The sequence below is a fragment of the Muscardinus avellanarius genome (genome assembly GCF_963383645.1).
Source record: "Muscardinus avellanarius genome assembly, chromosome: 8".
Lineage (NCBI taxonomy): Eukaryota > Metazoa > Chordata > Mammalia > Rodentia > Gliridae > Muscardinus > Muscardinus avellanarius.
This window is the reverse complement of record NC_137794.1, coordinates 94,807,091-95,095,448: the sequence shown is the minus strand read 5'-3', so window position 1 is coordinate 95,095,448 and position 288,358 is coordinate 94,807,091. Positions and strand designations below refer to the sequence as shown.

Below are 288,358 nucleotides of genomic sequence, written 5' to 3'. Positions count from 1 at the left end.
GCTGTATGGCTAATTCTTCAATGGAAATGGAAGCCCCTTTTGGGTGATGGGGGTTTCTTCAGGCATGGTTGGCATTGGGCTCTGTTGCTTATTCGGATCTCTGGCACTAGCTGAACCAGTAGTGCTGAGGGACCTGAAGCCCTTATCCTCCAACCAGATAATGATGCAGTCCCAGGTGCTTCACAGGATGCGCTGGGCAGGAATCAAGCAGCACTCTGTAGTGTTCACATACAGACTTGCGAGCAGTGCCTGACCAGACAAGGCAGAGAGCCCACTGAGAGGGGTAGCTGCCTAGGTATGGAGGCAGCAGTAGTTGTGTTGCTGCTGTGAGCATGTCTGCCTAGGAGTGGGGTCTCAGGACTACCCTAGCTGTCTGCGTCTGGAGACACGGAGATCCTGCACTCCATTGATTTAGCTGCAGTGCCTGCCAGGGATGGAGCAGGAGTGGGTCACAGCTGGAGATGGAAAAAATTCCTCTTGGTGACTCCCTTGGCTGAAAAACAGCCAAAGCTTTTCTCCCTCTGACTTTTTCAGGTGCATTTCCAACCAGAAAGTGAGTGAGAGTGGGTCGTGGCTTGAATAGGGCAACGTTCCTCTCAGTTGAAGTGCCTTGTGAATGATCAAGTGGGAAACCCAAATAGTACCACCAGGCAGGGTTTCTCTCCAGACCTCTTTAGGCCATGCCCACCTGAGGGTAGGAAGATGGCAGGAGCCACACATTACTCAAAGCTGCCTCAGCATGCCCCTGTGGATGGGGCAGTAGTGGAACCAAAGAAGTCCTTTCTGCCCAGTTAGTGACAGAAGTGTGCAACTGGGGGAAGGGACATCTGCCTTCGGTCCTGTTACAGGCATGAATCCACACACACTTGACTGTACCCTGGTCTTGGAGAGCAGGCTCCCTGATTCCCTGGTTTTCGAGCACAGTGCTCCCAACATTCACCACCAATACCCACCTCCTCCCACAGTGCAGCCCACTTCGTGGATTTGCTTGGAGTCACACTCCTGAGCCAGGTTTTGTCTGTGAGGTCACCTCTTCCTGACCCCATGGAATGTCTGTGGGGTACCAGAGATGGGACTATGCAGAGGTTGCTGACCCCCAGGGCAGTCCAAATCCAAACACTAGGTCCCTCCACACCATAGCTCCTGGCTACCTTGGTGGTTTGCTGAGATATGATATGAAATTCTTTTCCAAGGCAAGGCTACTATGCAGATTCATGTTGCTTATTTAGTTAGGCTGCAATTCTGGGAGGGTTGTGAAACTTGCCAATTGCTAAATTTGCCGGAATCTGTGCGAAGGGCATTTTTCAGGATGCCCTTTTACCTCTGTCCCCTCCGTTCATGCAGTCATATTTACAAGGATTCCATTTGCCTCCCGTCATTTCCAGAGCTCTCTAGGGTCATTCACCTCAGAAGGCATCTGTACACCTGTTGCTTTGGTTCTTCCTTGTGAAGGAACAGGAAAGTTCTAAGTGCCTCAATTCAGAATCCTATGATCATAATCTTGCCTGAAAACAACCCCACACTGTCTACCCTGAAGTTGGTAGAAACTGAAATTTTTCAATTTTTGTTGTCTTTTGTTTTTTCACTTTTCTAACCAGAGATTTTGTTAAACTTCCTAAAATGTGTATAAGGAAGGGTTCAGCCAATGGATTGAAGGTACTTATAATTTTGCGTCCTTTTTATGTGGTTCCTTTATTTCAAGAATTTATTTCCATATTTTCCAGCTGCTCTGGTATTCCCAAACCTCACATTTACAGTAAATCCAAAGCTTTATCCTAGTTCCCCACATCCCTGTGCTTGTAGACTGGAGAATCCCCTCAGTTAAAAAGCTATATAAATACAAATTGTACATGGAATAATTCTCTTCTTGCATAGTTCAACTTTCCTCAGTTTATGTCTGATTTTGTTCTATAGTGACTTTAATAGTTTTAAAATATGTCTTATTAAGAGTATATAATCTTTATCTGTGCAAAGGTCAGTCTGACAGAAGTTGTTAGTCTGTTACCAACATTTAGAAATATGTTTTGAATTTATTAAATTATTTGCATAGATCACTGATAAAAAGGCAAGACACAAAGTAATTATATCTGATTTTAAAGTCCCACTATATTAATGCCATGTTTAGAAATATTGATTTGAGCTGGGAGTAGTGGCACATGCCTATAATCCCAGTACTTGGGAGGCTGAGACAGGAGGATCACAGGTTCGAAGCAAGCAACTTAGGCTCTCAGCAACTTAGTGAGAAATTGTTTCCAATTAAAAAAAATATAATAGAGCTGAGATTGTAGCTTTGAGGTAGAATGTACTTGGAGGTTCAATTACTAGCACCATTAAAAAAGGGAAATAAATATTGTTTTGAAATGATACATGTTTAGTGTCTTTAAAAATATTATATGGTAGCCGGGCATGGTGGTGCATGCTTGTAATCCCCACACTTGGTAGGCTGAGACAGGAGGATCACACAGGTTCAAAACCAGCCTCAGCTACTTAATGAGGCTCTCAGTAACTTTGTGATATCCTGTTTCCAAATAAAATATTAAAATAGGTCTGGGAGTATAGCCCGGAGGTAGAAAGCCCCTGGGTTCCACCCCCAGGACCACCAAAAATAAATAAATAAATAAATAAATAAATAAATAAATAAAATAATAATACATGGTAACTCTTATAGATAAACAAAGAGCAGTAGGAGAAAAATAAGTTCAGCTAACAGATGAGATCAAGGCAAAGATTCAAATGAAGTAGGCTTGAATAAAATAAGAAAAAACAGCCAGGCGTGGTGGCGCATGCTTGTAATCCCCGCGCTTGGGAGGCGGAGACAGGAGGATCGCGCAGGTTCGAAGCCAGCCGTGTGTGCTGGCTTAGGAGACCCTGTTTCCAAATTTAAAAAAATATATAAAATAGGTCTGGGAGTGTAGCCTGAAGGTAGAAAGGCTTCCAGGAACCCCAGTACCACCAAAATAAATAAATAAATAAATAAATAAATAAATAAATAAGAAACACAAAGCAATTCTAAATGTAACAGGAAAACCAAAGTGTGTGTATTTGAAGGAATGAAGTAAAAAATTGGAAATACAAGAAAATCAATGAGCAATGTAATGTTGAGGGGAGGTTTAAAACATTCATTGATGGTCAATTATGTTAAAAACAGTGAGAGATTACAATCAAGAGGAAATAGAATAGTGACTCAGAAGCAGAATTCTGTTTATTCTAAAGAAAGATAAGTGGATTTTTAGAGTAGAAGCAATGACTAAAAGTACAAGAGAAAGAAATTTGACTGCATAGAAGAACTCCAGTCAACACATGAAAAAGAGCTTTTCATTTAATACATGTGTGACACATTGTAGGCTCTTTACTTATAGCAATAAATCATTGGAGGAGGCGCCAATGGCAAATCTGTTCTCATGGAAGTGGGAAGAGAATTATCAATAATCAAATGAATGACATATATGATTTTAAATATTGATCACTGTTATAAAGAAACATGTTTTACAAGAAGGATTATGGCAGTGCTTCCCAGTTAGTACATATACTGATGCTCTAGAAAGACACTTTATGGAGCATACTTGGGTAAGCTTGAGAGATTGTGAGGATGATACACACACACACATACATGCACATATGTACATATATACTTATATGTATAAATATAATAATATGTCATAATAATAATATTACAAAACATATCTGGATTGATGAAAAATTATATTTCTGCTTATAAAATTTTGCTAACAAAAACAGAGTGCCAAGGTTGCAAAATAAAATAAATGCTGATTTGTTATAATACTTCCAAACTTAAAATATACCCCCAATACTTTAATTAACACTTGAACTTATTCTCTGGGATATCTATATCTATCTATCTATCTATTTATCTATCTATCTATCTATCTATCTATCTATCTATCTATCTATCTATCTATATTTGGTAGTACTGGGGTTCCTGGAAACCCTTCTACCTCCGGGCTACACTCCTAGACACCTATGTTTTATATTTTTATTTGGAAACAGGGTCTCTTAAGACAGCGAGGCTGGCATTGTACCTGCACAATCCTCCTGTCTCCGCCTCCCAAGCACGGGGATTACAAGCATGTGCCACCATGCCTGGTGCCTATTATATATTTTAATAAAATTTTTAAAGGATGTTTCTTTCAAATTTCTTACCATTATCATTGATAATAAACTTTGCTTATACAAAAACATAATAACAAATTTAAAATTTAAAAACACTAAAATTTTTAAGTACTTAAAAATTATATTCAACAAAATTAACATTTCTCCCTTTTATTTATCTGACAAATATATTCTTAAAATAAATTGTGATAAAGTAAAGGAGTTTATATATAACTATAGTTTTCATTTCTATACTTAAATGTGATGATGAAGCTGTATTTTGTGGTTTATGCAGGCATGGTTAGAATGGTCATTCTGTTGCCGACTGCTGGCTTGAAAGGTGTATCAACCACAGAGGTAAGAAAGTATTCAAAATATGTAGCAGATTCAGGTCTGCTGCCTGGGCATAGTCCTATACATCTTCCCGAACTTTTAACCACAGTCTTAGCTGCAAACTTATTCTGAGAGCATCACTGATGGGATTTCCTTAGCAGCTGCATGGGCTTTTGTTTATGAAAGGCGGCAGCAGTCCACTCATCATGTAGCTGCTGAATCAGGTGCCAACATGGTAGAACATTTCCTTGACTACTCTCAGCGTGTTAAGGTAAAGAGTCAGATGTTTCTGTTATGTTCCTTGGTGTCAGGAACCATGAGCCATGTTATTAGGTTTTACTCTACCTGCTGTTCTCTGAGGATCCCCAAAAGAGCTGCTGGAGGTTGGAGGTGGCTACCTCCATGATTGCAGCAACCTCACACTTCATGAATGACACCAGGCTCAGGAGGCCCTAGGACACAGAGGGCTTTTGGGTTGTGACACTATTTTAAAGTAAAGAAGTCAGCCGGGCGTGGTGGTGCACGCTTGTAATCCCAGCATTTGGGAGGATGAGACAGGATGATCGCTGTTTGTGGACAGCCTCAGCTACTTAGGCCCTGTTTCAAAATAAAGAATAAAAAATAGGGCAGGGGGTGTAGCTTGGAGGTCAAATGCCCCTGGGTTCCAGCCCGAGAACCACAAACAAACAAACAAACAAACAAATAAAAATAAAGACATCAACAGATGGTTATTTGTTGGAAAGCCATTGGCAGAAACTTGTGCTTGGGTTTTGTTAATTTTTCTCCAATCTGTAAAATTTTTGCTTTTTCTATTTTGATGCTACATTTTGGGTCTCAAAACTGTCCCTATTTCTTTAGATTTCATATTGATTATAACTTTTTCTTGGCTTGTAAAAAGATTTTATTTCTTATTGTAATATTCACTTTACTTTGGATAGAGATACCATATTCTTTTATAGAGATACATATTCTTTTATGTTTAACATTTGTCTACTACTGTTTACTTATTCTTTTATATTTAATATTTCTTTGTCATTTTGATTTATATATTAGCGTAGGTAGTTTTATATTTACCCTGAGTGTTTGCTCTACAGGAATAAATTGTTTTCTGGTTTACTTTTATTATTGTATTAACTAATTTTCTTCTGTTAGTTGTTTTATACTTTTTCTTTTTGACTTTTCTTGATATTTATCTTGCCTTATTAAATACTTGGTTTCCATTTTATTCCTGTCAGCCACATGTCTTTTTTTAGGAACACCTATAATTTTATGACAGTTTTTTGTGGGTTTTTTTTTTTTGGCCCACTATGTCAATCATCAATCATTTTCACTCTAAATATTTTTAAGTCTTTTATTTTTTTACTTGACACACTGGGAGATGTTAAATACTCCATGGGGCCAATTCACTTTGTTTATTGCCAATTCTATTCATTAGTGCCTCATTTTACATATCAATTTTGGTTCTGCATTAGAAGTTTTCTTGCAGTTTTTTTTAAGGGTGCTTCCTTTTATCTCTGTCTTCATCTTAATGAATTTTCTCTTTGTAATTTCCTGCTTCTCTTTCAGAGTTACCATATAGTCTTGCTTCCTTTAATTACATTAAGAAAATGGCATCTGTAATTTTTTCTTGTTTGAAGTTATTTTTCAAAGACTACTTTTTCTTTGAACTTCTTGAACTATGTTTACAGTCACTTGTAGTTTAGTCTCATTTCTCCAGAGGTTTGTCTCTTTGTTGACATATTCTTGCATGTGATCTATCCAAATACGATTTATCTAAATCCAGAATTTGCCTACACACATGGAAGCAGGCATCTTTAGTCCTCCCCACAGCCCACCTGAGAGCTGACAGTTCATCCACTTCGTCAAATCTGAGTGGCAGATCTTCTCTAAAAAATATGTGCAAAGCCGGGCGTCCTGGCGCACGCTTGTAATCCCAACATTTGGGAGGCAGAGACAGGAGAATTGGGCAGGTTCGAAGCCAGTCTCAGCTACTTAGTGAGGCCCTTTGCAACTCAGTGAGATCCTGTTTCAAAAAAAAGAATAAAATAGGGCTGGGGGTGTCACTCGGAGGGAGAATGCCCCTGGGTTTTATCCCTAGTACCTCAAAAATTAAATAAATGAGTAAAAATAAAAAATAAAAAATATGTGCAGACACAACAGAAAGACACTTATCTGGCGTGATTTTCAGTCAAACTGCTTGAGGGTAAGGGATCAGATTAGGTGATCAGGTAAGAACTCACCCATCCCCACACTCCTTAGCCCTTCCTCCTTGCTACAATTCGTCCGGTGATTTGCCCCCTCTCATAACGCTCAGCTGTGGAGTTCCAAGCGCACAGAACAGCATGTGTCTCTGACGGGCAACTCGGGAAAGTGCCTTTTGTTTGAACTGGATGATCTCATTTCCTGGAGAATTCAAGGAGTCAACGTTAAAAGTATTTTTCTCCAACACTCTCAAAATGAGCAAGAATTTTCTGCACCATTCTTTGCTTTGGAATTAGCACTGCTAAAACAGCTGTTACAGCAACAAGAATTTAAACTCCAAGAAACCACAAAGTTAAATACCAGCTTTCTACTTTTCAAAACGCAGGGGAAAAAGACTCCACACTGGTCCTAACTTGTCATGCGCTTCGGTAACTGGACTACTGTGAGATGCATTTCAGGTAAGCATCTCACTGAAACAAGATCAAACTTTCAGCTTCTATCCACATACTTAATTTAAAGGAAGATCAATGGGATTGACAGCATTTATCATAACACACTTTGCTTTAGTTGGCTTTCATGCTGGTGAAAATCAGAAACCTGGAAAAACACACTTTGCATTTCAAAAGGTCTTACAATTTCCTTGGAAAGAGATCTTCCCCCAGTTTAATTTGTCTCTTCTATCTGTTGTGCAGGGGCAAACTCTTAAAACAAACTCTTAAAATCCTGGCTGAGAGAGAGTGTAGGTGTTTCTAGGGAGGGTAAGCTGAGAGAAGCATGGATGTGGCTTGGGAAGGAATAAGATGTGGATTTCAAAACTGCAAAATGACTGTCTACACCCACTTCAGAGAGACGGACGCAGTTTAGTGGCAATCATCTCAGGTGTGGGGGGTGGGCTGAAATGCCTTCGGTTGTGTTGTGTGAAAAGAAGGAAAAGGTTCTTTGCTCTGGCTCCCCTTCCTGCCTCCCTCTCCTGTTCTATAAGCACCATCCTTTGGAAAATAAATCTTGCTGCTTCTGACTTTTAACATCAAGCCATTGCTCAGCCATGATGGGGATCAGAAAAAATATCTCAGCAGCCATTTAGATATTAATCATCTGTGTTTTGAACTTTAAATAGATGTTTCAACCTCGTGGCAAATCTTAATGGAGAGAAACAAAAATGCACAAACGGTTTTAGTTCAAATGCTCAGTTTTAGTTCAAATACTCACTGCTTATTTGGTCTTTGAGGATGTGGAGCTATGATAATAAGGGCGTTCTTTGGGGGCTGCTTTACATTTTGGTACTTCTGGGGAAAGGCAGGTTGTGAAGAGTATGTAAGGTGAGACCTCATTATGCAACGCCTGCGAATTTCAGGAAAATGTGATGCTTTGCACTTGATCAGAGTCTTTCTCTTTTTCCCTCACAGCTCTAATTCACACCCTTTGAGGAATCAGAAGCCAACTTGCAGAAACTGAACTATAGCCCAGGAGCTTGATTTGGTGTTATGTGATATTCTTTCTATGGTGGCACATGCTTGTAATCCCAGTACTTGGGAGGCTGAGAAAAGAGAATTGAAGGGTCAAGGCCAGCTTCAGCAACATAGCAAGACTCTCAGCAATCTAATTTGACCCTAATTGAAATAAAACATTGAAAAAAAAGGACTGGGGGTGTAGCTTGGAGGCTCAGAGGTTGAATGTTTCTGGGCTCAATCTCCAAAACCAACACAAAGAAAGAAAGAAAGAAAGAAAGAAAGAAAGAAAGAAAGAAAAAAGAAAAAGAAAGAAATAAAAAAGACAAGAAGTCAGGAAGCATTTTTCTGAAGCAAGAAGACTACAATGTGGTTGGTTGGAAATAAAGATGAACGTTTGCACCAAAAAGCAGGAGAGCAACACTTACCATTTCCTCAGTTACTGAGTTATATAAGAAGCAAGATCGAATCCGAATGTTTCTCTGGTGAACAGAGAGCACAATTTAAAAGGAATGCAGATGATCTCATGGAGTCCTTCAACCGAGAGAGGAACCACCTTGCTTATGGGAGGAGAGACACTTGCAGCTCCAGTGGCCAAGAATCCCCTCATTGGGTCGTGCCGGACACGCTCTGACAAAGGCCCAATGCAGCTTGTTTTTCTTTCCTTATTTTTCACGTGATGCAGGTCATCTGCTGGTGGTACATTATACTTGCTTTGTTAACCATCTAGTTCTACAGATTTTGTCTACCAGTACCACAGGGCTTTGACCCTGGAGCAGGACTCCTCAACCTCTGCAGGAGTGACACTTGGGGTAACACTCTGTGTGGGAGCCACTCTGTGCACTGTAGGATGTTCGGCAACAGACCTGGCTTCTACCCACTGGATGACAGCAGCAACTCTTCCCACCCTGCCTGGTCAGGACAATGAAAACTGTCTCCAGGTATTGCAAGCACAACTGCTCTGGAGTTTCTGTGGTCATCTGATTATAAGAAGTCCTTTAGTTTATCAGATTATATTTTAGAATGGCCATTTCCCCTGCTGGCTTACCATGGTCACTGAATGACTGAGTATTTTTTTAATACAAAATTATAAAATGGTACATTGTAGTCATACATCTTAGTGGAGTACAAGATGGCAGAGGCATACATGCACACATCACCTAATTAGCCCTTACCCAATTCTTGCCCCAGTCCTTCCCCCTCCCTCCTTCTCATGTTTGGCTTAGAGATTGGCTTTGCTATGTTTGTTAATGTACATCGTGTGCATTAGGGACTTTCCCTCCCATCCCCTCAGTTGAGTCACCTCATTTGCTCAACTCACATCATAAGGTATTCTACTGAAATAGTGACAGACATGCGCACAGCACTTGGCGGGCTTTCCCCTGGTGCCCTCCCCACTTCTCCTTCCCCATAGAGGATATTGAGATTGGTATTGTCACATATGTATATAATATCAATGGAAGTGTTTCCTAATTTTTTTAAGAATCAGCATTCACTAAGATTCTAGTTTCTCAATGACAAAGTCCAGTATCATAAAATATTTGATGCAACATCCTGAGAAATAGAAGGACACACACATGCTCTTCGTTATTGAAATCGAGATCTTTCTGATGAGTGACAAAATCTACCCGGCAAGTTTATCAGCTAGAAAGTTCACTTTCTTTTACATTTTCATGCATTTCAACTTCCGCTGTCCTCCTTTGCCTGATACCAGCCCTCCCCGCATGCCTCCTACCATGCATCCTTGCATCTACCTTATATCTAACACAACTGTTGAGTTCCTGGAGTTTATTGTCAGTTGGGTATTAACTAAAGTCTCAAAGCCTTCTATCTGTTCCTTATTTATGTTTTTTATTATTTGAAGAAAAATTTTGGCTTGTTTTGAGTAAAAGAGTTTCTCCCTTTTTGCTTATATGTTCCTCTTTTCATAACTATAATAACACTTGACACAGGTATTATCTCTCTTCATGGAGAGTGAGCCACTTGAAGACTCTGTTGTCTATTCTCTTTCATCTCCAGGTCCCCAGCACAGGGGTGAAGTATAAATAAGTATTGTTTAACACATGTGTTAAGTATGCAGAGTTGTAACTGAAGTGTTGAAGAAGACTGTATTATAATACCAGAAGCTGTGCCAGAGGTTGACAGGTTAAGTCCTTAGACACCTGATTATACTTTTCTTCCCTTTTGTAACCTCATATGAACTTCATCTCCCTTGATTTCTCTACCTCATGTACTCAACTGAAATAGAACTTTGAAACTTTTTTAGTTTTGATGAGAGGCACTGAAAAAGGTGATTCTAGGCTGAAATGTGAAGCATAATTAAAAAGCCAGAATTGATCCAGCAGAGGTAAGTTACTAACAGTTTTAGAATAAGGAAGATATGTATATTGAAATACTAAGTTCTTCTACCAAAAAGGAATAAAATTAACAAGCTTTTAGAAAAGAACAGGGCAAATTTGTCTGAGGGGAAAATTACCTTTGGGAAAAAAATAAATCCCAAAGCCCTAAAATTATAGACAATTCTAGATTAACATTACAGTACTAGAAGGGGAAAAACAAAAGAATTAAAAAGTTAAGCATTTCACTTTTGTTTTCAAATTCAACATTTTAAAAGATCTGCTCCAGGATTAATAAAAGATAGCTTAAGACCAACAAATGGTTAAAATAAAGAAATTCAGACTCCAAAATATATTTCTAATTTTTAGTCGAAGATTAAAAACATCTAGAATCACAGAATTCTAGAGCTGGGGAGAACTTGGTCTCCTCACCTGTGATCTGGGACGTTACACTGTGGATGAGTATTGAGGTATCTCTTCACTCAAAAGCCCATGGGGTTTTGAGTCAATGGAGGATGATTTGATTTGCAAGAGCACACCAAAAACACACAAAGAACAACCTTAAAACAATGCTTCCAAGCACCTCAAACTGAAGAGGAAAAAACAACACAAAATAATCAACTTACCTTTTCGTAAAATTCTTCAGGAATATGTCTACTGATTCACATCAGGTCTCCTAGGACACTAGAGTGGTGTTGGCAAGGGTCAAGCTGATGCTGGGCAAAAAAGATGATTGATCTTCTTGGAAGAATAACTTGGTGGCATCTATAATGAGTGAGAGAAATACTTCCTAGGCTCTCAGTACACACAGTGCCACGCTGACCAGCATGCCTGTGTATGTGGGCTTCTCTGAAGACATCAAGGCCCTAAGATCAGGAGAAGATATTCCTGGCATGGTATTTTCAATAGAAGAGGTGGCTTTGATTCACTGTATCCTTCATATCCTCTTGCCTGGTCTGCCTTGTGGCCTTTGCATGGGATTTCTGTAGAGCATAATTTGTGGTCATGACACAGTAAGGGGCTAACAAGGGTTCCACAACTTGTTTTTGGCTTCTTGGTAAGGGAATGTTTCTAGCTGAGAGAAAAGCCATAAAAGTAGTTTTAGCAGTAATGGCCCAGAGCTTTAAGACAGAGGTCTCAAACTTCCATATCCACCACTGTCCTTGGGAGAGTGTTCAAGATCAGATATTTAGTCTGTAGTCTCAGAGATTCCTATGTAGAAAGCTGGATGCTAAGCCCAGAACTTTGCATTTAAAGCCAGCAATCCAAAGTGATTCTGAAGCAGGTGGTCCTCTTTGAGAAAGGGGCTTAGAAGTTCCCTTGATTTTTGCCTTACTTCCTTGGCTCAGGTCCTTCGAAATAGGCCCATTTACATTTTTTATTTCATCTGCTCCTATTTTGATGAAGCTAGTTTTAGAATAATAATTTACTCCAAGCATGCACTTACTGTTATTCAAAATAGTATCTTTGGCAAAGTGGCAATGATTTTGAGAAGAGGAAACATAAAAAGCGTTTGAAAAGAAAACCAGATCATAAGATGGCCTATTAAGCAGTAAGAATAGATGGAACTTTGAAGCTACAGAGAATTTCCGCAAACGGTCTCAGTGAGGAAATGACTAATGGAGATTTGGGGAGCCAGGGGGAAAGGAGAGAGCTTCCTATTCTGGCAGTGCTCAGACCAAGAATGCTCTGCTAGAAAGCCGTGTGACACAGGGAGAGCCAGGTGGTCGGGACTTTAGTGTCCTTTCCACAGATCTGTACTCACTTATGCACAAAACATGCCAGCTGAATTCTGGTTTCTAAGGCCAGGAAGAACATCCAGGAAAAAAGTTGCCTGGCTTTATAGGAAGTCTAAAGACCTTGGCTTAGGTGCATTTGGACCTTGGGTTGGAACAGCTGAGAGATCGATTTGTGTTTCTTGTTACTAACATAACCCAGGATGGTTGCTTATCCAGTGTGGGTTGGCATGGCGAGAACTTGAGACTGGGTGAGTAACTTGGAAAGAGCAACACATAGGTACAGAGGTGCAAAGGTGTTCAGCTCTTCCTCCACAATAATGTCTTCAGTAAGAACAGAACAAAACAAACAAAAAGTAGAAATGGACAGTTGACCCATGTATGTTAAGAAGCATTAAGTATGAACAGCAAAGGCCTTGGAAAATGCCCCAGTATCTGTTCTCACTGCAGTTAAATTCTGACAATCCTCACAGGGAGTGAGGACTCACACTTAATAATAAAATTAAGGAACAAAACAAAACCCAAACAAACTACAAGGATGACAGAGGCAGGCAGTCTTTGTAATCCCTATATGAAAAGAGGAAAATCTCTTTCCTTTGGGTAATCTAGGTTTAAGGCCGCTCGTGTCTCTAGTCTGCCCTCTGGCTGTACCTGAAGGCACTGCAGGGTCTTTTCCAAGCCTCTCTAGAAAATCCCTCTAGACTTTGGGAAGTGGTGTGCTCTGTAACCCATTTCTTTCCTGCCCAGCTCTCATCTATTGAATCTGACAAGTGAGCAGTTTTTAAATACTTTTAGCAATAGGATACTTTATTCAAGTAGCGTCTCATGCAGAAGCCAAGGACATAGAACAGGAGATAGAGAAGTAGGGCTTCTTCACTCAGAGGGGCAGGACTTGCAGCCACAACCATTTGGCCCCCATCTGGAAACAGCCCCGTGGAGTGCAGCTGGGCAAGACTGCGACAGATGCACTGTGCCAATGGACTCGTGCTAGTCATCCCAAGAGATGTATTTGTTTTTAAGAAGGGCCATCTTGAAAATAATATTCATTCATCGAAATGCTTTAGGTGGAAATTAACAGAAAGCTAACTCGAGCTAATTAAAGCAAAAACCAAGTATCATTTGCTTATGAAACTTCAAGATGCAAAAGTGTAATCTGCAACAGGACAAGATGCAGATGCTCAGAGGATGTAAATAGGAATTGTCCCCTTTCCTATCTCTCAAATGCTAACATTTGAGGCTTTCTCTCCTGCAAGGTTTCTCCACAAATTTGGGAAAGATAATATCCAGGCATGTGAGGTAGGCATAGCTGGATTCTTGTAAAAAAAAGAGAGAGAGGGAGAAAGAGAAAGAGAAAGAGAAAGAGAGAGAGAGAGAGAGAGAGAGAGAGAGAGAGAGAGAGAGAGAGAGAGAAAACATCTTCCTATTCTTTGGCTAAATCACTGTCCCTTCCCCACCACACTGTCCCATGCCTTCACTAAGTACTGAGGTTGTATTCTCACTCCCAAAGGGCTGAGGTCCTCATGGACTGTATCAACAACACTCCCTATAACAGCAATTTCACTTCTCTTTTTCTTTTCTTTCTTTTTCTAGTGAAAAGAACAGGTTTTATTTGGGGGGGGGGAGTAGGTGCTGGGACTGAGCCCAGGGTTATTTTACCTCTATGCTACAACACCAGCCTTTTTTATTTTGAAACAGGGTCTCACTAAATTGCTGAGTCTGACCTCAAACTCACACTCCTCTTTCCATCTCCCAAGCACTGGGATCACAGGCATGCACCACACCACACACACCTGGCAAGATTATATAAAGTAAAATACAGGAAGGTATTTAGGAGCTAGAGGCGCACACTGTTACAGCTCCAGCTCTCTTTCTGTACCTTTGGCTCTGCCTACCTTCTCTTGTCTGTCCTCAGAGCGACATCACACATGATGCTGCGATGGCTGCCACAGGCCCCCAGGGCCATGTGCCCTCTATTCAAAGTATCCAGTAAAAGAGCTGGGCTTTGCCCTGGCTGGAGCAACTTAGCCAATGTGCACAACGTGAGCTTCAAGGAATTGGGATATCAGTGACAGACCAAGATCAGCCAGGGCCTCCAGTGAACAGCAGTGGCTCTGTGGATGGCACGGTTAGGTTGGGGATAAAGGAGTGAGTAGGCATGGTTCTGCTCCCCACACCGTGGTGAGGGGAGCTGATGCCCCACAAGGAAATTAATCAGCCAGTGTTTGATTAGAAAAATTAGGATTCTGAAGCTGGGCATGGTAGTGCATGACTGTAATCTCAGTACTAGGGTAGCTGAGACAGGAAGCCAGCCTCAGCAACTTACTGAGACTCAGTTTCAAAATAAAAAATTAAAAGGGCTTGGGGTACATCTCAGAGGTAGAATGCCTCTGAGTTTAATCCCTAGTCCCCCCCCACCACGAAAGTAAAGTTATTAGAAATGTATTCTAATATATATGTATACAAAATGATTTATTATTCCCATTTTGTGAATAAGGAAACCAAAACATTGAGGACTGGAGTGATTTGCCCAAAACGGTATCACAAGAAACTAAAAGAACCAAGATTCTCACCAGACCTTTTTGGCTACAGACTCCATGAAAGCCTCTTATGCCAAAAAACCACACCCCATAATTGTGGCGATCCCGCTGGCAGTGATATGCCCTTTGATTCACATTCTATATCAAGCCCCATTCTTCACTCAGTGCCCTGACAAGTACCACGCCTTGAGCTCCCCATATAGGAGACAAGGTTAGGCACATTTTGCATTTGTTATCCTGACTTTTAAAGACAATCCCTACGCCTAGAAGCCTTCTTAGAGCACTGGCCAGTTGGGGATGAAGGGTCTGGTGATAAATGCTATAAACACTGGAAGCGAATGTTTCTGAGGTTTTGGTCTTAGACCAGAACAGGGAGCATTTCCAAAGGCAAGAGGACAGAGCAGATTGTTATAAAATATTAGCAAGACTCCTAAATAGTGTATCTTGATGGCAAGATAGTAAGAGAGACCTGCCAGACACATAGCAGCTCCCAGGCTCTGAGGGGGAAGAAATGCATTAGTCCCTCAGAGGGAGCTGAGAGTCCTCAGCCCCCAGGGAGTTCTTTAGTATATTTGTGACCACCTCAGGCTCCTTCCTCGACCCCTCATTACTGGGTTCACCCTTCAGATTACTCTTCAGTTTCCTGGGATTATCCCTGGCAAATTACTTTGTGATCCAAATAGTTGATGAGAGACCAGGCGGTCTTTTCTCTGTCAACATGTTAGGCTTGCTGCTGCCAAAACACAACAGCTTTTTTAAATTATTAAAATGTTTGCAATGGTAGCATTTAAGATGAATTTCAGGGCTGTGCTAGTCACACTGCAAGAGGCGTGTTTGTACACAGGAAAGTGTTACCCCCTTGACTTCCCCTTCATCCTAAAGATCCTGTTTAGTTGGCATCCTAAGTGTAAAACTTTTCAGAAGGCCCTGGAAGCTTCTTGACGCTTCTTGACAACACCTCTGGAAACAGAGGAAAATTAAATAGTGTGTGTGTGTGTGTGTGTGTGTGTGTAGAGGAGTCACTGACCCCACAGTCCTCTCATTCATATCCACTTTCCATCATTATATCCAGAGATTCATCAAATGCAAAATTAGCTCTGCACATTCTATGGTCTGAATGTTTTTGTCTCCTTAAAGTTCACATTCTGAAATCCTTACTCCTAAACTGATAGTATTAGGATGTGAAGGTCTTTGGGAAATGATCAGGTCATGAAGGTAGTGCCCTCACGAACGGGATTAATGCTCTTACAAAACAGACCCCAGCGAGACCCTTCCTCCTTCCTTCAGGTGAGGTTGAGGGAGAAGACAGCTGTTTGTGAGAACATGGCCTTTACCAGACACCAGATCTGCCCCAGCCTTGACCTTGGACTCCCCAGCCTCCAGATCTGTGAGCAACACATTTCTGTTTTTTTACAAACTACCCAGTTTATGATATTTTGTTATGGCATCCCAAACTGACTACGATGGCAAATATTGCCTATACCGTTCTAAGTGAGCCTCAGATTTTGAGAAAGCTCGTTTGTTGCCATGTATCGGAGCAACTGCAAATTCTCATGGTAAACATTAATTCTGGTTTAACAAAAATGCACAGAGAGACTATATGGAGAAAACTAAGCAGAAAAGAGGCTATTGTTCATTTTAAAATATTTTCACTTTCCAAATGAATCCTGGCCAAGGTAAGTTGATCCGCAGGCAGGAAGAGACCTCTCTGTCTTTTCCATAGTTTATCTGTTCCACCTGGAGACAAAAGCTAATGATTGGTCCTAAATGGTTAGCTGATGCTTCTGTATTGACTTGTGGTTTGCAGCAGCTTTACTTCCTTTGCTTTGTGACATCATTTTCCTGTTCATTTCCCACAGTTGCATATGTGGGTTTATGTGATGCACACTAATCCAACAAATGGAAGAAATTATGTATCATGTCAGAGAGCTCTCAGGAATAGCATTGGGAACAAAGGAGTCAATACTCGAAGAATCCGTAAAGTCAGAAGTGCACTGAGATAACTGATGAGGAATGCTTCCTAGACTGAGATTAAAGCATCCTGCTGGCTGGCTGGTCTATGCATGGTATGGGGGTTCTCTTTATCGCCCTTGGTTTGCAGGATTTCTAAGATGTGCTTCTGGGCCAGTGGGCTTGTTGGGATGCTGAACAGAAGTCCATCCCACAATGTCCAGAGTGTTGGCTGAAACTGAATAGCCACCAGGGAAGCTCATTTCCACCAGCAGGATTGAAGGGGATTTCTTAGAGGCAATGTGGTTTGGTTTCAGTGAGCCATAGAAAACTCAGGAACTTAGGACAATAACCCAATAATGATGGAGGAAGAAAAGAAGGACTGGAATGTTCCATTTTGGTCAGAAAGGATTCCCACTGGAAGCTGCTTCCCAAGCTCCATAATGCTCTATGATCACTAACTGTACAATTTATCTCCTCTGTGACTAAAAGCAGCTTGTAATTTCAGGGGATTGGCATAGGTGCCCTTTGATTGATGGCTCCTATGTTGAAGGAAAACACTTGGTGATAGTATATTTTTTCTTTTAATGCTATGAAAAATGCTTTTGTTGGTTGTATCTAAGATTCTCCCCCATATTGTTGGAGTCTTAGCATCCACTGAGGCAAAAATCAGGTGCTTTGCAATGTCTCATTGCTGTCTGATGTTCATTTATTTCTTATGATCTTCATGCATGAAAGGTGGCACTTGCCACAACCGGGAACACATCTGTGTTGAGAAGACCCCTCCCACAAAGCCTGTGCAAGCAGTGTTCACTTCACTTGCCTGACTATAGAAAAGGATGACCTCTTTAGGAGAATCCCAGGTATAGTTCTCAAAATGATGTCGGAAATAAGCTACGTTGCTATTATATGATGTCCATAGAGACTCAGGGAAACATTAGAGTCACATGGTTTGCAGTGATGTTTGATCATGTAAAGATCTCATGGTTATTAGAAAAGCCATTATACTCCAGAAGGACAGCAGTAGAAATGAGAAAACGAAAGGCTTAGATTGCAACATGCTAGTATATGGAAGTTATCTTCAGGGGACTCAGTTTGCCAGTGTTTGTAATGGAACCATGGTATATAGGAAGTGCTTCATAGATACCTGTTACATGGGTGTCTACTTGAATGCATAGTCTGGGAAGAGCCTTGGAGGGCTTTTGACACAGGAGACTGAGACCTTCTTGCCTAAAATAGCAGATACCACCCTGCAGATGTTGAAACAGATGTTGCCATGAGACTCTCTCATCCACAGAAAGTGAGGGTAGGAGGAGTTGAACTACCACTGACCTAGTTTATGAATGTGGATGTTTAGAGCTTTAGCTTATTCATCTATAAAATGAGATAACAATCATACAGGACTACAGAAAGTACTAAATAAGGTTATCTCTCAGAATTGTGAAAGCATGTAGTATATACTTAACACAGTCCTGTAGACTGCCATACGCTATTTGGGACACTTGGGTAAAGACCAATGTCTTTTCATTATGTTACAGTTAAGGTTTTCAGGGATAGAATGAGCATTTATTGAGTATCTAATATCTATGTTAGGGGTGAATGCCACGTGTTATCTCATTTATTGTTTATAATAACTCTGGTTGTAGGCCTGTTGAGGGAACTCCTTGTATCTGGGTCAATGGTCTATCATTCAGAGGCTCAACGGACTTTGTCAAGCAAACTGAAAGAGAGAACTGCCAGTTGTGATTTCTGAACTCCATATCTAAAATAAAGAAAACATGGGTAAAGACTGGCATCAAATGGCTGAGATGAAGTGGCTTCAAATGTTCCTCACACCCTTGGACTCTAGTAAACAGATGCTAGTTTTCCAGGGTTCCAGGGTGAGGGAGGGAGGTGATAGTGGTGACATGCCTGCATTGTAGTTTGTTTGGTTTTTTTTTTGTGGTACTGGGGATGGAACCCAGGGGCATTCTGCGTCCAAGTGACACCCCAAGCCCTATTTTTTATTCTTTATTTTGAAACGGGGTCTCACTGAGTTGCAAAGGACCTCACTAAGTAACTGATGCTGTCCTCGAACCCAGATCCTCCTGTCTCAGCCTCCTAAATTCTGGGATTACAAGCGTGCACCACCACACCCAGCTTGCATTGTAGTAATTTGAGTTTCATTTTTTCAGCAGATCTTCTATTCTTTGCCAAGTCCAGGACCCTAGAGGACTCCATCATCACCACCAACACTTGTCTACACTGAATGGTTCCTCTGTACTCCTTTCCTGTCCTTCCTTGCTATCATCCCTAGGAGGATTTGGACAACTGGTTTTCCCATGTGAAAAAACCTGAGCTTTAATACTACATTGGTAACAGCTTTATATGAATGCTACCAATTTGTACATTATATAATTTTTTCTAAATCTCTTATGAGATTATTTATGAATCAGAACGAATCAAAGTTCTCTACTTATGGCAAAGACCTTTTTTTCCCAATTGCTTCTGCTGGTATTGGGCAAGTGGGAGTTGTTTTGAGGTACATGAAGGAGAAAAAAGTGGATTTCAGCTGATTCAACTCCACTGTTCAGATGAGTGTGAGAGCAGAGACTTTACCATCATAATCAAACACAGCTATGTATTTGTCAGCATCAAACATAATTTGTAAGCAGCATCTGCATGTGATTGGAATGATGAGAGCTGTTGTGGGGCACAGGGCTTGGCCTGCATCTCGCCCAAGACCCAGCACAATGTGAAGTCAAGGGTAGATGAGATGGGCCCATTAAGAAGAAGAACAAATTGAGGCTTCCCAATATTTTGAAATCTTACACTTTTAGAAAATGGTAAAGTATTGTTACAGTATGGAATTTACCATGGGGCCTTTTTCTCGAACCAGCAGAGAAATAAAGAGTCATAAACTCAATTGCAAAGGTGAGAGATTTATTGTAAAGTGAAAGAGAAAACAGCACACTCTAGAGGAATGTAGTGGAGTGTTTGAAATGAGACATTCCCACCCTCTAGACTCCAGGTCTTATATTTAGTTCTTGCTTCCTTATCTTTACAAAGACAGGCTGATCTTGTCTGACATCACCAAACAGAATATTATATATCAGGGTATAGCTTAGTCAGCAACTGGGTGAGGGGATACATCATTTTTTTGAACCTCCTTCTAAGTCCCAGTGTCTGTGACTTTCTAGTCTCAGTATCTCTGTCTCCTTTTTGTTCCTATGCTGACAGCCTGCCTGCAGTAGCACTAGGCAGCACAGGCATCACCTACCCATGACTAGGTCAGTATCATGGCTTTTAGGTAAATTAATATTGATGCCATTGATCTGAGGCCACTGGCCCAGCCACTTTGGCAACCCTAGATCCAATTTGACTACCATTAAAAATAAACCTTAGCCAGGCATGGTGGGGCATGCTTGTAATCCCAGAATTTGGGAGGCTGAGACCTGGAGGATCACGGTTCGCAGACAACCTCAGATATTTAGTGAGGCCCTCTGCAACTCAGTGAGACCCGGTTTCAAAATAAAGAATAAAAAATAGGGCAGGGGGTGTAGCTCAGAGGTCGAATGCTTCTGAGTTTCCTCCCCAGACCCACAAACAAACGAACAAACAAACAAACAAACAAACCTTTAGCCCATTCATTGCACAGCATCATACCAGCTTGCCAGTTTAGAAGCACTAATCCAAACTGGTACTGACAAGATTTGGACTTATGATCTTTCAATTTCACAATGGCATGAAAGAAACTGTACTTTGAATTTGATCTTCTCCAAGGCTAGTGATATGCACTCTGTCTTGGATGCTGGGCAGCAGCAGCAGAGAGCTGCAGCTCCCAGTTAGTCCCAGGATTTTAGGGGAAGCAACTGATACTCTACAGTGGACTGTGCTACTCAGATAGGTGTTTTCTCGGTTAGGTGCATTAAATATATCTTTGACTTGTGATATTTTCAACTTATGATGGGTTTATCAGGAAATAGCCTCATTGTAAGTTGGTGAGTATCTGTACTTAATATTGTTGAATCACATGTGTACTTGCTGAGAAAATTCTATGTCTATATAAAATTTGAAATATCCCCTAACTTAATGAGTGCGCTTAAATATTTTAAAATGCTAGCTGGGTGTGGTGGTGCACGCTTGTAATCCCAACATGCGGGAGGCTGAGACTGGAGGATCACAGTTCATGGACAGCCTCAGCTACTTTGTGAGGCCCTCTGCAACTTAGTGAGACCCTGTTTCAAAATAAAAAATAAAAAAATTAGGGAAGGGGGTGTAACATGGAGGTCGAATGCCCCTGGGCTCTGTCCCCAAAACCCGCAAAAAAAAAAAAAAAAAAAGCTAAATGTCATTGATTGTTCATCTGGGAGGTCTAGGAGCTCTATTGATCCCGAAGGCACAAAGAGATTATAAGGGAACTAGTTCAGAGAGGAGGAATCTATCACAAAAACATGTCAAGGTTTTGGTAGTACCAGGTATCTCTAAACCATGGACCTACTGGTATCAGAATAATTAGTAATAGTTCTACTTCATTACTTCTAATGAAAAAAAATCCCATGCAAGTCCAAATGGCAAATCAAATGACAAGTAGAATTGGTGGTGTGGGAGAGAGTCTTGGGGGAAGGTTGCTAATAGTATTGTCCAGGGGGTTTTCAGAGTGTAGTAACAGTTAATGATTTGAAATGGTCACCAAACAACAGACTCACTCTCACCCTCTAAGAGAGTGTTATGCAAGGATGTCCTTCAGAAGAAGTTTAATGACTTTGTCTTTTGGGGCTTCTATAACAAAACAACATAAACTAGGTAGTCTACAAACAATCGAATCTTATTTCTCACAGTTCCAGGGGATGAAAACTTCAAGATCCTGGTGCCAGCACAGTTGGATTCTCCTGGGAGCTATTGTTTGGGTTGCAGACTGCCAGTTTCTCTGGGTCCTGACAGAAGGAAGTGAATAGACTTCCTCAGGCCTCTTTTTAGAGGATGCTAATCTCATTCATGAGGCTCTGTCCTCTAGACCTCATCACCTCCCACAGGCCCCACCTTTTAATACATCATCCTGGGTGGTAAAACTTGAGGAGGACAGAGATACTCAGACCAAAGCGTTTAACACACCTGTTCTTCAAGATAAGACTACAGCTACTTCTTCCTGAAAATTTTATTTTATTCTTCCCCCAAGATCTCCCTTCTCAAGAAACATCGTATTCTTGAGAAGCCCTTTGTGAATCTTATGGCAATTATCTCTTAAGAGTAAAAATGTCTTAAGAGCTACAACTTTTTCTTACACATTTTTTTGTGGTTCTGGAGATCAAACCCAGGGATGGAGCCCAGTGGTACTCTACAAATGAACTATACCCCCAATAATTTAAATAAGATAAATTTTATTTTAAAATAGTTTTAAAAAGTTGTCCAGGTTGGTCTCAGACCTGTGGTCCTCCTATTTTACCTTCCCAAGTGCTGGGATTACAGGCATGTACCACCAGTTTATGTACTTTTCTACTTTTCAACCCATAGCACCTTGTAAGTGCCCAATAAACTATCAAATATATAAATAATAGATAATGTAGAATATGAGATTTGGAGAACATTTCTGTTTGGTTATATGCATTGTACTCAACACAGATAGATAACTGGTACCCTATAAACTAGATATAAGGTACCCACAATTTACATACATTGCTTTCTAAAAATTCACTTTATTATATCGCTTGTGGAAAACTTGGAGCTTTTTATAGAAACATTCTTATAGCAGTGAGTAGACTTCTATTCAAGCTATACAAGTTAGTATAACTGAAAGTGCCACTGAATCAAGACTCCCATAATGAGTAAAATCTGAATTTGGGGAGCAGAGATCTCAGAATGAAGAAATGAAATAAAGTCATTTGTTCCCATATATGTGAGGTCAGTTCCTGAATGGTTTTTGGATGAGAAATATTAGATACTATTCTATTTATCTTAAAACATTATTTTACCTCTTCTGCAATCTGTACAATTCCCTAAACTGCTGAGGGTTTTTTATTATATTTTATTTTTGATGCTGGGGATTGAACTCAGAGGCATTCTAATTCTGAACTACACCCCAGGCCTATTTTTTATTTTTATTTTTATTTTAAAATAGGGTCTTGCTAGGTTGCTGAGAGCCTTGCTACATTTCTGAGAATGGCCTTGAACCTGAACTCCTCCTGTCTCAGCCTTTCAAGTACTGGATTATAGGAATGTGCCACCATGTCTGTCTAAACATCCCTTTTACCCTCAAACATAGTACAGAGTACAGATTTTCTTAGTGTTCATGATCTCAAGTTTGCAGAAGACAAGTTGATCAAAACAAATCTCACAATAGGGAATGACTTATCCATGAGATGCGTCTTTAGTAGCAATGCTTAGTAGCAACAGATTAATTCTCTAAATAACTCTTGATTTCTAGATTCCCTTGGGGCTCTGTTATTTCATTCTGATTCTCCTGGGAGCAGAAACACAGGCGCTGCCATTAGCCTGGGCAGCCGTGACCCTCTGCATCTCTCCTAGATCATTTATTTATAAGCTGGCAGCGTGCAAGTCTGGTACTTTCTGTGCTCGGGAAGGCTGACTAACACTCCTGCTTCCAGGCAGCACTGGAATGCAGATTCTCTAAACCTTCATGAGGCAGCTCCTGCCAGGTCCTAGGAACAGTCTGGGGGAACTGGGAGCCGCCCTGGGGCTCAGAGGCTTGAGTTAATGACACACAACCTCCTGGCTGTGGTTCCAGGCTGCCTCGCCAAGGTCGCACAGCTGGCTGCCTGCGTGCTGGCAGATGCTGATCCCCCCTGCGGTCCCCTGGGCTGCCAGGGAGAGCAGTTGCAGTGGATTCTGAAGAGTGCCCAATTTATCTTTCCTCTGAGGCAGCCTTGTTCCTCTGCCTCTGGCAAGTCTTGCCCAGCTCAGGTTGTGGTTACGTAAGTGTCGTGCCCTGCGCCATCTGTCTTCCTGAGGGGCAGGGCGGATTCACAAAGGAGGCTATAGACAGGGCTTGGCGCTGTCAGAGCCTGGATTTTACTTCAGACTTGAACCAACTTCCAGAATATTCTGTACTCAATTCACTACCTTGCAGGGAGCAAGCTTGCTATATATTTTCTTTTTTCCTTTAATTTTTTTTTTAAGAGGGGAAGGGAGGTTGGAGTATTTGTTTATCATAGAGTTGTATGATACCACGGCCATTTCTTTAGCACTCTTAATCTCCTCAAATGAAGATTGTTTTTGCCTTCTATGCAGCATTTTTCCTCTCCAGCGGCCAGAAGCTCTTCAAATTTATGCTTTTATTAAATATTTATACATGTATTGTATTTTCAGGGATGGGACATAGTCTATGCTCAGAGCAATGCCGGTAGATGAATCTCATTGCGGAGAAGAGTGTGGGGAAGGCTTGTGAAGTCTCCTCACATACTCAAGTGGGAAATGGAGATATATGAGGCTTTATGGTATTTGATGCTTCAGACTGGCCCTTATTCCTAGAAGATCCTCGGTATGCAGAAGCATTGCCAGGCTCTGAAATTCCAGGTCAGCACCACAGAATTAAAGCAAATGAATAATGCATGTGGATTTAAAGGAAAACCTGTATCTCCTAAAAGAAAATGGTAACATTTAAATTCTTGCAACCAGGACACAAGCCTTCTATTTAGTGAAGGGCCTCCTGCAAGTAACCTTTGCACATGAGAACACTTTTATAAACTTTTATTCGGAGCAATCTAAGTACCCCTAGGTGCTTACCAAGCACCTGTAGCATGCTCAGCCTCCTAATGACTAGGGGCTGGCTTCAGAGGCAGCGTATAGAATGACCTCTGCGACTTCGCAAGAATATGGACAGCAAACCCAAGCCTACTGGGACACTATTGCTTTTTTTTTAAAGGCTGCCCTGTCTCTGCCCATGACCTCCAGGGTAAGTGGTGTTATGTTTTAAAAAGGAAAGTATGGTTTAATGCAATCTCACGTGTTTATCTGCCTTTTAGTTTCTTGGAGGATCCTCAGAAGAATGGAAGGAACCCACCATATGATCCCGCAATACCATTTCTGGGTATCTACCCAAAAGAATGGAAACCAAACTACCAAACTAATGCATGTGTATCTATGTTCATAGCCGCACAATTCACAGTTGCTAAATTAACAGCCAAGATGTCCATCAATAGAAGAATGGATTACAAAACTATGGGACATATACACAATGGATTTTTAATTAGCCATATAGAAGAATAAAATTATGTTATTTATGGGGAAATTAATGGAAATGGAGAATGTTATGCTAAGTGAGATTAGTCAGTCACAAAAAATAAGAAATCAGATGTTTTCTCTAATATGTGAAAGCTAGGGAGAAAAGGGGTCATAGGAGGAACTCGCGACAAGAAAGAGAAACTGTAGATGAACAGATAAGGTGACCTAACTGAGGGGGATAGGAGGGTCAGGAGGGGAATTCCCTAATGTACATGATGTACATTCACAAACATATCAAAGTCAATCACTAAGCCAAACATGATAAGGAGCGAGCGGGAGGGAATGGGATGGGAATTGGATAAGGGCTCACTGGGTGATGTGTGCATGTATGCCTCCACCATCTTGTACTCCATCAAGACGTACGACTATAATGCACCAATAAAAAAATTAAAAAAGGAACAGTACAACCATAGTTCTGCAATCCATTTATCTGCTGATGGCCCTAGGCTGGCTCCTTGGTTGGCTGTTGTGAATTGTGCTGCTATAAGCATGGGTATGCATGTGTCACTTTAATAGTGCAACTTCAGTTCCTTTGGAAAGATCCCTAAGGCTTAATGAAGGAAACAGTCCAAAGAGCGTCATGTTCATCTGCGAAGCTATCGATACCAATTTCCATATTACATACGGGGACAGGAGGGCGTAGGGTGGGTTCCGGGCAAACATGCCAAGTGCTGTGTGCATGCACGTTTCTATTGCTCTGAACTTCATTATGATGTATAATTTTACAGTGCATCAATAAAATAAAATAATTCCTTTTGTTAAAAAAAAGAGTATATTAGGGTTCTTTAGAGAAATAGAACAAATGGGTTGTAGGTGTGTGCATTTAATATAAAGTATTGGTTAACATGGTTATTGAGGTTGAGAAGTCCCACAGTTATCCCTCTACAAGTTAGAGAACCAGTAGTATAACTGGTGGGGTAACTGGTCACCCTGAGAATCAGAAAACCAATCAGAATCTGAAGCCCGAGAACTAGAAATGCCAGGGACAGATCAATATCTCCACTAGTAGTCAGGTAGAGAGAAAAGTCAGACTTCCTCTGTCCTTTAATTCTATTTAGGCCTTAAGATGACTGGATGGTATACACCCACATCAGGGAAGGCCATCGGCTTTACTCAGTTCACCAATTCAGATGTTTATTTCTTCTGGAAGCACCATTATAGATATACCCCCAAAATAATACTTGACCATCTAATTGGCTATCTTTTGGCCCAATCAGCTTGACCGTAAAGTCAACCAGCACCAACACAAAGACAGATGCTCTGGTATCTAATGAGTAAAGACCCCTGGGGAAATGTCAAATTACATATAGTACAATACAGACCTTAAAATAAACATGAATGAATTCACATTGTCCATCTTCTATGCGTCACACATTTACTATCTAAGGGCAAATCAAAAGAAGTGGCCATGCCAATTGTCTTTGTGGACTTCCTGCGTCCAAGCCTGTCTTCTTTATCTTTACCTGAAGGTTTAACCCTTCTTTCTGGTCTGAGCATTACAGGGGCTTTAGCCAGTGGTCGGTGATGAGTCCTTCAGCTGCAGCACTGAAACTTGCTTTGTTTTCCAAATGACAGTAAACAGGTGATTGCCTTGAACCTTACATCCAATTTTTTTTTCTGGAACCAGCCTCCTGCTAGCTCCTTCCAGACCCTCGAGAGGCTGCGTTTTGCTTCTGAGCTCCATTCCCATAAATAGGCACCTGGTACATGCTGCCAAAACTTTCTCAAGCTGCCTCTCAGCCAACCTGTCTGCCACCTCTCACCTGTCATGACACTCGCTAGTGCCTCTCCCTCTAGGCTGTTATTTCCTCTCCTTTCCCACTGCTGGGTTTTCACCCCTAGACCCCTTACCCAACAGACACAACTCAAGCTCCACTTGCAATATAACTTATCTTTGTAGGATAGGGAATAACTTTGACCTAATTCCCTCTCTACCACTGGCAACTACATATCTTTATTACAATTTTTCTGTTTTAAATGATTAAAGTCCCCATGAAAATTGCATAACAATAATGTTTAGAGTTCAGACACTTTCCACCCCACTGATTGAGTTATTTCTTGTATTTCAAATTATTCAGTTGCCTTTTCCTGGAACCAACCCTCCTCTTAGATCAAAATTGCTGCTCTGAAGTTTTTCTTCCTCTAGCAGCATCCCTTGTTCTAAGTTTCCTGCCCACATGTGAGATTATCTGCTCCAAATTCTGAGAGCCCAGCATACCTTATGTCTATGCAAACCATCTTTTTTTTTTTTTTGCGGGTCTGGGGCTGGAACTCAGGAGTATTTGATCTCTGAGCTACACCCCCTGCCCAATTTTTTATTCTTTATTTCAAAGCAGGGTCTCACTGTGTTGCAGAGGGCCTCACTAAGTAGCTGAGGCTGTCCGTGAACCAAGATCCTCTATCTCAGCCTCCCGAATGCTGGGATTACAAGCATGCCCCACCACACTCAGCTAACCATCTTCTGATAACATCAGGCATGCAAATCTTCAAATTTGATTCTAGGTGAATGATTTAATCACTTAGCATCTTTTGAAAAGACCAGAGTTATTTTTATGCACAACATATGTTAAAACAAATTTAATCACACATAGATATATAAAAACAAATAACTTTCCTCACAGTCCTTGATTACGGCCTCGTTGAGGTGATGAGACTCGCACACATACATTACTTCTGGAACAATATAAGGGTGTTAAGTGAAGTGCTAAATCACATGGTACCATCAATAAGAAATCAAGGGGAGCACAGAAATATTTAAATTGGAGGTAGAATAGGAAAATATTAAAAGAATGAAGAACATCTGTAGTTATCTGAAACTGGTCGCATATAAAACTATCAGAATTTTCTCAGTCTTTAACTAGGCTCTTTGAGAGCAAAAAAGGATTTAATTAGGATAACCAGAGAAGGTAGGGCCAAAAAATAAATAAATAAAAAAGGAGACCAATAGAATAGAAGCAAAACAAAACAAAAAAGTAGGGATATGCCTTGTAGGGAGTAAAGGAGATTGGCTGATGCATAAAAGGGAGTATGTTAGTTTTCTGTCACTGTTGTCAAAATGCTTGACACAAACAACTTGGAAAAAAGAAGTTTATTTGTCTCATGGTTTCAGTCTATGGTCAGATGGTTCTCCCACTCTGGGCCAGAGATGAGGCAGAACATCATGGGAGGAGTGAAACACTCACAGATGAAAGCTATTCACATCATGGCAGCCTGAATACAGAGGAAAGGACCAGGGCCAAGATACATCCCCAAGGGCAGAACCTCAAAAACCTACTTCCCTTGCCCCATCTACCTACAGTTTCCACCCACCTTCCAGGAGTTCATTTAGTTAGCAGTGGATTCATCCAGTAATGAGGTCTGATCCTTGCTTCATTGGGGATCAAGCCTTCAACATATGACAATTTCTAGATAACATTTCACTGTTGGTCCCCAAACGCCATGCTTACCTCCCAATGCAAAATACATTCAGTCCATCTCCATGAGTCCACATAATCTTAACCATTTTAGCACTGCTAAAATGTTCAAGTGCAAAGTCCTCCTTGAGACTCAAGACAACCTCTTAGCAGTGAACCCTTATAAAAGTAAAAGGCAAGCTATATACATCTAACATACAATAGAACTGAATAAACATTTCCATCCAAAAGAGATGAATAAGGGAACATAGAAATAAGGGGTGGGACCAAGCAAGATGGAAATGTGGCAGAAAACTTTAAATCCTGTAGCACAATGTCAGCATCTGAGAGTTAGGTCCCAAAGTGCTGGGGAAGCCCTGCCACTATGGCTTTGCCAGTTGTGGTGCACATGGCCTCTCTCTTGGGCTGGTTCTGTTGATTGGCCACAGTTTATTCATAAACGGTTTCAAGTTCCTGGCATCTCTAAACTCCTGGGGTCTCCATTGCAATTTTGACTTCACTCTCAAAACTTCATGCATCACCCTCTCAGGGGATGTCTGTAGGCATTCTACCCTGACATGCAGTGTTTGACTTACAGGCCTTCTCAGTGGAAAACTCCACAATCATGTAACTCTTGCACTCATTGTGCCTGCAAAATCAGCACTACATCAGCAACACCAAGGTTTGCCACCAGCAAGAGCAGTAGTCAGGCTCACCTAGACTATGGCTTCAGTAGCCCCTAAGTACCTAGGCAACTGATCATGGTGAAATAAATTCTGAGGAAAGAGCTTCCTCAGCAGCACAATGGGAGCAGGAAGCCCTGGTGCTTTCTTTGCAAAGGAAAATCTTTCAAACAAGTTTTTGCTTTTATACCCTTGAGCCTATGATGGTGTTGCTGATTCCTGAGACACTCTCAATGCGTCCGTCCTATTGTCTTCAGAAAAAGTGTTTGGTTTCTCTGTAATGACATTAATCTCTTCGGCAACTATACCTCCCTTTGTCCTAAATTTATACGTTTTTTTTTTTAAAAGCTAAAAATTTAAAAAATAATTTTGTCTTTCTTCTTGCTTCCAGTTCTCACTATAAACTTGTCTAAAAGCTGCCAGCATTACTATACTACTGCCTGAATGCTATGCTGCTTTGAAATTTCCCAATATTGGATTTATTAGTCCATCACCTTTAAATTGGACCTATACAAAGTCTTAGGACATGAAAAAAATGTAGTTAAGTTCCCTGTCCCAATGTAACATGAGTTCCTCTAGCCCAATTCTCTTACGGAGCCATTATTCCCATCTGAAACACCATGAGCACAGTCTTTACTGCTTACATTCATATCTTCATCCTGGTATTTTGAGCTTTACTACCAGAATTATTCATTAAACTCTGCTTATTAACAATTTAGGGCTTCTCTAGATTCCCTTTCCAAATATTTTCAAACTCTTCTCATAAACCACTTCCTAAGGCTTTTAAACCATATGGTTAGGTAGAACCATAGCAAAGACCCCTACTTCTCAATACCAATGAGTTGGCTTTTCATAATTGTGACCTGAAATAATCAGGGAGTGATAGAAAATGAGTTTGAATACATGGATGAGCTCCAATTATGGAGGATCTTAAGTCCAGGAATCAGGACTTAAATTTCAGGTGCTAGAGGTAAACATTGCACGTTAAAATGCTTATGAAAACCTGAGTTTATATAACCTACATTCAGAAGCTGAACACAAATGGGAGGCTATTTTATTTATAGAGTTGTGAGACAATGAAGTTCTTCTCCAGTGGTATTATTTAAATTTTTTCTCCTATAATTCCTCCTCATTTATATTAAATTTAGGGAATAGATATGGTTAAAATAAAGTTTTTATAAAAAAAGAGTAATTTGGGGTCAGTTTACATAGGTACAAATTAATCATGTTTAACTTCACCCTCTGTCATTTAAGTACTACAAAGGTAGGCAGAAGTAGTTAGGTTAATGATAGGTTAGAGTTACCATTTAGGTAGATAGTACCACAAAGCAAGGGAGATTAAAATCCTGCATCCTACATGTTTCATCTTATATTTCACCACTAGTATGGAAAATAGAATGAGCTGACCTCACCAAATAATAGTAACAACAACAACAATAATAATGATAATAATAATTATTATTTTATTTATTTTATTTTTTTAATTAATTTATTTTTAAAATTGGTGCATTGTAGTCATATATCAATCACATTGGGGTACAAGACTTGAGAGGATATACAAGCACACATCATCCAATTAGCCCTCCTCCAGCCCCCATCCCATTCCCTCCCCCTCCCTCCATCCCACGCTTTTTGGGTGATTAACTTTGATACATTTGTTTATGTACCTCCTGCATTTGAAAGAGGCTCCGTCCTCCACTATTACATACCCTCTGATTGGTCACATTAGTTGCTTCACTATAGGGCCCTTTCTATAGCTCAACCTCTTCCTGTTGCCCCTTTCCTCCTAGTTATTGCTGATTAAGAGAAGCGTCTGATTTATATTTTCTGCAATATTTCTCTGTGCATGCTGCATTGCAAATATCGATCCCACTCTTGACGGCCCCAGTAGTGGCCTAGCTATTCAGTGGACTGATGCAGACCTCGCTGGCTCAAGCAGCAGCCTTGCCTCATGGGAGGCCCCGGTTCTGGTCTCACTGGCCCCTACACTGGCGTAACCCCTCAGCTGGCTTCGGTCCCAGCCTTGGAGGCCACAGGAGTGGCCTTGCCTCACGGCAGGCTCTGATACTGGCCATTGGCCTCTGCACCGGCCTAACCCCTTGGTAGGATTCCAATCCTGGCCTCGGAGGCCCCAGCACCAGGCTACCCTCACGGCAGGTTCCAATGCCAGCCTCGTTGGCCCCAGAACCAGCCTAAGCCCTTGGCAGGTTCCGCTCCCGGCCTAGGAGGACCCAGCACTGGTCATGCCTCATGGCAGGCTCCGATGCTGGCCTCGCCTCACGAAGGCTCCAATGCTGGCCTCGCTGGCCCCAGCACCAGTCTAACCCTTCGGCAGGCTGTTATCCTGGCCTTGGAGGCCCCAGTACCGACCTTGCCTCACAGCAGGCTCCGATGCTGGCCTCGCAGGCCCCAGCATTGCCCTAACCCCTCGGCAGGCTCTTATCCCAGCATCGGAGGTCCCAGTACCGGCCTTGCCTCACGGCAGACTCCGATGCCCGCCTCGCTGGCCACAGCACCGGCCTAACCCCTCAGCAGGCTCTTATCCTGGCCTGGGAGGCCCCAGTACCGGCCTTGCCTCAAGGCAGGCTCCGATCCCAACCTCGGAGGCCTCAGGACCGGCCTTAACTCACTGCAGGCTCCGATGCCAGCCTTGCTGGCCCCAGCACCGGCCTAACCCCTCGGCAGGCTCTTATCCTGGCCTCGGAGGCCCCAGTACCGGCCTTGCCTCACGGAAGGCTCCGATGCCGGCCGCGCTGGCCCCAGCACTGGCCTAACCCCTCGGTAGGCTCTTATACCAGCCTGAGAGGCCCCAGTACCGGCCTTGCCTCACGGCAGGCTCCGATGCCGGCCTCACTGGCCCCAGCTCCGGCCTAACCCCTTGGCAGGCTCCAATCCTGGCCTCGGAGGCCCCAGTACCGGCCTTGCCTCATGGCAGGCTCCGGTGCCGGCCTCGCTGGCCCCAGCACCGGCCTAACCCCTCGGCAGGCTCTGATCCTGGCCTCAGAGGCCCCAGCACCGGCAATGCCTCACGGCAGGCTCCGGTGCAGGCCTCGGAGGCCCCAGCACCTGCCATGCCTCACGGCAGGCTCTTATCCTGGCCTCAGAGGCCCCAGCACCGGCCTAACCCCTCGGCAGGCTCTGATCCTGGCCTCGGAGGCCCCAGCACCGGCAATGCCTCATGGCAGGCTCCAGTGCCGGCCTCGCTGGCCCCAGCAGTGGCCTAACCCCTCGGCAGGCTCTGATCCTGGCCTCGGAGGCCCCAGCACCGGCCTTGCCTCACAGCAGGCTCCGATGCCAGCCTCGCTGGCCCCAGCTCTGGCCTAACCCCTTGGCAGGCTCCGATCCTGGCCTCGGAGGCCCCAGTACTGGCCTTGCCTCACGGTAGGCTCCGATGCCGGCCTCGCTGGCCCCAGCACCGGCCTGACCCCTCGGCAGGCTCTTATACTGGCCTCGGAGGCCCCAGTACCGGCCATGCCTCACGGCAGGCTCCGATGCCAGCCTCCCTGGCCCCAGCACCGGCCTAACCCCTTGGCAGGCTCTTATCCCGGCCTTGGAGGCCCCAGTACTGGCCTTGCCTCAAGGCAGGCTCCGATGCCAGCCTCAGAGGCCTCAGCACCGGCCTTGCCTCACGGCAGGCTCTGACGCCGGCCTCGCTGGCCCCAGCACCGGCCTAACCCCTCAGCAGGCTCCGGACCTGACCTCGGAGGCACCAGCACTAGCCTTGCCTCATGGCAGGCTCCGATGCCAGCCTCGCTGTACCCAGTATTTGTCTAACCCCTCGGCAGGCGCCAATCCCAGCCACGGAGGCCTCAGTAGTGGCCTTGCCTCACAGCAAGCTCCCATGTTGGCCACTGGCCCCGGCGCCCGCCTAACCCCTCAGCAGGTTCCAATCACTGTCTCTGTGGTTATTATTTCAAAATTTCCAGGTGTAATGTATCAGATGTCTGCCTCCCCTGAGTACTGGCCACTGCCATTGCCACTGCCTCCACCATTTCAAATCCTTCCCAGGCTCTTTTTCCACTCTGAATGTTTTCCAGTGTTCCTAAGCATGCGTGATGGTAGCATTTGATATTTGGTGTAATTTCTCCAAAAAAATAAGGTTGGTAGGATCCGGTTTCTGCTTCTCCTGAATACAAGTCTCCACCACCATCGCGGAGAACTCTTTCAACACCGCCTTTCTCCTTGGTCTCCGCTAAACTCTCTCCTTACAGGTGATGTCCGAGATTCTTAACAATATAGAGAAATAGCAGTCCTCCTTCATGGGGAATTTTTCCATAAGTTCCAGTGCATTTAGATAAGTTTTGTCTGCATCTCCAGTTTCCTGGCATCCATAACGGCTTTCTTACCTCCTCTCCGATATTTTTCTTTTTCTTTTTCTGTTCCATTTTTTTTTTTTTAATAAGAGAAGACAGTATATGTGGTTTGAGGAGGTAGTGGGATGAGGCACTCACTCAGTAGCACTGTAACCCAGTCGGTTTCCCCATGGGTCCAGAGTGATCCGCACTACTCTGCCTGGGGCCCAGGGTCCCATGACCCGGGCCCCAGCTGGCGTGCTCCGCGTGACCCCTGCCCGGAACCCAGGCTACTGAGCCCGGTTTCTCCAGGGGTCTGGCGTGTTACGCGCAGTTCAGCCCGGGGCCCAGAGTCCCGCGACCTGGGCCCGGCTGGCGTGCCCCGTGAGACCCCCACCCGGAACCCAGCGTCTTACTGGGCCCAGTTTCTTTAGGGGTCTGGCGTGCTACGCTCAGTTCGACCCGGGGCCAAGAATCCCGCGACCTGGGCCCCGACTGGCGTGCTCCGCACGCGACCCCTGCCTGGAACCCCAATAATAATTATTTTAAAAAGGAAAGAAGTGAGATAAAGTCACAGCCTGGCCTAAGAACAACTGCCCAAAGCACAGTTCTTCAGAATATGTAAGAAGATTTAAGATCTTCAAAATATTCACTTTAAATTATTTTATTTGACCAATTATGTTACATGCATCATTATTATTCTGGCAGCTTGCATTTGTTTCTAAAGAGTTCTGGAATGTTATTCTTGATAATTTTCGAATGTTATTCTAGCTCATTGCCTCTTAAAATGGTACAGTTTTCTTGTATCATAGATTTTGTTTGCAATATGATGGTAGAGATCTTGAAGAACTTTCTATCAATTAGAGTATAAAGTAGTTGATCAGATATATAGATGAAAGGTAGAAATATGAAAAATAGAACATATCTTGGATTATAAAGACAATGGAAATTTCTAAGAGAAATAAGTGTATTGGAGAGAGAATTGTCTTGTACATAGTGGATTTGGTCTTGGTAACATGGCATTAGCAGTGATGTCAGGAAGCCCAAGCAGAAGTGTTCAGAAGGCATGCTCAGAACCAGAGAGTGACTAATTTTTTTTTTTTAATGGACCTTCTTAGTTGCCCAATCTGGTCTTGAGCTCCTGGGCCCAAATGATCCTCCCACTTCAGGTTCCCAAGTAGCTGGAACTACATGTGTGCACAGCCCAGCAAAGAAGCCATTCTTGACTTGTGACCTGCTGTTGCTGTGTTTCCATGTTTGGTTGTTCTTTTTTTTTTTTTTTTTTTTTTTTTGGTGGTATTGGGTTTCCTGGAAGTCCTTCTAATTCTGGGCTACACTCCCATGGGCTACACTCCCAGACCTATTTTATACTTTTTTATGTGAAAACAGTATCTCTTAAGCCAGCACAGCTGGCTTTGAACCTGCATGATCCTCCTGTCTCTACCTCCCAAGCATGGGGATTATAAGCATGCGCCACCACCCGTGTATGTTTGGTTGTTCTAAAGGTGTAAGTTGCAAACATTATTTACTTGAGTGACAAATGTTGAGAAAATAAAGAAACATACTCCTGTTAAAGTAACTGGCTTACTTTCTAGCTGTTTTGATCTTGTTCATTGGTTAATAGCAAATATAAATAAAATAAATTTTTGCACTACTGACTAAACCAGCAAGAGTTTTATACAATGCAACTTAAAAATCTTGATTCAGTGGGGACTGAACTAGTGCCATATAAAAAAATTAATTCCTGAAAACTTTCATAGAGTATGTAAAAAATCAAGGCAAGGGCCAGTCAACAAGAAGAGGGTCTTTGGTAAGCTCTTGAGAGTCTCCAACTGAATTTAATCGTTATTAGTGAAGGAAACCAATGACCTGATTTTTGAAAGAATACAATAAGAAGTGTAGAAGAAAGGACAAGAAGTTTGGGAATCCCTAATTTCAAAACAATAAGAGAAAAGAACACCAAAGAAGCTGGGCGTGGTGGCTCACGCTTGTAATCCCCGCGCTTGGGAGGTGGAGACAGGAGGATGGCGCAGGTATGAAGCCAGCTGCGCTGGCTAAAGAGACCCTGTTTCCAAAACTAAAATAGGTCTGGGAGTGTAGCCCGGAGGTAGAAGGGCTTCCAGGAACCCCAGTACCACCAAACACACACACATACACACACACACATACACACACAGCAAAGAAAGATTAAATTTAGCGCTCTCTCTCTTTTTGTACTGGAGATGGAACCCAGGGGCATTGCACATGAGCTATACTACTAGTCCTACTTTTTAGTCTTTTTATTTTTTGAAACAGGGTCTTACTGAGTTGCTAAGAGTCTTTCTAAATAGCTGAGGCTGTCTGTGAACTGCAATCCCCCGATCTCCACCTCCCAATGCTGGGATTACAAGTGTGTGCCACCATACCTGGCCAAATTTAGCCTTCTCTTAAAGAATCCCTTTCAGTTTATGTGTGTGAGGAAAGAATATACCAGAAATCTTACAATTGAAGAATATTTGATCTAGTGACAAGAATGTATTAGATTAAATATCAGTGTGAAAAGATAGGTGTTTAGGTATGTTTAGAATAAAAATGCTGAATTTATGAGATTTGTTTGGCATTATATTGGGCGAATTTGGAATTCATTAGTTGGAGGTAATTCCTATCTAGTTGAGAAATAATATCTATTTGAGACTTGTAATTTAGCCTCCCTATTTTAATATTAATCTATCATTTATTTAAATATTTTAAATTTCAAAAACTGGTTATAGTAGCTAAGATGTAGAGAACCCAATGATTATGAAACCATTGTTTGTATGAAGGGAAGCAAATTCCTAGCAGAATATTGGATGGTGGCATTGTATCCTAGAGACCTACTTCCTAATCCCCTCTCTAAAACTAATGTGCTCAAAGTAGCCTGTCTCAGTCAGCATTCTTATTGCTATAACCCCAGAACTGACTTTACAACATCGAAGAAGGAAGATTTATTTGCTCATGGCTTCCTTGAAGGTTTTTGGGTTCCGTCCAGGTGAGACTGGGGACAGAGGATCTCAGGACGTGGTGGCAGGAACCAGAGAGGGGGAGAGCACAGGGCTTTGGTCCTCACAACATGGTGGAGCAAGCAAGCAAGGGGAGTCAAAGACAACAGCACACTCCCTAAGGCCACACCTCAAGGACACGCCTTGTCTTCTCCAGCCCATCCTTCCTGCCTAGGTTACCACCTAGGTAACAAGAGATTTATCTACTGATGAGATTACAACCCTCAGGGCTCAATTACATCCAATGTGAACAACAACTTCTGAGCTCGTCAAGGGCCATTTTATATCTATAACAGTAGCACTGCTATTATGAGAGAGGAACTTAGCCCCAATTTTCTGATTCAGTATCAGTGTTCGGTCTCTTCCTTCCCCTTTGCTTCCATCTCTAGAAGCAGATAGAAGATCGCATTGGAGTGAGCCACCTTTGGACTATTCCATCATTGTTTCATCATTTTTCAAAGCAGAATCTTGGGGTGTTTAATATTCCCTTCATATATTTACTTATGTTGCTCACAACAGCTATGCTTATTCACATTTGCAACTTCAATGATGTGTACCTTCAATTAATTGATCTTTTTTTTTTTTTTTTTGGTGGCACTGGGGGTGGAACCCAGGGGCCTTCTATTTCCAGGCTACACTCCCAGACCCATTTTATATTTTATTTGGAAACAGGGTCTCACTAAGTTGCTGAGAGCCTCACTCAGTAGCTGAAGCTGACTTTGAACCTGTGCGATCCTCCTTTCTCAGCCTCCCAAGTGCAGGGATTACAAGTGTGTGCCACCACGCTAGGCCAATTAATTGATCTTTTAATCTTAGAAGAAATGTAGGTGCAGGCATGCAAATAGGTGCACTTTATCTCAGTACTTAGGGCCACAGGAAAATCAGGTAAGGCATTAAAGGAAGTGTATCATATCAGCTATTCTTGGGGCCTCAGTCAGGTTAAATGAAATACCATATGGTTGAACCCACCTCTTTTCTTACACTCGAGTGAGTTCCTATCCTCTTCTCTATCTACAAGTGGCTTATGAAATTAGTGTCCAGTTAGCGGTACAGCTTTCACTCTGTATCCTGGGAAGATGTAGGTCAAGGAAAAGGTCTTGTTTATGGCAATTCCAGCGCTTGTCCTAGTGGGACATAGATCATTTATTCAAAGAAGCCATTATAGTGAGTTTTATAAAGAAAAGGAAAAACAAAATTACAAAGCATGCTGGCATAATTTTACCAGCTCTGGGCCAAAGGAACAAAGGGGCAAAGAGAGGGAAAAGGGAATGGACTCTATGGAGGGTGCAGTGGGAATATATGAGGTCTTCCTGGCAAAGGCTACAAGCTGTAGTAAACAAACCAGAAGGTAAATAAAAAAAAAAAAACTCAAACAACACTAGTGACCACCCAGCAACAATGGAGCGAGATGAACAAACCCTAAACGCACTCTCCTCCTGCTCTCTGATCTCCTGCCAGTGCGCTCTGTGGCTGAACCCAACCAGAGGCCAGGTGGAAGGGGGCTTCTGGTGCACACGGGGAGGTCAGGCAAGGAGAGCTGCTCTGGGGTAAATGGGAGGTGCCCAGAGCAGATGTTGGTTGTGAGAGGGCTAAGGCAAAGTAACCTTCCTGTGGACCACAGCTGGCTATGTCTAACTGAGTATGTGACAATAATTCCCTACTCTAAAGGCCCTTGGGAGCAGAGATCTGTTGTTAATAGAACAATCAGGACTGGAATGGCAAACATTGCCATCTTGAATCTGGACCTGGGCTAGGGCTATTGTAATCGTGGCTTATACATTGTCATACCTGAGACAGCAATGATGGAGGTGGAGGAAAGGAAGACCAATGGGAGGTCAGGAGTTCTCACTTTCCTAGGGAAACACTCGGAAAAGTAAAATAGGCAAAGCTAGCAAAGAAAGAAGTTCTTTCACGTTCAAGCTTCTTCAAGGGCATCGGAAACAAGAGGGAGCTCAGGAATTTTTTGTTTTTTATTTTTTGCAAATGAGCTGGCAATGCGTCTTTAAAGTCAATTAAACATACTTCAGATTGAAAATAATTGCAAACAGTGGTTTTCTCCTTTCAAATCAGGGGTTTAAGGTTCATTTGTGAGAAATCAATGTAACCGCATTCATCCTTGGCCTAGTATGGAAAAAAAATATAGTTACAGTAAAATGATTTTGGTCTTTTTGAAACTGTGGGTAACATGAGTGATTCTGACAGAATGGAAATTTCAGTCTAAGTGTATAAAATTACAATTCAATAATGATGTGGAATTTTTTTTTGGGGGGGGAAGGTGCATTTAATCTAAAGACATGTAGGTAATTTATGTGCAAAAAGAGCAATTTTATTCCAGTAAATGATGTGACCCTGAAATTTTCATAGGGTGGGCTTGATCAGATTTTCACAACCCAGCACATTTTCAGCACTGGTTACATAAATGTGGAGGGATAAGGATTGCACTGGTGACGGCGAGCCCTGCAAATCAGCCCCGGCAGAGTGCTTGCCTTCTGTTTTCTTCCTTTCAGAAAAAGGTGTCAAGCATTCATTTGAAATTTGTCTCTTAATCTGTTTCCCATTAATGACGGCAATTGAGAAAAGTTTTCAGCTGGGAAAAGTCAAGTTAAGTCAAACCAGTTTTGCGCACAACAAGCATACAAATTGGCTTTAAAAAAATCAGAATTTAACCATATGCTTTAAATTTAGAAGTGGGATTATATGCTAAAAGGCTGCATTATCCTTAAATCACTGTGTGTATGAGTGTGTGTGTGCACACGCGTGCATGTAGGACTGTTCTCTCAGAGCAGGGCCTTATGGGTGACCCTAAACAGGGAAAGTGTGACGATTACCACAGATTCCTCTACAATTCTCCAAAGATGCCACTTATTAATTATGTTGGGGAGACAGGATCACTTGAAAAATATTCTGAGAATATATACAGATTGCAATAAAGGAAATAGAAAATTTCAATAAATGATCTTTAACAAATAACATTTGGATAAATATGTTCCTTTAATAAATGGGGTTAGAATAGTATATCTTGAAATTTAAAATATTCACATTAAACTAGTGTGTGTGCATGAAAAAAACTGTTCTACATGAAAACAAGCAAAGGAATAAAGGAGATCTTCCAGGCTGGCTCTCTCTCTCTCTCTCTCTCTCTCTCTCTCTCTCTGTCTCCCCCGCCCCGTGTGTGTGTGTGTGTGTGTGTGTGTGTGTGTGTGTGTGTGTTAGGGATTAAACCTAAGGGCATTCCATCTCTGAGATACACCCCCAACTCTTTTTTTTTTTAAACGAGGTCTGGCGAGGTTGCTAAGGAGTCTCACTACATATTGCTGAGGCTGATATTGAACCTGTGATCCTCCTGTCTTAACCTCCAAGCACTGGGATTACAGGTGTGCACGATCACATCCAGACACTTCTTGAACTAGTTACAAGATTGGCTGCATTTAAAAGTATCTGTAGCAGCGGACCCTTTACTACTCTCAATCCCAGGCAGACTTGGAACGAAGTTGAAGTTTCACTTGTTTTTTTTTTTTTTTAATTTTGTTTTGTTTTTTTCTTCTGAACAGTGTGTATGTGTGTATATGTTCTAGTGTTCTTCAGGGATTGGAACCCAGGAGTGTGTGGCTGTCTTCTATGCATCTGTAGGCCCTGGCTCTAGCAGGAGGTAAATGTGTTGTTACCCATCCCCTACACTCAGACAAGCCCACTCATGAAATGCCACAGGAGGCGGTGTTGAAGATACCTTCACGGAGATGTTAAAAGTGCTTCTTAGCTGGCGTGGTGGCACACGATTGTAATCCCCACACTTGGGAGGCAGAGACAAGAGGATCACGCAGGCTCAGAGCCAGCCTCGCTGGCTTAAGAAACCCTGTTTTCAAAAAAAAAATTATATATATATATATATATATGTCTGGGAGTGTAGCCCAGAGATAGAAAGGTTCCCAGTAACCCAGTACCACCAAAAAAAAAAAAAAAAGTGCTTCTTAATCTGGGGATGTTACCTGACTTTGTAACTATAATTGGGGTTAAAAAAGTGGTACACCATACCCTCCCAACCCAATTATTTCTTGTTTTTGGTAGGTTACTCATTTCTCAGTGCTCACAGTCCCTAAGATCCATAATATATTATTCTTAAAGTGCACGTGCGTCCTTTGCCCAATTTCTTACACATGTTGTAGGCAATATATACTCAGTTGAGTTACCTATAACCTTTTCCAGACCTCACAATCCTTGATGTAGAAATGTATGCCCCCATGTCTTTGCATTTTGGAAATATTTCCAATTATTCAAGGACATTTTATGGATGCTGCATCCACGGTAAGAGACTGGTATGATATCTTTTATTGGGTATTTCATCCACAGTAAGCCATTAGAGATGCCGGGTCAAAATAAGTGTGACAGCAACCTGTGACCATGTAGGATTGGCTCCTCTTTCATAAGGAACAGCATGAGCTGGAACTCAGGCCAGGTTTGGATGGAGAAAGAGTGGAACATGAATATGCATATTCTTTCCTTTTTTCTCAATTACTCTAATGTGTCAGCCAACAGATATTTTCTGGACCCTTAACAAAGTGGTAATGGAGAGGGATGGAAATGGTGGAAACATGGCTACCAAGAGAAATGGATCCGAGTCTTCCCTGACTGCTGGATGACATACTGAGTGCTCGTCTGCCTCCATGGGTGGAAATGGAGGGCTACGGCAGTTGATATCATTACAGAATTCTAAGCAGACATTTCCGTGAGCTGGCTCCCCTGCTTAAATCTTGGAATGTTTTCTCTGTATAAGTAGAAAAATTCAATTAAAGTCATAGAATACTTTCTCATTAGAACCCCTGTAAAATTCTTTAAAAAATTTTTTTTATTGGAGCATTGTAGTCATACATCTTAATGGAGTACAAGATGGTACAGGCATACATGCACACATCACTCATTTAGCCCTTCCCCAATTCCCGCCTCCCTCTCTCCTTCTCATGATTGGCTTACTGATTGACTTTTATAAGATTGTGAATGTACATCATGTACATTAGGAAATTCCCATCTTCCCCCTCTCATCCCCTCAGTTAGGTCGCCTTATTTGCTCATCTATGGTATCCCCTTCTTTATCTAGAGTTCCTCTTATGACCCATTTTTCCTTAGCTTCTGCATATTAGGGGAAGCATCCAGTTTCTTATTTTTTGTGACTGACTGATCCCACTTAGCATTTGGGGTTAGAGAATTAAGCAATGGTTTTCAAAAGAATTTCCAAAGCATAATGACTTTGAATTCCCAAGATACAACCTATGAGTACATTATGGCTGGATTCAGACATTTTTATTTTTATTATTTATTTGTTTGTTTGTGGGGACTGAACTCAGGGGAATTCTATTTTATTTTTTATATTGAATGTAGGTCTCACTAAGTTGCTGAGAATCTTGCTAAGTTGCTGAAGTTAACCTTGAACCTGCAATCCTCTTGTCTCAGCCTCCCAAGTAGATTACAGGTATGTGCTACCATTCCAAGCTATTTTTATTTTTTAATGAGACTAGAAAGTATAATGGATTGAAACTTATATGGCTTCAGTAGCCACTCATTTTCTTCAATCACTCTTTATATTGTATGATATCTGAATATTTTATCTCACAGCATATCTTCAAAAGTTAAAATATTTGCATCACTTGTTGGGATAATCAGACAAGATTGCTTTCAATTAGAGGCAATTGATCTGGAGCTCCAGTCATCCAGGGCCCACTGGTATCCTTGGGGCTAAGCTTAATGAGTTGCATTCATCCTGGTCTTCTGAGTAATGGAGAGAATGACCTGTTAGGTCTTTTTATAGACTCAGTGGCCGTCGTTTATATCTATTATGGGAAATACAGACAGGTAAACGATGCTCTACAAACAGATGAAAAGTGCTATTATGAAGAAAGCTGAATCTACCTGATGCCACACTCATCCTGGTTTAGGCAGGTTCCCTCACACTGCAATCACTCACATGCCACGTCTGCTTTACCTTTCTGGCTGTTGTGTACATGCTACATCAGGAAGTGAACCATCACTATACACCTCTAGTACCACAGAGTATTCCTCAAGTTCGATGTGTCAACAAACAATGAATCCATGTAATGCCTTCTATTCCACTGTAATCCGTGTGTGTGTGTGTGTGTGTGTGTGTGTGTGTGTGTGTGTGAGAGAGAGAGAGAGAGAGAGAGAGAGAGAGAGAGAGAGAGAGATGGGAGGTTGAACCCAGGGGCATTATACCTCTGGACTACACCACCAGACACTTTTTAATTTTAGTTTTGAGACAGGGTCTCAATAGGTTGCTGAGAGACTTTCTAAGTTTCTGAGGCTGTACTCTACCTTAAAATTCTCCTGTCTCATACTTCCAAGTACTGGGATTATAGGCATGGGCCACCACACCTAGCCATGTTAATTCCTCTTGATTCTAAAATACTAGTATGACTCTCAGATATTTTGACTTAATTTTTCAGAACATTATTGGCAAAATTGTTAATAAAATAGATTGTACTTTATCGATACAATAATATTGATGGAGACCTCAGACTCTGATTTGATATCAGTTCAGACCTGCTTAGATACTGAAGTTCATTTATTATTAAACTGTATGACCATTATGATTTGTTAAGAGGATTCCTCTCATCGCAGACCCTCTGGAATCCAAGGTCATGGAAGATCCATCTCAACACATGCTTCCACAAGAAAGGGGTAAAAAGAGATCATGCCAAACCATATGAAAGTCCTTAGAACTTCTGATTAAATATAACACATATTTCTCCTACTCATATTTCATTGGTTAAACAAGCCACCATGGCTATGACTGAGTTACTTTGTAGGAAAGGACAGCAAATGCTTGTGAGTAGTAACAGCACATCATGGCAGCAAGGCTTTATTAACGGAAAGGAGCAGTTGATTCATTCAGCATTGTTTTGAGCATCTATTTAGCATCCTGACTGTCAGGAGCTCTTGCAATACATCAAAAAATAAAACATACAAAGATCCTTGCCCTCATAAAGATTATGTTTTAGTAAGAGCAGAAGGACAATATGTAATATCATACATAAGTAAATTATGTGATGTAACAAAAGAGATATATGCTATAGAAAAGAGAATTGTATAATGAGTGTGTGTGTGTGTGTGTGTGTGTGTGTGTGTGTGTGTGTGTGTGTAGTAATGCCCTGTTACTGGAAGTGCCTAAGGAAAAGAAGCACCAATTTTAAATAGAATTGTCAGTAAAGAACACCCCCCCCCCAAAGTAAAGTTTGAGCAAAGGCTTGAAATTGGTTAGAAAGTTACCTCTTGATATATCTGATCATATGGGGCCTCCCTATGCTCCACTTGGAGTGAGTTAGGGAGCCTTTGCTGAGCTTTGATCAGAGGAGAAGTGTGACTCACATGCATTGTGTTCTCAAAAGGAACTGTCCAGGTGCAGGATGGAAGCAAGGAGACACATTGGAAAGGAGACCAGGTGAGATAAGTGGCTTGGAACAGAGAGATGGCACTGGGGGTGAAAGCCTTCCTCCTAGTACCCTTGAAGTCTCATCTTAAATGTCAAGTCTGTGACCCGACCATGGCACTCCCACCAGCCTGGGAAAATACTCCTGATATCTGCTCTTATAAGCTCCTTTACTTCTCCTATCATTACAGGTATGATATATAATTATATTTGGACTCAAACAGGTTGTGTTGCTCTTCCATGTAGGCCCAGCATTTTGCAAAGCACTCAACTAAAACTTACTAAGAATGAGAAGTAATAAATGACTAGAAGACATTAACACACTATAGAGCATTTGCTCTTCAGCAAATACCGAAGTTGTGATTTATGAGGTGAAGCTATGATTTGCACCTGGAAAGAAAAATGAAAATGCCAGGGGAAACTTCAGAGGGGAAACCCTGCGTCCTTCAAAATATTTGGACTTGGAAGGATGCGGCCATTCTCTGTGTCCTGATGTATTTCGTATGTGAGCTGAAGAGGGAGGGTGAAGTGGGAGTTCTGCACATTTCTCTTTCTTCTTCTCCCACCTGCCATATTTCTTTACAGAGAAGGACTTTATTTTTCTGTCCTTCCTTGTCTTTCTGACTTGTATTGGGGATTGAACTTGGGGGCATTCTACCATTAGCTTCATCCCCAGCCCTACTTTTTGTTTTGAAATAGGGTCTCACTACATTGCTTAGAGTTTTGTTAGGTCACTGAGCCAGTCCTTGAACCTATGGTCCTCCTGTCTCAGGTGCTCAAGTTCTGAAATTATAGGCATGCACCACCGCATGCACCTGCATTCTTTGTTTTGCATTCTCCTAAATTTTTTTTATTATTTTTTTTTATTAATTTATTTTTTAAATTGGTGCATTGTCATATATCAATCACATTGAAGTGCAAGACTTGAGAGGATATACAAGCACACATCATCCAATTAGCCCTCCTCCAGCCCCCATCTCATTCCCTCCCCCTCCCTCCATCCCACTCTTCTTTGGTGATTTACTTTGATACATTTGTTTATGTACCTCCTGCATTTTAAAGAGGCTGCGTCCTCCAGTATTACATACCCTCTGATTGGTCACATTAGTTGCTTCACTATAGGGCCCTTTCTATAGCTCAACCTCTTCCTGTTGCCCTTTTCCTCCTAGTTATTGCTGATTAAGAGAAGCGTCTGATTTATATTTTCTGCGATATTTCTCTGTGCATGCTGCGTTGCAAGTACCGATCCCACTCTTGATGGTCCCAGTAGTGGCCTGGCTACTCAGTGGACTGATCCAGACCTCGCTGGCTCAAGCAGCGGCCTTGCCTCATGGGAGGCCCCAGTTCTGGTCTCGCTGGCTCCTGCACCAGTCTAACCCCTAAGCTGGCTTTGGTCCCGGCCTTGGAGGCCGCAGGAGTGAACTTGCCTCACGCCAGGCTCCGATGCCGGCCTCGCTGGCCCCAGCACTGGCCTAACCCCTCGGCAGGCTCCGATCCCGGCCTTGGAGGCCCCAGCACTGGTCATGCCTCAAGGCAGGCTCCGATGCTGGCCTCGCTGGCCTCAGCACCGGCCTAACCCCTCGGCAGGCTTCGATCCCGGCCTCGGAGACCCCAGCACTGGTCATGCCTCACGGCAGGCTCCGATGCCGGCCTCACTGGCCCCAGCAACGGCCTAACCCCGCAGCACTCTTCGATCCCGGCCTCGGAGGCCCCAGCACTGGTCATGCCTCATGGCAGGCTCCGATGCCGGCCTCGCTGGCCCCAGCACCGGCCTAACCCCTCGGCAGGCTTCGATCCCAGCCTCGGAGACCCCAGCACTGGTCATGCCTCACGGCAGGCTCCGATGCCGGCCTCGCTGGCCCCAGCACCAACCTAACCCCTCAGCAGGCTCTTATCCTGGCCTCGAGGCCCCAGTACCAGCCTTGCCTCAAGGCAGGCTCCGATGCCGGCCTCGCTGGCCCCAGCACCGGCCTAACCCCTCGGCAGGCTTCGATCCCGGCCTCGGAGACCCCAGCACTGATCCTGCCTCACGGCAGGCTCCGATGCCGGCCTTGCTGGCCCCAGCACCGGCTTACCCCTCAGCAGGCTCTTATCCTGGCCTCGAGGCCCCAGTACCGGCCTTGCCTCAAGGCAGGCTCCAATGCCGGCCTCGCTGGCCCCAGCACCGGCCTAACCCCTCAGCAGGCTCTTATCCTGGCCTCGAGGCCCCAGTACCGGCCTTGCCTCAAGGCAGGCTCCGATGCCTGCCTCACTGGCCCCAGCATCGGCCTCACCCCTCGGCAGGCTCCAATCCTGGCCTTGGAGGCCCCAGTACCGGCCTTGCCTCACAGCAGGCTCCGGTGCCAGCCTCGCTGGCCCCAGCACTTGGCCTAACCCCTCGGCCGGCTCCGATACTGACCTCAGAGGTCCCAGCACTGGCCATGCCTCACGGCAGGCTGCAATGCCGGCCCCAGTACCGGCCTTGCCTCATGGAAGGCTCTGGTGCCGGCCTCGCTGGCCCCAGCACCGGCCTAACCCCTCAGCAGGCTCTTATCCTGGCCTCGGAGGCCCCAGTTTCGGCCTTGCCTCACGGCAGGCTCCAATGCAGGCCTCGCTGGCCCCAGCACCGGCCTAACCCCTCGGCAGGCTCCGATCCCGGCCTTGGAGGCCCTAGCACCGGCCTAACCCCTCGGCAGGCTCTTATCCTGGCCTCCGATGCCCCAGTACCGGCCTTGCCTCAAGGCAGGCTGATGCCGGCCTCGGAGGCCCCAGCACCGGCCTTGCCTTACGGCAGGCTCCGATGCTGGCCTCGCTGGCCCCAGCAATGGCTTAACCCCTCAGCAGGCTCTTATCCTGGTCTCGGAGGCCCCAGGACCAGCCTTGCCTCAAGGCAGGCTCCGATGCCGGCCTCGCTGGCCCCAGCATCGGCCTCACCCCTCGGCAGGCTCCAATCCCGGCCTTGGAGGCCCCAGTACCGGCCTTGCCTCATGGCAGGCTCCGGTGCCGGCCTCGCTGGCACCAGCACCGGCCTAACCCCTCAGCCGGCCACGATACTGGCCTCGGAGGTCCCAGCACTTGCCATGCCTCACAGCAGGCTGCGATGCCGGCCTCACTGGCTCGAGCACTGGCCTAACCCCTCAGCAGGCTCTTATCCTGGCCTAGGAGGCCCCAGTATTGGCCTTGCCTCACGGCAGGCTCCGATGCCGGCCTCGCTGGCCCCAGCACCAGCCTAACCCCTCAGCAGGCTCCGATCCTGGCCTCGGAGGCCCCTGCACTGGTCATGCCTCACGGCAGGCTCCGGTGCCAGCCTCGCTGGCCCCAGCACCGGCCTAACCCCTCGGCAGGCTCTTATCCTGGCCTCGGAGGCCCTAGTACCGGCCTTGCCTCAAGGCAGGCTCTGATGCCGGCCTCACTGGCCCCAGCACCGGCCTAACCCCTCGGCAGGCTCTTATCCCGGCCTCGGATGCCCCAGTACCGGCCTTGCCTCAAGGCAGGCTGATGCCGGCCTCAGAGGCCCCAGCACCGGCCTTGCCTTACAGCAGGCTCTGATGCCGGCCTCGCTGGCCCCAACACTGGCCTAACCCCTCGGCAGGCTCCGATCCCGGCCTTGGAGGCCCCAGCACTGGTCATGCCTCATGGCAGGCTCCGATGCCGGCCTCGCTGGCCCCAGCACCGGCCTAACCCCTCGGCAGGCTCTTATCCTGGCCTCGGAGGCCCCAGTACCAGCCTTGCCTCAAGGCAGTCTCCAATCCTGGCCTCGGAGGCCCCAGCACTGGCCTTGCCTCACAGCAGGCTCCGATGCCGGCCTTGCTGGCCCCAGTACCGGCCTAACCCTCGGCAGGCTCTTATCCCGGCCTCGGAGGCCCCAGTCCAGCCTTGTCTCATGGCAGGCTCCGATGCCGGCCTCACTGGCCCCAGCACCGGCCTAACCCCTCGGCAGGCTCTTATCCTGACCTCGGAGGCCCCAGTACCGGCCTTGTCTCATGGCAGGCTCTGATGCCAGCCTCGCTGGCCTCAGCACTGGCCTAACCCCTCAGCAGGCTCCGGTCCCGTCCTCGGAGGCCCCAGCACTGGCCTTGCCTCACGGCAGTCTCCGATGCTGGCCTCGCTGACCCCAGTACTGGCCTAACCCCTTGGCAGGCTATTATCCTGGCCTCGGAGGCCCCAGTACTGGCCTTGCCTCACGGCAGGCTCCGATGCCGGCCTCACTGTCCCCAACACCAGCCTAACCCCTCAGCAGGTTCCGGACCCGACCTCGGAGGCCCCAGCACAAGCCTTGCCTCATGGCAGGCTCCAATGCCAGCCTCGCTGGCCCCAGCATCAGTCTAACCCTTCGGCAGGTTCCAATCCTGGCCACGGAGGCCTCGGTAGTGTCCTTTCCTCACAGCAAGCTCCGATGTCGGCCACTGGCCCCAGCGCCCGCCTAACCCCTCAGCAGGTTCTGATCACTGTCTCTGTGGTTATTATTTCAAAGGTTCCAGGTGTAATGTATCAGATCTCTGCCTCCCCTGAGTATTGGCCAATGGCATTGCCACTGCCTCCACCGTTTCAAATCCTTCCCAGGCTCTTTTTTCACTCTGAATGTTGTCCAGTGTTCCTAAGCAAGCGTGATGGTAGCATTCGACATTTGGTGTAATTTCTCCAAAAAAATAAAGTTGGTAAGATCCGGTTTCTGCTTCTCCTGAATACAAGTCTCCACCACCATCGCGGAGAACTCTTTCAACACCGCCTTTCTCCTTGGTCTCCGCTAAACTCTCTCCTTACAGGTGATGTCTGAGATTCTTAACAATATAGAGAAATAGCAGTCCTCTTTCACGGCGAATTTTTCCATAAGTTCCAGTGCATTTAGATAAGTTTTGTCTGCATCTCCAGTGTCCTGGCATCCATAACAGCTTTCTTACCTCCTCTCCGATATTTTTCTTTATCTTTTTCTGTTCTGGGCCTGGTTTCTCCAGGGGTCTGGCGTGCTACTTGCAGTTCGGCCAGGGCCCAGAGTCCCGCGACCCGGGCCCCAGCTGGCGTGCCCCGCGCGCGACCCCCGCCCAGAACCCAGCGTCTTACTGGGCCCGGTTTCTCCAGGGGTCTGGCCTAAAGATTATTTTTAATTGAAAACTTTGCCTACTGTATCAGCATCCTCTTCTACTTTCAGTACAAGTAAATGCTTGACAGTCAAATATTTGGAAACAAACTGCATTAAGAATGCATTAAGAGCAGGGTGAATTCATTCAAACCACCCCCCTGTGCCACTCCTGAGTGGCATGGGGCTATAACTGTCTTCTGTATTTCTATCTTTTTAATAAACTTAAAAAAAAAAAAGAGTGTTAAGAGCAAAGACGCTGGGCGTGGTGGTGCACACTTGTAATCCCAGCATTCGGGAGGCGGAGACTGGAGGATCACGGTTCACGGATGCCCTCTGCAACTCAGTGAGACTCTGTTTCAAAAAAAATAAAGACTAAAAAAAATAGGGCTGGGGGTGTAGCTTTGAGGTACAGTGCCCCTGGCTTCCATCTCCAGTACCCAAGTTGTTTCGGTGATTAGCAGATAGATTCTATTTCCTTTTGAAGTCTCTTTGTGTATCCATAATTCATTTTTTGGTGTGCCTCGCAGAAGGTGCTCGGGAAGAAGACCTTGATGCTGTGGAGGCTCAGATTGGTTGCAAGCTCCCAGACGATTACCGGTGTTCATACCGGATCCACAACGGGCAGAAGTTGGTGGTTCCTGCAGCCAGAGTGCGTCCGGCCGTTCAGAGTGCTCTTTGTGTGTGCCGTCTTTTGCTCCATTTCATTTTCCCCAAGAACTACTTCTCTGTAGAAAAAGGTAGGAAGAGGGAGTAGTGTTCCCGACTAAGCAGCTGCTATCATGGACCACGTCAGGAAACTTCCCAATCGTATTGACTCATGTCAAAATATTCTACCTCTGTTCCACATAACAGTACAGTTATACACTGCACATGATGTTTCAAGTCAACCACGGACCGCATGTCCAAGAGTGGCCTACCTCAGTCCCCTAAACTTCGTGTTTACCTCATCCCTTGAATGCTTTGTTTTCTCTTGAGCTCCGGCTGCTCAGGCCGCTCCGCTCCGCGGCTCCCCCCAATCTATATTATTTTAAACAAAAATGAATCCTATGGATTCCCGCTGGTTTAAGATAGTTCGACCGTTTGAGTATTCTTACGATCTTCTTTTAGGCAATTTCCTTTTTTTAATTCTCTTTTATCGGTGTACCGTAATGGTGCATGAGAGTGAGATTCGCAGTGCTACTCGGAGTGGCTGAGCTGAGCCTGCGGCTGCGGGCGCAGCGCCTTCTCCTAAATTTAATTGAAATTTCTTACTGCATTTAGAAAGCTGCATCTGCCTGTTTTAATTAGCTGAAAAGTTCATAAAAGATATTTTATGGATGTGTCAAATATTTGATGTTTAAAGTAACTTTAATTTCAGCATTATTTGTTCTGTTGAGTACTTCATATATTAAACAAAACATTTTAAGAGTCTTCGGGCTTCAGTAGGAACTGTTTGGGAATATACAATTCTTACCTGCCTCAGCCTTCTGATTGCTCAAGTCTTCTTTCATGAAATGATTCACCAGTATATATTCATTCACTCTCTCTCTCTCTCTCTCTCTCTCTCTCTCTCTCTCTCTCTCTCTCTTTCTGTCCTCCCTCCCCTCTCCCCTCTCTTCATCTCTCTCTCCTTCCCTCCTTCTCTCTCCCTTCTCTCTTCTTCTCCAGTCTCCCTTCCCTTTTTGTCCCTCCTATTCAGATTACAATGTATATAGATTCATACATGAGGAAATGGCTTAGTATTTGATTTTAAAATGTCAGTAATAACGAGTTTTGGGTTACGGAGCCATGGATGGACTTAGGCAGTGAAAGAAGTATGAAGATCTTTTCCTACATGTGAATTATCACCAGAAAACAAACACTCTGAAAGAATAAGCCCACCACATCACCTAACAGATGGAACAGAACTTGGCCAGTTGATATCAGTTAACTTCTGACATTTCAGCATTCAAGTTAGTGAGTGGTCCAGTAACGACAGAGCTCTAGAATCTGAAATATAGGCCATGTATGGACCAAGTAATGTGTTTTTACTCTCTTTCACTGATACAGCCACTGGTGCTGGAAAATATCTAATCAGCCAGCAACAAAACCAGCTATAATCCTCCACCCCCACTTGAACATGGAATTATCCCTTGAGACCAATCACTCACTTAGTGGAAAGTTGGGACACTGGTTATCTTCTAGCAAGGTCACTCATTCTTTATAGTGAGTATTGCTTCATATTTCTGGGTTGGGTTTGCCTTTCCTGTCTGCAGGAGCTCATCTGGCAGCACTATCTGAAAATTAGAGAGCGGTTGCTCCATCAATATGGCATTCGAACTACACTGCCCACATTTCCCATCAAGACTGGAGAGCCTAGACTCTGTAATCCAAAAGACAGTTGTCTCGCTCGGCTGAAGATGTGCCGCAACTTCAGAGCTCCCAGTGGTTTGATGCTGGTTCAATTTCTTCCTTCCTTTCCTTCCTATAGGTTTAATCCCAAGAGTACTCCTTGGCATACTTCTTGTCCACTGATCTTCATATTGGGGTCTCTTCCTAGGACCAAATCTGGGGTGTATCAGTTCATAAAGATAGAGGGTGGATTTAGGAAAGCAAAAGGGTTTCTGTTGACACTTTCTGGCCTGAAGGGACAAGAGAGAACTTTGAAACAAGAGCTATAAGGAAAGAATAATCTTATGGTTGTAGGAATTCTGGCAGAAGTACAAGGCCAAATCCTGGCAACTCTTAACTCCTAGTCCTCCCATTCTCTAATATCTGGCCAGTCTTCCCACTTATAGAACAAGACTAGAAAGCAGAGGTCAGTAGACCCCTTTAAGGTAAGCCTTGTGGAGTAGAGGACAGTAAGGGAAATGTTAAAAGAATGAAATTTTTTTTTTTTGGTAGAACTGGGGTTCCTGGAAACCCTTCTACCTCTGGGCTACACTCCCAGACATATATATATATATACATTTTTTGGAAACAGGGTCTCTTAAGCCAGCGAGCTGGCTTCGAACCAGCGCAATCCTCCTGTCTCTGTCTCCCAAGTGTGGGGATTACAAGCGTGGGCCACCACGCCCGGCCAGAGAATGAATTTTGAACTGCATATGAAAATTATATTGTAGCCTACCTAGTTATAAAGAAGAGTTCTTTTTTCCCTTTTCCAGGAAATTAATTAAATCACAATTCTTACCTAGATATTAGACATGACTTCTTATTTGCATCATCAGTGTCATCCAATTAATATACAAATAAAATGAAGTAAAAGGAATTACTTATTGGAATACAAAGGACAAACAGATCTTAGGTAGCAAAGTCAACTCTTTAAACAAAACTGCCAATAACCAAAGGAAAAACAATATAAGAATTGCTATCTAAGTATGGAAAGTGATGTTTCTGCTGAATTCCTGGAAGAAGTTGGTATCAGTCCTCTCCTCATTCCTAACCTCAAATGACCTATATTTCAAATGGCTCTACCGTTGTTTACCCTCTTGAAGACTCTGACTTTTACCAGATAAAGACTAATTCACATATAAGACATTTAAACAGCCCACATGTCACATTTAGTAGGACTTAAGATCAAATAATCCTCCCAAATATAGGATTTAAAGGGCTCAGCACTAATTGACAGAATCCCAAATTCATCCCAGGATCCCCTTGGTGGACAGTCAGAATGTGTATCCAACTACTAGATGACCCTCAAGTCACAGCTTTCCTTGGCCCTTAGTGAACTAGATCCTTTTCATCCAGGAATTCTTTCTCAGGGTTTTTCCTCTCCCTCAAAGCTCATCCTAGGACTGAAGTTTTGTCCAGAGACAGATCTCTTCTGAGTCCTCCAGGGCCCCATAGCTGAGCTCGGAGTCCCACTGCTAAGCACAGCCAATTCCACAGGTGTTCTTCCTGCAAAAATTCTCTAGTGTGGACTGAACACAACCCATCCCTGACCCCCTCAAGTGGGGGTGCCTCTGTTCCACTTTGCTCTTTTACTCTTCTTCAGTTCTGAGTCTTCCTGGATGAGACAGCTAGGAAAAGGGAAAGGTTGAAAATAAAATACATCAAGAAATGACTGCATGATTTAAATTTTCTAATTCATTATATAATTAAGTAGATTAGTTTAATAGATTTTTTTTACTTTTGTTTTGTTTTTGTTTTGGTGGTACTGGGGTTCCTAGAAACCCTTCTACCTCTGGGCCGCGCTCCCAGATACCTCTTTTTTATATTTTTATTTGGAAACAGGGTCTCTTAAGCCAGTGAGGCTGGCTTCAAACCTGCGTGATCCTCCTGTCTCCGCCTCCCGAGTGCGGGGATTACAAGTGTGCGCCACCATGCCCGGCCGATTTTTTTTTTTTACTTTTAAAACTATTAAGTATTATGACTGCTTGAGCTACAATGTATTAAAATGTTCTAGGACTGGGGAAAAGATGAAGAAGATAATGTCTTTGTTTTCACAAGAATTTACTCTCTTAAAGTCAGCTGACCAATCCTGAAGTTAGTTAAAGGTTATAGGTACAAAGAAACACTGTATAGATAAAGTGATGGAATTACTTACAATCTATAATGTAACACCTTTGAAAATGAAAGCAGGGCGCTACCTTGGGCTAACTTATATGGGAACTGAGGCGATAACCTGAAAGATGACCATCCAAGGAGAACCAAGGACGTAGGTTCACTCTACGAACAAGGCTCAAGAGGCACACGAAGGAAGCCACAGCCAGCTTCACAGGCTGCTGTCAGGAATGACTTCATTAAAGATATGTTTGAGCTGAGACATAAGAGATGACTGAGAATTTCAGGTGGACGGCGAGCCAAGTGCCTTCCAAACTTTAAAAGGCCAGTGAAGAAAAGCCCCAAGATAGAGAAGAGAGAAGTAAACAGCACAGGGTTCGGCCTGCATGGAGTGAAGGTTCCAGGTGGGGATGAGGTTGAAGAACTAGGCAAGGTTAAGACCATGGAGGTTTATATATCTGCCTTTATAGCAGTACTATACTGTTTCGATTATTGTTGCTTTATAAGGTTTGAAATCAGAAATTGCACATCTTCTAGCTGTGTTCTTTTTCGAGATTGTTTTGGGTGTTTAGAGTTCATATTTCATGTTAGGATAGATTTTTTTTCTGAAAATAAATAAGTAAATGTATAAAAAATAAAATAAAGTAAAAAAAAAGAAAGTTGGAATTGAACATACACACACAAAAAAATGCAATCACTTTGGGAAACAGTATGGAAGATCCGCAGAAGAAGGAAAACAAACTTACCATATGACCCAGCAATACCACCTCTGGGTATCTACCAAAAAGAATGAAAACCAAAATACTAAACGAATGCATGAACAACCATGTTCATAGATGCACAATTCACCATTGCCAAACTGGGGAACCAGCCAAGATGTCCTTCAACAGATGAGTGGATTACAAAACTCTGGGATGTGTACACAATAGAATTTGCCCAGCCATAAAGGAGAACAAAATTATGGCATTTGCAGTGAAATGTCACAAAAAATAAGAAATCAGATGCTTTCCCTAATGTGCAAAAACTAGGAAGAAATGGGTAACAGGAGGAACTCTAGATGAAGAAGAGATCCTATAGAGGAGCAATTAAAGTGACCTATTTGAGGGGATGGGAGGGGGGAAGAGGGAAATTCTTTAAAGCAAATGATGTACTTAAACAAACATATCAAAGTTAATCAGGAAGCCAAGCATGGGAAGGAGGGAGGGGGAGGGTAGTGGTCAGGGATTGGGTAAGGGCTGATTAGGTGATGTGTGCATGTATATCTCAAGTTTTTTTTTATCCTATTAAGAAGTATGACTACAATGCACCAATAAAAATTTATTTAAAAAATAAAAGACCAGCCGGGTGTGGTGGCACATGCTTGTAATCCCCGCACTTGGGAGGCAGAGACAGGAGGATCCCGCAGGTTTGAAGCCAGCCGTGCGTGCTGGTTTAGGAGACCCTGTTTCCAAATAAAAATGTAAAAATAGGTCTGGGAGTGTAGCCTGGAGGTAGAAGGGCTTCCAGGAACCCCAGTACCACCAAAAATAAATAAATAAATAAATAAATAAATAAATAAATAAATAAATAAATAAAATTTAAAAAATAATAGACTGCCCGGCATGGTGGCGCACGCTTGTAATCCCAGTGCTTGGGAGGCTGAGACAGGAGGATCACACAGGTTTGAAGCCAGCCGTGCTGGCTTAAGAGACCCTGTTTTCAAAAATAAAAAAAAGTATAAAATAGGTCTGGGAGTGTAGCCCAGCAGTAGAAGGGCTTCCAGGAACCCGAGTACCACCAAAAAAAAAAAAAAAAAAAAAAAAAGACCATGGAGACAGGACCACCATGTCATACCAGGAGGACTAGGCTTTCTCTGTAGGGATGGGGAACCCCTGAGAAACTATGCAGGAGAATAATATGACTACTTCTAAATTTAGGAAACTCACTCACAGCAAGGAGCAAGGTGGTAGATGGATGAGAGGAGATACAACACAAGGCTGTACTTCAGAGTTAAGGATAAGCATGGAAACAGGGCATGGTGGCACATGCTTGTAATCTTAGCATTTGGGAGGCTGAGACAGAAGGATTGACAGGTTCACCGACAGCTCAGCTATTACTTAGTGGGGCCCTTTGTAACTCAGTGAGACCTATTTCAAAATGAAGAATAAAAGATAGGGATAAAGATGTAGCTTGGAGGTAGAATGCCCCTGGGCTCCATCCTCAGTACCACACACACACACACACACACACACACACACACACACACACACACACACTATATATATATATATATATATATATATATATATATATATATAATTTCTGGTTTTGGAAGATAGCTAACCAATAAACAGAATATTTATTATATCCGTTGATTCCAAATGGTTCTCAGTGTTTATCCTTAGTTTAAATTATTTTTTGGTACTGGGGATGGAACCCAGGGACATTCTACCTCCGAACTATATCCCCATCCCTACTTTTTATTCTTTATTTTGAAAGAAGTTCTCACCAAGTTGCAGAGGGCCTCACTAAGTAGCTGAGGCTGTCTCTGAATCTTGATCCTCTTGTCTCAGGCTCCTAAATACTGAGATTAGAAGTGTGCACTACCATGCCAGCCAATGCTCCATATTTTTAATGGCTATTTCTTCATTTAATTGGATAGCTACTCTTGAAGGTAGGTATTGCCCTTATGGATTGGTTAACACTCTCCAAAATTTATCCATTGAAAACTTAACTCCCAGCATTTCTGATTGCGGACTTTTCTGAAAACAGTGTCAGTGCACCTATGATTGGTGAACATGAGGTCATGCTGAAATAGGGCAGGTTTTTAATTATTATGACTGGTACCCTTATAAAAAGAAGACAGACATGTGCACAGAAATAACACCGTATGGAGATGAAGGCAGAGATCAGGGTGATGTGGCAGGAGTCAAGAACTCAACGATGGCCACCAGAAACTGGGAGATCGTCCCTCACAGCCATTAGGAAGAACCGACTCTGCTGGCACCTTGATCTGAAACTTCTAGCTTCCAGAATGGTAAGACAATGAATCCCTGGTTTCTTAAGCCACCAAATGGTGGTAGATAGTTATGGCAGCCTTCGTAAACAGATACAATTACTTTATCTTATAAAGGGGGGAATTGAAGTTCAGATAGACCAAGTAATATGCTCTGTGGATAGCAAAGTCAGGATTGCCTGTCTTAGCCCCAGCAATGTTCTTTCCACCACCCACACCTCATTAATTCTTCAGTGATGAACCACTGATTAACATCTGTGCCCTGCAGAGGACTCATTGCTTTTTGAACTCAACTGAGAACTCTGGGGTCTGGGGTCTAGTTTCCTATGGAGCAGCAGCAGGGTTATTAGGATGTACTCTTTTCTTTTTAGCATAGACAACAGTTCTAGGCTTCTCAGGGGAACATTTGTAGCATGGGATTTCATTGTAGTGAGAGGAGTAAAGCAGATCTCTGTTTTGGTTGATGTGCCTACATCCGGTGTGTGCACCGTAAAGACAAGCAGATGTGGCTGCAGAAACGGGGTAGGCATCAGATCATCATGGCCGATCTTGTTCAATCTTCCAGGAGAGTGTCCTTTTTGGTTCCAAATCTGAAAATAACCAGAATTTTTGTGACTCTTTTACAAAACCACACAAGATGTTGCAGGTTGAAAGCCTATTTTTTTTTTTTTTTTTTTGGTGGGTGGTGGTACTGGGGGTTGAACCCAAAGCCTTTCTAACTCTGGGTCATACTCCTAGGCCTATTTTATACTTTATTTGGAAACAAGGTTTCACTAAGTTGCTGAGAGCCTCACTAAGTAGCTGAGGCTGGCTTCAAACCTGTGTGATCCTCCTGTCTCAGCCTCCCAAGCACTGGGATTACAAGCGTGCGCCACCACGCCCGGCTCAATTGAAAGCCTTTTGAAGGTTTTATAGGTGATTCTTTCTTGGTCTTCAATGCATTTTTTGAACATATGTTTATCTGATGACTTACAAAAACTATAGTTGTGAGGTGGGAACTGAGCTGTACCCTCCATAGTCCTCGCCATGACTCAGTGTTGTACACGGGCATGATGGCACTCTCATCAGATCTGTAGATGTTTGAGTATATAAGCCCTAATCTAGGTCTCTTCCCTTAGTGATTTCTATAATGTTATGATTTTCACGATCTTCTGTCTCTAGCACTTAATGTCCAAATGATTCCAGTGCAAAACTCCTGAATGTTTTCCTTTTCAAAAAACAAGAAGGATGACAGGGCTGCAGTCTATAATATATTTACACTTACTGCAAATAGGATATTAATATTGTAGACTAAGGAGCTATCTGGGAAAAATAGTTTTGTGATTTACGCAGAGTGCAGGCTTTTACCTAGTAAAAGGCTTGTGATATTTGTCCTTGGAGAACACCCACCTGTCTGCCTCAGTGGTGCTCCACACCGCTCAAGCTGAGGAGCGTGCGTGGATGGGGGGTAATATCGAATTCAGTCTTCTCATTTCCATGTCTTTAGGGCTTTTGTGCTAACACTTGGCTGTGATGCCAACAAACACTGACTTTGAAGATTCTGAAGACTCCCCCCCAAAACACACTCTCTTCAAAACATCCCCTTTCCTTTTGCACATTTAAAAAATAAACCTGAAGGTAGCACATCGAACTTCCTTTAGCAGGAGCCTGTTTCTCTCCGAATGCTGTGGCTTGCTTTAATGAAGCCCTCAGAGCTTGCCAGCTGTCTTCCCTCATTCCGGGTGGGAGGGAGAGAACTGAAGCAAATAGTAGGCAGGCGATCGAGGAGATCTTGTGAGGATGGAAGGAAAAAAATTTCCAATTTTAATTTATTAGCCTCATATTGATGGAAAAAAACCCGTGAGTGCTTAAAAGCTTACTTCATTCACATGTGTTTTTGTCCAACAAAAAGTTTCGCTGTAGCCAAGAAAAAAATGCTTCCTTGATTTCTCTCACTTCTGCTGACATATAAATTTTTGGGGAAGACTTAATTAGAATCAGAAAGCAGCTGATCCAGCCAGAACCATTGATGGAGACAAGGTGTTTGGTAGCTGAATCTTGCTTTTTTTTTTTTTTTTTTTTTTTAGATTTCTCTGTTTTGCCATAGACAGGGGAGAGGTGGTTTCGCTCCTTGGCTATACTCACAGCACCGTCCTTTCACTATTTGGATGAAGGAAAACTAGAGCTGTGTGTAAGGCTGCTGCCAATATGGATACTGCTGACCTTGGTGGTTCTGAAAGAATAAACCTTGTTTTATGATTTTTGGAATAGCTGCTGCAGTGAGAAAAAGATTTGAATTCTTGATTAATTCTTCATTTAAAAATGAGTTTTGCAAATCATTTAGCCCTGTATTTAGACCCAGAAAGAGTTAAAAGATGCTGAGAAAATAAATACCTTCCGTAATCACCGAGATTGGGGAAAGAAGAGCGAGCATCCATCTGAAGCTTGCCAACTCTCGCCTCTCTGTTTACTTCCCTCTTGTGTAACCGTTCTTCATGATGCTCTTGTTGATGTTAACATTTAATGAGTGCCAAAAATATGCTAAGCCCTCCCTGGTACAGAGAATGAGCAAGCACCTTTCTCTGAGGGCTCACATCAAGACACAAAATGGGTAGAGAATAAAAGATTAAAAAAGGAGACATAACCACGGAATTATAAGACAAATGAATTCTACTGATCAAAAAAAAAAAAAGAGGGCTGGGGATGTACATCAGAGGTAGAATGTGCCTGGGTTCAATTCCCAGTACTGCAAAAATAAATAAATAAATAAATAAATAAATAAATAAATAAATAAATAAATACATAAATACATAAATACATAAATACATAAATACATAAATACATAAATACATAAATAAATAAATAATTGAAAAGACCATACATTGAAAATGTGTCTACTACACTTAACACAATACCTTACCAACACAGTGCGCTATAGAGTTGACTGTTTCTCTTCCTCATCAACAGGCTGATCAGGAGCTGCAAATCATGGCTACTGCCCAGCATGATGAAGAAGGATTTTACTGCATATTGTTAGCCAGGGGAAGGATAAAAATTTAAACTTTTAAGTATGGTTCCTACTGAATGTGCATCACTTTAATACAATTGTGATGTAGAAAAATGGTAAGTTGGACCACTGGAAGCCAGGTACTGTCTGTACTTTGATAGGAAGAGTTATTCTCCTATTACATAGTATGTGTGGTTATCCAGGCAACAGAATTTACAAATACTCTTACCAGACCAGAAATCCCTTGAGGTGAGTAACATGATGGAAATACATTATATCTCATGCAAATCCTATCTCATGACTTTGAAATAATATAATAAATATTTGTTGAATGAGAGAATGAAAGAATAAATTAATGAACATATATTTGCCGAAAAGATATTTTTCATATATTTGAATATAGTCTATTAATTAATAAGCTTCCTGGTGGGTTGTGCTTTGTTGTTGATTTGAGGAGACCTAGTAGCTGAGGCTGGCTGCAAATCCGTGATCATCCTGTCTTAGCCTCCCAAGTACTAGGATTACAAGCACGCACCCACACCCGGCTTCTTTTCAGCTCTTGGGGACTCACTGGGGATTTAGCCCCATGTAAGTTGAGGGCCATCTGCGCATCTATTTCTTTCACAATATCATGTTCTATGCTTTCCATTTCTCTTCCTCTCATCCACTGTTGACTTAGTAGCTGGAGGGGATTTTCGCATCCACAGACATTCTGAAGGGCATGTAGGACTTAGGTACTGGAAAGAAATCAAGAATATCTAATGAAGGAAAAATTTACCTGTGAGGCTAGAATAAAATAATGCTGCATTGGAAGAAATAAACTATGTTCCCAGGACTGAGTGGGGTTTAGGAAAAGAGGGGCTGGGGAGGATGAGGCCAAGAGAGATGGGCTGGGTCTTTCTGGTTATGGGAAGAGCTTCCTCTAAGTGGAGAATAATTGATGGCATGGAAGAGCCCGAAGACACACTTGGCATCTCTACACACTTCCCACTTCCCATCACACTGACTTTCTGGGCCTGAGCGTGTCTCACTCTCCCTACCAGCACGCTCCTATGATTTCCTTTCTATACCTGTAAGAGAGTCCGATTATAGGGTCCAGAATACAGTGGAGAGAGCAGAGATATCTTTCCTTTAGTTACACTTGCCTGTGCTGGATAAAATATTTAAAACCAAATGATAACATTAATTATAATCCTAAGTCAGCTTTAGGAAAAAAAAAATGGAAAACCTCCAGTGCTAAGGAAAAAAAAAGTGGGATTTCAGAATCAAAGAGTGAGAGTGTAAGCCAGCGCCACGGGGTAGCTAGCCCAGATAAAAGCTCTGGAAGTTGGAAACTGAAATTTTAATGTCCTCGCTGGAAATCCTAAGCCAGGGCCATCTTAGTTCCCTAGGGTGCCATGATAAAACAAGCTGGGTGGCTTAAAACAGCAGAAATGGATTCTGGCACAGCTCTGAAGGATTTCAGGGTTCTCAGGCCAGAACCCTGAAATCAAAGCCTGGGCTGGGACGGTTCCTTCTGGAGGCTCTGGGAGAAGCTGTGTGCGCCTCTCTCCCAGCTCCTGGCAGTGGCGGACATCCTTGGCCTCCCTCAGCCAGTGGCTGCTCCTCTCCAATCCCTTCCTCAACTGTCACACGGCCTCTTTACTGTGTCTCTATCAGAATCTCCCTCTTCCTCCTCTTCTAAAGGCATTAGTTATTCTATTTAGGGCATATACCAATTCAATATGACCTCATTTGACTTGATTAAATCTGCAAAGAATGACTTCCGATTAAGGTGACACATACTCGGGATGATAAATTGAACTTATTGATTTGGAGGGCACAATTGAATCTGTAATAAGAGCATGGATATAAAATTTGGTCCCAGAGGGATATAATACCTACAGTACCATACAAAATATAAAATTTATCACTAGAAAGATCTCCTACAATCAAGGCGTTTGGGGCTTCACCAAAAGTATACACATAAACACACATGTGTAGTTCTGAAGATAAACTCAAAGTGAAAAAAATTACCAAGTGCACAGGAAAATGAGATCAGATGGCATATACACACAATGGAATTTTACTCAGTTACAAAGAAGAACAAAGTCATGTTATTTGTAAGAAAATGGATGAAACCGGAGAATATTATGGTGAGATCAGCCAGTTTCAGAAAGTCAAAGGTAATATGTGTTCTATCATATGTGGAAGCTAGAGGGAAAATAGGGTACAGAACTTCAGACAAATGAGGAGAGAGACCAGGAGAAGAGTGAAATGGGGTAGGGGGAGGGAAGCGGGGAGAGGAAAGGGAGGCTTAAGGAGGGAAGAAGTTCAAATAAGGCTTTATATGAAGGTGTCACTACCAGTCTCACTAAAGGGTATGAGGAGCCTGGTGGGATCTAGAGGGAAACACACCAACAGCTGTGTGCACAAGTGCTTGACCTGTGCTTGTATCATTTGAATGCCATCATGATGTATAATCATAATGTATCAATAAAAGTATAATCTTTAAAAAGAGAGATGAATAGCAAGTACAACAGTAAGGAATGAGTATTTGAAATAATAAAAAGCACCCAACGGGTTTGAGATTATGAAAAATAGTCCTATAAAGTAGTAATTGAGTTGTTTAAAACATAAAAGAAAACATAGAAATTAAATGAAAGATGGAGAGCCGGGTGTGGTGGCGCATGCTTGTAATTCCAGCATTTGGGAGACTGAAACAGAAGGATTGTGGTTTGCAGACAGCCTCAGCTACTACTTAGTGAGAGCCTTTGCAACTCAGTGAGACTCTGTTTCAAAATAAAGAATAAAATATAGGACTGGGGGTGTAGCTTGGAGGTAGAATGCCCCTGGGTTCCATCCCCAGTACAAAAAGTTAATGCACACCGGGCATGGTGGCGCACACTTGCAATCCTCGCCCTTGGGAGGCGGAGACAGGAGGATTGCGCAGGTTCGGAGCCAGCCGCGCTGGCTTAAGAGACCCTGTTTTCAAATTTAAAAAAGTATAAAAATAGGTCTGGGAGTGTAACCCGGAGGTAGAAGGGTTTCCAGGAACCCCAGTACCACCAAAAAAAAAAAAAAAAAAGTTAATGCACAGTAAATTGATTAAGCTATAGTTTAGAAATATCTAAAAGAAAACTAGTACATTGGGAGACTAATTTAGTTCAAGTGCTCAGAAATCAGCACAAGGGATTTTTAAAAAAACATGTAAAATATCTAATTTATATTCAAAATAATTTCAAAGAAAAATAAGAGTTTATGTAGGTGAACAACATTTTAAAAGATAATTGTTGATAATTCTCTAGACTAAGATATATAATAACTCTCAGATTGGACCCTGAATAACCTTGATGCATTACAGAGAGATGACAGAATGTGAAAGATGAAGAAGAAACAAACAAAAAGCAAAACAAAACACAACAACAACAAAATATTTGAGAAAAAGAACAGAATACCTTTAAAGAGATAGTAGTTAAATTGACAGTAAAACTTCTCATCAGTAACGGTAAAGGCCAGATGGCAATAGTATACTAAACCTTTAAAAATCTAGGAAAAATAATGATCAACTAGACTTGCACACCAGAAGAATAAAAGCGCAAGAAAGACAAATGACAGCAGAGTAAAGAGAATGAGTCGTTCATCAGAGAAAAACCACAACTTATGAAAACAATGAGTTAGCACATAAACATCGGCACACAAAATCCAGCAATACACCTCAGAAATAAATAGCAACAAAGGGAGGACTTAGCTCAGAACTACAGGGATAGCTTAGTGTTACAAAACGAAGTAAATCAACACATCTGTAAAACAAATACTTGACTATGTCTGTATAAAAAGAGGATTGAATCATATTCAACATCCAGATGTGAGCTTATATGCATGCACACACACAAAATTATGAATAAAACAGGAACCCCTTAAACAGGGAAAATATCTGTCTTGCTCTTTTAGCAAACAATATATTGTATAACTAAAATGTTAAAGTATTTCTGCAAAGTCCCAAATGACACAAGGTTACAATTTATGTACTTATGTTATTTAACTTTTCATGTGGAACTAATTTTAAACTTACACAAAAGTCAAAAAGTGTGTAGACATTTTCTTCATATCCATCACCCAGCTTCCACTGATGTTAGCATCTTATCTGGTTGTAATATGATGATCAACATCAGGACATGAACACTGGTACAGTATTCTCAACTAGCACCTTTGAGAGTTTCTAGAGCTTCCCCTGCTTGTCCGTGTTCTAACTTCCTGTAGAGGAGTCTACATTGCATTGCGTTGCTGAGGCATCACTGTCTTCACTGGTGAATGTAATAGTTCCCCATCATTTTTTTGCTTTTATAATTATGTTTGTAATTGTCGACCGGTTATTTGTTGACTGGCCCTCATTGTGTGCAAAGTTGGCAGGGCATGGTGGCCCACACCTATAATCCCAGTACTTGGGAGGCTGAGATGGGAGGATCACAGGTTTGTAGACAGCTGCAGCAACTTAGATAGACCCTGTTTTAAAACAAAAAACAAAACCAGACAGGGGCTGGAACTTGAGGTAGATGCCCTGGGTTCAATTCCTAGTACCTCCCTCAACCCCAATATTTGGACTTAGGACATTTCTCTTCCAGAAATAAGATCAGAAAGGCATACAGTTTCCTGGGAGGGAGGGAGGGAGGGAGGGAGAGAGGTGGGGGAGAAGAAGAAGAAGAAGAAGAAGAAGAAGAAGAAGAAGAAGAAGAAGAAGAAGAAGAAGAAGAAGAAGAAGAAGAAGAAGAGGAGGAGGAGGAGGAGGAGGAGGAGGAGGAGGAGGAGGAGGAGTAAGTGGAGAGAGGAGAGGGAAGAGAATGGAGAAAGGGAAGAGAAGAAAAGAGAAGGGAAGAGAAGAGAGAGAAGAGAAGAGAAGAGAAGAGAAGAGAAGAGAAGAGAAGAGAAGAGAAGAGAATGATCCTTATGGAGAAGATGCAGTTCCAAGAGTTTAGAGGTTGTTTAGGAGTGAAAATCCCTGTGGTAGTGGATAACAGACCTAAGGAATCAATTGCTCCATCCTGGTTTTAGTGCATGTTGCAGAGGCCACTGAGACCCATGAAGGAGGTAGGTGTACAGGGAAGTTTACTAGGCATTGTTTTATAGTTTTCCTTCGTTGAAATATTTTAAGAGCAAAATTTTATTCATTTGGACAAGGAAGATGAGAGATTTGCTGATCTTTCTCTAACTGGATTCATGGGGTGGGAGGTTGAGAGAAAGGCTGACCTCACTGGACAGTGAATGCATAAAAGGACCTAAATAAAATGCAGGGTGAACACACCATTTCTAAAGCCAAAAGAGAGGCAGTGGAGAAGGAAAAGGGAAAGGGAAAAAGGGTTAAAAAATAACAAAGCGATGTCTAATATCTATTTAAAGTTTATAGATCAACCACATTTCTAGCTAGATGTATTACAAATGAAGAAAATGGGATACAGTAAGCTAAATAACTTGTCAGTCGTCTTCTCTCTGTGAAGACAGTTATTCAGTGTCATCATTTGATTTATTTGTTCAATGAAATATGGAAGAAGGTGACATATGCCACTTCTGGGCAACAGCTTTAGGTAACCAGGCTTCCTCTGACCTCATTTTCTTCCCCTTTACACATCAGCCCATAGGCAGTCAGATGGTGGGGGAGCCACTGGCCTGGGTCCTGAGGTGAAGAGACAGTCGCCTAATGCACTGATCAGATAGTCCAGCCTCAAAACTGCCACTGTAGCCCTCCAACAACTCTGAGCAGCGAATCAATGGCTGCGATCTCTCTGAGTAAAGCACCTGCAGTGGTTTCTTTTCTCCCCTGACTGAAGAACTTATGGAAAGACCCTTGTGGAATCCAACTGGGACCGCTCTCTCCTCCTTGGCTCTCTCCTCTTTGCTTTGTGGGCACTGTTTTCTGACTGCTTTCCAGCATCTTTCACAGGCTCAGCACACTCTGCTCACCCCGAAAATGTGGCTGAGTTCAGATTCGATCCTTGGACGTCTTCTCATCCTGCACATTTTGCCTATGAAGTTTTATCCTCAAGTTTTGTTCCTTCAGCCTCTATATTAAGGCCCACCAATATGTTGATGACTATCTTGAGTTTGGATCTCCCTTCTGAGCTCCAAATATATATTTCTAGCTGTCCTCCAGATGTCTCCATTTGAGCCTTGTCACAAGACTTAAGTTGGGACCTGTCTCCTAGCCACCGCCTCATTCATCGTTCCAGCCAGACCCCCACCGGGGGTCTCCAGTGCTTCTCACCTCTGTTAACAGCATTCGAACTCCTCCTCAGCCTTCACTGGAAACCAGCTTTCTTTAGCATCTTGCCTTTACCAATCCTCGCCCCTGGCTTCTGTCTGTCAACTCTGCTTCTTAGACGGGCTGCTGCTTTTGTTCTGGTTGTCGCTCTTTCATTTATTTAGAAAATAATTGTTAGACACCTGACTGTGTCGGACACATCATGCAGACTGTGGTGAACAAGGCGTGGTCCTTGCTGTCAAAGAGCTTAGCTTAGTTTGTGCCGTCGGCATTTCTCACCTACCTTATTGCCACATCCTCCTGACTGGTACCCTGCTCCAGTCCACCAAATCATTGCCAAAGTGGTCTCTCAGGACCCATTGCTGAGTCTAGAACGTGTCTTCTGTATTTGGACAAACCTGACTTTGAATGTATAATCGACTTAGCTATGTACCTTGAGCAAGTACATGTTTTAAATATCGTATTAATGTCCTTCTGGTTGAAAGAGGTTGAGGAGAGCTCAATACATGTCTGTTAGTATTATTACAATAAAAATATGATTAGTTAACTATCTAGCTTATATTTATCCGGTGAGTCTTTACTTTGAATAAGACAAAGTCCAATCTCTTTGACATAGGTATACATTTTGTGGTACTAGGGATTGAACCCAGGGGCACTCTGCCTCCAAGCTATGTACTCAGTCCTACTTTATTTTTATTTATTTATTTATTGATTGGTTGGTTGGTGGTACTGGGGATGGAACCGAGGGGCCTTCTACCTCCAGACTACACTCCCAGACCTATTTTATATTTTTATTTGGAAACAGGGTCTCTTAAGCCAGCTGAAGCTGGCTTTGAACCTGCGCGATCCTCCTGTTTCAGCCTCCCAAGCGCGGGAATTACAAGTGTGCGCCACCAAGCCTGGCATATTTTTTTTTTGAAACAGGGTCTCACTAAGTTACTGAGGCTGTCCTTGAAACTGTGATCCTCCAGTCTCTGCCTCCAAAGTGCTGGAATTATAGGCATGTGTCACCACATCCAGCTAAGTAAGAGAATCTTAATGAACTAGAACTAAATTTTGCTTTATTACCCTCTACCTTACATGCCCACTGTTTTCCTACTAAACGACTGGTAGTGAATTAACTGTGACATTCTTTCTAGCCTGTGTGCTCTCATACATTCTGCTCTTTTTGCCTGAAATGTTTTTATCTTGGCCTCTAATGTTTTCCTGATCTTCTTTTAAGACTCAGTTTACTCAGAAATAGTTCTCATAAATTTACAATTTTCTCGACACTGGTCTAGGCACTCAGGACTCAATATATTATGACACTGTACTCTATACGCTCCATACCTGTCACCACTTTGTATTATGATGACCTTATAGTTTAAGACGAGAAGCAGGTCATCATAGTGCAAAGTGATGAGAGGTAAGATACATGCAGAGTCCACGAGGAAGAGGAAGACATGGTAAGTGTACCTCCTTTGTGCTCTGAGAGTCCTGGAAGATTTTGAGATTAATGAGAAATAACATTCCAAGACCTCCAGAAGATGTCTGAAACCTAGGATAGCACTGTGTCCTGTATAGGCTATGCTTTTCTCTATACACACAAAACTAGGATAAAGTTTGACTTATAAATTAGGCATAGTAAGAGATTAATAACAATCATAAGAATGTTTATAAAATATACTATAAGTTATATGAATGTAATTTCTTTCTTGCTCTCAAAACATGTTATTGTACAATAGTTCTTAGCAACGTCAACATACCATTTATTTTTTTTTAGTTAAAGAATTATCATCTTTTCACACAAAGAAAGCACTGTATGGCTTTTTGGCATATCTGAGTCGCCAGAATTGCTACTCTCCCTCTGTGTGACTAAGTAAAAAAGGGTTTTCATGATCACAAGTACTGTAGTGTCATGTCAGTCATCTGATAACCAAGAGAGCTACTGACAGGCCAGTGGGCAGGCAGCATATACAGGGCTTCTACACTGCATAGTGGAGGATGAAGAGGGACAGCATGAGGTTTACTCAAACTACTCAGAACATTCGAAAATTGGGCAACAATTTTTTTCCGGAAGTTTCCATATCATTTTTCAGACTGGTTGATTATGGGTCACTGAAACAGGAGAAAGTAAAAAAGTAGATAAGGGAAGACCACTGTATAAGTTTGTATATATGTTTGTATACCAATAGAAATGACCTAAGAGACTAGGAGAATTAAGAGTTGATGGTGGGAGAAGAGGGGAGATTACTAAAGTACAACAGGGGCTGGGGGATAGATAGCTCAGTGGTAGAGCATGTGTTTAGCATGCAGGAAGTCCTAGGTGCAATGCCCAGCTCCCTAACACATATACCCCAAAATAAAACTCCATAAAGTGCTGTCACTGCGAGGGCAAACGAAGACATGACCCAGTGGACAAGTTGAGGACTAAGCTTGAGTTTGACCATGGGGTGGGAGCACTCATCTAGAGTAACCACATTCCTACCTTCCCCTCCAGTGTACTTCTTTTTATTTTTTCAGAAGCGCTTACTACTATTTTTTCCAGCAGATATAGCACTTTATTTATACGTCTGAAGTAGAAATCTCTCAGAAATATATCTGTGAAATGAATAATGAATGATGAATCACTTGAGATAGTACCAGAATGTGCAAACTGAAAACGCAAAACATGCCCAAAGAAGAGAACAATTGAACTGCACATTATCCTTTGGGACACATTTGTTTACTAGTTGAAAACCACTTTTATGTTAAAGATTGTTTTGGCTCTATGTCTTTTGTAATTCTGTATGATTTTTTTTTTTTTTGGTGGTACTGGGGTTTCTGGAAGCCCTTCTACCTCCGGGCTACGCTCCCAGACCTATTTTTACATTTTTATTTGGAAACAGGGTCTCCAAAGCCAGCGCGCGCGGCTGGCTTCGAACCTGCGTGATCCTCCTGTCTCTGCCTCCCAAGCGTGGGGATTATAAGCATGCGCCACCACGCCCGGCTTCTGTATGAATTTTTTAAGATTGTTTTATCTAGACTGGTGAAAAATGTTATTGGAATTTTGGTAAGATTACATCAAACCTGTAAAATGTTTGGATAGCATGGACATTTTAATAATATTAATTCATCCAATACAAATACATATTTTTCTATTTGTGTCTTCTTAAATTTCTGTCATTAGTGTTTTATAGTTTTTGGTGCACAAATCTTCACTTCTGTGGTTAATTTACTCCTAAATAGGGCATGGCAGCACACACTTGTAATTCCAGTAGTTGGAGACTGAGCCAGGAGGATCATAGGTTGGTGGCCAGCCTCAGCCACTTAATGAGGCCTTCTACAACTTAATGAGACTCTGTTTCAAAATAAAGAATACAAAATAGGGCTGGAGGTATATCTCAGAGGTAGAATCCCCCTGGGTTCAATCTCCAGTACCACAAAACAAAAAATCACTCCAAAATTTGCTTCTGTTTGTAGCTAACAAAGTTGGAGACATTATACTACCAGATTTCAAAATATACTATGAAACTATAGTAATCAAAACAGCGAGGTACAGGCATAGAGACAGACACATAGATGAAAAGAAGAGAATAGAAAGCCAAAAAGTAAATGCACACTTTTGTGGTCACTTAATTTTTAACAATGATTCCAAGAATATATAATAGGGAAAGGATAGCATTTTCAATAAATTGGGTAAGCTGACTATCCCCATGCAGAAAAATGAAATTAAACCCGTGTTTTATATCATATGCAAAAATCAACTCAAAATGGACCAAAGATTTAAACATAAAATTAGAAACCATACACCTACTCAAAGAAAAAATAGGGGAAAAAACTGTGACATTGTTCCGAACAATAATTTTGAGGTATGACCTGAAAAGTACAGTTGGCAACAGCAAAAATAGGTAGATGAGATTGAATCAAATTAAAAAGCTTTTCTCACCATTAAGGAAACAGCTAATATATAGTGAAAAGATCACCTACATACAGAATGGGAGGAAATAGCTGTGAATTGTACTTTGGATAAGGGGTTACTATCCAAAATACACAAAAAACTCAAACAACTCAACAGCAAGAAAAGAAATAACCCAATTTGAAAATGGACAAAGCACATAAATAGACATTTCTCAAAAGAAGAGATATAAAGGTAAAGCCAGACGTGGTGGCGCACACTTATACTCCCAGCATTTGGGAAACTGAAACAGGAGGATCGCAGTTCAAGGACAGCTCAGCTATTTAGTGAGCCCCTGTGCAACTCAGTGAGACCCTGTTTCAAAATAAAGAATAAAAAATAGGGCTGGGGGAGTAGCTTGGGGGTAGAATGTCTCTGGGTTCCATCCCCAGTACTAAAAAAAAAAAAGTATATAAAAACTTCTCAGTCTCACTAATCACCACTAAAATGCAAACTAAAACAGTGATAAGGTATCACCTTATACCTGTCATAATCACTATTATCACAAAAAGTGAAAATATAACAAGTATTGGTGAGGATGTTGAAAAAATGGGGTCTTAGTGTAATGTTGATAGACATAAAAGTTAGTACAGCCATTATGGAAAACAGTACAGAAGTGTGTAAAAAAATTAAAATAGAACTGCTATATAATACAACAATCATGCCTATACATATATTTAGAGAGAAAGAAATCTCTCCACATATACACACATATATGAATACACATATGAATACATATATATGGAGAGAGATTTCAAAGGGAATAAGTATGTAATATACATGTCATATATGTATATATACACATATGGAAAAAAGATTGAAGATGAAATGAAATCAGTAAAGTGATACACTCTCATGTTCAGTGCAGCTTGCTTGCTTGCTTTCTTTCTTTCTTTCTTTCTTTCTTTCTTTCTTTCTTTCTTCCCCTCCTTCTTTTGTGCTGGGGATTAAACCCAGAGGGATCTTTCCTTTGTGCTACACCCCCAGTCATATTTTAATTTTTATTCATAAACAAGTCTTGCTAAGTTGCTGAAGGCCTCACTAAGTTGCAGAGGCTGGTTTCAAACCTATGATTCTCCTTTCTCAGCCTCCCAAGTCCTGAGATCACAGGCGTGCATCACTACACCCAGCTCAGCACTGTTTTCAGTAGCAACAATATGGAATTGACCCAGGTGTTAATGGATGAGTTGGGATAAGAAAAATATGGTATATTTATACACAGTTGAAAATGTAGCACACATACATAGATGTATGTATGCTATATATGTATGTATATAATACATATTTCAGCCTTAAAAAGGAAGGAAATTGTGATACTTGTAATAACATGGAGGAACCTGAGGAACATTGTGCTAAGTAAAATAAGGCAAGCATAGAAAAACGAAACTGCATGACCTCATTTATATGTGAAATTCAGAAATGTCAACCTCGTAGAAGTGGAAAGATGAATGATGAGACCGGAGGATCGCGGTTCGTGGACAGCCTCAGCTACTTAGTGAGGCCCTTTGAAACTTAGTGAGACCCTGTTTCAAAATAAAATAAAAAATAGGTCAGGGGGTGTAGCCCAGAGGTTAAATGCCCCTGGGTTCCATCCCCAAACCCACACACACACAAAAAATGATAGGGTCTGAGGTGGAGAGAGCACTGGGGAGATGTTGGTCAGAGGATACAAAGTTATAGTTGGTAGAGAAATAAATTTAAGAGGTCTATTGTACAACATGACTAATATAGATAATATTGATGTATTATCTATTTGAAAATTAAGAAAGTAAGTTTTAAATATTTTTACCACACACAATATAAATATCTGAGGTCAAGCATATGTTACTTAGCTTGATTTAGCCATTCCACAATGCATACATTTTTAAAAACCTCATGTTGTACACCATAAATATAATAATTCATTTTTCAATTGAAACTTTTACATATGATATTGTTAATATGAGTAAGTAATACGAATTTTAAAGAGATTAAAACATTTTCAAAACTTTTGGTGGGAACTTTCCACTTCAAATAGATAATTTTTTGTTATATAGAGAAGCCCTGGAAGTTTGATATTTTGAATTCCACTTAAAGCAATACTATTAAAAATAAAACCTGTTAAGTTATGTTATTGTTAATCATGGAACTATTAATTACTATAAAAAGTAATCTTCAAGAAAAATTAGATTAAAAAATTTCTTAGATACTTTTATTTTCTTTGGTGAAAATCCATATTTAATTTTATGAAAAACTTATTCATGACATATACTTGGGTTAAAAACTTGTTTATTAATCATATGTTCCATATTTACTAAAGAAAAAAGTACAGGTTTATGCATTGAAAAAGTTCTTGGAAGGACACAGACCACACGATTTCTTCTACATGTTGGAATCATGGGTGGTGTGATGGATTGGATGCAGAATACCCCCAAGGCTTCAGTGTTGAAGGTTTGACCCCCAGTGCAGCAGTGTTCAGAGGTGGGGCCTTACAGGAAGATGACTGGATCATGGGCTCTAACCTTATCAATGGATTAACCCATTGATTCATTCATGGTTTCATAGCATTATGAGGGGGTGGAAGGTGAGGTCTAATTGGAGAAAGTATGTCCCTGTGGTTGTGCCCTGGAAGGGTATGTCTTGTCCTTCTCTCTCTTTCTCTCTCTCTACTTCCTGGCCACCTAGAGTTGAGCAGCTCTGCTCTGCCACCCCCTTCCACCATCATATTCTGCCTCAGCACAGGCCTAGAAACAGTGAAACCAGCTGTCCATAACCTTAGTCCTCTGAAATCCTGAGCCCAAATAATTTTTCCCTTTTTTTAAATTGTTTTTCTTAGGTATTTTGTTGAAGTGATCAAAACCTAACACAGATGGTTTATAATTTCATATTTTTTCTTTTTCTGTGCATTATAGTCTTACATCATGATCTAAATCATGTTGACAATGACGTGCATGCACACGCTCCTCGTGCGCCCCCATTTCCCTCCCTCCTAATACAGAGTACCCAGATTGACGTTGGTACATATCCACATGTATACATATGGTCTATGGTAGTAGTTCTATTAATGAACCTGTCTTTCTCCACTCCTACTCTTACAGTTCCTCCCTGGCTCCTTGAAGTTTCTCCTCATCATTTGGAGTCCCTCTTGTATCCCAATTACTCCCTACTGGGTATCTTTCCAAAGGGGTTGAAACCAGAGAACTATAGTAACATATGCATACCCACGTTCATAGCAGCACAATTCACAATCGCCAAACTATGGAAACAACCTAGGTGTCCATCAATAGATGAATGGATTACAAAAATACACACAATAGAATTCTAAAAAAAAAAAGACATCATTTGCAAGAAAATGGAAAGACTTGGAGAACATTATGTTAGATGAGATTAGCCAATCACAGAGAATGAAGGGCCATATGTAAGCTATCTACATCTCTGCAATGAAAAGATGTTGCTTTTGATTTTTAAAAACATCATTTTTAATTGAGAGAAATAATTTGCTGTATACTCTGCAAACTCTCACAGTCAACATGATGCCTACATGGCCCACAGTTCTCCATTGCTCTCATCCTTAACATAAAACATTTTCCTTTACATTTTAGAGGTAAAACATTAACTCCAGTGTTAAATCTCTTCTGAAGTGAAATGAAGCTCATACAGTGTTATCATTCATCTGGGAGACATGTAATAGTGTGTCAAACATTCACTGCTTTCCTTTCCAGACTGGGAAAATGTCAGGAGTGAATGGTCGTGATCAACGATGTCCTGCCTACCCCAAAAAATGTTTGGCAGCAAGGGAGCCATTTCTTCAGGTGGTAAATTATTGTTCATTTATCATCCTGGAACATTTCACTTTCTCCAATGCAGAAATTATGATTTGAAAGTAGGCTTCAGGTTCTCAATTGAGGGAAGTGAAGACTCAAACTGGTGAGCGTATTGTGTCTTTAATACAGAATCCATAGCATCTTCAAAAGACCACTGACAAATATGACAGAACTGGCATTAGTATTTCCCAGTTTGGCTAGTAATAGGTAAAAGTCACATTTCCAATTTTATGTACTCGATGCCCTCCATTTTAGTTATCCTTAATTTCCACTGTAATCTTCTCCCAAATTAGTCTCCAATAGAACACAAGCTTCTTCTCCAAATATAGCCTCCACTGGCACTAAAATAGCAAGCTTCTTTTTCCATCCTATTTCTTTTTGGTCACAATCAGAGAGGAGAGAATTCAGTAAAATTCTTCCCTGTGAGAAGCATGTTAAGCATAATTCAAACCCCCTTGGGAAAATAACAACCATTGAAGATGTGTGGCTGGCAGGGGTTTCGACTATTAATACGTTACGTGACCAGTGTTCCTTCAAGCTGAGAATGAAATTTGGTTAAGCCGTGGGGAGGACCTGTCTATGGGTCAAGTGATCAGAAGGTGGTTGTCGGTTCATTTCCTGCTGTGTGTTTTCATTGGTACAGGTGTTAGTGCTGAAGAGACTACTTATGTTTGTGAAATAAAAATATTCGATATCAAAAACATCAATAGAAAAATGAATTTTATAAATAGAACAAGAGAATGAGGCGAATCTGCACATTAATGAGGAAGCACAGAATTATAAATATTTGGGAGTATGTGGGACAGAAGGAAAGATGGAACAGAACATGATCACTAATTGGACACAGGTGTCAGATGCTCAGCTAATGCAGACAACGTCAGTCCCGGTCCAAGGGAAGTAGATACAAACTGAATATTTACAGTTTCTTCAGTGTAGAAAGTTAAGAACAAAGCCCCCAAAAGCATAGCGGATGTTCAGACATAGCACCTTTCCACACCATTCAAAGGGAGAATATTAGACTAAATGATTGATCAAGGGAGAAGGATTTGAGAGTTACTTCTTAACTGTGCCACATGGGGCAAGACACCACTTCCTGAGTCTTTGGTTTCTCTATTATTATTATTATTATTATTATTATTATTATTATTAATTATTGTTATTATTATTATTTGTGGTTATGCCACCATGCCCGGCTGGTTTCTCTTATTTTAAATGAGGATGTTATCCCCCATCGCTTTGGAGCTTAATATCTCCAAAATAATTTCAGAGGACACTTAGCTGTAGATATAATTTCCCTTGAATTCACTTGGATACTTTGGCTTTGGGATATAACACAATGACGTATCTACGTGTTTGGTCCATGTAGCAGTGTTCCCCACTCTTACATGAATGGATTAATGTAATACACAGGTGAGTGATAATGAATAATCCCATGAAGTATCACAAATTGGTGTTAGATATTTTAAATATATATTGTAAATATGTTTTGCTTTGGAACTAAACAGAGAGCAGAATGGAGAGACAGACAAGAGTCAACAGTGGAGTCGGATAGTCAGGCGGTTGTCTCAGGCTCTTTGGTCAAACAGAGTCAATTTAGATGACTGGCTCTTCTTACTTAAGGTTCTGTGACTTTGACTAATTTGATTAAATTTTATAAAATTTTCAACCATATAAATGACCCTGGTACATGTTAATTATTGTTATTAATAATTAAGGCATAAACTAGCAAGAAAGAGTGGAAACAACTGGGCTGAAGTCTTGGCCTTGGCTGGACTTATTGCAGGCTTCTAATAAGGGTCCAAAATGGAACCTGAAAGCAACTCTGAACCTGCTTTAGGTTTGCAGGTGTAAACTTGCTTTTCTCTGATTCTTGTCAAGATGATGAGAGCTCATTTACTATTAAACAAATATTTTTGATATTTATTTTTTAGGTTCCAATCAGGCAGTGAAGTCTACGAAGATAAATGAACTCACACATTTAATCTCTATAAAGCATAAATAATCACAGGTTCTACTTGAATACATGCATGCTGATGCATGTGATGAAGTGGCGTGTGCCATTACAGAAGTAGAGGTAAAATTTTATGGAGCTTAAAAGAAGATTTTCAGTTGGAGGGAATAGAAATGTAATTTAAAGCAATCTCCTCACCCAGGTTTTTTTTTTTTTGTTGTTTGTTTGTTTACTAAGCCCGAAAAAGCTGTATATCTAATAAAGACTTTGTAATACAAACAAGGTGTATGTTTCAATTCAATCAGGGGACATTTGGGTACAAATTGGAACTGTGTCATGAATAGTACCATATGCCAAATTGAATTTCTTTTCACTAGATGGTAAAAGATTGGTTTGTACTCTTCAGTGGAAATTTCAATATGTAATAAAAATGAACTGATGGAACAGACCAATCAGAAATATTGGTTCTAGCTGGGCACAGTGGCACGTGCTTGTAATCCCAGCATTCGGGAGGCTGAGACAGGAGGATCAGGGTTCGCGGACAGCCTAAGCTACTTAGAGAGGTTCCTGGTAACTCAGTGAGACCCTGTTTCAAAATAAAGAATAAAAAATAGGGCTCAGTGTGTAACTTGGAGGTAAAATGCTCCTGGGTTTCATCCTCAGTACAGCAAAATAAATGAATAAATAAATAAATAGAAAGAAAAGAAATATTGGTTCTAACTCAGTTATCTTAGTCTCAAAGAAGAATGAGTTAATCATATCAGAACTTACAGTGTGACAAGGGATATAAACCAAAGATCAAGCCTTACTGATAGTCATGATGGAGAATTTTTCATCAGGCAGCAATATATGTCCATACTGTTCTATCTGGAGAGCAAAGTGCCCTAAAGACTAAAAATAATCACTTTACTTCATAATAGTAAAGAGAAAAAGAACATCTAAATTTAATTATAAGTGGGCTCACTACTCTCAAAAGAAATATTTCTTATTTTAAATGAAGATGAAATCACAAATTGTCCTCTATTTTACAAAAATAAATAATAAAAGGAAGACTTCCTTACAAATTCTATATTGTTTGTTACCTACAGATTCTGACTGTTTTTTACATACCTGTGATACTCGTGAATTCTTAGGGTTTCATAACTTAAATTTTGTTTAGGCTATTTGAAAACTCCATTTTTAAAAAATTAGTTTTTTTAATAAAGCCAATAGATAATTAGCTTATTAAAATTCCCCAGCCTCCTTTCTAGATATCCTGATTGAATGTTGGTGGAAACCAGGAATCAGTCTACATTACAGTCTTCCTCAGCTCACTTTGATGCAAGTGGTCCCTTGAGTTCACGGAAGAAACTGCTATGAATTGGCTGAATGTGATACAGTGGCCTTCTTTAATCCATGCTCCAGCAAGCATTTCCTTCCTGTAGTTTCTAGAAAACAATCTGTTTCTGTTTTCACTTTGCCTTAAAAATTCTTATCATTTCTGGGCCTAAAGTAGGCCATGTTATAAAAGAGAAAAGTATTAAATCTGTGACTATCTTTCTTTTTTATTTATTTTTGTACTGAACATAAATGGTATTAATTTAAACTATACTTGGTGCCCTCTCCCCCCCACCCCTGTTTTTCCTTCCCCCCTCCCACCAATGAATGTCCAGGGTAACCATACCATATTCATAATTTTACACATATTCGGATGTAGACCCTCATTAATCAAGTTCAGTCTTTCTCCTCTCCTATCTTTCCATTCAAGCTTTGCTGGTATTTCCCCTCCATTTCCTGGAGTACCACTGGTATCCTCTACGTTCCCTACTTTGGGCATATTAGAGGGAACATATGTACCTTCTCCTTCTGTGCTTGGCTGGTCTCACTTAACATAATGCTCTCCAGGACTTTCCATTTTCTTGCAAATAGTATTATTTTGTTCTTCTTTATGGCTGAGTAGAATTCCATTGTGTGTATTTCCCAGAGTTTTGCAATCCATTCATCTGTTGATGGAGATCTGGGTTGGTTCCATATTTTGGCTATTACGAATTGTGCTGCTATGAACATAGGCATGCATATGTTGCTATAGTTCTCTGGATTCAACCCTTTTGGGAAAATACCCAGGAGTGGTAGAGCTGGATCGTATGGTGGATATATTCCTAGCTTTCTTAGGAATCTCCACACAGATCTCCATAGTGGCTGAACTAATTTGTACTCCCACCAACAGTATCTTTCTAAATGTTCAAAGCTAATGGTCTTTTATCTAGGTATATATACACTGAGAGTTACACAGGTGATCCACTTGGGTGTGGAAAATAGTATGAGTTTTCCTATCTAGACTTGTTTTAGTTTAGAGAGAGAAACTAAAGATTAATTTTAATCTATTTGGACAATAGCACATTTACATAGCTTCTAAGCAAAGTGTGCTAGTGAGCATTCTGTTATGGTAAGGAAATATCTGGGTAAATAAAAAGAGTAAAGCTTTATTTCGGCTTACAGTTTCCTTGGTTCTGGCTCATGATTAGTTGGACCTGTTGCTTTGGGCCCTGAGCGACAGCATTTTATGGTGGGGAACACACGGCAGACCAACCTGCTACACTTGTGGCAACCCAAAAACAAAGAAAGGAAAGAGACCAGGGTCCCAATATCCCCTTCAAGGACACACCCCCAATAACTAACTTCCTTCTAAAAAGTCCTACCTTCTTAAAATTCCACCAACTCCCAATAGCACCACAGTCTGGGGACCAAACCTTCAACAACACAGACTTTTGGAAGACATTCAAAATCCAAACTAAGTTCCGGGCGTGGTGGCGCACGCTTGTAATCCCAGCATTTGGGAGGCTGAGACTGGAGGATCATGGTTTGCGGCCAGCCTCAGCTACTTAGTGAGGTCCTTTGCAACTCAGTGAGACCCTGTTTCAAAATAGAGAATAAAAAATAGGGCTGGGAGTGCAGCTCGGAGGTAGAATGCCCCAGGGTTCTATCCCATCCTCAGTCCTACAAACAAACAAACAAACAAACAACAACAACAACAACAACAACTTGAGGTTGGCTAGTTTCCTGTCTTTAAGACTACTGACTAATTTCAGCCTGATTGTGAGTGTCACCCACCTCTTCTCTCTCACTTTTTTTTTGGTGGTGGTACTGGGGTTCCTGGAAACCCTTCTACCTCCAGGGTATACTCCCAGGCCTATTTTTATACTTTTGTATTTGGAAACAGGGTCTCTTAAGCCAGCGCGGCTGGCTTCGAACCTGTGCGATCCCCCTGTCTCCGCCTCCCAAGCGCGGGGATTACAAGCGTGCGCCACCACACCTGGCCTCTCTCACCTTTTTGATTTCATAAGTTCAACAGGCCAAAACTACTCATTCAAAACATTCCCTCCTGACAAACACATCTAGCCTTGGGGCTCAAATACAGCATTACTTCTCCTGCAGTGGCATCCCACTTTCCCAGCCTCAGTCAGTCTAGTTATTTTCTGGACTTCATGCTTAGTTCTATTGTAGTATTTGCCATAGTGAGCCTGAACTCTTTTCTGAATTCAGAGTTTCAGGCGGGCAAGATGTTTGCATCAGGTCTATGACAGAGGATAGGTCTATAACTCAATAAATGATGGTTAGGTGTTTGGTTGAATAATGAGCTGAGGAAGAGAAAAGCTGCCTTTATCTTTTGTGGAGGTTAAAAAAAACTAAAATTATACTCTTTTGAGTAGATAGTATCATCAAATTCCCATTGAAAAGAATATTTCACAGCATTTCTTTATTTCCATGTGAGAATATAGTATTGCTATGCTAGATCTAAAAATTACAGGCAATGCTTTAATTCAGCTTCCTTTCAAAGGTAGCAATTTATAACAATTACAAATGAGAGAGGCTCTGAGGAAGGCAAAAACCCTGACGATCTACTGAGGTTATATGGATATTTTAGCTGAATGAAAGCAGCCATAAGTTAAAGAATAAAAAATAATCTTCATTAAACACATCTTACTTGGCAGCTGTACCATTCAATAAACATTTGAACATTGCCCTTGAAAGTTTTCTATGAACTTGTTAAAAATTCTGTTTTCAAATTATTTTATTCTAATATAGTTAAATTCTTATATTTTCTAGCAACGTCTGTTTATACTTACCATGGGGAAAGTATATACTTTCTTCTTTTTTTCAAATCTATGATTGAGGTAATAAGATAATAAATGGTACTGTAAAAAGTAACTGCTATTAGTTCCCATTTGTCTGCAATGAAACTGGCATTGGGTGGGAAAAGGATGTCTTATTTTCATAGCCAAATGGCCAAGTGTCCATTTGCTAGAGCACAAAGTAACAGAAAGAAGGTCTAGGCCACTTACCCAAGAACACTAAGATGAGCAGAATTGCATGGAGACACGAGGTCGGTCACATTGGCAGAGTCGATATCTTGCCCAGTGCTTTAAACAGAGGCCATCTAAACTGGCACACTTCAGAAATGTGCTGCCCCCAACTTCAGCTCATACCTGAAACTAAAATGCTAATAGAGTGCAGGAGAAAAAGAAACACAAAGTGAAAACTAGCCTTTTCTACATCCCAGATGCTGGAAAATTCAGAAGTGAATAAAACTAAAGAACTTCTTCCCCCAAGGAGTTTCTTATCTGTGGAGATAAGTAGTTAAGAAGTAATCAGATGAATGAATATACTCATTGCAATTCTTCTCCAAGTTTTGAATTCATTTTTACAAGTTTTTTTAAAGTATTCTCTCACTCCGGCTGGCAGCAGTTGGAGCATTCCTGTAACCTCAGGGCTTGAGAGGCTGAGACAGAAGAATCGCAGGTTCAAGATGAGCCTTGGCAAGAACCTTTCTCAAAATAAAAAGCAAAAAAGGCTGGGGATGTAATTCGGAGGTAGAACATCCCTGGGTTCAATTCCTGCTATTAAAAAAAAGAAAAAAATCTATCACCGAGTAAGAGAAGTGAGTGGGGACAGTTAGATTACTGTAGCCCTCGGTATGGATGGAAGTAGTGACCAGCCCAGGTGATACAACAGAAATGGAGAAAAGTGGACAGGTTTGCAGTAGATTTTTGAGGTAGAACCAGCAAAACTTGCTGAGAAATTTAGATGTGGGGATAAGGGAAAGGGAAACATTTTCTTAAATGTCTTATGTTAGTAATGGTAACATTTACTACCTTAAGGAGACAGCTGAGTGTGGCTTTAAATTGATCTCAGAGAGGACAAACTGACAGCCCTGGAGAAAGGGGTAATATAGCCACGGAGTCCTCAAGAGATAGAAAATGGGATTCAGGATGCATGAAGAGAGAGAGTTCATTTATGGGAGTAGGGGTACTTCTTATGCTGTGTTATGGACCCTGTTGTTGTTCCCTCAGATTTATATGTTGAGGTATTGAACCCTACCATCTCAGAATGTGACTGTATTTAGAGATAGGGCCTATAAGGAGGCAATAAAGTGAAGGCAAATGGTGAGCCCTAATCCAGTGTGATAGAGGTCTTTGAGGTGATTAGGACACAGACACATGGACAGAGAGACGGTCTTGTATGAACACAGTGGGAATGGAGCCACATGCAAGACAAGGAGACATGCTTCAGAAAACATCAAACCCACTAACACTTTGAATTTGGAATTCCAGCTCCTTAACTATGAGAAAGTAAATTTCTATTGTTTACACTACCCACTCTATGGTGTTTTATTATGGCAGCTCTAGCAAGCTAATACACGCTCTAATAGAAAGAGAACATGGATACCACTTGTAGATTTAATGGTGAGAGGATGAAAGAATTTCTATCTTGTTTCTTCTCTTTTTAAATGAAGTATAAGATTAGATCACCAGTTGAGAATAAAGATCAATGAGGTTATAGAAAGTTTGAGAAAGTATGTTTTAAAGAAGTAAGATATAACCCTCAATCTCTTGGAAGAACTTAGTAAGCAGATGATTTAGATAGAACATTTGTACCATTTTCACAAACATTTGTCCCATTTTCTTCTTTATGTATAATACAAATGTACTCTTGGATGACGATAAATTAAGGTTCTAACTGTAGCCTATGGTTTTCATCTGTGTTATTTTTGTATGAATTTCTAAGACCAAAAAAAAAAAGAGTAAGGAAAACCTACCCCATAGTATTGTCATATGAAGAATGCACAAGTTTTAGCTTATGTAAAATGCTGACCACTCTTTTATTTACACAAAAAATAACTGATATGTGGTAGTTAAAAACGAGCACCCAAGCCGGGTGTGGTGGAGCACCACGTTTGTGAGGCGGAGACAGGAGTATTGCATAGGTTTGAAGCCAGCTTCACTGGCTTAGGAGACCCTGTTTCCAAGTTAAAAAAATATTAAAAATAGGTCTGGGAGTGTACCCCAGAGGTAGAAGTGTTTCCAGGAACCCTAGTACCACTAAAAAAAAATGAGCACCCAATATTTCAGAGTTGAATAGCACTCAGGGATGACACAATTATGGATGTAGAAATCCTATGTCTTTAACAGAAATACTGATCTGATGATTTTTCCTATAATCTTTCTCCTAACAATGTATTTATTTATTTTAATCAGATGTGGGAAGACAAGAGGATTCCTGTTGTCCATATACACTTCTAATTTGTGAACTGTTTTCTCCAGCACTGTTTGCTTTTCCTTCATAGACCTACTAATGTGGTCATTTTATAGCCATTTGTGTCATTATCCTATTAACTTCCATTTTGCCCTCAAGACTTAATGACCCTCACCCAGAGTTTGTTTGGATTTTCTCACTATAGCCATCTAGCATTGAGCATGGTCCTTTGAACATCACAAATCATTCTCATTATGTAGAATGAGTGGACACATGGATGGAAAACAGTGACATTACGAAGTCACAATCGTCTTGGGTCCACTGCAATTCTACATTATATAACATCTCATTACAGCAAACTTGTAGTGGCTTGTTATTGTCTAATGAACAAAATGTTTTTCAGCTAGATTCAGTATTTTCCAGTTAACAAGGCATACTCATAAGCATCATCTTTTTTGCTCTTTCAGATAAGGCAACAATAAATCTGTTAAATGAGGTCCATAGTGCTGTCTTAGGAAAGAGTCTATATAATCAAATTTTGCCTCAATATGCACATCTGGGGTTTGGCAGAGCTGAGTTTAACCTGGTCTTCTGACTTCTCTTGAGTGTCCTACCATTTGAAAAGTGGTTTTAGTAGTGTTGCTCTAATATTCACAAAACTGCCAAGAATGACAAGCTATAAAGAGAAGTTAAGTCTGTTGTGTGGGGACATTGATACTGAATGTAAGAACTGAGATTAGAAAATGGAAGTTTATGGTTTTCTTTTCTTTTCTTTTCTTTTCTTTTCTTTTTTTTTTTTTTTTGGTGGTACTGGGGTTCCTGGAAGCCCTTCTACCTCTGGGCTACACTCCCAGACCTATTTTTATACTTTTTATTTGGAAACAGGGTCTCTTAAGCCAGTGAGGCTGGCTTCGAACCTGCGCAATCCTCCTGTCTCCACCTCCCAAGGGCGGGGATTACAAGCGTGCGCCACCACGCCTGGCAGAAGATGGAACTTTAAATGTTTAGATTAGTACTTATTTTTTGCATACTGAATGGTCTCCAAATCCCAAAATAATAATTCCAACGAATTAGATAAATCGAAATAAGATGCACTGAAACATTTCAAGATCATATTGACTTATTTCAGAAAGTACTTATTTATTGCTACAAGATACCTACTTCTAAGAGGAAATTACCATGTTGTCAATGGCCTGGGCAAATCTTTGAGACTAATGGACTTCTATAGTCTCCTCAATTCTTAATCTTTAGGGGTAAAAATTTAAGAATAGAACTTCCATATTTGACCAAGACTGAAGTAGAGATTAGATTTATCTTTCCATTGGAAAAAACAACCCCCCAATTATCTATCTGTATGTATGTATATTTACACACATTATATTAGCCATTTTGTTTATTTTTTGAAACAGGGTTTCACTGAGTTGCGAGGTCTCCTCGCTAAGTAGCTGAGGCTGTCTGTGAACCAAGATCCTCCGGTCTCTGCCTCCTGAATGCTGGGATTACAAGCGTGTGCCACCACGCCCCGGCCCACTAATATATATATATATATATATATATATATATATATATATATATATATATATATATATATATATATATTGCAGCTTTTGAGAATCTTGACATCAGTCAACAAGGAGGAGAGTGATCTCTAAAAGATAAGGAATAAATATGATCATTCATATAACTGCCTCAGCTTATGGTTTTGAAGAATGCTATCATCTGAATGTCAGTGTCTCCCCAAAATTCCTATGTTGACTCTTAATGAAAATGTGATGTTACTAAGAAGTGAGACCTTCAGGAGATGATTAGGTCACAAGGGATGTGCCTTCATAAATAGAATTAATGTCTCTAATAAAGAGGCCTGAGGGAGCCTGTTCTCTCTTTCTGCTGGGTGAGGACAGAGTTAGAAGTGCCCCCTCTGAAGCAGGCAACGAACTCTCACCAGACACAAAATCTACGGGCACTCCATCTTGGGCTCCCCAGGTTTCAGAACCGTGAGCTATAACCTTCCATCATTTGTAATTATAAATGACACAGCCTATGGCATTTGGTTATGATATCCCAAATGAACGAAGACAGGGGACTTTTCAATCCATGGTACAGGGAGGGTGAACCCAAGCTGAGCACAACGAACTCTGAGGTGTGGAGATGAAACGGAGATGCTGGAGAGGCCACATGGCAGCTAGGGTTCTCAGAACAAAGTGGCCACTGGAGAGACCACAGACAGAGAACCTCAGGGGATTGAGAGTCCAGATAACGAAAATGCTGATCAACAAACACACAGGAGGAAACTACCAGAAACCAGGAAAGTCCTAAGTGGAAGCATTGGAAGGACTAGTTTTCCCAGGGAGTAGATGCCTGCTGCCACAAGTCAGACTTAAAAAAAAAAAAAAGTCATAATTCATGAGGCACTGAGCGAAGTACTCAGAAAGGTTTTGCGTTTGTGGAAGCCAGTAATTAGCCTTAGGCAAAAACCTGCTCTGGTCCCATTTAAATTTTAAAAGCAAGTCATTAAAGGATCAAACCATTTCCAAGTAACTTAGCTTGATCCCAGAATAAAGCTCTAGAATAGTTAGAAGAATATAAAATATTCAGCACCCACCAAGGGGAAATTCACAATGTCTGTCATTCAACCAAAGATCCCAGGCATGCACAGGAGTAAAGAAATAAGGGCTCACTAAGGGCTCACGTTGAAAGAAGAACACATCAGGACCCATGCAGAACTGATGCAACTCTTGGAGTTAGCTGATAAGGACAAGATAATCCTAACTGTGGTCCACAAGTTCAAACAGCAAAGGAGAGATGTGAAAGGTATTAAAAAAAAAAAAAAAAAAGAGCCCGCTCTGTTGTACTGGTGGCTTCTTCAGTCCTGGGGTTCTGCGGCCTGGCTGCATCTCCAGCAGTGGTCAGCAACAGCCAGCAGGATGCAACTACTCCAAACACCACTTGGTAGTTTCGTAGAGTAACACCTCCGGCTAGATTTCTCCCCTGAAATGCCTTCCCCAACAACTCTGAGGTGAAATTCCAGAAAGTTCTACCAGTGTGGCACCACAATGACTCTTCTACCATCTAGTGAGTTGTGGCCATGTCTTCTCCAATAAAGTCTTAGCACTGGAATGAGCCTAATTTTGAGTTCTCTATCTTAGCCTTAGAAATACTGGATGCTTCTTATATTTGCTATTTCTATATTTTATCAGTTAAAAATTCTTTCTATAATTGTCACTAGACTTTTATTAGAGCACATAAGGTACTAGAGAGATAAAAATAAAAGATACTACAAGTTTTGTTCTTCAGGCTTGCAGGATTTAAGATTGTGAGGCAAATATACAAAATTTATTAATTTTTGTAAGTGAACAGTGAACAACAGAAATGAAAACTATAAAATAATAGCAGGAAACCACATCTATATAGTGGTAAATCAGGTAAAATGCATGCAGTACCTAAACACTGAAAGCCACAAGAATGTCTCAGTGAAATTTAAAGATTTTAAAATAGAGATATGCTATGTTCATGAATTAGAATATTTAAATTATTAAGAGGCCAATTCTTTTTAAATTGGCCCACAGATTCTAAGCAATCCCAATCAAAATTCTAGCTGAGCACGGTGATAAGTACCTGTATTCCAAGTACTTGAGATTTATCTAGGACCTCAGCAACTTAGTGAGACTTTGTTTCAAAAAAATTTTTTTAAAGGGCTGGGGGTGTAGCTTGGAAATAAAATGACCTGGGTTAAATCTTCAATACCAAAACAAAAAGAAATTCTAGTAGGCTATTGTAAAAATTGACAATGTGATTTTGACATTCATATAGATTTTTAAAAATAGGACAGAACAAATTGGGAGAGTTTGCACTACCTATTTACGTATTATTATAAGACAACAGTAACCAAAATAGTGTGAGATTGATAGAAAAGTGGTTAAACAGGCAAGGGAACCAGAATAGAGGTTAAAAGTTGGCCACTGATAACTGATAACTGACAAGGTTGACAACTGATAACTGACAAGGGTATAAAGAAAAGGTCAGTGGGGAATGAACAAACTTTCAACATGTGGTGCTGAAACAGCTGGACACTCACACACTTCTCTCCTCAAAACTAATTTTTTTTTTTTGGTGGTACTGGGGTTCCTAGAAGCCCTTCTACCTCCGGGCTACACTCCCAGACTTATTTTTACATTTTTATTTGGAAACAGGGTCTCCTAAGCCAGCGTGCGCGGCTGGCTTCGAACCTGCGCGATCCTCCTGTCTCTGCCTCCCAAGCGCGGGGATTACAAGCATGCGCCACCACGCCCGGCGAAAGAAAATATTTCAACACTAAAGGTATCAGATATACATATGAAAACAATGACTGAACTTTTTAAGAATGGGGAAAATAGTTAATCAGATAGTTCACCAAAAAGATATAAAATGGAAAATAAGCATCTGAAAGGATGCTTATCATTTTTAGTCATTATAGAAATGCAATTTAAATCATAATTAGGTAACTCTAGATACCTATTAGGATGCTTAAATTAAGAAGAGTGACCATATCAAGTGTTGGCAAGAATATAAAGAACAGGAACTCACATTTCCTGTTGGGGATGTAGAAAAGTATGGACATTTTGGAAAAGGTTTGTCCGTTTCTTAAAAAAAATTAAACATATACCCAGAAAGCATTTTCCAGGTAGCGTGTGCCACTCATACAATGAATTATGCTCAGATGTTTGCAGCAGCCCTATTTAAAATAGCTAAAAACTAGAAATAACCCAAATGTCCATCTACAGATAATGAAGAAACACCCTGTTGTTTATCCCTAAAATAGAAAACAACTCAGCAATAAAAAGGAATGACTATCACCACTTCCACCGACATTGATGAGTCACTGAATGATTATGCTGAGGTAAAGAAGCCAGACACCAAATAATTTACTGGATGATGTTGCTTACACAAAACTGTAGAAAATTCAAGCTAACTTATGACAGGAGCCGGCCAGTGGCTGCTTGGGGATGGGAAACAGAACCGAGTTGGGGGACCACTGTGAAGGGAAATGAGGGGACTTTTGGAGATGAGAGCTGTGTTCATGATCTTGTTCATGATGGCGATTCTATGATCGTATACCTATGCCAAAACTTTAAAGTTGTCTGTAGTCAGCTAAATTCTACAAACACTTAAAATTGCCCATATCTTAAATATATGCAGTTGACTTCATGTTAATTATACCTCAAAGAAATGAAGAGGTATATGCACCTGTTAGAGAATAATAAAGACGGCATTAAAGCATTTTATAGCTTTGAAAAAATAAAAGAATGACTATTATATGTCTTGAAAACTTTATTTTTCTTTAAAAAAATGAATAGGGCTGAAGGTATAGGTTAGTAATCAAAGACTTGCCTAGTATGATCTGGATTTGATCCCCAGCACCGAAAAGAAAAGTAAGATAAAATAAATAACTATATTATCAGAAGAAAATTCTAAGAAGAGCTGGTTATCCCACTATTTCTTATATAGGTATTTTGCCTTCTAAAGTAGTTGGATCCAGGTGTATACCTCCATGGTTTATTCATAGTAAGTTGTATTTAGGCTAACTTTCCATACACTTCTACATATTGGTAAGAGCTTTATTGCATCTTCATTTCTGATTCTCATTAAAGTTTTATTACTTTCTCCAACTGTGATGAGAACCAGGTTCAGTCAAGTGACATGAAGTCATGCTATGTGTCAGCTGCTGTTCCATTGAAAGTCTTCATTGCTGATGTTCCAAAGACATCTTTTTAAATCCAACCATGGCTTCTTTATGGCTAGATCATCTTTAATCATTCATGAGTTAGAAACAGAAAGGAAAGTCAAATCCTCTTAGCTTCAGTGTTGTATCAAAATGAAAAATGGCCTATAAAACGTACTTAGCAAATTGCCAAGCATCATATAACCAATGGTTGTTATCGTTCTCGCATTGTGTGTGGCAATGAATTCCCATCCGTCTGTCTATAAACATCATTCTCCTAGATGACTGTCTCTAGATCATGTGTGCACTGAGTTCTTGCCAGGTATTGAGTTCCAGAAGTCCAGGGACCATATTTATTTATTGTTGTTTTGCACCCAGTGATATAAAATAATAACATTTTCAAAGATAATGATAAATATTTATTAAGCATTATATGGCCAGGCACTGGGCTAAACATTTTATATACATTGCCTCGCTTAATTCTCACAACATATGCAGAGTCTATATTATTAGTGACCCTATTTTACAGATGAGGAATGGAGGAAGCTCGGAGAACAAAAGTAACTTGCTGAGCAAAAGACTTCAACAGCTATTTCCTCCAAATAAGATATACTCGAATCCAATATGCAGGGAAATGAAATGGAAACCACAATAAAATACCACTACACACCCAACAGAATGGTGGAAATCAAAGAGGACATAAATGTCCAAGGTTGGCAATATCCAGGGTTGTCTTTTCCCCCACTTGGCATTCAGTATTAAACCCAGTGACATTCTGCCTCTGAGCTACACCCACAACTGTTCTTTTTTAATTAATTAATTAATTTATTTATTTATTTATTTATTTATTTATTTGTGGTACTGGGGTTCCTGGAAACCCTTCTACCTCCGGGTTACACTCCCAGACCTATTTTTATACTTTTTAAAATTTAAAAACAGGATCTCTTCAGTCAGTGCAGCTGTCATCGAACCTGCACAATCCTCCTGTCTCTGCCTCCCAAGCGCGGGGATTACAAGTATGCACCACCACGGCCGGCCTATTTTTTAATTTTGAAACAGGGTCTTACTAAGTTGCTGAGGACCTTTTTTTTCTTTTTCTTTCTTTCTTTCTTTTCTTTTTTTTTTCTTTTTTTTCTTTTTTTTTTTTTTGGTGGTACTGGGGTTCCTGGAAGCCCTTCTACCTCTGGGCTACACTCCCAGACCTATTTTTTATACTTTTTTATTTGGAAACAATGTCTCTTAAGCCAGCGCAGCTGATTTCAAACCAGCACGATCGTCCTGTCTCCGCCTCCCAAGCGCGGGGATTACAAGCGTGCGCCACCACACCCGGCAGCCTAGGGCCTTTCTAAGTTGTTGAGACTGGCCTAGAATGTGCAATCCTCCTATCTCAGTCTCGTATACATCCTTTCATCTTTAGCAAGTGAAAGAGTAGGTAAAAACAGACCTATGTAGGCAGAAAGAGTAGCATTTCTTCTAGAGCTAGGCTGTTAAGAACCCAAGGGAACTTTTTGAGATGATGCCAATGCCTTATATGATCTGGCATTAATATACATAAAAATTCATTGATAGTACATTCAACATTTGTAAAATGGATGATAACCATCTAATATTTTCCATGGTAAAACAAACACAAAAAAACAAAAAACCCTAGTGAGTAACGGAGCTGGCTTTCGAACCCTCTCTGTCTGACCCGTTTCCTGCCTGTCTCCGCTCTGGTGTACTGTTTCTCACAAATGGCAAACCACATGTTTGACACAGAAGAGGTGCTCCATAAATAGTTCCAGCATTAAATAAAAGCTTAAATAAGGAAGAGGAGATGGCTGTGTTCCAGGGCAGTTCTGCATGATAACGTGACCTTGCTCTGTTGCTTCCTTGGAGAAGAGTAATGCAGCTTGATTCCTCTGCTGTTCCCTTAAAAATTCCCCGCTGCAGTCCGCTGATTATCCTGCCATTGCCAAAGAGCCAGATGCGCTTTCTTTGATGTATATGTGCACAATGGCTTTATTTTGCATGCTATTAATTAGTCAATTGGGACTCGTCATAGTTATTCCTTCATGATCCAGACACTGCTGATTCTACTGGGGGCAGAGGGCAGTTGTTGATATATTTTGATCTGCCGACCTTATCCTGTAAAACATTAGCCTAATGCCCTTCAAATTAGCATTTGCCCTTCAAAAGCATTAGAAGTCAAAAACCTTGTTTCTTTTTCTTACTTGCATTGCCTTCCACCAGCCTCTCCACATCCCAGAGAAAACAAACAATTCAGACATCAAGTAAACGTTCTGTTCTTATATTTTACATAATAATAGCTTTGTGAGTGGTCAATGTTTATGTGTCTATGGCTGTGTGTGATTTGTGCCTATTATGAAATTTACTTTGAGACAAAAGCATATTAATTTTTAAGACATTAAATTTTCCAAAAATATTTTTGTCAGGAGAGAAATACCCAATTTTAATGAACATTTACCTTTGAGGCTCAATGTTAGAGATTTCCACAGTCTACACAATCTTATGAGAAAAGATAAAGAAACTGAAATTTAATTCAGAGAAATTAGAGCATTCACAACATTGGAAATGTCACGGTCTGGATTCCTCGACCGTGTTTGGATGCTCCACAGTAGAGTAGGAGGGGTTGAAGGAGGATGGCTAACCTTGGGAAATTGCTCCTTTTGATGCTCTTAACATCTTTTCTTTTCTACATGAAATTTCTGTTCTCCTGAGTTAGAAATTAAAGCTAGGGTTTTTTGTTTGTTTGTTTGCTTGCCTGCTTTTTTGGTTTGGACACCGAGGATTGAACGTAGGGACATTCCACCTCCAGCCCTATTTTATTCTTAATTTTGAAATAGAGTCTAAGTTCCTTCCTTACTAAGGCTTGGATTGAACTTGTGATTGCCCTAGTTCAAGTACTGGAATTACAAACCAGGCATGTCTTAAAGCCAGTTTAAATAATCTAAGTTTGGGTCCAACAAGAAAGCAAATTTACTGAATCTCTTCATTTTCATTACATCCAGTGAAGCTCTGGTAAATTTGAAACAGACCAGTATATAGGCTTCTTATTAGGGCCATGACAAGCTCCCAGGGGGCTGTATATCTCGCCCCAGTGGAAATATAGAATGGCCATCAGTAGAGAAGAAACTCATTAAAGGCAGCTGATAGACCTGGGTGTGGTGTTACATACCTTTAATCTCAGTACTTGGGAGGCTGAGACAGGAGAGTCACAGGTTTGAGGCCAGACCCAGCAATTTATTGAGACACTTGGAGTTAGAATTCCCTAGCTTCAATCCCCAGTACCCAAACCAAAACCAAACCAAACAAACAAAAAGCAACTGGTCACTGGGTATGGTGCACACCTGGAGTCTCAGCCACTCTGGAGGCTGAGGTAGGATAATTGCACGTTTAGGCCAACCTGGGCAACTTGGCGAGACCCTCTCTTAAAATAAAAAATAAAAAAAAATACTGGGGATGTAGCTTAGTGGAGAGTACTTTTTCATTTTGTACAGGGTCCTGGGTTAAATCCCCAGTACTGGAGGATGGGGGAACAAAAGGAGCTAGTTATAATAATTTTTTTTAAAAAAAAGGCAAAACATAATGCACATAAGGATTGGAGGGCAGTTCGGCTTTTTAAAAATGTACTCTAGTTGGTGCATTGTAATTATACATCATAATGAGGTCTGGAGTGACAGGAACGTACATGCACACAGCACAGAGTATGTGTTTCCCTCTGTATCCCCCTCCCCATCCCCACACATGGTATGAAGACTGGCATTAATAATTCCATATATATACATAGCATTATTTGCACTGTTTCTTTCATTGTTTTCTTCAGCCCCTCCTTTAGGCCCCTCCATTGCTCCACTGACATTTCTTCTCTTATAGCTAAAGTCTCTTTGGTTTCCCGGTGTCTCTCTAACTTCCACATATGAGAGGAAACACCAGTGGGCTTTCAAGGGAATGTGGGTGGGCTTGTCCTATAAAGGGAGGCTATGGTCTAAGTCAGGGGTACTGTTCTATGTCTTTTCCCCTTGTAGAATTCATTCTAAAACTTGTTCTTCTACCATGGCTGAAATATCCACATTTTAATAAGATAGCTTATTAGATATCAGCAAAAGATATGCTGATTAGAATAGCTTTGAATTTTGAATCCACAGAAATCGGTGCCAGCAGGCTGCCTTGGGTTCTGGTAAAGTCACATGGCCCAGTGATAATGTTTAACGAGAACCTGCAGCTTTAAGAAAGAGGAGGGTTTTTTCCCTCTGAATTCCTCATTTTTTAAAAAAAAAATTTGAAACCACAAAGGAATGTTGATTATTCCAGCTTTGCCTCCCTCTTTATGAAAAGATATTATAATAATTGTAGAATCTGATTCAATAAATTTCTCAGGTTCAGGTAACTTTTACTTATTTGCCTTTTGAAACTTAGATAAAATGTTTCCATAGCAATTGATGTGTTAACCTGACCCAGTTTTTGGGGGCTGAAGTAGAACAGTTTTTCTGGCCCCAGAGAGACATGCTTGTGAAGTGGTTTGAATTCAGGCAGTGGAGTCAGACATACTTGGATCCAGTCCCCATCCCTGCCAGGCACCCGTTTCTGCACGTTGTGGTCCTCTGGGTATACATCCTAATCAGCAAAACTGGTATAACAATAGGAGGTAGCCTTCTCTGGTTTGGGGATGCTTTGAGTATGCCCCAAGGGTCCATTTTAATGAAAGGCTTGGTTGCTGAGGATGGCTGTGTTGGGAGGCGGGGTCCAGAGAGAAGGATTTAGGTCAATGGGGGCCTGAGATAGTCTGCATTCAACTTCTTGGAAGTTCTCAGAAGACTTGAGTTCCCCTGATTGTTTAAAAGATGCAAACCTTCTCCCCCATCCTTTCTGCTCCTACTTCCAGGTTTAATAACTTCCTTCCTCCTACACACACTCCCACTATCTCTACCCATGGCGACGACGCTGTTTGGCCTTTCCACTTCCCAAACTCTGAGCTAAATAAATATCTCTACTTCCTAAGTGGTCCATGTCAGGAATTTTGCTATGGTGATAGAAAGCTGACAGATACACAGCTCATGTTTATGTGTCTGTGTTTAAGTTAAGATTATCTGATATAATGTCTACAAGTATATGGCAAATGATACCCTTGCTGTGTTAGCTATTATTATTACTGCTACTTATGCTGGAAGAATTGACAAACTTTTTAAGCCAGTTGTCTAAGGATAGATGGAATTATGCGATTATAAAGGGCCAAGTCTCCTCCTCCTCCTCCTCCTCCTCCTCCTCCTCCTCCTCCTCCTCCTCCTCTAGTACTGGGGGTTGAACTCAGGGTCACTACCACTGGCTTATCTCTCCAGCCATTTTTATTTTAATGTTGTTGTACTGAAGATTGAACCAAAGGGCATTTTAACACCCTTTTTATTTTTAAAATTTTTAGAGATTTTAGTTTCTTTTTTAATAATGTGGGCAGAGGCTCATTTCTTGCCCTTGTCCTTGTCTTTGCCCTCGCCCACTTCTTCTTGGACCCTAGCATGGAGCACCAGGGAGCCCTCCCACGGGGAGCCCTCCCACCCAGCCTGGGTGAGTATGGCCGCCCGCACAGTGTGCATGGCTCTCTGAGCTCATGTTCTGCCTCATCTGTTTGTTGGAGTTGACCTCCCGCTCGCTGTGGACCTGGGCCCCTCCTCCACGGGCTCCTTGAGCCTCTGCTTCAGCTCCTCCAGCTGCAACTTCTGCTCCTTGTGGACTTGCTCCAGGTCCTGATACTCACCCTCCTTCTCAGCCATCGCCAAGTCATATTTCTGGATCCAGTTCTCCATTTCTGTCTCCACCTTATATTTATTTTTTTCCCTCAGGGCTTGATTCAGACTCCAGGTTCTCCACAACCAGGTTGTGGTACTGTGAGTGAAGCATCACGATTTCCTGCTGGATCTTGGGCAGTTTGGCCTGCGGGAGGTCCGCAAGCCCGCGGTCTGCAAGCTTAGTGGGAAGGAGGCTTGCGCACTCGGTACAGGTGGTGGTTTTGCAGTTCTTTGACCACAAAGTTCTCTCTCTCCACCTCTGCATCCCTGTTCTTTACTCTCACCACCAGGTTTTCTTTTTTTCCCCCTATGGTATTGGGGTTCCTGGAAGCCCTTCTACCTCCAAGCTACACTCCCAGACATATATTTTTTTTTTGAAACAGGGTCTCTTAAGCCAGCATGGCTGGCTTCAAACCTGCGCCATCCTCCTGTCTCTGCCTCCCAAGCTCGGGGATTACGAGTCTGCACCACCAGGTGTTTTTATGAGTAACAATGACCTCTTAGTTCTTCCGGTTCCTTCTGCTGATGGTCTGTATCAACCCGGCCTTGCCCTTGCCTCAAGGCGAGAAGCTTCTCAAACAGTAAACCCTGGAGCTCCTCTGGGCTCTTCACAAAGCCTGGACCTCCGCATTCTGCCCAGTGCCTGCACCTGCAGGAGCCTGGAGGCCAGGGGGTGGGTGACAGGAGCCTCAGGATGTCTCACTAAGCTACTGCACAGGGGCCTTGAACCTGCAATCCTCCTGTCTCAGCCTTCCAAATATTTAAGTATTGAGTATTGGTATTACAGGTGTCCATCACTGTGCCTAGTCTATTGTTGTTGTTATTTATTATTAATATTATTATTATATTAATTATTATTATTTTGAGATAAGCTATAAGTTGCCCATGCTTGTCTTGAACTAGGGATCCATCTGCCTGAGTCTCCTCAGTAACTGGGGATTATAGGCATGCACCACCATGCCCAGCTAAAGGGTGATGTCTTTAGTGATATAATAGGAACTAGACTGGATGCAAGTTTAAGCTAGGTTAAGATAATAACCTGAAGGGATTCGAAAGTAAGGTGGATAAACTAGAAGTTGTACTGTGAACTGGTAAGGTCATCAGCACCAGGTGCCAGCAAAGGCTTCTGTTGGTGATCTCACGGAGTTGAAGGGGGCAAGGCATGGGAACAAGAAGAGACTCAGGGAGACCTGGTGGGAGGATATAAAATCACTGCCCTGGGCCGCCTGGCAATGGCCCTGCGCGCTGGGCAGCCACAGCCCCGGCTCCCTGTCTTTGTCCTGGAAAGTGCCTGTCATTGCTGCTGCTCCTTGAACAAAATTATGCCATTTGCAGGAAAATGGGCGACCTTGAGAATATTATTCTAAGTGAGGTTAGTTAGTCTCAGAAAGCACATAGTTACATTTTCTCTCATATGTGGAAGCTAGGAAAAAATTGGGTAACAAAAGAGACCTCAGATACAGAAGTAGAGACTGATGGAGTGATAGAAGAGGGTTAGGGGAGGAAGAAGGGGGATAGAGACAGTGAAGGTAACAGTTTAAATAATGCTTTAAATAATGCTATGTGCATATGTGAAATTACCAATACCAATCTCAATGACATGTGCAGGGGAGGGAGTTAAGATGGGAGCCAGAGGGAAAGACACAGAGCATCATGTGCATGTATTTTCCTATCATTCTATACCTCGTTGATATATTGTTACAATGCACCAATAAAAGGATAAAAAGTAAATAAAATAAAATCACTGTCCTGAGCCACCTGGCAATGGCTCTGAGCACTGGACAGGCTCCCCTGCCTTTGCCAACCCTAGAGAGTGTCTGGTGATGCTCTTCTCCTTGAGAGAACTAGGTAAGTCCTCTCTGTCTACATGTTTGCATCACAGTCCCCAGATTCAGAGGTCTGGATAGGTGAGTCTGATTGGTACAAGTGTGTAGTAGAGCAACAAACCTTTTCATTCACCTATCACAACTTACTGGGTTAGAAGAACTCTAAATGTAGGAGGGATACAGAGATGCCAACCTACCAAAAAGCACTGGTTTAGCACCTATCTTTTCTAAGTGGATAGGATAAAAGGCGTTTGAGCTACCAAAAACAACTATGTGAGTCATTCCACTACATGATTCATACTTAGAACACAGATTGGCAAGGTCAAACATTAGACTGACTGAACTATGTGTTGTCTGAGGCCCCTTACTGGTCATTTTGCTGGGAAGACATCCATTCTGTCCCCATGGCACCCCTTCATCTCATTCTATGTGATCTCAGGGCATTTATGAAAGGATCTGGGGCTTTTTTGGGAATTAAGGCAGTTTCTCTGATCTTGACAGTTATCTATGATGCTTCCTAGACTTGAATGGATACAGTACTATTGGGTTTTGCTTTAGAAAGGGGACATCTGGAAGGGTAGGTATCACTGCCCCTGTGCCTCCCTCTCCAGCCGAAGGTCAGTCTGACTGGTACAATCCCCTCATTTTGGGAGAAAGGATTTGAATCTCTTCCTAAAGGTAAAACAGTTTACTCAGATTTGGTCCAAATATAGAACATAAAAAAATCTATCAATTCACCGGGTGTGGTGGCGCATGCTTGTAATCCCCGCTCTTGGGAGGTAAAGACAGTAGGATTGCTCAGGCTTTAAGAAACCCTGTTTCCAAATTTTAAAAAAAGTATAAAATAGGTCTGGGAGTGTAGCCCAGAGATAGAAGGGCTTCCAGGAACCCCAGTACCACCAAAAAAATCTATCAATTGTTGATACTTTAAAATAAAGCTTTATTTAGACGTAATAGCTTTATAAAGGGGAAATTTGAAAAAAAATAGAGAAAAAGTTCATGATCTTATCATTCTAACAAAACTTCTTTGGATCTTTTGGCCTAATTTCTCTTATGTATCCTTTGTTGTTCAGATCCGCCTGGTTATTCCTCTAGAATCTTCCTCTTAAGACAGAATTTGAGGATTTGCTCTAGGTTTATTAGTGTATCTTAGGAGACTGGGAGAAGTGGAGAGTGAAGAAGCCCTGGGTATTGGTAACAATGGCATGAATCCCAGTTCTGAATCTCAAGTGTTGTGACCTGAGCCATTACCTGACCTCCATGAGTCTCCTTTGTCAGCTGATAACAATAATAACCAAGCATGGCTGATGTAAGGACTGATGGAGAGAAATAAGAAATTGATTGTATGATAAACACACACACGCACGCATGCACACACACACGCACACATGCATACATGCATGCACACGCACACGCACGCACACAGATGCATGCACACATGCACACATGCACACACACGCACACACATGCACACACACACATGAACAAAGAGGAATAACAAAGATCTCCATTTATTTCTACTGTCCTCCGTGGTGTAAGTGACTCGTTAGAAATAGACATAGTCAGCCGGGCGTGGTGGCGCACGCTTGTAATCCCCGCGCTTGGGAGGCATAGACATAGTCAGCCGGGCGTGGTGGCGCACGCTTGTAATCCCCGCGCTTGGGAGGCAGAGACAGGAGGATCGCGCAGGTTCGAAGCCAGCCGCGTGCGCTGGCTTAGGAGACCCTGTTTCCAAATATAAAAAATGTAAAAATAGGTCTGGGAGTGTAGCCCAGAGGTAGAAGGGCTTCCTGGAACCCCAGTACCAGCAAAAAAAAAAAAAAAAGAAAAGAAAAAAGAAAAAAAGAAAAAGAAAGAGAGAAAGAAATAGACATAGTCTATCAGAAATACGTTCATTAGATATAGTGGCTTTTACCTAACCAATATTTAAATATAACACTTTTGATATGACAGGCACTCTTCTAAATCTTTTTTAAAATATGAACTCATCTTTATACCTGACAGTCTAGGAAGGAGTACTATTTTATACATGCACTGCTGGTAGGTAGCAGTTCTGGGGTTCTCATACAGCAGCTGAACCCCAATATCCACACTCATTTGGCTCTCATCCTGTGCTGCTATTTGCAGAGTGTTTGAATACTGTAAACAGAAAACTTGCTCTGTTCCAGCTCAGTGTTCTTTGGATTGTCACAGTCCTTTTTCTTAGGAGGTCATGTGGGTCTTTGTTTTCTTGAAGTTACTCAGAAACCAATTTAAGCATGGTATCTATCCCAATGGCTTAACAGAGGTGGGCACCGTGGTAATGCTCAGTATCCTGGGAAGGTTTGCATAGAAGAGACCAGAAAGAAGATGGCAGGTCCACAGTGAGACTGTGACCATCCTCGCCATTGTTTAATCCCTGGGGTCATTTCCTAGACCTCGTTTAAAAATAGATAGGTGACAAGATTATATGTGTTGCCCAATAAGGAAGATGAAATAAGAATAAAGTTTCACCAGCCCAAACAAAATTCCAGTGGCACAGACCTCCAAACGTTACTTTGAATAAAATAAAAGATATCCAGAGGCCAAGGATAAGTGTTAAAAAGACTCAGTCTCAATACAGGGAGGCCCGCTGTTGAGAGGCTGCAGGAAAGGCCACCCAGAGAGGAGAATCCTCTCTGGGGCTTTCTCTGTGTGTGATCATTAATTCTGTGTGCCAGTTGGGCTGGACTAAGAGATGCCCAGAGAGCCAGTAAAATTTATTTCTGGATGTGTTTGTAAGGGTATCTGGAAGGGATTAATATTTGAATCAATAGGCTGAATAAAGAGAATTGCCTTCATTAATTCAGGCATACACCATCCAATATGCTGAGGATCGTATAGAATAAAAGGCAGAAGGTGGGTAAACTTATCTCTGCTTCAGCTGAGACATCCATCTTTTCCTGCCTTTGGAGATTAGCACTCTTGTATTTTGAACCTTCAAATTTAGATGCGGATGCCCACCATTTTTCTCTTGGTTCTCGGGCCTCTGATTTTGGACTGGATCTACACCACTGACTTCTCTGGGCCTGCCTGTCTGTCTCTGTTTTCCTTCCTTCCTTCCTTCCTTCCTTCCTTCCTTCCTTCCTTCCTTCCTTCTCCTCTGAATGCTTTTTGACAAAAAAATTTAGATTAGAGAATTAAAATTATTTTCTTGGAAATTTTCAAAGGGCAACCACATTTTCAAGAAATAATTATAACTCACATTTTCATGAAATAATAATTATAACAACTACCCTTGTTAAGCATCCACATTGTACAAGATCCTTTACATGAGCCATTTTCAATCCTAAGAAAATATTCTAACATGTACTTGGTATTAATCCCATTTCACAGATAATACAAGTGAGACTCTCAGAGGCGAGAGACCTTCTCAGGGCCACACAGTGAGCATGTGATGGGTGCAGCTAGGATCCGAAGTGTGTTTCCCAGGGAGGGAATGCCCAGGTTCCTTCCTCATTGCCAGGCAGGCTGGGCTACAAACTCGCAGGACACTCAGGCTTGCTGTGGACTTGCTGTTCGACACGGAGTGCCTATATCTAGGACCATGTAACTCAAACCCAAATGGTTGTTTTCCCTAAAGCACTTGGCTTAACGGAATGGAAGGAGGTGTTGCATCCTGACTTATTTGTCTGTGAGCCACGACAGGAAAAATAATTTTTTTATGATGTGTGTCTTCCTGAAACCATGGCTCCCAATGGCCAATGAATGAAGGAGAAAATTGCAACTGGAAGGGGAGTAGAAACAGAAGGCAGTGAGACCTCTCAGCGGTGACGTGATGTTACCCCTCTCACCCCCACCCACCGAGGCTATAAACCATCTTCAGAACAGGTATCATAAAATGGCAAGCCTGGGAGAGCTCAGCACTTAATGAATCCAGATAGTCCTTCAGCACACAATATAAAGATCCTTTTAAAGACCAGGGTTTTTTTTTTTTTAAAAAAATTTCCCTCCACTAAGTAATTAAATCAGATGACGTTCCCTCTCCCCATTATTCCTGCTCTAGCACATGGTTTCGTTAATGGCGATAGGAGCCCTGTGATGTGTTTAGCAGCACCAGGTGTGGTGTGTAAATCTCTCCAGAAGCTGGAGACAAGGCACAGAGGAAGAGACTTCTCTATGTACCTTTGAGTAACTTCCAGGAAGAGAGGATAATGGAGTAAAGGCTTTATTTTAGCTCGTTGGTGGTGCTGTTCAGTCGTGAAAATATCTCCAGAGAAGGAAATTGTGGATTTCGAGGTCATGGGCACTCTTCTGGAAATTTAACACTGAGTAGGTATCCATGAATTACTGAATCATTACAGGAGTTGACACAGATTCACTGGTCACCTGTTCGGCATCGGGCCAGCTTTGCTTTTTCCCATAGTTGCTGCGGTGAGGCGACCCGTGGAGGCTTGTCATTCTGTCTTTGTGAGCGTCTCACCGCTTCACACCTTGGAGAATGAGCTCCTCTTTGTGTGGTGACATGAATGGAACTGGAGTTTAGCCACCAGGTTAGACCTCATTGAGCCCCACGTTGTAAAACCCAGAGGGCGGGACAGCTGCATTTCCTTCGAGACAGCTGCGTGGTGATATGTTGGGAGTCACGTTTTATGAGCATCAGAGGACACTGCAGCCTTAGAAACGTTCCCATCCAAGTACACACTTGTATCATTTCTTTTACCTCGTCCTCTCCCTTCTTATCCCTCCCTGTCTTCTCTACCTTTTCTCTTTTCTTTTCTGGGACTGTAAGAAAGAAGATTCCAAGGACCCAATAATAAAAAAAAAAAGTAAGCACTCATTATTCAAACTTATTAACATGGAAACACTTAAATAAGAAAATGAATGATAGCAGGAAAAATACAGCTTAGAGATAAATGCGGTTATTTGCTTCAATTGAGACTTTCAGTTTATGTCTACTGTGTGTGTGTGTGGGGGGCAAAAGTATCAAACCTTTCTTAAGAATTTATTGTATTTCATCATGCATAGTACATATTATTTAACCATGAAATAATGTCAAAGTATGAGCTCTGAATTATAGTAGTTTCCAACTGTCATGCCAAAGCCTATATTCTCTATATTTTAGCATGATCTTTTATAACACTTTGCGTTTTATAAACAGGTTGCAAAGATAGTATGGAGTATTTTTAAATACCTTTAATCTAGATTCTCAAATGTCAGTATCTAACAACATTTGGTTAATTATTCAATCTGTTTTATACTTTTCTCTAAAGATGATAAATCAAATAGAGATTAACAAAAGAAAACCCTGTTTTTCTTTATATACTCATAATGTTTCTGGCTCCAAAAGCACGTATTCCCTCACCAGTCAGTTCCCCAGGTCCCTGCATACACTGATTGGATGACCTATGATTCAAGTCTGACACCATGTACCAGAGTTAGCTTCTGATCCCAGAACTTAAAGGACTCAGTCCCTCAAGACTGTGCCCACTTCAGATGCCAATTGCAAGCCCGAGCTTGGCTTCAATAATTGTTATAATGGCTGACAGAACTCAGGGAAATACTTTATTTACATCTATCATTTTTCGCAAAGGATAAGATGAATAGCCAGATGAAGTACAGGAAGTATGTAGGGCCGGGTTTAAGGAAAAGAACATGGCTCTTTCATACCATATGGAGCATGTCACCCTTCCGTACCTCCACGTGTCCACCCACTTGGAAGTGCCCCACATCCTCCCTTCGGGGGCTTTCTGAGGGTTCTCTTAAGTAGGCATGATGAGTTAAATCATTGGTCCTGGTGACTGAACTTATATCCAACCCACATCCCCTTTCCAGAGGCTGACATTGCGGGTGGGGCTGAAGGTTCCAATTCCCATCACAGGGATGATTCTGCTGGCAGCCAGTCCCTAAGCGGAAGCTACCTACGGGCTTCCACCACCCGTCTTCCCATTAGCATACAAGAAGAGACTCCACTCTCTGCGCCAGAGATTCCAAGGGGCTTAGAAATTCTTGTTCAGGAAATGAAGACTCAAACCAAATGTTATAACAAGAGATGCCCCTAAGGCTGCGTGACCCAGGACATTACAAGGGTTTGAGGAGCTCTTGCCAGGAACTGGGACAAAGACCAAATATAAATTTCTTATTGTATCACGTAAGGAGACAATTTTTTAAATCTATCCAAGAATTAGATGTAAGTTGCAAACATCATGATTCTAATCTAGTCATGAATACAGCAGCATATATTCCCTAAAAACAATGGCATTCTTTCATATAACCAAAATATGCAGTGAGGAAATTAACAGGATTACAGAAATTTAATGCAATCTATAGACCTCATTCAAGTAATTAAATTGTACCACTAATATACTTTGTAACAAAAATTGCTTTTACATATGTTTGTGTGTGTGTATATATAGCCATATGTGAGTATGTCCATGGTTGTATGTGTGTATGCATTTCATGTTTGGGGCTTGGGATCCAATTTGGCGTTACATTTGTCATTAAACTGTCATTTTTCTTTACTCTGTTAAAACACAAAGATCCTCAGCATTACTTTTTAGGCCATGACATTTTTGAAAAGGACAGGACACTTAGTTTGTAAAATGTCCTTCTATTTATTTGAGTCTGATGTTCTTCTCATAATTAGATTCAGATTTTGTGTTCTTGGCACAAATAGCACAAAACTTTGTACCCGTTTCATTTCACAGAGTTACAGATGCATGCATGATAACTCTTTATCCCATTCCTGAGTGATATTAACTATGAATATTTGATTAAGATATTAACTTCCAGATTTATTCATTGTCAAGTTCCCATTTAATCTTTGTAACTAATTAACTTTCTGATCAAGATTGTTGTGAGGTATATTATATCTATAATCCTGTTTCTTATACTTAATACTAAATTATTTTGATTGTTTTTCTACTCAATGTTCTTACCAGTACAATTTTAACATTTGATTAATATATTCCCATATGAATGGATCTAAATCAATTCAAAATACTTCCCTACTACTGGTAATTTGGGTTGTCTCCATTATTTCATCTTATAAATAACAGTGTGAGCCGGGTATGGTGGCACACACTTGTAATCCCAACATTCAAGAGGCTGAGACAGGAGGATCATGGTTCATGGCCAGCCTCAGCTACTTAGTGAGGCCCTTTGGAACTCAGTGAGACCATGTTTTAAAATAAAGAATAAAAAAAAATATAGGGCTGGTAGTGTCACTTAGAGGTAGAATCCCTTGGATTCTATTCCCAGTACTGCATAAATAAATAAATAAAGAAAGAAAGAAAGAAAGAAAGAAAGCAAGCAAGCAAGCAAGCAAGCCGGGCGTGGGGGCACACTCTTGTAATCCCAGCATTTGGGAGGCTGAAATCAGAGGATCACAGTCTATGGACAGCCTCAGCTACTTAGTGAGGCCCTCTGCAACTCAGTGAGACCTGGTTTCAAAAGAAAGAATAAAAAAAAAATAGGGCAGGGGGTGTAGCTTGGAGGGCAAATGCCCCTGGGTTCTACCCACAGCCCCGCAAAAATAAATAAATAATTAATTAGTTAATTAAATGTGGTGAATAGCCTTGCATAAGATATTTATTAGAATATCTGATTAGATTATTGAAAGTGGAAATATAGGCCAAAGTATTCAAACCTTAAGAACATTTTTACAGATTTTCAAATCTTTCTCAGATTGGTTATACAAATTTACTATCCAACTGTCTGAGTCTGTGTGGGCTGCTATAACAGAATAACCACAGCACGGGTTGTTGGCAAACAACAGAAATGTATGTCTCATAGTTCTGGAACCTGGGAAGTGGAAGATGGAGGCCTTCTCTCAGGGCCTTCTTAAAGGGCACTAATCCTATTCCTCGGGGCTCTATCTTTGGGACCTAACCACCTTCCAAAGGCCCCAGCTCCAAATTCAACTGGAGTTTTCAGCATATAAATTTTGGATGTAAACATCTAGTTTGCAGCACCAACAGTCAGTTAAATGCCTCTCTTTTCTTTTTTAGGACTTTATTGGCATTACTACCGTAACTTCATCTCTACCTCTTTGAGAATAAAGTAAAAACTGTGTTTTAGAATGTGGATTTCTGAATTTGTTTTCTTTGCTTTTGCTGAAACGATGGCATAAAAACACCACTCTGGTTCTAAGAAGGGGAAAGGCCAGATAATCTATAAAACAATAACTTTTCTGGAACTTGGAGACCTAAGGTTGGAAGTCACACGAAGAAGCTGATTCCATGCAGTGACAAGACTTGGAGGAGAGATGGGCCACATGGATTTTTACAGACCATGAAAGGAAGGGAGATTGCCATAAAAGAGGGTGAGAGGAAACGAGCCCAAGACTTAGAAAACTTGTTAAAGCAATGCACTGCCCGGAATGTTCAAGATTGCGGTACACTGAAGATCATAATGAATACACAAGATGCCAAAGATAGTGTAATTACCAACTATATTGACTTAACCCACTACCATACTATTGTTCAGCAGCAGGGCAGAAGGCCACTAACTGGTGTAAATACCATTTACCTCTATTTTCATCATTCTTCTACACATGATTCTGGGTACTCAATTAAAAGTTATGAGATACTTGAAATTAAAAGCATAAAAAAGAGCCAGGTGCGGTAGCACACGCTTGTAATTCCAGCATATGGGAGGCTGCAACACACAGATCATGGTTTGAGGACAGCCTCAGCTACTATTTGGTGAGACCCTGTTTCAAAATAACGAATAATAAATAGGGCAACTATTTATTAATAACAAATTTGCAACTCAGGAAAGAAAAAAATGGCCATAGTCAAGAGATGAACCAACCCTAGAACTAGAGATGAGTCAATGTTGAAATTATCCAATGAACCTTAGGAGAAGTAGGATTGGCTGCTGTGTATAATGGAATGAGAGTCCATGGGATGACTTACCCTAATGACAGCTGCAAAACTTGAACAAAGTACAAAAATAGCAACACCTGAAGGTACTGGAAAATGTATCTAAGTGAAGAGACTCTGGGGGAGTGCATGCATTCTTGCTTGCAGGAGAGGATGTGAAGAATTCTACAAAAGAATTCCAGTCTTCAGCCTGGGTTAAGTGAAATCCAAACTGTGAGCCCAGCAGTGACTAGGAACATGTGGGGAGAAGCCAGGTCTTTCTGGCATGAAAAATTAGAGACACGAAGCTGGGACAACATGAATGCTGAAGGGGTGAGAGAATCTTAGAAGAAAAAGAGCCGGAGAGAGAACCTCCCTCCCCTCCAAACCCTGTCTGACCGGTCCCTGAACAACTCATATAAGAACAGATTCAGTTGGGCTAAGAAAAAGCATAAGACCCAGTGGAAACTAGAGGTGCTGTCCAAGTGTGCACTTCAGACCTAGCCACTAATTTTACCATGAGACACCGGCACTGAGGATGTTTTACGGACGGTTCAGGTCATTCCGTTACCACTTAGAAGGCAGGCTGCGTTCTCCATCTGCACTTTCCGTCAAGTTGCATTGCACTCATCGATTCATTGGCTATTTGGAAGTGTGACCTACTTCAAGCTTTTGTGCATCACAAAAAGTGCTTCTCCCCTTCACGCCTTGCAGAGACAAAAACGAAAATGCCAGCATGCAATACTTTCCTTTTCTTTTCTTTTGAGAATGTTTGTTTTCTTGCTTTAGTAGTATTGCGGATTTAGTGCAGGGCTTCATGCAACCAAACTGCTCTACCACTGAGTTACATTGCCAGCCCATTATATTCTATTTTTTTTTTTATTTTGAGACAAGGTCTTGCTAAGGTTCTAAGGCTGCCCTTGAACTTGCAACCCTCCTGCTTCAGCCTCCTGAGTAGCTGGATTATAGGCATGTGCTACTGTGCTTTGAAAGAATGCATTTCATTTAGGGGAGTCTTTTTAAACTGTATTCTAAACACTGTAAGTTACTTGGACTCTGTTATTTTCCAATAAGTATTCTTTTCTTCAGATCATGCAATTGACAGTGTTAACAGGTTTATAAGTTGTTTGAGGTACTGAGCTAGGAACTGAGGATATGACAGAGAATGGGACAGAAATACTCTTCAGCCTCGTAGAGAGACAGAGCAGACACACAATGAGCAAATTGAAAGGGAAAATATTATCAAAGTGATCAGTGTTATGAACGCAAATATGACAGTATGCTAGATGAGGCATCAATAAACATTTTCTATAAAGGGCCAGGTAGTTTTGCAACTATTCAGTTTACACACTTACACACACACACACACACACACACACACACACACACACAGAGTTTGGTTGGTCCTGGATCAAAATGTTCAAGCTCTGTGTTAAAGAGTAAAGCACAGTTATTCTTAATATTTCAATAGGATAGTCAGAGAAGATCTCTCTGGGAAGCAATATTCTAGCTGAGACTTTAGGGAGCGCCCTGTGTTCTGGGAAAGTGCAAGCTTTTGCAGACTGGAAAGGCCTGGGCTGCTCCAGGACCTGTCAAGAGGCCAGTCTGGGCTGCAGGGTGGTCAGCCAGGGGGCAATTAAGGTGGGAGGTAGACAGAGAAGATGGTGCAAGCCTACAGGTCAGTGTGAGAAGTGGGAATTTTCTTTCAAATACAAGGGAGAGTTACTGAAGGATTAAAAGTTGAGTGATGTGATGGGACATGAATCTTTTTTTTTATTTATTGGTGCACTGTATTCATACATCATAGTGGTATACAAACTTTTGTAGACATACATGCATACAACGCCCAGTCAGCCCCCACCCGATCCCCACCCCATTCTCTCCCCATCCCTCCTTCCCATGCTTGGCTTAGTGGTTTACATCTAGTATTATAGCAATTTATCCAAAATTAAAAATGATAATCTCACATAACAGTTTCATTTGTCTGATACCAAGCTTTTGATGACTTAAAGATAACATTTCAATATTTCTTTTTGCTTTCTTTCTTACCAGATAATATTTTTTTCTATTTTTTAGGTGAAACTATCATATATTTATATATTTATTTTTCAGAAAAAAATCTATCCTAAAATGGAATATGGATTCTAGATACCCAATACGATCTTGAAAAGGAACAAAGCTAGAAGATATATATTTTCTGATTTCAAACCATATAAAGCTACAGTAGTTGAAACAGTGTAGTACTGTTCTAAAGGCAGATATATAAACCATTGGAGTTAAATACAAGCCTAGAGCTAAATTCTTCCCTATATTATCAAGTTATTTTTGACAAGGTTTCCATGAACATTTGGTAGTGGAAATAATAATCTTTTAACTAAATATTGTTGAAAAATAATAATTACATGGAAAAGAATAAAATTGGACCCTTACCTAATCCCATATACAAGTATTAACTCAAAATAGATAAAAGACCTAAATATAAATCTTAAGACTATAAACTTTTAGAAGAAAATCTGGGTCATAAAACCTCACAACATTGAAATTGGCAGTGATTTCTTGGATATGATTTCAATGGCACAGGCAACAGAAGAGTATACAAACTCCCTAAAAAATAAAAAAATATTGTATATCCAAAGACAATGTAAACAGAATTAAAAGTTACTAATAGAATGGGATAAAATATTTCCAAATGCTATATCTGAAGGTATATTAATATTCCAACTAGAAATCCTAAAAATTAACAACAATAAAGGCAAACAATACCATTTAGAGATAGGTAAAAGACAAACATAAATAATGAATCTCCACAGATAACCAATCTTAGTTGTCTGTTGGATGAAAAATCTTGTTTCTCTGGTTCTGATGTGTGTTACCTATTTCTTCTTTGTAGTTAATCTCTTTGAGTATTTTCTCTAGCACTGGTTTTGAAGACATAAATTCCTTCAGTTTCTGTTTGTCATGGAAGCTTCTTATTTTTCCATCTTATTTGATAGAAAGTTTTGCTGGGTAGGAAATTTTTGGCTGGAAGTTGTTTTCTTTCAGAGTTTGGAATATGTTACTCCAAGCCCTTCTGGCTCTCATGACTTGGTTTGGGAAGTCTGGAGTGATTCTAATTGGTTTGCCTCTGAATGTCACTTGGCCCTTTGCTTTTGTTGCCTTTAAGATTCTCTGCTTGGCTTCCACATTGGTCATTTTGACAATTATGTGGCATGGGGATCCTCTTCTCCGATCCTGTCTAAAGGGAGTTCTATAAGTTTCCTGGATCTGTGTATCAACCCTCTTGCTCTATGTTTGGAAAATTTTCTGCTATTACTTCCTTGAAGAGATTGTTGATCCCTTTGGTTTCACTTTCTTTTCCCTCCTCTATTCCAATTATTCTTAGGTTAGCTCTCTTAAAATGGGCCCATATTTCTTCAATGTCAGATTCCTGCTGTTGGATATTTTTTTCTAGATTAGAAACTATGCATTCATTTTTGGAATGATCATCTTCTAAGAGCGAGATTCTGTTCTCCATGTGGTCTAATCGGTTGTTTGTACTTTGAATTGAGGCCTTTACGTCATTAATTGCATCCTTTATCTCTTTTTGGCTCTCTCTGAGTTCTTTTCGAAGCACCTCTATTATTTCTACAGTTGTTTTCCTGATTTGATCTTCTAGAAATCTCTGATTTTCTGTTTTATCGGGTTCTGATGTTGTGGGGTTGTGGGCATTCATTGCTCCAGTGTTATTCCTCTTTCCCATGATTTTGGAAGTTTGTGCCTTCTCTGAGTTCTTCCCTTGGGTCACTATGACTTTGCTTAAGGTGCTCTGGATCGCGAGTCTGTAGTATCTCAGACCCCACTACTCCTTTACTGGGTTGTATCACAGAGTTTCCGACCCAGGGAGTCGATAGAGGCTGCTTTAAATTATGGGGGGTGCCAGGTTGCACGTTCCTCTATGGTGTGATATCTCTGCCACTGCCACTCCCCCACTGGGTCAAGTCCCAGGAAGTACAGTACTGGGATTTCTCTTTTGTGGCACGCAATTTGACTCACTGTTCTTGAGTTTGCAGATGTAGCTGTACTGGACTCATTGAATTCGCTGCTGCTGCCGCCGGTGGCAATATGGCGCTGCTGCTATGCCCTCGGCCGTGAGGCTGGCTTATTTCTTCTTGGTTTTGAATTCCACTCTGAGTCCTGCAGCGTGTGCTGAGCTCAGCCATTGGGAGCTTTAGATGTTGCCTGCGCTGAAAATTCCCGCCTGGCTGTTCCGCAGCGGCTCACCTCGGCTTGCTGTAGCTGTCCGGTGAATTCTCTGTTGCCGCCGGCAATATGGCACTGCTGCCGCGTCCTTGGGCGTGAGGCCGGTGTATCTCCTCTGTGGCTCTGAGCTCTGTTCTCAGTCCACTTTCTCTCTGGAGCCTGGTGATTTTTTTGTTTCTCTGGTGATGGTGTTTTCTGGCTATGAAAGGCGCTGATTTTGTGGTAATGGAGAATGGTTGTTAGTGGGGCTCTTAAGCCCCGCTTTTCTCGGTCGCCATCTTCCCGGAAGTCTCCTCTTATCGGGACATGGATCTTGAAGGTCTTCCAATCTGTGATGGAGGATAGATGGGGAGAGCCAAGAGGAGACCTGAGGAGCCCAGCCTGCAGCATCTTCACGACTCTGTGCAAGACAACTGAAGCTTACCATGGGTCTCCATACACTATTTTTTTTTTTTGCCTTGCGAAAATTTATCATTCCTTTGAAGTAGTTGAAGCTATTCAAAATTATATTTAGAATCAAAAATAACTTTTTCCAAAATGATGGAGGTCGGATGCAAGCCCAGTCTGTCTTGCTACTCCTCCCAATCCTTTGACCTTCCCACCAGTGTCCACGGCTCTGTGGCTGGATAGTTTCCAGGGCTCTTTGCCCCAGTCCACCATGCGTCAGAGGTGAGCTCTCCCACCTTTCACTGTGGCGCCTATTGCAGCCAAAGTCCGTGTTTGATGCCTAACTGCAGGGAAGCAGTGTTCTCCACGGGCAGCCTTCTCATTTCTGAGAGCAGTTGCCAGAGGATATGCATAGCTGAAACCTGGCTGAGTGTGCTTCAGGGTACTTAGAAGCACGCGGATAATGCTGTTCTCCAGAAAGCACTATGTAGAATGTATTAACAACCTTTTCCATGTCAAATTCTCTTTGTTCTTAACGATTGACTGTCCCAGTTTGTCATAATATTCGGGGTTTAGTTTCGGCCGAGCAGCAGGTGCTTTTGAGACTATAAGTAGCTCACATTTAATTTGATGCACTTGAAGAATAGTAAATATTTAGAGCTGGATGGTATTGGCAAAATGACCCAGTCTGGTAATGTTCAAACTGTGTGCCTAGGAACCTAATATTTGAGAAGACAGTGTGGGGGAACTCAAAAGGGGCAGGTCTTCTTCCACTCAGACATTTTTCCTTTTGTTTTATGGATTAAACATCTGGATAAAATTTTAAAAAAGAGGAAAAGCTTCCCTTTGGTTAAAATGCTCAGATTTACCTAGTCTAATGCCTTGGTATTTATAGAAAAGTAAATTAAAGTTTAGAGATTTAAAAGTTCGCTTAAGATCCTGCAAGGAGTCAGTGTCAGGGCCATGACTGGAACCTTCGGCCCTAATTCGTTCCCTCGAGAATCACTATGGAACTCTGGGTAAAAGGTTGTGTTAACTGACTTGGCTCTAACCATTACTAGCTCTGCATTTGGGAAAACCATTTTCCCTTCCTTAAGTGTCCTTACTTAGAAAGGAATTTTCATTGCATGTTGTTTTTCTTCTTTTCACTACATTTTTTTTCCCTCAGAGATATGACTTTTAGCAAGTGAGGAAGGTCGAGATGAATTGGAAACCACAAGCCTGGGTCAGTTCTCTCTTCTTGACTGCACATGTGATTTTATGAGGAGTACATTTCATCAGAGCAGAATTTTTGTTTGCTTTTACTAATGCAACTCATACCCTAAATAATAACCATGCACTTGGTAACGGATCTATAAACATTTGCTTAGTATATAGATCCATCAGTCTCCAAAAAATTGAATAACCCACTTTGTGCTAGGGAATGTTCAACATTAATGGTGCAGTGCCCTCTGTTGGCAATATAAATAATTACAGTTGCATCTGTGAAAATAAAAATCTTGAGGAACTTGTTATTTTTGTTTTTTTTTTTATTGCTTTCACAATATTGAGAGAAGGAATTGTGGAACTATTTTATTGTTTTAACAAAAATGTTAGACATCACATTTTTAAACCATAAATCTCCATTTTTTCCATACAAAATGACTTTGTAATGTATGGTTACTGAGAAAACCAAACAAGCCCAAGAGGAGACTGAGGGATAAGGATCTGAACAATGGTGCGAGCGCCACCCAGTGGCCAATCTGAGCATTACCCAGAGTTAAGACAGCTCCGTTTCTAGGGAATTTAAAATGAACTGAGATTCCTGAATCCCTAGAAAAACTCCAAGTCTCAACTCTCAAGTCTGGTCCTTAAGGGACAAGATCTCTCTCACCGAGTTTGTTTTCTTCCCATAATGTTTTAAAATAAATGTCTGAGGGTTGTTTTGTTTTGTTTTGTTTTGTTTTTTCCAAGAAGCCAGGATCATCTGCTGTGAAGTGAGATTTTTTTTCTGGGTGACAGTGTTGTCCTATGAGATTGGATAATTTTTAAAGAAATCCTAAAGCAATAACACCTGAAAATCACTAAATCTGGTGAGTGCTTCAGCTTTCCTGTTCAAAGGTATCCTCCCCAGCACTCCCATCCGGGATGAAGTATCCAGAAAGAAGATAGAACCTGTCAAAGCAAAATGGAACATTGCAGATTTGATTAAGGCCATGGGATGGGGAGGTCTGCTGAATTATTCAGCTAGGAACAATATAATCGCAGGGATGCTGAGAATAGGGTGGCAGAAAGGCAGGTCAGAGACAGTGACGTGATCATGGAAGCAGACTGGAGGGCTGCTGCTAACAGCTTCTAAAAGTGGAGGGGCAAAAAATGGATTCCCCTGCCTTGGAGCCAACCAGACAAGAAAGGGCCAACCAGACAAGATCAGGTACATTCAGGGTGGTATGCCAAACATAAATCCACCGAAAATGAAATTCAGAAAACACTTCCACTCAGGATATCCCAGAAAAAAAATAATACTTAGGAATAAACTTAACCAAGGAGGTAAAAGATCTCTACAAAGAAAACTAAGATCTTAGAAGATGGAAAGATCTGCCATGTTCATGGATAGGCAGAATAAATATCATCAAAATGGCCATTCTTCCCAAAGTGATCTACAGATTCAACACAATGCCCATTAAACTACCAAGATAATTTCTCACAGACATAGAAAAATCAGTTCTTAAATTTATTTGGAACAACAAAAAGCCCAGAATAGCCAAAGTAGTTCTCAGCAACAAAAGCCATGCAGAAAGAATCACAACACCTGACTTTATACTACAAAGCCATTGTAATAAAAAAAATAGCATGTTACTGGCACAAAAACAGATACATAGACCAATGAAGCAGAATAAAAGACCCAGAAAAAAGCCCATACACTTACAGCCAATTGATTTTTGACAAAGGGGCCCAAAATATACACTGGAAAACAAAAGATATCCTGTTCAACAAATGGTATTGTCAAAACTGGTTAACCATATGCACAAAACTGGAAATTAATCCCAACTTCTCACCCTGCACAAGAGTCAATTCAAAATGGATCAAAGACTTGGAAATTAGAACAGAGACCTTGAGGCTCCTTGAAGAGGGCATAGGTCCAACATTGCAACACATAGGCACAGATAAAAAACTTTCTCAACAAGACCCCAAAGGCACAACAAACTAAAAGGCAAATTAATATGTGGTATTGCATGAAACTATAGAGCTTCTGTACAGCAAAGGAAACTGTCAAGAACCTCAATCCAGAGCCAACAGAATGAGAGAAGATTTTTGCCACCTTGTCCTTCGATAGAGGACTAACACCTAGACTATACAGAGAACTCTAGAAACTCAAACACTAAAAAAACAAATAATCCAATAAAAAAATTGACAAGTAAACTAAATAGACACTTCACAAAAGAAGAAATTCAAATGGCCAATAGATGCATAAAAAATGCTCAACATCATTAGCAATCAGAGAGATGCAAATCAAAACTACCCTGAGATTTCACCTAACTCCAACTAGAATGGCAATCATTCAAAACACAAACAACAACAAATGCTGGCAAGGATGTGGAGAAGTGGGAACTCTAAGACATTGTTGGTGGGATTGTAAATTAGCGCAACCACTTTGGAAAACAGTATGGAGAATCCTCCGAAGAATAGGAACTAATTTACCATTCTATCCAGCAATACCACTTCTGGGTATCTACCCAAATGAAAGGAAAACAAACTACCAAACTAATGCATGCGTATCTATGTTCATAGCTGCACAATTCACCACAACCAAACTATGGAACCAGCCAAGATGTCCATCAACAGATGAGGATTACAAAACTGTGGGATATGTACACAATGGAATTTTACTCAGCCATAAAAAAACACAATTGCAGCATTTACAGAAAAAATGATGGAACTGGAGGACATTATGCTAAGCGAGATTAGTCAGTTGCAAAAAGTAAGAAATTGGATGCTTTTCCTAATATGTGAAAGCTAAGGTGAAATGGGTCATAGGAGGAACTCCAGGTGAAAAAGGAAATCCTATAGAGGAGCAAATAAGGCAACATAACTGTGGGGATGGGAGGAGGGAAGAGGGAAAATCTTTAAAGCACAGGATGTACTTATTCATATCATAATCAACCACTAAGCCAAGGATTAGAGGGAGGGGTGGGGAGGGAGTGGGTTTGGAGACTAGCTGGGGGCTGACTGGGCGATGTGTGCATTTATGTCGACACAAGATTTTTTTTTTACCCCATTATGATGTATAAATACAATGCACCAATAAAAAATTAAAAAAAAGAAAGAGCCAACCATGCTGACACCTTTATTTTAGTGCCCTCAGACTGATATCAGACTTTTATTCCCTACAAACAAATCTGTGTTAAATTACTAGTTTGGAATAATTTGCTATAACAGCAGTAGAAAACTAATACAAACCAGGCGTGGTGGTGTACACCTGTAATCCCAATACTTGGGAGGCTGAGACAGGAAGATTGAGGGTTTGAGGACAGCCTCAGATATAGGAAGACTCTCAACAATATAGTGAGACCCTGTTTTAAAACAAAAATAAGAAAATAAAAAAGGGCTGGGAGTGTAGCTTGGAGACAGAGAGAGCCCCTGGATGACCAATTCCCAGTAAAACACACACACACACACACACACACACACACACACACACACACACACACACTCTCTCTCTCTCTCTCTCTCTCTCTCTCTCTCGTACAGTATAGTTCAATAAATATTTCAAAAAATTCGCCATGTATATATTATCATACTTGACAAATAATTCCTTAAATCATCAAATATTATGTTTAAATTTTATTGATTTTGTAGCCTGAGTGTCATCACCTGCTTTAACACACCTGCTTTTTCTTCAGGAGAACATGAGGACTAGGGTCAATTATACTCAGCCGTGAATCCCCTATGATGCCCAGGTTATTTCATTCTGTTAGTGTGTGTGTGTGTGTGTGTGTGTGTGCGTGTGTGTGTGTGTGTGTGTTTGGTGCTTATTAAAATCAGATTTAGTTAAATGAATCACATCAATCATAGCTTTGATATGCAGTTCCTGAGAATGCAACTTACCACTGTGACTACATGTGATATGTTAGACAGATATCAGTACTATGGGACTAAGTGGTTTTTGCCTTATTTATTTTACATTTTCTCCATGAGATCATGCTGTAGTCTTTCAAAATTTATTTTGTTGATTTTAAGTATTAGTAACATACTGTGGTAGGGTTTACTGACTTACTTAAAATTAGGAAAATAAGCAACTCTTAGCATATTTAACCTTGTTTTTATTGTAGTAGATATTATTATTATTTTAGACTTTTATTGGTACATTATAGTCTCACATCATAATGTAATCTACAGTGATATATCAGTGACATACATGTGCACTGCACTTGGTGGGTTTTCCCCCAATCCGCTCCCACTACCCCCTTTACTATACAAGATATTGAGAGAGGCTTTTAGCAAAAACAGAATTGTATAATCAATCAAGTTGTTTTGTGTATGATGACTTGAACCACACACTATATGGCATACTCAGTAAAAGTTGGTTAAATGAATTACAGAAGGTATGGTTTCATAAATTCATATAACTTCTATCATTTTATTGATATTGAGTTTATCATTTGAAAAACACAAAAATTATATCAATTTCTATATTTTCTAATATTTTCTTTCTGACCTAGAATATGGTCTATTTTGGAGATGGTTCCATGAGCAGCTGAGAAGAATGTGAATTCAGCTGTTGAAATATTCTATAGATGTCTATTTTATATCTATTTGATTTATAGTACTGTTGTTTTAGTTTTGAAAAGTCTTTACAGATTTTCTGTGTGGATGACCTGTTGGTGAGAGAGATGTATTAAATTTTCCCAGTATTACTGTATTGGGTCTGAGCCTTAATGTCATATAGTTCATTTTATGTAAGTGGGTACCCAACATTTGGGCATAAATATTTACTATCATTGTATCTTCTTATCATATTTTCCCCTTTACCAATACAAAGTGACCTTCTTTGTTTCTTCTGAAAAAAATTTGGCTTAAAGTAAGCTTTGTCAGATACCAGAGTGGCAACCTCTGCTTTCTTCCAGTCTCTATATTCATGGAATTTTTTTCATCCTTTTGCCTTCAGCCTGCGGATAGCTTTGCTTTGCTTGTAAGGTGAGTCTCTTGTAAACAAATGTAAAAGACAAAGGAAAAAAAAAGGAAGCCTGGTGTGGTGGCACAGGTTTATAATCCCAGCATACCGGGAGGCTGAGACCTGAGGATCATGGTTCACGGACAGTCTCAGCTATTACTTAGTGAGGCCCTGTGCAACTCAGTGAGACCCGGTTTCAAAATAAAGAATAAAAAATAGGGCAGGGGGTGTAGCTCAGAGGTCGAATGCCCCTGGATTCTATTCCCAGACCCACACACACAAAAAAGGAATGCAAATAGTTCATTAAAATTGACAAACCAGCCACATTAAGTTTTGTAGATTCTTAGTTCTTGCTCTGTGGTGTGGTATTTTGCTTTCTACAGGAACTCACAGGAATATGGGTGATTTTACAAACTAATAGAAACATATGTTCAGGATAAATAGATGCAGTTCTGCTATTCTGATTATGCCAGTAATCTAGTTGATTGATATTTTGAGAAATAATCAGGATAGAGTTGAGGAATAAATCTTACTGAAACATGAAATTGGCCCTGATAGTAAAACTGAAAAATTTATTAGAGACCAGCAGTGGGTAGAAAGGAAATCCCCAGAGAGATAAGAACTTTAGCCTAGTAGAAACCAGTATCCTGAAAGAAAGAAAGAAAGAAAAAATACCATAATCTTTGGAGACACTGTGCATTTAGGATTTTTTCTTTCCAATTTGGCCACATCCAGAGAACGTTGCTAAGATTGTACGTTTACTTAAGTGTTTGAGAGCCTGAGCTTCGAGGGCACAGGATTGTTGCTTTTATCCAACATTTGTTTTCATCAAGAGCTACTAAGTCTAACAAAATGAGACAAGTCTGCTTTTAGTTTCATCCAGATGAGATAGAAGGTCCATCTAATAATTTTCTGAGAGTGTTACAACAAATTCAGAAGATTTCCTGTGCTATAGAGGCAAAGCATCGCCTGAAGTTGTGTGGTCCTCAATGTGAAATGCAGCTTATCCCAGGAAGGAGATGATGTGCTTGTTCGGGTCATAAATTCACTGGGCCCAAGTCCCGTCTACCAAATTCAGGTTCAAATTCCTGTAGTGTCAGAGACCCCTTCTTTATTAATCACAAGTTCCACAGTTATAGGATGAGAGCTTGTGTTGTGTGTGAGTCCCAAGATTCTGTAAGATAATTTAGCTTAATGGAATATGATGATAACAATAGTCAAAGCCATAATGTTCTATCACTTATGAAATGCTTTTGCATATTTGATCTCAAAGGATCTTTACAGCTGGGTTAGCTATGCACGTTGTTGTCATAGATGACAACAGATGAGAAAATGGAGGCTCAGAAAGATCGATACTTTCCAGTGAGTGGAAGTTGAGACTCCAAAGCATCTTTCTTTTCCTTTTTCATCCTTCCATCACTCCCTCATTTCCTCCCTTCTTTCTTTACTCTTTTGTTATGAAGCTGGGGATGAAATTTGTACAGGCTGTCCATGTTTTCTACCACTGCGCTACATCACAAACCAAAAGAATATTTATTTTTATTGGGGTTTGGGGGTGCTGAAAATTGAATCCAGGGGCATTCTACCTCTGTATACTTCAAAGACTTTTATTTAAAAAAAATCAAGGTCTTGTTAAATTGCTAAGGCTGGCCTTGAACCAATGATCCTCCTGTCTCTGCCTCCCAAGTACTGGGATTACAGGGATGTGCCACCACGCCTTGAAGCATATTTCTTTTATTTATTTGTCTTATTTTGGACACTGGGAATAGAACTTAGGGATATACTAGCTTCAAGATATACTTTCAACATTTTTTATTTTTATGTTTTGAAACAGGGTCTAACTAGGTTGCTTGAGAGTCTTGCTCTGGGTGTACATGGCTGAGGTTGTCTGTGAACCTGCAATCCTTCTGTCTCAGCCTCCCATGAACTGGGATTACATGTGTATGCCACCATGCTATCATATTTCTTAACAGCAAGTGCTTTACTGTTTCTATAACATCACCTTTAAGAAAATTGCCTCTACCTCTGATTTAAGGAAATTGCACTAAGAAATAGAAAAAAAATCAATATTTTGAAGGTCTTATTTTTGATACTGGGGATTGAACCCAGGGCCATTGTATCCATCAGCATTCTTGCAGTCATAAATATCTGACCATATAACCTAGAGGAAAGAAGATTTATTTCCTTATAGTTTCAGGCTCAATCCGTGTGAGGCTGGGGACCATGGATCTCAGAGTATAGCAGTGGGAGATGGAGGGAGAGTACATGGGCTGTGTTCTTTATATCATGGAGGGAGGGAGGGAGGGAGAGAGAGAGAGAGAGCGAGAGAGAGAGAGAGAGAAGATCACAGGGAAAGGAGGTACAACTTATACAACCCCCAAGGCCATGCCCCCCAGGAACCACCTCCTTCAGCCACACTGTACCTGCCAACTAGGAATCATCCAGGTATATCCATTACAATGTACTTATTCTCTTCATTTCTCGGATTACAACCCTCATGATTTAGTCACATCATCTCTAAACATTACTACATTAGCTCTTTAGAGGACATTTTATATCTAACTATAACAGGCATTCTACTTCTAAGCCCTTTTTATTTTGGAACAGGATCGTGCTAAGTTGCTGAGTCTGGCCTTGAACCTGTGATCCTCCTGTTCCAATTTCCCAAGGATTGGAATCACAGGAGTATATCACCATGCCCACCTCAGTGCTGCTCCTTTTAACCTCCCAAGGGGCTAAAATGTTTGTCTTCCAAAGTATCTGTCTGTGTGCAGCCAGTGATAGAAAGAGATGCCTGAAATGGTTGCTATTACCCATCCAACGAACAGTGTGTTCACCATAGTTTCTATTAAGGGGACATATAATTTGATGATGAATTGTGTATGTCAACTTGACTGAGCATTGTTTATAAGATACTTTGTCAAACTTTATTCTGGATGTTTCTGTGATGGTGACTTGCCTTACTAATTAGAGACACATATAGAACAAAGATTGTCTTCCCTGAGCAAAGAAATGCTAGGAGATGGCCTTTGGACTTGAACTACAACTCTTCCTGGGGTCTCCAGTCAGACAGTGTACAGATTTTGAATTTGCCAAGGCTCTATAATCATGTGAGCCAATTCTTTAAAATAAATTTCTCTCTCCCTCTCTCTCTGTACACACACACACACACACACACACACACACACACACACACACTTTCTCACGTATATTTAATTTAAAATGAATGATATGAGTCTTCCTGTCCCCATATGAAATTAAAACTAGTCCACTGACCAAGGAAACAAATAATCTTTTCTAGATGATACCAACCACACCCTGAGAGTCCCTAAATTTCAAGTTCCTGGTTTAAGAAGGCAGGCAGTAATGGCAGCTTGACTATGGACTGCTTTCTTCTCTCTGAAGGAAACAAAATAGGACTCAGTTTGTCTTCTGGGTAGTCTCAGAGACCATTTTTTAAAAATAAACAATATGAAGCTTGATATGGAGCAATTTTTAAGAGAAGGAATGTTTCTTGAAACCTAATAGCTTATTTCCATGAATTTTAGAAAATAACACTATTTACATTCAAAAACACTAAATTCTTGCTCCCTTCCCACAAACACCCTGGAGTTAAAGAATTTTGTGCTAACAAGAATTTCAAAAGAAAAAGGGATTGAGTACAGTGATTTATCCTCTTTTGTTGAAATTGAGGAGAAAGCAAGGATGGAGCGTCATACATCTTTCAGCGGAGCTTAAAAGGTGCTGGGAGTCAGCCTCACACTGACCAGTGGAGGCGAAAGAGGCAAGTGAAAACGAGGAGAGGTGCAGGTCTCCTGGCTGTGCCTCCAGGCTCCTCCTGGCCACTGTCATTCCCAACACCTGCCAAGGGAGATGTGGGGAGAACGTAGCAGGATTAGAGGAAAGAAGGCTTCTTAAACTTCAAGTGCTTTGTACTGAGTAAAACCCTGACTATAGTAAATAGCAGAACACATGTTAGAACAAAGGTCTGTTAAAAGAAAAAATTTCAAGTGAATTGGGAATTTTTGGAAGAACGAAAGCCACAACTATGTTAGCAATCTCTTATAACTTTTGTGGATAACAAGAAAAAAAAGAAAAGAAAAGAGAAAATCTGACACTTTATAACTATGAACTGATTTTTTTTTTCTGTGATTGTGTCAAAGGTCTGGTAAAATATTTTCTAACTTTTAAGTTTAAAGTACTTGCCTGGAATTGTTCCTGAGAAGAAAATGTCCTTTTTACAATTCTGTGTGCTTATTTTTAAAAAAGAAACATTTTTGTATATATGTATACATATATACTGTTATCTACCAAAAACGAAGAAGGAATAATTATTACTTTTAGGTTAAAATGCTTTAAGAAGCGGATTTATCAGGGTAATGACAATTTCCTTTTACAAGATATGTGAGTATCACTTTTTCAATGTGTTATATCACAAAGCTGTAATGCTTTACGTGTCGTTCCAGCGTCTCTCCCATCCCACTCCACACACCTTGCATTGCTGTGGCTGATTGATTCCCAGTAGCCACAATGCTGTAAACTTCTGTTTAATACAGCTTCCCAGGAGATGCTTGGGACCTGCTGTTGCAATTATGTGGGAGGGACCCAGAAAGAAATACATAAAGAATGCTGCATGCATGTATGCTTCTATGACTCTAAGACTATGTTGTATAATTACAATACAAAAAAGAATAATTATGTGAATTATTATCTCCTTAATGTCTTCCTTGGATCTCTGTCAATAGAACTGGCCATTCTCAGAACTGACCCCCTAACTTACATACACACAGCTTCCTCTCATTAGAAGGCAAATTTGTGTTGGTATCCAGGGGAACAGAAAAACTGGCCTCTCTGCTGTGGGCAGGCATGTGGGTTTATTAAACAGAGCTGTTGGTTTTGCCTTTCTCACCGGATCTGTCCATCTTCTGTTGCACACTGGTGGACACTTCTTGGCGTGTCAAATCTGTTTGGCTTGTGTCTTTGTATTTTGCATTGATTGGTTCTTCTGTTTTCTCTGTGGACTTTGCACACTGCTATTAACTTACAGGTGGGAAGGAGAAGTGACATTTTTATACCTATTTTGGGGGATCACTGATTCCACAGAGTTGTTAAGCTTGGAGTTTTACCTCATTTGCAGTGAGTTCTGCCCAACTGCTGGCTAGCTTCTGTTCTGTATGAGAGCAAATTTCCCTGCAAATTCTATTCCTGTAAGTATTCTGAAAAACACTAAATTATGTATGAAAAAGGCACGTATTTGGAAATAAAAAGCTACAGAATACAGAATTCCCTTGAAAACTTGAGATTAAACAAGGTTGATTGACAGATCTTTGGGATTTTGTGTTGAAATGAAAAGTACTAGAAATATTTCTTTATATATTTACTTATTTATTTATTTTTGCTTGAAGTACTAGGGATGGAACCCAGGGGCATTCTACCTCCAAGCTATACTCCCAGCCCTATTTTTATTTTTTTTTTATTTTGAAACAGGGTCTCACTGAGTTTCAAAGGGCTTCACTAAATAGCTGAGGCTGTCAAGAACCGTGATCCTCCCGTCTCAGCCTCCCAAATGCTGGAATTACAAGCATGCGCCACTGGCTCTAGAAATATTAATAGTTTAAAAAGTTAAAGGTATTATGAAGTAGTAGTGCTGATGATACTTTTGGTTCTAATCAGTCTCTTTTATTTTATAGACAAATAAACTGAGGCTCACAGCAAATATATAGCATAGTGAAGTCACACAGCACAGACCATGACTAGCAGGCTAAATGTTTCTAAAAACATAAGTCTGTGGCCTTCTACATCATATTACTCCTTCAGAGTCAGCTACCTGTTGGCTTTAGTAAAATGTGATCAACTCACTTCTCCAAACCTAAAACAATAGTAATTTTGTAAGCATGCTTTCTCTAGTTCTTCTTACCTTTACTAGTCACCAGTACCATAGCGTACTGGCTTTACTGCTGGCTAGAATATATTTTTCTCATGTGTAGGAACTGCTAGGCAGACTGTAATAGAACTCAGGCTGAGAGGCTACCTAGGACCTCAGGCTTCAATTGAAACAAGGTGACCAGAACAAAAGCAGATTTAACAGAAGTTCTCACAAGGCAAGTCTAACAAATATTGGACTTCTGTTAGACAAATTACAATTGTTCGTTTAACAACCTAAAAGTCATTCAAGGAAATCAATGCATTTATCAAGTAGGGAGGAAAAGAAATCTTTTCCCAATGTTTTCCTCAGGATCAGCTCAATTGTACAAATCCAGTATGGTTTCTAAAATATCTCTTGATCTCACAAAGTAACACTGATAAAGAAAAATATGGATAGCTAAAAATCAGTTAATCTCCACATCTCATGTTTTATTGTTAAAACTCCTTCTTTTTGGAAATCTCTGGCTGAAGACAGTGCTCAGTATTCTGCTTGCCCTGCTTGTGCCCCGAGCACCAGGCCTTTCCTGGCAGCAATCCATCAGGACGGCCCAGACCCTCCACCTCATCATCCTGGTATCGCTCCTGGCTGCACAGACTTCCAGCCAGACTCCTTAGCCATCCTGGACTTGGAAGAAGATGGTGGGCTGGCCACAGAGGGGTACAACGGGATCTTTCGAGAGAGAAATTGCTATGAGTGGAATCTGCCCCTTATAGCTTCCAGGCACAGCGCTCTCAGGATCTACTGTGTTTTTAGACCAAAGACCGTCTTATTTCCAAGTAGTCTCCACTCATTAATTGAGCATGATGGGAATAACAGGACCTGGCCACTTCCTCCAACTTGGGACTCCTCGCTGAGCAGTCTGTGCTGGTGCTCCCTGCTGAGCTGGTCATGTGTTTCTCAGAGTTGTATTTATCTTTTGCCGTCTACTATCCTTTCATAAGAGTGAGGATTGCAGGACTCCCATGTCTACTTTTCCACCCTCTTTCCCTCATTGTTTATAGATGATATCCCTAACAAACACCTCTGCGTGTCTAGGAACTCCTTGTAGGAAGGCTCTGCGCTTTACCTCACAACTCCTTAGAACCACCCAGGATTGGATACTTACTACACTGGTAGACTGAGCCGTAGGGCACAAAGGAGGGAATACTGAAGCAGTCTAGAGGTGTTTCATTTGTTCCAAGAGTGTCTAAACTGCATTTCATTTTGTTATTTTTCTCACACTGTGTGAACAAGATACTACAAACATCAAAGCTAAAATGCAGAGGAGAATATGATATATTTTACTTTACTTGACATCTGAATTAAAAAAATAACTTTAATTAATTCAGAATGAAAACAAGCCAAGCTGGACAGAACATGCCATTTAAAAGATTAAAAGATCTTGGAGTATATATACAGTTATTCATCACCCATTTATTTATAAGCCTTTAAAACACTTCCTGGACTAATAAAGTCTGACACTTGAAAATACTAAATGTTGAGTTAGAAACTTGAAATAAGCTAGTTCTTCAAAACACAGAAAATTTAAAAAAATACCTCAATGAATAAATTAGGAGATTATACTTGAAAAAAGCTACTTTAAGAGAAAACATTATTTATTAAGTTATTTAATATAGTTTGGTGTCCACTGCAATGTTCCCAGTGTTTTAATTTTTCTCAGGTCTCCATCCAGATACTAACTCCTTTACAATATCCAACATTTAAAACAAACCTCCAGCCAGGCGTGGTGGCGCACGCTTATAATCCCCACGCTTGGGAGGCGGAGACAGGAGGATCGCTCAGGTTTGAAGCCAGCCGCGCTGGCTTAAGAGACCCTGTTTCCAAATAAAAATATAAAATAGATAAATAAATAAATAAAACAAACCTCCAGTTGTTTTACTGATAAAGATTGAGAAACTCAACAAACTTTCTCCAGCATTTGCCCTTTTTGCACCTCCTTGTGTCATTCAATAGACTGTTTCCCAACCTCAGAAAGAAGAGGCCTCTTACTGACCCCTCTATCTGAGCTTCTCATCCATCCCTACCCTCAGCTTCAGGACTCTGCTATACAAACTACCCACTTTCTTCTGTGCAATTCATTTAGACTTCAAATATTCTACTCCATCCATGAACGAAGCAGACAGAGCTTCCTAAGATACCATTCTGTATGTTTATACTTTAAACATTCCACCCCTAGCCTCTCTTTCCCTCCCGCGTTTCCTGACACACACACAGCTGTTTTTCATGAAAGGCTTACTTTCTTCCCTGGCTCCTCCAACCCCATGGCATCTGGAAGCAAGCAGGCCACCGCTGCTGTTCTGAGTCTGGTGAGCCACCTCCTATCAAAACGCGGGCATGCTATGCTTTGAAGACCTCGTGATGGTGTCACTGCATCCCTGAGACCTGTGATCCCTGGACACCTGTCTAAGTGCCTTGCTCTGCTCTATCCATTTCTCCAAAGGGCTCCTCGCGGCCTGAGCCCAGCCCGTCCTTCTGTTTATCCTTCCACAGTCACTTTCCTAAAGCCCAGCTAGGATGAGGCTTCTTTCCTACCTCGCCTGTGCCTGCTGGCAGGACAAAGCCTCTGGTCCCTTCCCACCAATGCCTGGTCTCAGGCTCGTCACTGCACTACAACCCCTTTACCACACCCTGCAATCAAGCCAACCTCAACTATTTCCATTCACTGTCCTGGACTTTCCAGCCCCCATGCCGGGAATAACTTTCCTTACTCCCAGGAGAGGCCAATCAGGACGACCAGACTGTCAAAGCCCAAACCATCACTCAGGCGGTGCCAGTCCACAGCTTTTGTCTGAAGCTCTGGAAGCTTCTGTCTAAATCATCATGCATTTATCCTGCCCTTAATTACCTTCCTGCACAGGCTGCAGGTTCTCTGATTGAGGCAGCTGAGCAGGCTGTGGTAGAGGAAGGGCCACAGGGCCAGATGGACTTAGCTTGACTTTCTCTGTGGCCACAGACTGGCTACTTAACCGTTATTTGGGGGATGGGTGTGGGTAGGTGGTACTGGTGATTGAACTCAGGGGCATTCTAACTCTGAGTGAAATCCCCAGCCTTTTCTTTTTAAATTCTTACTTTGAAACAAGTTCTCACTATGTTGCTGAGTTGCTGAGGGCTTTGTTAAATTCCTGAAGCTAGTCTCAGACCTCTGATCCTCTTGTCTCAGCTGTCCAAGTGCTGAGATTACAAGCACGTCCCATTTTGCCCAGCTTTAGTTACTGTCTTTAATCACCAGTTTTCTCAAATGAAAGGCAAACATCAACACTTCCTCATAGAATCGTGGTAAAAATTACACAAGAGATAAAATAAACATGTGGCAGCCAAACATGTTTATGAGCAGTATGGTTTTCCTCCCTATCAGCTTCACATTCTCCAGTTTAAATTGGAGCTGCCCAGGATAACAAAACATGCCATCTTATTTATTTCCTTCCTTCCTTCCTTCCTTCCTTCCTTCCTTCCTTCCTTCCTTCCTTCTTTCCTTCTTTTATTTCTTTTTCTTTCTTTCCTTTTATGCTCTCTCTCTCTCTCTCTCTCTCTCTCTCTCTCTCTCTCTCTGGGACAGGCTACAGACTATAAATGAAAACATTTGATATTTCACACTTATTCTTGTTCTCTAGGGAAGAAGAAAAACACTGTCGAATTAACTACTTTTCCTTGAAATGGAAAGAAATGAAGCAAAAGAAAAGGGTATAGAAGAAAGAAGAAAGGTAAGAAGTGAGAAATGGTGGGGGGTGAGTAGTGAGAAGTGGGAGGGGGAGAGGGAGAAAGAGTCAATGTTTTTTATATGAAAGTAGAATGTTATTCAACTGAAAATACAGAAGTCCTTCCAAAACACAGCACTCATAAAGGTCCATTCCTTCAGATTTCAAAAATACTATAAACATGGGTCAGCTTGCAAATCAAGTAAGTGTTTCTCATCTCCTTCCCACACTTCCTGTGGCAGCCTGCCCACACAGGACTGTACCTGAGCCTTCAGCAACTGCCTGTCTGTTTTCTTAACAGGGTTTGGCTGCGAGTTGTTCGCTTTGGCTCGGAAGGTCTGGTTTAGTGGTGAACTGCCAAGCGCCTCACAACCTAGTGCTGGGCATACAGTGGGCTGAGGGGAGCTATGAGCCAAATTGGGTCCTGGCAGCTTGCGGAAAAGCGTAATCCGAAGTAACCAGAGAAAAAAGGAAGTGGGGAGGTTCTCTCCTGATCATGCAAGTGAAGTTGGCGAAAATCTGCTATTTTCTATGCTGCCTGCAAGGAAAATAAATATAAATGTGAAAGAAAATATGACAGGTCCTAACTTCAATGTGTTACTGTCTATTTCCTTTTTGGGATGTTGAAGGCTAATCACCCCTCTATCTCCCCCAAGAAATATTAATTTCCGTCTGCCTCAGGGCTTGGCTTTGTATCAGTCTTCCTAAGAAATTCAAAGAACTTCAAAATGCATTTATCCCAGTGAACCAGTTCATTTTCATATATGCACGCCGAGTGTTTTGGCAAAGTAACCTCATGTCACCAACTTAATTGGTGGCAGGTTATTTTCCAGTTGTCAAATAATCTTTTCCCATTTAAGAGTCAGAAATAGAAACATTCACTCACAAAGGAATTCACTCATAAATAATTTGGAACATGAACAATATATGTATTTATTTGAAAAATATTTTCCATTTAAGTAAAATGACAAATCAGCTATGGTAGCTTCTTCCTGCTAACTTTAACTTGTGTTCACAGTCACTTTAATCCATAACAAAGGCATTGCTACATGAAACTATGTCACAATTTTTATAGAAAAAATATATACAGTCTCTCTAATAGAAAGTTAATTCCAACAACAAAGCCAGGCAGTACAAAGCTAAGAAATGAAATGGACTGACATTTATGAACATAAATAAATAAATATGTACAAAAGAATCTATGCCAACAACAGAGAAATCATTGCGAGTAATGGTGACAAGAATGGGAACTCTCTCGACTCTAGACTAAAACACAAGGCAGTTAAAAAGGGCATGAAGTGGATAACATAAAATAGGTTCTGAACTGATATTATTCTCAAAGGTGAGTGTGGGCTGCATGTGGCTCTCCAGGTAAATTCCTGCCTCGGTCTTCTGAGGCTAACAGAAGTTAAGATCTGCATACTTAAAAACTGAGGGTAGAACGTGGCTTAGTCTTTTAGCTTCATTTGAAACTGCTTCTGTAAAGCCCCCTTTTTCATTTTTCCTCACCTCATTACTGAAAAGTTTTAAATCAGAGCCAACATTATTGTCAAATATGCAAAAAAAAAAAGAGTTTCTAAGAAGAAATCAAAAGCAAAGTCATTTTCGAAGGTATAGCTTAATTACTCTTAACTAAATGTGCACTGGGTGCAGAAATCTCACAGTAGAAAGCTAATTAAAATCTATCATGAATCTCTAGGTTTGGGGGAAGTATACAAATATTCAGTGATGATTTAAGATTAATTTTCACCTATATGTAATCTCTGGCACAATAAGCAGCCTGTTAATATATGCCTACGGAAAAGGATTTGGCTTTTAGATTTACCATCCTTTTCTCCTAAATACCCTCCTCCCCTAGAAAAGTTAAGCCAGGCCGCACTCATCTCTCCCAAGATGGTGTACCAGGCTGCTGCAAAATGGACCAGTAATAATAACCCACCACCACGCTACTTCATCATCCTCTGAGCCTGGCTAGCCTCACCACTGGAGCTCAGCAAAAGGTCAGAGGCTCCGTGAGTTGCTGCATAGCCCTGGAGAGCTTTCTGCACTTCAGGCTAAGAACTGTCTGCTTTCTGCACAGAGGCGGGGTCTCCGGGGCTCAGTTCTGGCCTGGCCTCTGTCTTCAAGCAGACCGGCTCTGCCTGCCTCAATGTCACCTCTTCTCTTCACTTACGTGGCTGCTTCCCTGAACCTGATTGATGACCTCTCTGAGAACTAAGAGCTACTGGAAAGGAGCAGCATGCACTGAGACCCCTTTCTAAGAAATTGGATAGGACTCCATCACTGAAAGACAATTCTACACCTTCATTACCAGCATGCACTGCTCAGGATAGTTAGAGAGTTAGGTAAGCTGCTTAATACTAGCATGACTTGTATACAGCAGCCTGATCCCTAAGCACTATACTATCGATCTCGCCAGGTCTCCTCGGGCTCTTAGATACTATAATCAGAGGACTCAGTTTTAGACTAGCTGTTGTAGACTCACACATTTAGTCACTCTTTTGGTTAACTTAGATACTTGTCTGCCTCAGTTTATATTCCTTGGAACAAAACTCTTAGTAGAAGAGGTCTTTATTTACATAATTGGAAATATCTGAAGAGTCCTTAGAATTCTTATTATAGTGTTTCCAAAGTGTGCCTTCTAAAAGGAAAAAAATATTGTGCACAGCATGCCTCATAGAAATTCTCTTTTGTCTCATGAGCCTGTGGGCTCAAGGTACAGTAATGGAGGAAAAGCAGAGGTATAACGTAATCATTCTTAAACAGGTACTGGGTGGTCCACATTAATGGAATGTCAACATTGAACTGGATTCCAATGCATGGGATGCAAGTATAATACATTTGTGTGTTGAATAGAATAAAATATTAAAATTTGCATATATTTATATTAATGAAGGCAATATTTTGGGAGGACTTTCTTTGGAAAGCATGGAATAGTTTGAAAATTTCAGTCCTGAAAGGTAAACGGTCATTTGATAGAATAAGAAAAAAGTTCTTTTACACCTTGGGCTAAATAATATCCTTTTTTTTTTTTTCTATTTGTGGTTGAAATTTTGTTGAAAAGAAAATGCTGCTGCATTCACAGAAAGTGGTACTGGGATGGAACTTGTGGGCATCCAAGGTAGTTAGTAATCTTAGTATGCTTCTGATTGTGGAGAAAGATGGTACAGAAACAGCCACAGACGGGCCTAACTATGTGGCTGGTATATGAGCTTTAAACAAAAGCTTGAACTTGGCTTCCCCTTGTACTCAAATATTAATGCCTCCCCCTGAGCGCAGATTAGTTTAGTTCATTTCAACGTTCTAAAAAATCATATGACCTCTGGCTATTCTTATTGCTCTAACTACTGAGTTTTAGTAATGGTGGAAAGTCCTTCAATGGAAGAAATGTACTGTAAAGATAAATTCTGTATCTGGCTAAAGCTTTCTTAACAAAATAGTTTCACATCTATGTGTGGGCAGTTTCCTACATAATAGCACATTTACATCTGCTAGTCATAGTTGTTACTGCTTGCAGATCTTCACATTTCTACAAACTGGTTTTCTTATATTAGAGACATTAAAACTTTGTGCTGTGGCTGAAAGTGTCTGACATGATAATATTTTTATAGAAGTTATCTGAATGAGCATTGCAATAACCCTTGACCTTATCAATGACCTGATGGACAGGGATGATTGATGTTTGTTCTCCATCAGCATGGGTCAGTTTTGACAAGGACTTGTCCATGGAAGCGCTGTCTGTAAGAAATGATATGAGAAATTAGGCTGCAAGGTAAGCTGGTGCTGTGCCTTAGGGCCACCATACTGCTCTACACCGTTCCAGAGGCACACCGAGGAAATGAAGCCGTAGTTCTTTCTCAGCCTAGGTAAGAGCACTAAAATGTCATGGTTTTTGTCATCAGTGTATACTTCTAATATTCACCAAAGGTTAATTTGCCTTATGGTAATCTGTGTTGTGGTTTGTTAGAGAAAACTATTCTTATAAAGTGTCACTTTTTCAGTCAATCAATAAAATAATTTAAAAAGTCACTTAAAAAGCATATGTACCAAATGGCTCAAAAGAAATAATAGGTCAGTTGAAAAGTAAACTAAAATGTGCTGAAATATGTATGGGAAGAGGTGATATCTAAAATATGCTTTCCAAACAATATAAAGAGTGAAACATGTGTCGGGGTATATTATTGGCTATGTGCTGATGGGAAGAGGAAGATTCACTATAGTGCTCCCTCTATTTTTATATACCCTTAACATTTTTCACAATAAAAATTTTAATTTTAATTTAAAGAAATTTGGAAAATAAAGGTAAATAAAAAACAACAAAACATTTTCCTTGGCTTATAGCCTGTGAAATGAATGAAATAGAGAAAAAACCCATTTATTAATTATATAAATAAAAATTCTCTTTATCGGAAATACTTAAAGGTAAACATTTTATCACTCTGACCGTCATGATGTATAAGTACAACACATCAATAAAAGTATATTAAAATATACTTTTTTGAAAACTTTGCTATAGCTTCTGTAATATTACTGCTGATAGCAATCAGAACAATTGATAATAGTACAGATCCACTTAATAAATTTCTACTCTGAACTTTTCAGTATCATATATTTAGTTTCCCTGTACCACCAAAAATTCTAAAATTGGCTCAGACACTGTTCTAAAACTCACATAATCTCTCTTATCTATAAATACAAAAGTGGTTATCTTTATGTATTCTACTAATATAAGTGTCTTTCCTCCTCCCTCTCTTAATATATTTTGAAAAAAAAAACATTTACTTTTGAATTAACCAAATTACGGGGATTTTATAGTGATGAAGGAGAAAAAATATGGCCTCCTATCAAGTGCTCAGTTCTCTACAGTCATGTCTCTATACACATGGGAATAGCAAACACTCTATCGTGAAACACTACTTTCAGAAATCATAACTCCCAGACTGGAATATTTACTTTAGGTCTTTTATGTTTTGAGAACGTTGAGCCCAATAAGTGAGATGACATATAAAATCCTCAATAACTGTCCAAAGTCATCAGCCTGCTGTCTACTGTCTTTGGAAGGAAACTATTCAAATTGCTCAACTGTTCTCCTGTGTTGGAGCAGATATTAAATAAAATGGAGGCCACAGAGGAAATGGTACTCTCACTCCACACTCAGGAAGCCGGAGGCAAGAAAAGATGGCTCATGGAAAGAATGGCAGGTAGAAAAATGGTAGAATGGCTGAAGCATGTGTCGGTGCTGGTGAGAAAACACCTGGCAGAGTCAAGTTTCAGGCCCTGCCCATCTGGCTCTCAGCAAGCTGGCTCATCCAATGCTTTCTTCAAGATGTTCACATAGTCACTAGCCACTGGTTTTCTGTTGAGGATACTTCTATTGACTCAGATCTCAACAATGAGTGATTTGCTCTTGATGTTTTTAGACAAACACACAGACTCAGAGAAACTTGATCAAGAATATGGGTTTTCTTGCTGTTCTTGTTTTTAATTTTGCTTCCTAGACAACTTTTAGGAGTATACAGTTTGTTTGTTTGTTTATTATTTATTTATTTATTTATTTATTTATTTATTTATTTATTTTTGTGGGTCTGGGGATGGAACCCAAGGCCATTTGACCTCCGAGCTATACCCCCTGCCCTATTTTTTATTCTTTATTTTGAGACAGTGTCTCATTAAGTTGCAGGGGCCCTCACTAAGAAGCTGAGGCTGTCTGCGAACCATAATCCTCCTGTCTCAGCCTCCTGAATGCTGGGATTAAAAGTGTGTACCACCATGCCCGGCTAGGAGTATACAGTTTTAGATCAGCTCCAATTTGATGGATCTTCATAGTTTTATAAAGTCCAATTCTGAACAATACAGATCTATCTATACCTTGTTCAAATATATATGTATGTATAAACACACATTATATATATACTTATGTGTATATATAATAGTGCATATTTATATGTAATATATTCTACTCTTAATTTTCTGGTTAGCTATCAAAAGTAATAGAGAATTTGTTTATAGCTCTAAATCTGAAAACCAGGGGCTAGAGAAATGAACTAGCATCAATCCTACCAAAGCAACTTGAAATTGACAATTTCTCTTTTATGACTTCTATGAATGTACCATGACACATCCAGTAACCCATAAGAACAATAAAAAATTCAAAATTCATATTCCTCCCTCAAATAATGATTTAAAAAACTGATTTTACATGCTACGTGACCCCCTCAGTCCAGAGCATGGTACATTTTCTAGAAGGAGCAGCTTGCACACCCCATGCAGAGAAGAGCCAGCATAGCACACTATCATTCGAAATTTCCGAAATTCCAGCTCAGTGCAGGAATTTTGCTTGCTGAAAGGTACTGTAAAGAACAAGCCATTTTGCTGGTGCAGCAAGAACCTTAGCTCAATCCATGCAAAAATTCTCTTATTACCTAGCAAAAAATCATGCATTCAAGCATAACAAAAGTTTACCTGAACGATCCACTTTTGTTGAAGAAATGCTCCTAGGAGACATTATCTATACCATAAACATATGAATGTCTGGATCAATACCAAGAAACAAACCAAGTAGATATCCGTGAGGATCTGCAGTGACTTTTTGAATATGCCTGGAGATTCCCAGTATAAGATGTTTCGCTAAGAATGGCTGGATAGTTAAATTATAGCATATAAATAATGCCATAAAGCTCACGTTATACTCATGCTGGTAAACAAAAACACACTTAGCCCTAAGGGTTTTTTGTTAAGGGAAGGGAAAATCATCGATGCCTTCTTCAAAACAAACAAACAAACAAAAAAAATGAAAACAATAGTTTGCCTTTGGTACCTCTATTTCTGCATTTCCTCTTTTATTTCCCTAGTCAGTTTTTTTCCCCCAAGAATCTTATAGCCCTCTCTCTCCTTAATAATTTTAAGATATCTCATTCTAAATGATTTTTCTTCTCTCTTTTTTTTCAGTAGAGGTATTTTTTCAGGCCAGTGATTATCAATTATGCTAACAGGAAAACAATTTAATTGGTATAATTTCTATTCATACATAATAGACTGATAATGCATTAATCGTTTGCATTTTAGAAAAAGACAAAATGAGTATCTACTTTTAAGCTTGATTAAATAAAATAAAAAACACTCATTGTAAGTGTAAAAATTTTGTGCCCAGAGAAACATTTAATAGGCAAAATAATCTAAGACTGTACACCAGTTGTCAATTTCCTTCCATAGGTATTTTCTATCAGGGGTGCACAGAGCTATTAATTTTAGGCATAACTGCGGATGTGATTCAAAGCCTATACAGTATACAAAAAGATAATTAATAGCTTTAATTCCCTCAAAATGTATTGCTAAGAAGCTTTAAAAACTGCTTTCCTAAACTGTTGTGAGTTCAGAGATCTTTCTTTAATACTGGTTTTAACAACCTCTCTATACATTCAGATTTTTTTCCCACAGTACTACAGTAAAGCCCGAGGCAGTGGCCACATGGATGGCAGGACACAGAAGGTGATGCAACCAGGGACGTGTGGAAGGATTTAAAGGGACTTGGTCGTTTGTAATTCAAGTGTTTACAATAGAAAGTATTACAGACACATCACACATCTTACTCAGCATTTACGAAAAGTCAAATCTTTTCACTGCCATTCACCTCTGCTCATGTATAATAGTTAAATTAAAAAGTTACTTCCAGCCGGGCGTGGTGGTGCACGCTTGTAATCCCCGCGCTTGGGAGGCAGAGACAGGAGGATCGCGCAGGTTCGAAGCCACCCGCGCGCGCTGGCTTAGGAGACTCTGTTTCCAAATAAAAAAGTATAAAAAATAGGTCTGGGAGTGTAGCCCGGAGGTAGAAGGGCTTCCAGGAACCCCAGTACCACCAAAAAAATAAATAAAAAGTAAAATGAAAACAATAGTTTGCCTTTGGTACCTCTATTTCTGCATTTCCTCTTTTATTTCCCTAGTCAGTTTTTTTTCCCCAAGAATCTTATAGCCCTCTCTCTCCTTAATAATTTTAAGATATCTCATTCTAAATGATTTTTCTTCTCTCTTTTTTTTCAGTAGAGGTATTTTTTCAGGCCAGTGATTATCAATTATGCTAACAGGAAAACAATTTAATTGGTATAATTTCTATTCATACATAATAGACTGATAATGCATTAATCGTTTGCATTTTAGAAAAAGACAAAATGAGTATCTACTTTTAAGCTTGATTAAATAAAATAAAAAACACTCATTGTAAGTGTAAAAATTTTGTGCCCATCAGGATTTTTTATAGGCATGCTCAGTGACAGAACTTGTGGTCATTATAAATATGACCAAGAAACAGAACAGAAAAAAGGAAGGCACAGTGTTTCTTACAGTTCTGGAATGCTTTCCAAATACTGTGCTCTGTACTCTTTCATATATAATCAATAATCTAAAGAGCAGAGAAACGCCAGTAACATTTCCAGTGGCTCAATAATTAAATCATAAATAAACTATACATCCTAGCTGGTGTTTCTTCCTCATCCCATGCCACTTTTCAGGTGACTTTCATAGTATACTGAAATATTTTGCAATTCAATGTCTATCTTATTTTAAATGAATACTAACTTTTTAAACAAAATACCATAATGTTTAAAGAAAACTAAGTTTCAAATAAAATAATGAAGTTACAGTAATATTGGGAGCGCATATAATGGCTATGTGAATATAACTGGGTTATAAAATTTTACAACAAATAAAATATACATAAGGTGGCTGGAGAAAGTCATCATATAGGTTTTATTTTTATAAATCTAACATAGGTACTCTATGAGGCACTGTGATCCGTCAATCTTCAGGATAAGCCAATATTTTAATGAAAAGGCATCAGAGGGCGGTACCAGAAGGCATCGTTAGGTTGGCCACAGTAACTCACCGGTGTGGCTATTCCTTTTGAAATAGGTGGTAGAGCTGGATTTAGACTTGGATGTAAGATAGGTTGAGTTAGAACCAATGGAGCTTGAAGACAGTGATTTTCCAAGATTATCAGAACTCTTCTTGATGATATTGGTAGCTGTCTTGCTCCAATCTGAAAGAAATGACATCACTCTATGATTCTACCCAATGGGGAAAGCGTTCTATCCTGAAAAACCATCACCACATTATTTCATCTATCCGGAGCATCTTATTTTTCTAATATGCTGGCAATGGTCAGATATGTAAATGATTTAATAAACTGAAGAAATGGAGGTTGCCTACATTGACCTGATCTATAAATTATTTAAAATCTTTTTTAAATATCCTAAGAGAAGCAACCACACTTATGGTTAGAAAAGAAATACTTTTCTTCAATATTTTTATACTGAAAAATAACCTCTTCACCCAATATTATAATTGAGAATCTCAAAAATAGGAAAAGATGGGTTGCGGTAGTGGATCTCAGGATATCAGAATTGTCAATTAGACATCAACCTTTCGGTGACTCTGCCTGGAATTCAGGCTTCTCTACAGAATAGGAGGGTCAAACTCAAAGTTCTCAGAACTCTTATGGCCCCAATATTCCAAGATTCCTGCTAAAAATATTCACAGGCTCCGCTTCTACAACTTGATATGCTGGGGACCCGGCTTCTCTGACAGTGGGAACCAAATGACAACCCAGTGTTTCGAAGAAAGCCCACTTCACAACATGACCTTACCTGAATTGTCTGCCAAACGGAATCTACCACAGCAGAGATGTCTCCTCCACTGTTTCTGAACGTTCTCCTTCATTGCACAATGGAAGATAAATATAAATAAGCCTGTGACAAAAGAAAATACAAACACTGAAGCCAAATGATACAATCTTATTAAATACGTGGATTCATTTCATTTTAAAGTTTTTACATCTAAGTACTCAAGGAACCAAGAATTTAAGAAAAAGCATCTTGAGATGTAGTGGACATTGTAACCTTAACAGAAAGTTTCAGATAAAACTAAAATAACTACATGGATCTTATCCTGTCATTGCCTGTTCTGCTCATCATTTATTATGGCTTTAAAAATTAAGCTGAAATAAGCAACACTGAATTTAAGATGCATTTACTATTTCCCTTGTAATTGTCTTAAAATTATGTAAGAAGCCGGGCATGGTGGCGCATGCTTGTAATCCCAGTACTTGGGAGGCTGAGATAGGAGGATCGCAGGTTTGTGGCCAGCCTCAGCTACTTAGTGAGACCCTCTGCAACTTAGTGAGAAAATGTTTCAAAAACTAAAGAATAACATAGGGCTGGGAGTGTAGCTTGGAGGTAGAATGCCCTAGGGTTCAATCTCTGGTGTCACAAAAGTTATAAACAAAAATTTAGAAAAGAGAGAAAATTGAAAATAATGCCCAGTGACAGACACACACACACAGCAGTTGGCGACTTTTCCCCCAGCTCTCTCTCCACTCCCCCATTCCCCATACAGGAATAGAGATTGAAATTGTATTTCAATTTGTATATTTTGAGATATTTTACATAAGTAGATTATTATAGTTATGATCATAAAAGGTACTATTTTTGAAGGTCAGACAAGGACCCAAATAATGTGCCTCCCACCTGGCCCACATGAGTTTCTCAACATTTTAACAAAGAAGTATTTCCCCACTGGGAAACAGTCTTCAAATTTATAGCCACTCCCTGGTCACCTGTGCTCTGGAAGCCAATGCTTTTTAACCCTTTCCTTGTAGCCTCAATTTCTGCCTCTACACTGGCGACTGCTATCATCTTACAAGCATATTCTCATAATTTAAAAAAATCATTTCCTGGCCGGGCGTGGTGGCGCACGCTTGTAATCCCCGCGCTTGGGAGGCGGAGACAGGAGGATCGCGCAGGTTCGAAGCCAGCCGCGCTCCCGTAAGAGACCCTGTTTCAAAAATATAAAATAGGTCTTGGAGTGTAGCCTGAAGGTAGAAGGGCTTTCAGGAACCCCAGTACCACCAAAAAATAAAAAAATAAAAAAAATAAAAAATCATTTCCTTAACCTCTAATCTCCTTTCGGCTTCATTCATTTTATCAAACTTCTTGAAATGCTCAACTTTTGCTGTCTCTGCTTTTTCCTTTTCTTCTCAACTTACATCAATAGGCTGCTACCCACATCCATTACAACTGTCCTGGAAAGGACCACAGTGACCCCCACCGTGCACTGGCTGGCTTACAAGGCCTCTATAACATCCAATGCTACTGAATATTCTCTCATTCTTGATGCATTTTTTCCTAGCTTTCTGAGGGATTCTTTCCTAGTTTCCTTAGACGATTCTTCTCCTTTACTCTTAAAAGTTGACACATCTGTGACTCAGTTCTGGTTTCCATTTCTTCTATGGCTACACTGTCTCAGTGAAAACTGATGATTTCTAAACTATAAGCCCTATATCTCTGAGATTCAACACTGATTTTACATCCCCCCCCCCCCGCTCCCTTTCTTAATACCCTCAGGATTCCAACTGACATTGTTTCAGGGTATCTTTACCCGACTGTATCTCTTGTTAGCAGAATCCCAACTGTAGACTTTCAAAACAAAAGTCTTCCTAGTCATGACCCTCAAACCACTCTTACCTTCTATTTCTCAATGTACCAAATTCATTTCTGCCCCAAACTATACTGAATACTCTTTTTTAGTTTTTTGATAACAGGTTCCTACCTGTAATTCAGCTCTCAGGCCAACTGTTAACTCCTCAGAGACATCATCACTATGTGTGTGCATAATTTTAAATTTAATATATATTAAATCTCATATTAAATATATAGATATTAACACTCAGAAACCCTCAGCAGCAGATCATGAGGCTGGTCCTCCTTCCCAGGGAGGAGGGAGAAGGTACCACTAGGTTCAGATCTCATCTTCATCCTCCAGATGACCGAATCCGGTTGCTTTTCAAAGCCTTCCCATATATCTACCAGCTCTCCTAACCAGTTTGCTACACAGAAAATCTTTTTAATACTTTTATTGTTGCATTATATTCTCACATTATAATGTAGTTCAGAGTGATAGGGACATACAGCACACAGCACTTGATGGATTTACCTCGGCTCCCTCCCCAGCACTCCCTTCCCCATACAAGTTATTGAGCCTGGTATGGGTATCTCACATATGTACATGACATTGATGGCAGTGAGTCCTTCATTAATTCTCTCTCTCCCCACCCCCAACTCTCCCCAAGACCACCTTCGTGGCCCCGATGGTGTTTCTTCTCCATTATCTAAAGTCTCTCTTCTATTCCAATCTATTCCTTAGCTTCTGCCAATGGGAAAAAACATAGGGCCCTTCACTTTCTATGACTGGCTAATCTCACTTAACATAATGTTCTCCAAGTCCATCCATTTTTATGAAAATTATATGATTAAGGAAATCTTTTAAAATAAGCAAATGTATTGTATGACCAGCAGTGTGAATGGGGGAATGTTTACATAAATAATTAGAATGGGTTAATAGATCTTTTGATATTGAGAAGGGCTATTGGCGGTTACGGAGTGGAATGGGCAGAGTAAGGAAACTTGGGGTCAGGTCAATCATGGCTAGAGGTGAAGGAGGTCACAGTGTAGAGGAGGAAGCTGCTTCCCTTGGGTTCACTCTATTTTCCTTTAACTGGGTCAGAATTTCTAGAATTTGTTCTTGGATCTATATTTATCACATGTCTGAACACATAGGCAACTATCTTAAAAAATTATTTGACAGAATCACCTACTGGAGCTGGCAGTTACAAAAAATTTCAGAGACTTTCTATCCCACGTTTTAATGCAAGCATTATTGAGAGTGTAACAGAGCCTTACACCGGGCAACTTTCTTTCTTTTTTTTTTTTTTTTTTTGGTATTTGCAGTTCAGAGTAAAAGGTGAAATTTGCTAGACATTTCTTCCCTTTAGATTCTATTGTTCTTTTGTAACATGCAGTAGATTTTATACATGTTATATAGATAGAAGGGAAAAACTTCAGAGATTTGTGTCTGGTATTTTAAGGACACTGAAAAAGACCTAGGTCACTGAATTGCTTTTTTAACCTTGTTGGTGGCTAAAATGTGAATTATTTTGAGAATTGGATGCTGGCCCCAGTCAGAGAGGATGAAGTTAGATAAGATTAACTTAATAAAATAGTTTTAGATTATGTAACACTGTTCTAAATCATAATTATATAACATGAGATTACATTGCATTTTTTTAAGCAACCACAATTGCCCATAAATATACTGGCACCAACTAAGTATCAGAAAGACTGTTATATAAATTAGATTACAATCTGATACATCTCTAAAATTATGTAACAGAGAGAAGTCATGTAAAAGGTCCACTTTCCACCATGAGTTTTGATACTATGGGATAAAATTTGATAATATGCATGAGAAATTAGAATTCTTAGGTATGAGTACACTTTAAATTCTGAGGTATTATATTTATTATGTAAATATGGTAAATTCTTTAGCTTTGAGATAAATTTCCATTTTAAATCAGAGTAAAATTCTCCCAAGAAATTATTTCACTGTAGTAATGAGCCCTTTAAAAAAATTTTTTAAGTCAGACTGGCAATAAATATTACACCAAAATTTTCTCCAGACAAAATATCTTTTTTTGGGTTCAGTCATGGGAAGTTTTGGAGAGATCCACCTCTGGCTTCTCAATACTTCAGGGAGGTGTGGCAGGAAATGGAGCAAGAGAGCCAAGGACTCTTGGATCCTCGAGTGAGAGAAAGGGCAATTCTGAGCCCTCCCCCAACTTATAGATCTTTGAATTCTATGTTGACGTCAGTGGGAATCTGAAATTTTTCCTCATCTCTATTCTCTATCAATTTCTTTTTTCCCTCTGAACCTTTTTCCACCACCTAGGAAACACAGAACTTTCCAGATCTTTTTGATATAATCAGGGCCCATGATAATCAGTCTATTCTTTTTGGTGCCTTGGGCTTTATCTAACTGAAGGGGCAGTAAGGAATATTGCCCATAAAAGTTGAAAGCTAAAATGGCCCCAAACTTGTAATACTGAGTTAAGCTTTTACTTCATCTTGCATTACTTTCACAAAAACTTCTTATCTTACAGAAAAGAGCCCATGGCAGTCTTTATTTTTGTTGGGGGTTGGCATCTTAGTCTGAAAAACAATCATTCTGATGAATTAAAGCCAAAGTTTCTTAGCAGTTTTTGCTATATGATAACTGCCTTGATTCTGTCTTTTACTTACATAAGACCATTCCATATAAGACAGGGAAAGCAAAAGATTTAACCAACTATAAGTGAACAGATCCCTAACTGTCCATCCCCATGCCCTCGCCCACCCTTTCCCTTGCCTTTCTTTCATCTCCATCTTTTTTCCCTTATGTTGTTAATTTTTTTTAATTGGTACATTGTAGTCATACCTCTTCACCTCCTTCTTTTACTAACTGGACATGGAGAATCCCTTTAAAAACAGTAGAACACAACACTTCAAAATGTTTCGATGCTCAGTAAATTTCACCATTTTTTTTCCATTTCAAAGAAGTAATATTTTTGGCTGTGGAGGAAAGGTGCTGTGAAGTGTGTGGGAAAGTGGGTCTGCCGGGGATACTGTTAGGGTAGAAAATGGATCAAATTCCACCTAGTAAGAGTCTCCAGAGAAGGACAGGCAAGCCAGGGCTGGCCTGGCATGTCCCATGAAGGACAATGTTGAAGGGATGAAAAGAGGGTGTCTGGAATGAGGATCATTCTGATAAACCTCATCAAGCAGTAGATTTGGTTCCTAATATCCAATCCTCTCATCTACCTCACATTCAAGTAGCACACTTGAAAAAAGAGAAAGGAAGGCCACTGCTAAATACTGGCATCACATTCGCTACATAGATTGTGCGGTTTCATCTTTAATCTTTGTCTTTGCAGAGCTATTTTGGGAAAGAAAAGATACACTTGAGATATTTGGGCTAGAAGTTTGGCTCCCACATAGAACTCATTCCTTTTTCTTGGTTCAGGCAATAATATGTGACTTTATTGCCAAACGTTCTCAGATCTTTGGCCCGATTATCAAAAGTTTGAAAAAATAGAGTTGCCAGAAATGGTTCCCTTCGATATTCTTATTCTTATACAACAAAACTCAAGGCAACACATATTGTTTGTCTTTTAACTGCTCTGAAAGGTCACTTTCAACAAATGCAGGTGGAAGGAAAAAGGACAAATACCCCCGAGTCCTCAAATCTTAGTACTCTGTACCAACTAAATGTATTTGGACAAGAAGCCTAAGCTGACTGTTAGCCTGGAAGATAAAGATTTAGAAACACAAAACAAACACTGCAGATATGTGTAATTTCAGGGATGTGGGCTGGAATCAAAGCAGGCAGGAATGAGTGATTGGTGGTGTAATCTGGCCGTGAACACAAAGCAATTCTGGAATCTTGATGGGATAACTGGCCAAAAATTAATCAAGCCCATATACTTGGGCAGAAGAGGCATGTACACCAGGTAAATTATTTTTAACAAAAGTGGTTTAGGTGATCTTTGACCCCTTCCCATATACCTGCATCCAAATCTTTGAACAGCTCCTGGGATCTATTGTCACTCAAAAAAAAAAAGCGCCAGGTGGCTGTTGGGTGGGGGATCTTTAATGGTTTAAGGCTGTTTTTAGAAACTCTGTGAATTCCATCTTTTATAATATGAAGGTGCCCTTTAGAAATCATTTCTCTATGCTACAAAATGCCCTGCCAAAAGATGAGTAATTTATTTCCTTGCAGAATATAATATTTCAGCCAACATGAAGTCACTTCAGGTGTTTGGGGTTAAAAGGTGGGTGATCTCTTTATGTTGGCAGCAATTCAAACTGTGTATTTTGCATGATTGTGTAACAGCTTAGCTTTCATGAGGCTCCTAACCCAGCCTCCAGAGCAAGGGAGGCATATATATATATATATATATATATATATATATATATATATATATATATATATTTTTTTTTTTTTTTGGTGGTACTGGGTTTCCTGGAAGCCCTTCTACCTCTGGGCTACACTCCCAGACCTATTTTATATATATATTTTTATTTGGAAACAGGGTGTCCTAAGCCAGCGCGCGCGGCTGGCTTTGAACCTGTGCGATCCTCCTGTCTCTGCCTCCCGAGCATGGGGATTACAAGCGTGCGCCACCACGCCCAGCAAGGGAGGCATATTTGAGTTTAACATATTTTCCCTTACAATTTGACTATATTTTCATATGTTACTAAAAAGGCATAATGTTAATAAATATTTTTTTCTGAATAAGAAGTTAAATTCTCATGTATATTAAATGCATGTTTATTACTAAATTTTTAAAAGAAGGCGATTCACTTCCTAAAAAGTCCGAAATGAAAAACTGAAGGGAAAGTTAAATAATATGCTTTTATTTTCTGCTTATACTTTGTCCCTTAAAATGCTTTTTTATTTTCATATATACTACAGTAAATATTTCACTGTCAGATTCACACTGAACTTGAGAAAGTCATAACTTTTTGAGCCTCAGTTTCTTAACCTGTAAAGTGGAAAAAAGATCCTCCTTTGTAGGTACCTACTTTTCAGACTTACATAAGGATAGTAAAATCACAGTTATGTGAAAGTGCTTTGTAAGTCATCATCATCATGCACTATACAAACACACAATATTTCATTATTATTGTTCTGGGTATCTTAATGTCATCAAGATAATCAATAGCCAGGCGTGGTGGCGCACGCTTGTAATCCCCACGCTTGGGAGGCAGAGACAGGAGGATCACGCAGGTTTGAAGCCAGCCTCGCTGGCTTAAGAGACCCTGTTTCCAAATAAAAAATATAAAATAGGTCTGGGAATGTAGCCCGGAGGTAGAAGGGTTTCCAGGAACCTCAGTACCACCAAAAAAAAAACAAAAAACAAAAAAAACCAAAAAAACCACCCCAAAACAAAAAACAAACAAACAAACAAACAAAAGATAATCATAGCAAACACCTTCTTTCAGTAGACTAGTAAGGTTGTTCTCTATTCCAGATAGCAGCTTCTACATGTAGAGATAAGTGTTACATATTATTATTATTATTATTAGGTTCTCTTGTATCCATTAAGAAGATGGGCTGGTTGTGCCTGACCTATTAATTAATATTGCTTCCCATTCCTGGAAAAGGAAAATTGAAAACCAAGCCTTTCACATAAAGCATCACTTTGCATCCTGATGAACTTGAAGGAGAATTAAATTTTCCTGTATTTTAGAGAAGCCAAATCTAATTGATAATGTGGAGTACTTTTGTTCAGTTGGTGAACAAAATATACAGTTTGAGATCTAGTTCATCACTGGCATAACAAATGGCTATGTGCATACAATGCATCTCAGGCAATAACTCAGTCCTCCAAGTTCACTGAGGCTATCACAAAGGGTAAATGTTCAATAGGACCCTGGCCTTGGAACCAGGGAACTGCCTTTTATTTTTTTAGGATGAATTATTGAAGTATAATCTAATGTTCTCAGGCACAAAAATAGATATTTGATCTTTATTGCATAGTAATTTGTATATAATTTCCTGAAGTTGTATTGTTTAGAAAAACACTAAAACTTTCAATACAGTAGTCTACCAGTTTCATTCTGGAAAAGGAGCAAAATTAGCAAAAGCAGGTAAAAATGTATTTCTACAATGTTAAGAGATGGCTCATTTATCTTTTAATCTTAGTAAAAATAACTCAATTATATAATTAAGCAAGTGAATAGATAAAATTAAAAGAAAAAATAATGTACTATACAGGAAATAGTAAACTTGGTTTCAGTTTTGATACTATTAATGAATTAATTTGTTTATTAAGTAGGTAAAATTTTAATTATAGGCATACAAATTGTAATAATGTTTTGATATTCATTTAACATGATTGCTGGTAATTATGTAGTTATAAGTACACATAAAATTAAAAATATATAAAACTAAAAATAAGCAAAAATAAAGGTACCTACTAAAATAAAAATAAATTATAAAAATAAAAATTTATAAAAATAAGTACACCTGAAATTGTAATACACAGGACTATACAATGTTATGTGGGTACTCATATAATTACATATGTATGTATATGTGTTTGAACGCACATATACTTGCATACAAGAAACCTGAAAGAAAAAAATGCATTTTTTTACTTTTTAAAAAATTTTCATTGGTGCATAATAGAAAACATATTTGTACCAAAATTTCTTAAGGAGCTAAAAGTGAAAAGAAACCTGTAAAAAGTCACTTTTCTGAAAGATGTGTCCTGACATCATAGTGGACTTGGCTTAAGCAATCAACACACCTGGTTTTCATCACTGAAACACTCCATGGTACCATGTGGCAGTCATGAATAAATACCTTCTTAATTTTTAGATACTAACTACATATTAAGTCTGACAGATATTATAATTTGTTTAGAAGAGTTTTGGTTTTTAGGGTATTGTGTTACATTTTAAATCTTTAGGCACTGAGGGATTGTATAATGATAGGCAACCATTACCTTGAATGTTACATTAACAAGATAACCCCTTACTCTAATCATTCTAGGATTAGAAGACACTTACATTAATGGCCAAACCAATGCCAAATGTTTTGTAGTGGCATACTTCCCATATTTCTCTTGACTAGTCATATCTCACCAGCTCCCCCTCCCCATCACAGTCTAAAAGATTGGACGGCTTTGTCCCACACCACTGCCGAAGCCTCTCTCCGCTGTCCTGACACACACTGACACACGTTGGTGGACTGCTCCCACCCGGTCTCTACTTTATATCCAAATTCTCACCACATGTGTAACCTTTCTCAAAGACTTTCCTTTGTTCTCCTGAAGTGCTCTCCCCTGAAATATCCTTTGCCCTGCTTCACTCCCACCTTTCACCTAGTTAATTCCTCAGGATCCTTCAGATTTCAGCAGAGATATTGTGCCTTTTGTCTTATATTCCTAACACCACGAGGTACGTATGCTATAGTGATGTGTTTGATTAACATCAGTCTTTCCTGGTATAATACAAATTTCATAAGGTAAAGAGACCAAGTAAAAAATTTTGACGAAATTGAAATAAAAATGTTCAGAAAGAAAAATAGACCCAATTTGCGTAAGTACTATCTGAACTAATCTTGCAGTCACTAAATTGTTTCTTTAAATTGTCTAAGGGCTGGGAGTATAGCTCAGTGGTACAGTGTTTGCCTAGCGTGTATGAAGCAAAAACCATTTTGTCTTAGTCCTACATGCTATTTTCAATAAAGCACAAATTTCTAACAAGAAAGTGTCTCTTGGAAAGATGATTCACTAATAAAAACCATTAAGTAACTTTCCATAGCATCCCAAGACATTTTTGTACAGCCTGGCCAGTAAGAAATTGTTGGTAGACTGGTATTCTCTGTATCACTGCCTTTTAATTTAGAGTTTTCCTTTTAGGAGGTGTTTTTAATATCACGGGATATGTAGAAATATGTTCTGCATTTACATAATTTAAAAATCAGTCTTAAAAGCCAATGATTTATGAAGAACAGTGACTTGATGATGGCTTACAACATTTTTCCCTCTTGACAGGAGACCCACGCTGAGAAAAATAAAACAACCCAATTCTCATTAATGGAAACAGAGCTACACAGACACCCATAGCTGCTGAAGGTTCCTGACACTGCCAGGAAACTAACAGCAAAACCAACTGAGGTGGAGCTGGCAGATCACTGCACCTTTCATGTACAATCCTGAAATATAAGCCATGGAAATTCTCATGTTAATGGACACTTTGGTCAATATTTATTTAGGCCCTTTTATGTTGTATCTTATAGAAGAGATTTAATGGAGGAATACTCATTCTACAGAGCTAGAGCCCCACAGAGATGTATTCATCTAACCACAGTTTCCAATTTTTGGAGATGTACTGGAGACGTATTATTCTATTCAGTAATGATAACAAGCCTGCATATTTCCACGGCTGTGGGAAAGTGAGGTACCAGAAGAAAATTTGCTGAAGTGATTAATGCACATTTATGCAGAGGAGTCTGTTTGGATTTAGAGGCCCAGAGCCTCTTCCTTCTTTCATCCAGTAAGCCATTCATTTGACCATCACTGAGCACCTGCTTTGCTTTTCAGTTCACAAGCTAGTGGAGAACCTAGATGAACAGTGAGCAATACTGTCCTGCAGGCAATACTGTCCCGTAGGTACGTATTCTGAGACTTTTCTCAGAATACACCTCTAGGAAGCGCCCAGCTAGGCACTTCATCTGGGAGAAGCACAACCCTGCTTTCCATCCCATCCAGGGTTTGCTTACCTGTATTTGTTCTAGTTTGACTACATGATCAGTAGCTACAGGTAAGCCATAAATACTCCTCTGTTCAAATATATTCTAAATGTTGTCACCTAATCTCTTTTGGGGTGCTAGCCTCATTCTGAACATGGGAGACTTTTGTCAACAACTCAGGGCATATCCAGTATCTGGATGAATGTTGTTTAATTAAAAAAAATTTGTGTTCACTTAAGCCTAAAAGTTAAATTCACTACAGAGTACACTAAGGTATGTATTGTGGAATGGGAAATAGAACCATAAGCCCCTTGAAGGAAGCCTTTTATGTTTTGCAAAGAAGGTCATTGGCAAATGTTTGTTACATTGAACTAATGATCATAGAATGGGAAAAGGCAGTTTCTGAATTAGAGAGTGGAATTTATTTTGGAGTCCAAGGAGTTAAGGAGTCAAGGAAAACTGCTTGTGTGTCTGGATAGAATCTAAACATTCTTCTGGTGGTGTACCGTCAACCTACAGAGGACAAGGAGCAGCCAAGACATAAAGAAGGCTAACGTTGCCTATGCCTCTCTTTAAATTTCTCAGCTAGCTACCTTCCCCTGCTCCATCATTCATACAATAACATACATTTATTGAGCACCTGCTATCTTCCAGGGATTACTCCAGGTAATACATCACTAAAAAAGCAAGCAAACTAACACTCAGTTGATCTATTCAAGACCTTTCTAATGAGCTCCCATCCTGTGCCTGGAATGATGCTAAGCACTTGGAATACTGACACAGAAACCTGACCTGAAAACAGATCCAATAATGTTATGCACATATATGAAAGTAACATTCTGAATCTCACTACGGGTGAGATTATAATGCACCAAAAAAAAAAAGAAACCTGACCTGGCATCGCTCCAAAAGGAAGGCATTTATAAATATGATAAAATTAGGAAACAGAAATTGTTCAGGTCTCATTCACCTTACCTTGCAATGAATTGAAGATGGAGAAGAGGTACATGAAAGGGATATTTAAGGGTCCCCAGGCAAAGAAAGCAAAGCCCCACGTCATGCCCAGCAGGAAGGTCAGGCTGACCACACTACGCAGGTTCCTTAAAACCTCTTCTTGCAGGGTCCGATTGCTTCTCTTGCCGTTCCTCCCACAGATCTGCACCATTACCACGATGAACATGGCAACGTTCAGGAAAAACATGACTCCAAAATACCCAGCACAGGTCACATAAAACACCACTGGGTCCTGAATCCAACAGCTTAGAAGAAAAAATGAGAAAGAAAAAGAGGCTTATTACCATTCCCTGTTTACTTAAGACTTCCTTTGGCTTAGCTAGGACTACTGCAGATTCTCCAACAGCTTTGGAAAGTCACCGCACTTCCCTGGACCTTGGTTTTCTGCTTTGATCTTTTCATAGATGGTTTTGGTTTAGTTGGTTTTGGATGGCCACCATCTTACTAGCTAGTTATTTAAGTCAACATTAAAAAGAAACAAGGTGGCTTCTTGAATTCTGATTTGGAATGAGGACACTCTTGGTTGGTTCACCCCAAACCATGTCTAACCTCCTTTTCTCTTGTGTCTTGACCTCTCACATGGGCCATTCAAGCACTTGCTTTTGCTCTCCTTTGTAGTTCAAGGTTATCTGTGTGACACTGTTCTACCAAACAGCATGGAAGTAGAAGTCTGCTAAGGGATTTTTGGGAGAGCTATTCTTGATACTCAACTGGCAAGGCTTGTATTTTCTTCCCCCTCTTTTGAACATGAAAGTGAGCTATGAAATTGCAGCTGTCATCCTATGACCAGGAAAAAGAGGCTCAGCAAGCTGAAGTTGTTGATTCTGACATTTTTAGCCACAAAATCAATGCCACTGGTTGCCTATTTCCATGTTTCCTGCCTCATGTGAGAAGTTCATCCTTGTTCACTTGAGTCCCACCTAACACTGCATTTGCTGCAGCATTCAAAGTAATTCCTATCCATTTAATTTGTCTAGTGGAAACAAGACCTTACTTAGACTTGTGAAATTCTTACATGAAAATTTCTCATGCATGCTTACAAAACTTTTATAATATTTATACAATATTCTTATTCAGATAAAGGATATACTACTATATACTTGATACAATGATATATAGATCAGAAAACAGGTGAACTAAAATTTATAAATGTGCTATGTGCAAAGTATACTATAAGTTGATGAGTATTGCAATTTGCAGATGCCCTAGTACTTAATGATGCTATGGAAATTTCTATGTACCTCAAAAACCAGATAAATAGTTTATCTTAAAATTCTAGTATCAACTGACATCATTCTGGAGTATTCCACACTGAAACATACCCTTCATATAGGCAAAAGTTGTCTTGGACATCTTTGGGTCATAGAAACTAGCATGACTTCTGGCATATAGTAAATGTTGATAGCATAGCAATTTCCTAAATAGTACTTTAAAGTACTGTAAGGCTGGAGGTGATGTTGCATGCCTGAATTCCTAGTACTTGGGAGGCTGAGACAGGAGGATCACAGGTTCATGGCCAACCTCAGCACCTTAGCAAGGTTCTCAGCAACTTATTGAGACTGTTTTAAAATAAAAATTTAATATATGTCTAGGGGTGTAACTCAGGTAGAATGGCCCTGAGTTCAGTTTCCATTACTACACATACACAAAAAGTAAAGTCATATAATAATCAACTAACACACTTTTTAAGTACCCTTATTTATAACTTAGTAATTGAGTTCTACTTTTAATATATCTTTTTGTGCATGCACGTGTAATACCTGGGATTCTACCCAGGGACATTCTACCTCTGTTCTACACCCCCAGCTCTATGCTATTTTTTATTTAAAAGAAATAAAAATAGGGTTTCACTAAGTTGCAGAGGACCTCACTAAGTGGCTAGGAATACCTGAGATCATCCTGTCTCAGTCTTCCAGGTACTGGGATTACAAGCATGTGACACTACACACAGCTTAATATATCTTATAAAGGCCCCATAATAACTACTTATCCCTTGAAGCTAAATTCTCTTATACATAGAAGTTACTCTAGGATCCTGGAATTATCTTGGTCCAACATTTTGGCCTAATTCTTGTTGGGTCTATTCAGTACCATTTTAGAAACACAAGAAGAGAAGCCTATGGGAGAAGGGAACACTTGTAAGACAAATGATGAGACATAGAAGTGTTGTCCCTCCATGAAATGTGTATAGATAGTGGTAAATAGGTTTCATTTCAGGAGTTAGCTTTATTCAGTCAGTAATCCTTCTAGTTAGTAAGTACTGGGCTCCCTACAAGGTGGCTGCTAAGTCATGAGAGAGCTAACTGCCCAAACTGAACAATACAAAAACCTTCATCTCAGTCATCTCATCATCTGAAGGGAATTTTCCCAATTACTTAGAAATCACTGATTTCTCCTTTTTGTACATTTCTCCATAACATTCATACTGGCATTGAATTACTCACTGTCTGACATTGCTATTTAACTCTCTTGAAGATGTGTGTGGGCTTAAAGATGTGGGAGTATTTTGGAATCTCTGCAAATAGAACAAGTCTTCTGAAGTGAAAGACGGTGTCCTATGTTTCTTTGAAATTCCTTCACAAAGGACATAATGTTAATATAGAAAAGCAGCTCAAACACTTCAGGACATTCAAATGAGTTAATCTCTGGTATAGCAGAGACCTTGACAAAGTCACACAAATGGACTAAACCTTTTAAATGAGAGTCTTGTATAAATTGTTTTAACCTTTCAAGATACTGTTTATCGCACCACATAAATTAATTAATGTATATGTCATTTAAGATGTTTCGAAGTTATACTTCATACATTAGGAAATGCTATGATAATTAAAATGAATAAAATGGGAAATAGATACGTTTGAAAAAATGAAATAAAATGAGTCCCTCATTACTATCCTATGGAAACTTACACTAAACTTTAGGAAATAAAGGATTTTCTCTATCACAAATTAATTTATCAAAATATCATGTTACTTACAATTCATCCCCTTGTTCTTTCCCATAACTTTCTTTTCCATAAACTTCAGTTTGTTTTCTGCTTGCTAGAATGACGGATACCACCAAGGCAGGTAAACCTATTATAAAAAGACATAATACACATATTTCTCCTGAAGTCTGGAACTGCTTCACAACTGATATTGACACAAAGAGAAAAAAGAGAAAAAATCCTCTTATACTCCATTAAGATGTACAACTACAATCCACAAATAAGAAATTTTAAAAAAGAAGGAAAACCCTTCATTTGGTAGATTCACATGAGAATCTAGCAACTTGGTTAGAACCATCGAAATCCTCTCCTCGCTGTGGAACATACAACTCTAAAGGGTAAAAGCTAAAAAGTAATTTGCAATGACAGATGCTTAGTGGTACCCACTAGAGGCCCTAACCTTCTTGTACTGAATCTAGCCCCAGAAAATTTGGTTTCGTTAATAATTCCTCTTAGACTTCTGGATTTCAACTAGATAAAGTCACTACAGCTTATTCCCTTTCCCCTCCCTTTTTACATAAAGCAAAGGCTTTAGAACAAATGGTGGTTGGAGGGAATAACAGGGGTATAAAATCTTTATGGTTTTCTCTTTTTTCTCCAGAGAATCAATAAAGTACCCCCATGTCTGTTTATTGGAAAAATGCATGCCACTCGGATTCCCCGAAAGATACTTTTATTGCCTCCTCAGGGGGGTGTTGAACATTTTGGAAATGTCTCATCCTTCTATATTGCCATCTGAGAAAAATTTCTGAGAAAGCCCTTAAACGCCTGGCCCAAATGGAACCCGTATAAAGAAAGACGCTCAATGAGCTGATTCCAAACCAGCTCACACAACCATTCCAGGTCTAACTGAGGACTCGTGTTAAAAAGTTCAAGGCAAGATTTCTGTAAATATCCTAGTTGCATACACAAAAATAATATTCTGTCTCTGGTTTCCACAACATGGGCAAGCGTCTCGGGATGATTTAGCTGGGAGTCTCTGCTGCCTTTTATATTTGGAAGCATGATGGAAATGTGCCCTAGCTGGCCAGAAGCTGCTTCAGACTTGGGTGGGCTGGCTCTAGGCTCAGGAAATGAGTTTGTGGTGACTCAGGAGGTAAGGATTTTCCTTTACTCCTCAATTTAGGGAGTAAATGTTGCAGAGGCTTTGAAAATTCAGTGTTGAGGATACCCCTTCAATAGAGATCCACCCATCCATCCCTCCACCCATTGATCAATCTGTCAATATAGATATTCTACCTTATTCACAATGTTTATGATTCTTTGGACAGTATTGCTTTTTAGAAGAAAAAGAAGTTCCCTGTGAGAATCAGGCATTTTTTTTATGTTAGGAACAACAAAACTAAAAATATATCAGAAGGCTTACCCCAGCCAATGATGCAGAATTTTAGAATATATCGGCGAATATAAGTATTAAATACTTTGACAAGAGCAATGTACATGTGAATTGCCTCCAGCCCCATCCACGTGAAGGTTGCCAAGAGGAAGAAGTGCAGCAGTGCGGCCACAGCGACACAAAGTCCAGCCACATCAAATGAGGTGATCCAGCCATCCAGGAGGAAGAGAAGATTCAGGAACAGCAGGGATGTGCTCAGGTTCATCAGGATTTTGGAAGGATAATCCCTTCGTAATTTCCTTAAATAAAAGAAAAAGAAGAAAACAGGCATATACTATATACACTTATGAAAACTAATACATATATATGTATTTAAGATAATATATATGTAAATATATAAATGTAAAATATACATATATAAATGTAAATATATGATAATTAATATTGTAAATACACGTTTAAGCACAGGAGTAAATTCATCTCTTCTTTGCAATAGGTTATATAACCTCATCTTCATGACAGGGTTTCACTATGCAGAGAGATATTTATGAGTATTTGGTATGTTACAAATACTTTTAAATATTAATTTTATCTCAAGACTGTTTCCAATTATTCACAAAATTTTCAACTATGTTCCACAGATTTTTTTTAATCCAGGAAAAATCTAGAGTTATAAGAATAGCTCTATTTTTTATTAAAAAGCAACTTCTCTAATGTTTAAAGTTTTTGGAATTTGCTCGATTTTTAATGCATTAAAGACCCATTTAAAAAAAAAAATCTGTTTTGAGTTGGGCGTGATGGCACATGCTTGCAATCCCAGTACTTGGGAGTACTTGAAATAGGAGGATCATAAGTTCAAAGCCAGCCTCAGCAACTTAACCAGATCCCTTAGTAATTTAGTGAGACCCTGTTTCAAAATAAAAAATAAAAAGAGCTAGGGGTGTTGCTTAGAGGAAGAGCAACACTGGGTTCAATCCAAAAATGCACACACACACACACACACACACACACACACACACATGTATGTATGTATGTCCTGTTAAAATGCACACACACAATACACACACACATGTATGTATGTATGTCCTGTTTCAGAACTGATTTTATAAGATTTTTAAAGCAAATAGTTTCATAGTTTACAATCTAGAAAACACTTCACATAATTTTTATTTACTTAAATATTAGCCATCTCTTCACATATGAATGCATTTTAGAAGTAGAAATATGGTAACTATAAATAAATATTCTTTTTTTTGGTGGTGGTGGTACTGGGGATGGAACCCTTCTGCCTCTGGGCTATACTCCCAAACCTATTTTATGTTTTTATTTGGAAACAGGGTCTCTTAAGCCAGCAAGGGGCTTTGAACCTGTGCAATCCTCCTGTCTCCGCCTCGCAAGCGCAGGGATTACAAGCGTGTGCCACCACGCCCAGCTAAATAAATATTCTGTAGTTGGACAATATATGTTGTATAATCCAATGAGAACCCTAAAACTGAACCCCTGGGACACGATTCACAAAGGGTATAACTGTTTTCAAGAGCCAAGGCAATTTTCTTTTTCACATTTGGAACAATTAGCAATGGGGATGGCAGATTAAAAAAAAAAAAAACTTACTCAAAAGCAACATATGTCAGGAGAGTTGCTGCTGAGAAGATAGCAGACACTCCACAGCCAATATAGGTGATGAAAGTGAGGACTTTGGTGTTTCTTGCATCCATCTGAGAGGCGCTTCTTGGAAGGTCCTGTATAAAACATGGGAAACAGCTCTAAGAAAAGGGTGCTAGAAATTAGCAGAACCAGGGGCTCAAAGTGAGAGGGGACTTCTCCCGGATTATTATCCCAGGAACCCAACAAAACTTGGGGCAACGTGGGGCTCCCACGGCACGTGAATGAGGCACCAACTGATTCCAGACAGCCTACCCTGGCCAACAGTTCAGTTATTCCAGGATATCCTGGGCCAGAGAAATAAATGAGGAATACTCTTGAGGGATCTACAAGGAATGTGTTACTACCTCTTGAAAAATCTCTGTCCATATCTAGGTAAGGCAATGGACTTGCACACCACAACTAAATCCAGAATTTAAAGCAAAATTAAATAATATTATTAAATAACCCATTTTTATACAATCCTCATGTTGTTTTGTATACTTAGAAAATAAAAATATCTCTCTGAACTAGCCAGCATGAAAATGTAGAAGTGTTAAAAATATGAAAATCACTTTATTATAAAGAAATGTGGCAGAGCATATTAAATTCTTTAAACATTTGTAGATTATAAGATAAAATTATGAGTGAATGTGTCATGGGAAAAATTTAGAATCTGGGATATCTTTTACAAGTGAATAAAGATTTTGTAAATTAAGCAAAAAACTCTTACAACAAAGTCTTGGTGGTCTGGAAAAGTTGAAAGGATATTGACACATTGTCAGAAAGGGTGAATTTTGGAGTCTTTCTTTAATAGCAGCTTATAATCCTACAAAAGTAGCCAAAGTAGAAAATTGAAAAATAATACTAAAATTGCTATCTCCGTATAAATGTGAAATCAACTGTTTAATCAGCTAGCAAAAGAAAAAGTAATATGCAATTAAGAACTCATAATAAAATTTATATAGTGTATAGAATAACTGGCCACTCAAAATAATGAGCACCCAAAACCTGATCGCATATAACGACGAATAATCTCCGAATAGTCGCTTTGTTACTATTGTCTATTTGTCTAACATTAGCCTTAAAACACACAATCATGTTCAAGCACACAGAGTTAAATTGTTTAAATGAGTTAAGCTAAAGTTTATATACCTGAATGATTGCATAATACTTATCAAGCAACTTAAGAATATCTGAAAACTGCCTGCTGTTACTTTTAAAGAGCAATTGAACACGCGTTGTTTGAACATATATTCCTATCACTCTACATGTCAGTATGATATGCCAATAAAAGTATTAAGAAAAGAGCATGGCAGGAAATGTAAATTTCTTTTTAGATTACTTAGGGAATGGGTACTACAATTCAACTATTCATTTTTCATGCTCTGGCAAAAAAAGAGAAAAATAATTATATTTGAGAAGATTAAAAAGTTACTTTTTATTATGTTAAGACCAGTAGAGTACTAGAAGGAGATCCAGGGAGGGAGAAGTGAAGGAAGAAGGGGGATTGGGAGAGGAGGCAGACCATATAGCACCACGTTGCATATATGAGTGTAGCACGATGATTCTTGCTATTATGTGCAAATAATATGTACTGATAATTTTTTAAATTAAGGTAAAAACATTACTTTCTGGGATTCATTGCCCTTTTCAATAGCCCACTCTTATCCCTTGGAGCATTTATGTCCTGAGTTGTCAGGAAAGTTACAACTTGCAGAGCTGCCGTGTGACAATGGCCATTTTCATAGGCCAAGTTGATTCATGAGCCAAATGATACATCCCACAGTTCCTCCCAGTCCCCACAGGAAGAGGCATAAGACGTACAGGAGAGGATAAACACAACCTCATGCCTGCGATTCCAAACCAAAAGGCTTTTTGCCTTAGTTCACATTACCCTCTACTCCTCCTGAAGAACAAACATGGTTGGGTCCTTTACGGAAACTATACAGAAACCATGGCTATGTTAAGATCTGGAGGATGCTCTGGATATGAGAAAGGTATTTGCAAAAACCCAAGTGTACCAAATAAAGGCAAAGATGTTAAATCTATGAATGAACTCAAATGAGTTCTTGGACATGGGGTGGGTCTTGGAAATTTGGTGAGATGAAGGATCAAAGTGATGTGATCTAATTTTTGTTTAAAATGATGGGCAGGCTGGCCAATAAGATAAAACCAAACACAAACAAAAAACAGGGCCAAAGGAAAGGAGTAAGAAGTAAAGAATGATAAGAAGATCTGACAGTAAGAGAAATGCCATGCTCACCATCTCTCTTGCAGGACTGAAACCTCCATCCTAACCTGAGACATTAATTTGTCCTGATGGACTACAATCTCAGGAGAGAGATAACCTAGCACAGGGCCTCCTACAAAGTGACAGTCAGACATATGTGGTCATAACATAAGGACGAAAAGTTTGATCAAACTATTCATAGTTTTTTTTCCCTATGCTTGTAATGCCCAACGTTTTCTTTTTTAATATTCCCTCCCTCCTTTCTTGTCTCCTCATTTCCATGACTCCAGGGTTTAATGAGGATTTTCTTGTTTTTGAGATTTTTTTTTATCATACCTGTCAATACTATAAAAAGGTAGAGTTTTTCTCTATATTTACTTTCATGTATTTTAAATATATGATCTCCGCTAATTAGAATTAAGATGCAGGGTATAGATGGACTAGTACTAAGAGATAATTCCCTAAGAACATAATCTATATAGGACTCAAAAGAAGAAGGATGTATGACATAATCCTGAAATTGTATCACGTCAAAATGAGCTCAGAAACTCCCCTTACCATCAGGACTCCAAAGTGTGTGAAGTGGTTACACAGGCAGATTGTCTCACTGGAGTCCGAGTCTGTGTGTGCAACACATCCTGATGTGTTCCATTCTCCAAAACTTGCTATAGGAGGAATCGACAAAGCGTGTGAAAGCAACAGTGGGTCATTGTCTTCTCTATTAGAGATAAAACTACTTTAGGGATCATTGCTTCAGCCTCCTTGGCCTTACAAAGTCTATCTGTGAAATGGTTACCATTCATAAAGCCAACAATACCCAGAGTCATGTAGATCCTGGATTCGCAGAATGCTGCACTGGGCAGGCAGCTAGAAATCACCTAGTTGGTGGTTCTGTAAAACTGTGTTCTGTTCATGTGTCTCAGGGCTTCTGCAAATGTTGGATTCAAGTTTGATTTTTAGCATATTTTAAAATAAACTTTTATAGAGTAAAAGAATACTCCTTTTTTTTTGCGGGTCTGGGGATGGAACCCAGAGGCATTTGACCTCTGAGCTACACCCCCTGCCCAATTTTTTATTCTTTATTTTGAAACAGGGTCTCACTGAGTTGCAGAGGGCCTCACTAAGTAGCTGAGGCTGCCCACGAACTGCGATCCTCTGGTCTCAGCCTCCCGAATGCTGGGATTACAAGCGTGCGCCACCACGCCGAGCTAAGAGTATTTCTTTTTGAATATGTTATGTGCCAAAGAACTCTCTGGAGGACCAATGCTTTTCCTTAGGAACAGTCTACATTTTTGTGGAATCATAAAAACAAAACAGGTCTGCTTTCCTACAATATGCTTGTATGCATACAGCAGTCATGCTTAGTGGTAACTTATTACACATGCTCTCAATGCATCTTTTCTGATTTTCATGGCATAATATGAACTGTGAATAACTCATACTTTCAAAATAAGAGGTGCAAGCCAGGCGTGGTGGCACACGCTTGTAATCCCTGTGCTTGGGAGGCTGAGATAGGAGGATCGTGCAGGTTCGAAGCCAACCTCAGCTACTTATTGAGACTCTCAGCGAGCCCCTGTTTCCAAATAAAATATATAAAAAAGAGATGCATTTATTTGAATAACATGTTTTGATAAAAAGTGATATTCTGATATATATATATATATATATATATATATATATATATATATATATATATATATATCAGGATCTTAAAACTGCAACTAGAACCCAGCCAATCAACAGCAACAAGAATTGCCAAAAAAAAAAAAAAAAAAAAAGGGAAAGAAAAGGTTCTGGCCAGTTTCAGCCTTTCTTTTAAAAAACATTATGAGGATTCCTAGCATTTAGTAAAAGAGTCTGCATGATGCTAAAATGGACTTGGCCACAGTAATAGCAACGAGGGACCCAAAGGAAAGGTGACTCTCTAGGCATGACACGTGTGGTTCATCACTTGTATTTGTCCTCAAAAGACATTTCACATCTATCTATGCCTACTGATCTCTTTCTTAATTTTGCCATCCTTTCTTGCTCGTCAATGCCATTTTGGAGGCTGCTCACTTCTTTCAAGTAATCCATGTCCGTCACCGCCATTCCTATCTTTATATTCCTTCAGTATGTTTCTCTACCCACCATGACTTGAGGTCTAAAACTTGGGTTTCTAATTATATGCCTTCTCTATATCAACAAATCTCGGTGTGTCCTGGAAGAATGAGGTCACATGCATGCCTATATTCAGATTAAAATATCAATAAAAATATACACTGTATTTCTCAAAAAACTGAAATCTAAGAGAGCTGTTTCTTTTTTAAAACAACCAGGTATGCCTATTTCTTCTTGTGATGCCAAAAAGTTACAGATATTAGAATTGACATCTCAGGCTGTCTAAGCTAAATTTTGCAGTTCAGTTGCCCTTGCACTTGTATTGTAACTCACTCTGGTTTGGGAGAGCACTGAAGGTTGTGAAACAGATGTATCTAGTTGGGTTTAAAATTCAGTTGTTTTCTATATTAAGTTGACCAGTATTTCAAAACTTACTGTTTGTGTTCAGATCCCAGAAGGCACAGATGGGATGATGCACTTCCTGTATTAACATAAGAATAAATATGTGAAATTGTGTTTAAAATAACTTACAAATCATATGCTTAAAATGTGACAGAAAATAAACCAAGGCTTTCACAAAGAAATAGATCATCGTTGGACATGCCAATACAACTTGAAAATGTCAGGCAATCTAGGGTGATGTTCTCTTGTATAAAGACCTCAAGTGAAACTCATCTGTAACCGTATGAGGAATAATATTTTCCATTTTTTGTAGGATTATCTGTCTTATCATTAACTACTGAATCTACTATCATTACTAGCATTTAGCAAAGCCCTTTATACTATGAATTCACATCCTCTCCAAAATTCTCTGTTATGTCTGGGTATATGCATAAACAAATTAAAGTTAGTGACTCAAAGAATATTGAGTTATAACCATAGCAGAGCTATTCATTATAGCCAAAAAGTAGTAGCAAACCAAGTGTCCACTGATGAATAAATGGATAAACAAGATTTTATATATACATATGGTAGAATATGATATGGCTTTAAAAAAAGGAAGGACAAGCCGGGTGTGGTAGCACACGCTTATAATCCCGGCATTTGGGAGGCTGAGACAGGAGGATTGCATAAGCTCGAAGCCAGCCTCAGCTACTTAGTGAGGCTCTCAGCAACTTAATGAGACCCTGTTTCCAAATAAATTATAAAATAGGGCTGGAGTGTAGCCCGGAGCTGGAAAGCCCCTGGATTCCATCCCCCCAGTACCACCACCACCAAAAGAAAAAAAAAAAGGAAGAACATTCTGATACATGTTACAACCTGATTGAATCATTAAAGACATTATGCTAAGTGAAATAAGCCACTTATCAACCAAAAGGACAAATACTGTATCACTCCACTTCCATGACATATTTAGAAATGTCAAATTGACAGTGAACCATGTTGAACGGAGGCTGCCAGAGGCTGCTGGGAGGGGAGAAGAGGGAGTTAGTGTTAAATGCAAAGAGTGTCCACTGAGGAAGATGGAAAAGATCTGGAGATGGATGATGTACAATGTGAATATACTTAATTGTTTACAACTGTACACTTAATAATTAAAATGGTACATATTGTTAAGTATGTTTCACCACAGCTTTAAAAACCTCCTCTTATGTGGGTGAAAGAACCGAAACAGAAGAGGCCATGGGGCAGAGCCAGGTGGTGTCTATCAGGGATGGTCCACACCAGGGTCACCATCAGGGATGATGCCAAAGGAGGTGGTTCTTGGATGACTTCACTCCAATCCTTTATCTGCCTCTTTACTTCCAGCCTACCTTGCTGTGGCAAGATCCTCACTGGGACACTCCTCCAGAGTAAGAGCAACCTGGCTTGGGGCCATCAGGAATAGTAAGAGCCCCTATATAATTGTACTGGATAAATGGATTGCAGCAAGGGCACTGGAGCATAAGCTACTGCTAAATTTTTTTTTTTTTTTTGGTACTGGGGTGGAATACACAGACATTCTACCTCCAATCCACACTCCCTGCCCTATTCCTTATTTGGAAACAGGGTCTCACTAAGTTGCAGAAGGCTTCATTAATTAGCTGAGGCTGTCTGTGAACCTCCATTCTCTTGCCTTGGCCTCCGAAGTACTGGGATTACAAGCATGTGCTACTCTGCTCTGCTTACTGCTAACTTCTTAAAGGGTAAATCTTTTCTCCCCTTGGCTTTCCAAGCTACAGTTACTTTGGACTTTAAAAATACAATCAAATGGTAAGTTCATTCCTATTCTTCTGAGGATCCTCCATACTGTTTTCCAAAGTGGTTGCACTAATTTGCAATCCCATCAACAATGTCTTAGAGTTCCCACTTCTCCACATCCTCACCAGCAGTTGTCGTTGTTTGTGTTTTGAATGTTTGCTATTCTAGTTGGAGTTAGGTAAAATCTCAAGGTAGTTTTGATTTATAGGGAAATGGAGGGAACTGGAGAACATTATTCTAAGTGAGATTATTTAGTCACAAAAAATAAGAAATGGGATGCTTTCCCTAATATGCAAAAGCTAGGGAGAAATAGGTAACAGGAGGAATTCTAGATGAAGAAGGAGATTATATAGGTGAGCAAAGAAGGCGACCTGAGGGGAGAGGGGGAAGAGGGAAACTCTCTAAAGCACACAATGTACTTAAACATATCAAAATCAATCACTAAGCTAAGCATGGGAGGGAGGGATGGGGACAGAATGGGACAGGAATTGGGTAAGGGATAATTGGGTGATGTGTGCATGTATGTCTCCACCATCTTTTATCTCATTAAGATGTATGACTACAATGCACCAATTAAAAATTTTAAAAATTAAAAGAAAATACAATCAAAGCCTTTAAATGCAGAATGTTAAAAATAAATCTGTATCCACTGTATTTGAAGCAAAGTGTATAATTTCTTAAGAGTACTAGCCCTTTTCTCCACTCTTGTTCTCTGTCTGATTGATGAGTCCTCATAAGACTCCTTACCCCACCCCGCTGCAGCCATGTACTGTGACTGCAGATTGCTGCATGACTAGCTATTTTCCTTTCTGGAAGACTAATCCTTGTTCTCCCTCATAAAAAGTGCCTTTTTTTTTAACCATGGAGAAATAAAGGCCCACAATTCTCTGAAATAGCGTGCATTGTTCGATCGCGATTTGTAGCATTCTCTTACCTCTGTTCTGGTATGTTTGATTCTAATCTGAACAGGATCCTTCAGATCCTGGATAGTAATGTTGCCAATACTGCATGCCATCACATAACTCACTAAGGTTTTTCTTTGGAGTCCTACATCCTTTTAAAGAAAAAAGAAATCGCGTGCATTACTCAGAAGAACACACTTGTATTTTGCTTTGGTGTTCCAAAATAAGCAAACCATCAGCAATTTTTTACACTTAAGATCTTCAATTCTAGAACATCCTGTTTATAATATCAAATTGCCAGCTTTCCTGAAGGAGCTATGCTATTTCCCTTATTATAATAAATACATTGAGGGAACATTATGGGTTGATATTCTAAGGCAGTGTTCATAAAACTCCATTCTTGACTGTAGTGGCTGATGTCAGCCAATTAATATCTGAAACAATGAAAACCCATAAATAATATAGTATAAAAACCCTGAGAAACAATTAGATCATTTCCCTAGCTTGAAAACAGATGAACTTGTTTTCCTTTAGAGGAATATGAAGGAAATACGGTAAGAAAAATAAAAAGTAATTCATCTTCATATTCATGTCCACAGCCATATGCTTACTTATACCTAAACATAACTCTACAGATTCAAGTCCCATCCAGAATTTTCTTTTTCCTCTTAGATTCCATTGGGGCGATAAGGTGGCCAGAAAAATCAACCAGTGAATCTATGTTGCAAAATGATTTAGGCCAATAGGCTGTCTTTCCAGCAAGTTCGTTTCTCTCTCTCTCTCTCTCTCTCTCTCTCTCTCTCTCTCTCTCTCTCTCTCTCTCCCTCATTTTTCCTTTCCCTTGTGTCTCTTGTAAAACCTCCTGAATTTCTCTCCATACCACAGCTTATAAATCAGTTGTTTGGGAATAACTGTAACATTTCTTAAATTCCAAATAAAACTCAGCATTCAAAATAAAGCTTTTTATTAATTTCATATGGTGGTCACTATCAGGAAAGTTGGTTATTGGTTGGCAATCCCATATTTTTATATAAAGTACTCCTATCCTACCTTAGAGAAGTACCATAAACTTTGACTTTTTTCACTCTGCTGAAAATTTGTCTGAAAAACCTATAATATGCTTTCTGATTTAAAAAAGAACTGACTAGAAGATGCCGAATGAGAATCAAAAGTTACGTGGAGAAGAGCTAAAATAATACAACAATAGATTCTTACCACTGTGATTCATCCCAAACCATTCCTACAAGGTGAAACCCTTCCTCTGGAGGACCCCTTTCTTGCTAATCAGTCATTTTGTGACACATCCTGAATATTTTAATATTGTTAATAAAAGTTACACTGCTATAAGCCTCAAGTTACAATAAGTTAAACAAAAGGAGTTAAATATGTCAATTACTATAAAAGTTCTTTAGGGAAAATAATATATTTTATATAAAAACAAAGATTATGTTTATATCAATTGCAAATTTTTTATATAGCTGGTTCGTAAAATGTTTGCAGAGAAATTTACTTTAATTTGGAATTAATTACTATCACTGATTTCATTTATGATCCTCCTTTTCTTTACTTATAACTGACTTGCCCATTCCTCTATATACAATGTATAGGCTGGTTCTAGTAAAAACAGTTCTATTGGCCTTGAGACTTGTGATTTTCTCTTAGGTCACATTTTTTTATATATACTGGTATCTTGAATTAAATAAATAACTTTAGTTTTTGAGAAACGGCTCTGTAAAACTGCTATAGTTGGGATTGTCCTCATAAAGGCAATCAGAGGTCACCAGCATTTGCTGGCAGGGGACCTTCTAGTATCTAGAACTGATGCCAATAAAAATGATAATATGTGCTCAGCACAATGCCACCCTACTCTGCGGATGTGTGAAGGCCAAAGGTCACTTGAAATACTAATGGGAAAAATGATTAAAGCCAAGAATGCTGCTCATTATGTAAACAGTACTTCCTGTTGAATGGGGGGGTCCTTTCCTTTGCTGTACAGTTTTTTTTTTTAACTCTAAAGGCCTAAATGATTGGAGCATATAAATAGTTTAAAAAGAAATAATAATTAGTAACTTCTTCACTAACTCAATTTTGAATTATATCATCTTTTAGCTTTAATATTTTATTTGTTTTAAAAACTGGAGTAAGTGTAGTCTATTGATAAGCATATTATTATCCGAAATAAAATATTTAAATAGTTATAGTAAAATATTTATTTTTGAAAATATTATAGATGCTGTACATTTTATTTTTTAAAATATTATAGATAGCTATACATGCTGATATATTTCAAAGAATTCTGAACTTTCATTTTTAATTTTGAACAAAGATACTTTATTTGCAAAGTAATTTAAAGAAGGCTTACCTGGAAAAGTCCAGTTTTATTGAAGAAAGTAAATTGTGCTCTTCTAACTAATACAGAATCTTCTTGACTTAAGTTCTCAAGTAAGTTTGGAGGCAAAATTACAGAAGCCAATGAATCCACTTGTCCACTCTCAAAATCCATCTGCCACACACACATACATTGGTAGAAAGATCACAAGGACATAGTAAGGATAACTTCCTGCACATACTAAGCAAGACAGGCGAACAACTGTAAGTATTAAGTTAGCTAGGACCCCGCTGCCCTCGACTCTAGAGCAGTCCCCGCAATTCTGGCATCCAGCCCCTGTAGTCATCGCTGGAGATCTGTGAGGTTTGCATGTGTTCCAAAGGAGAAAAGGAGTGGATTCTAAGAAAGGCAAATGGAAACCTACAAAGCAGTTAATATTTTCAAGTATGAGAACAATTGGATTTAGTGGTATAAGATTAACCTTACAGAAAGTTGAGAGAGAGAGAGAGAGAGAAAGCAAGAGAGAGAGAGCAAGAGAGAGAGAAAAAGCAAGAGAGAGAGAGAGAGAGAGAGAGAGAGAGAGAGAGAGAGAGAGAGAGAGGGAGGGAGGAGAGAAAGTTGTTTGGTTGCAGAGACTGAATTAGAACAGCTAAAGTTTTATGAACATTCTTCAATATCATTTTTTTCTGAAACCATAGCTCAGGCCATAGAATACTTTCTGAGTTTTCATTTATTTATTTATTTATTTATTTATTTATTTATTTATTTATTTATTTATTTTTGGTGGAATCCAGAGGCCTTTCTACCTCCGGGCTATACTCCCAGACCTATTTTATATTTTATTTGGAAACAGGGTCTCACTAAGTAGCCGAGGCTGGCTTCGAACCTATGTGATCCTCCTGTCTCAGCTTCCCAAACTCAGGGATTCAAGTGTGCACCACCACGCCCAGCTGAGTTTTCACTTTTAAAATGTGAAAATAGAAATGCCCCAAAGACTCCGTAGTCTAAAGGAAAATAAAGGTCTTCCCTGCACCCTGGTTCCAACCTTTCTATTTTTAGTGTGGTTTATTTCTACAGCTAAAGAAATATTAGGCTCCACATAGCTACTCTCTCAGGTCAGGAACAGAGCTGTCTTCATTCTGTTTGCCCTGGTGGCTAGCATTGCCTGGACCATAGAAGGCACTTGAAAATTATTTGCTGAAGTGTGACTTCGCCAAGTCCAAGTGGCTCTCCATTAACCTGGCCCCAGCTCATAGGTCCCGCCTCACTGTTGCCTGCTGTTCCAGACTTCTACACTGTTGTTCCTCAAAGTGCCATCCTCAGCAGCATCAGTAATATTTGGAACCAGCTAAATCTGCAAATCTGTCCTGAAATTAGAAGTTTTAGAGGTAAGGTCCAGCAACTGTTTTCATTTGTTTGTTTGTTTGTTTGATTTTTGTGGTACTGGGGTTCCTGGAAACCCTTCTACCTCCGGGCTACATCCCCAGACCTATTTTTATATTTTTATTTGGAAACAGGGTCTCTTAAGCCAGAGCGGCTGGCTTCAAACCTGCGCAATCCTCCTGTCTCCGCCTCCCAAGTGCGGGGATTACAAGCGTGCGCCACCACGCCTGCCCCCAGCAACTGTTTTAACAAGTCCTTTAGGAGATTCTAATGCTGAGTTTAAGACAGGTCCCAAAGAGTGCTCTTTCTTCTCGTTGAACTAATCCTTAGCACCACTGCCCATACGATAGCCCTATCCATGCCTTAATATGTAGCTCCATAACAGCTCTTGAAGAAGGTAACCTCAATCATCCATGCTATAGAAGTGTACCTCCTCCATGCTTCCACAATACCTTAGGGATGCTTATGTAATTAAGTTTAGCCAATGTTCAGGCCCGTTTGCCACCTCTTAGACCAAGAGTTCTTTGAAATAGCAACTGTTAAAATGATTAGGAAGTTAATATATGTATAATTAATTAGTTAAAATTAAAGAGACCACATGCTCATTACCTGGAAATAGGATTCATTATTGCTTGGAAGACCAATGCTAAAATTTGAAATCGCATTGGTCCCTGGTGTCAGGGATGATACTCCAAGAGCCAAATTCCGTGTTGCAATATTCACATGGGGTGTGCTATTTAAATCTATCTTGAAGGCCAATTCATCAATTGTTTTTAAAGCTCTAAATAAATGACACAAATACCACTGGTTAAGCAACACAAATGTTTTAGGTACCTCTGCACATAAGAGTTTTACTGCATGACAAAATGTAAACCAAATAAAATTATCTTTATTTTTTTATCTTAATGCAAATATTCAAAAATATTCCAAAACTACAGTATCATTTAAAACAAAGAATAGTAAAAGATGCATCCTGAATAGAAATATCTGCTTTAAGGGAAATCAACAATGAAATCCTGACCAAAGTTTTTTTTTGTTGTTGTTGTCTTTGCTTACATAGAAAAAATCCTCCCTACCTAAAAACTTAGCAAGAATCAAAGGAAATGATACTGTAAAAGTATTTTGGGAACTTCAAAACATTAGAAAAGTATTTGTAATAATTATTATTATTATGCAGATAAGTTAGACAATACATTTAATGATTATAACTTTCATGAAAGAAATGTGGTCAAAAGAAAGGCAACAGAAAAATATATTAAATGAGGTAATTTGATACAAACTGAATTCTATAAAAATAAGTGCATTTGTACCTTCCCTCAGCACTTTCACTTTAGAACAGACTTGTCAGTATTTTTTAAATTTTTCTTTATTTTTCTACTCTGTTGCACAGATTCTGGTTTTAGGTAGTATTCTAATTATACCAGTGCTGTCTAATGTTTCTATGACTAAGATTCTCTAATTGCTAACTACTGACAAGTAATAGAATTTAAACCAACATAGAAATGTATGCTCAATATTAAAGTTTAATTGTAACATTAAAGAAGAAGTATTACAATCACATAGCTATGGTAGCCTAGTACAGTTTATAAGACCATGGACTTACAGTGATCAAGTTATACATAACCTTGGTTAACTAAATTCAGAATCTTGCAGATGAAAAATAATATACTGATTATGACTTTTGGGGAATCACTTATATTTCTGGCCATCTTACAACTCTAATCATTTTGTAAATTATGTCTCTTAGAAGAAAGAGAGAACTTTGAAGTTCACTTTGTAGTGACCTTGGGAATTATGGGTCCTATAAAAATGTGAATTATAAAGACTGGGAGCAAGCACTCCAGTGAGAAATTACATAACAACACATTTATCCAATAAATTTTACACTTCAGAAACAGAAGAAGATACTTACTCAGAAGAGGACTCAAGTAAGTCGCTATCTGAACTGCTTAAGATATTAGAAAATATGTTAATTAGAGTTGAGCCAAGCATTATATCAATGTTTTCTTCTTTATTCACAATTTTTTTGACCTGTTCAACAATGCTGGTAATATTGGCTGAGGTTAAATTCTGCAAATCAGTAGTTAAATTTAAAATCTGATTGGCAACTTCATTTACTTCCTCTGAAAAAAAAAAAGCAGAAAAATAACACCAAAATTTGCTTGTATGTTTGGAGCACATCCAGGAATCAAAAAAACATGGTGTGGGAGGGGGAGTGAATGGGGTGGGAACTGGGTAAGGGCTAATTGGGTGATGTGTCATGTGTGTCTCCACCATCTTGCATCCAATTAAGATGTATGAATACCATGCGCCAGTAAAAAAAATTTTTAAATGGTGTGATATTTCATTTCACAGTTGAAGCAGAAAAGTGGGGCTCCTGTGTGTATCTATTTATCATCATCTTCATTGGGGAAAATATGTCTTTGTAAAAAGACTAACTTCTATCTTTGATGAGACACATATAACTTGAACCAGTGTTAATATTTTGTTTCTCAGAGAAATTCTTCCAGAATTACTAAACAGGCTCATGTTTGCTGCTTGAAAATAATAAAAAAACTATAAAGCCTTTATATGAATAGCAATTGGCATACTAGTTTTCATCTTTTCTGGAATTTCCTTACTATCTTAAATCTCCTACAGAATGAATAAAACAGAAAGTTAAAATGAAAGAAAAAAGTATTTTCTACCTTAAGTGAAATAATCATTTGTCTAGCTTTTAATATTAAAATAGGAGCACATGCAGAATAATACACCAAAGAAGATGAAAGCTGTGGAGCATGGGAGCATTTCATTTTGGAAACTGAGGAGAAATTAATTATTCACTTACTTGAACAGTTGGATAGATCAAGGGGCCCCCAGTAGGCTAATGATGCATTGGAAAAGTCACGGTAACTATGAAATGAAAAAAAAGATATTTCACATTCTTGGCATACATAAAAAAGATAGCAATTGATATTATTAGTTAATAAGCTTAAAAATTTCTTTGGATGTTAGGTAGTTCCATTTGAAAACAGAACTGTAATATATTGAAATAAAACGCATAATAAAGCTCCTTATTGGGAAAAATATGCAGCCTACATCATAAAAACAAAACACGAGCCATATGCTATGTTCTAACCTAGGAAACATTGGTCATTACTGCTTTAAAATTTTTACAGCCAAAATCTGATTTTAATGACACATAAGTCTGAAAATTCTCATTTTATAGATGAAGAAATGTACTTCGATAAACCAGGGAATTTCCCAAGGTCTCTAGCCAGCAACAGGTAGGGCCACATTTTAAATTCCAGTCCATAAATCTCTAAAACCTTCTTTATTTCCTTTCAAGTGTCAAACACAGCAGCCCATGTAAAGTATTTACACTTAGTCAGTTTCCTTTTTTGAATTCTCTCCAAGAAAACTAAGTGAGCGTGGGCTGGAGGGTGAAGAACTAGATCTGACGTGAATCCCTATAGCTCTCTTGTCCCGAGGACTCTGGGACAATCTTCTATATCCTGACAGTCTATTAAGAGACTGCCTCAACCTGGATCTTGTCTTCATTGCCCCTTTATCACTTCTCTGTGTTTCAAATATTTAAGAAACCTTGGGGTTTCAGGTGCATGTTCCAAGGCTGGAAGACTGCTGGTTCCATAGATACGCACAAGCTGCAGCACTCTAGAGACACCCTCTGTTTTCCAAATTTCTAAATCTTTCTTTGGAAAGGGTTCAATTAGCATGTGGCTGGGAAGGAAATACACTTTCTGGGTAACCTACTTAATCTTATCTCTAGACCCCAGAAGTGCATGATTTAGGCATAGAAAGAAATCTGCCCTTCTTCCCCATCGACACAATGCAGGAGCACTGCTGTGCAGCAACCTATCGCTCCCTGGAAGGTAGATAAGAGCCAATGAAATGATTACCATATCCGTGAAACAGAAAAGCCAGGCTTGTCTGGGCAAGGATAGCTGTATTCAGATGGAGGAATGGCTGGCCAGTGAAAGCCTTTGGGGTCCTCCACAGGAGGACATATACCTATGAGAAGAACCAACATGAGAAATATTAGCCTACTCTTTGCTAAAGATGCATGATGAATACAAAATTATAATCCTGGTAAATAGCTATGTATTTCATGTAAGATATTAGTGTTTTATATTCAGAAGTTGTCAAAATTTAGAAGTTAGGAAGAATGAAAATTTAATATATTTTGGATACAAAAATTATTGCATCTTTAAAACCATCCAATAAAAAAACGCATGCTTATCTAAATGTATATAAGCATGTGACATATATTATCACTCATGTAACTCATCAGTAGATATTAGTAAAGTAAGTTTTGTTTTAAAATAAACTCTATAGAAAATTAAAATAAACCTTAAAAATTCAAAATGTAATTTGACCCTTGTTAAAAGGGGAAAGCCTATAAAATGGCAGCTCACTGAGTTATAAACATATTTTATAGAAAATAAATCTAATTTCTCTGATAGGATCTATTGTCCAAGGCACCTATAAGCCAACTCCACCTGTCTTACTCTTGCATTCTCTTTTTAAAAATTCCATCAAGAGTCATTCATTCATCCAACAAGTATTAAAATTCTGGGAAATATGTTGGGTTCTGAGGGAAAACACAAGTAAAGGTGTTAAAATATAAGATATTATGCTAGCAGAGAGAGAGTACTATTTTAAAAATATATATGAACATAAATATGCCCAATAAAATACTATGGTCTTCTAATGCATATAATGCTCTAGGTATCTGGGAAGCATGAAGTTAAGGCTCAAAGGTGGTGGTGTCGGAATGGACTGAAATAAGAATATTAGAATAATATATGCAGTCATGTTTATAGGAGCACACTTCACAATAGCCGAATTATGCAACCAACATTTGATGTTCATCAATATATAAAAAGATTACAAAATTATAGACTATACACACAATGGAATTCTATTCAATAATGAAGAATAAATAAATATAATGTCATTTGGAGGAAAGTAGATGGACCTAGAGAACATTATTCAGTGAGATTAGCCAGTCACAGAAAATGAAAGGTCATATGTTTTCTCTCATATGCAGAAGCTAATCAGAAGAAACTAGTACACAAGAGGGACTTCAGATAATGGAGAAAAAAAACTCCAGTGGAGCCAGGGAAGTGGTCTAGGGGATGCAGGGTGGAGGGGAAGAATCTATGAAAGATTCAGTGTCATTGGCCGTATGTGCATATGTGGGAATACCAATGCCAATCTCAATCCCCTGTGTGGAGAAACTGGGTTATCTGTGGAAATGCCCACCCAGTGCTGTGTGCATGTGTGTCAGCATCACTATGAGCTGCATAATGATCTGAGACTATCATGCACCAATAAAAATAGTTTAAAAACTATTTATGGCCAGGCATGGTGGCGCACACTTGTAATCCCCATGCTTGGGAGGCTGAGACAGGAGGATTGCACAGGTTTGAATCCAGCCTCAGCTACTTAGTGGGGCTCTCAGCAACTTAGTGAGACCCTGTTTCCAAATAAAATATAAAAAGAAAACAGTTCTGGGAGTATAGCTCAGAGGTAGAAAGACTCTGGGTTCCACCCCTAGTACCACAAAAAAAAAAAAAGAAAAAAAGTCTTTATAGAAGATGGGGATTTGAAGCTATCTTTAAAAATATGTAGGTGATAGTTGAGTGGTCAGTGTGAGTAGAGAAATAAGTGTACAAAGACAGAGTAGCTGGACAAGAGCATGACATGGGAAAAGCCAGCAGTATCACATGTGTGGTGGGAGCTTAGAATGTAAATGGTGTGTAGGTGAGAACTGATTCTAGGTCCAAGATAGCTCCCAGATTTCTGGCCTATTCTTGGAAAGACAATGGTGTCATTTATGGAGATGGAGATTATAAAAGAAATAAGTGTTTTAAAAAAATAAGAAATTTCCTTCTATGAGATTCATCCAATGCGAGGTCCCATAAGCTTACACACATACGCCTCTGAATCCCTATAATAAACTTACATATATACTCTTCTTTATCCCTACAGTTAAAGCCAATGATGGTCTAGGTCAATCAAGGTTGTTCTGGCATTTTCCTCATATTCCTAGTATTTTCACAATTTGTCTCTAAGACAATTATTCTCATCGGCCACCTTATTTCTTAGAGTCGTAGGTACTGAGCTGATTTTCTTCTTTTCTTTTTTGCTATGTTACCCATTTGTTATAGTCATCAACACAACACATTTCATCATCAGAAGATATTTTTACATACACAAATAACACATATAGGAGAATATTTCTGTTCTTTTAATTATACTGCAACTTACAGTTACAGAAAATTATAATGAATTGAAGTCACTTACCCAGTTGCCTCACGTTCACTGTATACAGCCTCAAACTCTCATCCAGCGACTCATTATTTTTTAAAAGCTTCTGCTGAATGGCTCTTCCTTCTAAGTTGGCATTATTAGTAGCATTGTAAACTAAAAGGGCCCAAATCATCATCCTAGGGAAACAATTTAAGATAAAATTATTGTTGTTGACTGGTGGGTTTCAGATAAATTTCACATAAAATTATGGGGTTGTTGACTGTTGAGTTATTTTTTGGTGGGAAGAACAGGGAACCTGGATATAGAAGGATGATGAAAAAGTGCTGAGACTGAAAAGATTAGCCAAGGCGTGCTGATACTTTCTCTGCTGATGCTGCATTTATAAATTAAAAATAGTTCAAGCTGGGTACAGTGGTACAGTCAGTAATCCCCGTATTTGGGAGGCTGAGACAAGAGGATCATAGACAAGTTCAAGGCCAGCCTCAACAACTTAAGAGAGAACTTGTTTCAAAATAAAAATAAAAAAGGCTGTGGGTGTAGCTCAGAAGTAGAATGCCCCTGGGTTCAGTCTCCAGTACAAAAATAAATCAATATGAATAGATGTTATAAGATAATGTACATATAATATTATCGTATCATCCCATTTTGAAGAAAGATTTAATATAAATAATATTTAAAGTGCATTTATTATAATAATTTATAATATAAATATAATAAAGGGCTATGCTGTGGTTAAATCGATATTGTTTTGCTGACAAAAAATAACGATTTTAAAGAAAAATTAGAAATTTTGATTGGAAAATTAAATTTCCCATCTCCATAAAGCATTTGTAAGTAATTTGTACAGTGAAAATATACAAAATAAATACCTAAGAGATGTACTATGAATGGTCAGTATATTACTGGTGATAATTTTAGAGTATCTACTCTTGAACATTTTTAAACAGAAAATATCTCCAATGGTGATCAAAGAGATAGACCCTAAATGCCTTGTCAAAACTTTTTGGTTTCACAGTTTAAAATAAGTTTTTCTTCAGCTATAGTCAATAGCAGACATCAAAACTATTAATTCAACATTGAGATAAAATTAATTTACATTATATGTGAAAGCTCTGGGTTTAAAAAAAAACTTTCATCTTACTCATAGTCAAAGAAGAAATGAATATGAAAAAGGTATTATATTATCAAGCAGTAAATGTCCCTATGCCACAAAAGAACAGCAACACGGTTATTAAAGTAACTGTGCAGTACTCAGTGGAGAGATAGATGGCATATTTTATTTATGTGATTCCATGAATACAAATAAAAACTAGAGTATTCATGTATTGGTTGTGCTATAATAAGAAATAAGTTAAATATTTGCTATTGAGTTTAGGTGAAATTAGTAGCCCTTTCTCCCTGCCATCTGGGCTCATCCCAAAGACCAAGTGTAGTGCTGTTGTCATGACTCACTCTGCAAAGCTGTTTGCCTCTGAAATGACCTACTTCTATGAGATGAACACGCACATAAAAGCCATATTTCAGGACAAGGCAAACATAGCTGGGAATAGAATGGTGAAGGGCTACACCTTCATACTTTCTGAAAGGACCTATGAAAACAGATCCCCTGATTAGATTAGTGTTTGAAGATAAGCTTTGCCTCAGGTTACTGAGAACTTGCATTTGGAAATGCGACATTTGACTTCTCCTGAATACAGAGAATATCTTTGGCACTACGTATTGTGGTATTGTGGATGGTCTTGAATACCCAAACTCAGCCACTCGAGAATGCCCGTGTATTTTCACAGGTCCTATCTGGGTTGCTTTCCTCTCTCATCTTGAAAACTGAAACTGTTTTATGGTTCTCCACAGTCAAGTTCTATCTATTGTTACCAACAGCCATTCTTTATTTGAATAAACCAATCTCTGTGGCTTTGGTTTCCTGCCTGTCTAGGTGATAGTATACGATACAGCATTATCTAAAGCTATAATGACACGATCAAATTGAAAGAAAAAGTTTGGGAAAAATTATGTGTGTATAACTTGTACACTGCTATTTAGAGAAAAACTATGAGATATTATTAAGCCTTATTAGTGAGCATACCATCAGACAATATGGAAAGAGATGAGGGAGGCTATAAGAATCATTAAAGCAATGTCCAGAATTCAAACAAAAGAAAACAGGTAGATTTTTTCCACAGATTCTCGTAATTCATTCTTTCTATAGTTTTCTGTGAAATTATTCATTATTTTGACAGACCAGGAAACAGATTCTATGTCAACTGTCTTTCAAGTAAGAGTTTCTGGGGTCTGGACATATTAATGATGGCTAGTTTAAAAATGATCAGGCAGTAGAAGACCCACAGTAAGTAATCAAAAAGGGAATACTGACTTTCTTTTCCACTTACTAGAAAAAGGACTGAGGAGAGGGATGCAGTCTGCTGTTGGCCCATTATTTATGTATTTATTTATTTATTTTGTGGTACTGAGGATGGAACCCAGGGGCCTTTTATCTCTGGGAAACACCCCCAACCTATTTTATATTTTTATTTGAAAACGGTCTCACTAAGTTGCTGAGAGTCTCACTAAGTAGTTGAGGCTGGCTTTGAACCTGCGTGATCCTCCTGTTTCAGCCTCCCAAGTACTGGGATTACAAGTGTGCACCACCACACCTGGCTGTTGGCCCATTATTGAAGGCTCAATGTCATCTAGTAGGAAGGATTAGAAAAGAGGTCATTTGGCTAAGTAGAGGAGGAGCCCGATCATGTACAATACTGAAATATACTAATCTGTTTTCAGATCACAAAGGGAAAGGCATAATGTCAGAAAATAAGAACAACTTTCCCCAATCAGATGGCTCAATCCAGTCTATTGAACATATAAAAAATAAGTTTAATACAATCTTAAAACATATATATATATATATATATATATATATATATATATATAATTTTTGGGTGGTACTGGGGTTCCTGGAAGCCCTTCTACCTCCGGGCTACACTCCCAGACCTATTTTTATATTTTTATTTGGAAACAGGGTCTCTTAAGCCAGCACGGCTGGCTTCGAACCTGCGCGATCCTCCTGTTTCCACCTCCCAAGCATGGGGATTACAAGTATGAGCCACCACGCCCGGCAAATATTTATTTTTTAAAAAAAATAGCTAAGCAGAAAAAGAAGATGAAATCTCTCTGGTCAACTCTCAGGTAAAATTCTAGTTTTATCTTCTCATGGTAAGAATATATTAACTGAAAAGAAGCAAAGTCTATTATTATGGTTGTATATACACAACATCAATTTAGTGGTTGAAATCTATCAAAACTTATGAGAACTTTTGCTTCTCAGCTAATTTTTAAAACATCCTAGAAGATGCAATATACTTCCTGACTACAATCAATTTTTTTTCATGTAAGAGTTTAGGTTGTTTTTCATATAAGTCTAAAGAGCTGGCCTTTTATGTCAATTATTATCAATGTGACACATATTCATTGAATTACTTGTGTGGTTAAGTCATGATCCTGATATAAATTAAAAAATAGAGAGTTCATAAAACTCATTGATGGCTTTAAATACCAAGAATATTTTGACATGTATCAACCATATTTTTAGATGCTATCATATATAATAAGCACTCTTATTAAAGCTTTTGCGTTTGTGGGTGGCTTTAGGTTTGGAACCCAGGACCCTGAACATACTATGTAAGTGCTTCTACCACTGAGGTGCACCTCCAGTTCTAAAGCTCTTTTCTTTGAATGTCCCTTATAAGTTGCAAATAAGAGGTAATGGGTTATCATAAATAAACTGAAAATACTAAAAATAACAATTCAGCCATGTTAAGTGCTCTAATTCTGAATTATTTTTCATCAGACTTACATTTCTATCCCAGTCTGTCCTATTATAGTTTTAAATTTAAAAAATGGCATGCATTAATGCTGCAGAAATAATTTAAATGTGCTGAGGGGTTATAATTTTTCTCCTATCTCATTGTTTTCATTTCTCAGTGAGATCGTCACAGCAGCAGGCAGGAGGAAGAGCATCACACTTCTGGAAGTCTTTGCCAGTGTTACCTTTCGTCATTCTCAACGCTCCTCTTGACTTTCAGCTTCTCCTCTCCGGTGCTCAGGTGGAAACTATCAACACAAACACATACACTCAGATCTACCTCATACACGGCCTCACCAATGATAAAATTGGGGGAGGAGGAAAGAGCCAGAATGGATACTCTAAGCCAATGTGTGTCCTGAGGTTCTGAATCCTTCCATTAAGTTGCAATCATGTGCTCTTGCTCTATTCTTTGAAGATTCACAATGTATGTTAGAGGACAAGGCACTGGAGGTGTTCTGAAAAGGAACCTGTTTCAGTTGGCTGAATAATGTACTTCCTGAACTGAAGGGACAACTGACCACTTTTCTGTGCCATTATATCTTAGGCTCAAGGAATATATATCTAAGGGTCAAAATATACTTTAGGAAAGTATTTCCCATACAAAGCTGTGAAAAGAAGGCCCAGAGGAAAATTTGTAGGCAATAGTTTCTTGGAATTTAGAAATATATTTAAATAAGAAAATAAAGAAAGGTCACTTTGAAAAACTAGGTTACAATCAGACTGTACATGTCTTGTCTTATATTTAAAAAGTAGTCTTCAAACAGGGATGCCTGCAACCCAGGGGTGCGTTAGGATGATGCACTGGGAATGGACCAAACTTCTGCTTATACTCAATCATCCTTTAATTTCTGATATGCTAGGATACATGCTGACTCAGTTACATGCATATACACAGAGTTTATTTTAGATACAGTTAAGAGGGAGAGGGAAGTACTAAGCACTACATTTTATTCCTCAAATAAATTTTTTCTATCATTTACCTGATATTGACCACAAAAACAGTGTAATTCCAATTCTGGAAGGTTGAATTAAGCTGAAAAACACAATGGAAAAGGTTGAATTTTGGTAAAACTTTAAAAAATGATCATGGTTCTTCCCTCCCCCTCCTTTCAGAATAAGTTATTATTGGAAAAAGACCTAGAAAAATTCTAGAGAGCTGGAAGACTGAAATTAATGGTACCCTATAATAGATCACTGTTTGCAAGAACTCGATAAATGTTATTTCTCTCAGTACTCACTGGGAGCCAAGTCTGTTTGGACACACTCTCATTTCCTCTCCAGTTCACATTATAAAAAGAAGATTACTATAATAAACACCTTCTTTTTCTTCACTTAATAAACACTAAGATGAAACAGAACATGTTTTCTAGTAATGAAAACTAAATAAAAAGTAAGTTCAGCATAACCATGTTCAGTTACTTACTTAAAAGTCTTTATGGGCCTTAGTATCAGATTTTCTTAAAGAACCAAAGGACTCCACTCAATATAAGCACGGAGCTTCTAAAACATAGTGTCAAAGAATTATTCATTGATATGAGATTTTCCCTTTTATTTAACACCTCCCAAGGGGTTTTTAGGTCTTGATTCATATACACATTTAATCTTCTTTGTAAGCATTTCTAAAGTTGAATTAAATTTTATGAAATTCTGGTATCATGTGTTAAATCATTTTTCATTAGAAATATTAATACAGGTAAAATATCCCTTATCAAAAATGCTTGGGACCAGAAGTACTTCAGAATTCAGATTTTGCTCTGTTTAGGAATATTTTTAGACTTTAACTGGTCGAGAATTTCTAATCTGAAAATCAAAAACAAGCATTTTAAATTTGGAATTTTCAGATATGACATATTCAACCTGTGATATGAGTCAGGGACAGGACTTCTGAATTCTGTTGTCAAGTATCTGCTTGGCAGTGGGCATCTTAAACAAAGCGTCCAGTAACATAGAGCTTAGATAAGAATGGTGCTATACTGAAAATCATGCTTCAAGAAGTAAACACAAATGTAAAATTACACTGTGTCTGGCACAAACTTTCTAGTTAATGTCGATTTTCAAGATTAATAACATTACTAGTGGCTTGAGAATGAAAATAAATAATTTTATATATTGAAATCATTCTGCGTTTAAACAAAAAATAAAGAATAATTCTGGAAAGAAAAGAGATGTAAGAATATAGATTTTTGTAGAGCTTGCTTTCCATTTAGAAATGAAACACAACTCATAATGTTGAATTTGTTATGTTAATTCATTGTTTCAAAAATAGCCCTTTCTTTAACTTTTATTAAAGAATTTCTCTTTTCCCACTAACTTGATAATAGAATTGTTAATAATATATTATTTTCTATGGTCAGCTTGTTTTAAGGAATATTGTCCTTAAAATTAAGACTATGCTTTTTTCTGTATGTATGTATATATATATATATATATATATATATATATATATATATATATATATACACACACACACATATACATACACACACATTTATTATTTATTTATTTATTTATTTATTGCCACTAACTCACAATGTATGGAGTAAACTATCTTTTGCTACCAATAACATATTTATCAGACACATATTGTGCAAGAAAACCCACTTTTTTACTTGAGAATGTATACCCTATTTATACAAGCTAAAATTTTAACTGTATTAGCATAATATAAAAAAGAAGTACAAAGTCTTACAGAATAGAAACCCAAGAAAAACAAAATTTCTGAAACTGGTATAGAAAATCAGAAAAAAATTCACAGGTTACAAAAAATAAAGTGAAACGTTCTTTTCCATTAAAAGATCAAAATTTCCATCAATAGAATATTGGTTAACTAAATTTACAACTTCAATGTTTGTCGACAGAAGGCTTGTTAAATAAATGAATAAAAAAATCATACAATGAAATACTATGCAGTGTTTAAAATAAGATAAAATTCTCCTGTACTAATATTGCAAGTCTGGCAACAACTTAAACGAGTACAGTGTAGAATGGTATGTAAGACATTAATATAAAAAGAAAGGAAAATAAAAATCTATAGCATTATTTTCTTCTATGTGCATAAATAGGTCTAGATAATCCCCTCAAATCCAACAGTCATTTCCAGGTAGATAAGAAGCAAAGAGAAACTGAAAGCTTTTATGATGTCCTTTTATATGTTTCAATTCTTAAAGACCTAGCTGAAAATGTATAAATCTAATAGTAAGTAAACTTACCTCCCCAAATCTGTTCTCCATTTATGTCTTATTTTTATTAAAGACATTGCCACTTAGGCTCAGTTTCATATCCTTGATGAAAAGGCATATCTCTGTACATAAGCATACCTTGATTTTTGTATACCTATTATCTGTGTTTTAGTATGATTTTGGGGTTTGGTTATGTGTAATCTTTTCCAGATTTCCAGAAAATAAAGGCTTAAAAAAAAAAGAAATTTTCCATGTCACTTACCCATTCTGCCACCTTGCTCTGTACTTTGACCTCCGGGAGAGGAAGGATGTTTTGAATCACTATGGATATTCTATACATAATTCCATCTGCCCATTAGAAATAGAGTTAAGCCATTAATTCAGTATTATAGTCATATCAAACTATAAGTTTATAATAATATCATTTCATACAAGTTAAAAGAAACATCTACAATAGGCACAGAAAATTTCTGAAATATTTTGATGCTAAACTTAATGACACTTGCCAGGTTTTAGAAGTAGGTGTGGTTTTACTCTCACAGAATATCTATTGCCCCTAAGTTATCTTTTGCATATGACCTTTCCAACATTTGTATGCTTTTTTGGTTTTTTAAATTCTATACATTTCTAATATTGACTATAAAATAAAGTAGTATTTTTTACATGTACTATTTTTTTCTTATTGTAAGAAGTTATATATTACATATTGTAAAGAGTAATAAAGGCCCTCTGATGTGAAAAGTTGAGTGAGATGATGGGCTAGTGTTAACAGGAACACCAGGCACACGCATATGTACCACCATGAGCCCTCCTCCCTTACCTCACCCCAAGGAAACAATGGGTTGGATTTAGTCAGGTTGTTCTAGAATTTCTTAAATATGGTTATCCATACCAAAGTAGAGAGAGAAAAAGAAAGTATTTTCAGGGAGAATTTTAGTTGGATTAACTTGCTTTAAAAAAGAAAACAGTATTGGTAAGAGAATTTTTTAAAGGGAGGGGAAATCTTTGAAGTAGTCTGATGTTTTCCATAAAAATTGAATTTACAAGCAGTGGTTTGCCAAATCTCTATTGCTGTGTGCTACCTGGCACAAGGGCATTTAGTCTAAAGTAGCTTTCTGAAAAAAAATCCTTTTTGAAATATGGTGAGTTATAAAGAGAAGAAAAACTGGGTATCATTGTCAATCATCTGTTTTCATTCTTTTTTGTAAGTAAAATATGCATGCAAATATACAATTAAAACAATGTTGAGGAATATATTTAATGAAAATTATGGGAAGGTGGTAGGAAAAAATACAAAAGTATGACTCTGGGAACTCCCAAATGTATGAACATTTATATTCTAGTCCTACCACTGAAGGAATGTCTTTCCAGGGACAGAGTCAGCTTCCTGCTAAATAATAGGCTTCCCTACCCCTGAAAATTATGGTGTAAACATACAAAGCTGGTATAAGTCCAAGGACAGGTGTGTTTAAGACTAGCTTATTTCAAGTTCTAAAAATCTTCAGGTATTCTAGTAATCCTACTTGGATACTCTTTTAAAACATGTTATGAGTAAAAATACATAAAGGAACATTAAAATAAATTATAGAAATTAAGACAAAATATTTGGTTCTGTAGACATAATCCTATCAAATCATGGAAATGTTGAATAAGAGGAAATTCAAGTTGTAGAGGGTCAAAGACCCTAGGGATTTTCATAATCCTAGGAACATGCTGTAACTACTCACAGATGCTGAGGATATATAAAAAGATACCACTAGATGGGGCCCTAAAGCATACTTTTTGTTATTAAGAATAGTAGTCATTCCTTCTTAGGACAAAATACTAAAAAATCAGTATTTTCAACCACTGAGACTTCTGCTATTTCTTGAAAGTACCCAAATATTTTAGGCAGCTTCTTTAAGTCTTTAAAGTAGCTCCATTTTTCAATCAATTGTTTTTTATAAACGAGAGAGCTATCCAAGATCAAAGAATATTTGTTCTAGAGTCACATTGTTTATAGCCAATAAAATATGTTAATATCCTCAACAATCTAGAATTTGACATTACAGATTCTTTTATGCCATGGGAAATTATCAATAAGTTCCTCTTCAGAAACTTCAGACTCGCATATTTTATAAACTTGGCTAAAAAATACTCAGCAAAGCCTACGTGCTATTTATTGAAACTGTTTGGATAGTGTAGTCAGCAAGTAATGATGGGCTATGTCCCAGGAGAAACAGAGGAGAAGGTAACATAGCCAATGAAGAGGTGGTGAGGACAGCTTGGGGCTACGGCAAATGAGCCTGCTTAAACTTTGCCACTGGAAGAAATGTAGTTAAGACACATGGATGCCAGCTTCACCATGTTATCATCACACTCAAGTCCTGGTCTTCTCCCATCAATGTGGCAACTTGTGGGGTGGATCAATATAAAAGCAATTTGCAAATTTCATGTGTTCCAGACCCCAAACGATGTCTATACCATCCTAATAGTGACAGGCCAGAAAAACTCCTGACACATATTTCTCGAGAAAACAGTATTTATAAGAGTATATCCACTTTCCAATTAGATAACTCTTTAGTTATAGCATAGAACTTCAAAGTAGAACTCACTAGTTGCCACTACAGATCCAGGTATCAAAACAGTATTCCTCTTTGTAGGTCTCTCTCCAATTAAATTTTTTTGAGGTTTCTTAATACTCTCAGAGTTTCTTGGAAGAAACAAAACTGGCACTACTTTACCTACTCTATTTTCAAGGGTGTAAAGTACAGGTTTGAAGTTATGGGTTCGAAAACATATATTTGGAAAGATAGATATTAAAATCCAAACCAAAAGTTACTTTAGATTTGAGACTATGTCTTTGAATTGGTAATGAGGTGATTATTACATGACAGTGGTGTTGACCATATGACCAACTTCCTGTAGAGGCTAAATACACAATTTCTTTAAAGTCTCGGGCATATAAAACTAGAGTGATCGTTGGATCCATACAAATGTGTTGTGAGTGAATTTGTTATTTGAATAGCTAACCATACGGGAGAAACTGGAAGGAACTCTGCAACTGCAACTTGTCCTTGTGGTCCAGATTTTCAGAACAGCTATAGAGACTAATAAAGTTAATTCCTTACTTAGGTTGCTTGTGTCTACCTCAAAAAAAGATTACTATTCAGTAGCACAAGAATGTTGTTTCAAGCATAGAAGATATAATTTGGAAAGGAAATAACAGTCAGCCCAGGAGCTTTCTTGGGAATATAATTGAAAAGGCAGAAAGCTTCATTATTTGTGGGGATAACTAGATTATCCATGCTATCTTGAAATGTCTCTTTGTAAAAAAAAAAAAAAAAGAAAGAAAGAAAGAAAGAAAGAAAGAAAGAAAGAAAAAAGAAAAGTAGCTAAAAAGCTGATTTTATTAATCTAATCTGAGGTATCATATAAAAAGTGCTACTGAAAATAGCAAAAATAGCTTTGCACAGAAAAATAAGAAAACTTCACAAAAGTCAGGGAAATACATTTTTATTGCTAAACTAAACACATGTATCTGATTGTCAAACAATTTCCGTCCCTCTCCTCTGTCTAAAATGGCAGATTGTTATTGATGAACTGAGTAAAACTCTGATAGTCTGGAGTTGAAAGGACTGGATAAGGTAGATAACAGATATGACAGATGGATCTGTCTTACAGTGAACAAAATTGAATTTTCTAATATATCAGATCATAAGCCTGAGAATGTTTACTATACCAGTTTCCCAAAGAATAAGAAATTGTTGATAATATGTGAACAATCTTAGATAGCACAGGATATGACATTAAAAGTCATTTATTCACAAGGAAAAGAAAGTAATTCTTTTCAACAATTTTGTTTGATTATATCAAAGAAAAAAATCTTACTTGAGCGTCACTTGTCTCTATTCCTTTGCTATTCTTCCTTTTGAAAAATTAGGCTTAGGCTCTAAGATGTGAGAAGCCACAGAATATAGAAAGTTCAGAAATATTGTTTATAATACATTCGTTTTCACTTTTGTTTTTTACCACAAATAGCTATGGTCTCTTTTGGCAATAATGAAATTTCTTTTCCTATATAAATATATAAATATTTAAGCAAAAGAGCAAGCCAACTTAATAAAAATCCATATTAAGTAAATAAAATAGGTGGTTCAAGGACAGGGTAAGAATTAAGATGGTACACAAATCTGAGCCCACAATTTTGTGACTATTTCCTCCACCTGACTTTTGAATATTTTTATATTCTAAGATCATCGTTTGATCAGGAATCATCTTCTCACTCATGTGGTCAAGATAAACCCTTTAAACTGACTCCAACATTTGCTCGCTTTGTTGAGACTCCAGTGGAGGTTATGACGCAGAGAGAGATGGCCTGAACAAGACTCTCTTCACGAATGTCACAAGTGACAAAACTGAGTGAATGCAGCCACGCTGCACCAAGCCGAGGACGCAGAAGCACCATCGAAATGTTCTTGGGCAGTAGAGGATGTGCCAGTCCTGGAGGGAGAATGCCACAGAGGCTCTTTGTATGTTCATACAAAGACCGAAATACTTGGTTAGAATTATAATATTCCCATCTGCTGGCGGGAGTCCATGAGAAATATGCACTGGAAATTTCAGCTGCCGCTGCTTTCTTGGGGGGTGGCTGGAATTTTTGCTCCATCATAAATCTCCTTGGTACAACTAGCAGAATAACTATAAACACTTCCCTGAATCGATGTCTTTATAGGCCTAATGAAATTTATATCTTGCTTGTAAAATATTCCATACTTCCAATTTAAATGTCCTTCCAGAGGAAGTTGATATAACCTCTGAAGCCAAAAGAAAAAAGAAATAAACCATGTTTCTTTTCTCTGGGTTTTGGGATCCTTGTGATATATTTCAGATGTCTTGGCCTCACAAGCTAAAGAATAGGGCTTTAGAAAAGTCCCTTTTCCTAATATCTCATATATGAGACTAACACTTTGATTGGAATTTCCCTTTATCTAAAACCAAATTCACAACTCTGAATTGCCAAAAGGCAACGTATGTAGTCCATAGGAGTAGCAGATAATATAACTCATTTGGCTTTTCCTCTGTTCCCTTCCTACTTTACATAATTAACATATTTGCAAATTATAATATTGATAGAAAAATATATATGAAAAAATGGTAAAAATAGAAGTTATTTTAATTTTGTCATAAAAAACAGATTGGGACTGGGGGTAGCTCATTGGTAGAGTATTTTCCTAGCGTGTGTAATGCTCTGGGTTCTTTCCCAAGCATACCCCCCGCAAAAGTATGATTTACTTGCTTTCAGTTGCTATATAATCACTTTTTTTTTTTTTTTTGCGGTACTGGGGATAGAGCCCAGGGACATTCTACCTCCGAGCTGTACACCCAGCCCTATATTTTATTCTTTATTTTGAAACAGGGTCTCACTGAGTTGCAAAGACCCTCACTAAGTAACAGAGGCTGCTGGGTGTGGTGGCCCACGTTTGTAATCCCTGCGCTTGGGAGGCAAAGACAGGAGGATCACACAGGTTCAAAGCCAGCCTCATTGGCTTAGGAGACCCTGTTTCCAAATAAAAATATAAAATAGGTCTGGGAGTGTAGTCCAGAGAAGAGTTCCATTCCCAGTACCATAAAAAAAAAAAAAAAAGTAACAGAGACAGAGGCTGTCCGCAAACCCAATCCTCCAGTCACATTCTAACCATTATTCTTTTTTTGTGTGTGTGGTGCTGGGAATGGAACCCAGAGGCTTTCTACCTTTGGGCTACACTCCCAGACCTATTTTGTATTTTATTTGGAAACAGGGTCTCACTAAGTTGCTGAGAGCCTCACTAAAGAGCTAAGGTTGGCTTCGAACCTGCGCAACCCTCCTGTCTCAGCCTCCCAAGCGCGGGGATTACAAGTGTGCGCCACCATGCCTGGCTCTAACCATTATTCTTCAATAAATAAAAATAGAGAGCAAGTATTACCAAGGAAATTGATTTAAATATCATATCATAAACTTTTGGAAATAAAGTTGATTTCAATGAGAAATTAAGTTACTAAAATTAGTGTTTTGAAATTATAAAATCTTTTAAAGTTCTTTTCCTGAATAAAATAATCTAAGTATTATGGAAAAATTAGCTTTTTTTAACTCAGGTCTCTATTATAATGACAATTAATTTATTTTAAGTAGATGACTTTCTCTTAAAATTTCCTTTAACAAAAACTTTGCCTGTAAGAGCAGAAGAGGAGGACTGGAAATGAAGTCATTCCACTGGTTGGAACAATGAGAACTAAAGAGACACAAGTGCTATTTATTTATCTTTCTAGTCATCAAATGTACAAATGTACCAACTGCCTCCTACAACAGAAACTCTGTTGGAACACCAGATATTCACACCCTTAGAATCCAACTTAGAATCCAGCTATTATGTAAAACATACTACAAATAAAAAAGGTAATGATTTCTTACCATCCTTTTGTTTATCGATTCTATTAGTAACAGGCATGTTAGTGGAGACAGTGGGTGGTGTAGTACTAGCAGAATTTACAGTAGCTGGTAACAGAGATGAGAGAGATATAATTTTGCAAGGAGCACTGAACAGTTAAAATGGATAAGTAATTTGCAATTAATGCATGAAAACACGTAGAGAAGGAATGAAAAATCATTGCGACCAATACTACATTCTCTAATGTTATAATGCATAGGATTATGCAGTGTTTTCTATGACACATTCAGAATCAATTCACAAGGCCTTTGGTGCCTTATTATGTAGGATCCAGAGCTGGCACAAAGGGACCGGAGAATGGACATTTAGAGTCTAGACCTAGGTCTACCATTAATAGGCTGGCACTCAAACAGCAAATTATTTAACGTTTCCAAAACTCAGTTTTTGGAGTTTTTAATATATGTTAAAATATATATATATATATATATATATGGCAATCTTTATAAACCTATACCTTAAAAATGATCTAATTATATACAGTTATATTTCCAATTATATCTAATTAATCATCTAATTATATACATATATATAAAACTGTCAGTCTGCTTGGTTTTATAGATACATATATGTGTGTGTGTCTCACACACACACACACACACACACACACACACACAAACACGTGTGTGTGTTATCCGTTATCCCCTCTGGTTCCTCAAAGCATTGACTAGAGATTTAATCTTTGAAAATTTTAAGAGTATCAGATGCCTATCTTTGACATTAAACATCTTCCTTGTAAAGACTGCCCTATTTTTATCCATCAATATTTAGTAAGTATATTGAGATATTTAAATGGGTGATTTAAAATATTTAGTTGATTATACAGAAGACTGCATTTCAAGTGCCTGTTACAAAATATTGAATTACCTGATACAAAAATGTGCATATGTAACTAAAATGACTTTCTAATCCAAAGTCATATTGAGACTTAAATATGGGACTTTTTCACCCAAGTGAATACTATAGATAGATTAAAAGAATGAAAGTATGTGTGTGTGTGTGTGTATACATATATATATATGTGTGTGTGTGTGTATACATATATATGTGTGTGTGTGTGTGTGTGTGTGTATGTATATATATATATATATATATATATATATATATATATATATATATATATATGTAGTGGTACTGGGGTTCCTGGAAACCCTTCTACCTCCGGGGTACACTCCCAGACCTATTTTATACTTTTTATTTGGAAACAGGGTCTCTTAAGCCAGAAAGGCTGGCTTTGAGCCTGCGTGATCCTCCTGTCTCTACCTTCCAAGTGCAGGGATTACAAGCGTGCACCACCACGCCCAGCGAAAGTATAATTTTTTTAAACCTTCAGATCCTGAAACAAAGAACAGTTATATTTTTCTGGTGTGCTTCACAGAACTATTTAAGAGATACACAGAGTTTATGGAAAAAAAACTAAATTTAATTTTCATAGGGTAATGATCGATAGTAAGTGAGGATAATAACAAGTTTGCTTCTCTCTCTGCTGGTCCTACTCCCAGAGTGGACATACAGGAAAGAGCTTCGGTTTCTACTTGTTTGATCTCACTTCTAACCGTCACTTTTGTGCCATTATACTCTTCATAGGATTTTTGTGCCATTATACTCTTCATAGGCTTTGTCAAAGGCATAGCCATGATTCTCATGTGATACATAGAACATGCTACTTCATATAGAAGTATTTATTAAAACAAATGGATGAAAAGAGGTCATGAGTAATTAGAAGGAGCAATGATTAAATTAAAGCAACGTATTTATATCATTTAAAAAATGTGACTTTTTGTATTATTTGCATGCAAATATTTAGTATATAATACATAATTGAATACTGGCATTGATAGTCATTAAACATCATAATAAGCATAGTTATGTTAACATTAGATTAGTATAATAATTTTTATCTTAAGATTTAAGCTATATTGCACATCATAAATTCCCTGATGCCTTTCTCTTAAACTTAGCTAAATATTCAATTTAACTCTTCCCCTTGCTTTATAGCCCATTAATATTTCTTCAAAATATTTTACACCTGTATTTATACTGGACCTTTACAGTATTGTTGAGAAGAAACAGAAGAGAGATATAAAATCAACCATTAACAGCATCTAATCATTCATATTTTTAAAAATTCAGTGTTTTATAAGAATATGGTCATTTAGTTTTTGAAAGCATTCTTTCTCCACACTGTATGCACTATGCATCCACACAACTAAAACAGATCCAGAAATTCTTCTCTTTTGCTGGTTTCTGAATTTCCAAGTGAAAAATAAGATAAAAAATTAAAGCAATGACTATCATTCAAAACAGTAAGTAGGAAGCAGGGTGACTGCAGAGGATGATGCTGGCTCCCTACCTTGACAGAGGGTCCCCAGGTCTGCACAGTTCGCCAGTTCTGCTGCTGGAAGTGGGATCAGGTAGGAACCTTGAATAACACAGAGAGAATATACCAGTTTGACTTTTGATTTACTGATATTGTGAAACAGTCATGAATCATATGGTTGGTAGAATAAAAATGTCATAGAAGAGCTCACCAATAACACTCCAATAAAAATTTCTCTTAAGGTCACTGTACCTTAATTTTCTCACATGTAAAATGAAGGTATTGCAAGTTCCCTTAAAATCTTAAACTCAATACATTGCCCATCTAATACGTAATGAAAAGAAGTCCTATAGTCCCTTAAAGTTTGTGAAAAAAGTTCAAGGCCTTTTTGCACAATTAATCCTTGAGTCTTTGGTGGAAATTTGGACAAATAAAATAATATAAACATTAAGGAAAAGTTTCAAAAATGAAGTTGGAAAATATGAATTACTCATAAAACATATTTTTGTTTCATTGGTCTCAGTATGACTGTATTATTTGCAATTCTAGAATTTGTTTCTGCGGCTCTAAGTAAGTCTTGTGTCTTATTTCAAGCTTTTATTGATTCACCCTCAGCAAGGAACAAATTTTAAGCTGACTTTCTAGTAGAAGTAGTGGGTTTTCTGTTGCTCGAAATCTTTCTGAGAAAATTAAAAGACTTTAACCAACAGGATGAGGCTGGGTTAAAATGGGCTAAACTTCTTACAAAATATACTGGATTAAATGAAGACATAAGAATAAATACCAATGTATGTGACATAGATACATATATATACATATATATACCGATAAGTACATACATAGATAACACATACTATATATCTAATATTTAACAACATTTATATAACAGTAATTTCCTCCTAATGTTTAAACATCATCTCAATTTTCCCATGAGAAAAGGCAGAGCAAATGCATGAGTTCACAAAAGACATCTAATTAGGTAGATAGTGTGCATGACCAGAAAACACCCCAGTAGTTTAATAGCATCTCAAGAGGATGGTTTCTGCATTCATAATTGCCTCAGGCACCCAGCCCAGGGAAGAGATCATGGTATGTCAGATGGCCCAGCTTTAGAGGCAGGTCTTTGACAGGCTGTCAACGGGTCTTGTCTCAGATGTTTACATGTTCATGCAACAAACTCATTGCCCACAGTATGTGAGGTACAGAAGCCAAACAATGTCTATTGCAATGCTTGCAGAGATCCGTGAGTGGGAGCAGGCTTCACAGCTCACAGTGTTAGGCAAGGTGTTTTGAAGATGGTAGGGGGCTGAGGATGTAACAGCAGCCGGATGAGAAGAGGGAACAGAAAATCAATTAGGAAGAAGAATACTCGGCACCTAAAGGTGTAGGAGATCTGGAGCTATCAGACAGAACTTCTGAAACATATACATGGAGGGACTGCAGGGATCTGTGAACCCATGTAACTTGGCATGACTGCAGTAGAGTCACTGCAGGGAACCTTAAGAATGACCAGATATGAAGGTCATCAGTAGCTTGTGGAGGGCCATGAGCAGCAAGACCTTGAACCTTCTTCCAATGGTGAATCACACACACACACACACACACACACACACACACACACACACACACACACAGTGGGTGGGTGCTAGGGATTTACTGAATAAATTGGTGAATACATTATGAATGACCATTAAAATCCTGAATTATTTTTTGAAGGCAACAGGGAAAAAATGAAGAGGAGCTAGGAAGAAAGGTAGATTTACATTTGAAAACAACGATTCATGAGGTTCTGTAACTAAAGCCAAGAAGATACGAGAAGCAGGAATGATATTAGCAACTCAGGTTATCGTGAGCATAGTCAGAATGGATAGAAAGGGACAAGTATGAAAATTTAAATATGGAACATATAGGACTTAGTAACAAGAAATCTTAAAAAGGACTATCAAGGTTTTAGGGACTAACTGGAAAAAAGAAGAGGAAGGGAAGAATAGAAACCAACTTGAGAAACTGGTACATAATAAATGGAGATATAAAATACCAGGGGCACAAACTTCAGTAGAAAGGGGTAAACAGTAAGTCCTGTAATAGAAGCTGAGGTGCCTGCTGAGCATCTAGATTCATGGGAAGTTGCACCTGTTTTTATAAGAGGTCTAGCCAGAAAATATTCAACAGAAGGTATAGATGGGTTTGGGCTGACCAGCCCTGGAATTTTGATTTGAGAGCAGAACAGGATGGAACCATGAATATTCCTATATGTAAGTATCAGAAATATAGACAAGAAAATGTAAAAACAGCTCTTGTAGAAGGTGGCTTTGTTAAGTAACTAGCTATACATTAGCAGACTGGGTTGGCTTGGAGGGACTAGAAGTTTACCCACAGAGCCTTGTTCACCTTAACCTTCTCCCCTGTGGGAAAGGGGCAAAGAAACAACACAGGGTCACTAAGGTGTAATGCAAGGGCAGTAAATCACCCCAAATGCAACATGTATAAAGAAGGTGTCCAGATGGGCTATAAACTGACATGTGGAACACTCCGTGATGCTTTGCATACCTGGAAACGGAGAGCTCCAACCTCATCGCTGGAGTGTAACCCTATTTCCCCAGGCTGTATTTCTGGGAATGGCCCACTCCAAATGCCTTCCTCTGGAACGTCACTGACCCTTTTGCCTCTCTTCATGGACTTTTTCATATGGTGCCTTCGTTTCTCTAAATAAACCTCCTCTATCCCCAATGTGTGCTTTCTGTATGAATGACTTCCAAGCAGATAAGCAAGGATTGAGGTTGTGCTGAATAAATTTTAAAATTTCAATTGCCCACTTCTTGAGTGGGTTATTAGTTTACAAATGGCCAATAAAAACATGAAAAAAGCTCAACATCACTAGCAATCAGGGAAATGCGAATTAAAACTACATTGATATTCCATCTAACCCCAGTTAAAGTGTCAATCATCAAGAAGTCAAACAACAATAAATGCTGGCGAGGGTGTGAGGAAATAGGAACTTTTCTATACTGCTGATGGGATTGCAAATGGGATCTCTATAGAGATCAGCACGGAGATTCCTCAGAAAACTGGGAATGGGTCCACCATATGATCCAGATATACCACTCCTGGGTACCTTTCCAAAGGGACAAAAATCAGAATATTATAGTAATGTGTGCATATCCATGTTTAAAGCAGCACAATTCATAACAGCCAAATTATGAAACCAACACAGGTGTCCATCAACAGATGAATGGATCACAAATTATGTTATATACACATAATGGAATTACACTCAGCAATAAAGAAGAATAATATTTGTAGAAAATGGAAGGACCTGGAGAACATTATAAGAAGTGAAATTAGCCAGTCACTGAAAGAGAAGGGTCATATGTTTTTTCTCATATATGGAAGCTAAGGAGTAACAGGAACTCTAAATAATGGAAGAAACTCCAGTGGAGTGAGGGAGGTGGTCTTAGAGAGGGATGTCTAGTGAAGGAAACACTTCTGTTGGCATTGCCTTGTATGTGGAAGGAGGGAGTTGGGAGGGAGCCGGGCACGTCACCATCACTGTGAACTGCATTATGATGTAAGAGTATAATGCACCAATCAAAATATATAAAATAAGTATATAAAAATACGTAAAAAGATCTCCTACCTAGCGACAACTCCACAGAATTTAAGCAAAAGTGCAATGGTGTCCAGGGTGTTGCCCTATCAAGTACACCAGAAAGATAGAAAATGCTAAAGCCCAAGAAGACCCTTAACTTCGCTTTTGACAGTAGAACTCTTGAAATGAGCTTCAGTTGTGTGGGAATGAAGAAATCTAGACTACTGAGGAGTGAACGTAAAAGGAAGTCTGGTTGTGCAAGGAAGCTGATGGAGAGGGAGAGTGCTGAATACCGAAAACATAGCCATGTGCACAGGACAAAAGCACATTTGAGGAGGCCGAAGCGGAGGCAGGATGGAGGCAGAATCATTTTATCTCGAATGCTTTCTGCTGTTTATTCTTTCCCATCACAGTGCAGGCCCACTTTTTGCAGGACCTCTCTTCTCTCATAGGCACTTCCACTTTACAAAGGGATTTCTGGAAACTAAGGAGCCCTTTCCAACTCAAAGTGACTGATGAAATCTCAGCCACTGTGACAGGCAACTGAGCGGACCCTGGGATGGAGTTCCTGTGGTTCTCAAGTTACACACAATGTTGGCAGTCAGAGGCTCCTTAGGCCACTTCTGGAATTGATACAATATCTCTGGAAGACAAAGGGAGATAAGAGTACAGCACTGTGGGAAAGAAGTTCTCAGGCTAACTCCGTTTCCACAACATGTTAACAAGCCAAGAGGTAGAAAGAAGGAAAGGCAATAGAGAGCTATGATTTACAATAAGATATTTCACAATTTCCCTTAGCATTTATCAGTTTCATTGTGTGGCACCAAGTGTAATTTTAGTATGTGATATGCTTTCGTGGGAAATTGTATTTGCTTCTTGATATTTCAATTATCTGTTCTTTCTGGGCAAATTCTAGCAAATTAACATTGCTTTATATATGCTTAATAAATGATGCTTTCTGATGATCCAACAGAGCAGTAGAAATTAAATTTGAAGACTGCTTTCGTGGGATGGCAGAAAACGAGCGACAAATGTGATTGTAAAGAAGTTAAACTGATGAATGAAATCTTAAGCTAGAAAACATCAAATTACATTAACAAAACCAGGAAATATAAAAAAAAGTATACTGAGGCAGGCATGCTGGAACACACCTGTCATACCAGCTACTTGGGAGGATGAGGCAGGAGGATCAGTTGAGCCTAGGAATCTGAGGCTAGTCTGGGACACACAGTAAGACCTCATTTTAAAAATTAAAAATAATAGCAGGGCGTAGTGGTACATGCTTGTAATCCCAGCACTTGGGAGGTTGAGCCAGGAACATTGCAGGTTTGAAGCTAGCCTCATCTACTTAATGAGGCTCTCAGAAACTTAGTGAGACCCTGTTTCCAAATAAAATTAAAAAAATAGGTCTGGGAGTATAGCCCAGGGGTAGAAAGCCCCTGAGTTCCATCCCCCATACCACATACACAAAAAGAAATAATTAAATAAATAATTAAAAATAAGGCAAAAGTATACATAACTTCTCATTTTTACAAAATTTCATTTTAAGTTTATCTGCATAAAAATGCCAATGTCATGATCCATTTTCCTAGGCTGATGGATTTATAAATTGGGAAATCAAAGAAGAAATAATCCTTTCTCCAGGATAATGATTTACCATAATATTAATTAATTAATTAAATTTATTTATTTATTTAGGTGATACTGGGGTTCCTGGAAACCCTTCTACCTCTGGACTATACTCCCAGACACCTATTTTTTATATTTTTATTTAGAAACAGGGTCTCTTAAGCCAGCGCGATCCTCCTGTCTCTGCCTCCCAAACACGGGGATTACAAGCGTGTGCCACCTCGCCCGGCATACAGTTAGATTTTTTTGAACAAAAATGTAATTGCTGAAAATATATAGTTGGGAAAAAATTATAAAGTTTAATCTTTTTCTCTATTGTTCTTCCCAAATCATGCTACTGAAAAGAGTCCCTGTATACTTATACAGGTTGTGGTAAAATGGGCTGATTTGTAGCCAATGGCTCATCTTATCGCCTATTTGAAAATCCAAGTAATTTTTTTTGTGTGTTACTGGGGATGGAGCACAGGGGCATTCTACCTCTGAGCTATACCCCAGCCCTATTTTTTATTATTTATTTTGAAACAGGGTTTCACCGAGTTGCAAAGGGCTTCATTAAGGAGCTGAAGCTGTCCATGAACTGCCATCCTTCTGTCTCAACCTCCCAAATCCTGGGATTGCAAGTGTTTTCCACCATGTCCAGATGAAAATCCCAATAATTTAAAACCCTCACAGGAAGTTTCAATAAGCATAAAAATTAAAAAATAAGACCTTTCAGTTTTCTTTGCATAGTTGTTACTAAGATAAATTTTGTGGCTTTTTATAAAAGCATGTTTAAAATAATTTTTTTTTGAAAATCATTCATGCCAATTAAGAGTTTGAGCATTCTTAAAGAATAAAGTCCTTTGAGCCAGACATGGTGGCACATGCTTGTAATCTCATTTTGGGAGGTTGAGACAGGAGGATTGTGGGTTCCCAGCCAGCCTCAGCTACTTATAAAGCCCTTCATAACTTAGTGAGACCCTGTTTCAAAATAAAAAATAAAAAACAGGGCTGAGGGTATAGCTTAGAGGTAGAATGTTCCTGGGTTCAATCCTCAGTATCAAATAAATAAATAAATAATAAAAATATTTGTAAAGATAAAATGATTTATATTAATTTTATTAAAATTGATTTAGTAAACTCAAAATAAACTCAATTATTGTTAGGAATAGAAGGAAGGATATGTTAATGAATTAGAGTTTTGTAGCTATTAAGGATATATAAATGCAATAATTATGAAAGGGTAGGAATCTGGGAATTGATAATGTCAGCAATGAGATGCAAACTTTTGGATATGAAAACAAATGTCTGTAAAAATTCAGAAATTTCTAGAAAAAATTAAGTTGGGTACTTGTGATTTGTGTCTTATCTCTTCATCCACAATGACTAATAGATGGAAGTGCTTAAGATATGTTTGTTAAACAAATGTAATTTGTTTGAACTTGTACTATTCAGGAGTTATACTGTACCACTCCTCAGGAAAGAGCAGTAATCAGTAAAATAAATAAAACTGCTAGAGAAAGCACTGTCTGTTCTTTGTGAAAGCTGATGGACATTAGCCAGTATCTAAACTTGAATTCTAACACAGGCAAACAGTTGCACCTATAATTAAAGAGTCAACGAAGGAAATTACCTGTCCTTGAAGATCATAAAACAGTATTTTTAAAAATTTGCTCTAGGAAAAATAAAGATGCTATAACATAAAAAAGAATTATTGCTAGACAAAACATTTATTTCTGGAAAGGACTATTGAGAATAACTATATTTTTTTAAAAAACTGAAAATTTCTTAATCCAGATACATTCCCCAAATATGCTTAGGAAAGTATAAGGAGATTTTCCATTGAAATATTTATTAGTAACATATTGATTTTATTAAGGCAAGGTTATTTCACTTGTAAAACAAATGACAGGATATTTAAGTACTGAATGTAGTCTGTTCTGCTTTACTCTAACTTTAATATTGTAACTTACTTGGCAATCTGCCATTGAAAAATCACTTTCTATCATAAGTGGATTCTGGCCCAGCTCATATTTAACAGGCATTGTCAGCCCCATGGAATGTTAGGAACGAGATCCGATTTTCCTATTGGTTACTGTACTGATCATTAGTGGGTTGGAAATGAAGATAACCATAAACAGCATGGCACAATGTTTTCCGGAAAAAAAGAAAGGTTAAAATGTTAATAAAACACACTTTTTTCTACTTATTGAAGTTTTACATAGCTAACAAGCCTAGATATAATCTCTGTTACAGGTATTTCCTGTCAGTTAATAAGTAACTTGGATTCTTCAACTCCCAAAGCTGATGATTAAGCAACAGGAAATTCCCTTCTCCCATCATCACTCCTGACGCACAGACCAGGACATCTGAGCGGAACCGGGATGTTTAGCATCACCTTGGAATGGCGAGAAGATTGTTATAAAAGTCAAAGGGTCAAATCTATCGACTCAATTCTATTGACTCTGAAGCTTGTGCTACTCTTGATGAAATCATTTTGAAAATTTACAGACCACTAAGGTATATAAGCAGGTATTTGATATATTCCAGTAAATCTAAGGCTCGGGAAAGTTGTCGCAAAAACAGTGTTTAAGAAAATATGAGAACTGCCTGGTCTCACTTATAGGTGGAATTTTAAAAAGTTAAAATTATACAAGCAAAGAGTAGAATGATGACTATGGGGGTTGGGAAGGGGTCGGGAAGATGTAGGTCAAAGATACAAAATTACAGTTAAGCAGGAAAAAATGTGTTCAGGAGATCTATTATTTAACATGATGTCTATAGTTAACAGCAATGTGTTGCATATTTGAAATTTCCCAGACACAAATATACGAGGTAACAGATGCATTCACTAGCCCGAAGTCACCATTTCACAATATAAACATCCGTCAAGGCATCATGTTGTACAGCATAAATACATATGATTTTGCAATGCCAATTTAGAAAAAGATATAATCAATTAATTTAAATAAATAAAGCATGAGGACTCCCAGATATAAAGTGGATAAGGAGAGAGGTGTTTTAATTCATCAGCCACTTCAAAAAATTGTTTTTTCTAAGGTTCACTCTCATACCAAGTTATACAGAGAAACAAGTGTCCTAACTTGGGATTCCCAAACTTAAAGGCCTACCAGGGTCAGAAGACAATCCTAAGATAAAAAAGGAACTGGAGTGGGGAGGATGTGGAGAGTGCTGAGGATTGAGGTGACCTGGAAAACCCCTTAAAAGCAGTTACCACTCCTGTGAAGAGACAATAGCCAAGCATTTTGTCTGCCAGAAGAATGCCCCAAATTCACTTTGATATGAAATCTAATTTCTAACCTAAATAGTTTGTAGTTTAAAAGCATTATGTAGAATGAATGCAAGTAAATGAGAACAAATAAATACTACCAACATCACCCAAGTCTAAGGGCTAAACAGGACTGTGGGTAACTGGTTTACTTTCTCTGGCCTTAGAGATCTGTCAGGTTCTTTCCAGTGTTGTCCCAAGTGTGAGCTTCAGCAAAGTGGGCTCTTCTGATTCCTGGGGCTAGTTCTAGGGGTTGGAAAATTTTCTCCTAAAGGGCTTGAGTAGGTCAGTCTTGTGGTACAATGGTCTGACACCATAAAGGGCTTGACAGTAAATATTTTAGCATGGGGGCCCTGGTCTGGCTATCACCACAGTCAGCTTAGCCACAGTAGCACAGATGCAGTCATGGTAAAACATACATAATGGGTATGGCTGCATCTCAACAAACCTATATTAAAAATAATAGCCTGCCATGGGCCCTCCTAGTTTGCAACCCCTGGTTTTAAGGATTGCTTAGAAAACAAAGGAATCCCTGTAATACTATATTCCTCATATTTTATATTAATATATTAAAAATACTATTGGATAGGAATCATAATAACTTTGTGTAAAACAATAGTATGCTACCTAGTACTAACACTATGTAAAGCTAGTGTTTTCCCAGAGGAGCTGGTTCTTGGACCATCATATTTCTCCTGTGGGCAAGAGTAAGCTCACCTACTCTAGACCATCATATTATCTAGTCCTGCTTACACTGAGAGTCTAACTTATACTGGTTAAGAAAGCACAGCTCTCAAATTAAGCATTCTAGGTTCAAATCTTGGTATGGCCACTTACTAATTTGAATGACATTGAATGAGTTATTCAATCTTCTTGTGCTCCGAATACCTCATATGTAAAATGAGGTCAAGAACAGAACTCACATGATGAGCTCTATGGTGTAGAAAGTGATTAAATATGTATGAAGTGCTTGCAATGGAATATAGTATATACTATACATTCAATTTAACTATAATTTTAATTCTAGCAATTACTAATATACCTAACCAAAATATTTTTAGTTGCTATGGTCCTCAAAATATTGCCCCATAAAAGACAAAAATATTAGAACAGTCTATATTATGAATATTTAATAATGGACAAGAACATGGTAAAGCCAATAGACCAATGACAATTACCAGGAATGTAAGAAGAAAAATATATTTCCTGCTTGTTACCCACACCAAACATGCTCTTGACTTTCTCAATTTCCTCGCTGAACGAAAGGTTCAAGAATCTGTAAAGATCCTCTCTAGCTAATCTCTCACCATGAGAGGGTCTTATAGAATGCCATAGCTCTTAGAGTTTCAGTCTTCTCTGGAACATGTCGTGGTTCATCCTCTTTACAGAAACTCATGAGAAAACATTTCTGTAACATCGCGTGATACACTTCGTAGCCTCTGCAGGCGAGCCGTGGACCACACGGAGAGGTAGGAGACCTCCGTGGAGGGGTAGGTGACAGCATTTACCAGGTTGGAAAGAAAAACAAAGATCTGGGAACAATGAAAATCTGGCCTCAGGTCTTCACAATGAGTCCTGTTTTGTGCAAAGTATGGGGAATGAACTGATAAAATGGTCTCTTAAAACACATACAAACTGTTTTTGGATACTAGGATCCTTCTTCTCTCCTTAACTGAAATTTCTGTGACTAAAAAGTATATATGATCAATACTTTAGATTTACATATGGCATTTAAAATTGATAACGAAAAGTTTACTTTTTCTGTTTGAATGAGTCCTATCACGATACAAAGACTTCCAGATTTAACTTGTACAAACGGAATATTTCATGGAGGTCTGTCTTAATATGTTTTTGTTATATAGAACTATTTTCATAAAATATTGCATTCAGGGGCCTCCAGTTATATCACATTTAAAACTATCTTAAAGAGAAAGCAGAGAGAAGAGTATTTGAAACAACTACAGTTGCTTACTTTCAAATAAATGGCGGTGAAAGTTCGAAGAAAAAAATGGCAATTCTTCATAATCAAGATTTTCTATGAAATGAACAGTTTTATATGTTTTACTTAAGTATTACAATTGAAATTTCATTATAGGATGAAGAAAGATTAGTTCATTAGTGAATCACATTTGTGGTCAAAACCAATAACTTATTTATTAATCTCTTTTGTTTTAAACGTAGTGTTAACATTTTTGGTTGAGACATGATCATTTTAGCCATTTTCATAGTGATAAACTGTGTGATAATTTATGACACAGGGAAACCTTAAGAATGGTAAGGCCAGTCAGGCATGGTGGTGCATATCTGTAATACCAGTACTTAGGAGGCTAAAACAGGAAGATCACAGGTTTGAGACCGGCTTCCACAACTTAGTAAGACCCTCAGCAACTTATCAAGACCCTGTTTCAAATACAAAATTTAAAAAAAGGACTGAGGGTGTCACTTAGAGGTAGAATGCCCCTGGGTTAAATTCTGAATAACCTCCCCCCCACCACCAAAAAAAGTGGTAAGACCAAAAGCTTTCACGGGATATGCATTATCTGTAATGAAATATATCCTATAAAAGGCTGAGCAGGTAACATTTTTTTTTTTTTTTTTGGTGGTACTGGGGTTACTGGAAGCCCATCTACCTCCGGTCTACACTCCCAGACCTATTTTTTTTATATTTTGAAACAGGGCCTCATAAGCCAGCGTGGCTGGCTTTGAACCAGCGCGATCCTCCTGTCTCCGCCTCCCAAGCGCGGGGATTACAAGCGTGCGCCACCACGCCCGGCTGCAGGTAACATTTTTAAAACTAAAAGAGATCTTTAATGACATTACATGTATGAATATGTGTATGTATGTATAATTTTTTACATTTTCATAGAACAATGCTAAAATATCTGAATTCCTGTGCCACAGACTTACCACAGCTTAGGTTGCTTTCTGCTTTCAGAGCCAGGCTTGGGATATTCCAAAAGTCATTCTGCCAATCCACCACATTTCCTTTCGCATTACAGCTGAGATTGGAGAGGAGTTTTGAATTCATGGTATAATTCCAAAGTCGAAAGTTATAAATGTCCCCTTTTAGAGAGGGGATGTCATTTCTATTGGAGCCCAACAACAATTTCCCATTCCCAGGAATAACTCTACTAATGGTAGAATCGCATGGAACTGTTTCATAGTTTCTTTTGAAATTCACACCAACAAAGCCTAAAGAATTATTCCAGGAGAGACAGAGTTCCTCAAAGCTGTCGGTGAAAATCTCTTCTTTTTCTTTGACAGGTAACACACTGTTCAGGAGGCAGACTGAGCCAGAAATGGAGAGGAAGTGGCCATTATTGGCCTTTCCAAAGCTGAGCAACTGTGAGAAGGATGCATCTGCGTAGGAGAAGGCCATCCATTCCCCGGCATCACTGCCAACCTTGGTAGCTTCAAAGCACAGCGTGAAAGCACTGAGCTCCGGGATGGAGACACTTTTGGCAACAGAGACCTGGTAAGCATCTAGTTTCTGGGGTAAAACAACTTTTTGATTCCTTAAGGACACGGCCACTAGGAGAAAACACAACACCAAAGATGAGTTAACTCCAGAATATGGACCGATGAGATACCAAACATCTGAAATACCGCTTCCTGCTCATTACCTTTCCCCACCCTGCCCCTTGCTTCTCTTTTCATCCTCTATCACCAACCCCTTCCTTCGTGATATTTTACCAATAATATCAACAATAAGAAACCTTGCCCCGCTTGTAATCCTAGCATTCGGGAGGCTGAAACCGGAGGATTGCTGTTCGCGGACAGCCTCAGCTACTTAGTGAGGCCCTCTGCAACTCAGTGAGACCCTGTTTCAAATTAAAGAATAAAAAATAGGGCAGGCAGTGTAGCTCAGAGGTTGAATGCCCCTGGGTTCCATCCCCAGAACCACAGAAAAAAGAAACCCTGCCCATTTTAACTCTAATCACAATTGAGTGTCACCCCTAAACTTTGAGTTAATAGTTTTTAATCTCTGAACTAAAATTTTTTTTAAAAAAAGTAACTTCCTAATTAAGAAAAGAACTGGTTTCAGGAAGGCTTTGTTTACACATGAAGATTTTTTAAAAATGTGTTATTTTTTAAATACTTTCTAAACATAACCAATAGCTCTTATTTTATTAACAATTGTCCTACACTCTTCTCAAACATTCTCAGACCACCATCTTCCCTTCAGATACTCCATATCTCCTTCTTCCCCCATCAGCAAGATATTTCAGGAACAAAAGCTAAAAAAATTCGGTTGAGGGGAAGGTCTAATATTAAGTAAAACAAAAAAAATTCAGGAATAGTTCCTTTATACTTTGACATATGAGATATTTTTTGAGAGACAGAAGCAGCGGATCAAGGCCCACACCCCAGCCCTTCCCTATAGCAGCCACAGGACCTTGGACCTGCTACTTCGTCTCCTTCTCTCTTACTCTCCTTATCTGTAAAATGTAGGACAACATCACCTATATGAAGGGATGGTCAGTAAGGAGTAAATACCTTAGTATCTCAAAGCATTGATACCACACCATAGCAAAAAGTTGCAGGGATTACTCTAAGTATCTGCATAATAAATGCAAAATAATAAATTGTATTCTCTTAATGCCTCTGTGATATGTGTGAAATTATTAAATAATATAATGGATTTATCCCTGTGCATTATAAAATTGATTTAAGAGATAAGTATCTCTCCTGAAAAATGTTATTTAAGCTCTGGGAAGGTGGCTTGGTGATAAAGCACTTGCCTAGCACATGTGAATCCTTGGGTTCAATCTCTAGCATCCCTGCATACACACACACATAAATTCTACTTAATTCTTGTTTATATTAATGGTGGTATAAGCATATTTTAACATGCAGCAAGAGCAACTCATTTTATGTAAATATTCAGAAAAATGTATGATAGCATTTAAGAGAATCATGAATTTTATTCTACTTTTCAAATATAAAAAGCTTATAGATCTACTTATACAAAAAGACAATTACATGATACCAACCCAGTATTCTACATGCATTGTTAAAATAAAAAGGATGGAATTCTATTCATCAACACTATATTCCTGGTTATGGTTTTGTGTTGAATATACATAACATTCTAATTTGTATCATTTTGATTTCCAAGTGTCCTATATTTTATATTTCTTAAAACACAATTTTGAAAATCTAAAGCAGGTGTTTCACTAGCCACAATTGTACCTAATATGAATCACGGTCATTAAAAAATTCCTCAACCAAAACACAGTTTATAATGAGGGTCAGCACTGATATGGCTGCCCTTTATTTTTATTTCTTTTCTATTTATTTTAAAATTCATGACATTTACTTTAGGAGACTCATAAGGAGGACACAAAATACATAAATAAATTTCATAATCCTGAAGCTTGAGTTTTCTTAAGCAAAGACTGGTTTGGGAGATAACAAGATTAATTTAATGTTATAATGTCCCAGAATCTGGGAAACATATTTAATGATAATATATTTTATTTCCATCAACTAGCCACTTTCAGGAGGCTTTCTTCACGCTAAGTCATTTATTAGCTTAAGTTATTAATAGCTTTTTTTAAATTGACATGATATTTTTCTATATTTGTCCCCTAGGGTGGTTCTTTAAAAGGGCAACATCCTAAAAGCCCAAAATAAAATGATTTCTAAATGAGGACGTTTATATTTTCAGTAAAGAGTGGTTAGAATTACAGATCTTAATTACTAGCAGTGGAATATCCACTGTCTTCCAAATGGCTTTTAAATGTTCTGCATGTAAACAATATAAAAGAATTCAGCTCTACTGTAACCAGATTTTGGATCTGGGAGTCATAGTCTGCTAATGAGAATGTTCAGAGAATATTAACAGATTCTTGCCCTTATTCCTAATCCTAATCATTCACATTCACATAAAAGAGCATTAACTGTCTTCTGGTCCTTGTGTTTATCGTAGCACATGTTAAATGAAAGCAGAAGGTTGGCGCTGCCTTCAGTTTACATACCTCTGATGTAGCTGGCATTGAAACCTCTCTTCTGGATGCTAAAGTCACTTGAAAAGGACACATGCATCTCATTCGCACTTGAGTTAAATGATAGGCCTTTGGCTGTCGCGCCACAAAATTTACTCTGGCTTTCTCCATTATCAAGGGATAATGAATCATAAATGCAATTCGGAGCTTCTTCGATATCAAAGTCATTAAACGTTATCTGGATGATATAGCCGGTGGGTGCTCGGATGGTCCACATGCAAGCCTGGCTGTTCGGGTAGTCGTTAGGGAAGCATGGAGAAGCAAAGGTCCCAGAAGGGTTGGACAGGACAACCCTGCAGTTGGCACATCCTTGCACTGTTGGCCAGACAAAAGAGAAACAGAGAAGGGCTGGGATCAGATGCGTACAATAAACTAGGAATACCACACACTGGGGACAGTCAAAAAGTAAACATTTAGAAATACCAAAATACAAGCATGAAAATTAAAAGGAAAATTAAACCATCCCAAGGAGTAAAAGAAATGCCAAGCGTGTAACCAAAAGCAAAATAAAAATGCAAAAGTTTAGAGCAATGATTTTTAAATCTCCATCATCGTGTTCTTGGAGAATCCAATGAGCTTTATGAGAACACTTTCCAGGGAAATACACAGACCACTACACACTGAATACAATTTGGGAAGCACAGGACGCCTGAGGAGACATTGAGGACTTCACAAAAGATCACAAACCTGAGTGAAGAATCTCTACTTCAGAAAGTAATTGAACTGAAGCAAGGGAGGTTATAAAACCATAAAGGCAGAGCTCAATATTACTAGACATGGATGTAAGGGAAGAAAAAATGTTGAGAAATAAAAACTTTAGTAGAAAGCTAAAAACGTAAAATTACTGCTAAACACATCTTTTGGAAGACTGCACTTCTTTTTCTCAAATTCAAGTAAATATTATCACCTTGCATCTATGGAACATATAGTTTTGATAATTACGTCCTTGTGTGGTCATCACATTAACTCATTCATTTAGCAAATCTGGAGGGCCTGACCAGCAGAGACCAATGTTTACTATCTTCTCATCCATGGATACTTCTATAATCAATATTCATGTTATTTAAAAATATTGAATAGGTGTGCCAGGTGTGGTGGCGCACACTTGTAATCCCCACACTTAGGAGGTGGAGACAGGAGGATCACTCAGGTTCGAAGCCAGCCTCACTGGCTTAAGAGACCCTCTTTCCAAATAAAAATATTAAAAAATAGGTCTGGGAGTGTAGCCCAAAGGTAGAAGGGTTTCCAGGAACCCCAGTGCCACAAAAAAAAAAAAATTGGATAAGTGAAGGCAGCAATCTCATGTACACAATGTTCTAGATTAAAAAGATACATAATTTTCAAGCAATACTTAAAGCATATTAATAGGGATCCCATTAAATTTACTGCATCCCTCTCTCTTCTGGTAAATTGAGTAGAATGGCTATGTGGCAAAAAGACACTAGTTATGCTTATGACTTGTTCTATGGTATGCTGTCTATTCAAGAACTGACATTTGTCAAGCTGCTGCAGATAGGTTTTTGCTTCTTCTTTTCCCTGTGGCCATGTTGTGTTATGTTCTGATTTGCCTTGATGGCTCTGCTCCCATCCACTCTGTCTATTCACTTGACCATCCACTTGCCCTCTCTATGTTTTTTCCAGGTTTCTGACATTTTAAACGAGGCTGAGGACAGAAAAGGGAAAAAACGATGGTCTTCCAATGTCTTCCAAAAGCCTTGTCTTATCCATCCCTGAAGCACCATGTTCCACACACATGTAGTGCTACTGAGTCATTGTGTTGCTTCTATTTGTGAGATTATTAACTTACTGTCTTCTCCCATTAGTCTGTAAACCCAACAAAAGGTGAGTACCTTTTTCATTCAATACCCTACAGTAACCCTATTACCAGTACTCCACAGTTGCCCTATAATATGAAATATCTTGAGTAAAATGTGTCAAATTTATGAGCAAATGAGTAGCATAAATGAATGGAAACATGGATATACATATTATATATATATATATATATATATATATATATATATATATATATATATAAATTTTTTGGTGGTACTGGGGGATTGAACCCAGGTCCTTCTACCTCTGGGCTACACTCCCAGACCTATTTTATATTTTATTTGGAAACAGGGTCTCTTAAGCCAGCTGAGGCTGGCTTCAAACCTGTGCTATCCTCCTGTCTCCGCCTCCCAAGTACGGGGATTACAAGCGTACACCACCATACCCAGTAACATGGCTATATTAAAGAGTAACTATAGTATATAAAATCAAGTATATAAAATCAAGTCAAATAAATTCTAAGCCTGAAGAAGAAAAAAGGGTACATGAGATTTAGAACATCTCCTTATGACTAGCACAGGATGAGATTACTTGGGATTTTGGATAAGTTTAGTATCCTGTTACGGTACGTTGGGCTCAGGAGAGAGAAGTAGTCCTAGTCAATAATTTATACTCAATAAATTTATCTAATAATAGGCACTGAATATTTAAAGAGAAAATTAAGGAAAATAATTCACAGGCAACATCATTCTCCCAAGATGCGATGTCATTTCTTATATCTAAGACCAAAATAACATTCGTGATTTCCTTTATTCGGACATTATTTTTGCCATATTCTTCTTTAAAGCTGAACAGAGGGTATAAGAAAATTACATTCAAATAGTAGCATTGACTATGTAATCTTAAACATGAGTCTCTGAGCCGCAGTTTTACCACCTTTCCACGGGTTAACATTTCATAATCCTGAAAGTTGTATATAGCACATAGTTAGCACTATTTATATGTTTAGTATTATTAGTTGTTCCTATAACGCAAAATGTGCAATCAGTAATTTAAGAGGTCTGAAACATCAGCTCACATCAGTAGATTTTAGGTATCTACAATGAATATTAAAACATTTAAAGAATTTTTCTATATCATTCTCATTTATAGTGTCTAGATAACATTTAAAGATAGTGATACTAAGTAGAGATTTTCTTAACTGGATGGAATGTCAAACTATGTATGGTATCACCACGTTCACTTTTAAAAATACTTTTATTGGTGCATTGTAATCTCACATCATAATGTAGTTCATAATGATTGTGACATCCATGTTATAGGTGGCTTTACAGTAAGAGCTCAATTATACATTATCTCAATTAATATCCTAACAACTCTGGGTTGTTGTTCATCAACCTTTTAATGAAATATGTATGAGAAAATTGATTATATAACTGACCCAACATTCCACATGTCATTAATAACACAACCAAGATTCAAATTAAGTCTTCTGAATGTAAGTCTGTATCTTTTGAGGGGGAGATATCGCCAAAGAAAAGATACAGTGCTTGGTGAGTCCAAGCACTCTTTTAGACAACATTTTTTGAGGGACAACTCCTTAAACATAGCTCTATCAGCTTCAGACTAATTTGTTTTATTTTATTCTTTTGTGTGTGTGTGGTACTGGGGATGGAACCCAGGGCACTCTACTGCCAAACTATATCCCTATTTTTTATTCTTTAATTTTGAAACAGGGTCTCACTGAGTTGCAAAGGGCCTCACTAAGTAGCTGAGGCTGTCTGTGAACTGTGATCCTCCTGTCTCAGCCTCCCAAATGCTGAGATCACAAACGTGCGCCACCTTGCCCAGAAAAACTAATATGTTTTAAATAACTAATCTGGAGACATTTTAGTTAAGAATTTTAGAAAGTCTGGAGTATGTAACTTTAGATTTTCCATGTGGAATGATCAAATGTCACTGTTAACTTATTTCTATACTACAAGTGTTTTAGTCTGCTATTCCATCCCTGAAACCAATATGCTGGAGAAGAATAGCACAGAAGAAAAAACATTTATTTGGTTCACAGTTTCAGAGGTACAGTCCATACTCAACCAACGCCCACGCATCATCATGGTAGCACAGCATGTTGGAGAAAAACTGAGCTCAACTCAATAATGGTTAGAAGCAGAGAGAGAAAGAGGAGGAGGGGAAAAGGAGAAAAAAAATAATGACCAGGGACAGATATAGTTCTCAAGGACACACCTCCAGCCACCTATGCCCTCCAGCCATGCCCCACCTGCCTAAGTTATCACCCAGTAGATCCATCCTATTTATTAATCCTTCAGTGGACTTGGGCATGAATGAAATTAGTACCTTAATTCAATTATTTTGCCTCTGAAAAATTCTGTATCACCAATACATAAGATTTTACAAAGTATATTCTATATTTAAGCTGAAGTGATGAGCTAGTTCATTAATTTAATATAATATGTTCTCTCCTAGAAGCAAGGCTACCTGAAAAGATGGCTTCTACAGTAGCCACTGAATGAGACCTTGGTCAAAAAAAGTAGAGTTAACACCCTCTAAAAGTTACCCAACTCAAAGCATTTTCCTCATGATGTTCTAAAAGACACAGTAACATGTTCTCACCACTAATTTAGGAAAGCAACGTTTTCAGGTAATCAAAACATCCAACAAACCATAAACCACCCTTGGCTTCTGCTCATGCCTAAAAATTTCTAGCAGTAATTTAATTGTGAGTCTTTTCACATAAGTTTCTTCTTCAGTGAAACTCAACTCTCCCATGAAAATCCTCCAGTCATACCAAAGCCTAACTTAAACACTTAGATTCAGATTTAATAACAGTTATAAAAATTTGTAATCTCAGATATAGAAAATTTTAATCTTAGATTTAATCCAAAGGCTTATTTGGATACTTACTTCACTGTTGTGGCAAGTTCTTCTCTGTAATATCCAAATAGCATCTTCTTTAAAACTGTAATTTTTCTAAACAGGAATCTCTCTAATTTCAGATCCCAAGAACTAAATCTAATTAGAGATCAATTTTTGTTGCTTTCAACACAAATCTGTTTATTATATTAGTCACTATTTTCTGTATCGTATTAAGTGGTGAAAATGAATATATTTAAATTAAATTTCTTCTTTTATTTGAATGTGTATATAACTCTAGCTAATGAATTTTCTGCAAAAGTCGGCCAGTAAAAATGATCCCCCGAAACCTTAGCTTAGGTTATCTCTTCAATATACATCTGTTCAAAATCACTGTTTGAATTATCCATGTGAAGTTCAAATGAATGAAAAGCTCATTTGTTGCTTTAAAAAGCTTAAAATATTTAGTTGCTTTGGTGGCTTCTAAAGATTAACTCTAGGAACCAGCAAGTGAGAAATCTAGGATTAGTTCTAATCACTAAAGGGCCAGGACATTGACATTCCATTTCTCCAGTCAACTGCTGCTGCTGTCTTATCGTTGACATGTAAAATTTAAGTAACATTTTAGATGCTGGCATATATTAAATGACTGACAATATACAAAACCGGATGACTTCATCAGAGTAAGTATTTAAATGGTTTCAGACCCTGTGCTGATTTTTCAGGACAGCGAGGAATCTGAAGCCAATCTGGCTGTGACATCTGTGGTTCTGTTAACGTGACAGAGTTGGCAAGCATCCCCATCTGCCCTCAGCCCTCTTCCCCAAGCTCTGCACTCAGAGATATCATTTCCCCATGGAGGAGGGTGGCTGCTCAGCCAGGGTCACACTGGTCATTTCAATTTCCTACTGGAACTTCCAGCAGCCATGCAGGGATATCAGTTCATTGCCACACTCCTAAAACACTGGCTTCCTCAGAGCTAACCAGATAATTGTTTCATTTCCTTCTGTGATGGTTCAACCTCAGAATGTTCTTTGGAAGCTCCATGAAGAGAAATCCACCACAATGATTTCAGCATGAGTTCAAAAGGGTACCACTGTTCTTGGATCAATTCAATTGGGTCTGACATCACTAGAAAACGAACAAGATGTGGAACTGTAAGTTCTTTGAGGCTCCATTCAGCCTGACAACTTTTTGAATCTTCGAGGATATACGCACGGACCACGCCCTCAAACACATCTCTGTCTTGTCTAATACTGTTAATGTTTAAACTCTGAGCCCTGTCTTTCCATAATCACTTTGGCAAGAGAACATTCCATATTAAACTGAAAAACATAATACTTTCTAAAGATCCAAACAAGTGAATTACTACAAATCCTTCTAGAGTCAGCTTGCCGTGTAGATACACCATATGTTCCTTGTGAGAGGATCAGACTCACAAACATGTGCGTGCATATGTGCACACACCCAGCAGCATTTTCATGGGAAAATGTTCTCCCTTAAGCAGTGGCTGAGTCTTTCCCATTCTTAAGAAAACATTCTAAATGCAATGGATTATCTGAAACAACCTAAACTGCATGGCCTATCACTGAATCTACTTCCTGGCTACTCTATTCATTGAAGTCCCTTTTCCCTTCCACATTCCTGCCCTGCAAACCTCCATCTCTGGATTAATCCAGCTGTGGACCTTCTCACCCTAATTCACAGGCTTCTGAGTCTTGTTGAAAAGAATTCAAAAACTCATGCAGGATTCTTCATTCTTAAGAGGCTTCCACTTTTATCTCACTCACCCTCTGCAATATTTGATGCCCCTGGATACGCCATGCCTCTTCAGAGTCTCTCCACTGACATCTCCTACATTCTAATCTCCCCATGACCTCTCAGCCCTCCCTGACCATTACCCTTGCTCTGCTTGTAATCCTTGTTATTCCAAGAATGATCCTCAGACCAGCAGCATCAGCATAACCTGAGAGTTTATTCCACATACAGAATTGCCCAACCTACTGAACAAAATCTGTAGTCGAAGGTTTCCAGTTGATTTTAAGAAATACTTCCTTAAAAACCAACATGCTCCAGAAGCTGTGCACAACCTTCAGCACATAGTGTCTACCAAGACCATCCATCCCCCCTCATAGCTGTTTCTATCATAGTTGTATTATCTGACCCAAGGAGTAGGGCCCTGATCTGAAGAGAAACAAACCATTGACTTTGCTTATGGGACAGATTCTGTTTTCTTAAGAATTTGAAGTTAGAAATCTTGATAATTTCTTCAGAGAATAATGAGTTAACAACTATGTTGTCCGCTTGCAAACAAAGGAAAATGATAGGCTAATTAAAAGGGGAGGCCGGTAGAGAAAATGCAGAGAAAGAAGAGATGAGAGCAAACCAGACCTTTGAGAAACACAGAAACTTTAATTACAGATATTCAATGTCCTGTTACCAATGAAAGAGCTGTTTTTGTGGCTTGTCCTTGGATTCTGTGATATTAATTCTTACTACACCTGCTACCAACTACTAAACTTGGCCCAACTTTGGTGCATTTGTTCCTCACAATCAAGCGTGCCTCAAACCAATTCCCTCTGTGTAATCTCATCTGAATAAAGGCTTTTATTAAATCCAAAGGCTAATGGCATCCATGGGTTGCTCTGCTTGCAAATATTTGCTGGATATCTCCACTTGGGGATCTCATTGATCCACCCATCCAAACACCATTCCTCAAATAATTTGTTCTTATCCTCTTTGTAATGCCAAGACTGATAACATATCTTATTCATAGTTATTAAATTTGTCTACTTATCTAACACCTATGCAGTTTAAGGTACTCATTTTTTCTCTTTTGGAAAATATTTCAGTAACTTGTCTCTCTGTTAGTACTCTTGTTGCCTCAAACTGATCCTCCATATGATTACCAGAAAGGTCTATAAAAATGCAAATATGAAAGTATATTTTCTCTAACCCTAATTTTCTCTGAGAAGACAAACTCCTTTGGATGATGCACCTAGGACTCCATAGTTCCTTTGTTCATAAATCCTAACTCATGTCTTATTATTCCCTACATCCATTCACTCAATAAACACTTCATAAGTATCTATGTGCCTGGCACAGCATGACATTCTGAGAATAAACTCATACACAGGATATCATCTGTGACTTTTTAGAATTTATACATTGCTGTAAATGCAGGTAATTCAAAAGCAATAATACCAAGAGACCATTCTTCTGATAGAGAAAAATAGCTACAATAGTACAATAGACTGGATTTAGATATCATGTCTAACAAGTGAGAAAGAAATAAATTGAGACATAAATAGCAGCTAGGAAGAGGACCAAGTGTAGGGAGGAGGCAGAGGAGAGAAAAAAGAAGCTTCTGGGCAGAGGTGTTAGTACAAATAAAGACCTAGAGGTGAGCAAGAACATGGATTATTAAAGTAACATATGAGTTTATTTCTGCTGAAATATAATGTGAGAAGTAGGGAGAAATAAGAGAAACATATGAAGAAGTAGGCCAAAATTAGAATTTGCAGGATTATGCAACCCATGCCAAAAAATTATAATAGGAGCAATAGGGAAAATAAGAAGGTTTTAATTATGAGAAAGCAAAAATAATCAGATTTGTGTTTAGGATAGAGACTTTAAAAAATAAATCCTTGTCTGTTTATACATCAACAACATAAAACTACCAGTGGACAAAGGTTCTCTTCAGAATCACCGCAACCTAACTCTGAGGATTTGACAGATGACAAGAAGAAAGACAAAAGACAGCAAGCCTCCCTGACAGTTTGTTTGTGGAAAGAGAGAATACCAGGCATAAGGGCAGGGTGGATTAATTCCACAAGACTAGACTCCTGAAGCAAAGCCCAACTGTGGATGGGTGGCAAAGTGACTATTCTAGAGTTCTTCACAGATCTGTCTCATTTTTAAATTGAGTATTTTTATTACTCTTAAAGGAAAACAGAGGAAACTATCGAAAACACACACCCACCTAATGTTCACTTCACTATGTCACAGAAAATCTCTCCATATGGATTATCTAGGCAGTGCTGCAGGGTAAAACTGGTTTATGTTGGCATTACCCAGGAAAATATTGCAAAACAGTACCAACATAAGTAGAGAATGCCGTTGCCTCATAAAAACTAATTATAGTTCTAATACCCATGAAGGTATGATGTCATTACCGGCTAAACAGCACAGTACTAACTTCTTCAGCACATGAATATAGCTAATGAGATATATCCATACTAGGACTAGACTTGGCTCATCATAACATATTCAAATAAGATTACTTTTAAGTGTTGTTTTGATTGTGGATATTATTTAGCAACACAACCTGTTAGCTATATTCATTCATTCATTCAATCAATTTTCTGGGTCTCTACTTCCATGCACATTCAGTTTTCTTTCAGATGTCTCTACATATGGTTACCAGAGGGCAGTCAAAAGGGGAGGTAGGCGTAAAACAAATTTTAAGAGTCAGTGAAGGTTATTGCTTCCTACTTCTTCCGTGTAATGTGGTGCAGGTGAAGAACCTGAAATTAATAGCTACAGCAAATTTTGGGTTTACAAACTTACCTTCTCAATAAGTTGGGAGAATATATTGGAAGAAGATGGTAGTAGCAGGATAAGTGTGCATGTTAGCTCAAATTTTCCAAATGAGCCTTTAATTTGTGGGCATAAAAAAAGCCACTCAGGTTTGTGGACATAAATGGAAGCAGTTTAAATAGTCAAGGTTTGGAGCACAGCAAATTATAGATGCAACTGGCATGATTTTCTCCTGTATGGAATACTTTTTCATGTAAACATCTTAGTAATAAGAGAAACTGATGTAAAAGTTCCATAATATAGATTTTTAAAGTGTATCTTTTTCAGTAAAACTTTCCATTTTATAGAGAGCTTGTTTAAATATATCACCCATCTAACTTCCTTAACTAATCACTAGAATTAATTATTTTTCAGAATGTTTATATAACATTAACTTTTCACATAGATTTTAAGTATAATATAGTAGGTGGGAGAGAGAGAGAAATTTCCTTAATTTTCTTTTTGTTTTCAACTCTGAAACTGGACTTCTAAAAGTCTTCTAACTACATCACAAGATCTAGCTGATAAGAAATATTTTTGTGATTATGAGAAAATTCATTGGGTGAAGGATATGTTTATGAAGCTGAACCTGAAATTCTCTTAAGATCCTCTCCAGATTTAAAATTATCCTTTTTAGGGTATTTTCTTTAAAATTTCAATATAGCCATAGAGAGCCATAAATGTTGTAAAGCATATTTGGAGAGGCTGAGAAATAATAATAGCAAGATAACTATAACAACAAGTAGTCTTTAGAGGCCGGGCGTGGTGGCACACGCTTGTAATCCCACGCTTGGGAGGTGGATCAGGAGGATCACGCAGGTTCAAAGCCAGCCTTGCTGGCTTAAGAGATTCTGTTTCCAAATAAAAATATAGAATAGGTCTCGGAGTATAGCCCAGAGGTAGAAGGGTTTCCAGGAACCCCAGTACCACACACAAAAAAGTACTCTTTAGGTTGATTACCTTTTTATTTATTTATTTATTTATTTATTTATTTATTTATTTATTTTGCGGTACTGGGCATGGAAACCAGAGGCATTTCCAGGGTTCCAGGGCTTTCCTGTGCACCAACCATAAATCCACTGGAAAAGAAATCAGGAAAACACTTCCACTCAGGATCTCCCACAAAATAAAAAATAAAATACTTAGGAATAAACTTAACCAAGGAGGTAAAAGACCTCTACAAAGAAAATTATAAAACATTGAAAAAGAAATTGAAGAAGATCTTAGAAGATGGAAAGGTCTTCCTTGTTCATGGATAGGCAGAATAAATATTATCAAAATGGCCATACTCCCAAAAGTGATCTACAGATTCAATGCAATGCCCATTAAGTTACCATCATTCCTCACAGACATAGAAAAATCAGTCCTTAAATTCATTTGGAACAACAAAACACCCAGAATAGCCAAAGTAGGTCTCAGAAACAAAAACCATGCAGGAGGAATCACAATACCTGACTTTAAACTATACTAGAGAGCCACTGTAATAAAAAAAAAAAAAAACAGCATGGTATTGGCACAAAAACAGACATATAGACCAATGAAGCAGGATAGAAGACTCAGAAACAAACCCACACACTTTCAGCCATTTGATATTTGACAAAGGGGCCAAAAGCATACACTGGAAGAAAGGTAGTCTGTTCAACAAATGGTGTTGGCAAAACTAGTTAACTCTATGCAGAAAACTAGATATTAATCCCATTTTCTCACCCTGCACAAGAGTCAATTCAAGATGGATCAAAGACTTGGAAATTAGACCAGAGACCTTGAGGCTCCTTGAAGAGGGCATAGGTCCAACATTGCAACACATAGGCACAGATAAAATCTTTCTCAACAAGACCCCAAAGGCAGAACAAACTAAAAGGAATATCAGTACGTGGGACTGCATGAAACTGAAGAGCTTCTGTTCAGCAAAGGAAACTGTCAGGATCCTCAACCGAGAGCCAACAGAATGGGAGTAGATTTTGCCACCTACGCCTCAGATAGAGGACTAATATCTAGAATATACACAGAACTCAAGAAACTCAACACTATTAAAAACAAATAATCCAATAAAAAATGGGCAAGTGAACTAAATAGACACTTCACAAAGGAAGAAATTCAAATGGCCAATAAATGCATGAAAAAATGTTCAACATCGTTGGCAACCACAGAGATGCAAATCAAAACGACCCTGAGATTTCACCTAACTCCAACTAGAATGGCAATCATTCAAAACACAAACAACAACAAACGCTGGTGAGGATGTGGAGAAGTGGGAACTCTAAAACATTGTTGGTGGGATTGCTAGTTAGTGCAACCACTTTGGAAAACAGTATGGAGGATCCTCAGAAGAATGGGAACTAATTTACCATTCGACCCAGCAATACCACTTCTGGGTATCTACCCAAAAGAAAGGAAACCAAACTGCCAAACTAATGCATGTGTATCTATGTTCATAGCTGCACAATTCACCATTGCCAAACTATGGAACCAGCCAAGATGTCCATCAACAGATGAATGGATTACAAAACTATGGGATATGTACACAATGGAATTTTACTCAGCCATCAAAAAAAAAAAAAACCCACTCAATTACATAATTTTCAGGGAAATGGACTGAACTGGAAGACATTATCCTAAGCGAGGTTAGTCAGTCACAAAAAGTAAGAAAACAGATGCTTTCACTAATATGTGAAAGCTAAAGCTGAGGAGAAATGGGTTATAGGAGGAACTCCAGGTGTAAAAGGAGATCCTATAGAGGAGCAAACAAGGCAACCTAACTGAGGGGATGGGAGGGGGGAAGAGGGAAACTATCTAAAGCACATGATGTACATTAAAATATATATATCAATGTCAATCACTAAGCCAAGTGTGGAGGGAGGGAAGGGAAGGGAATGGGATGGGGAAGGAGTAGGTTTTAACGGGGTGATGTGTGCATGTACATCTACACAAACTTTTTATCCCATTAAGATGTATGAATTCAATGCACCAATAAAAAATAAATAAAAATTAAAAATTTCATTAATTAGAAAAAAGTAGTCTTTAGGATTGATTACTCTTTTCTTTTCTTTCTTTTCTTTCTTTTTTTTTTGTGGTACTGGGCATGGAACTCAGGGCATTCTAGCTCTGAGATATACCCCCAGCCCTATTTTTTATTTGAAACAGGGTCTCACTGAGTTGCAAAGGGCCTCCCTAAGGAATTGCCGAAGCTGTCAAAGAACCACAATCCTGTCTCGGCCTCCCTAATGCTGAGATTACAAGCATGAGCCACCACACCTGGATTGATTACTCTTTTCCAGATGATAGGAAAGAGACTAGGTCACCTTTCCCTTAATAAAATCCATGTTTATGTGATTATCTTGCCATATTGCAGGTGGGAACCCATTTTTCTTTAGTCTTGACTTTTCTATTAACCAATCATGTGATCTAGAGCTAGTCACTAGCGATTGAGACTTTGATTTCTACATCTGGAAAAAAAAAATCTCTCTTGGTTCTAAAACTCTAGTAGAGGTGATAGATTCAGGTTCTCTCACACAATAGAACTCCTGTTGTTCTTCTGCTATTAAAAAAAAAAAAGCTATCCAACACTTCCTTAAAGGAAAGAGTGTCCTGATTTATAAAGCACAAGGTCATGAGGCAAGAGGGTCTTCTTGGAGAGGGTCTTCTCAGCCTGTTTGTGCCCCCTTGTCCACTTTGAAGCAAGTAAGTCTGAATCCCTAAGGACAGCCAACGCAGGTTGAATGAAAATAGAGCTAATGGTCTGTAAACATTCTGGCTTCTGCTCCAGAAAATTTCCACATCTCACTAACAGTACTTATTGTGCTATTTTGAATATTGCTGGCTTAGAATTATAGAGCAAGCTGTGACAGATTGTGAAGATTTAGAGTGTGGTTACATCAGGAAAAAAATCACCTCCTTTCTACTTAATATAGCTGCTTAGTGTGCTCTGGATGCCTCCAGCTTACTTTAATAAAAACAAAAAACCTAGTTTATTACTTTTTGAAGTTAATATACCTATTAAGGATCAAGGATGAATTTGGGTTTGATACACTGCTACAGTGTTTACCTAATTTCAGATTGCACCAAGCTGGGGATGAGGTGCTGTAGGTGCTAACCTTGCACAGCCCTTGGCTGATCCGTACATGGAGGCGATCCATGCAACTTTTCTGCTTTTCTCCTATGCCCCAGGGAACCTCCACATCAATCACAAGTCTGCAGCAAAAACACACTTGAAAAAGTTCATGGAGGTCACCAAACTTCATAATTATAAGTTTCCAGAAGAATATAAAAATCTACTTGCTTACTGTCTTCTTTTCAGCCAGTCATATTTTTAAACTTAGGAAAAAATGGGAGAGTGACTTGTTCTAGGTGGGTGAGTAAGGTCACACCTGCAGGAAAGCCAGAGAGAAGAAGGCCAAGCCACCTAAAGTGGGCGGGATGGGTGGTCTGCAGAGCAAACAGAGCAACGGGTTTCCAATAGGAGGCACAGGCCTAAAAACAGAAGCTTGTCAGTGTCCCAGAAGTCTGGACTATGGCAAAACTCACTGTTGCCAAAGAGCGTAGGAGGCTCAGCTGCACACATCTGCTTCCCTCTCTATCAGAGGCCAAAGCATCTTTCAAAGTTTCTGCAAAATTACTTCTACATTTTTAATTACCATTTGAGCTTGTGGCACTGTTTTTGAGAAAGAGAAATATTATTTTAACAAGGACATATATTTTGTTATCCCTTTTGAACACTGTAGGAAAGTTCTGTATGATATCATCTCACAGGTTATTTTTGAATGGTATGTATACTACTCTTCTGTGTCAGTACAAACTATAACACGTATCTGCCTCCTGATCTCCATGATAACAACACTGACGATGAGGCAGAATGAGCCCCAGTATTTATTAAAACTATGTTGGAAAATACATTTAAAAAAGTTCAAAAGGAGATTTGGGATTCTAACATAAATAAAAAGCTGTGGATACATATATTGTTTTACATATATTGTTAGGTGCTATGATGGGAATACCGCTTTGCCATCAAATCTCAGTAAGAAAATGAGACACTCTAAGTATTATATTTTTTTCAAAATAAGTATTAGATATTTGTAAATAAGTATTAGAATTTTTACTAGCAAATGAAATCAAACAGAAGATATTTAGCTGACAGATCTTCCTGAAGGATATTTGCTAAGATAATCTGAGTTAAATCTCTAGCCAAGGAAATAAAAATTATTTTCTTCTTCTTCCAATAAAATCAACTGACTTTCAGTTTTTAGGATGAGCAAGACATTATGCATTTTTCTAAAGGACCATTCAGCCAATGTGGTATAATTTCCTAGTAGAAGAACTGCTAGCCCCGTCTGTGAAAAATATGCCAGAAAAACCAAAACTAACTGAAATGTTAATAAAACCTAACATATGCTTGGAATTTATGTTAGTGGTTGACATCTACATGATTTCTCCAAAAGGAATTCTTTAAAATTATCAAAAATATTTTTCCTGTAATAGAGCTTTTTTATGAATTTTATTTTATGATGTTTGATAAATTTCTATAAAACTCATGATTCAAAAGCAAAAAATGCAGATGAAATTCCTTTTTTACTCTTTATCTTATAATAAACATAATATGAAATATATACTCCCCACTGATTTTAAAATCCACTCCAAATCTTTGTCAAAATATATAAAAATGCTGTAAGTGATTAAATTTAAGAGTTAATATATAACTGAAAAACCAAGAATCATACCTGCTCATTTACAACTCAGACACAACAAAGTCCCTTTTTAACAAAAAAAAAAGTGTGAGAAAAGTAAACTACGAAAAGCAGCCTATCTTTTCATTTCTGTTTGTTCTATTTAAACATTTGCTCAACGGAGAGTTAAACTTAAACACCTATAGTTCATATAAACTATTCTGTACACAAGTCTGCGTTTCTATTTGAGCTCCCTTCTAAGTTGCTCCTATCCCAACCTCTTTACAGCTGCTCTCAGCATGTAAAGTCCTCATACACTTGACTGGAAATAGCACATTGCTGGGCTGGAACTCTTTACACAGTACTTCAGTGAAAGACACTACTGTCCTCTAAAGCACATTATTCAACAATTAGATTTGGGCTGCTGAAGCCAAAGACAAAGGCAGCACTATATCCTACTAGTTCTACCAATGTGCTTCATGATGTCATTTTTAGGTACAGTCTTCCACTCTAAAGTGTGATTTGTTTTTTGAAAATATGGTTTCTAGTATTGTAGAAGCCCTGTAAAGTCATGTAGAAAGATGTACATCTTCCTCCTGGGGCACATTCTTTTCAGAAATTTAAAAATAAGGAAAGGCTTTAGTTAGAACTCGTAAGCTAGATGAACCTTTCAAACTAAATCATTAGTAAGTATAAATGTTATTCTTAATGAGATTTTAATTAAAAAATTGTATAAAGTCTACCCTACTTGGTATGAGATCAGTAATATTAATGTACTGATATTTTCACTGCATTTAGTAATTTTTAAAAAGGGAGAAGTTTAAAAGAAAAAGGAAAGAAAATGGCATGGTTCTGCTAAGTTGATGAGGATTTTAGAGGCTGGCCGGGAGGGAGACATTGTATAATAAGAATGTTTGCTGTAAATCATGATTAAATCACTAAAAGACAAGTGGAATCACGTTAGGTACAATTAGAATAACATTATGGTAGATTAAATATCCCATTCTTCTTTTGACTGCTTTTGGTATTTGATGAATATACAGTAGTAAAATAAAGAATGTAGAGAAGTAAAATAAAATATATTTGCACACAGCATGGGCAGGAGCTCTTTGATAGTTGCTTCCCCCTTTGATTTTTTAGTTTTATCCAATAAAAATGGAGAGAAAAGAAAAAAACAATAAGTAGATACCACTAAGATGACCCACTTATCTTGAGTTCACACTTTGAAACTGTGTAGTGCCAATACACTAAATTACAGATGCCATCCCTCCCACATAGAGAAAAGTTTGGTTTTTTTGTGGAGGGATGGGAGGAGAGAGGCAGAGGAGATATGAATATCTTGAGGTACACTCTCTGAAATTTAAGACTATTTTCCTTGGCATGTGTCACCTAATTTTATTTGTTACCTCTCCTTGTCAGATATTTTTCTTGATTAAATATCACACATTCATAAAAAAGAAGCCAGGTTAAAGAAATTAAAGGACGAATAAGGGTATATTTGAACATGCTTACAAATAATGTATGTGGTTTGGATGGCTGGCTGGATGGCATGGATACAGTTTTCCTGGGTTCAAGCAGCATGCTTACTTGGTTTGCTTCTGAATTTCCAATGCATGGCATGGACTTAAGTGCCATGGACTTGCCACTCAAATATGGAGAATTTGAGAAAAAAAGTTTGTATTCCAAAATATAGATAACATCAATATATATTTACAATAAATATGTGTTTTTAAGTATATATCACAAGGTGTTTTTAATCAGGATTATAATTTGGTAGAAGAACTGATCAAGTTGCTTACTCTATTTGCCTGCTAGTCATGACAAAAGTTAAAAGAATTCCATTCAGTGATGAGGTTATATTTGGTTTCATATTATATGTTTACCTCCCTATAGTCAACTTGCATTTATTTGGCATATATTACATATGTGCGTCATACCTGATACATATCAAAGAGAAGAAGGATTAACTACTGGGACGACTAGATGTATCAGTGAAAATGCAAGTCAACTTGCATTTATTTGGCATATATTACATATGTGCGTCATACCTGATACATATCAAAGAGAAGAAGGATTAACTACTGGGACGACTAGATGTATCAAGTGTGCACTGGAGCACAGGCTGGATCAGCCTTCACGAACGCACTTGCTTCCTCCACTGCTGAGGCTACAGGCCACTGGAAGCTCACTGTCGACTCTCTCTCAATAGACTGCGGCCAACTGAAGAGAGATAACCTCACCCAAAGTCATGCTTCCTTGCTGGGGTACATTCCATGCAGGGATGGATCAAAGTGGCAGCAGAAGCCCCATACATTCGCCCTGGTCCAGGTAACTCTGCGAGTCATTTCAGCTCCAGAGCTGCCCAGAGCACCTGCTGAGGCCACAGGGACCATGTCACAGTCTGAGCTATTATGACACCTGGTTATTAGTGTCTTGCACTTGGCTGAGACAATGGACATTAAGGATGCTCAGCAAAGAACTCAACGCAAACTGTACTGATATAGTGGGAAAAGTACTAAAGTAAAAACGAGAAAGAGGGAATTCTGGTTCTGGTTACTAAAGTAGGCTGGTTACTTCCTTCATACCTCAGCTATAATGTGACATCATATATCATAACTTTGACAGCGCTTATTTCTCTCATTCGGAACCCTCTTCAGGTCCAATGGTGCTAGTATTTCCATCAGGTCAAGAAAAATTCCTTGTATTGAAAACAGTAACTACATTGTTCACAAGTTCTAATCAATTCATAAGTCAGAGATAACTAATTAAAGATCAGAACCTTAACAGATTTAGGATACAGAACTTCCCAGATTAAACAAGGAGTATTTCTATCATTCATTGTGGTATATTAGTCAAAGTAGATTACCGATAAATGAAATCTTTTATATTCCCGCTAAGATTTAAATTAATTTTAAAGAGACCAGTTCTTTTTTTCCTATGAAGTCTAAATATCCCAAAAGAAAACTTCATGTTCAAATATTGCTTTGCTAATGACCCATGAACACTTATTTTTGAAGCTTATAGAGGAGTTAGTCACTGAAGTGTACTTTGTCTTCACTCTGAAGAAGATGCTTTCAAGTTATGTTAGAAATAAATGAGGAGAGATTACTGCCAAATAATGTAGAAACTAGGAAATAACATCTGTCCTATTATTGTATCTTCACTAATTTAAAAATACACATTATTCCCTCTGGGGGGAAAAATGACTTATCTCATGTTTGTATCTAAATTTTGGCTCTTACATCTGATCTTCTAACATTTGATGCTAAGTGTAATTATAAAAAGGCTCAGTTGATCAAAGTTGGATTTTCATATTCCCTTTGATGTATCCTCTGGAGGACTTAAGCACCATTTTAAAAATATACTGTACTAGAACATAAACCTATCATGTTTGTTTTTTATTAAATTTCTGGTAAGCGGGTGGTATGATGAGTCGCAAAACCTTAATTCCACCACCCCATTACCATGTAGCTAATGGGTTCAGAAAAATCCAACCACAAAAACATAATCACAGTAGCTCTCTGTAAAGAGCTACCTGAAACCTCATTGATTACGACACTTAAAATGTTCCCCATGAAGGTCAAATTCAAAACATATTTATGAAAAATAAACCTTTATGTTTAGATTTTAAATTTGTTGGCCAGAAAAAACATGGTATCTTGGTCCAGAATATTAAAATAAAAACCTAAGCATAGGATCGAGGAGAATATTTAGCTACTTTATTCAAATAGAAACTTGTTGATACTCATAAGCCATGATGCAGAGCGCCCTAGTTAAACTTAAAAACCAGATTGTTCTTTATTAAATTTTAAACCTTTTGCATTGATATCAACAGACACTAGTCATCCTAGAAAGATAGAATCTTTCTAAAGAGAAAGGCTGGATCAGATTGAATGTGGAGAAACACACTGAGTATAACAAGAGGAAAGTCTAAAAAAGAGAGTAATAGTAACAGTCATCCAAGTATTGTGCCCAGCAAAGGACCGTGATTCTTGTGGCACTGATAAGGTCAAGCCTTTCACCAGACGCATACATAAGACTCCTTTGATTTGATAGGACTTAATCGTGGATTCAACATGTCCAGTTCTTTGGTTTTTACTTAAATGTATCTTCAGTCCTTCTGGTACCTTTACAGATGTTATTTATTATATATCAACAAATAGGGCTCATTAAATTTTGGCTTCCCAAGTAAAAAGAGAGCTTTATTGGAATGATATAGATATGAAGAATATTAAAAATATTAGCAATCTATTACAGTTAGGACTAGGGTCCTGATCAATCAGAGTAGACTCTGGCTGGCTTGAGGGACCCCCACAAACAGATGGAGATAAACTCTCGCTGGAAGAACTCTGGACTCTCCCTGACTTGTAAGAAAATTTTCACTTGTTTATTTAATGTTTCTCTTTTCTCTGTGTGTGTGGTACTAGTGATTGAACCCAGGGGCATTCTACCTTCAAGCTACACCACAGCCCTATTTTATTTATTCTTGATTTTTTTTTTGGTGGTGGTACTGGGGTTCCTGGGAGCCCTTCTACCTCCGGGCTACACTCCCAGACCTATATTTTTATATTTTTTTTATTTGGAAACAGGGTCACTTGAGCCAGCACAGCTGGCTTCAAACCTGCGTGATCCTCCTGTCTCTGCCTCCCAAGCGCGGGGATTACAAGCGTGTGCCACCACACCCAGCATATTTATTCTTGATTTTGAAACAGGGTCTCACTAAATTGTGGGGGCCTCACTAAGTAGCTAAGGCTGGCCACGAACCTGCAATTCTCCTGCCTTAGACTCCCAAGTACTGGGATTACAAGCATGTACCACCACGTCAGACTCTTCCGTCTTAAACTGTGATATCTATCAGCACAGGAACTACATAACACTACTATATTTTCAAAGATGCTGCCTTCTATATATATAATGCCTGGCTCTGGCCCTGAAAATTAGTAAACAATTCCATACATACATACATAAGCAAAAAATATAGTATATTGATTTAAATGAATCAACTTTTAATGAGCAGGTTTTAAAGCAAGCTTGCAGTTCACCAAGGTAAGAAATAGCCTTTAGTAAGGGTTCTTAGGAAACAGTTTTTGTTGTTGTTGTTTTGGTGGTACTGGGGGTGGAACCCAGGGACTTTTCTACCTCTGGACTATACTCCCAGGCCTATTTTATACTTTATTTGGAAACAGGGTCTCAGTAAGTTGCTGAGAGCCTCACTAAGTAACTGAGGCTGGCTTCAAACCTGTGCGATCCTCCTGTCTCAGTCTCCCAAGCGCTAGGATTACAAGCATGTGCCACCATGCTCAGCTCGGGATACAGTTTTATCAGCTTTTCTATGCTAATCTGACCCATCCCAGCAGAGAAATAAGATTTCTCCAACTACACAGGAACTACACTGAGATTACTAACAACAACAATAAAATAGACTTGGAACATTCCCTAAGAGTTTAACTTCTCAAATCAGACATACAATGATATCTTTTCCTAAAAACAACTTTCTTTGTGTTGTTAACACAAACTGAAGACATAATAACTAATTTAGTAGACTGATGTAATAATTAGGCCAATTTTGCCACAAATTAAAATTCTGGCTAGTAGTTACAAGTCTGATGACGGAAACAGTCAACTTTAACCATGTAATGAAGGAAGCAATTTTTTTCCTTTTCAATTTGTTATGCTTTAGTCACAGATGATTAGCCAGGCTGCCACTGGGAAAATGTATTTTTAGCTGATGAAATGATTTGATCACAAATTTACATGAAGTATAAACTAAACCATCTTAAAGAGTAGACTCAGAACACTTTGTGAGGAAGGGGGACCTAGTATTTAAGACATACTGTTCCCTTCCTTTGTTCATGTCATAAACACCCAGTAAAAATTCATGCATTTAACTGATATGTAAACCAGAGAGACTATTTTTGAATTCAACACAGTTGATCATGATGTGAAAACAACTTCTAAACCAAAGAGCAAGGCGTTTGATATGGTGCTGAATTTTATATTTACAAACCAAGCTTTGGTTCAGTCTTTTCTTATGTATACAATGTTTATGGTAATCAGCCGACAAATACAAGCAGTGCTGATCAGCCTTCACTATGACGGCAAAGACGCTAAGATATTATTTTTAAATTACCAGCATTCCCCGAAGGTGACTCCCAAATTGGAAACTAAAGAAGAAGAATAGGAGAAAATTACATTTTTATATAAAAAACTATTAACGCACCAATTAATCTTTAGAACATATATCTGTACTTTTTGGCTACCCTGTAGAAAATGTTTTAGTCATGAAAGTATTTAAAATAAAAAAATAACGCTTGGGAGGAGGAGACAGGAGGATCGCGCAGGTTCGAAGCCAGCCGCGCTGGCTTAAGAGACCCTTTTTCCAAATAAAAAAGTATAAAATAGGTCTGGGAGTGTAGCCCAGAGGTAGAAGGGTTTCCAGGAACCCCAGTACCACCAAAATAAATAAATAAATGAATACATACTCTCAGGTCTCTTGAGACCTTCATAATGGACAATATTTTACAATCCAACTATTGAATGACCTACAAGTTTGTCCTTTGTTGGATAGAGTTACACCTTAGTTCTCCTCATCTCCCATCCCTGTCTTCCTATGTTCTAGCTTTGGGTATTTGAAAGTATTTGAAGTTGAGGTAGAATTAGTTCATTCTTTATATTCCCCCAAATATTAGATTTTTTCAAATATTCCTTAGTTATCAACCTGTTTTTTGATCACAAAACAATCTAGTAATTACAACTCTAAACACATATTGAATATCACCATGTTTAAAATGTTAACAGAAGTGTGTGTGTATATGTGTGTCTTCTATTATCCCTTCCAAAAACTCGCGCCTCCCAATGATTTCCTCAAATAGAATGGAAACATACATTTTTTTCTTTATGGTTTGTAAGGCACCCAGTTACTTTAACAGAAATTATTGGAGGATAAAGTAGGTGCTAATATTTCACCTGGTATCAAATGTCTAATGAAAACATCATTTAACTACTTGATTGTAAAATTTATTTTATGATGCCTTGAAAATTTCCCTCAAGTCCTAGCAATCAAAACACTTTATTTTTTCATACTACTTTTGCTGTGTCTGTAAGCAAAAGTCAATTTACTTTTGAACATGCTCAAAGGATGAATCCTATCACATTTTTTCACTTAAGGTAACACACTTTGTTGTGTACATTTAAAACACAATAGTTAACCCTAGAAAAGTTCTGTGTGATGCGCTAAAACTCATGTCCAGTATTGAGACTGCAAAGATTTTCTTTGGGGTACAAAAATATCCTTTGACTACAGAATTCTACTATGAATAAATCTTATGCTGAGCATCACATCGCTAGACAGGGTTTTCCCAAGTATTTATTTCTTTTATAATATCGGGCTCATGTAATATTTCCCTTATTGTTGATACTTTGGAAGCAAAGCAATCAGTAACACCGTCTAGGGAAGTACTTTTTCTGCATGTTTTACAGAGTAATAAATTTAGAACAATAAGTCATGAATAGGCATGTCAGCAGGATCTTTCTGACTTCACTCTGAGTACTCTCCGTTTTTCAACCAAACAAAAATCCAGTAGGAACCATAACTACTGTTCAACAGGAATGTCTTCCATATATTTCATTTAGCATGTAGATAAGCTTTAGAAGAAGGAATTTAGTACTGAAAACTTCAAGTACCAGCAAAGCTTATCACATTAAACAGTATGAGGTGCTATAAATCTTAGTGTTTTGATCCAGGGGAATATATATTAAGAATGTCTCCTTTCTGAATTTTGTTTTCTTTGGCCAGATAAATTTTTAAATATCTTGGACTTTTGTACGATATCAAAATAAGTAAACAGCATACTGTCATGTTTTTAGATTTAGTTACTTATTTTCTTATTAATTTCTTTTGCAGTGCTGAGGATAGGACCTCCAAGGTACACCCTCAGCCCTATTTTTTACTCTTTATTTTGAAAGAGTCTCACTAAGTTGCAAAGGGCCTCACTAAGTAGCTGAGGCTGGCTGCGAACCCAGATCCTCCTCTCAGCCTCTCAAATGCTGTGGTTACTCTGAAAGTTATAGATGATTTAATGCTGTTATGCTTAAAAATGAAATGCATTTTACAATCTGATTGACTCTTCCTCTCCTTTTCAATGATAAATAAAATGTTTTTCTAATTTTAAAATCTATAATTTTAAATCTATAGTTTAAAAATATGATTCTATAATCTCAAAGACTTCAATTTATGTATAATAAAATATGCATGCCTAAATACTATTTTCTTTGTATATTACAGAAAATAATGTCCCTAAATAAGACCATAAAAAATAATTTAAAATAAAGAGTAAGTTAAAATATTTTAAAAATGTTTGATACCCCTGCTCATTTTTTAAAATATAATTTGTTTTTCTGACTACTGTACAAACAAGTAGAATTTATTATTAATTAGCTTAAAGATAGTTCACTATCTTTGGCTACTGAGTTTATTAAAAGATATGTTATTTTCTTTTTTCCATTTTTTGAACCTTAAGCGGTCAAGTAAATTTTAAGTTCTTCATAAATATTAACAGTACAAAAGCACTTATTTAGGCAACCTTATAATTATTTTTATAAACAGAAAAAGCAGGAAATGGATTTGATATATTTGTCATGAACACATATTTTTCATAGAATGCAAGTGTATTTTCATAGACTTACATTTATATTTTTACCAAGTTTAATATAAATATCCATTCACACATATCTGGAAGTCACATCAGGAGAAAAAGTTAAAGGTAACATTAATAAGTCAGAAATGAGAATTTTAGCTATATTCTAGGCAGAAACTTAACTTACCCAATCATATTTAAGTAAAAACAAAGCCGGGCATGGTGGCGCACCCTTGTAATCCCCATGCTTGGGAGGCTGAGACAGGAGGATCGCGCAGGTTCGAAGCCAGCCGCGCTGGCTTAAGAGACCCTGTTTCCAAATTTAAAAATATAAAATAGGTCTGGGAGTGTAGCCTGGAGGTAGAAGGGCTTCCAGGAACCCCAGTACAACCAAAAAAAAAAAAAAAAAGGAAGGAAAAAAATCTCTTCATTATTTTCCTCTTTTAAAAAGCTAAATACATACTTGGTGTTGAAAGATACTAGTTTATTACAGATCATTTTTAATGAAACCAATTTTCTTTATTTTGTGACTCTTTGAGTAGTAGTTCAGATGAAAATTCCTTACAAGGTTAACAACTTTAAAAACCTCCCAAGAGCAGTGAAAAGAACACTACTCTAGGCCTTGTCTTTACTAATTTTGATCTGGATAAAGCACAACTGAAATAGCCAGTTAACTATAAAAACATTTTATATGCTTTATTTAGGTGGTAAAATATTGGCACAAATGATCAGGAAATTAGGGGCCTGATAATAATTGTTTAGAGTTAGGTAGGGATCATATCTCTTGAAATTCTTAAAATAATATACCATGTTCCAATGAGCATTAAAAATCTTTTCACTTTTCTTTTATTATCCAGAATTTTAGAATTTTACATTCTGAGTAATAATCATCACTGTACTTCAGTGTATGTATGGATTGGGAAACCATCATGGAAATGTGTCTTCTCTGGAAATTTTATTTTTTGAATCAATATCTGAGATAAACTTGGTTTTCAATAGTTTTCATTTTAATAGTTTTCATCAGGCTCTAGAGAATTTTCTTACTCTCAATTTATACTGTGGCTTTTCTGACTTGCTACATTCCTCCAAATTCCCATGTCCCACTGGCCTTTCACTCCATATCACTCCATTCCCTGTTTGCACAAGGTGCTCATAGTGGCAAAGTTTATAACCATTTCAGTCACCAAATATTGGAATTATGCATACCTTAAGAGATGAGCTAAACTAAAACCTTTCCTAGGACTGGGTGTGTAGCTCTGCTCAGTGACAGAGCATTTGCCTAGCATGCACAAGACCTTAGTTTTGATACCGAACACCTCAAAAAAGAAGTGTGTTTCCTAAATTAACCCTAAGTGGTGAGTCTTGTAGGCATAGTAATTAATTCCAGATTTCGCTTTTTACATTCATATAACAAAACAATCAGGGAGGGGAGGAGCTTTCAATTTTAATCAAGTTTCAAACTGATCAAATTTTTGTTCATTGATAAAACATTAATACAATTGTGTAGTTCTCATTTTAACAAAATTTATAAATTTATTGTTACATTGTCTCTTTTTTTAATTTAGAGGGAAGAAGGATGGTAAAGAACAACCTGCATAAAACCACATAGTTACTCAATGGCATATAACTATGATTATAACTTTCTAATAAGCTCTCCATCATGAAAATATTTCTAATCAAGTAATAAATCAAGGTCTTGATTTTCCTTTAAACACAAAATAAATCTGTCAGAATTTTCACAGTTCTAATCTAAAAGATTTGACCATGTAACTTAGATAAATAAAGATTTATTAGCTCATGGTTTCAGGGTTCAGGACTTGTGAGACCTGGGACGATGGATCTTGGAATGGTGGCAGGAAGTAAGGAAAGAGAGAGCACAAGGCTTTGTTTTTACATCATGGAGGCCAGAGGCAAGAGAGGAAGCAAGCAGAGGAGGAACCACGTATAATCCTCAAGGATGTATCCCCAAGCACACACCTTCTCCAAGCACACCCTAGTGGCCCAGACCACCACCAATGCATTTCTCTACTGCTTGAATTACAACCCTCATGACTCAATTACATCAAGTCCAAAGACCAATTTATGATCTCTTCAAGGACCATTCTATATCTAACTACAACACACTCATTTATTGTTTTTCCAGTCTAATGAGGCAGAAGCTATTATAATCCTACTGAACAGTTAACAATATCTGAGACATAAAGAAAACTAAGCAATTGCCAAATTGCAAACTTGTAAGTGGTGTAAACAGTATTCAAACTCAATTAGTTCAGCTCCAGAACCTCTTCTCCTAACCACTTCATATACAATATTGCCTCCCCAGCACCCTAGAAATACCATTACTAATTATTTTGGAACACAGAAGTCAATTCTGGGCTATGTAGTTTTTTCATTTTGAATATATCTTCTATTCTCAATGTTTAACAAAAAGCTCACTAGATTATCATATTCCTTTCCAATTTTTTGAAGATATCTTTCAGAAGGTATGGTGATACACGTCTGTAATCGCGGTCCTTGGGAGGCTGAGACAGGAGGATTGCAAGTTCAAGGCTGGCCTTGGACACTTAGCAAGCTCTTACTTCAAAATTTAAAAAAATACAATGTGGTATAGCAGCCCGGAGGTAGAGCAACCCGGGGCTCAATCCCCAGTACCCCCCAACCCACAAGATATTATCATCTTTCCATGTTGCTTCTTGAACCAGTCCCTACCCATTCATTTTATGAAACATATTTTGTACAAATTAAAAATGTTAAAACCTAAATAATCCTTCAATGTCTGAAGTCCAAGAAAATGGAGTTGGAATGGGGGAACAATGCAGCAGGGCAGTACTCTATTCATTTAATTATAAGAATATCCTCAGAAACCTTAATAACACAAATGGTTTTGTATTCTTCAAATAAATTCCCTAAGCACTTGTGAAACTTGACAACTTTACTTATTAAGAGTTAATGATGTCCCTGATTCTACTTAAGTTGGGGTGGGACAAGAATATTTCACTCTTTCTGGGAAACTATACTACTTAAAGGACTTCAGAATAGAGAGGGAATGGAAATCTTTTTATCTTTTAATTTCAGATTTAACTATAGAATCAGAAAATATTCCTTTCTTTTTCTTAGCACACCCAAGTATTTGTTACATGGATTTATGTAATATACACGCTATGATTATATATTCTGTGATATATGTCTCTATCTCTATATATGTAAGAACTTAGGAATTCTTCCAAGTGATTTTATCACCACAATAATCCCCATGTTAAATTAAATGCATACATTGGGATTTGAATAAATACGAGGTTATTTATGACCAGGAAGACTTGCACTAAATAATTAATGTACATTTGGCAATGCCTCGGTTGCTATAAATGGCCATATATTCTTGTGAACACATCTGCTTCCATGCTGTTTTCCTTGCAAAATAACTTGCAGTTGTTGGTACCTCAGCATAACGGCCCTTGCAAACCTAACTCCCACTTCTAATGTTCCTCTCTCCACAAATGTGGAGTTACTTACAGGAGATAAAGCCTAGTACAACTGGACACAGAAGCTACTGTTAATATATAATATTTTTGTTAATAAGACAATAAGAACTTCAATTTATTAAACAAGGCTGGCATAGCACTAACTAATTTCTAATATTTGAAAGCCTTTTTTGTCTGTGGATCACAAGTCTGCCCAGTGCCAACCACACCTGCAATACATAAGCATAAAAAAAGGAACCCAGAAGGGAATACTTAGCCTATTATGTTGAAGAGCAATACACTAGAATAAAAGGAAAAAAAAAAGTCACCTGGTTTCTAAAGTTTCCATGATGCAATCCAGAAACAATTATCTGGCATTAAATATAGACAGCTGCAATGAAAAGATTGAGGAGGTAATTTCACAGTGGTTTTTAGTCTGTATTCCTAATAAGGAACGCAATAATCCTTAAAGCCAAAACATCCTGGAAATATGGATAACCTTGAAGACGGCCTCTCATCATTGCCAAGCCTTACAGAAGACCACAAGAATCCAGACCTTATTTCCACACAAGGATCACGCTTTCTAACATAATTTGCTACTAACAACATTAAAGTATGAATTTGGGTATTCAAGCCAAGCAGAAGTAGAGAAAGAGAAATGACCATAGTTCACATCAGTACTTATTCTTGGCCTGGGAGGGTATGGAGAGGGTATAATTTTGGTGTATTTTCTTGAAAGCTCTGAGGTCAGCCCTAATTGAAGCATGACTGATAGTTCCTAAATCCCAAATTAAACCCTTAATTTCAGAACTTCCTTCAGTGTTTTACTGCCTGTTAATCTCCAGCTTCTCTGGAGGCAATCACATTGCTATGATGCCTCCTAAAGCCATTGGAGACTGGACAGCGGAGACAGGGCCCTGTGGACCAGCCCTGCTCAGGTGGGTTAAAATCAATTACTCTTCTGGATATGAAAATTAAAAAAAAATAAGATTTAAAAAATTTATATGAATTTAGATAATAATGAGAGTCAATGAAACCCAGTGAGAAGGCATATATTTATGGGGAGTTAGAAGGAAATTTGACAAATCTGGAATAGTTAGATATTAAAATAAAAGTCTCTTTATATTTTGATTGTTTATAAGTTTGTGTATGTGTCAGATGAGAGTGGTGGTGGTGAATGGATGAATAGAAAGTGAAAATACATTACTATTTTAGTTAAAGAAAATAACTTAAAATTATGCAATTATAAATTAGAAGAAAATAGAGCCAGGCATGATGGCACATGCTTGTAATCCCAGCATTTGGGAGGCTGAGACAGGAGGATCATGGTTTGAGGACAGCCTCAGCTACTTAGTGAGGCCCTTTGCAACCCAGTGAGACCCTGTTTCAAAATAAAGAATAAAAATAGGGCAGGGGGTATAGCTCAGAGGTCGAATGCCCCCCGGGTTCCACCCCCAGATGCATAAATAAATAAATAAATAAAGTTAGAAGAAAATAGAAATTATACCATGTTAACTTCTTTTGTTGTGGGATTTAAAAATTATATATGATATTAACTCCATTATGATTACAGACCAGTAACTATCTTGGTAAATTTTTTGCTGATATATTAAAATTATATCAAAGAAATTGATTGGACATATTCAAAGTTTTGTATCTAAAATAAATTTAATGATAGATCAGTATAAAGTTATGAGTTATAATTTAAATATTAAATATTTGTTTAAATTTTTAAAGTTGAGAAACCATATAATAATTTTTGTGTGTGTGTGTGTGTGTGTGTGTGTGTGTGGTACCGGGAGTGGAACCCAGGGGTCTTCTACCTCCAGGCTATACTCCTAGACCTATTTTATATTTTATTTGGAAACAGGGTCTCACTAAGTTGTTGAGAGCCTCACTAAATAGCTGAGGCTGGCTTCGAACCTGTGTAATCTTCCTGTTTCAGCCTCCCAAGCGCTGGGATTACAAGCGTGCACCACCACGCCCGGCTTATAATAAATATTTTTATTTAGAGGCTTAATTAAAGAAATCATTAAACTAAACCAAATAAAATTAAATATTCTCAAAATAGTCAAGTACCAACTTTGAAATATATTTAAAGACTCACTTATTTCAATAGTATTACCAAAGATCAAGGGAATAAAAATATCTGTCAGAACATTTGTTCATATTCAACATAAGAAGTATAATGTCAGATATGTATATAAAGAAGTCATGATATTAACTATTCACTGATAGTATTCATCTTGTATATGTCTATAAGGGGTCTCTGTGGTGGCCCACTCTTATTAAAATCGGCATAGATTGAGAAATTAAAAGTATAAAAGTTAAAATATGATTATGGTTTCTGATAGAGCTGGACTAATAAGTAACTAAGCCCCAGAGCCAGGCCTATGGAAGTACCCTGCCTGTAATCAACACTTGCATTCCCTACCCACACACTTTTGGAATAAACCAGTAAAAATATACCAGGATGCATAATCCCCTCAGTTAGGTTGCTACCTCACAAAGGACGGCAGAGCCAAACTGAGCATTCTCAATTGTATTTTCCAATGACTAATCATTTAGTCCCTCAGGAATAAATAGTCTGGAGCTCCCTTCACAGGGTGATGCCACTAAAAAAATGGTAAGTTTACCCAATGTGCTAGGTTGCCATTTTTTTGTTGTTTATTTGTTTTGATTTTGTTACTTGGGTCATATTGCAGAATTCACTAAAACAGTACATATATAATTAAAAACAAATCACAAGCTGGGCATGGTGGTGCATGCTTATAATCACAATACTTAGGAGGCTGAGACAGGAGAATCTCGGGTTCACAGCCAGCCTCAGCTACTTAGTAAGGTCCTCCACAACTTAGTGAGACCCTGTTTTAAAATAAGGAATAAAACAGGGCTGAGGGTATATAGCTCAGAGGTAGAAAGTGGAAATTCTTTGCCCACCCCAAGAGTGGTGGCCCTTTTAAGGTAACACACAATTTCAAAGTTACAAGAGTACCAGGTTATATGAAATTATTGACACAGAATATTATAATAAAAATCCAGCATATTATTTTATTTTATTTTTTTAATTAATTTATTTTTTAAATTGGTGCATTGTAGTCATATATCAATCACATTGGAGTACAAGACTTGAGAGGATATACAAGCACACATCATCCAATTAGCCCTCCTCCAGCCCCCGTCCCATTCCCTCCCCCTCGCTCCATCCCACACTTCTTTGGTGATTTACTTTGATACATTTGTTTATGTACCTCCTGCATTTTAAAGAGGCTCCATCCTCCAGTATTACATACCCTCTGATTGGTCACATTAGTTGCTTCACTATAGGGCCCTTTCTATAGCTCAACCTCTTCCTGTTGCCCTTTTCCTCCTAGTTATTGCTGATTAAGAGAAGCGTCTGATTTATATTTTCTGCGATATTTCTCTGTGCATGCTGCGTTGCAAGTACCAATCCCACTCTTGATGGTCCCAGTAGTGGCCTGGCTACTCAGTGGACTGATCCAGACCTCGCTGGCTCAAGCAGCGGCCTTGCCTCATGGGAGGACCCAGTTCTGGTCTCGCTGGCCCCTGAACCGGTCAAACCCCTAAGCTGGCTTTGGTCCCGACCTTGGAGGCCGCAGGAGTGAACTTGCCTCACGCCAGGCTCCGATGCTGGCCATTGGCCCCTGCACCGGTCTAACCCCTTGGCAGGATTCCAATCCCGGCCTCGGAGGCCCCAACACTGGTAATGCCTCACGGCAGGCTCCGATGCCGGCCTCACTGGCCCCAGCAGCGGCCTAACCACTCGGCAGGCTCCGATCCCGGCCTCAGAGGCCCCAGTACCGGCCTTGCCTCAAGGCAGGCTCCGATGCCGGCCTCGCTGGCCCCAGCAGCGGCCTAACCCCTCGGCAGGCTCCGATCCCGGCCTCGGAGGCCCCAGCACTGGTCATGCCTCAAGGCAGGCTCCGATGCCGGCCTCGCTGGCCCCAGCACCGGCCTAACCCCTCGGCAGGCTCTTATCCTGGCCTCGGAGGCCCCAGTACCGGCCTTGCCTCACGGCAGGCTCCGATGCCGGCCTCGCTGGCCCCAGCAGCGGCCTAACCCCTCGGCATGCTCCGATCCCGGCCTCGGAGGCCCCAGCACTGGTCATGCCTCACGGCAGGCTCCGCTGCCGGCCTCGTTGGCCCCAGCACCGGCCTAACCCCTCGGCAAGCTCTTATCCTGGCCTCGAGGCCCCAGTACCGGCCTTGCCTCAAGGCAGGCTCCGATGCCAGCCTCGCTGGCCCCAGCACCGGCCTAACCCCTCAGCAGGCTCTTATCCTGGCCTCGGAGGCCCCAGTACTGGCCTTGCCTCACGACAGGCTCCGATGCTGGCCTCACTGGCCCCAGTAGCGGCCTAACCCCTCGGCAGGCTCCGATCCCTGCCTCAGAGGCCCCAGTACCGGCCTTGCCTCAAGGCAGGCTCCGATGCCGGCCTCGCTGGCCCCAGCAGCGGCCTAACCCCTCGGCAGGCTCCGATCCCGGCCTCGGAGGCCCCAGCACTGGTCATGCCTCAAGGCAGGCTCCGATGCCGGCCTCGCTGGCCCCAGCACCGGCCTAACCCCTCGGCAGGCTCTTATCCTGGCCTCGGAGGCCCCAGTACCGGCCTTGCCTCACGGCAGGCTCCGATGCCGGCCCGCTGGCCCCAGCACCGGCCTAACCCCTCGGCATGCTCCGATCCCGGCCTCGGAGGCCCCAGCACTGGTCATGCCTCACGGCAGGCTCCGCTGCCGGCCTCGTTGGCCCCAGCACCGGCCTAACCCCTCGGCAAGCTCTTATCCTGGCCTCGGAGGCCCCAGTACCGGCCTTGGCTCACAGCAGGCTCCGATGCCGGCCTCGCTGGCCCCAGCACCGGCCTAACCCCTCGGCAGGCTCTTATCCTGGCCTCGAGGCCCCAGTACCGGCCTTGCCTCAAGGCAGGCTCCGATGCCGGCCTCGCTGGCCCCAGCACCGGCCTAACCCCTCAGCAGGCTCTTATCCTGGCCTCGGAGGCCCCAGTACCGGCCTTGCCTCACGACAGGCTCCGATGCCGGCCTCACTGGCCCCAGCAGCGGCCTAACCCCTCGGCAGGCTCCGATCCCGGCCTCAGAGGCCCCAGTACCGGCCTTGCCTCAAGGCAGGCTCCGATGCCGGCCTCGCTGGCCCCAGCACCGGCCTAACCCCTCGGCAGGCTCCGATCCCGGCCTCGGAGGCCCCAGCACTGGTCATGCCTCAAGGCAGGCTCCGATGCCGGCCTCGCTGGCCCCAGCACCGGCCTAACCCCTTGGCAGGCTCTTGTCCTGGCCTCGGAGGCCCCAGTACCGGCCTTGCCTCACGGCAGGCTCCGATGCCGGCCTCGCTGGCCCCAGCAGCGGCCTAACCCCTCGGCAGGCTCCGATCCAGCATATTATTTTAGAGAATGCTAATGGCACATAATTTCAGTTATAAAAGCTGGGTGGTATGCTCTCTACAATTTATTTTTTTAAAAAAGCAGTACACTTGTTGAAGCACCCTGTGGTGGAAGGGACGCTACACTGATAGATGCATACCTGGCACCTGCCTGGCCAGGCTGGGCTGAATCCCTCTACTCACTGGCTCTCACATGGTGTACCTGGACAATGGAGTCTGCCAGCAGCCTTCATACCTTCATATTCTAGGAGGGGCTGCACTATACAGGGATGGAGAACATCAGGTCTGAAAACAGGCTGTTTCGGGGCCATTTCTCAAATCAGTTCTTATACCCATCTGAGCTAAGGCACTGTAATGGTTTGAATTTAGGACGTTCCCTCCAGCCCTCACAGAAACAAGGTACCAAAGTTGGAAGCTGGGGATTAGTTGCTTAGGAGCTTAGTTGCTTAGGAAGGGTAGCTTGGATATGGCATGGGAATCATATAAGGTTCTCTCCTGCCTTTGCTTGCTCTCTTTGCCTCTAGCTTCTGTGATGTGAGGAGAGATCCCTTGCACCCTCCCCATCTCTGCTTCCGGCTGCCATACCCTGAGCTCCACAGGTCAGGCCTGACATAGAATGAACTCTGGAATCTCCAAAACACTGAGCAAGTAATCTCCCTTCCTCTAAACTGTGTGATCAGTTGCTTTGAATCACAACAATGGGATTATTGATCGAGAAATGAACTTAAATGATTTCTCACACACAAACTCAGTTTGCTCACCTGTATTGTGACAATAATACGACTGCTCTAAAAATAATGTCCTAAGTGATAAAAAAGCGTTCTATGTAGTGTGGACATATAATTATATATATACACATATATGCCTCTGTGTGCGTATATTTTATACATATTATATATTGCATATATAATATGTGTACATATATTATGTATATATGTTATACACAGATACAACCATATATGTGAATATATATAAACATAATAATACCTATCATACTACATAGCACCTTAGAATCTGCCTAAATATATATGTGGTAGCTCACCCAGATATTTTTATATTCCTGATATTTTTTCTAGGTTTTCTTACTACCACCAACTAATATTTGTATAACAAGTCTCATATCATGCCCATCTTTAATTTTTAAGCAAAGGAAATGAGGTGTCTCCCAAACAGCCAAACATAACCTTGAAATTCAAGCTCCTCCATTAGTTGACATCATTTTTTACTGTTTTTTGGTGTTCCTGTTTGTTTTTCTCAGTACTAACCTCCAAGCAGCTCTACTGAAAGAAAGTAGCTGATGTATGTCTTTATACATGGATTTCACCGTCTTCTTATTGTACTCTCTATGCATTCTTTCCTCTGCAAGGATCATACTAAATGCAAAAGATCAATCAACACTTTCTTAGAGGTGTTTTTATCCAGTGCCAAACATTTATTCCTTCTGAGATTTATTTATGATCATTCCTATGGCCCTATTCAATATGACTTTCAAAAGAATCTCATTATTTCGGTTATTTTTCTCTAACATACATCAATTTAAATTTTATTGGACTAATTTGTTTTAAAGATTGTCATGGCTAGTTTTACTTCATAAATAGCCCAAGTACTGCCCTGTGTGTTTTTAGGATATTTATGAAAAATAGTAGAACTTTGAATATGAAAGAGAAATAAGGTGTAACCAAAACAGTCATAGAATTACAGAATCTTGGCAAGAGACCAGCAGATTCCTCTGAGTCAAACTATGACCTAAGGCTGGAACCCTTGGTGGCGCCCTGGCCACACAATTTTCTAGGCTACTTGATGCTCCAGCAAGAGAAAGCTGGTTGCTTTATGTAATAGGACATTCCATTGTTGGCAGCTCTTATTGTTAGAAAGTTCTTCCTTATTCTGGGCCAAGACATACTTCCTGATAACTCTAGTTCTACAAACGGTTGGGCTTCTCTTATTTATGTAGATTTAGGTAATAGATCTCAACAATCTGTAATGTTGGCAACTTTGTTTTATTGTTTAATGGGGTACAGGGTGGTATAAAGAGTCTGACTCCCATCTCCATTAGTGAGTATATCTCTACTGTATCTGGAAATATGGAATTGTTTTGCTTTTCCTTCCCTTTATCATTTTCTTCCTTTAGCCTTCTTCTTACATAAAACATTAATGTTCTTTCTAGCTTCCCCTCTGGATTATTTCTTCCGTATCTTATCTTAGAATTTTGTATTTCCTTTCAGGACCATATTTATAAAATTTCAAGATAAACAGTCATATCTTAGTCTCACCTTGGAAACATCCTGAAACTTTAATGGAGCAGACTGACAAACCTATTCAATACAAGTTATTGGAAAACTCACTTTAGCCCCCAGTCAATAACCTGATGTCACTGAAACCTGCTGGCCTTTGGCAAATATCATCTGTTTACTCAAGGACCATTCCTTGTAAAAGACTTTATTCACCAAATCTATATGAGCTAAGAGGAATGGCAGAGTGGACATAACAGAGGACCAAGACAGAAACCTGGATTGAAGTCCTTTCCTGACACTAATCCCACTGCAATGAAGGACATATCAACCAACTTCTCTGGGACTTAATTTCCTCCTCTCTCAACTATAATAAGCTACAACACATGAGAGACATTGAGTGTATTGTTTCAGCCTCATCTCAGTGTGACATTAGTGTTGCCCCTGCCACAAAGGATGAGAACATTAAGCAATACCTCCAAATTCCCAGAGCATACAGTTTAAAAGTGATGGAGGCGATATTACAACTTCAGTCTGCCTGACTTCAGCATCCACTTTATAGCACACCACACACTAAAGTAAGGAAGAGAGACTAGCTGATGGCCAAGGACAGCCAGATACCACGATTCTAATGACCTATGCAAACACCTAGGAACTGTAAAATGGTTCAGAGGGGGAAAAGCCCCGAAAAATAACAGATATGCTTTGTAATAAATTAAAACAAAGAGATCAGCACATGGTGCTCTTTTTCTAATCACTTGGGTCTTCTACCCTGCTCAAAATTATTCTGTAGGTAGGTTTGATTATTGAAATATTGACTAATAAATTCAAGGAAGAGGATAATTTAGTGTTGCTTTGGTCAAGACTTGCATCATATATTCTCTGCCCTAAAATCTAAGGCACAATACAAGATCATACTTTTCCATTGGACTGCGGATGCCTGGGACTATGTCCCCTCTCCAACTTCTGAAATGGCTCAAGTGCCTCTCCATCAGTAAGGTAAGTGCCTGGCAATAGTTATACTCAGTATCCTAGTGTAGCTCAGTTAGAATACCTGGACAGCACACTGACCCTGCCGTATGCTTGACTTTCCAAGCCTCTGTACAGAAATCCTTCCTTGGAGGGTTCAAGAACTCCTTTTGGACTGCTACACCTATCATGATCTTTCAGCCCAGATCTTGGCTCTTTTTCTTATTTCTCAAGGAGACTATAGGCTCAAGGAAATTCGCACCAATTTAAAATTCACAGACGACAAAACAGATGTATATAAAACAAACATACTCTTCTACCTTTTACGTCCCCTTCAAAAACTATCATTCTTGGCTTGGGAAACAGTAATAATGTTTTATGTCTATACACCATCCAAGCCCCACAGCAAGATTTATAAGGAAAGAAAATCATTTCCTAGAGAAACTGCCTTGGAATGGGGTGGCTCATTATCTCAGCCAGCAGAGTGTCAACTCTGCTTAACCCAGACTTCCTTCACAAAAGTAGCAAAAAACATCCTGGTTAAAAACATTCTGGTTTAGTAGAGAACAAGGAGCCAAGTAAGGTCATCAAGCCAACAGCTTATAAAATTTCCTTTCATTAAAAATAACATATTTTTGGTTTCTCTGTAATGACACCTAAGAATTACATATAATTGAGTTTCTTTATGAGTTAAATCAGAAGCAATATCACTAATCTTCTGGGACATTCTACATAGTCATGTCTATGATGGCAATACTGCCTCTGTTACAAAAGCTCAGCATTTAAATCGTTCACAAGAATTAAAACCTATTATGTGTTATAGAGGTGTAGTTGTCTTTAAAAAAGTTAGTAATAGCCAGGCGTGATGGCGCATGCTTGTAATCTCAGCATTTGGGAAGCTGAGACAGAAGGATCACGGTTTGAGGACAGCCTCAGCTACTTAGTGAGGCCCTTTGCAGCTCAGTGAGACCCTGTTTCAAAATAAAGAATAAAAAATAGGGCTGGAGGTGTAGCTCAGAGGTAGAATGGTCCTGAGTTCCATCCCCAGTACTGCAAAAAAATTAAATAAATAAAATAATCAATAATATTTGACCATCCATATTATTATACCAAGTTCTCCATCTACCCTAAGAATTGTATGCCATATCTGTATTTATATATTATTTTTCTGAAACATTAATGATATGTTTTAGATTTATTATTTTATGCTAAAGACCTAAAGACCCTTTGTTGTACAGCTTTCATTACCACACAACACCAATACAGTACTGAATTATAAAAATGCAGTTAACATTTTTGATGTAATAGTTCTTCACATCTCATTAAAAATGGCCTGAGGATAAACAAAAATGCTGACATGAAAGTGTGCCAAATTCCACAAGCTGTGAATTAAGATGATTAGTAAATGAGAAGGATGTTGGAGGTGGTGGCACATATTTTTCTACTTAGTCACAAGTATACTAAAAAAGCAGCTTACAGGGGGCGGGGGAGGGCAGTAGTTTTCATTAACTATTCTTGTTCTATTCCACTAACTCTGCCATGTTATGCCACTAAGTAATCAGTGTTGTTGCTGTTTTTTTAAAAAAAAAATTTAAATAACATTCTATATCTACATTGTGTAAGTACCACAGCATTTTAGAACTATTTTCATCAAGGAAAATGAGACCCAGTTAACAACATTCACAAGACTTTTTTGAAGCACCCTTTTCAGAGGGTCATGTCATGGCTGGATTCCCATTGGGTTTTCGTCACACAGCATGATGATTATACCGGCAAACACAGAACAGAAGGATCCCTTTTCACTTCTGACTCTGCAAGATGAGATCACAGAAAGCCTCACACAAAGCCCATGGGATGCAGGACATGTTTCACTGGACCTAAAAAGACACAGCCCTTTTCACTGGGGCCTTCTCTTTGAACTACACACTTTAAAGGAGCCATAAGATTCAAGGGGGAGGGGCAGAGGCAGAAAGGACGCAAAAGCAAGGGCAGAATATTGGTCTTCTCCAAACTAGGGGTGCAGGGATGGCAAAGGTTAGATCTTAGTGGGGAAACGTGAAATAGCCCAACACAAAGGAAAAACACTAGTTCAGTAGTGTTTTGCTCTTTTCCATTGAATATGCTGCTGTGTTCTATGGAATATGTTACTCAGGGCCATTTCTGACCTCAGCTGCACCTTCTAGGCAAAGGCAAGTTTTGCTTCTGAGCTTGCATAGCAAAACTGCTGATACAGCTGACTTGTATAAATTAAGCTTTAAGAGACTTTCTGGAAAATAATTTTGTGGGTTTTTGTTAAACAGGCAAAAGTTCTACACCCTAAAAATACTGGGCTGTAGTTCCTATGATGTATAATAAATTGAAAGTGATTTTGAGCTAGAAAGAATTTTAATACTATTAGACTGTAAAGGGATGTTCTTCCTCCTCAAAACCCCAAATTATGCACATCAGAGAAAATGGTATTAAACATTTCCAACTTGTAATCCACTAAATGTATTCACTACTACAAGATTATAGTAAGTCACCTCTGCAATCTTCTCAAGAATACTTTATTTCTTTTCCTGAAGGGAAAATCAAAGTATAAAAATTCTAATCCAGCATGTGTTCCATAATTCCGAACAAAGAAGAGTAATTTCTAAAACCAATAATGGAGCTGGTGACCTCGTATATTACATTGAGGGTTAGGGGAAGCCCTTTTTGTAATATGGTTTTCATGATTAATGGATGACATTACCATATTTACTCCCACATCTTTCCGCCTTGAATAAACCCTTTGGGCTGAGAATACCATCAAGGAAAAGAATGTCTCCATCGCATAATTCTTAACCTCCCCTCTGCCTTGTTGTTCTGCTTTAAAAATAATTGCAATGGCAAGTGAATATTTCCACCCAGCAAAACATGTTTTGTTTTGTTTTTTTCTTGACAGAGACTATAATGAAGAAACAAAGAGCTGCAGGTTCTGGGCTGCAGGGCAGTGGGAAGTGGGGCAGCTGGAGAGAAGAGGGAAGCTCTTCCTGCAATAGGCTGTACATGTGTGACTGCTGACACTGCATTGCACACAGGTGAGCCTGCGAGAGGAGGAAGGCATCTTCAGGAGTACATTATCTGGGACGCCTTGGCTATTGAAGTATGCAGGCACCAGTGCTTAGCAAAAAATCCTCAGTGTAAAAACTCCATTCCCCACCTACAGGTCCTTCCATTGACTTTTTGTGTTGATCACAAACAAGAAACAACTCAGCCAGTGACGTACTCTTTTTCTACAAATAATGATTATTCATTGAAGGAAAGAGAATGTACTACAAGTTGTATTTTCAATTCATTTGGTGAGTTTTTTTTTAGGCAAAACAGTGATAATCTCATAAATTAATAAGAGTAAATGCAAAAGGCTATATAGAAGATGACTGACACTTATGCAATTATTTTCTTCCCTTTCAAAAGTGAGAAAAAATTTTAAAAAACTACTCTCCAATTATTTGGGGAGACATAAATATTCTCATCATGGCTTCTTTCAGTTATGAATAAATTTTTTAAGATGAAATTGCAAACAACATTTAGGAAGGAAAAAAGCCTGCTAATGAGCCATGGACATTACCTGCTGCGCCTGGAAAGTCTTCTAAACCGGCTGTTTCCCAAAATATTCATTTTTAAGGTCTCTGGTTGAAACTTAAAATATAATTTTCCTAAACAGTATTTACTTATTCACTGTACAAATCACGGTGCTGAATAATGGTAATAATTATACCTAACATTTCACAAGTGCTTTTTAATGGGCTAAACTCTGCTAAAAACATTATATGGATTCTCATATATAATTGGCACAATGATACTAGGGGGTTAGACTAACATGACCTCATTTCACACAGAAGTATCTTTTTCAATCCCAAGTAATTTGTAAGTAATAAAACAGTATTCTAACTCTCAATTGGTGCTCAGAGCCCACATACTGAACCACTGCACTCTACCATATCAGGTAGCCAATGTAGAGATGCAAGCGCAAATAAGAAACATATTATAAATGCTTGATGAGCTCCTGAGGTACCCCAGAAGGGGGAGGGACTAAGCTATAATCTATTTTTGTGTGTGTGTGGAACTGGGGATGGAACTCAAGGGCATTCTATCTCCAAGCTATACTCCCAGCCCTATTTTTTTTTTATTCTTTATTTTGAAGCAGGGTCTCAATAAGTTGCAGATGGCCTTACTAAGTAGCTGAAGCTGGCTGAGGACCTGTAATCCTCCTGTCTTAGCCTCCCAAGCAATGGGATTACAAGAGAGTGTCACCATGCCTGGCTGGATCTGAATTTTAACTGTGGTCATTAAGAGTTTAAAACAGTAGTTCTCTAACTTAGGCTTGAGTCAGAATCACCTAGAGGGCATATGAAAACAGATTTATGGGCTTCACCAAGAGCTGCTGATTCTGTAGATATGGGATGGGGGGTGGTGCATTTCTTTCAAATTCCCAGGTGGTAATGTAATACTGGTTCCGAGACCAGATCATACTTTAAAAACCACTGATATAAAACATCACAATGACATTATTTTAATTGAAACATGATGGGAGAAATTTTGCTGAGTGCAATTACAAAATTAAAATTAAGTTTAAAAAACATACCCTGACTCTTTGTTTTTCAGATGAAGTAAATTTTATCAAACAAAAATAAGCATGGAAGGTTGTGTGATGCTTCATAAGCATGGCTTAATACCGGTGGGTCCTTCAGGCATTTACCTCTAACATAAAGGAAAGAATGGTGAGCAGGGACTAGAAGTCAGAGAACTACATTCTGTTTTTACTCTATAATGCTGTCATGTGACTATTCCTAAATTCAGTCTCCTCATCTGTAGCACAGTAAAAATAACTTTTTTGCCTTTGATGTGTGTGTGTGTGTGTGTGTGTGTGTGTGTGGATGGGAGGATGGAGGGGGTTCTAAGAATATGATAATGTAAGGGAACAAAAATATTTTATACACCTAAAATAAAATGGGGAGAAAAGTATCAGTACTATCATTCTGATCAAGTTTGATTCAATCGCAATATGTAGGACTCTTGTTTTCTTCAAATAAATTTAAGTTTTATATCAGCCATAACTGCTTATCATGATAATGAGTCACCATTAGATGTTTTAATTCAAAAATTTCCTAAAAAGTTCAGGGAGGAAATGGCAAGAAATTCAGTGGGAAGCTGGTGAAGCGCTTACCCTTTATAGAAGTAAATGGCTTTTAAACAATCAGATGAATAAATATTGGTTACATAATTCTTCTAAGGAGAAAAAAAGAGGAAAAGTTAATGGTAAACTGTTTTAGCATTTATCACTGGGCACAGGTTTTGGTGGTGCACAGTTAAGGAGGAGTTAAAATAGATTCTCTCTCTCTCTCTCTCTCTCTCTCTCTCTATATATATATATATATATATATATATTAACTTATCTTCAAGCAATATTGTGTTTAGCCTCAGAAGTTTATTCTATATTGGTACTAATTAAAATCTATTTCTTGTACCAGTTTTCATACTGAGTTCAGAAACACTTCCTCCTATGGAAGTGGACTCAATCCATTCAGTTGGAACATGGGGATTTTCCATTTTACACAGATAGTTGCTGTTAAGGTACTTGCTGTTCCTTGCAGTTCCTCAAACACTTATTCCTCTTTTTCTCTGTTTGCCTGTCATTACTGTAGATGAAGCTATGGTTCGACTCATCCTTTATTTAATGAGGCTTTAAAATATTAACAATTTAGAAAAATTATAATATTCCATTGACAAACGCATTACATCTGAAAACAACTTAACAAAACGCAAATACCCCCCCAAAATTTTTAAAGCAAGATGGGATACTAGTCTTTTGTAATCATACTTTCACAATACTCATGATCTGGTACTGAAATCATTAACATATTAAGATGTTTTCTGGATGCTATCGGTTTCTGAAAGAATGATCTATGTCAATTAATCTAAAAAAGGACTCTTAAAGTGAAAAGACTTTTAAATAAAAAACAAATGTATGCAAACCAAATCCCATAAGTCTATAAAAGGTTTATAGCCAACTAACTTCCCCTGCCTTCCCCCTCCCCCCCACACACACAGCCTGAACCCTCACACAACTGGGTTGTGTGGCCCTTTCCGCAGATGCCTCTGTGATCATTCCAGCCATGAGGTCTCTGTCTCCACCTAATAACAGAGTTTTGATAACAGATGATCTCAGTCTCATAGAATGAGTTTGTTCTTGCACCATTTATCTAAAAGAGCAGTGAGCAGTCAGGGGGTACATAAGAACAAAACAACTTTGTTCTGTGCAAGGAGTCAGCATTCAGCCTGACACTCATCTTGAACCATATTCAAGACACAACACACACACAACACGCGCACACACACACACACACAGCCAAGAGGCTGAAAAATTACGATCACTTTGTATATTGAAAATAATTAGGCCCAATGAGAGATGCCAATCCTATTTCTAAAAATCTAGTTACTTTTTAATTCCCATGTCTTTTTGGATGAGAGTTTTGAAAATGTATAATTTTTAGCAATGACTGAAAATGGAAACACAGCAACTAGCAACTATGAATAACTTTAAAAAAATTTTATTGGTGCATTGTAGTCATACATCTTAATGGAGTACAATATGGTAGAGACATACATGCACATGTCACCCAATTAGCTCTTACCCAATTCCCACTCTATTCCCTCCCTCCTCCCTCCTTCTCATGTTTGGCTCAGTGATTGACTTTGACATTTTTATGAATGTACATCACGTACATTAGGGAACTTCCCTCTTCCTCCCTCTCATTCCCTGAGGGTCGACTTATTTGCTCATCTATAATTTCTCTTTCTTCATTTAGAGTTTCTCCTATGATCGATTTTCTCCCTGGCTTCTGCAAACTAGGGAGAGCATCTGATTTCTTATTTTTTGTGACTAATTTCACCTAGCATAATATTCTTCAGTTCTATCCATTTCCCTGTGAATGACATAATTTTGTTCTGCTTTATACCTGAGTAAAGTCCTATTGTGTATGAAAAAATGCTCGCTATAATTAGCAATCGGAGAGGTGCGAATCCAAATAGAATGGCAATCATTCAAAATACAAGCAACAACAAATGCTGGTGAGGATGTGGATAAGTGGGAACTCTTAATACATTGTTGGTGGGATTGCAAAATAATGCTGGAAAACAATATGAATCACTTCTTAAGAATAACATATTTTATGAGAAACAAGTACAGATGGGGGAAAAACTATAGTTTTTAGCTTGTCTTAATGCATTGCTTGAAATATGCCTGCAATTTTTAAATTAAACATAATTATTTTGAAGACATGCTTTGAAAAAACAATAGCACCATTATTCATAATTCTCTTAGCTCTTTTTCTTCTCAAGTACTGAAGATCAAACCCAGGGCCTATACATACTAGGAACCATCCAACCACAAATTATACTCTCGAACCCCCTTAGCTCTAATTTGATATTTTCATACTAGTGCCTAATCATTTAGATACATGTGCGTACTTTTTATTTTTTTGCACATAAATTATAATTTATGATTGATATGTTGTTTATTATACCAAACCTATTTGTATATGTACAATGTCATTATCCTTTTGCCATTACTCATAAAGTTATTCTGTATTAATGAAATTTTAGGTGGTTCTTTGCTTTTCACATCGACTTTTATTGGTGCATTGTACTTGTATATCACAATGAGGTTCAGAGTGATATAGACACACACGCACACAGCGCTGGCTGTGTTTCCTTCCAGATCCCACTCTGTTACCCACCTCTACTCATACAGATAAGTGAGATTGGTAGTGATATTATCATATAAAAACACAGAATTACTTAAACTGTTTCTTCATCAAACCTCCTTTATTCCCTCCAAACTTCCCTTACCCAATCCCCTTCCATTATTCTACTAGCCTCTCTCCTCATTTATCTAAAGTTGCTTTTGTTCCTCCTCTAGACAAAGAAGGAAATTCTATAGATGAGTAAATAAGGCAACCTAATTGTGGGGTGTGAGGGGGAAGAGGGAAATTCTCTAATGTACATCATGTATTTTAACAAATATATAAATGTCAATCACCAACCCAAACATGAGAAGGAGAGAGGGGGAGGGAATGGGGTGGGAACTGGGTAAGGGCTATTTGGGTGATGTGTGCATGTATGTGTCCACCATCTTGTACCCCATTAAGACATACGACTACAATGCACCAATAAAATATTTTTTAAATAAATAAGTAAAGTCACTTTTGTTTCCTATCTTCTCTCTAGTTTCCACATATGCAAGAAAACATACGACCCTTGCCTTTGAGACTGGCTGATCTCACTTCAAATAAGGGCCTCTAGATCCATTCATTTTTCTGACACAACTGTTCTTCTTTATGGCTGAGTAAGATTCTATTGTGTGTATACACCATATTTTGTTATCCATTCATCTGCTGGCAGACACCTAAGTGGGTCAAAAATTTGACTGTTGTGAATTGAGTTGCTAGAAACATGTATTAACCTGATTTAGTTCTTTTGGAAAGATATTGTAAGTGGTTTAGTTGAGTTATATGGTGGGTCCATTTTCAGTCTTTTGAGGAGCCTCCATCATAATCGCTATAGTGGTTGCACTAACTTGCAATCCCACCAAATGTGTAAAAGAGTTATTTTCCCATGCCTTCGGCAATATTTATTATTGTTTGTACTCTTGATTGCCACTTTAACTAAAGTTAGATGGAATCTCAATGTATTTTTGATTTTCATTTCCCTGATTGCTAATGATGATCAACATCGTTTTCATATACTTAGGGGCCATTTGTATTTTTTCTTTTCAGAAGGGTCTATTCAGTTCATCTGCCCATTGTTGGCAGGTCTTTGTTTTTTAGTGTTAAGTATTTTAAGCTGGCAAAGATTTTCTCCCATTCTGTAAGCTCTCTCTTCAGACTCCTGATTGTTGGCTTTGCAGTGTAAAAGTTTTTATTTTTATTTAATGTCATCCTGTTTATTGATTCTGTTTTATTTCCTGAGCTTTGGGGATCTTATTGAGGAAGTCTCTACCAGGGTCTATATGTTGTAGAGTTGGTCCTATGCCCTCATCTAGTAATTGAAAAGCTATGGTCTAATATCTAGGTTGTTGGACTACCCTGGGATGACTCTTATTCAGGGTGCACAATTGGGGTCTGATTTCATTATTGTATAAATGGGTATTCAATTTTTCCAATCATTTGTTGAAAATGTGATCTTTTTTCCAAAGGCATATACTTTTGTCTTCTTCCTTTTTTTATTTTATTTTTTATTTTTTTTGGTGGTCCTGGGGATGAAAACCCTGGGAAATTCTACCTCCAAACTATACCTACAGCCCTACTTTTTATTCTTTATTTTTGAAATAAGGTCTCACTGAGTTGCAAAGGGCCTCACTAAGTAGCTGAGACTGTCCACAAACCACAATCCTCCTGTCCCTAGGATTACAAGTGTGCACCACCACACCCGGCTTTGCTTTTGTATTCTTTGTCAAAAACTAACAATCCATTCATAAGTATGAGGGTTTATCTCTGTATCTTTTATTCCATGAGTCTATGTGTTTATTTATGTCAATGCCATGCTGTTTTTGTTACTATAGCTCTGTTGAATAATTTGAAATCAGGTATTGTGATGCCTCCAGCATGGTTCCTGTTGCTCAGAATTGCTCTGGCTATTCTGAGTCTTTTGTTTTTTCTTATGAATTCTAGGACTATTTTTCCTGGTCTGTGAAGAATGACATTGGTGTTTTGATAGGCAGTGCATTGAATCTATAGATTGCTTTTGATATAATGACCATTTTGACAACCTTTAATATATTACATGGGAGGTATTTCCATTTTCTATGGTGTTTTTTAATTTATTTCTTTTAGTGTTCTATAAATCATATTATAAAGATCTTTTTCCTCCTTGGTTAGATTTATTCCTAATTATTTTTAGGTTATTGTGAATAGAATTATTTTATAGAATTTTTAGTGGATTAATGGATGGTGCATAGAAATGTTATTGGCTTTTGTAAGTTGATTTTGTATCTGGCCATTTTGCTGAATTTGTTTATCAGTTCTAGAATTTTTCTGGTTGAGTGTTTTGGATTTTCTAAATCGAAGATAATGTCATCTGCAAACAGAGATAATTTCAATTCTTTCCTCATTTGCATCGCTTTGATTTCCCTCTCCTACCTTACTGCTTTGGAGTTGTATGTGTAATAGGAGTGATGATAGTGGGCATCCTTGTCTTGTTCTTGATTTTTAAAGGAAATATTTTCGTTTTTCCTCATTCAGTATCACATTGGCTTTGGCTTTATTTTTTGTTGTCTTCATGATATTGGGAGAAATCCCTTCAATCCCTGATTTTATCAGCGTTTTCAATATGAATGGGTATTGGATTGTGTTAAATGCTTTTACTGCATAGTATTATTATATGCATATCTTCATGCATAAATCTTCTGTGTCTATTAAATTATTTTCTTAGGTACAACTCCCAGTAAATAATTAAAAGATAAACATGATCTTCCTCCATGAGTAGTACACACTAGACTGTTTAAAAATAGTCAAACATCCAACTGTTTTAGTATTATAAATCCTTTAACTATGAGAGAAATACATTTAAATCTAAAAATATTCATTTATATGAGAATCATACCAGATACATTAATAAAGGCTGGAAATACTATCATCTTTCTAAATAATTCATTGGCTACAGCTAAAGGCATTTTATTTTGATTTTAAAGAAAAGGGCATAGATATATTTAGAAATATTTTTGCCTTTAAACAGCCAATTTATTTTTGACAAAGGGGCCAAAAACATACACTGGAAGAAAGATAGTCTGTTCAACAAATGGTGTTGGCAAAACTGGTTAACTCTATGCAGAAAACTGGAAATAAATCCCACTTCCTCACCCTGCACAAGAGTCAATTCAAGATGGATCAGACTTGGAAATTAGACCAGAGACCTTGAGGCTCCTTGAAGAGGGAATAGGTCCAACACTGCAACACATAGGCACAGATAAACACTTTCTCAACAAGACCCCAAAGGCACAACAAACTAAAAGGCATATCAATATGTGGAACTGCATGAAACTGAAGAGCTTCTGTTCAGCAAAGGAAACTGTCAAGAACCTCAACAAAGAGCCAACAGAATGGGAGAAGATTTTTGCCACCTATGCCTCAGATAGAGGACTAATACCTAGAATATACATAGAACTCAAGAAACTCAACACTAAACAAATAATCCAATCCAAAATGGGCAAGTGAACTAAATAGACACTTCATGAAAGAAGAAATTCAAATGGCCAATAAATTCAATAAAAAATGTTCAACATCATTGGCAATCAGAGAGAGGCAAATCAAAACTACCCTGAGATTTTACCTAACTCCAACTAGAATGGCAATCATTCAAAACACAAACAACAACAAATGCTGGCAAGGATGTGGAGAAGTGGAAACTCTAAAATATTGTTGGTGGGATTACAAATTATTGCAACCACTTTGGAAAACGGTACAGAGGATCCTCAGAAGAATGGGAACAAATTTACCATTTGACCCAGCAATACCACTTCTGGGTATCTACCCAAAAGAAAGCAAAGCAAACTACCAAATTAATGCATGTGTATCTATGTTCATAGCTGCACAATTCACCATAGCCAAACTATGGAACCAGCCAAGATGTCAATCAACAGATAAATGGATTACAAAATTGTGAGATATGTACACATTGGAATTTTACTCAGCCATAAAAAACACACAATTACATCATTTTCAGAACTGGAGGGCATTACGCTAAGTGTGATTAGTCAGTGACAAAAAATAAGAAACCAGATGTTTTCCCTAATATGTGAAAGCTAAGGAGAAATGAGTCATAGGAGGAATTCTAGGTGAAAAAGGAGATCCTATAGAGGAGCAAATAATGCAACCTAACTAAGGGGATGGCAGGAGGGAAGAAGGAAACTCTCTAAAGCATATGATGTACTTAAACAAACATATCAATGTCAACCACTAAGCCAAGCATGGGAAGGAGGGATAGGGAGGGAACAGGGTGGGGACTGGGTAGGGGCTAACTGAGCGATTTGTGCATGCATGTCTACACAAGTTTTTTATCCCATTATGATGTATGAATACAAAGCACCAATAAATTTTTTTTAAAAAAAGTTAAAAACGTGTTAATATATTATACTACAAAACATATGTTTCAAGTTCTGGTTTAGATTTTATAATTTTTCTTCCCATTGAAATAGCATTTTAAAATTTATTCAAAGTCTCAAGCCAACTTATAGCATAGCTAAAACAAATTAATAAGAATCTCCAAAACCCCAAAACACAATACCCTGGAGCCTCATCTCAAAATTCTGCTAAGCTCTGAGCCTCATGAGAAAATAGGAAGGTGAGGCTTAGTGAAAATTCTAGTGTTTTTCCTTTCTCTTAAGAAAAGAGGAAAAAGGTGTCCTACAGCATAGAGATATGCTGGCAGTAGATACCATAATACCTCAAGGATTCTTCTGTCAAGAATAAACAAGAAGAAGGAATAGTTTCACGACCTTTTAGATGTGTAAGTCCAAGATTCTGATGTTATCAACTGCTTGGAAAGTTTTACTTAGATCCTACTAATTTTTGGTGCAGTTGTTCATCCACGGATTAAAAATATTCAAAAAACAAAATTGTGCCTGTATTGAAGGCTTACATTTTACTGTCACCATTCCCGAACTGATACATCATAGCAACTATCTACAAAATATGTATATTGTATTAAGTATTATAAGTAATGAAGAGACAATTTAAGTATGCAGGAGAATGTACATAGTTCATATGCAAATACCATACCATTTTAAATAAAGGATTTAAGTATGTGAGAATTGTATATCAATGGAGGTTCTAGAACCAATTCCCTGTGGATACTAGGGAAAAACTGTATATATCAGCAGAGACGTGATTGCTAAAAAGCAGAAGGAGCCACCAAAATTTGCAGTACTCTGAATAAATTTAAAAAATCTGTTTTTAGTTGTGTTTATTTTTTGTCACTGTGACCAAAATACCTGGCAAGCACAATCTAGGAAAGGAAATGTTCATTTTTTCTCAGTTTCTAAGGATTCAGTCCATGGTAGGCTGACTCCGAGGCAGAACCATCCTGGCAGAAAAGTATACAGAGGAAAGCTCTCAGCTCATGGCAGCTGGGAAACAAAAAGGGAAAGGAATGGGCCAGGGAGAACAAAAACCCCTCTCAGCTATGCCTCCAGTAATCTACTTCCTCCAACAAGGTTCCATCTCCTAGTAGTCCATTCAGCTATTGGATTAATTCAACAAATGGATTAGTACATTAAAAGGTCAGCACCCCATGACACAATCACTGCCTAAAAGCTCCACCTCTGTACTGTGGCATTGAGGAACATGCTTTGAACAGATGAACTTATAGGGGGGATATTTCAGGTCCAAACCATGACACCACTATGACTGAAATGCATGGGTGTACCTTGCTCCTTTTGCTCATGACCACTTCTCTACCCTTCACAACAAACCTGTAGAGTAGACGGGTTACCCTAATTACAAAGGTCTCTCCTTTAGTAATGTGTTTTAATTCATTCTTACTTCACTATCTCTACTCTCTTGGTTTTGAGCAGAACACAAAAATAAACACAAAAATAAACCTCTTAACTTGGAGCACTAATAATTGATAAGAAAAGATATTAGTAATCATCAGCAACAAAACATAAAATAGGCATAAATTGTTATGTGATCCCAAAGGTGAGATGAAGGATCCCAAAGGTGATCCCAAAAGTGAGAAATTAAAAAAATACTTTGGCTGGGCGTGGTGGTGCACGCTTGTAATCCCCGTGCTTGGGAGGCTGAGACAGGAGGATCACACAGGTTCGAAGCCAGCCTCAGCTACTTAGTGAGGCTCTCAGCAACGTAGTGAGACCTTGTTTCCAAATAAAATATAAAATAGGGCTGGGAGTATAGCCCAGAGGTAGAAAAGCCCCTGGGTTCTACCCTTAGTACCACACACTAAATAAATAAATAAATAAATAAATAATAAAATGAAAAACTTTGATGTTTCATTTCTACCTACAAAATGCAATTCCACAAGTTATTACACGGGTATACAAATGAAAATTAAGAAGAAAAAAATTGCCCATCTTTTTAGCCTTGTGTTAATTGTTCCTTTCATTTGAGATAGGTTGAGATGGGGAAGTACATTTTTAGGTACTAAAGGAGAAAGAAGTTTTAGGCAGGTTGGTGTACAGGCAGGAATGCACATAGAATATCAGAGAAAAAAAGTTTTTCAATTTTTTCATTTCTTACATTATGTATAAGAAAGTAGTAGAAATATGTTAGAGAATATTGGTAAAAACTTCATGGTGAAAGACCTCAATGTCAATCAATAAGGCTTGTGCTTCTTTTTGCAGTTGAAAGTTCTTCAAAATTCCCAAGCAAATTATACTTCAAAAGATGTTTATATGAAAGTGGTTTCTTGGTAGACTGCAAAAGAATACAGGAGGTAATAGTAACAGCTTTTCTGTTTTTATGAAAGTTACAGCAAGAGGCAATGAAGGCCTGCATTAGACTGAAGGGCCTTCAAAAAACACAGGTAGACAAGAGGTGTTCTCATGATTAGCAATGGGTCAGATCTCGGAGTGGTTCTGCCAAGGAGGAGTCAAAGAAAATCTTTGAGATGTTGATTTTGGAAAATGGTGATTATGACTAACATAATAAAGGCAGGAAAAAGAAGCTGAGATTTAAAAAGGAGTTTACAATGGTATACCTGTATTTACTTGATTCCCTAGATTAATCTCTTCTGATTTTTATATTCAGTAAAACATAATGAATGTGAGTTGTATGCCTAGTAGACACTGCTTGTTTCCAAACTTATTTTTTCTATATAACTTCACATTACAGTTAAAAAACAAAATATTTTGCATGAGCCAATAAAAATACAAAAGTGAAAGGATATATGATTTAATGAAAATTACTTAAATGGCTAGGAAAGTTGTTATGGAGGTTAATAAAAATTAATTACAGGTAAGAAAGCCTTTCATGACTGATGATAAACTTTTAAAGACTGTATTTAGATCACTTTATTTATTTATTTATTTATTTTATTAATTTATTTTTTAAATTGGTGCATTGTAGTCATATATCAATCACATTGGAGTACAAGACTTGAGAGGATATACAAGCACACATTATCCAATTAGCCCTCCTCCAGCCCCCATCCCATTCCCTCCCCCTCCCTCCATCCCATGCTTCTTTGGTGATTTACTTTGATACATTTGTTTATGTACCTCCTGCGTTTTAAAGAGGCTCCGTCCTCCAGTATTACATACCCTCTGATTGGTCACATTAGTTGCTTCACTATAGGGCCCTTTCTATAGCTTAACCTCTTCCTGTTGCCCTTTTCCTCCTAGTTATTGCTGATTAAGAGAAGCGTCTGATTTATATTTTCTGCAATATTTCTCTGTGCATGCTGCGTTGCAAGTACCGATCCCACTCTTGATGGTCCCAGTAGTGGCCTGGCCACTCAGTGGACTGATCCAGACCTCGCTGGCTCAAGCAGCGGCCTTGCCTCATGGGAGGCCCCAGTTCTGGTCTCGCTGGCCCCTGCACCGGTCTAACCCCTAAGCTGGCTTTGGTCCCGGCCTTGGAGGCTGCAGGAGTGAACTTGCCTCACGCCAGGCTCCGATGCTGGCCATTGGCCCCTGCACCGGCCTAACCCCTTGGCAGGATTCCAATCCCGGGCTCAGAGGCCCCAGCACCGGCCTGGCCTCACGGCAGGCTCCAATGCCGGCCTCGTTGGCCCCAGCACCGGCCTAACCCCTCGGCAGATGCCGTTCCTGGGTTAGGAGGCCCCAGCACTGGCCTTGCCTCACGGCAGGCTCCGATGCCGGCCTTGCTGGCCCCAGCACAAGTCTAGCCCTTCGGCAGGTTGTTATCCTGTCCTCGGAGGCCCCAGTACTGGCCTTGCCTCATAGCAGGCTCTGATGCCGGCCTCGCTGGCCCCAGCACCGGCCTAACCACTCGGCAGGCTCTTATCCCGGCCTCGGAGGTCCCAGTACCGGCCTTGCCTCATGGCAGGCTCTGATGCTGGCCTCACTGGCCCCAGCACCGGCCTAACCCCTTGGCAGGCTCCGATCCCGGCCTCGGAGGCCCCAGCACTGGTCATGCCTCACAGCAGGCTTCGCTGGCCCCAGCACTGGCCTAACCCCTCGGCAGGCTCTTATCCTGGCCTCGAGGCCCCAGTACCGGCCTTGCCTCAAGGCAGGCTCCGATGCCAGCCTCACTGGCCCCAGCACTGGCCTAACCCCTCGGCAGGCTCCGATCCCGGCCTTGGAGGCCCCAGCACTGGTCATGCCTCACGGCAGGCTCTGATGCCGGCCTCGCTGGCCCCAGCACTGGCCTAACCCCTCGGCAGGCTCTTATCCTGGCCTCGGAGGCCCCAGTACCGGCCTTGCCTCAAGGCAGGCTCTGATGCCGGCCTCGCTGGCCCCAGCACCGGCCTAACCCCTCGGCAGGCTCTTATCCTGGCCTCGGAGGCCCCAGCACCGGTCATGCCTCATGGCAGGCTCCGATGCCGGCCTCGGAGGCCCCAGCACCGGCCTTGCCTATGGCAGGCTGATGCCGGCCTCGGAGGCCCCAGCACCGGCCTTGCCTTATGGAAGGCTCCGATGCCGGCCTCGCTGGCCCCAGCACCGGCCTAACCCCTCGGCAGGCTCTTATCCTGGCCTCGGAGATCCCAGTACCAGCCTTGCCTCAAGGCAGGCTCTGATGCTGGCCTCGCTGGCCCCAGCACCGGCCTAACCCCTCGGCAGGCTCTTATCCTGGCCTCGGAGGCCCCGGTACCGGCCTTGCCTCAAGGCAGGCTCCAATCCCGGCCTCGGAGGCCCCAGCACCGGCCTAACCCCTCGGCAGGCTCTTATCCTGGCCTCGGAGGCCCCGGTACCGGCCTTGCCTCAAGGCAGGCTCCAATCCCGGCCTCGGAGGCCCCAGCACCGGCCTTGCCTCATGGCAGGCTCCGATGCCGGCCTCGCTGGCCCCAGCACCATCCTAACCCTCGGCAGGTTCTTATCCTGACCTTGGAGGCCCCAGTACCGGCCTTGCCTCATGGCAGGCTCTGATGCCGGTCTCGCTGGCCCCAGCACCGGCCTAACCCCTCAGCAGGCTCTGGTCCTGTCCTCGGAGGCCCCAGCACTGGCCTTGCCTCATGGCAGGCTCCAATGCCGGCCTCGCTGGCCCCAGCATAGGTCCAACCCCTCGGTAGGTTCCAATCCCGGTCACAGAGGCCTCAGTAGTGGCCTTGCCTCACAGCAAGCTCCGATGTTGGCCACTGGCCCCGGCGCCCACCTAACCCCTCAGCAGGTTCCGATCACTGTCTCTGTGGTTATTATTTCAAAGGTTCTAGGTGTAATGTATCAGATCTCTGCCTCCCCTGAGTATTGGCCACTGGCATTGCCACTGCCTCCACCGTTTCAAATCCTTCCCAGGCTCTTTTTCCACTCTCAATGTTGTCCAGTGTTCCTAAGCATGCATGATGGTAGCATTCGACATTTGGTGTAATTTCTCCAAAAAAATAAAGTTGGTAAGATCTGGTTTCTGCTTCTCCTGAATACAAGTCTCCACCACCATTGCGGAGAACTCTTTCAACACCGCATTTCTCCTTGGTCTCCGCTAAACTCTCTCCTTACAGGTGATCGTCTTACTGGGCCCGGTTTCTCCAGGGGTCTGGCGTGCTACGCGCAGTTCAAGATCACTTTAAAAGCTATTTCCCTCCACTATAATGAGAATGGAGTTAAAAATCACCAGCGATGTATCGTTGGCATGATTTATGCGCAAAAGACAACCATGAGCTCCAGTTAAGAGATCTGTCCTCAAACAAAAAGACTTGGCTCTATGTCAAATGTCTGACAAATAGATGTAAGCTTGTATTTTCAGTTCAAATGCAATAGTATGAGGTCCTGGGTCTAGCCATGATGAAATATTAAGTATTGCACTTCCCTTTCTTCCTAAGCAACAAAAAATTGAAGAAAATATTTTCAACTATTTTCAGACATAGGACATCTGAGTGAGAAAAAAAAAAAAAAAAAAAAAAAACTCTTGGTCCTTGAGAGAAAAAGAAAATGTCAGAGGAGCACCCATTACCCATTTACTCCGGCTTTCTGTTGGCCATTGCTTTTCACAACATTGTTGGGGCTCAAATAAAAAGTCAATAAAATGATAGTTTTACAAGATGAAAGACCCATCCGAGCTCCACTGCTCTATTATCAGACAGACTTGATTCCAAGGTAGTGCCAATAGCTTAATAACATCTACATGTGTCTAAGAAAACAATGTTGCCCTACTCAACAGCTACAGCCAGTTATGCTAAACTATCAGCACAGATCCTGCCTAGCAAAACATCTGCTAAATCAGTTAAATTTCAAACCTGTGTGAACTTGTGATTAAGATCAGACTTGAAGACATAAAAGTTGAGCCCCACCTTTTTGTAATGCTTCTTGAAGTTCAGGATTATACCACTTTTTCCATTTGTATTTACTGAATTATAAAAAGTGCTTCCTCAATGTATCCATCCAGTAAGGATACCTGTGGCTTTGGGAGATATTTCTGTATAACTTTCAGATCACCTGGGTTCTTAATATTAACAGCTGATGATTATGTGTTCTATTATTTTGCTTTAGTTGATAGCCCCATTTCCATTATCCCTTCATAGGTTAAAAATCTGACCTTTTCTAGTCACAGCAGGTGCTTCTTCAGAAATGAGACTATCTTGACTGATGCTTTCAACTCACCACTTATCCTCATAACTGCTCAAGCCAATAATTTGGGCAGAACAAACAACCCCTCAGAAGCCACCCACCAGGTGCTGAGTCTATTCTAGGTCATAATTTTCAAGTGTCTGATGAGAATTTACTTTCTGGTTCAGGCTTTATATTTGCTATGCTATTCAATTTACAAAGAGATTGTGGAGTTTTTCACAAAGATCATGGATTTTCAAAATGAGGACAAACCACTTGATAGTAAATAAATGATAAACCATTCAGTTAAAAGTAACAGAGTAACTGGACAAACAAACGCATACAGTGACAACAAATGGAATGAGTTTCCTTGTGCCACCTTAGGTGGTGGTGGTGTACTGGAACTAAGCCCAGGGGTATTTTACCTCAAAACTACAACCCAAGCCCTATTTTATTTTTATTTTGATTAGAGACTTCATTAAATTGCTGAGGGTCTGGATAAATTGCTGAAGATCTTCTTGAACCTGTGATTTTCCTGTCTCTGCCTCCAAAATACTGGGATTAGAGGCCTGCACCATCATACCCAGGGCTGGGACACTCTTTTTATCTTTAATTTTTATTAAAGGTGACCAGCCAAAAATATCAGCAAGTCTCCCAGAAGGTCATAGTTAAAAGAAAAATGCAATAACAAAAACTAAGAGAAAAAAGATATACTGATCACTGCATTCATTTTTTAGTATTTTTTATTTTTATTGGTGCATTGTATTTATACATCATAATGGGGTAAAAAAAAACTTGTGTAGACATAAATGTACACATCACCCAACCAGCCTCCACCCAGTTCCCACCCCACTCCCTCCCTCCTATGCTTGGCTTAGTGGTTGACTACGATATGAATAAGTACATCGTGCATTGGTTTTTTAAATGGAAGAGGAAGCTCTCAAGAAAAGGACCTGCTTAAGAGCATGGGTGTCTGAGCTTGGATGTGAGTGAAGTCCATAGAAGGGTGGAGTGAGCCCTTTACACTTCAGGTAGGTGAGTCTGGTATTCTTTGCAAAAATTTGCTCTCCCCACCCCCCAAAATTCTTGACTAATGAAAATATCTGTATAAACATCACTAATACAAATACAGAAAAAAAAGTATGCCTTTCCTACTAGCCAAAAATGTTTCAGCATATGTAACAATTAAATTGTGTTTCAGAAAATTGCTTATTTTTTATATAGCTAGTAAATCCTTCTTATTCTAAAGCACTAGAATTCTGTTTACTGTGTCCTAAGTCTACTATCAATATGTTTTTATTAAATGAGATTTTTTTAATGAGGTATAATTTATGTACATTACAAATGTATAGATTTTGCATATGTTGTTTGATGAGCTTTGACAAATGTATGCCCTATGTGATTATATCTCAATCAAAATTTAGAACAGTCCCATCAACCCATTATATTTGACCATGTCTATTGTTCCCTGTGGGTAAGGGATGTTCTGATTTTTATTATTATGGATTAACTGTGCCCATTTCATAAGTCCAAATAATCAGAACTACAGAGTTTGTGCTCTGTGGCCCTTCTCTGTTCAACATGTTTTAGAGACTCCAGTTCATACTGTTTTATGTATCAGTAGGTCATTCCACTTTTGCTGAGTAATAGACTATTATTAATATGCCAAAATATTTTTATCCATTTAAATGTTAATAGACATTTGGATCTTTCCGTTTCAAGCTATTATGTGAACAATGATATTGCAAAATTCTTTTAGGAGTCTTTTTGTGGAAAAATTTTTTTAATCTTATTTGGGTAAGTACAAAATAATAGCATAGTTTTGTGTGTGTGTGTGTGTGTGTGTGTGTGTGTGTATACCGAATTTTGTATGAAATTATTTCACTGTTTTCCAAGTGGTTGTACCATTTTACACTTGCAACTACAATATATGAAAGCTCCAGTTGTCCCATATCTTCACCAATGATAGTATTTTTTAGTATTTTTAATTTTAGCCAAATTTGTGGAGATAAAGTAGTATTTTTAATTTTTAGGATAAGATTATCACTATTCTAACCAGTATCCTTACACAAAAATAACTAGAATTAGATTAGAGGATGTTTTTACATAATCAATGAATACCATATATACACATTTTGTATGTATGTAATCATATAAAACTAAAAAGTACTATACTCATATCCATAATAAAAACAATGAGTATGCATTGCTTTTATGTTTGTCTGAAATCAATATGTTTATTGTTAGAAATGTAATAATGTGATGAAAAAGAAAATACTTGAATCTTAAAAGCAGGAAGATTGATATTTTGTTGCATTTGTTTTTAGTACTTTTGAACTTATATTATTATCTTTAAAAGAATACTAATTATAGCTTTATGTCTTACATTTTAAATATAACATTTTAATCTTTATTCTACCTCACTAAACATTTGAAAAAAATAAGTTTGGGGTATATGTACCTTTATAATGCAAAACATACTATAATTGTTAAGACCCTTCTTGCTGGGTATTTAGGTTATCCCTAATATGTAATTGTTTTACCTATTTATGTAATAAAAATCTACATATGCTGTCTTTTACAGGTGCTTACTAGTCAAAGGGTTTGAAAAGAACTTGATATATATTATAAAATATATCATTTTTTGAAAATGTCATACTACTTTAACATATTTATAGAAAGGCCAGAATATAACATGGCAAATTAATTAATAGAATTTTTCTCAACTTATTGAAGATTTTCAGGTAGAGTTAAGCCACATTCACTAATTGAATAAATAAGTTAAAATAAAGTAAAAAATTGGATGCTCTCCCTAGTATGTGGAAGCTAGGGAGAAAATGAGTCATAGAAGGAACTCTAGATGAAGAAGGAGAAAGTATAATGAGCAAATAAGATAATCTAACTGAGAGAGATAGAAGGGAAAAAGAGCAAAATTCGTCAATGTACATGATATACATTAAAAAACGTATCAAAGTCAATCACTAAGCCAAAATTGAGGAGGGAGATGGAGTCAATGGGGTTGGAATTGGGGAAAGGCTAAATGAGTGATGTGTGCATGTATGCCTCTACCATCTTGTACATATGACACAATGTACCAATAAAAAGTTTTAAAAATAACTGAAAAATAACTGAAGCTAATTTTTGATGAATTGGCCTGTGGGCTATGCAGCCAGAAAAACATAAGCCAACTACCCAAAGTGGTCACATTTAATTCCTCTCGGTCTGATTTTGCCCAAAACAGAAGGTAGAATAGTCAGGCACACCCATTTTATCATGTGTATTAATAGTATTCTATCTAATACCCAGAGGAAACAAAGCCCCATCATAGACTAAGATTTTTTATTGTAAAATAACATTTTTTGAAAATTTTCATTTCAGAGTCAGGATTTTAATTCACATTACTGATTTGTCAAGTTACTTACAGCCAAGTCAGTAGGGTTATTGATATCCAAACCAACTATCCTCCATGCTTGATATTATGCAGTTTATATTTAAACAAAATCCAATAGTTTAAATTTTTAAAATATATTTCTCTAAAGAATATTTTTCTCTCAATCATACAGGATTCACTTTATTTTTAACCTGAAATAGACACAAATTTCAGATTTTAATGCTGACTAGAACTATAGCCTTACATTTTCAAATATAACAAGCTCTCCTTTACATAGAGGAAACAAAGTTATTTATGTTAATTTTATGTTAATTGTTATTATTAGACTCCAGTTCTTTTTGCCTCCACATGAATAGCAAAAGGACAGAATACATAAGTATGGTTTATATATTCTGCCCTACAATCTAAAAAGACTTCTAACCTATTTTAACAAAGCCTAATGAACTGTTTTTCTGACCAACACAGTAAGTTGTGACTTACAACAATAAATATACTCTGTATTTATACTTGATAAATCTCTGCTTCCCATAAATGAGAATTTTAAACTTAGCCCCAAATTCCCATCTCAAGGTGCTTTCAAATATACAGTCACATGTCATATAACATTTTGGCCAACACAAACTGCATATATGATGGAGGACCCATAAGATTATGCCATCTGGTGCCAGTTACAACACTGCAGCACCTTAGTTTCTTTAAGTGCACTCTATCATGTTCCCACAGTGACAAAGCTGACTAACGGCACATCTCTCAGAACCTATCCCCATCACTAACTAATGAGTAGCTGTAATCTAGCACCAGTAAGGATTATTGTAAAGCCAGGTACCATAGCAGCCAGAGAAGAAAGATCTTTAATCTCAGTTCCATCTGAACCAACCACTTTGAAATTAATATCTTAATATTTGTCTTACAGAAGAAAGTAAGATATGATGGAAATACTGAAAAGCAATTAAAGGGGGGGGGGGGAAGAAGCATGGGAAATGGAACCAAGTAGGCCTATCAGCTTGTAAATCTAATTTAAATATGGATGGGAAATAAAGGCTATATATGCTCCTGGGCCATCAGTGGAACCTAAAGGAATAATTTGAAGAGTATGAAAACTTCATGCAAAAAAGGGTAGGCTCTTCAAGCTGAACATAGACTAAATTCTAAATCATTAGTCATCTCGTCGGGTGATAAGATTTCCTTTGAAGTCAGACTTTTTATGAAGAAGGTGCTCTATGGTCCCACTAATAACAATCATGCCTGCAAATATATTCCATATACTTAAATTTTTTAGTAAAAAAATTAGAGAGGTTTGGACTACTCAGGAAATCTCTAGCGTTTTAGAAAACTTTAAGTATTTGAATAGAGACAAATTAATACTTTATTATGCATTTTAAAAATAGAGTAACCTCAGCGTAGTTTTTATTTGCATCTCCCTGATGGCTAGTGATGTTGAACATCTTTTCATGTGTCGGCCATTTGTATCTCTTCTTTTGTGAAGTGTCTATTCATTTCAGTTGCCCATTTCTTGATTGGGTTGTTTGTTTTGATAGTATAGAGTCTTTTGAGCTCTTTGTATATTCTGGATATTAGCCCCCTATCAGAGTGGTGGCTGGTAAAGATCTTCTCCCGTTCTGTAAGCTTCCTCTTTAGGTTCTTGATGGTTTTCTTTGATGAGAAGAAACTTTTTAGTTTGAAGAGATCCCACTTATTAATTCTTGCTTTAATTTCCTGCACTTTGGAAATCTTATTGAGAAAGTTAATCCCTGTACCTATATGTTGAAGTGTAGATCCTATGCCTTTCTCTAAGAACTTCACAGTCTCTGGTCTAATTTCTAAGTCTTTGATCCATTTCGAGTTGATTCTTGTGCATGGTGAGAAGTAAGGATTCAGATCCAACTTTCTACAAATGGACAGGCAGTTCTTCCAGCACCATTTGTTGAAAAGGCTGTCTTTTCTCCAGTGTATGAGTTTGGTAACCCCAATCAGAGTGGCAAACATAAAGAAATCAAAGAACAACAATTGCTGGCGAGGATGTGGGGAAAGAGGAACTCTTTTACACACTGTTCTGGGAGTGCAAAGTAGTTCAGCCACTATGGAGATCAGTATGGAGATTCCTTAGAAAACTGGGAATAGATCCACCATTTGATCCGGCTATACCACTACTGGGTATCTTTCCAACGGGGTTGAAATCAGAGAACTACGTTAACATATGCATACCTATGTTCATAGCAGCACAGTTTGTAATAGCCAAAATATGGAACCAACCTAGATCTCCACCAACAGATGAGTAGATTGCAAAATTATGGGAAATACACACAATGGAATTCTATTCAGCTATAAAGAAAAATAAAATATTAACATTTGCAAGAAGATGGAAGGAACCAGAGAACATTATGTTAAGTGAGATTAGTCAAGCACAGAAAGAGAAGGAACATATGTTTTCTCTAATATGTCCAAGCTAGGGAGTAGTGGTAATACCAGAGGGACTCCAGGTGATGGAGAGGAAATCTCAGCAAAGCTTGAATGGAAGGATAGGAGAGGAAGAAAGCTGAGGTTGTTCAATGGAGGAGCTACATAAGAATATGTGTAATAGCATAAATACAACATGGTTAACCTGGACACTCTCTATTGGAGGGGAGGGAAAGGGAGGGGGAAGGGCATGAAGCACAATGTAAATGTATACCACTCTCAATATGTTCCACTTATAAAAAATAAAAATTAAATTAAAAATAAATAAATAAAAATAGAGGAACCTATTTGAAGGGTGAGGAAGTCATGAATTCAAATATACACTACTCTTTTAAGAAATTAGGAAATAAAGGGAATGATAAAGAAAAATGAAAGTCTAAAAGGGAAGTGGAGGAGTTTCAATTGTTTAAAAAAAAACTGAGTGCATGTGTAGAATAAGCTGGGAAAAGTGTAAGTCGAAAGTAAAGGTTTAAGATACAGGTTATAGCAGGGATAACTTTTTTTTTTGTGGTACTGGGGTTCCTGAAAGCCCTTCTACCTCCAGGCTACCCTCCCAGACCTATTTTTACATTTTTATTTTGGAAACAGGGTCTCCTAAGCCAGCGCGGCTGGCTTCAAACCTGCGCGATCCTCCTGTCTCTGCCTCCCAAGAGCAGGGATTACAAGCGTGAGCCACCACGCCCGGCATAGCAGGGATAACTTTTAAAAAGGTCACCAAAGGGGAAGAAAAGTGAAGATTCAGTGAAAAAAAAATTAAAGAAATATTTGGTTTTTTCTCTTTTTGTCAAAAATACTCTTGTAAAATATAATTTCAATAGCAATAATATTAGCTTAGCAATGAAAAAAATGTGTTCTCATGAGCTGTTCAGCTCCTGAAAAAACTAAATATTTTTTAAAGAAGAAACTATTCTGGTCATTGTAGTCATTCAGAGTAACCACTTTCTCCTTTTGGCACAAATAATTATGGCAAAGTTTTGAAATTTCCTTTCTCAAATATCTGGTTTTCCACAAAAATAGAAGGAATAGCCAATGCATTTCTTTTCTTAAAATCAACTGTACCTGGGCTAAGTATAAAGTTCTTCTATTAGTAATTGAATGTCTATGGCAATTCTATTCTTGCTGAGCAAGAATATTTAAATTCTTTAATGTCTACAACCATCCAACATTTAATTAATATCCTAGTATTTGGCAAGACTGAAAGAACATTGCAAAGCCAGTGAGCCTCAAAAGCAAGGATGTGGACTCCATCTTGAGGTCAAAGAAAACCTTCAAGGGAACTAAATCAGGGGCAGTACTATGATCCCAACCATCCTTTATCAGAGACACCGAATGCAGAGAGACTATTCAGGAGTTCTTGCAAGATAACCAGTGCAGACTAGAGATAGTGCTACAAACACAAAGATACTGATGATGGAGATTCAGCAGCCCTTGGTCACAACCAGATATGGGTCTGAGCACGACAGAGAAGGCATGGGATACCTCAAGTTCTATCACTGTCTCCAGCTTTTCAATGTCAGTACTGTTCATCAATGAGAAACCTGAGGCCCTTACTTAGCCTCTGTGCCCTTCCGTATTAATCTCCAATCGCACATACTTACTGTTATGGTTAGTGGAGACATGCCTTTTTTTCTTCCTGGACTGGAAGTCTTAATTAATTTGGGTCAGCAGTTTCTCTCACCTGACTGTCTCAAATGAACTCTCATTTAGCTGTCTAGCCTTGTTCCTTGTCCTTCTCTGCACAGACTTATTAGTAACAAGAAGGATTCCCATTTCTACAATGTCATTTTCAATGCACCTGTGAGTTTGCCTTTGCCCTCACCTCTTTCTATGCCTCTATTCACCCTTCTACATATCCACATCCGTGCTTCTTCATCTTTGCACTTTCTATTACAACCAGGGCTGATACTCACCAGGTACAAATGACTCCTATGGTTGCCGCAGTTTTATAGCTAGCCATCGAAATGTAATTGCAGAAAAATCATTAATATGGTCAATGGTGAAACTGTATCAGTTTTAAAATATTTTGTTCACCACCCCTGCTGGAAGATGCATTTAACAATACCAGATATTGAAAATGTTTTAAAATAGTGGGGGAAGGCAAATAGTCTGATTAAGAAGGACTATCTATTATATCAGCGAGGTGTCCTGCTAAAGAAAAATTTAAAACCTCAATAAAGTGGATTCAGTTTATTCAGTACACATTTACTAGACCAGTTTTTCTCATCAGTATGTCTTAGGTTTCCAAATGGACACCACCTTAGATACAAGCAATGGCTTAAAATTTAGAGAGAACTTTCTTATGAAATGGTTACAGAAGAGGCAGCCCTCTCTTCATGTAAGACAAATGATGAAAAGTACTGAGAGTCTAGCAAATACCCACTAAGACATCAGAAATTACCAGACTGGAAAGGAAAAAGTCTTATGTCAACTTAGCAAAGGCTTTCACAGAAAAGCCTTATTATTTTTAAAATAAATTATATTATTTGCTAAAATATTAGGTCTTCATCAGTACTGAAACAGAAATTTTGAGGTCATGAGCTTCCCAAAAGTAACAGATTTTCAGGTTAACATTAGAAACAGAGGTGAGATTAGCAGCCCAAATAAAAAGTTATTATTGACCTCTGATGAGGTAGCCTGGAGACAAATGGTACACAGAGTCTGATTAAGAGAATTCAGGAAGAGGTGAAGGAATGTTTCCACAACCTTAGTGTGTATACCTGAAGCTCATCTACCTTAAAAAGAAAAAGAAAAAAACCAAGGCAATGGACTTCTGTAAGTCTAGCTTTTCACCACTAGCATGAATACTACAGCTACCAAAATCCCCGGATAGGAAATTCCTCTTCTGCTTTAAAACTTTTCAATGAGGTCAAGAATCTAGCAAAACTATAATGCAGAAGGGGTAAGTATCAAAGCACATGATGCCATATTTCTGGGAATACATTAAAGGCATAACAAGGAAGGACAGAAGAAAGGAAATGTGATGTGTATAAAAGTAAGGAGTAATATCCCCAGACTATTTTTCCTTTTTCAGATCCATATTTACTTTTATTGTTTAAAGTTGCAACAAAGTAAAGAATCTTCTAAATGAATTCTTCTGTTTAGGAAAAGTCAAAAGAATGAGCAAATGCTTATTTTTCTTGCAAATGCCCAAACTAATAATAATAATAATAATAATAATAATAATAATAACTAATCTAATAATTAACAAAAATATCCTCATTTTAAATAGGCTGACACCATCTACCATGTGGGCTCTAGTGTAAACACTTTCTCTCTTTATCTGAACCAGTGGCATCAGGCTTGGAGCAGAGTGTGTTATTAGAGGAATGTTTCCTCTTGACTCATTTGATTTATTGGAGAAACTTCTGCAATTTTTAAAAAAGTTACATTACTTCTAAAACCACCCGTTTAAGACAATGCTGGCTTAGGAATGACTATACGCCAGGAGATTTTTTAAATGAAATGGATCAGAATTCAAATTGTTTTCCTGAAAAAAATACTCAAAAGTCTAATTGCTTGTAATTTTAAAATCATGATAATTAATCTTAAGCATAGAACTATTGCCTTAATGTTGCTCCCACTGCTACTTTCCCTCTGAGAGTATGTTTTAGGAGATGGTTAGAAGTCTAATATGAACTGGCAACAGCCACCACCCACGTGCTGGCAAAGGATCTTGTTTTCTTTTCACGTGTTTAATCGTCTTAGGCCAAAGGAGAGGAAAGGATATTTATATGACTTCATGATCATTGTGGGATTAATATATTTTCCCATCTAACCTCTAACTTTCCTCCTACTGCAGCACCACCCTGTAAAATATATTTACTCCTTAAGTCTGGATACATTTTTTCTCTCTTTGATTCTTCTCTATTTTGTTCTTTTCCACATTCTTTACTTGCTGAATACTGTGATAATGGCAACATTAGAACAGTGCCAAAAAGTATATATTATCCTTTCTAAAAATGAAAGAACTCCTTAAAGAATTAGTCATTTTAAGGGGGTAGAAATTATGGCCTATTAAAACATCCCAAAGTCTCAGAGTTAATACCTTTCAAAGTCTACTGTTTCCCAGGTTTATTTTGTACAAGAAAGTTACGTGCCCTATCTCTAGTCCTAATTCAATATAAAAAAATCAGATGCTAAAATTGAAAGGAAGCATACATACAGGAAACTTTTGAATAAAACTCTGTACATTAAGACATTGTAAATCAATCTCGCCCTGATTAATCTTCAGTCTGAGAAGGTCTTCAAGGTTAATAGTACAAAATACTCCCCAATATGAAATTTCTTCATGTACTAACTGCTGCTTATGGGGAATGTGGAGGGTAGTGGATTGTTGTTGTTGTTATTATTATTATCATCATCATGGTAACCAATAACCAGTAGAGTCATTTTGTACTTGCAGTATCATCTTACCAGCCCTATGTCTGTTCTTTATAAAACATATATTATTACTTCCAAATATCTAATATCTAAATATCTAAAGACCAGTATCACACCAGGCGTGGTGGTGCACACTTGTAATTCCAGTGCTTGGGAGGTGGAGACAGGAGGCTCGTGCAGGTTCAAAACCCCTCTCTGGCTTAAGAGACCCTGTTTCCAAATAAAAAATATGAAATAGGTCTGGGATTGTAGCCCAAAGACAGAAGGGTTCCATCCCCAGTACCACCAAAAAAAAAAAAAAAAAGCCAAAAAACCCAGTATCTTATTCCTACTGACTTCCAAGGTAAGAATGACATTTCTCTCAACCAAATTTAATTCAACAGGATTTTTACTGTTAAAAAAAAATCAATACACATAAGCAACCAAACTGTGGCTGACAAAAGAGAAAATCTCAGCCAGCTCTGAAGATACAACACATAGCTTAGTGTTGACAAAGACTGCTCTGGAACATTCTTCAGACTGTTTGAGACTCATCACTGTGCTAATATGCTGGTCTAGATAGTCGATGGTCATCGTGCTATCTAACTTATGACATTCATGCCTAGAGGCCATTGTGATCTGTCCAGGGAGGCGTCTATGATGACCTCCCTTTATTCCTAATATTTTCTAAGTGGGATCAGTTTCACTCATGTTCCCATCACATTCGATGGTCACTTGACATGATCATCAGGATGACAAGATGAGTCAGTCCCTTTTTAGGTTTATAAAATCAACCTCCTCAACTCGTAGAATTTAATATTTTGCTCTTTGAAATTCAGATCCACCCAATGGTCTATGAAGGAAATTTGATGTCTCAAAGAAATACCCATCTACAATTGGGAGGCTTTATTTGTTCAGTGAAATTGGCTCTTTTACTCTGAAATCTGGGGTGAGAAAATGGCTCATTCTGGCTGAAAGCTTCAGACAGTAATCCGGAGTGCCTTGACCCTAATTGAGGCATCTACTCATATGTACACACAGTCATCATTATCTGCAATATAATCTGCACAAGTAGAATCTTGGTTTTGACCTTTCAGATGCATTTAATGTTTTAAGTACATGTTAATATGTTAAAATGGCTTTAAAAATTGCAGACTTGTAAAAAGGATTATTTTTTTAGACAACTGAGAAACTTTTGAGCAAATATGGAAATATGTGTGCAATGTCTATTTAATGCCGAAACCCAGACTGAACTGTAACTTATGCTTGATTATAATTGTTCATTCTATGATCATGAGAAAAATTAACATACAAACAAACACCAAACAAAACAGGATTCTTTCTGCCCAATTATTTGCTTTCGAGAACCATGCTGTGCTCTGGGCTAGAAAGTATCCAGCTCAGGCCAGATAGTACTTTCAGAATCATTTCCCTATTTAGCCATTGATGTCTCATAGATATCAGAATAACGCTGAGCCTTAAAACAATCTGCTGATATCACTGATTTTCAGGAGAAAAGCGAGGCTCCACCCTCAGTGCTCATGACTCGGGCTATCTGTGTGGAAACAGGCTCCGGGTTGCTTAGGAATTTATTGGCTCTCAGCTGTTTGTTTCTCTCTGAAGCCATAACCCTCAGCCTGCTCAAGATATCATTCATCTTCAGAGTCTTGGGTGTAGTGCCACGCAAAAAGAGGTTATTATTTGAAACACCTTTTGGAGATTCTTATCAAATGAAGAATGAGCCGGAGTAACAGTTAAGTGACTCATACAAAACTGATGTACTCATACCCTTCAACAGTCTCTCTGTTCATTTTTTTAATGTGGCTTTTTAAAAAAATACCAACATAATTCATCTATTTTTTTCATATTACTGTAGTAATACATGCTCATTGTACCAAGGCAAAAAAACTCAGAGGTGTATAAAGTTCTATTGTCTTTTCCCGTCAAGCACTTAACCAAGTTCCTGAGATAATCCATTTTAAAAGACTGGTGTTTATTATCCCATGTTTTCTTATGTTTACATAGTCTTATACAAATGTGTGCATAATACATCCCAGTTTTGTAATACAACCTATTAAAACCTGGAATAATCTTCTATCATTCTATGATTTAGATTTCAATTTAACATTATTATCATGGACAAATTTCCAAGCCAATATACACAGCTTTATCACATTATTTTGAAGAGCTGCATAGTATTTCATGGTAAAAATGTAAAATAATATGTCAAATAATTCCTATGTTGATGAACAATTAATCTTTTCTGATTGTTTGCTATTACAATGATACAATTAACATACAATACATATTTCTTTACACGATCATTTTTAAAAATTTTTATAGGATAAGATGTCTACGCGTGGGAGTGATATGGCAAACAGTGGACACATTCTTAACTCTTAAAACACGTTGTCCTAGTACTCTTCCAAAAGATAGGGACACCTGTGTTGGTGTACAGCCTTTGCCCAACAACTCTGGCCAACTTTGCCTAGACCTTTCTAAATGATGTCACGCTACTGGATAAAATACAATCACACTCTGTTGTTTCAATTTGCAGTTTTGTGAGACCAGTTTAAGTTTTCAATTATTGTTTTGTTTCAGGTTTTTTTAAGTTGCTTTTATTGCTTGTCATGAGACAATCAGCTCTTTTTCTACATTATTTTAAAAATTCTGTGAGTTACTCATTTTGTAAGTGTTCCATGTAAATACAATGTTAACTTACCTCCCAGGAGACCTGATATTGCAAATCTATTATACAATTTAAACTATGGATGTTTTCAGAGTTAAACTATCTGACTCTAACTTTCAGTTATTTGAACTAAGTGTCAATTTTAATCAAATGAAGCTTGTGATCCTTCCAATCTAGCTGTCACAGTCAAACAAATACAATATCAATAATTAAGAGAACACCAAAATCTATAGATTATCACCAAGGTAATATCATAGAATGATGGGGTAGGGAGAGGTTCTTTGGACTAGGAAAAAGGACAGTTTATCTGAGGTAACAATAATTAAACCGAGGTCAGAGTGCCCAAAGAACCAGGCATGTTCATAGGAAGAAGAGATTATTCAGAGATTGGGGAGAAGAGGATACTGGGAAGGCATGGTCAAGGAACAGAAAGGCCAATGTGTCTAGAAAACAGTGAGTATGGAGAAGAGGAGGATAGTGGAGCTGGTAGAAAGGGTTGTAAATATTAAAGGAGAAGTAGATTTGGGGCAAGGAGGTAGGAGCCAAGGGTACTGTTAGCATATGTGAAGTTTGAAGCCCCGCATGTATCTAAGGGTAAATGAGGATCAGCAATTGGAGAGGTGACTCTAGGGTCCCGGAAGGGGTGGATACCAAAGATCAGGATTTGGGAAATATTAGCATCCAGGTCCAATGGAAATCCCCTAGACCCAAGACAGTGTACGTGTCACCCAGAGAAATTTTAAGAAGTTAACAAGTGTGCATGTAGAGGTGGAACATCACAGTCGAGCACTGAGTAATTTTTACAAATATAGTATGAAACTCTGATTTATATAAAAGATACAGCTTTAAAAATAGAAACAGATACAGTTGTAATACATGTTATTTTAAATGGCCTTTAAGTTCACTTTAAAGAAGTCTTTTGCTGAGTTGTTAGAAGAGATGAGAATCTTATATTAAAATGTCAATAATAACCTCTCCGCTGTTCTTGGGAAACTCAGCTATTCATGTGTAGAGTGGTGGCATTTTAAATGACTTGTAGGTAGTGAGATATAGTGAAAGAAATGTTTAAAAAGAAAAAAAAACGGAGTAAGAGAGTAGCTTCACAAACAGAAGTTGTGATTTCCATCCCACGAGATGGGAACCTCCTTACACTCTACACCATAGGGACTTCTCTTAGCCAGTCCCAGTCTGGTTGTTTCCTTTTAACTGGCTAAAATTATGTGTTTCATTTCATGTAATCAAAAGTCTAAATTTTAAGAATATATATACGAATTAAAATGTTGACATCTAAACTACAAAGACCCTATTGGGGCCATTTGGTTTGGAGAAGCCTTGGGAATTTACTATTGCATGGCCTCACAGAAGTGGAAGTAAACAGATATCAACTAGTTTTCATCTAATCATTTATCTTCCATCACTGGTTCTAGAGGATCACTCTGAAAGTTAAGAATGTTCAAGACTGTACATCACAAAAATCCAATCTATGTTTAAGTTTCAGATCTCATTACAAGTATCTTTCACTTTCTGTCGATGACTTAAGAACAGAAAGGGTGACTTCATAGCGAAATAATAAAATTCTAATAAATGCACACAAAATTTCACTCACAGATAAGTTTTGTTTTGAGCCCTTGAAACAAGTGCAGGGATATTCCAAGTAAGTAGCTGAAGCCTTTTAAGTACTTGATGACTTGGGGGAAAAAAGCATTTACATTTTACTACAAATTGAAACTCTTGATCAGTGAGTAACCAATTTTAGCAGGTAATTTATTTTTATGATTGCCTGAATGTATTTTATAATACCACAGATATATTACAAATATGGAATTTATGCATATTATCAAATTCTAGGTGATAGATAAGACTTCAAGAATAATGATTTTCTTAAATGACACTTAAGACTTATTCGAAAAGAAAATATAGTAAGCTGAATAAATATAGCAAGAGAAAATAAAGGGTAAAACTCAGTAGATTTAAGAGAAATGCAATTTGTTCAGTGACAAAGTCAAATGAAGAAACAGTTTTCATTCAAACATCATTCACATCCTTCTGTTAATTGGCTTACTTATGTAACTGGCTGTTTATGTAAAATTTATTTTTAAATAGCCAAAGAATCTTATTTCAAAGATCAGAAAAGAAACTGGAATGACCCCCCCAAAATATTTTAATTTCTAACATATTGTAATTAAAATTAACTATTTATACCAAAAAAACCTAAATAAACCATATAAACTAAAGATATCATTTTGAATTCTTACTTCATCTTGTAACATGCAAATGAAATAAAAATTATGTAAATAGCAAAGTTTACATTTTCCATAAATAGCTATAGAAAACTTGAAAAGAGAGCTAAGTGATGTATATTTATCCAGCAGCACAAGAAACAACTCACACTTTTTGAAAGTCTGTTTCATAGTTATCTCATCATTCAATATGGGCTAAATAAATAAATAAATTTTTTTTAAAGATGGCAAAAGACTAAAGAAATAAACTCCTTAGGAAATAAAACAATGATCAAAGAAATGGTATTCATGGAGAATTCAGAGAGGCTAGAGACCAAAACAGACAAAAACCTATAACAGAAACAGGTAAAAATAATAATAACAAGGCAATAAATAAAGTTAAGCTAGTAAATAAGCAGCACATTTGTACCGAAGATAGTGAATTCATTAAATTCGGGGTTTGAATGAACCTTACCTGAGCCAGGGACATGAATGATACAAAGAGCAAATAAGAACAGAAGGCGACCCGGCTTCCATTTCCAATGGCAGCTCCACATTCCACTGGAGAGAAACATCCTGCAAGGAAAGAAAGAGACTATCAGGACCCTGGATGAGCAGGGAGGCACAGAGATGAGTAACGCAAACCACAGCTTTCCAGCAGGGGCTGGAAAATAGAAACCTTTCTCAGCCTTGCTACCACATAAAGAAGCAACATTGATTGACTGATTGATTGGTTGGTTGGTTGACTGAATGACTGCTAATTTATTTATTGAGGTGCTGGAGATGGAATCCAGGGCTGGGTGCATGCTAGGCAAGTGCTCTATTATTGAGCCACACTCTAATCCCCCCAGAAAAAGTCAAAGATGATAACCAAAATCACCTCCTTCAGCTGGGTGTGGTGGCACACGCTTGTAATCCCAGCATTTGAGAGGCTGATACAGAAGGATCATGGTTCTCAGACAGCCTCAGCTACTTAGTGACGCCCTTCACAATTCAGTGAGAGCCTGTTTCAAAATAAAGAATAAAAAAATAGGGCTGGGGGTGTAGCTCAGAGGTAGAATGTCCCTGGGTTCCATTCCCAGTACTGAAAAAAAAAAAAATCACATCTTTCAAGTGAAAAAAAATAAAGAAAATCTTTGCATTTTATTTGCAACTTGCTAGTCCCTTCCTTATCAGAACATATATAATAGGTGATTTCTGTATAGAGATGAGTAATTTTTCAGAGAATTTTAAAAAAGCATTTTTTTAATAAAGCAACTTCAGCTTCATTTTATTCAGTATCACTAGACACATGCTGGTCTGGGTAGCAGCAACATCTTCTATAATTTCCCAGAAATTTCAACTTTAAGGAAACATTTTCACTTTATAGCATCTTCTGCTTTACAAATGGAAATGTTCAGATAAAATTGTTCAAGCTCTCAGCTGGGTGTGGTGACGCACGCTTGTAATCCCCGTGCTTGGGAGGCTGAGCCAGGAGGATCGCACAGGTTCGAAGCCAGCCTCAGCCACTTAGGCTCTCAGCAACTTAGTGAGACCCTGTTTCCAAATAAAATATAAAATAGGTCTGGGAGTGCAGCCCAGAGGTACAAAAGCCCCTGGGTTCCAACCCCAGCACTACCATACACACACAAAAAAAATTGTTCAAGCTCTCTTCTTTCTCTAAAATAAAACACTGAACCAGTAACATTTTTAAAAGACCGAATTCTTTATATATAACAATGAATAGTGGTGTTTTTAAGGGGCTTGTAAGTACCAAGTATTATGGATACTCATAAATGACATTAAGCAGAGGATGGTGTTTGTCAGTAAGACATCTCTCTGGGCTAGAGATGTAGCCCAAAGGTGGAGGGCTCGCCTAGAGTGTGTAAGGCTCTAGGTTCAATCCCCAGTATCTCAAAAATAATCAAATGACCAATCCCCAGATTTTAAATTCTCCAAAGTGAGCTAGTTTGCCTGTTAATGGCAATCCAGAGTCACTTTATTTTTAAACTGAAAAGCAACTATAACTGTAACTGTGACTTGAGTATCACATTGATACCTTCCTTAAAGCACCTTCCTAGAAGGAAGGGTGTTTAACTGAGTAAAATATGTAATAATAACACAACACCAGAAGAGCAGGAAGAGAAATACTGAAATGACACAGCAGATGTCAAATGACTGCAGCCTGAATGTTGAATCTTTGGTTTACTCTAAGAGAACATCGCTTTGCAAAGAGAACAAGCATTAGAGTCAAACAGACCAGAATTTGCTGTTAGTAGCTATGCAACCCTCAGAAAATTGACTTGACAGCTTGAGCCTCCTGCTTCTAACCTGCAAAATAAGTAACAACAATATACCTAATCCAGAGCTACTGAGATAATCAGATAATGTCTTTTAAGAATGGTACCAACACCAGGCAAGTGTTTGATAAATATTAGCTATTATTGTTATTACTGTCATTTCAAGCATTCAAGTGTGGTTGTTTGGTCCACAATGAAATCAAAGAAAAAGATTTAAGATGGACAATAAGTTTAATCTCATACTTCAACACAACCAATAGGTGTCTGGCCACTTATGGAATCACCTGAAAATGAAATTAAACAGGTTATTCACATCGCTATGAATTCAGAAATTTTACATAGTGTCTGGAATTCATGCCACGCTTTTGTGTGTGTGTGTGTGTGTGTGTGTGTGTGTGTGTGTGTGTGTGTGTGTGTGTGTGTATGGTGCTGGGGATTGAACCCAGGGGCGTTCTAACTCCTAGCTATAACCTCAGACCTACTTCTTACTTTTTTATTTTGAAACAGGGTCTCAGTAAGAAGCAGAGGGCCTCACTAAGTAGCTGAGGCTGGCCACAAACCAGGATTCTCCTGTCTCAGCCTCCCAAGTACGGGGATTAGAAGCATGAGCCAGTATACCACACTTTTGTACTTACTAAACTCTTATATTCCAGCTTGTTGGAAATACCAAACTAAAACAAAGTTAAGAGTTGAAGAGGGTTTTTTGTATAGAAAATATGATTTTGAATATATTCACCCAAAATACTTGAGGCTAAAAGTAGCTACTGCTTATCAGAAGCATGTTTTAGTATGTAAATGACAATAATAATAATAATATTGGATGTGAACTCTGAATAACACACACCTATATTTTGGTCCCTCTTTTAACTCTGTGGTTTGGGAGCAAGGATCGCTACTTAAATTCTCATTCTTCTTATTCTTTTGTAACTAGGATATTATCCAACCTCCCCAAAAGAAGTTCACAACATTTAGCAGGGACTTTAACAAGGGAAGGCTATAAATTTGTCACATAGAAAGTTCCCTTGCATGGAATAATGGGCCCATTTCCCATTGATGCTGGATGAATAAGGTACTCCCCATTCATTCTGGGGATGAATGAGAATCCTTCTAAAACAAAAGAGCAATTATATATTCAAAGAAGTTTAGAATGGAAGGACCAGAATGAAGCCTAATTTCATTTCACAGAGAAGGAAACTGTGGTCCAGTAAAATAAAAGGGGGAGACCAATCAAACTTGGCTGCCAGTCATACAGATTACTAACAGAAGGAATAAGGCCCAGGAGAGCCCCTAGCTTCTGACCTCGTGGCACATGATGATTTTCCTTATCAATAGGTGAATAGTGGCCTGCTGTTAAGTTCCTCCATGCTATAAATGATACCTGTGGAATTGTGTCCCTTCCCTTGGTTATGTTCTATACTGTCGACTGTGTGTGCTCGAGCGGCTTTTCCTTTACTATAAAAGGTTCTGACATTCAGAGATGCCATATCCACTCCTGAAGTTGTTTTTGCCAATGTTGCAATCCTACCGGGCAATAGCTGCAGATGAGGATCAAGGCTTAATGTGTTCCAAGGCTCAAAACTCCATCACTTCAGAGAGAAAAGGAGCTCAGGATGGGGAGGGCACTTGTAACCGAACATAAACCTTATGACACGCCAACTTTCATCCACTTTACTGTTTACTGAAGGACAGAAAAGAATAAAATTAAGAATAGAACAGAGGAAGGAAAGCGCTATGTGTCTTCTCAAGGGACCACTTAGTAAAGACACATCCCTGAGATTTAAACAACTTCCTCACAAGAGTGGAAAATCCCAAACAGGGTTACTAAGGTTCTAAATTGTGTCTCCAAAGTTCTATTGAAGAAAGCAGGAACTTTTTAAATAAAAGAGAGTCACAGACTTGTATAAACTGAAAGGGGCCTAAAAATTATACAACAAAATCTATCAATTCCCAGGTGAGGAAACAAAGATACTACACTACGTGCCTAAGAGCACATCATCAGAGCTGGCTGGGCCAAAGCCCTTTGTCACCTGGCTTGCAACCCAGCTCCCTCCTCTGAGAACCAAGCTACCTCCACTGCACCCTTTCACCTTTTCAATCTGTATTGGCTACAAAATACAATATATGCAGGTCCTGTTTCAGGAAACTTCAGAATGTAACCCTTTCACAGGAATTGTATTAAATGTGGGTATGGCCCCTTGAAGCATGCCCTACTGAAGTCATCTTAAAAAAAATACCTACCATCTTCCGTCTCTCCACTCTTATGCTTTTCTAAAAAGTCACAAATTAAGGATAAATTAATAAAGAAAATTTAAAATAAGTAGAGAAATTAATATGGCACTAATTCTATCAAGGTCAGCAATAGTTGGAATTCCCTTATGTACCCATATCCCATCTGTGTGTCTATGGCAAATCTCTTCATAAAGGGGTTTGGTGAAAGACAGAGAAAATACTTCAATTCTTCCAGAGAAAAAAGAAGAGTGATTTGGTTTATTTGAGTTTGTTCATAATAATTTATGTTCCTGAACCTTAGCAGTGTGTGTGTATGTGTCCTATTCGATAGCATATTTTCTATACTTAATTTATGACTTTTTATAATGTTAGATTCACCCCCATTTCAAACAGGCTGATTTATTCTCCATATATTTACAAATATTAAGCTTTCTTCAACAGTAACATACATAACTGGCTTCTAGCATAAGTGGGATTAAAAGTCAACCTTGAGAATTAAACACACATTCATGCACACACACAAATGAGTGCAGCTAAGCCTAGAGGAACTAGAATACTAGAGAGGTAGATTGTATCAATATCCTGGTTTTGACCATAGTTTTACAAAATGTTCCCAATGGGAGAACTGGGTAAAGAGTACATAAGATCAGTCCATTCTTTTTAACAACTGTACTTGAATTTACCAATATCTTTAAATTTTTAATTAAAAAAGTAAACTCTAGTCAAGGTGGTAGCACATGGTTTTAATCCTAGTACTTGGGAGGCTGAGACATGAGAATTAAAAATTCATGTTACGTCCTCTGCAATTTAGTGAGACCCTGTTTCAAAATAAAGAATAATGTAGCTCAGAGGTAGAATGCCTCTCAGTTCAATCCTCAGTACCTAAAAAAAAAAAAAAAAAAAGTAAACCCTGAATCCCTGGTGTATTCAGCGTATTCATAGATAATTCAGGGGGAAAAAGTGATCTTAGGGGCTTGGGGAAGGAGAAAGGAAAACGATAAAAACAGATAGGGTCAATATCTATAATAGGTGATTCTGGGTAAAGGGTTCACAGGTGTTATTATTTTTATTTTTGCAACCTTCTTATAGGTTTTAAGTTATTTCTACAAATGTTAAATGCAAACAGCCCTGAAGTGTCCCAGTGTTTTTATTTCATGGCACTCAGAGCTGTTGAATATTACTGCTTTAATCATTGTAAGTCTGATAAAAGAAGTAGTGTTTCGCTTGGGTTTTCTTTATTTAGATTGGCATGTTCAACTCACCTGCATACTTTTATTTAACAATGCAAATATTTTTCTTACTGGTTGGTGATTTTTTAAAATCAATTTCATATTAAATAGGTTAAGCCTTTGTTTTGTTTGCTCTGTTTTATTTTTTTATTTATTTTATTTTATTTATTTTTTCACAGAACTGGGGATAGAACCCAGGGGCATTCTACCTCTGAGCTACACCCACAACCCTATTTTATTCTTTATTTTGAAACAGGGTCTCACCGAGTTGTAAAGGGCCTCACTAAGTAGCTGAGGCTGTCTGTGAACTGTGATCCTCTTGCCTCAGCCTCCCACATGCTGGGATTATAAGAGTGCGTGACCACGCCCGGCTTGCTCTGATTTAATAAACAAATCTTAAAGCTCTGTAAGGCATCCCAAAAAACTCAATTCCAAATAATGCTTATAAAAAAATTAAGAAGATACTCAGGTCACCAATACTCAAATTTTACTGTCATTTTTAGTGGCAACTGACAATATCTTTTGAAATTATCTTCTTCAATCAAGCAGTGTCCATTTTGACCTCATACAATGTAGATAAAATCAAGATATCATCATGTTAGAACTGAAAAAGGAAAGGTACAGTTTTTGCTGGTGTATACCACATACATTGAACAGAGTCCTCTGCTATTTACTCCGAATTCTAAATAATGTCTTGAAACTTTCAATAATCCCATCAGAAAAATAAACGCTATAAGATACATGGGCAGTTGGGAAAATGATGAAGTTTAAATAAGCGGCTGTCAGTTTATTTTTTAAAATAAACTGAATCTCTCTCTCAAATCATTACCAGAAATCAGAGTGACGTGTCAAACTAGGCAGTAGATCTACAGCCTTCTAATGCTTCCCATAAGCCAACAGACAATAGCCCCATTCACCATTCACACTGGAAAAGCACAATGTCCTGTAATTTATATAAGCCATAAATGGAACAGTAGCTTCATGTAGCTTGAGACCGACGAATGCAAGTCTTGCTAAGTCTATTAAATTTCTCAGGGTATGAAAAGTATGCCGTTATCACCGTCCCTAAATTTGTCTGTAAAACCTGTCATTGCAGAACTTAGGTGCAACGAAACCCAAGTATTCTTCCTCCATAAGGATTAGGCAGAAAATACACTTAGTTTGTGTACTTAAATGCATTAAAATCAAAATTTACAAAGTAATATACTTTATGTTCCTTGATTTAACAGTTTTTGACAAGATAGTAGGAATATTTACCTTGCAAAGCTTGGTATTATTTGCATATATTCTAACATGCCAATATCTAAAAAGAATCAGAATATCTTAAATATATATTATAAATATATATTTTAAATAAGAAAATCAGTTGCAACCTGGAAAGACTTTCATTCAAAATAGCAGACTAAAGAAACTCAAATCAAGGTACTAAACCCTGTATGATTTAATATTCATGTTTACATGTTAATAAGAAATGACTTTTAATTAATGAAATTCAAGTGGACTTACACGACTTAATTTCATCATCAGGTTTTGTAAATTTTTTTACATTACATCAGTCCTACATCCTTTATTTTAAAAAAAAACTTGCATTCATATTTTTATTTATACTTTTTTTCCATAAGATCTCAAAATCAAGGTGGGGGGAGGATGAAAGCAAACTGGATAAATATCTGCTGTTAAAAGCCCTAGTATGTTTTCAAGAAAAACTGAAGTTGAAAAAAAAAACAACTCAGATTCATTCAGAACATGTTGCCCGTGTATGAGAACAAGTCTGACATTAGACTATTGGCTGGAACCCAAAATAAATTCTTTCAAGTTATACCTCGCAGATTCCATTGGCATAAAAGAAACTTTAAAACTCACAGGTGTGGAATTACTTCAGAGGCAGTTTGAACAAAACTACATGGTTCATTTCTAATCGCACTGGGGCACTACCTAGAACAGAGTTTTGGAGCGCCAGACTTGCGGGCACTCTCCCTTCTCCTATTTTAAAAGCGTGTGTTGGGGTGGGGGAGGCAGTGGACAGTGCAGGGAGGCGGGAAAGGACTTAAGAGTCAGGCCTTTCCCAAAGGTACGAAACAGACAGGAAATTCTGCTAGAAATTGAAAGGATTCAGCAACCCATGGAGGGGGGGGCGCACGCCAAAATCTAGAAACTCTGATACTCTTGGTGGAAGTGGGTGAAATGTCTGTCAGGGTGCCTACCCAAGAGTAGATACAATTCCAGAAAGAAAATTACATATCACAAGAAAAAATGGCTGCTTGGTTGACCACAAAAATACGCTGGGCCCTTCTGAAAACCATCTTCCCTCTTCCATTTGGAAAGGCAGGGCCAGTGGCCCTTCCTCGGGATGGCTTGAGGCGCCCCACCGCTTGGCTGACAATTTCACAGAAGCAAAACCTGCGATGCGCCTCTCAAGGTTTCAGTTCCACCCCTCCCCACACGCACACACGCACCTTCCTATTACAGTTCTAGAAGAGGTCCTATCACGCAAAATGGCATATTCTCTAATAACTTTTTACTCTCCAAAGTAGAGTGAGTGCAGTTCCTACACTCTTAAAAAAGAAAAGAAAAAAGGCCCATCCAGATACTCCAAAGATCCACTAAGTTCTTCAGGCAAAGGTGGCAATAAGCAAATCTGACATTTCCCCCGCATCCCAGTACCTTCAAGTCCCCAGGTGTGGGTCTCGGAGCGCCTGGCTTGGCGGGACCAGGGCCCTGGATGCAGCAGCGGTGCCTGTTACTCGCTCCTTGTTTAAAGTGAATCGAAAACACGTTTTCCCATTCTCGAAACCCTGCCCTTCTGATTACGCTTCACACCGCCCAGATGCGAGGTTTACCTCTCGCTGGGTGGGGGAGCGCGGCGCGCACACAGGTCAGGGCTGCGTTGGGCGATCCTCGCTGCGCAGTGCCTCTGGGGGCTGAGCGAAGGCAAACCGGTTTATTAGGTCCACGCCGCTGAGGTCCTTAACGCGATCGCTGAGTGGCGGAGCCGGGGAGGGTCACTGGGGGTGTGCAGGAATTCTGAGCCCAGAGGTGAGACGTACCTGTTGGCATCAGCGCGCGGAGGGCCCCCGCGGCGCCTGGGGCATCCCGGGCTGCCCTTGCGCCCGCCCGGCTCCGCCGCCCCGAGGGTCCCAGCCCGGCCGCGGGTCCCGCCCTTCGGGGAGTCCGCCGGGGTTTCCGGGCAGCCCTGCACGCCCGCGCTCGGGGCGGCGCAAGGTGGACCGCGGGCGCGGAGCCCAGCGCCAGGGGCGGGCGGGCGGGCGGCAGGTTCCTCCGCGCCCAAGCGAGGCAGAGTCGGCGGAAGGCTGCCGAGGCCGCCTGCGCGGGGCGGGGTGCGCCTCGCCGTCCGGCCCCGCCGGCCCGGGCGGTGCTGGCCCCCTCGGGGCCCCGGGGCCCCGCGATCGCGCGCCCCGGCGGGCTCAGGTGCGGCTGCCTCCCCGCGGCCCCGGCCGGCCTGCGCGCTCCGCCGTGGGGGCGTCCCGGCCCCACCCAGGACCTCAGCCCGGGGCACCGAGGGAGAAGGCGCCCAAAGTGGGGCGGACCCGATGGCGCGGGCTGGGACACTGGCACCGAGCCGGCGCAGCGCCCAGACCCAGAGGTCACGAAAAGCTGCGAGCGCCTAACTCTGAAGACCCGGGAGGCGGAAAGGAGAAGCTCCGAAGGCAGGAGCTCCTGGCCGGGCACCTCCTCCCTGCCAGGCCACTGCGCCCCAGGCCCGCAGGGACCCCGTGGGGACCCTCTGCCAACTGCCTGGCCAGTGCTTCCTTTACTTTTTCTCTTCTCCTTCTAGTCTTTGTCCTTCTCAACCACAACTTCCCCTTCTCATTAAAAAAATAAAAATAAAAAAAATTAAAAAAAAATGAAGGGCTATTAACAGGGGCTGGGAAGATAGTAACACATTTTTTCAATGAGATTTTTGATGCAGATCCACTATGCGTGGAGGAACCTTTGAGAAAAACCGGCTGCCTGCTGGGTGCTGTGCCTGTAAAGTGTCTGCCTGGCCAAGGAATATGGATACACCCCCTTGGAGAGAAGAGAATGGGTTCACACTTATAAGAGGGCTGATTCCCATTGTGTGTTGGCTGAATCAATTCACTTAAAACGCTAGAGTCAAACCTAATGCCAGATGTGTATAGGCATCCAGTGCCTGAACAGGCCCCTGTGCGGGGTGCATGCCCGCTCTCATACACAGCAGTGTCCTGGGGACTGTTTAACCTTGGCTGGCCAATGATAGAAAACGTTGCGTGGGGGAGAAAGAGGTAGAGCCCAGCTTGAGAACAGATAGTTACAGGCCAAAAGAAAACTGGACCACTGCCACCAGATCCAGGGTGGGACTGTCCAGCGTGCTTTCTACCTGTGGCTTTTATCAGTATGCATTTTGATGAACAAACAGAAGAACTAATAGTACATTGAATTGTAGCCTTCAAGGGTAGCTGAAGTTCCTCGGTCCCACCTTCTGGTATTATAGATGAGAACATGAAATCCTGAGAGGCAAAGACTGCACAAACTGGAGAAGACAAGGAGTTACTCAAGTCCCCAGACTTCCAATCCAAGTCAGGTTCTCATACAAAGGTTGTCACAAGGGGAACAACATTAAAAGCATCATTATTTCACAGTGTTTGGGTAAGGAATCTGGGTTTTCTTTAGCTCAGCGTCAATAAAGTAGTGCTTAAGGCTGTGGTCTCCTCAGAAGGCTTGGCTGGGGAACCATCTGTTTCCAAGCCCTTTGTTTTACACGTAGAATTTGAAAGCTAGAAGTAACCATAAGCCAAAAGACAAATTAATATATATATATATAGTATATATATATAGTATATATATATAGTATATATATAATTATATGCATATATATGCATTAGACAGTGTTCTCTAGAAAAACAGAACCAACCAGAGGCACAAATATTATAGATAAATTTATTTCAAGGAATTGGGCCAGGTGATTGTGGAGGTGTGAGTCCAAAATCTGGAGAGCAGCCTGCCTGTTGGAAGATCAGGGAAGACCTGCAGTGGGAGCCCGGCAGCAGTCTGCTGGAGGAATACTCTCTTGCTTGGGGCAGTCAGTCTTTGCCAGCCCTGCAAACGACTGGATGGCACTCACCTATATTATGAGCCATAATAAGCTAGGTACAAAGACCATTTTTATCAAGACTCTGTTTTGTGTGTGTGTGTGGTACTGGGGGTGCTTTTCTACCTCTGGGGGCTTTTCTACCTCCAGGCTATACTCCCAGACCTATTTTATACTTTATTTGGAAACAGGGTCTCAGTAAGTTGCTGAGAGCATCACTAAGTAGCTGAGGCTGCCTTCTAACCTATGTGATCCTCCTGTCTCAGCCTCCCAAGCGCTGGGATGACAAGCATGCATCAAGACTCCTTTTCAAAAAAATTTTTTTGTGGCACTGGGGGTAGAACTCAGGGGCATTCTACCTCTTAGCTACACCCAAATCCCTTTTTTTTTTTTTTGTTTCTTTATTTGAAACAGGGTCTCGCTAAGTTGTGGAGGACCTCATTAAGTACCTAAGGCTGGCTGCAAACCCAGATCCTTCTGTCTCAGCCTCCCAAGTACTGGGATTACAAGTGTGCACCACCACACCTGGCTTTGTTTGTATTTTTTAATTGACAAATTATAATTATATACCATAATGTGATATTTTGGTTTATGACTACAACATGCAATAATTACATCAAACTAATTAGCACATGTATCCATCACCTCACCTACTTATCTTTGTGTGTGTGTGTGTGTGTGTGTGTGTGTGTGTGTGTGTGTGTGGTGAGACCATTTGAAATTTATTCTCAGTAACTTTGAAATGTACGTTAACTTTTGTCATTGTGTTGTGCCGATGATCTCAAAAACATATTTCTCCAGCCTCGTTGAAAACTTCTACTTTTTTTGTGGTGATATTGGGGTTCCTGGAAGCCCTTCTACCTCCAGGCTACACTCCCAGACCTATTTTTTATATTTTGAAACAGGGTCTCTTAAGCCAGTGCGGCTAGCTTTGAAACTGCGTGATTCTCCTGTCTCCACCTCCCAAGCGCGGGAATTACAAGGGTGCGCCACCACACCCGGCTGAAACCTTCTACTTTTTGACCAACTCCTTCCATTCTCAGCAGCCCCCAAGCTCTGGAAACCACCAGTCTAATCTATACTTCTATGATTTTGGCTTTTATATTTCACAAAAAGTGAGATTATGTGATAATTATCTTTCTGCTCAATAGGTGGGTGGGTAAAGAAAATGCAGAATATATATACTGTGGAATGCTGTTTGGCCTTACAGAAGGAAACTCCATCATTGTGACAGTATAGATGAATCTGGAGGACATTATGCAAAGGTTTAATCTCATCCAATAAACGCCTTCACAGAAACATTCAGAATGATGGTCTGAGCACGATGGCCCAGCCATGTACAATTAACCCACATTAATCAAGTCCAGTTGACATTCTTCTAGAAGATAGAAGATTACTTATATGTGCTACTAAATATTAGTGCAACAAACATGTTCGTGTTTAATACACTGATGTTTCTATAGAATCATGACTCACAGCTAAAGTATTTTAATGGGTCTGTGCCTGTCATCGGTCAGTACATTCATAAAATCTGTATATTTTGACAGTTCTGTCCTCAGACTAAGGAATCATTCCTTATCTTTGAAGGAGTATGTTAGAGAAATGAAGCATCTGGTGGAAAGTACATGGTTCTTTAATATAATAGACCTTGGTTTCAAACCTCGGCCCTGCAATTTACCAGTACCTTGAACTCTGACAGTTTGCTCTATACATGTAAACCTGATTTATAAAATGAGAAAACAGTACTTATAATGTTTAACCCATGGAGCCTTTAGATTTAGTGAGCCAAGGACAGCAGGCACTCGATGTATTTCCTGGAATTTGCTAACATTGGTTGCCTCCGCCTTCCCCCACGTATCTCATCATCTGAAAACTGAAGGGCCAGGACCGCATTCCTCTGTGTACAGGAATCTTCTGGCAAAATTCCAGACCGGAAGAATATTGGACATCTGTTTGTATCCTTTAACATGGGTGAGTACTCGACTGTGAGAAACGTCTTCTTTCTATTGATTGAATCAAACATTCATGTCTTGCACTTCCATGCAGAACAAGGACATTCTATCTTCCACAATACGGCTTTCAAATATCTGAAGACAACTATCATCTCTCTCCTCGTCCTTCCTTTATTCAGTGTTCACAGCCTCAATTACTTTAACCATTCAGTGTCTGGCTCCTCCACACATAAGTCAACATCAACCTTCTTTACCATGTCCACAAAGTAGACTCCACATCTCCCTCCTAAGACCTATGAGATTTTTACCTTTCCTGGGCTGGATGTTACTTTTGTGTACATAAAAGTTAATATTGACTTTGAACAGCCACATAGAGTATGTTTAGCAGAAGTAGATGTAGTCAGTATAAATTGATCTACTACATACCAGAGAGTATATACATTTTTTTCTACATATCACATACAAGAAATATATTTTAAACCAGGTATGGTGGCTCATACCTGTAATTCCACTATTGGGAGGCTGAAACAGAAGCATCACAGGTACAAGACCAACCTTAGCAAATTAGGGAGACTCTTAGCAACCTAAGAAGACCTTGTTTCAAAATAAAAATAAATTTTTAAAGGTGGGGATATAGATCAGAGGTAAAACGCCTATGGGCTCAATAACCGGTAATGTGCATGCGCCCGCACGCGTACACACATATACACACAAAATGTATCTTGTAAATAATTCAGCCCAGTTGGAAATTTATGTTTTAACTTCCTATTTTTCCTTAGCCAATATTCATTCTCCCCTTTCACAAGAAACATTGCTCTTTTCAGGAGGGAGGGTAGAAGAAAGCTGATATTTGACTTCTCTGTGTCAGTCAACATCAACCTGTCCAGTGCCTAGACATAGTCCATACAGGAAGTAAGTTAGGTCCATGAGGCTCTTCCGGGCTCTCTCTTACTTCCTGACAGTCTGTCAAGTCTTTGTATACCTAATCTCTTTAAGCAGCGCCCCTCCTCTCTCTGCGACCTTCCCTTCTCCCTGTGTCTCTGTCTGAGAAGCAGGGTGTAGGACCCCTGGGAACCACTGCAAAACTAGTATCACAAACCACCCTTCTCCACCCCATCCTGTTTTTCCCCTTTTTACCTGAGTGAGGAGAGACATCTTTTCTTTCTCTTCTATACCTCCACATTTACCTGAACCTCGACTTCTCTTGATTTCTTCTGTTCTTTAAGTTATGAAAAACAAATCCAGACATTCCGAATACTTTTTATTTTCTCCTCTGTCCCATTATCTCAGAAGCTGTGGGCATACATCAACTAGAAGCTTGAATAGAGAAAGGAAGAAGGGAAAGTAAATGGGGAAAATAAATGGACAAAAGTCTAATTTCTGAAAAATATCATGGTACCACAAACTCAGAATTTCTGCAAATAATGATCATTTCTGTTTTGAGGGTAGGGAGTTGAAGTCCAAAATGGTTAAGTAACTTATGCAAGATCATACAGGCATGGCAAGCCCCTCATCCTGCACTAAGTTCTGAGAGATTTCCAACATTGTGGTTTTCTTCATGGCCCCAAGTCTTTTCACATGAACTTTCAGAAATTTCACTTGGCAATCCATACTCAGGGAACCTAGAGTGTTTCATTTTGTTGCACTCGGTCTAATGTATCTATTTGCAGAAATCAGTTTGAAATTCGATTCCTCTATTAATTTTAAGTATCTTTCATAATTTTTGTTACATACAAGTTTACTAACACTGTTTCCTATATTTGGGTCAAATATAATATAGACCCTGTAAAATACCATGAGAACACTGTTTCATAGTGCTACTGATCTACTGATAATCAATATTGTTGGTGCATATTTCAGCCATTTAATCTGTATTTCCTTATTTTTATACTATATGTTTTCCCAAATGGAACCTCAAAATTATCATAGAAGACAAATCAAGAAGTTCATGTAAACCAAGCATGGTGGTACATGCCAGTAATCCTTGTACTTAGGAGGCTGAGACAGGAAAATCATAGGTTCAAGGCCACCCTCAGCAACTTATCCAGGCCCTGTTTCAAATAGGGCTGGGGTTATAGCTCAGAGGTAGAACATATCTAAGTCCAATTCCCAGCACCAACCAACCACACACACACACACACACACACACACACACAGAAAAAGTTCATGTAGATTTTATATTCTCTTGACCTATTTATAGAAACACCCAGTTACTGATCTGGAACATGACTTTGAGGACATGACTAATTCTCAATGTGCACTTGCTGATGTCTCGCTTCTTTTCAAGTGCTCAGAAGGCATCTTTTGTTTTGATTCTACTTCCCATGAATCTTCCATTCCTATGAGAAAATCAGAACAAATTATATATTATTTTAAAGTTGATGTGCTATATATCTTAGGTTCAGTTGGTATAGTTTGGCAATGAACAAAGGCTGCTATGGACTTCATGTCCTGAAGTGTAAGGCTGCTATGGACTTCATGTCCTGAAGTGTAAAGCTTTTTAGTCTTCTATGAATTACATAAAAGACTAATCATTAACTAACATTATATAAATATTAATATTGACAATAATTATCACTCTTTACTGCTTCCTTTGTATATAACACTTTATTAAGGTAATTGGATGCAATATCTCCTTTAATCTTCACACCAACCCTAGAGACATAGAGACATGGCCCCAAACACTTCAGGAAATAAACATTTAAACTCAGTTTTGGTTTTTAGATTTTTGATCAAAAGAAATGCAATGAGCACAAAAGTCATAGATCTAGGAAATATAAGCATATAGGCTTTCCTACTAATTTTATTATCCTTTCCTTTACCAGATGGATGGGTATTAATTAGTCTTAGAGTCTATGTATATATGTATTGCTTTTATAAACTTTAGAGTCTCAAAAACTGGAAAATGCTAATAATCATATAAAATATCGAACATTTTGTTTTCCCATGAAGAAATGCCAGGATAAAGACTACATTTATTCAAGTAATCATTTGACTTTCAGTCACTCATTAATGCATTTAATAAAAATATTGAATAACTAGTATATACAAGTACTAGTCTACTCATTGTCACCAGAGCAGTAAATAGCAATAAGGATCTATGCTTCCAATGAGCTCCTGTGATACTGGGTGTGAATGATGGGTAGAGAGTAGAATAATGAAAAATAGATAGTACACAGATGGCAACAAGCCCAAGGAAAAGCAAAGAAAAAGAAGATAGGGATAAAAGATTGTCAGGGCAAGCTACTTCTGTGGGCACCATTGAAGAAGAGACTTGAATTAAGTGGGTGCTGGACCCAGAAGGTTATGTGAAAGAAGAGTGTTTCAAGGAAAGAGCAGCAAGTACTGCTGCTGCCTGAGGTAGTGAGGGCTCATCCTGCAGACGAGAACAAGAGTAGATAAGCTGGGCTTGAGAGAGAATTAAGGAAGGAGGCCCGAGGGAATGTAGAAGGCAGAGTAAGTGACTTTTTATTGTAAGAGGAATTAGTGATGATCAGAATATGTGCCCTGAAATTTGCCACTTGGGCATATGGATTATTTTGTGCTGAAGGCAATTAGGAAGCAGTAAACACAAAAATAGTTCTTTGTCCTCCTCCCATTTGTTTAATAGACAAACATAAATTTTTTAATGAAGATTTTTCTCCTCCCTTCTCTCCTATCAGGAGGAAGAAAACAGCCATTAACCTTAGAGACAGAAAGCCAGCATCAAGGTGGGTCTAGACAAACAAAATACCAAAATAACTTTTAGCTCCCATTAATTTCCTTTTATATATTTACTGCCCCTAAAAATCCAAACCCTTTTCCATTGATTGTCGATTTCACACAAATGTGTTACCCTTTGCTAAGATGGTAGATCAACCCCAAATCTGACTGCCACATTGAATGACCCATCACTGGGTTCTGTGCTGCATGTTGTGTACATAAATCAATTAACATTTTTTCTTGTTAATCCATCTGTGTAAAGTCTAATTCACAGGCATAAGCAACTGAACCTAAGAGGATAGTGGAAAGGGTTTATGTCCTCCCATCCAGAAGTCACTGGAGGTTTTAGAATAGATAAGAGTATGATCTGACATATGAGAAAAATAGATCCTAGGGAGTTAAAAAATGGGAGCATGAAGAATTTTTAGCAGGCTCAGGCCATTACAGCAACATATCTAACAGAGGTTAGATACTCAAAGTGAGAGATACAATGAAGAGTGTATAATCAGCTGGATTCTTGTTAATATATACAATCATATATTAGTCATTGCTATTTCTACATGATGTATCTGTGGAAAAACTACGTTTGAGTGGGATAAAAAAGGCGAGTGGTGACTGAAGAGAACAGTAAAGGAGGGTGGAAATATAGCAAGAACAGAATATTTCAATCCTTATAGTCATGATACAGACTGGAATTTTAAGTTCTCTAGTATGCTATGAAATGGTTTGTAGGATCTTGACAAGTGGTAGGCTGAATGGATTAGAGAGGAATGATAGTGAAAACATGGCGTGATGAATAATTTTATGTGTCAGCCTTGTAGGTTCACAGGGTGCCCAAATAGTCAAACATTTTTATCGATGTTCCCGTGTGTGTGTGTGTGTGTGTGTGTGTGTGTGTGTGTGTGTGTATAATTTTTTTGTGGTACTGGGGATGGAACCCAGGGGCATTCTACCTCTGAGCTATACTCCCAGCCTACTTTTTATTCTTTATTTTGAAACAGGGTCTCGCTGAATTGCAAAGAGCCTCATTAAGTAGTAGCTGAGGCTGTCTGCGATCTGTGATCCTCCTGTCTCAGTCTGAAATTACAAGCATGCTCAGATTACAAGCATGTGCCACCACACCCAGCTCCCATGTATTTTTTTTTTAAAGAAATTGACATTTACTTTGAGTTAAACAGATTGTCCTCTCTAATGTGAGTGGGCCTCATGCAATCAGTTGAAGCCTGGATAGAAGAATAGAAAAAAGACTGGCCTTTCCTGAGCAAGAGACAAATCTACAGAAGCCTGCCTTTCAACTTCTGAACCATTTGCTCTTCCTAGTTTTATGGTAAATGGCCTTCAGACACGAACTGAAACATTGGCTCTTCTGGGTCTCCAGCCTGCTAGCCCAAAGTAGAGAGTGAGGATTGCGTCTCCTTCACATACATGTTGTTAGCCTCACCTCTCCTCTCTTCTTCTCTCTTCTCTCCCTTCCCTCGATCTTCCCCCCTCCTCCCCTCCTCTCCTCTCTTTCTTTCTCTTCCTCTTCTTCTTTTGGATCTACTTCCTTGAGAAATACACTTGGTGACCACAGAGGTGGTAGTGGAGTAGACTTAGTGGGAGGTAATGGGGGCCAGTATTAATTGTCTGTCAGTAGTAAAGATACAGAAAGAAGTAGAATTGAGCTATTTTGGGTGGTGGGACTTACAATGGTTTGGATGAGGGAGACTGAGGAGAAGAGACAGATCAAAGTGGATTCCACAGTTTTAGGCTTGTGCAACTGTGTGGATAAAGTGAGTGAATGTTAATACAGAAGAAAGAGGGGCCGGGATGTAGCTCAGTGCCAAAGCACCTGCTTTGCAGGTGTGGTGCTCTGGGTTTGGTCCCCGGTTCCAAAAAGACAAAAAAGAACCCCTTTAATACAGAAGAAAGAATGGTTTGTGGGGGAAACAGGACATGTTGCCTATGCATGTCTAAGTATAGATACCAAATAGATATATGGTGCATATATTTGAAGTTTAAGGGCTGATTTAGGAATCGCCAACATGCCCATGGCATTTAATGTTCTGAGAATGAATCAGACTACTGTGCAGAGATACATACAGAGCAGAGAAAGGAGCTGAGACCATGACCTGGGACAAGCTAACATCTAGAGAGGAAGAAGAAGTAGCAAAAAAGATAGAGAGGTCGTGACTAGAAAAGTCCAACCAAACTAGGAAAATATGTTCTAACAGGAGCCAGAAGAGGAACATATTTCAAGGAGGAAGAAGAGCTTAGCAGTATTGATACTGATGACAGATAAAAACGAGACACGTGGACATGGCAATGTAGAGCTCCCTAGTAACTCTGACACAAGTCGATGGAATGGTGAGGCCAGAAAGTAGAAAGGGGAGGCTTGAGCAAAGGACAGGAGCCGGGCTAGCTGCACTCAGCATGGTGTCCTCCCCGTTAGCAGAGGCTGAGTGAGGGTGGAGATTGGGGAGATGTTAACCAAAGGGCACAAAGTTTCTGTTAGGCAGGAGAAATAAGTTTGTAGGATCTACTGTACAGCATGATGGTCATAGTTAGTAATAATGTCATACATATCAAAAATTGCTGGCTGGGCATGGTGGTGCATGTTTGTAATCCCAGCATTTAGGAGGCTGAGACAAGGAGGATCATGATTCGCCGACAGCCTCAGCTACTTAGGCCTTCCACAACTCAGTGAGACCCTGTTTCAAAATTAAGAATAAAAAATAAGGCTGCAGGTGTAGCTCAGAGGTAGAATGCTCCTGGGTTCCATCCCCAGTGCCCCCAAAAAATTGCTAAAAAGGAGATTTGAAAGTTTATCACTGCAAAAACATAAGTAGATGAGGTGATGGGTATGTTAATTTGTTTGATAAAATATTCAGTGATGTATAAATATAGCAAAACATCACGTTATATCCCATAAATGTATACAGTTATTATTTCTCAATTAAAAATAAAATTTAAAAAGAAGAAGCTGGGCATGGTGATGCACATCTGTAATTCTAGTACTTGGGAGGCCAGGACAGAAGGATTGCAGGTTCTTGACCAGCTTCAGTAACTTACCAAAGAACTGTACAAGACACTGTTTCAAAACAGGGGCTGGGGCTATAGCTCAGAGGCAGAATGGCATTGGTTTCAACATGCAATACCATACACACAAAAAAGTGGTTATATTTAATTTTTATAAAAAAGTTATATCTAATATAGAATAGAACCATGAGATATAATGTTCTTGGGAAAGAATGTAGTAGATATTTTTTTCCATCCAAAGGAAATGTGAAGTGTCTTTAGACAGAAATGATTCAAGAAGAAACTGACAATGTAGGGAGGAGACTAGTTGCTGGCATGATGTTCTAGAGAAACAAGGAGGAATTGCAGATAGATCCAGAGTCCTCCAACTTGGTCTCTTATATGTCCCAACACACAGAAGAATGAGTAGTTTTAGAGCACCAGAAAAGACAATAAACTCATGGTGGAACAGATGGATGGTTACAGTTTATTAAAAATCCTTGATAAGTTTGAAGAATTGTTGGAATTCACA

The 288,358-nt window shown here is 39.1% G+C and overlaps 1 protein-coding gene across 2 annotated transcripts; it reads right to left on the bottom strand.

Annotated features, from left to right (window-relative positions):
- Positions 1-127,699: 127,699 nt before the first annotated feature.
- Positions 127,700-268,942, bottom strand: ADGRG6 (adhesion G protein-coupled receptor G6; the record flags this gene model as incomplete). Of its 2 annotated transcripts, XM_080700639.1 has the most annotated exons (24): positions 127,700-127,878; positions 133,019-133,171; positions 133,779-133,880; positions 145,240-145,523; positions 148,256-148,352; positions 149,631-149,899; positions 151,215-151,342; positions 154,036-154,142; positions 156,013-156,058; positions 158,693-158,812; positions 161,023-161,163; positions 162,982-163,153; positions 164,285-164,495; positions 165,200-165,264; positions 166,272-166,383; positions 168,682-168,824; positions 172,693-172,755; positions 173,491-173,543; positions 175,952-176,037; positions 182,120-182,203; positions 184,507-184,575; positions 195,867-196,490; positions 198,941-199,282; positions 268,843-268,942. In XM_080700639.1, 24 exons carry the CDS (start codon positions 268,940-268,942, stop codon positions 127,700-127,702), a joined length of 3,750 nt encoding a protein of 1,249 aa, XP_080556765.1. The 2 variants fall into 2 exon arrangements, with proteins under 2 accessions (XP_080556765.1, XP_080556766.1); XM_080700640.1 differs by lacking the exon at positions 182,120-182,203.
- Between the last annotated feature and the right edge of the window lie 19,416 nt (positions 268,943-288,358).